General features: G+C 41.0%; 1 protein-coding gene, 1 long non-coding RNA gene, 1 other non-coding gene and 1 pseudogene across 5 annotated transcripts; 1 reads left to right on the plus strand and 3 right to left on the minus strand.

Annotated features, from left to right (window-relative positions):
* Positions 1–31,707: 31,707 nt before the first annotated feature.
* Positions 31,708–119,056, minus strand: WARS2 (tryptophanyl tRNA synthetase 2, mitochondrial). Of its 2 annotated transcripts, XR_010382254.1 has the most exons (7): positions 118,952–119,056; positions 81,320–81,577; positions 56,090–56,170; positions 53,175–53,260; positions 36,309–36,427; positions 33,008–34,408; positions 31,708–31,988 (listed from the first exon to the last, which is right to left on the minus strand). XR_010382254.1 is itself a non-coding variant. In XM_010980537.3 (6 exons), exons 1-6 carry the CDS (start codon positions 119,039–119,041, stop codon positions 33,960–33,962), a joined length of 1,083 nt encoding a protein of 360 aa, XP_010978839.1. In that variant the 5' UTR covers positions 119,042–119,056; the 3' UTR covers positions 31,708–33,959. The 2 variants fall into 2 exon arrangements, 1 of the variants encoding a protein (XP_010978839.1); XM_010980537.3 differs by having other exon boundaries at positions 31,708–34,408.
* Positions 119,057–119,074: 18 nt separating this feature from the next.
* On the plus strand, positions 119,075–146,118 carry LOC135322020 (uncharacterized). Of its 2 annotated transcripts, XR_010382256.1 has the most exons (4): positions 119,075–119,172; positions 119,827–119,891; positions 145,784–145,887; positions 146,001–146,118. It is a non-coding gene; the product is annotated as an uncharacterized LOC135322020 (long non-coding RNA). The 2 variants fall into 2 exon arrangements; XR_010382255.1 differs by having other exon boundaries at positions 145,784–146,118.
* TRNAD-AUC (transfer RNA aspartic acid (anticodon AUC)) lies at positions 120,978–121,051 on the minus strand. Its single transcript has one exon. It is a non-coding gene; the product is annotated as a tRNA-Asp (tRNA).
* Positions 146,119–168,751: 22,633 nt separating the features above from the next.
* LOC116154803 (V-type proton ATPase subunit e 1-like) lies at positions 168,752–169,069 on the minus strand (annotated as a pseudogene).
* Positions 169,070–286,339: the final 117,270 nt, after the last annotated feature.

The raw sequence follows: 286,339 nt of genomic DNA on the forward strand, positions 1-286,339 counted from the left end.
GCAACCCTGGTTAAGGCAAAACGAAAGAAGCAAAAAAGCCTCGTTACTATCCAGGGTTTTGTGATTGAAAATATAAAATATCGCTTTCTCCTTCTAGCTCTACCTGGTAGAGAAGGAGACATAGGTGACCTCAAAGCGAGAGGCCATCGGTGGGGCACCAGGCTTACCGCGCGCTCCGCAGGCGGATCCCGACTGGGCCCGCACGCAGCAAATGCTCTCCTTTGCTCTCCTTCCGTTCGGCGTGGATTTTAAGCCGAGCTTCGCCTGCTTGGGGCGCTTGCTCTGGAGAACCCACGGAGACGGGCAGGGTGAGGGCAGCCAGGAACTTTGACAGCGGAAAAGGAGCTTTTTCAAAATTCCCTTCAAATCCGATCACCTCGGGAGCCTGGCTCTCCCCTCCCCGCTGATCCTTCCTCCGCCCTTAAAAAAAATCTTTCAGGACAGTGCAGTCGTCAGGGATTCCTAAGGAACTTAAACCCAACACTTCTGGCCATTCCGATTCCCCCACACGCCCTCCTAGGTTACGCTCCTGGTCTCGGCCCACTGGAGACCCCGAGAGCAGCCCAGCGCATAGCAAGTTCAGAGGGGCCAAGAAGTTGATCCTGCCAAGCTGGAAAAAGGTCTCGAATTTCGCGGACGACGGCAGAGCCACAGCTCAATCTTCCCAACGCCCTGGTCGAAATGCCTCTATCCCCGCGAGAAGAGGCGGAAAAGAGCCAGCTCTCGGGTGCGAACGACAGACTGAGAGGCCCCAGCAGATAAGTCTCCCCAACACTCAGGCTCTGAGCAGCGTCTGAACCCGAAGGCCTAGGGCAGAGGGGCTCCACGGTGTGTCATAGGCCTCCTAAAAATGCGCGCCCATCGTTCCTTCCACCTTGGGGCAAGAAGCGAGGGCCTGTTGGACCTCTGAAATGCCACATTCCCCTCCCAACTGCGAGGGGCTGGGGAAGTCTAGTCCTTGTTATTATAGTTGGATGTGCTCCGGTGCTGGAGGCAACGATCGAGTGTCCTGAGTGTACCTTGTGCCTCTTGGGAGGAGAGCAAAAATGGCCATTTGGGAGCCTCCTCAAATTGGGCTCCAGCCTGGACCAGAGGATGCTATCGGTGCAGCAAATGCATAAAGAATAACGGAAAAGACACCAGATGAGTATGATTCAGAGAGGCTTGGCCTCCCCAGCATTCCAGGAAGGTGAATCTCAGGCTTAGGAGACCCAGGAGCAGCACTCCAAGAACCCTGGGATCTAGAAGTCAGGCACTGAGCCCTTCAGAGTCTCCTACCACGCTGCCAGGCAAAAGCCAGGGTGGCAAGGCTCAGGGTCTCCCCACATCAGTCACCACTCAGCACTGCTTTTAGGCACCCTTGCTGAAAGTGACTATGCACGCATTTGCCACAACTGCGCTTCAGCAAAGTAGTTGGAGAAAAGGCAGGTCAGGAGTGCGCAGTTACCGTCTGTGCGGTTCAGACCTTTCAGCTCCCATTTCTGACGTCACCGCCTGTGGCCAGAGCGTGTCAGGGCCAGGCCGGATGGGGTCGTGATGGGGCCGGCCTCTATTCCTTTTTAGCATTTGCCTCCTCCCCACCGCCCCATCTCCCTCTGGTAGCCTCATGCCTTCCTTTCTCTCACAGACCTGATTCGATTTGAGAAGTAGATGCACTGTAGGCCACACATCGTCCCTGAGGTCATGAAAGTTTCTCAGAAAGAGGACATTTTGGTTACCCAAAACCTAGATGCAGGTCTAGGAGGCTTGCACGATATGTGTCCATACACGTGTCCAAGAGACATACGTAGAAAAATGAGCAATGCTTTCGACATCTGCATGTGCATCCCACCCCAAAGCACATGCTCTGCAGAGTTCTCAGAGGGGCTCCTCCACCCTGTCTTTCAGGCTGCACATAGGTTGCCTCCAATTCCACCTTACAGACACACATAATCTACAATTGTAAATTAGGCCATTAAAACCAGTCGGGTGGTAATAAGCCAGGCTGGTTTGGAACAGCCATGAAAATAGGATTTTTCCTCTAGGTAAATGGGAGGGGCAGGGACATTTTCTTTCTGTGACTATAGGAGTCAATCTCAGGTTTTTCCCAGGGGCATGCACTCGGTGTCTGTGACCCTGTGCTGATGGGGAAGAAAGTCTGGAGAAAGATTAAACAAGATGAGTTAATGTCCATGACTAAGGCGTATAATTTTATGCAATTGAGGAGAAGAGGAAAAAGAGGGTTAGGGGGATTAAATGTAGTTATCTGGGAGTATGGTATGCATTTTCAGTCTTCTCATTACATCAAGGGGCTTTCAAAGTTTCCTCTCATTACCTCAGTTTCTCTCTCCTTTAGCCTTTAGGAATGAGAGTGGGGTCCCCAATGTATGAAGGACCCCACTCCTGAAGCAACCCCCAGGTTTTCCCACAATAGGCTCCAATCTTGGGCCCTAGGTGTAAACTACAGGTGGTGAGTCCAGTTCAGGTCTATTTCAGGCCTTGATTGACAAGGACCAAGCTGGAAGCCCTAGCTCACTCCCTATAGGGCCCCCAAAAGGATGAGAAGGTTGTTAAGCACCTTCGAGTTCAGAGGGATAGGGGAGAGGGAAGAGGAACTCACTGACTACCTCACTTGTGAGAAGCGGATGTCCAGGCCAGCCTTGACAAGAAGAAAGCCAAGGGAAGGGCAGCATAGTGACTGTGTCTAGATATTTTGATTTTTCAAAAGAAAAGTGGAGTTCTGCAGGAGAGGAACAAGAGCCCCTACATCCTCCATCCACATACCTGTCTTTTTCTTCTGTTTCTCCATACCAAACACCCCTAAATATTACCACTGCTGATACCTTAGTACCTAGGTGCTCCCCCAGATGCTGTGATTCTGCAGTTCTGAGTGAGTCACTGAAAACCAAGTTAAAAAATAGGTGGCCAGCAGGACATGTTAGGCTGCCCTTAAACACGTAGGCAGGACACCCTGTAGAGGTGAGAAAATTACAATGAATTCGGCTTGTCTAGACAGGTATGAAACATTATGAGGCGACGATGGGGTGCGAGGAAACCATCAGGACTCCAAGGCAGGTGGAGCCTAGCGACCTTGTCCCACTCAAACTAAACTGTGAGACTGTAGGCAAATCAGTTAACAACCCATGCCTCAGTTTCCCTGTCGGCAGAGTGAAGGGGTCCTCAATACTTTACAACTAAGCAAAGCAGGCAAATAAATCGGTGGGAGACTGGACAGACCTAAGGTTTTATTATTGCTGTGATAGAATTTTCCTGGAATGTGAGGCCAACGTACCCACTTTTCACTTCTTTTCCCAAATTGGCGCCCAGTTACGGGGTGGCATAACTGGCCTGGAGCCTTCGCGTGGGCCTGGGTTGGGAACTGGTTTCTGGACGGGTCTGCCCTGTGCCAGCCCCGCGAGACAGCACAGGCCCACTCGGGTCGCCCGCATCTCCAGTGGCTCGGCTCGGCTTGGTCTGGGTCTTTGACTACTCGGCCACCCCCTCACGCTTTTTAAAAAGAAAAGTCCGTGGGGGCGAAAGGGTCTTTAATGATGTTTTTTTGTTTTCGCGAAATAAAATCTTTTGTTTTGATTTCAAACCAGCAGCGTGCCCACCTCTCGGCCCTTCCAGATGTTTGCAATAAAATCGCAGGTTTTGCCTTTGGGACTGGAAATAAAATTTAACGGCCTTCACCCTGTAATTATTCTCTTAGCTCGCCCTTCATAAATTTATCTGCGTTCTATCGGCGTTGGGGTAGGGGGCGAGCGTAAGGGGAGAAAGCCCCGATTTTATATTTGTGACTATAAAAATGCGCCACCCGGTTTCCTCGCCTTCGGCGGCCGCGGTGTAGCCGGGAGAGCCCGGCCCGGCGGGCGGCAACATTGCGCTATTGTTCGCAGACTTGGGTCTGCGCAGGAGCTGGGCCCGGCCACAAAGGGGGCCTTGTGCCGCCGGCCGGAGCAGCCGCGCCCAGGAGGCGAGGAAGTCCTGTTCCCCAGGCCCGGCTCCTCTCTCCCCTGGGCGTCCCGTGCGAGCCGAGGCCGGCCCTTCGCCTTCGGGGTGCGGGCGCCAGCTCCTGCCCGGCCAGACTTCGCAAGAAGCGAAACCTCCAGCCTGCGCTGAGCCCCCTGAGCGCGAGGGAGGAGCCAGCCTCTGGCTACCAGGGCGCTATGGCCAGGCGGGCGAGGGGTCTTCTTGGCAGGCCTTCCGGCCCCTTTCCTTCGCCTTGCTAAGATGGGCCTGGAAGGTACCATTCTGCACCCTCAAGAGCCCAGGGTTACTTGGCTACCCTACGCCACCCCAACCAAAGCGGATTTTGAGGCCGCCAGCGAAACTCCGTGCACCCCGAAATAAATGGGGTACATCAGTAACTCCTATATACTTTTATACGAAGCTTGCAAGTACAAGGTCCATGTATTACATAATTTGCGTGACTACACAAAGCCATGGTTATCCCTATCTGACAACATATACATGCATGCACACAGTGTACAGCTACACGCGTGTACCACATGCCTTTCTAGAATCAGACATGCGTGTAGGAACAACACATGCGTCACACCCAGGCATGGAGGGAAACATCCTAGCCACACACTCAGCTGGCCCCAAAGGCTGCAGAAAGCCACAAGCCTTTGGCCCTTTGGCAGTTCTCCCCCCAGCAGTTCCCCCCTCCACGGCTCCCTCAGGCTTGCCCTGGCCTCCTGAAGCTTAACCCATGTGGCTGTCTCCCCCTCCTCCACCTCTTCTCTTTCATCTGCACAGAATACAGGTCAAGGTCAAGGTCGCTCAGGTGAAAAAAGAAGGGAAACATGAGGAGTACCCAGTCTTGAAGCCCCACCCCTTGAGAGGGCCACACATTGCCTGGATAAGACCAGACCACTCTCCGAAGCCCAGGAGCCCCAGCAGGGACTGGGAAACTGGGCACAGAGAAAAGGTGGAGCCAAGCAGGAGTAACAGGGTTTTGTCTTGTTTTTAACTGAGTGCAGCCCCTTCCACTCTCCAGCCAGCAAACTTTGGGCCAGAAAGCCAGACCCAGGTAGCCAGAGACTTCCTAGTTCTTTCTGACCTGCAGACTCCCAGGTCTTCCAGGTCCGCCCCCTAAATGTGACGCCATCTCCCTCTTCCTGCTGGGTTTGCAGGTGCTTGGCTAAACAGAATTAAGAGTTCTCTTTGGCTTTTCCACTGAGAGGAAGGATTATCTAAAGCTTGTGGGGGTGCAGAGGGGAGAAACGCCAGGCACCACAGTCTAATACTGTCAACAGAGACCTTGGGACCTAAAGAGGTGACCCGGGGTTCTTGGCGGTGGGGGAGGGGGGATGTTGCTGAGGCTGGCAGCAGTGAGGCAGGGGAGACAGCACTAGAGAACTGAAATGGGGCCGCCCAGGAGGAACAATAGCTAAAGGCAAATAATTTGAAGTATTAGGGCCTTGATGTGATGGCTTTTTTTTTGCCAGAAGTGTTTGGAATTCACGCTTCACTAATAAAAATTGGCCACCCAGAAGCAAAATGTCCCAGAACTGTTCGATGGAACTACGAGAGCCAGCTGGGCCCTGAGCGAGCCATCACCCACAAACTCCAACAAGTAGGTTTTTCAGCCTCCTTACGGATCAATCTCTCCCTCTCCACAAGTAGAGAATGAATTGTCCATCATTTGGGGGAATGGAAAACAGCTCTGACCGTGAAGCTACCAGGAGGGCCTTGGGAATTAGATCCTCAAGTGTGTGGAGGTCAGGGTAGCTGGGGGGGCCGGGCATATGCTTTGCTTTGACCTCAGACTGGAAAAGGAAGGAGGAGCTGGTGAAAGGCATGAGCTAGGTCTTGGGAGGCTTTCCCTTAGTTTTGTTCCATAATTTATAGGCCACCTCTTTGACCCTCCTTCAGCAAAACCAGTCAGAGGGTAGAAAAGAATCCCGGAATTCTTGGGCGATTCTCGTCCCTGGTGACACCAAAAACCAGCAGGAGTAGGGAGACTACCAGTTGTAGGGAGCCCTGTTGTCTGGACAAATGAGCCCTCAAAATTGTTTCTAATATATTTAAAAAAACTATTTCATATACATATATGCCATATTACTTATATGGTATTTATTTTATACCTCGTATTATATACCATGTAATATAAAACCATATATAACATATACATAATATAAAACCAGTTGTATATATTGTTTTATAACTAAACAAATTATATTCTTCTTAAAAAAAAACTCAATCAGTCTTTCAGAACAAAGACACACGATGGGTGTCTGTAGAGAACTGGACATTGCCAGACTTCCAGGGCCTGAGTCTGGGGAAGAGGTGGAGGTGGAGGGCAGTCCCACTGCTGGTCACATTCATACAGATGCAAGAGGCATTGCACTCGCACACAGCCACTTACCCCAGGGGTGAGGAAAGTTGCCTATCCCCAGTTAGGAAAAACACACACTTAACTTCACATACTTTCCAAGGACCTCATAGAACAGTCAACAAATTCAGGTAAATGAAAGCATTCATTCCCAAGACAGAACAATGCATGGAGGCACACTCTCCTAATTCTCAACGGTGTCTGCAGCCCCAGGGGCATAGGAGGTTAGTGGTCTCTGAAGGTCAAGGGCCAGGCGCAGGAGTGTGGGCTGGAACTGCACCATGGACACTTGCCCCCAGTATGGCTCTCCTTGGCTGCCTTCACTGGTAATGAGAACTTTTGACCCAGCTCAAAATCCAGCAGAAGGCAGTATTATCCCGAGGCCCTTCTTCCAGAAAAAGCAGAGAGGAATGATAAGGAATGTTTATCTCCACAGCCTTTCTCTCTTGTGTCTCATTCTGTATCTCCTCTCTTTCTGGTCTGCACCACTTATGAAGAACTAATATCTATTGAGCCTTTTCCTCTGTACCAGGCCCTGCACTAAGTGCATTACAAGCACGAAACCATTCTACCCATTTCCAATTCTATGAACCAAGAATAGTGTTACCAGTTCCATTTTACAGATGAGAAAACTGAGGTATGGAGGGGTTATGTAACGTGGCAGGGGTCTCACAGCTTTGAGTGCAGATAATCTCACTCTAGAGCTAGAACCTTAATCCCTGGACCCCAAGCCTCTCTAGATGCAAATGCACATGCATGCAAATTGCACACCTAGGTTCGCTCCACTTGCAAGTGACTGAGGAGTCAGGAGGTGGATTCAAGAAAGAGACCTTGATGGAACTGTCTTCTGCCGGTCAAAAAAAAATTAAAAAGTATACCATCATTTAAAATACAATTAGGAGGCCTTCCTAGCTACAGCATAGCATCCTTTCGAGCAAGGAGATAAAAGGGTTTTTCCGCAAGGTGAGGGGTGCCTGGGTGCTGAGCAGAACAGATATCATGGCACAAGCCACACTGGTTGCTTCCGAGAAGGGAATCTGAAGACTGTTGCCCCTAGCGAGGCTCCGTCAACTAAAATCAAGCCGCCGAGCTCCGGTTAGCTCCAGGGACTCTGAGGTACTTGCCTCAAGTTGGCCTCTGCTGGCAGACTTGCCAGCCCAGGGCCAGCTCTCGCGGTGCCTCCCAAATTGGTCTGGGCTGCTTCGCTTCAGAAGCCTTGATTTTTGTGACTCCAATTCTTTATTGGTTCAACCCCCAAAGCACCTATTTCTTAAAGGCTTCCTGCCTGCACCCTGGTCCTCCACCCAAGTAATCTCTACGCTGTGATCCTCCACACATGTCTGGGCTGGTAACTGAGCAGTTAGGAGACAACCTTGGAGCCCCCAGCTCAGTTCAAAACACCTGTCTCTGTCCTTCTCCAGTGGAACCTGTCCACACCACCATGGACCAAGGCCAGTACCATGTAGACCATCTCCACCCTCAGCCTGGGAGCCTCTTGGAGATGGGGTGTGTTAATCTGGCTGGGAGCCATCTCCAGAACTTCATGGTCACTAGAGAAATGCTGCTTCTTGTGGTGGCCCCTCAAATGTTTTCAAACCGAGTTTCCCTCTGCCCCTTTCCCATATACACATTCACTGGGCTCAACTTCAAGGTCATCGAGGTCCTCTGTATGTTGTAATCATTTCTACAGTTCAGACCCAGATAAAATGCAAATAAGGAGCAGGTCTTGTGGCTTGAGTACTGATTAGTATTATTCCTCACAATAATTAAGGACTCGGAAATCAGATTTGTGGCCGAGTGCAAAGCAGAACTCCGGAGTTCTGAAGGAAAAATCATGGCTTGGGACAGAAAGCTTCTGGCTTAATTTGGTGAGAAAGGGGAGTAAAGCAGAGGTCCCTGTGCCCAAGGAGGGCTATCCGGGAAGCTGGCCTGGGCAGGAGACAAAGACTCCCCATCAAGGTCCCCACCTCTCATGGGCTCACCTCGGCAGTCCCTCATGACCTTGGGGCTCTGAGGCAGCATGAATTGAGTTGGGTAATGTTTTTTGGCACCTGGTGGCTTCAGCCTCCTCCCCTTGCCCAAGATGCAGGTCTGGGTCTTCCGTCCCACCCCCAGCGAAGGCTGGCCAAGGCTGGATGGGAGAACTGGGGCTGCTGGTGTGCAGGGAGCTATGGGGGAGAACAGTCCCTAGGATGGCCCCAGCCAGCCACTTCCTGAGGGATCCAAAAACTGGGGAGTGGGTGAAACGCAAGAAGACCTTCCCTCCTCCTTTCCCCCTTTTCCCGATTTCGGTTTCTCCATGGAATGTTGGCAGCTTCTCTTCTTGGGCTATTTTTTCTCTCCCCCTGATGGCAAATCCAGTCTTGCTGGTGAACTTGCTCCAAGCAAACACCGCTTTTAAAACTCCTATCCAGGCAATGGAGTGTTAGGCGGGTTTCCTTGGTGTGGGTGTTACCCAAGGCTTGAGCTCCCCCTTGCTCCTCAACCTCCCTCCTGCCCACACTGGTATCCTTTGCCCGTATCCCACCCACCAGGGAGTTTCCCTCGGTGCCACAGAAGCATTTTTCCACCCAACCAGTTGGCCTGGCTGCTCTCCTTCCTGCCTGGGAAAACTAGCCATCTTTCCATCTATTTTTCCTGAATTTTTACATTATAACTGGAAGCCAAGCTCACATGTGGGGAAAACTGTGGGAGAAAGGTGAGTGAGAGTGTTGGTCCAGCAAGTGAAAGGAAAGGTATGTGCAGGAAGGACACACCAAGTCCCTGATCTGGGACCCAGGAGGCCCATGAGCCCTCCTGATGGTCAGCTTCTGTTTTGCTTGCAGATTCCCAGGCCAGCCCCCTGTAGGCTGTATCTGGGTGTAGCAGTGGGGGTAGGCAGGCCGGCTGGTGACCTCCTCAGAGCCTGAGAAACATGGATTGGGGCTTTTAAGACTGTGAGAGACTGGAAGAAGTAAAAGCCAGAGAAACATGAGAGGGAAAAGAAGGATGGAAGGGAAAGACAAAACTTAAGGAAGAGTTATATGTATGTATATGCATGACTGAAACATTATGCTGCACACCAGAAACTGACACAACATTGTAAACTGACTATACTTCAATAAAAAAATTAATGTAAGGAGGAAAGAGATAAAGAAAAGAAAGGAAAAAGAAAACAAAGGGAAAGATAAATAAAAGGAGAGACCAGGACTGCTTCAACTCCTGAAAACCCAGTCCAACAGTGGTCTGGGCATAAAGTCAGGGTCTGGCACCCTGACTCATCTTCCCAAGGTAGGATTTGGGGAGAGTCAGACAATTAGGGAGGGAGCCTGGGAAATGGGTCTTTCCAACAAGCACACCAGGCACAGCAGAGCCCTGGAGGCCTAGGTCTTGAACCCTCAGGTAAGGATTCTTAGCACAAAGCAGACTCCCGCAGAGAACTCAGTTGCCAGCCTGCAGATTGAAGCACAGGGATGGGTGAACACATCTTCCTCCCCCACCTCCTCCTCAAGCACTGAATACAGAATCCCCGGATAGCAGGGGGAGGAAAGAGAAGAGATTCGAGTTAGAGTGAACAGAGCTCAGCTCTGGGGAGAAAGGGCTGAGGGGCTGAGGACCCTAGGGAATTAGCGACTCCAAGCTGAGACCACAGTGGTGGGAGTTTGGCCAGGCCTGCCTAGGCAGAGGAGGGGGGGGGCGCTCCGGCTGGGTGGGAGGAGTTGGTGGGAAGCCCGCGACGTTTGACTGACGCTTTCGGTAGTTTAATATTTTCCCAAATCTTAATCCAATTTGAAGTTATTAGGCAAGATGCCGGGAAAGGTTGCATGTCGGTTTTATTTCAGTAAATCCTCATGGCGGGAAAGACCAATGGGGACAGGTTGATATTGGTTCTCCACCCACTGAATCTGCAGCTGTCCCCGCTCCTTTCCCGGCGGGGAAGAGGGTGAAGGGCACCGACTTCCCCTCTAGAAGGCCGGAGGCACTCTTTTTCTCTGAGCTTCTCCCCTTCCGTCCAATTCAATTCACCAAACGCGGAGCCTCAGTCTTAGCTTTTCCGACTGCACCCCCACCTCTCCACACCTTCTCTCCCAGCATCTCTAGGTCAAAGACAAATAAAGCCCAGCTTCCTGCCTGGGGTGAATCACACGGACCAGTCCACCAGGGGAGGGAAAGAAGAAATTCTGGCGGAGAGGAATGCGCCGCAAACCCGGGCTAACAGATGTGCCTGGCGCCTCGGGCCCAGCCCTGGCCCGGCCCAGAAAGCCTCTCCTCAGCCCTGCGCCCGCGGAATTGTATTATTTTCTCCCCGGTCCAATCATCTTTTTACAGAAAAAAAGATTTAAAGAAATATAAATTGCTGCCTTGCAAGATCAAAGTGCCGCTTTCTGGTGCATCTGGCCGAGCGGGGAGTTGGGGGAGGGAGCGGGTGAGCGTGGCGCAGTCACAGTTACCCAACTTCAAAGTGTTCTCAACAGTGAATTTTGACCAGTGCATTTTAAATTCTCTTCCCCTTCAACATCGCGGGGTGCGTAGCGGGGAAGCGCGTAGCTGCGCGGGTTCTGGGCGCGCGGAGACACCAACTCCAAGCCTGAGACAGACTAAGAGCCCTGAGGCTCCGGCGGAGGCACTGACTCCCGAACCGCGCATGGGGGCGTGGTGAGCAGGAGGGCTAGATGGCTTATCACCCACAGGACGTCGGGTCATCAAATATCCGAATAAACGGTGGAGATGCCACTAAACCGCCTTGTCTTTAGTAGCTGCCGGAGGTTCCTTGTCAGCCTCCTTTGCGTTCAGGCTTCAGGTCGCCTCCGCTCTGCCGTAAGGACTGGAGTGAACTAGGTTAGGATTCGGATCATACGGGGTACCCGGGTCAATCCCAGGCTTTCCAGGCTACGAGTAGCGAGCATCCTGACTGCGGATTTGCTTCTATGTGACAGGCCAACTGGGCAACTGTGCAGGCCTGGTCGATTAGGTTGGAACTCCCTCGGGCCCCCAGACAATTTCCCTTAAGCGGAGCGCGGAGCTGACACCCTCCCTGCGGAGAACTAGAAGTGTGGCCCCGATGCCGGCGCCGGAAGATGCGCGAGGTGCGCCCCTACCCACCCCTCGCCCCGGGTGCTCAGGGTTTGGGAGTTTTGCGGCGGAAGAAGCTGAATCCGGGATGGGTTGAATCCTGAGGAGGGACCAGCCTCCTCTCTGCTTTCGCTGCAAGGTTATTGTAGAGCCAGGCGGCAGGGGGCTTTCTCTCTCGCGTCTGCGAAACTACCTCCCCAGCAAGACGCTCATGGGGACCGCCACGTACCCACTGGGATCTCTGAGCCCTTTGGGGCGGGCCCTGGGGGCAAGCCGGCAGACTCGACTTCTCCCAAACCAAGGAAGTCTTTCCTTTCCTGGGAAAACCAAGGGTGCAATATGACCTCGATTGCACTTGACTTGCCCCTGCATGGCCATTTCTGATGTTTCAAATTTCAGATTTTCCTGCCAGAGCAGGAAGAGTTAAAACAGCCAAGAGTGTGCCTGCCCTCTCCTGCAGTGGGTCCTTGTCTCCCCAGCCGCCCGCGGGACTGCATCTTGGAAAAGAGAACTGTCACCCCCTCCCCGGGTGGGGGGAGTAACATGATGTTATTCTCATTTCTAGAAGAAAACCAAGGTCCCTATAACTTCGTTGACTTGTCCTAGGTTTCTGAGTGGCAAAGTTAGGACCCTTTACCCAGGTTACCTAAAAATTCTTGTTCTTCCCACTTCCTTGGGAGTGATTCCACCGCCTCGCACCCCCTTCTCAGGCCGGTCACTCGAAGTAGGTCATCGCCCCGGCAGCTTGAGCAGCCGGGCACGGGCCTGTGCGAAGTGCCCTGACCGCGCGCCGGGCATCTCATCTCAGCCAGGCAGGTGCCGAGGTGGCGGCGCAGCAGCCGTGGGTCGTCCGGCCGGCCGAAGGGCACGAGTAAGCTGGCCTCCTCTTTCTGCTGCCCGGTGGCTGCGGGAGCAGAGGAGGGAGGGGGGACAGGGCTGGGGAAACCGCCGTCAGCGGGTCCCGGCCCCGCCTCCCCTACACAACGTCCAGGAAACCTTGGAACTTTCCATTGTCTGAGGAGCTTCACTAAACAGATTGTCCCTGTAATTATGGAGCCACATAGAAGAGCAGAGAACTGACGGATTAAGGAGAAGAGCTAGCCTGGGCAGGCCCTGGAGGAGCACAGTGCCCCGGAGTCTGCCTCCTGGGATGTGTGACCAGAGTGTTCCACCATCAGGGCACCGGGAGGAGGGAAGACCACAGCACTTCAGGGCTGCCCCCACGCTGCAGTCAGGAAGCAGAGAACCTGGCGTTGAGGCTCCGGGAAAAAGGGGCATCCAGACCTGGTGTCTTGGGTTCTGGATGAGCAAGGGGCCAGTCAGGCAGCGACGGGCTTCTGAGAGAGCCAGAGTGCCTAATGTTTGGAAGATGCAGTGCTCCACAGCCAAGCCCCAGCGCCAGGGTTCCTGGATATTTAATTTGTAACAACCTCTACCCTGGAGGGTGGCGGGTGGTGAGGCTTCCCGTTCCTTTCCTGCGGAGAAGTTACACTCGTCGCCCCCAGATACTTGCGTTCCTATCTCTGCAAATATCGAGAGTCCCACTCTTCTTGGACTATTTTGCAGCGTGCACTACCCTTAACCCCATCCCTTCTTTGGAGGTGGATTCCTAAGAGGCCCAGGGACTCTCTGAACACAAACCTTCTACCTACTCATCAAATTGGATAAAAACCCGTCAGCCTTCTCTCAGGAAACAGCTGCATGTGGGCGCGGACCCGACTCACTGAGCCCACGAGCCTTGAGCTACCCTTGCCTAAGTCTCTTGATTACCAAGTCCACATTCCCCATTTGTAAACTGGGGCTATTGGGCAGCTTAAAAGAGCTTTATGGCTCCCGAGACCCGTGAATTGTGCTGCGCATTCCAAGCACATCCCTTATGTGTGAACATCTATGTGTCAATCCCGCCACCTGAGCCCCTGAACACCAGTGCTCCAACCCACACTGTCTTCTGTCCCTCTGGCTACTTTTCCTGCTTGCCAGGTTGGTTTCTGCTGGGTGATTAACGACCCCAGATAGTGTAAGGAATTTGGCTTCTCAAGCTCAGCATTTTCAATTCCTTAATTTGTCCCTAGGTGACCGTTAGCAATCGCGCGGCTGTAGATCACATCGCGGGGTGGGTCAGGTAGAGTGAGCAGCTGATTCAACACAGTTGAGTTGGGGTTTGGTTTCATTTTTTAAAGGCAGTTCAGAAAGCAGCCCCTGGAGAACTTCAAGAAGGCGGCAGGCGGCAGGCTGCGGAGGTCCCTGACTAGCCTTTGGGTTGTCACCACTCTCATTCTTTATAAACTGTAAAGCGCTAGCAAATAACAAACTCCCCTAGGCCTTAGTCTCTGACGTGGGCGGGGCAGACAGGTGAGGAAACGGAAGATCACAAGTGTCCTGCTCTAAATCCAAAGTCTCACTGGGAGAACTGTGCTCTGGGTCAACCTGTTCCTGGAACCTAGTCACCATGGAGATGCTCCAGATTCAACCTCAGTTTGACCCTTTTCTGGCTGTTCAGGCTAGAAACAAGTTAGACTCCCCTCCATTTCTACAGAGCTCCACTCCCTCTACCCCACAGAGTCCTGGTCACTGTTCATCTCATTTGAACAGGGGATATTGTCCCTCCTGAGGGGCTGGCAGTGGGGTCTGAATCATTCCAGCTTGTCCCAAAGAGTTGCTAGTTTCTGTGGCAGTTTTGGCTCTAGCAGAGCTTTTAAAATACTCCTTTCTTCTAACAACATTGTAAATCATTTTCAGTTTAAAAAATAAAATAAAATAAAATAAAATAAAATAAATTAAAATAAAATAAAATACTCCTTTCCTGCCCCTGCCCCCCGGAGAAGCAGGCAGCTGCCTTGGAGGCAAAGCCTTTAGAGAGTACTCCTTTCCAGAACCTCCCAGACTCCCAAATGTTAGGGGGAGGATGAGCGGAGAGGTGAGAGATGGGGAAGGGGAAGGAGAAAGGGAATCATCTTTGTCCTTGTTTTCCTGGGTCTTTCTGGCTGGAGCAGGCTGTTTCTGTTCAGAAGGGGTAGAAATTAGCCCCTTTCTTCCTCGGTGGTGACTAGGGCACTGGTTGGCTGCTCCTTCCAGCCTGCTATCCCTCCGGGAGGGTCCGGTGAGGTGGGAAGAAGAGGGCATTCGCACCCTCTTGGTGGTAGCAGGCTGGCTGGGGCACAGAAGAGCATCCTCCAACTCCCTACTGGATGGCTAGAGTTCGACCCACTGGGCTCTCTTCTCTGAGGCACCAGGTTTGTAATATCTGAAGTCACACAGTCACTACTGTGATTAAATACAGTTTTCAAATTGTTTTTTAAACTGTTCAATGTTTTTGAAAATAAACCTAGAACGTTAGGCTAGTGTTAACCAGATTGGGAACAGTGACTTTTTTCTATCCTTCCTGGAAATGGCAATCCTCTCCCAAATGAAGACCCCAAGCTTTTCCAGGAATTTTGGCCATTCTGTGAAAATGCTGATGGAGGCTGGGTGGGTTAACAGGGCCTGTGAAACTCAAGGAGTACACCATCTAGAGAGGGTATAAAGGAATGTGGGGCTGTGCACGATGAAATCCACCGAAGAACTTTTATAGAAACATGAGTGTGATCTGTGAGGGAAGTACAGACGTGACCAAAGTAATGCATTTGCTTTTACTGGCTGACTGACAGGCTTTGGTGGGGGGGTCGGATAAGTTTACCAACTGGTTGCAGAGACCTGCACCTCTGGCAAGGACATGGGGGAAGGGTCTGCTCAGAAGAACTGGAAGGGGAAACGAGGCAGATACCACACAAAAAATTATCCTATTTTCTGGGCACACAATTCTTTGTCACATACACATATACAAGCTTAGTTTAAGAAAACCTTAAGTTGAAAAGAATAAATACGAGTTCATTCATTCACTCAACAACAACAAAAAATCACTAAATGTCTATTGTATGCGGGGCATTTTACTATGCTCTGCTTTGTAAAAATGCATGTGTCTGAGTACAAATTCATCCAGCATTTGGCTTCATAGAAGGTTTGTGAGATTTCCAGCTCTGAACAATCAGAGTGATGGCACTCAGACTCCAGGATACATACACTTTGGGTCAATATCAGAGGTGGTAATGAGTTTGCTGGCGCCCTTAGAGTTCACACTTTTCCTTCGGTGCAGTTGTGGAAGTGGGGGAGGCACAGCTTTGAGCTCCAACTTCCAGTTCAACTACCTTTGGGGGAAATGCTGAGAAGCACAGTATGCTAAATCCCTTTTAAATAATGCTTTCCATTCCTAAAGCCCTTTCCCCTTCCATGAGTGGCCTAAGGATTTTGGGAATCACAAACCCTGCAACCAAATAAATTCTTTTCACTGAATATGTCAGAAAGGAGAAACTGATTTTGGTCAGTTTCCATAGGTGCGCACTTCGACAGCATGCTCACACACCCAGACACATGTACACACAAATACCCACGTTACTATACAAATTCATTTATACAGAGTGTAATCATTACTTATAGAAAGAAGCAGAATGGGAGAGGGGTGTCTTCAGTTTTCCCTACTTCCCGAATTCAGAAACTCTACAAGTAGGCTCAAAATACCACTGTTAGCTTTTTAACAGTCATTTTCATAAGCCCTTATCACTTTCTCTGTTTGATCGGGTGTGTGACCAGCCCAGCAAACACTATCCTGGACATGTAGCAGCAAATGAGCCAGTGACCTGCGGCTTGGCGGCACAATTGGTTAAAATCAGATTTACACTCCCTGGTATCAGTGCGCAGACCCTCCGAGACCCGCTGATGAGTGAGGCTCAGCAGCCTTGGCGTAGGTAATTGCATGTACAAGCATATTTCTGGGCTATGACTGAATTCTAGGATCCAAACCAAGTAGAGAGATACCAATTTAAGGATTCTGTCTCGAATGCCTTTTTTGGTCCAACTGGAGGACAGCGTGACAAAGGGGTGGAAAGGAAGGTAAAAGGACTCCAAAATAGAAAAGCTGGCCACAGGCTGCAGTGGCGAATAATGCTGCTGGAGGGTTTGGAGGCAAAAGTGGGGGTGGGCATTGAACCCCACCAGAACGCGTCCAGATGCGGTTGCGTTCACCGCACCAAATGAGGAGACCGGCACGATACTCCCAACGCGAAGACAGTGAGGACAGGGTATCGTGAGCCTGAGCCCTTCCTTTTACGGATTCAGAGGACAGTATAAACCGCACACGACCTCCCTAAATGTCTATGCGTCTTAGCTTTGTCTAGCGAAGTAGACAACGGAGAAAAACATCCAGCTCTATCAGGCTGAAAACATTTTCACTTTCACACTAAACAAGTGAAGTAAACGGCTTTTCCTTTTCTGAACATCGCTCTTATGTTGCCATCTAGATTTTGGAAACGTAGCCTCGGACTTAAACGCGCAAACTCGTTTCCACCGCACCTGTACAGGTGAGACACGCTCACACCCCTGCGACGTCGGATCGCGAACCCCCTAGGAACAGCCCTGGCCACGAGCTTCCCTCCCCGCACCGGCTCAGCAGCAGAGATGCGGCCTGGTGGGACAGGCAGCGAGGCTGCCTGCGGGCCCGAGCCGCCCACCCGCGGCCGAGCTCCGCGGGAAGGAAGAGTCCAGCCGCCCGCCGCTCCGGCGCAGGAAGCGGGCGATGCCGAACACTCCCTTCGCGGCTCTGCGCTTTCCCCCCGTCGCGGAGGAGAGTAGCGGCGGCTTAGACTCTCGCGCGTCTGCGATATTCAGACGCGGACCACGCTACGGTGCTGGCCTTTGTTCCAGGCGGGAAGCCGCCGCACGGAGCTCGGGTGGGGCTGCAAAAATGAGAGAGAAGAAAAAAGGGGGAGGAGGAGCGGCGGGGCCGAGCTCCTGGCAGGGGCCCTCTAGGAAATCAGCGCTGCGTCCCGTCGCGCCTCTCGATCCCGCGGGCTACCTGTACCTGACACTTCCCGGGATTTCACACGCCCAGGGACACCAAGGAGCCTTGGATCAGGGGCGCCCCGGCGCGCGGTGGCCCCTCGCGAAGTTCCTGGGCATCCCCACCCAACCCCGCCGTTCACCCCCACCCCACGTGAGCGGGCCGCCAGGGCGTGTACAGCAGCCCGCGAGGGGGCAAAGAGGCCCCCCCCCCTTATTTCTAGGGGTTAGAGCTGCAGAAGGGCTGCAGCGCTCCACCCACCCTAACCCGGGTCCTGCCCTCTTCTCCGACTTCTGGAGGAAAAAAAATGCCCTTTGGAGCTTTAACATTTTTTCCTCCCATATTTTTTAAAAGCGACTGCTTCTCCTTTTCCAACAAGGGCCTGCCCCGCGGGGCACAACTTCCGGAGAAATGGGCCCACACCGTGAATTCCGTGGAGCCGGGCCCCGGGGCTCCGAACGGCCAGTTGGCGCCGCGCGGCCTGGCCTGGGGTCTAGGCCCGAGGCGGCCGCCGGCACCGGCTCGTGGTGAAAGCCGAGGGCAAGCGCTCGAGGAACCCATTTGCTCCGAGTTCCAGACCTGACGTTTTTCTCCCTCAGGAACCTTCCGCTGCCCCTCCTGCCCGGGAAGTGTACCCCCTTCCTCTGCATGGTGGGCCCGTGGGCGGAGGAGGTAAAGCCTCGAGGAAGTTCCCCCTCATAAACCTTGAATCCCCGCCGCGGTTTTGTGGAGCGAGGTCTGGCTTTGTGTGGGGCTCGGTGCTCTGGGGTTTTACACTCGCACGGCCGACCGCGCTCGCGCTCCGCCGGCTCTTGGCCGCCCGGGCCCCGCACACGCAGGGAGAAGCCCATCAGGCCCAGCGCGCCCGCCCACGGCCCGGGGGAGCCCGCGCTCCTCTACCCTTTCCCGGGCTTTATCCTCGGGCACAGGAAGGTCTCCGGGCCCTTAATGCTAAGACTTTAGCCCCTTTGCGTCGCAGACGGCACGAAGGTTTCAGGCAATCTCGAGCCCCGACCATAAAGGGTGCGACCAGGGAGCCTAGATCCCACCCCGCCACCCGCGGCCCTCCACTGGGCCATGGCAGGAGGCTGGCGGCTTTGGCCAGCTGGGGATGCCCAGATTCGGGCCGGGAAACGCCCCCGGAGCAAACGGAGAAGCGCCAGTGGAGAACTAACTCGTGTGGCCCGAGTTAGACTTCAGGGAAGGCCTGGGGGCCGGAGCTTGCGTTTCCACGGTGGGAGTGGGCTAGCGCCCCTCAGGCCCACGCCCCCCTCCTCCCTTTGCTAACGAGTCTCAGCGCGGCCACGGACGTGAGCCGGGGGTCTCGGAAGCTGAGCGGCTGGTCCGGAGAGGTGGGGCCGGCAGGCGGGGACAGGGGGTCTCGTAAATTCCCCGAATCCAGGGCATCCCAAGCCCCTCGCCCTCGACATCCGCGCTGAGTCGTTAGCATCCCAGGACCCTCTGTCTGCGGCCCCCACCGCGCCGCGTCCTCAGCCTCTAGCCTTTTCAAGGAACCAAAGGAGAACTTTTGTGGCTCTCCACGACCTCCTGTACATTCTCGTGGTATCACCTCCTGTTTGAGGAGGGTGTAATGCTCAGTTCCTAATCCGTCTTCCCGCTTGCCCTTTTTTCTCACCTCTCCACCTCGGGTGAAAAAACTCAGCCCATCGAAGGAAAAAAGTAGTAAAATCCGTACTACAGTGAGGCAGAGGAAATTTAAGTCACAAGACTGCCCCCAGGTGATGGTTTTCAGCAACAACATTTCTGGGCGACTTTACGTCGCTTTATCTGTCTGAGCTAATGTCATCTGTGGTAGAAAAGTTATTGAATCCAAACGTTTACGTTAATCCCCCAAGAAAAGGAGAAACCTCTTTCTCACAGATGCTGAGAAATTGCTCAATTTGTCTTTCTAGCCTCACTACCATTAACATCTGATAACTGTACTTTCAAAATCTAACTCTCCCGTCCCCAAAGAGCAGACCTGCTCTCACCCATCCCCTATTCTTCCCCTCACCCCTTCTTCGCTGTTTCCTCCTTCTGAAACAATAGCACGGGCTGCTGGAGTCAGTCTGATGATATAATCCTTAAGGCATTCACGGGCAGACCAAGGGCCAAGCTATCAAAGGGTTCAGCTTCTTCTTCTTTTTTTTTTTAAAGCTGTTTACTATTCAGGAAATTTGTAATTATTTTTTTTTCTCATGTAGTGGTATTACCCTCTTCCTTTTGATATTAGATCCTCTATGGACCCCTAGCTTCATGCTGTAGAGACAGGAGAAAGATGAAGGGGCTGAATTCTGCAGCAGAATGCAATTTTCCTTTATATCATCATTGCTGCTAAAGACCAGCTGGGGGCTTCCAAAAGAACAGGAACCCCCAGAAAAGGCAGAGTCCTCATGTTTTTAGGGGCAGAAGAGAATGCCAATTCCATTTATTCTTTTACATCACAAACTTGGGGGTTTTTTGTGCCTCATTCCACCAAAATACTTTTGGTACTTTTATAGCAGGACTGAAAAGGCACATCAGGAGGGGAAAGGAAGATAACCAAATTTTAAAAATCATTTGTTTAGAAGGCATCACACTGAATCATGTTTTTTCAGAAGGTATTATTGATCAATATGAATATCTTTGATATGTTATCATGTTTACCAAGGTTTTCCCTGTGCCCAGCATAATGCCTTGCTCATAACAGGAATCAATAAATATTTGTAGAATGGAGAAATTGAGAAATATAAAGCAAAGGAGCACAAAAGGGATTAGATACTTAACATCATTCAATTAAAAACCCCTCCATGACACATTTGTATTATATAAAGCAAAACTATTTTTGTTGGATTTTGAGGGACTGACCATGTTTAATGGGTTTGTTTTGTTTCACTGACTAAACTGTAGCATACTGAGATCAGAAACTCAGTGTTAACATTTTCATGATATACAGTGTTTCTCATATTGCTGGGTACATTATCAATCATCTTAAAGTATAGTGAAGGGGAAGACTCAAGATGAAAAATGTTAAGAGAAATTTAATGTGCAGGCATCCCTTTGGGCAATGCCAGGTTTCTGGGTAGAGGGACAACAGCGGTCCAAGGACACGGAAACTTCTGTTCAGACTCCACCTTCAATTGGGCACTATACTCTCCTGCCCAGATTCTCTCCAGAACCCGTATCCTCTCCTCTAGGACCTTCCCACAGTAGGCTATGAAAGCATAGAGAAGGGGATGCGTTGACACAAGGATGACTCTTCCACATTCCTCCCACTTCAGCCCAACCACCCATACCTTTATTAGCTGCTCTGTTGTAAGTTCAGTGGGTTTGTGTGAGTGCTAACGAGATCATCACAAAGTTTCCATCCGCTTGGGTGCTAGTTTGGCCTATTTCAAGTACATCCATGATAGCCTTTCCTATAAATTCATGCTATTTGGCCAAAGGGAACTAGGGAAGAGCCACTCTTAATATAGTCTTACGAGAGATTTTGTTTTTGGAAAAGGTATGCCAGTCAACTGGATTTTCCCATAGGAGCCAACACATCACATAGGTTTATCTGCCTGTGTCAGATTATGTAATAAAAAAAGACATAAAACCTACTTTTAAGGAACTTTCTGTTTTCCACTTCTTTTTATACTTTTCATTTAAAATTTCTCCATGGCAAGCAAAGGCACTCAAGATCAGTTGTTCATCATTTCTTGTGGCTTTCCGAACAGAGACTTTTTGCTTTCTTGAGGAGCCATCTCATTATCACCCTGCACCCAGATGTAAAGCACAATCCACAAACATTTAAAATGCTGACCTTTCTAACACTGAATAGTTTAGACTTTGATTCATTATGTTTCTGCTTTAGCATGTTCAAAAGTCTCAAATATTTGAACTGAATGTTAGCTAAATTACAAGGCAATCAGTGTTGAGTTTGATCCTAAGTCTACCAGATCAGAAGCATTTTCTATCTCAGCCACACATCCTGCCTGTTATCTCATAATGGTGAAGAGTGACTGTCACTAAAGCAGGGCTCTTTCCTTTGATCAGTTAAAAAAAAAAAAAAAAGGATTGAAAGCTGGCTAGGAAGCAATGGGGCTGATATATATATTTTTGAGTACCAGAATTTATTCATTAAAATTGGAGTTGTCCTTCAAAGAAGTAACCCTGGGATTCTACACCTTATTCAAATGATTGCTCAAAACATTTCTGGAATGCCTCTTTTTGAAATGTCTTTAGGGATAGCTCACCAGCCACATGCAAGACGGCATCATCACTTACTCTATACTACTTTCCTCCTTGCTGGCTAATATGAGTGCACTCCTGGAAATCAAAGCTGCCCACACTGAGAAACTAACTCTAAAAGCTAAGAGTGTCAGGTGCAAACTAGCATCTTTGCCTGGAGAGAGTGTATCACTTCAATGGTGCTCCTGTGACAGACACACAGAAAGCAAAGTGATGGCATAAAGCAACTGTGGGCCAGTCCCAACTACATCCAGCGTCTCTAGACCTCCTGAACAAAGCAGCTCCAGGAAATCAGATTCCTAGGGGGGTTGTGACTGTCTGGAGAGCCCCAGATAGTCTAAGGGTCCCTTTATTTGAAAGACAGCTTGTCCCAGGATGGCATTCCTACTTGGAAGTTTCTGAGATAGCCTGAGAAGGTCTCAGAGGAATGGGACTAAATTAACTGGCAAGCCCTTTACCTGCCCAACCCCTCTAAACAAAAACAAAACAAAACAACACAACAAAAACAGATCACTGAGACTAGGACTCAAACAGCAGGATTAGAAAAGTTTGCTGATGGCTTAAACAAAGATGGATCGTCTATGGATTAAGAAATAACAACCCAATGGCCAACCATGTTTCTCAATGTGCCCAACATAATCTTCCAAAGTTCAGACAAAGGGAAAACTGCATGCTCACTACCCAGTCCAGACCTGCTACCTAGGAGGTCCTAGAGATGTAGGAAATCTTGGGCTGCAGCCTACCTGCAATACTGGCAGCTGGAGGTGGAGGAAGTGTCCCCTTTGCTCCTTGCTGGTACTTCCAGATCATTATCTCTCTTCCCTAAAAACCCCTGGATTTGGAACTCATACCATTAGCCTGTAGGCTCCCAAGACCACTCACCTTCATTTCTTGAAGATTTAATTCCTGGTTTACATTCACTATCTCCAATGCTACTCTGGGTATAGTCTTTGGGGTCGCACAGTGAAGTAAGTGATCTTTGCAACACTCCAGCTTCTTTGACCTTCTCTTCTCCAGAGATAATATTTTCCACTCTATATCAACAATCATTCCTCAAGCCATACCTCAAACTTTGTCAATATCAAGAATTGCATGCCCATAATCTTGAATTCAAGCTCAGACCAACATCTCCTGTCTTTTCAGTGTATTCCCTCAATTCTTTGACATCACTAGGACCTTCAGTCAATTAATCCTGCCCTCTTTGCACTGTCTGCACAACCCTCACACCCTCACTTTCCCTTTTGCCCCATTTGGGTGCCATGGCTAATTGTTATACAAGCTTAAATCCTTTGCCATTTTGCCCTTTTGTTGCAATTACCTAGCAAAGCCCAGTTCTAGGTTAATTCCAACTCTTCCTACACTCTGTCTACATTCACACAGCAGAATGTGGCTGGAGCAAAACAATCAGCTATGTTGGCTGCTCTCATAAATTCATGTTCCCTTGTCTCAAGAGAACCCTTAAATGAAGCCTGGCAATTCTACTACATTTCTCTGGTCCATTCCCTTTCCTTTCCCTGTATGACGATTTTACACCTCCTCCTCCTCTCTCCTCAAGCCTCCAACATGTCCTCCCTCATCCTAATTTTCTGCTGCAGATCTTGATTCCTGTTTCATTGGGAAAATTGAATCAATCAAGGGACGCTCTACTTGCTTTTCTAACACGTGTAAAAATCCACCTGCATCTGCATCCATATATTCTCCCTTCTTTTCTCTGCTTTCCCATCTAATTCCAACCCGTTCACATGTGCTCTGGATCCCACCCCTTCTCACTGAAGGACTTCGATCGCTTCAGTAATTGTTCTCTTTCACTCCTGTATCATCAAATTTTCCTTCTTTATTGGATCATTCTCAACAGCATACACACATGCGGTTAATCCCCCCTACCCCAACACTCACACTTAAAAAGAACAAAACCCTTTCCTGAATCCATGTCACTGTCCTACTATCGTATTTCTCTTTTCCTGTTACAGGAACACTGCTTGCAAGGGTTGTCAAGATCACTGTCTCTCATTTCTCCTTTTTGTTTCCTCTTAAACTCTTGACCTCACCATCCACCCAAACTGCTTTGGTCAAGGTCACCAATGACCCCCACATTGCCAAATCCAATGGTCTTTTTCCAGGCCTTACCTTACTTGACACAGATTAGTCCTTTTTCCAGAAAACAGCTTTTTCGCTTGCTTCCAAGACAACACTGTCTCCTGTTTTTCCTTCTATCATATTGGCCTTTCTTTCTCAGTCCCATTGCTGCTTATTTTCTCATTTCCTTCTACCTTGAAACAGGATCATTCCTTGGACCTCTTCTCTGTCCGTGCTCATTTGTTTAGAGATTTCATCAAGACTCTTGGCTTTAAATGCTCTCTCTATATTGATGACTCCCAAATTAATATCTCTTACCCGGACCTCTCCCTGACCTCTAGTTTTAAATATCTAGCTGCCCACTAAACATCTCCACATGTCCAAAAGTGAATTCCTGGTCTTTCCAAATTTTCTCCTTCTACAGTCTTTCCCATCTCAGTAAACAGAGACTCTATCCTTCTAACTTCTCAGGTCAAAAATCCTGTAGTTATCCTTGACTCTTTTTTTCTCTCTCAAATATCACCACCATTCTATCAGCAAATCCTGTCAGCTCTATTTCACAAATGTATGACAAGTGTGACCATATCTTACAACCTCCAACCCTGTTACCCTACTCCAAACCTTCCCTCTTATATGGATGATTAAGATACACTCCTAACTGGGCTCCTCACTTCCATCTCTGACCCCTAAAGTTGATTTCCCAACATTACAGCATGAACCTTTTATAACTTAAACCTTGAACACTTAAAAAGAACAAATGGCTTCCCCATTCCACTGACCTAAAGTAGAAGCCAAAATCCTTACAATGGCTGTAAGGGCTTGACTGTGCTCCAGTTCCAACCTTATCTACCATCCTCCCTCTCCCTCTCATTCACTCCGCTCTAGAAGTTGTGGTATATTTATACAATGGAATACTACTCAGTGACTAAAAAAGAACCAAATCATGCCATTTGCAACAACCTGGATGGACCTGGAGATTGTCATTCTAAGTGAAGTAAGCCAGAAAGAGAAAGAAAAATACCATATGATATCATTCATATGTGGAATCTAAAAAAAAAGACACAAATGAACTTATGAAACAGAAACAGACTCTCAGACGTGGTAAACAACCTCATGGTTACTGGGGGTGGGAAGGGATAAATTTGGGAGTTTGAGATTTGCAAATGATAACCACTATATATAAGAATAGATTTTAAAAAACAAATTTCTTCTGTATAGCACAGGGAACTGTATTCATATCTCTTAATAACCTTTAACAAAAAAGAATATGAAAATAAATATATGTATGTATACACATGACTGGGACATTATGCTGTATACCAGAAATTGACAAATTGTAACTGACTATACTTCAATTAAAACAAAATTAAAAATAAATAAGTAAATATTTTCTAGCCACACTAATGTCCCTGCTGTTCTTTAACAAGTCAAGCACGCTCCTGCATCAAGGTGTTTGTGTATGATGTTCCCTCTGTCTGCACTGGTCTTCCCCAGATGTTACATCACTGTCTTCCTCCCCCATGCAGTTTTCTGCTTAAACTGAACTCCAACGAAACCATCTTTCATAACCCTATTTAAAACCAGGGCTCTGGATGAGTTTTCTAGGGCTGCCGTAACAAGATACCACAGATTAAACAACAGAAATTTATCTGATACTGTGGAGGCGGGACGTCCAAGATCAAAGTATTGGCAGATCTGGCTTCTTTCGAGGCGTCTCTCCTTGGCCTGCAGGTGGCCACCTCCCTTGTGTTCTCACACGGTGTTTTCTCTGTGCACGAGCAGCCCTGAGGTCTTTCTAAGTGTCCTAATCTCCTCTTCTTATAAAGACACCCATCAGACTGGATTAGGACCCACTCTAATGGCCTCATTTTAACTTACTTACCTCTTTATAAAGGCCCTCTCTCTCAATAAAATCACATTCGCAGGTGCTGAGGGTTAGGACTTCAATATATGAATTTATGGGGGTGAGGGAAGAGACACAATTCAGTCCATAACACACTCCACCTCCATTTTCTTTATATTTCTACATGACACTCATCACCTTATGACCCACCGTTTAATTTCCTTGTTGGTTCGTTGTCTCTCTCTGCTGCAATGTCAATTCAAAAAGGGCAGGGATTTTTGTCCATTCTGTTCACCATTGTACCCCCAGTGTCTAGAGCAGTGCCTGGCACATAGCAAGTAGTGACTACGTATTTGTTAAATTAGTTAACAAATTTATGTAGTTATGTGTATCATGAAGCTATTGAACTTGGCAGCCCCTAAACTCTCTCTCATCCCAGCATTGTTTTCAGCCAGTAAGCATTTATTTATCATCTACTCTGTGCCCAGGAGTGTGCTCCAGACTATGAGTAATCAACAAGACAAAAATAATAATACAAGCTCCAATCTTTTTGCAACAGTATGTGCTCAAAGGCACTTACAAACAAGTACATTTCAGATAAAAAATAATAGTAATTTATGGTGCAAACTTCAAATGCAATTAATAGATCAGTTGGTGCCAAATTACACAGGGAAAACCTATCTGTAAAATGGGGATAACAATTCTTATGCTTGATACTGGTTTGTGAAGATAAAATATAGTTATAATTTCCCAAATACTTCTTCATATGTTAAATTAGAAAAAGATTATAAACTCATAAGAAAGAGACTTCTGTGTTAACCATGAGAATATCAGCATTACTGATGAGAATAAACTAAATGGCTTTGTAACAAAAAAAGAAAAAGAAAAAGAAAGAAACTTCTGAGGGGGTCACATAAACTCTCTTGTGGAAGGTTCATGAGGATCAAGAAGGAGTTAACCTGCCTGGCAGCACACAGGGGCCTGGTGGGTCTGGTCAGCCAGTATAAGCAGATTACTGTGATGTAATTCTTGTAACATGAATCCTTGCTGGGGCGTAACGGTGGAGCATGCTGGGGCCTCACAGAGGAGCCCCTCGCCTGCTTGCCCACACAGTTCAATTTACTCTCAATAAAAATGTAATAAAAAGCTTACTTGCCTTCAGACTGTTGAATGCTTTTGACTCCAAATTTTTTGGAATAGAAATCCTGACTGACAGTATTTTGGGGAAGAAGATGGCTGAAATATCCTTAAAGGGAAAAAGAAGGGAAAGAAGGAAATAAAAGTGGTTGTATTTTACCAAATTGGATGGTAGTTAAAATAGACTGCAAGACTTTGAAAATGTATAAGTCAGAGCTAATATAATTTCTAGCAACAAATGACGCTGTGTTTAATAGTGTGTGGGGAAATTAAACCCTTTCTTCTAAAGACTCACATAACTTTGGGGAAACTGGGCAACACTAACAGCCACCTCTTCATTATCATAAAGAGCCTAGAGTTCCTGAGTCTCAAGATTGGCTGGTTTGGGGATGTGCTAACACTTCTTCTCTGCAATTGCTCCTGCGCCAAAAGCATAAGATCAGTTTGCTGTGTACAGCGGTAATAATATTTAACTTGTGGATTATCTACAGATTTCAGTTATCTGATTGTCTCTTGTTAATAAGAATAATGTCAAACTGGCTTTAATCTTAAATCATAACAAATTCTTTTATCAGTTGCATCCATTGTCTCCCTTATTTCTTCTCCCTTTAGCGTTCATTAACTCTGAAGTGTGTACAAGTTTTACACAAAATACACCAAGTACAAGAGTCATTATTCTCAGGCATTTTCCTTTCCAGCCCACCACCAATACCTCACTGGGCTAGCCTGGGCTTAGCCTAGAGTTCTGAACACTGAAGATATGATAATAAGGGTGGTGACAGCAAAGATGGTAGTTTTCTTTTATGATACTGATGTTAGATACTTTCAGAAATAATGTAAACATTCCTAACTTGCACTTAATGTAATTTTATGACTTTCTCACTCATAAATTTAATCCACACTCAACTGTTTTTATTTCTAAGCCATATAACCCTTTATAGGGTAATAAGTACTGTAATTTTACTACCCACAGTATAAAATACCTTCCTCTTCTTATTTGTCTCTCTTGGCTTCAGGAGATTCTCATTGGTTCTAATATTGACGACCTGTCTACAATTGTAATGTCAGTAATTTCCCCTTTCAGGATTTGCATAGACCCAAATGACTTAAATTTTTAGGCTGTCTATAAATAATCACCAATATAAACAAAAATAATCTAAGCTATCCTGAGTTAATCTGATGAAAAAGGAGAGCAGACAGGAAATGGCAGAAAGTGAAGACAATAATTGTTTTCATGACTGGTTATCTATTTGCACCTCTTTCACTCCAACGTAAATTCCTTGAGAGAGGCTGGGTTTTATTCCTTTTTTTTTTAAAACCCCTTCCCCCTCCAGTACAGTGCTTCTCAGACAGTGTACATTCAGGTCACCTGGAGGGCTTGATAACCCGATTGCTGAGTCCCACCCCCGGAGTTTCTCATTCAGTAGCTCTGGAATGGAGTCTGTGGACTTGCATATCTAACAAGGTCCCAGGTGAAGATGAGGCTGCTGGTCTGGGAGCAACACCTTGAAAACTACTGCCCCGCCACATAGAAGGCTCTCACAAAATGTTAGTTTAATTGAATTGAAGTAATCCAGTTGGAAGGAAGACACTAGACAGAGAGGCTAGTAAGATTAGTTATTAGTTGGGATAATAGCTAAGGCATTATAACGAAGAGATCCCAAAATAAAGGGGCTTAAATATGATAAAATTTTATTTCTCATGTAAGAGTCTAGAGGTAGTGGGCAATCCACGACAGAAAGCCAGCACTGCTTCCCAAGTCCAGGGTCCCAAGCTGGGGGCTAATGCTCCCCATCTTTCTCTTGTGGCTTTCATCCATGGGTCCAACTTGCTGTACCGGGAAATAAGGAGGGGGAAGCAATTTCCTTTAAAAAAGATGTGACTTGGAAATTGCGCATATCACTTTTGTTCATATCCCACTGACTAGAACAAATTTATACCTTGCTGCAGGGTAGGCTGGGAGATGCAGTTCCTACCTGAGACTATGTACTTTCCTAAAATTAAGGTGAGCGTTCCATTCCAAAAGGGAAGAAGAGACTGGATATTGGGGTGTTAGTTAGCAGTCTTGGTCACAACAACTTTATGGCAAATCCATGTATAAAGTGACAAATATCTGGACCATAAATACAATTAAGGTTCTTTGTGTATCTGTGCATATTGTTTTCTGGGGGAGGGGGGTTAAATGGAGGGGGTAGAGAGGCATTTATGCCTAACACAGAGGTTGTTACTTCAGAATTAAGATGGATCAAAAGGCAACAACTCTTCCATTTACCTTGACAGGTCAATATGCCAGTCCATTAAAGGGACATCAGGGTGTTCTCTCCTCAAAAGATGACTAAGGAGGGACAGGTTGTTTGATGAATATGAAGTTGTAGAAGGTGTGAGAATGGCACTAAAGTCATGATGGTGCTGGTGCAGAAAGGACAACGGGGCAGAGAGTAGATAGGAGTTGTGTGCACAGTGGTAGTTACTGCAGAAAAGTGAGAAGGAAACAAGGAGTACACAGGTGCCCAGACACATATGAGCTGGTGTTAGAAGCTTACATTGGCTGTAGGAGTGTGAGACATCAAGGAGGGCTGATAGAGAAATGAAACCTACACAAGTATCAGGCGAGATCTTGAAACATTAGGAGTGGGAGTTGCGAAGCACTGAGCTGGAAGAATGCCAGAGTTGAAAGGTCTCAGGAGGAGGCGTGTTTTGTTTCTCTAGAAAAAAGTAGAAGCAGCAACAGGTAAGAGAAGTAACAGCAGTAGCTGGATCGAGCATCCATTTAGAGATGGGGAGTGGGGAGTAGGCACCCCAGAGCAAAAGCACATACTTGGAGACAGTACAGTTGTATCAAATACTAAATACTCTATTTATCTGAGAGCCACTGGCTGTGACATCCAGAAGCCGTATTTCCAATAATGAAGAGCTAATGCCATAGTTGATGGACCCTGGAGAGGTACCAGACTTGGAAGACTTTGGCTCTAGTTGCTGTTCTGCCTCTCACTGGCCTCCATGCTCAACTCCACACAGGCAAGGAGGAGCCTGAGGGTGGGAACTGGGTCTCATTTCGAATTCTTTTTTTTTTTTTTTCATTTCGAATTCTTGATGCTTAGATGGTGCCTGCAAAACAGGCACTCTACAAAATGCTTGCTCACTGGTTATGTTAAGATGGATCGCCATGGAACTACTGGTAAAAAGTAATAATCAAATATTGAGAATTTCATGTGGTTCACTCTAATATTTCCATTCTCATTTTGCCCATATACTGTATGATTTGTTTTTCCCTAAAAGCAAATTTCGTGTTTCTGTGTTCTAGATTTTGATTGGAAAGCCCTTTCTCCTCTCTTATGTCTTCTTCCTTCCCTAAACATCTTGGTTAATTGCTCATTCCTGTGCTCACGCAGCATTAGCTAGCTAGTGTTTCTGTGTTCTCTAAATTATAGGCATATTGCATTTCCTCTGTACCTTTCACAAAGCAGGCCCTACATAAACTTGTCATAATGCTGGATTACATATCTGAGGATAGGTCATCTACGCTCTGAACCCCTTCCTAGAGAAATAAGATAATCCCAGCCTAGCCAATATAACAGAATTGTTGAAAGTTAACATATGAGGTTTTAAACAACAGTAAAACCTCCAGAACGACTGTCTATGAGAGTGTTTGAAAATGTTACATGCTAGTGATAGGCAATCTGTTTTCAGCTCAATTTCAGGGAGGAAGAGACTCTTCCCAGCCAAAAAGATTTCAAAAGACCCCCTCCAGTCGACAGAGTAAAAAGAGAATGTTGATCCCACAGGGAGAACACACAGTCGATGAGAACAGAGTCATCATGTTAAAGCGAGAGAGACCAAGAGCTGCCCCACCGCACGCAGTCACTCCCATAACACAGGCACACAGCACTTGACAGAGGAAACTGGAAGGAACAGTCTGGGAGAAGGCAACCTAAAGATGCTGCTGTGTGCACAAATGGGGAACTTGGGGGAATAATTATAAGAGCACTGAAGAAAGGAGGCAGGGAGGGAGCTGTGAGGGTTAAGAAAATGGGATACACAGGAGAGGATTAGAATCTAGACTAGTCAAGAAGGGGCACACCACTTCCTTGGCACTTTCAGTTAAGAGGTACCACTGGGTTCTAACTAGGAGAAACTATAGACTAATAATAAATGTGTGACTTCAGACGAGCTGATGAATCTTACTTCTTATTTGAAAAAGTAGCACTAACAGTTTCTAGGACTGATATAAATATTAAATGAGACATTGCACATAAGCACACAAAGTGCCCAGCATATAGCAAGTACACAATACATGCCAGCTTTTGTTATCTAAGAGACTATAGGTAATAAGTTTGGGAAACTATATGGTCTGTCTTTCTCAACTAATCCTTTTACTATCTTCATGAATTCCCCAGTTGAAGAGCTCTCCGGGAAGCGGCCTCAGCTATATGGGCTTGACCTATGACAAGCAAAATCAGCTGAATGCCTTAAAGCAGCAGTGTCCAATAGACATTCCAGTGATAACTGAAATATTCTCACCTGTACTGTCTAGTACACTAGCCACTAGCCATTGAGGCTATCTGGCACTTTTAAGTGCTGCTGAGGAAATGGGGTGGTGGTTAAAGTTAAATTTAGTTAAAATTAATTTAAATCTAAACAGGTACATATTGGACAGTGCAGCCTCAGAGCACATTACCCCAAACACACCAGAAAACATTGTGCAGGAGCCACTGTGGCCTCGTGGGACTCTGGATCCTACCTGCTAGAAGCTGAATTATCTTAGGCAAATTACTCAACCTCCTATGCCTCGGTTCCATCCTGAGGAAATATGAGATTGGTAACAGTATCACTTTCTTGGGTTATGAGGACCAAATGAGAGACTACATATAAAAGCAGTGGGTCTTAAAATTGAGCAGGCATCAGAATCACCTGGAAGGCTGTTGAAACAGATTGCTGGGTTCATCCTCAAAGTTTTTCCGCAATTGGTCTTGGGTAGAGCCAGAGAGCTTGCGTTTTTAATGAGCTCCCAGGTGGTGCTCATGTTGCTGGTCTGGAAAAACACTGTGATAAGACATTTAGCAATGGAGCCTGATACACAGTGAGGACGCAATGGCGTTATTGTTTTATGATGTGCATTTTTATGGTCTGCATCAGGAAGGTTTCTGGGGGAAAAAACCCACAATTTATTAGGACTCTCTAGCCCACATTCTGACATTATTTTGATAAATGTTTATGAAGCATCTACAAAAGGCAAGATACCCTCACAGTATTCCGAGTGACAGTCTGTCAAGGTGAGTTTGAAGTAGGGTTTGTCAGTAGATGGAGCTACAGAGCACCAAGTTATTTGACCATTATTACCACCATCTAAGTATTTTTCGTCATTTCAACTCTCCACAAAGCAACTGGAAAATAACAATGACAATCACCTTCTCAGGTAAGCCACAAGTTGGATTTCTCTCCAGTTTTTCATCCCAATGAAAAGACTGTGCTGAGGCCTGTAAATGATAATTGGAAGGTATGTGAACATAAATCTAGGTTCTGGCCTTGGCTCTTTTGTAAACTTCCTGAGCTCCCTTGGGCACATCTCTCAATGACTATGGACTTGAGTCCTATGGCCACTTTCAAAGAAGAGCAACAACAGGATTCTCACAAGCCCAACCTCATCTCTATAGGACTTTGCCCCCTAAAAGTTATCACATGTCATCTTGTTTCTCTCCTCTAAGATTTTCTTCCAAGGTGCCTTTTGTTCTTTGGAATGGAAGGTGTTGTAAGGGGGTAAAAAAATAAACAGTTGGATAGGTCCACCTGTAATTCTTTAATTTGGTCATTTTCTAGTATTCATATTAGGGTTTCCTTGGAAGGAAAAAAAAAAAAAAAAAAAAGAGCCTTGGAGGAGATATGCCAAAGAGGCTCTAAGATTCTAGACACCCTATTCCAAGAAAAGATCCAAAAAGGGTCTTTAAATTTGGACTCTAGGATGCAGTGTTTGGTATATTTCTATCTGTTCTGATAAAAGGATCACTTTACTTCTTTCTCTTAAGAAACATGAGTAAAAATTCATTGCCCAGTATACTTGTCTCCTATGTATAAATGGTGATCATGGTAGCCACTGGCAAAAACCTCTAAGCAATTTCTGTTACAAAATCAGTCTTTCTAACTGGTCCTGGTGGGGTGACTCAGGATGGTCATTTCCACTTTCAGGTGTGGGAAAGGGAAGTGCAGGGAAGCTAGGTTTTCGAGTGACTTGCTGCTACTTAGATGGAGGTGGAGGTGAGGTGCAAAGCTTCCAATCACTGGGAAAATCTGACTCGGCAGACCTCACTAGTCTTGTAATAGGGCAGAATATACTTTGAAGTGTCCTCGAAATAAGAGGAGACAGAACTTGGGACCTGCTTTGGGGGTCCTGAGAAGCAAATGTGACCAAGGCTGGCTGAATCCAGATTTAAAGCTGGTAGCTATGGGATGATCTGCTGATATAAACAGTATCTGTAGTTCAGGTCTTTCCAGTACTCACCTTCATAAATAAAAATGCTTGGAGTCTCAAACATGCTGCCTCTCAGGGCTCTGTGTTGATGACAAAAGCACTATTCTTAGGAATATGGAGTAAAGGTTTTGATCTTGGATTTGCTTCTTACTTGCAGGGTGATATTGTACAAGTTAATTGTCCTCTCTGAGCCTCATGTTCCTCAGGTGTAAAACGGCAGTCCCTCTCCTATATATTTCACAGGGGGTTGGCGAGATTAAACTGAGAGACAAATGCAATGAAAGGCTTATAAAGAACATAATCCAGGGATCTGGGCTTTTGTACAGTAAATCAATCGAGTTGAAATAATGCAACCTTCTCAGAAGGTTATATTATGCATTTCTGAATTAAAACAACAGCAAATAATCCTTGCTAGAATAGTCAGTGTGGTTTCTCAGGAAATAAGTTAAGCTGATTAAATACATTAAAGCAGGTACCATCTCAGTGACGAATGAATGATAATCATCAACTTATTTTTATGGGGTCTGAATACAAATTGGTCCAATTGCATCCCAAGGACTATGTCTATTATATTACTTTTTAAAGGGTTGGGATAGGTAAGTGAGCACCTGTGACAATAAGTACTCCAGACAGACACAATAATACCCCTGTTTGCCAAATTACTACTCACCTCAATCACATTTGTGTGAATAAATTAAGGCCAAAGAGTGTGTCTCAAATAACTGAGGATTCAGATAGCTATGCCTTCTTCGGTGGGTTTTGTTTGTTTGATTTGTTTTTGCCACAGAATGTTGCTGATGTGATTTAGAACACTGCTCTATTTGAAGGCTACAAATCATTATTCATCAAATGAAGCCAATAATCAGGTGTCCCAAATAAAGCGTTCCCCAAACTTTAATTGTTCCCTGGCAAGGAAAGCTGCCTTTATTGGAGTGAGCAGACGGCAAGATATAAAAGCCTTTTTGTGATTAGTTGAAACTTCCTATAGAAACCCCACCAATTTCTTCACCTCCTGGCACACGGGATATGCTAATTCTTTGGCTTTCACCGACCCATCTCGTAAAACCTTGTCTAAGTAGCCCTTGTCCATCTTCAGTTTTTCAATTTCACTCTTAATGGGAGCAAATTTCTCGATCACAGCATCTGCCACCACCAGCTTGTAGCGAGCAGTGTCGAAGCCAGCACTGCGGCGGACCACATCCTCCACTGGGAGTCCGGTCACTGCCGCGTGGATGGCGACCAGGTTGGAGACGCCCCCTCGCTGGGCCGGGTCATAGGTGACCTCCGAGGTGAAGTCCGTCACAGCCTTGCGGAACTTCTGCACTATCTCCTCAGGGCTGTCTGTTATTTGGACAGTGGCCAGTTTATCGGGGTCTGATTTCGACATTTTGGCAGAAGGATCACGCAGGGATTTCACCTTCTTCATCGATGCTAGGTGGAAACACCAACACAGAGGCACGAAAGACAAAACCCAGACCAAAAAAACAAAGACAAAAACAAAACAAAAAAAAACACCAATAGGAATGTCAGTGTCTAGATCTTAAGTGCCAAGAACACCAAGTAACTTTATTATTTTTACCCAATTAATATCAAATGCTCATTATAAAAAAAATTAAGCAATTTATATAAGCATGAAAGTGAAGATGTTGGAAATGTTAGTTAATTCTGTCAGTATTTTGTTGATATTTTCATGCATCTTTTTTTTATTAATGGACTATTTTTTAAGAGTAGTTTCAGGTTCACAGCAGAATTGAGCAGAAAATACAGAGAGTTTGCACACAGCCCTCCCCACTCACACATATATACTCCCCTACCCTCAACATCCCTCATCAGTGTGGCATATTTGGTACAATCAATGAACCAACATGGCAGGACACATTATTATCAACCAAAGTCCATAGTTTACATTAGGGTTCACTCTTGTTGTTGTGCATTCTATGCGTTTTGACAAATGCATAATGACGTGTAGCCACCACTATAGTATTGTGCAGAATAATTTCATTGCCCTAAAAATCCCTTATGCTCCATCTATTCATTCCTCCCTCCCTCTGATGCATCTTTTAATGTACATATATACATAAAAATGTACAATCTTACACAAATGAAATTGTATCAATCATACTGTTTTTGCTGTGAATACCTGTTAAAAAATATTGTCTATTTCTTTCCCCTCTGGTCTTCCCTACTGGTTAATCACCCCTGCCAACAACCACTGCCCCTCCTGCCCTTGTGCTGGTTTACACAACCTGTGGCATCTTTCCATTTCTTTACCCATGATTATGTAAGCAATTGCTAACACACACATGTACACGTGTGAGAATGAAACAAGTGACTTGTTTATTGCTCTGATAGAATCAAGATGTTAAGGCGTGCTTCATAAACCAATGTATTAATAACTGCCCAATTTATGGCTTTTACAGAAACATATAAAGTTAAAATAGGTAAAATAATAATTGGTCAAAGCATTAAAATAGTCCTTATTGCTAAAAGAAGGTGATTTCAATGCATGGGCTTTGTGTGAACTGTCGGAATAACTTAGAAATTTACAGCCGTCTTATGCTTCTAAATTGATACTAGGCATGAGTTACACTCTCTAAAATGCTGTCAGCTTAATAACGATGGACAGAGCTTAGATTCAGTGATTTCTGCCCTTGCCACAAGTTTACATTGCTACCAAAATGCTGATAGAGATTTACAGCTTCTTCCCTCGAGAAGATTCCAGCGCAGCACAGCCTTGCAAGCTGCAGGCGAGGTTTTGGATTCAGTAGGTAGGTTGCACATTCCGTCTGGGTCGTGCATTTAAGAAGGCAGAATGCGAGGATTATGAATGCCCTCTTGTTATATCTAGATTATGATCCAGCAGTTCTTACACTTTTGACTTTGTGAATAGGGAACACAAGGTCAACTGGCTTTGGAACCAGAGGCCTCAATGTAGGGCCCAGGTTTTGCCACCAACTAGATACATGACTTGGACACAGAGTCAGCCTTGCCAAGCCTTAATTTCTTTCCTCAACCACAGAATAGGGAAAAATACCTGCTCTACTAAATGAGATGTGTTTTTATATATATAATGTAATATTTTATAACAAAAATGATTATTTTTAGTTTCTAGTCTCTCCCATATTTTTCAAACTTTCTTCGTTATTTTTTTTCAATAATCTGAAGAGTCCTACATTACATTACAGGAAAGGATAGAATTCTCATTACAAATCCTGAAGCCTATCCATGACAAAGCCAAGTTTAGTCCCAAGAAAGTTCCAAGCCTTGGTCCGTCATCCAATCCTCTCTTCCAAATGCACCCTGATTTAACAATTTCACATTTGTTACTTACTCAGAATGGACTTGGGCACCGGGAAGAACTCCCCAAACTTCTTGTTAAACCCGTGCGCTAGATCCTGAACCAGCTCCATGTGCTGGACTTGGTCCTCTCCAACAGGAACGTGTGTGGACCTTTAATAAAAGACAGGCAGGAAAACTCAGCAAGGCTCCTGCTTACACTGAAATGATATTGCAAGCAGCTGCAATTCCTGTGCCTATTTCACTGTTGGTGTTCAACAAATGTTCACCAGCTACAGAGGGAATGTTGAGACCCAAGTCTTTATCTGTGTATCAGACAAATGCCAAAGAGACGTTTGTCTACTCTAGTTCTGTTTCTTCCATAGCAGAAGAACACAGCCATCAACACCAGTGTGACAGGCTCTTGCTGGGAGGGAGGAATGGTATCTTAAACAGCATATGCTCTAAGCATAATTGTATTTTAAACTACTCCCCATTCCCTCACCCAGTTGGCACATATTATCCTAGCCTTGACCAGATGCTTTTTACTTCAGAGGTGGTGTTTACACTTGAAAGACACTCCACCCGACTCTCCAAATCAAAGATGGCAGAAAGCTCTTTGGGCAAGAGTTTTCCCTCCTTGTCACACAGGGGGTAACCTAAGATCTTTTTGGAATATGCTCCTTTGTTTTCAAGTAAACTGCAATCACGAGACCATTAATATGCTCCAGGGAACTTAAATAAACAAAATCTATTAGTACAATGTAGATGGATCTCAAAACAATGTTGAATGAAAAAAAGCAAGTCATAGAAGACATGTAGAGTCTTCTCTACATGTCTTTTGCATGTAGCTGCTCACTTGTAAATCTTAAAAGTATATACGATAACATTATATATTGTTTATAGGTCCATATATAAAAGTACAAAAACATATTGGAGATTCCTCCACAAATGCATGATCATAGCTGCCTCTAAAGAAGGAAAGAGAATGGGTCTGGGGAAAGGAACAAAGGACCTGAGTTTTATCTGCAATATTTTATTTTATCAAAAAATGAAGATGTGAAACAAAAATTATCAAAATATAGGGACTTTAATTATTTTAATCCCATATATAAAGTTTGCAGTGTTGGATCATGAGGAGGTACATCAAACAAGGGAAGAATTAATCACTATAGAGAAGTCTTGAGGGGGAAAATTATACTAAAATATTACTGGGGAAGGAGACACGTAGTTTTAAGTCTTTAATGTCTGGCTAGGAATTTACATTTGATAATACAGTTAATAAAATGCTGTAGTTTCTTGATCAAGAATGCTTAACATTCTTCCCATGAGAGCAGCAGCCTTAAAGTCAACTTGAATATTTAAATGATAATTGTACATACGAGTGGAACAATAACAACTTTTAAAAACAACCACAGGAAAGAAAAACTGCTAGAAAACTACGGTACTTCGTTATAGAGAGTATCTCCTAGCCCCATGGTTAATTAGTCGTCCTTGAAAAACTGTCAGAGATACTATTTTCCTTGCGAATGACTGTCCACAGCTACTGGTTTATTTAACATAGTTGTTCAGAGCATAAGGAAGTGAAGGCAGCTTTGATTACCATAAAGACTAGCTACTTTAGCCTTGATTTCAAAGTATACTCTGTCTGACTTGATTTGATATATACTAGCTACTTTAGCCTTGATTTTCAAACTACACAGTAATCAAAACAGTATGGTACTGGTACAAAAACAGACACATAGATCAATGGAACAGAATAGAGAGCCTAGAAATAAATAAATGCAGGTATTGTCAATCTATGACAAAGGAGGCAAGAATAGACAGTGGGGGAAAGACACTTTTCAATAAATGGTGCTAAGAAAAATGGACAGCTACATGCAAAAGAATCAAACTGGACCAGTATCTTATACTATATTCAAAAAATAACTCAAAAGGATAAAACACTTGAATGTAAAAGCTGAAACCATAAAATTCCTAGAAGAAAACATAGGGAGTAATCTCTTTGATACCAGTCTTAAGGATTTTTTTGGATCTGACTCCACAGACAAGGACAATAAAAAAAACAAAATTAAACAAATGGGACCACATCAAACTAAACAGGTACAGTGAAGGAAACCATCAGCAAAACGAAAAGGCAAACTACCAAATAGGAGATGTTTGCAAATGATATACCAAGTAAGGGGTTAATATCCAAAATATACAAAGAATTCATACAGCTCAATGTAAAAAAAAAATCTGATGAAAAAGTGGACAGAGGACCTGAATAGACATTTTTCCAAAGAAGACACACAGATGGCCAATAGACTCATGAAAAGATGTTTCACATCACTAATTATCAGGGAAATGCAAATCAAAACCACAATGAGATATCACCTTATACCCTTCAGAATAGCTATAATCAAAAAGACAAAGAAATAACAGGTGTTGGTGATGATGCAGAGAAAAGGGGACCCCTGTGCACTGCTGGTGGGAATATAAATTCGTGCAGCCACTATGGAGAACAGTATGAAGGTTCTTCAAAAAATTAAAAATAGAACTACCATAAGAATCATCAATTCCACTTCTGGTTATTTATCCAAAGAAAATAAAAACATGAATTTGAAAAGATTTAGTCACCCCTATGTTCATTATTTACAATAGCCACAATATGGAAGCAACCTAAATGCCCATTAACAGATGAATGGATAAAGCAGCTGTGGGGTGTGTGTGTGTGTGTATACACACACCATAATAAAATATTACTCAGCCATAAAAAAAAAGAATGAAATCCTGCCATTTGCAACAACATGGATGAAACTGGAAGGTATTATGCTTAGTGAAGTAAGTCAGGCAAAGAAAGACAAATGCTGTATGTTTTCACTTATATGTGGAACCCGAAAAACAAAACAAATGAACAAACAAAACAAAATAAAACAAGACTCACAATACAGAGAACAGACTGGTAGTTCCTAGAGGGGATGGGAGTTGGAGGGTGGGCAAAATGGATAGGGGTAGGATAGAGAGGTACAAACTACTAGTTATAAAGTGATTAAGTCATGGAGATGTAATGTACACCATAGGAAATATAGTCAATAATATTGTATTAACTTTGTATGGTGACAGTAACTAGACTTTCCATGGTGATCATTTCGAGATTTATGTAGACATTAAATCACTATGTTGTATACCTGAAACTAACATAATAGCATATGTTAATCAATTTAAAAAAAAAGACTAGCTACTTTACTACGGTAACTAGACTTGAGAAGATTTTGAAAAATTCTGAAATATCCCTCATAATTTTGCAATCATTCTTAATTTCTGGAAATTACTCTAGTCTTTGTTTTTGTCTCTATGGATGCATATTTTTACATAACTGCAGTTGTAATACGCATACTATCTTTTATGTTAGCATAATAGGTAGTTCCCATGATTCTATGTGTTCTTCATTAACAGAATTTTAATAGATGCATAAAAGTGTTTCTTACTATAGTTGCAGAACTATAAGGAACGTACATTATTTTGCAGCAGATTCTTTTGAATATTTACATAGGGAGAAATTTTGATTCAAGTGAAAAAAATTATTTTTTTTATAATAACCCAAAAGTCCTGTGGAGATAAATATGCTGAATAAGTGTTCAATACTTTCCAGCCAAAAACAAGGCATGATTGTCAGTTAATGAAACTAATATTTATATCACAAAATAATTCTGAATATATCTCCAAAGGAAACGTTGATAAATGTCTTGAATGTTAGAATAAGCAGTAGGTGTCAAAGCAACTCTTTGACATCTTTTGCACAGAAGCAATATATTTTACTTATTAAAAAAAAAATCCCTGAACATTAGCTGTGTTTTCATATAGCCTCTCAAATACCTATGCATTTGCTACTCTCATTTTTTGTGTATGTGACTTTGGGTAAATCATAGAATTTCTATCATAGAAAACTTTCTTACTATAAAATGGGAGTATTAATATTTACCCCATACTATTGTTGTGGAGATTAAATGAGATAATGCATGTAAAGTGCTTACCACAGTGCCTGGAATTTGCTAAGCCTTAAAATAATGGTAGCTATGTAGGAAAGAGAATTCTGAAATGGTAGACTGTATTTCAGAAAACTGCTCAAGACATATATCTCAAATAACTAGAGGTTCACTCATTACCTAACTCTGATTCCAACTTCTCTCTAGCTTGGCTGAAAAGAGGGACAGTTTATGAAGCGGAAAAAAAAAGTCCAGGGTCATCATGCATATTTAGCAAAGTGGATAACCAAGCCCTAATGAATATTTATTCATTTATATATAAATTTTCTCAGGAGAGTAAAAAGAAAATCAAATCAACAGAGGGCAATGTGTTGGCTTAGTCTCCTTTTGTCCCCTAGATGTTGACATTTCTAAAAACATGGTCATGGCTCTGTAGTTCTCTCCCATCATTGGAGAGCTTATTAACTTTCACCTGAGGATCCACAAGTCCCTTCTCTTCTGATGATTTTAGGGCTCTGTCCCTAGCTCTGCCATCTCTCTGAAGGGTTAGGACTGGACATTGGTATTACATATCCCATGTTTACTTCCAAACTCAACACTAAAGAATCAACATTCCAGTTTTGAAATGTCAGCATTGTAGTCCAAGATAACCTGTCTCAATTTCTTACTAAAATACTCTGGAGGACAGAGGAAAAAAAATAACTGAAAATTAGCATCAAGAGTCAAACATATAACTAGGAGTCTTAAGGGGGTGGGAAGGGATAAATTGGGAATTTGAAATTTGCACCTCTTGGGGAGTGATGGAAATGTTAGCTATCTTGATTGTGGTGGTGGTTTCATTGGTATATGCGTCTACCAAAATTCATCAAATTGTACATCCGAACTATGTGTAGTTTACTGTACAGGAATCATACCATGATAAAGGTGTTAAAAAAAAAGAGTCAAACCTAAAACAGAATTTGAGAAGACTTTTCATTAACTGTGAAATCAACAGAATTGAACTGAAAAGAGCAACTGACTGAGCTTCCTTCAAAGTCAGAGCAAATGCCCCATTGTTGGAAACCTATCCCAATGGGAGATGAGGACAGACATCCCTCTGTCACAGCTAGACTCATATTCTGATATGGATCCCTTTCTCTTCATCAGCCTGACTCTTTCTATATTCTGCTCTCAGGAAACATTACAAGCAGTGGAGGCAGCAGGAAGTGGTCACGGTACACTGCTTCCTCATAAGAATGAGAATGGAATTCTATGACAGTACAGACTTGTTTGCCTTGTCCATTACTGTACCCCAGGACACAGAATGTTTTCTGACTGGGGATGGGCTCCACTCAAGGAATACCTGTTGAATGAATGAATGAAAAAGTAAAGTGCTTAAGGTGAGAGACTGAGGCAGGATGAGACCTGGAAGCAGAGTATCCTGGTGAGGCTGTTCTTTTTCACATGATACATCTGCTCAGAGAATGCAAGAGCTAGGCAGGCAGTAGGAGGAAATCTATCTCAGACCAGAAATACTAACGAAGTTGAGCAACACAAGCACCTGGGTTAGGAGCACAGCACACTATTCTGTCCTCCTGTTGGATTCTGAGCAGGGACTTCAGTGAGCATCCAGGTACGCAGACAGTGGACATGAGGGCCTTTCATAGATTTTGTCTACTGACAGGCACTATTTGAATATAGTTTTCTTGTTCTGATATGGATTTTAAAAGCCGAATACATAAGGAAACTGTAAGTAAAACAAAAAGACAACCTATGGAATGGGAAAAAATTTTTGCAAATGAAACCAACAAAGGCTTGATCTCCAGAATATATAAGCAGCTCATACGACTCAATAAGAAAAAAATAAACAACCCAATCCAAAAATGGGCAGAAGACCTAAACAAGCAATTCTCCAAGGAAAACATACAAATGATCAATAGACACATGAAAAAATGCTCAATATCACTAATTATCAGAGAAATGCAGATCAAAACTACAATAAGGTATCACCTCACACCAGTTAGAATGGCCATCATTCAAAAATCCACAAATGACAAATGCTGGAGAGGCTGTGGAGAAAAGGGAACTCTCCTTCACTGCTGGTGGGAATGCAGTTTGGTGCAGCCACTGTGGAAAACAGTATGGAGTTTCCTCAAAAGACTAGGAATAGACTTACCATATGACCCAGGAATCCCGCTCCTGGGCATATATCCAGAAGGAACCCTACTTCAGGATGACACCTGGATCCCAATGTTCATAGCAGCACTATTTACAATAGCCAAAACATGGAAACAGCCTAAATGTCCATCAACAGATGACTGGATAAAGAAGATGTGGTATATTTATACAATGGAATACTATTCAGCCATAAAAACTGACAACATAACGCCATTTGCAGCAACATGGATGCTCCTGGAGAATGTCATTCTAAGTGAAGTAAGCCAGAAAGAGAAAGAAAAATACCATATGAGATCGCTCATATGTGGAATCTAAAAAACAAACAAACAAGGCATAAATACAAAACAGAAATAGACTCACAGACATAGAATACAAACTTGTGGTTGCCAAGGAGGCGGGGGGTGGGAAGAGGTAGACTGGGATTTCAAAATTGTAGAATAGATAAACAAGATTATACTGTATAGCACAGGGAAATATATACAAGATCTTATGGTAGTTCACAGAGAAAAAAATGTGACAATGAATATATATATGTTCATGTATAACTGAAAAATTGTGCTCTACACTGGAATTTGACACAACATTGTAAAATGATTATAAATCAATAAAAAATGTTAAAAAAAAAAGCCCGTTACATAAAAAATCAATCAATCAATCAATCAAACAAACAAGTAAAAGACCCCAAAACAGAGCCTATGAAAAATATCGTGGAACAAAGGAAAGGGAATTTTACCCTGTAGATCCTGAGGAAGGTCAAACATTTGAAAGTTAATTTTATAGTTGTTTTGTTTTTGTGTTTTTAATGGAGGTGCTGGGAATTGAACCCAGGAACTCATGCATGCTGAGCACATACTCTACCACTGAACTATACCTTCCCCCTGTTCTATTTTGTTTCTTAAAGAAAATTACTTGGTAACCTCAATAGGATTCAAAAAGCCATGGCTATTATAAGGTATGAGCAAGAAATCAGAAAAGGAGAAAAACAGGTGGTGATAGAAAATAATAAAATGAAGAGAAAGTGAAATGATGAATTAAAGAAAATCAAACACACAATAGAAGAATCAGGAGCAGTAGGTGCAGAATCCTAAGGACAGGTCATATCAGTGAACTTGGAAGAGAAACATGAAGCTCTGTAGGACCTCAGAGCAAGAGGAAAAAGAAAGAAGTATGACAGGCAAATAACAGGTAGACAAAACTGAGTATGCATTTTCAAGGAACTAGGCAGGTTTCAGGGAAAAAAACCCTAGAGACTCACAACAAAACACAACCCAGAAAAATTTGTAAATCACAAAGTTAATGGAAAAAATCCTATACATCACAGTCAAAAAATGACAAAAATAAGAGAAATCAGGTTAATAACACAAAATGGAACAATGTTTATGGGATTGTGAGAAAAAAGTATTAAAAATCTAGCCATGCTGTCTTTTAGATGTGAACTATAATGATCATTATTATGATGATAATAAAGTAGCTAATAGCTATTGAATACTTCCTATATGCTGTACACTTTACTAAGAATTTTTAATGTATTATTATTGTACTTCATCCCATTTTACAGATGAGGCAAGCTGAACAGAAAGAAATTCTCAGGCATGTAAAGGACTAGAAAAATTTTTGATTCAAATCTATGGACTCAAGAACTTGGAAACGGAGATGCCAAGGTATAAAGATTGGCTGTAAAGAATAAAAACATTACGTCTAAGTTTTGGTAACAATTCGAAATAGAAAATAATCTAAAATCAAGCCATTTATAACAACAATTTTTGTTGAAAAATCCCAGGTTAGTTTACAAAATCAAAGGAAGTGTGAATATAGACTGAGAACCTGAAAGTATGATTAATAATCCATCTTACATGATACCATATCATTTTTTACCTGGAATGATTAAAAAAAGACTCAAAAATATAATTTTGAAGAGTGAGAAACATATACAAGTGGACAATGTCCAGACATTACATGACCAGAAAACTCTCACCCAGAATCTCTGGAGCACCGAGCCCAGGAAGCCAAACCACGTCTCTACAGCAAGGGGCCCAGCACAGTCAAGACTTGGTCAATGACTGCCAACATCCCAATTCTGCGTCCAAGCTCTGTGCAACCAGAGAGAGTCAAATATGCTTCCCAAACCAACCACATATGATGCCCCACCTCTAGTCAAGCCTCTCCACGACCCTGCCTGCCTTCGAGTCTGCAGAACACAGAGTGACAGTGGCTGGCTCTCCTGCTCTGGCAAACTCTGAATAAATAGCCTGTTTGTTCTCAGGTGGGAGGTATTTGTTTAAAGATGATCACTATCAGAATTAAAAACAGAAAGCACATCTTCCAAGTCGATGGAAGAGATAAAAGCAAAGAAAACACCATCTATATAGCAAAAGGCAGAAAACACTTAATGATGTGGAAAAATATGACCAAAAAAACCCCAGGATGTAAATTTTTTCGAAAATACGTATAATGTGTATTCATATATAGGAGGGGCCACAGTGGTTTGAGTGAGGGGCTCTGGTGTCAGGTAGTTCTAGGGCCAGAGTCCTGCTATGTCACTCATCCGTTGGTGCTCCTGGGCAAGTTATTTAACCTAAATCTGGTTTTTTTTTTTTTTTTGATTAATAATAGTCCATACTTAGGGGGTTTCTTTAGGAGTGAGTATAATAATGCATGCAACACTTGCAGTTTGGGGCCTGGAAGAAAGTGTGCAAACAAAGAGTGTTAGCCTCAGAAACTGGTTTGGAGGAAGTGCACCAATATGTTAGTAAGAATGGAAACAGTAGCTAATAGTTAATAATAGTTAATAGCTAACAATACACTGAAACAAAACTGTAAGAGACCACTGACTCTCCCACTACTAGATCCTATCAAGACAGAAAAAGCAATCGTGTATCTGGGAAAGTACTGTAATTCAAATGTTTAGGGCAGGGAGCTGGATCTACTGAACAGACTGCTCCTCTGTTCTACCAGAATGTTCCTTCCTTAACTCCTGCCCAATAGTGCCTTTATTTCAGGTCTAAGCTTAAATGTCACCTCTTCGGAGAAGCCTTCCCTAACTATACTCTCCAAAGTTGGCTCTGCCCTCTTATTCTTTTTCCCCAGTATCTTATTTATTTTCTTTATAGTATTAATCCAAGTCTAATTATTTTATTTCACTTGTTTGTTTAATTGTATGTTGTTTTCTCTCCTGCTAGCAAACAGGCTTTTTGAAAGCCTGTCTTGTTTTTCAATCTATTTCCAACACCTGGTAGAGCTGCCTGGTAGGTAGGAGGTGCTCAATAAATATTTATTCAATAAACAAAATGATCTTAAGAGGGAGTAACTTTAGTCTATACAGGTTTATACCAGGAGAAAAATGATAATAAAATCAGCTCATGATCAGACTGTTTAAATCACAGCTCCACCAGCTACTATTGAGTTACTAGCCAACTTTCTTCCAGTTTCTGAGCCTCCATTTCCTCTTTAAAGTGAGGATAACGATGGTGCTTACCTCATACTCTTGTTTCCAAGATTAAATGAGCAAACCAAGCATAGTACTCGACAGCAAGAACTCAGCAAGCACTGGCTAGTCACATAATATATATTCATTACTATCTGACACCATAAAGGACAAAATGGTAAAAGATACTGTTAGGGACCCCTTGGTGTGAGGTATATTGTGACTTTTTTCAAACCAGGACCATTTTCACTTTTTGACAGCTGATTCACACCACAAACATAAATATCAACATATAATCCCAGAGACAGTCACAGATCTGGGCAGCAATCCTGATTTGGGTAGAATACATATTTCAGACTGACAGGTCACATGTCTGATTGGGTAATCCCCAAATATAAATGGTATGCTATAGGAATTCTGAGGATTCTTTTAATTTAAGGAAAGCAGAGAGAATAATGAAGAAAAAGACAAAAATCCAGAGACCATGACAAAGGATCAGGATGTAGTTTCTCTTCTAAGGTCAGTGAATGACTAGGAAATTCTACAACACGGTTGTTAGGCCACGTATAGTGCTTTCTTCCACGCAGCCTGGAGCCGAAAGTCACTGGCTCAGTGAGTGGTGAAAACAAGAATGTTCCTTTTTATGTTTCCCATCAGTGTCCACAACCCTGTACACGTTCCTCTTGGAGGTGTACATGCACATGTCCCATCCTTCTAAATTCCTCTTCTTTGACTGGACTTTGCACTCCCATCTTGTAATTACAGTGAGGCTGACCTGCAGAGGTCAGCTTGACTCCCCTAAACCAAATTAGCCAACAGGGCAGGTTAAAAAGCAACTACAGTAGCCCATAGGAAATCACAATGGACTGCAACCAACACAGAAAAAACAATTACCATAATCAATACACTTTAAGCACATCAAAATGAATATTTCCACATGTCAAAATGGTTCCAGATTCACAAAGCAACCAAACTAAACAGAAAACACATTTAGTTTTCATAATGACTCTGCATGTGTCTCTGCCTTATGTCGGAGCCTTGCCTCTTTTCTTACAATTCTGTGAGGTTTGGCTTTCAAAAAAAAAAAAAAAAGGATTAAAAAATTTTAATTTTTTTCACCTGGACCTATTGTTCCACTTGGCTTTTTCATCTGATTTCAGTTTGTTTGTTTCTAGCCTTTCCTCGCTCTGCTCCTGCTGCTCCTTTCACCTCCTATAATTTATCTTGGCCCTTACTTCTCATCCATTAAGTTTACACTTCACATTAATTCAGCCTGTCTTTGATTCTGCTCACTTATGGGGCTTATTCTCTTCATATTTTCAACCTCCCTCCTCATAGTCTTCCTTTCACTTCAAATAATTTAGTGCTTTTCTTTTAAAATTTATACTCTCCATAATGATATCCATATTAATATTCTTCTCTCTCCCCCCATTTTTTTTTCTTTTTCACTTATCCTGACAGTACTTTCTTAGACACAACATAAAACAAGTCTTTCATAATTCTGATTGTTATAACTTCTGTCACATAATAATGCGTCTGATCTTCTTTGGTGACTAAACCGTTTTTCTTTTGCTTAGTTCCTAGTTACATCTATGTTTCCTTAGGATCCACTCCTCCCCTCTGGCAGGATTAGTGTCCAGATGAATAATTATTGCCTACATATATCTGCTCACAGAGATCTGTTCTCTTACTTTCCCCCCTACTTTTTTGGCTGTGTTTGTGCATTTTCAGTGCTGCTGCCTTTAACCATCCTGACTGGGAAAGGAGTTCGGTGCTGTTTTTCCTTTTGTAAAGGATTACTTAACCACCACTGGTTGCTTGTTGGGTATACTGTAATGATTCCTCAACTTAGCAATTATTTATGAAGACCTATGATGTGCAAGGCCTCGTGCCAGTACTGTGAGAGATATAAACAAGACTTTGTCTTCTAGGGAGTTAAGTCTTCCAGGAGGAGAGAACACCCATTGAAGTTATAAATTCTTCTGGCTGGTCCTCTTAAGAGTATTCCCTATCTCGGTGAATGGCAACACCATCTATCCAGTCGCACAAGTCAGAAACCTGGGGTCGTCCCTGACAGCTCTTTCTCAGACACATCCAATCCATTATAAAGTCTTATCCATGTTACCCCCAACATCTCTTAAATCTCTCCATTCTCGAAAAAGATTATGAAAATGAATATATGTATATATAGGCATGACTGGGACATTATGCTGTATGCCAGAAATGGACACACTGTAACTGACTATACTTTAGGAAAAAAAGATGTATACACTAAAACTATAATGAAATATCAACGGGAAAGCTTCTAGAAAAACAAAAAAAGCTTAAAATTATGAGAGATCTTTTCAAATTTGATGTGCAAGTAGACAAAAAATAAATAAGAAGACCATAATCCAAAAAAAAAAAAAGATTTCTCCATTCTCTTCATCTTCACTGCCACCATCATGGTCTAAGTAGATTAGTGGAAGAGCCTTTTAATAGACTGCCTCCACTGCTCTTGTCCCTCAACAACTCATTCTCTGTCTTTTAATCAGCCCTTTTTTAAAAGTACAAATCGAATCATTTCACTCTGTCCTTAAAAGTGTACAAAATGCTTCCTCTTGCTTTTTGGAGTGTGTACTGGACTGTCTGTTGACCCCTCAGCACCGTTCTCTCCCTTCTACGCTGTTCCTTGATCTTCAGGGGCTAGCAGCCTTAAGCTACATTTCTAAGACTACCTTCCAGTAGGGTTCTGGTTTAGCGTAGGCACTTGCCCAGTAGCTCACAAGTGAAAGACAAAGAAGAAATTATTGCTTTGGCAGTTGCAAGTAAGTATGTGGACATCAGCACTGAAATAAGGATTAGCCAGCAGCTCTCAGGATCTCATAAAAATTTAGGACAGTCTGGCCTCACAGAGAAAAAATGTAATTCAAGAACTGGAAGTCTCCAAAGCAGCTTTGGGAACCATTATCTCAGCTGTCCTCAATGGCAGTGGCCTGATCCTCAAACATTATGGCGACTCAGCTCCACTCTGGAATTACCAAGTCTTAAGTTTCCGACCAGGCATCTTCCTCTCCATACTCTTCACTTTGGTTGGTTTTGGCTCTGCTTGCTCATAGCTCCTTGAGGACTCTGTTTCCACGTTTTCCTATGTCATTTCAGCTTTTGCTTTCACTACCTTCTTATCCTCTTCCCATGTTTCCCTCTTCAGGTTCTTGAGAAAGAGAAACCAATTAGCCCAGAAAAGCACTCTCATCTCTGTTTGAGCAGACTTAGTGGTACCTCTCTAAAACTTCATTTATCTGTAAAATGGGAGTAATGCCACTTAACTATCTTATAGAGCTGTTGTGAGAATCTGAATAGATACCGTGTATGTAGCAGCTAGTATGACACCTAACAAACAAGGCTCACCACATGTGAATTCCTTCTTCCCGTTCCCTCAAGTCCATGCATAGTGCCTTTTTCTGGATTAGTGGCATTATAGGTATTTAACAAGTATTTGCTACATATTAATAAAAGCTATGTGCATGTTTCTGTATATATCTATATATATACAGAGAGAGAGAAATATTTATTTAATATATATCAAGCTATTTGAAATTAGATATTTAGAAAAATAACACAGATGCAAAATAAAAACTATAAACACTAGTTATTTGGGGGTATTTTGTCTCTCTTCAAATACTTGCTATTTTATTATACTCTCAAGCTTAGGATGGTTTCAGCTGGCCATTCCTGGGTTCCTTACCAAGTTCTGCCCGAACAATTACATAAATCTTTCACACACTTATCTGGAAGGCTCCTCTTCCATTCCCTTCCCTCATGTTTGTTCTCCAGCCCACCAGGTACCACTCATTCTAATGCTGATTTTGACAAAAGCAAACATGAAATCTATACTTGCCCTGCACATCAACATTTTGTGAAGAACTCACATAGATTTGCTGGTGGGAGAAAATGTAAATTTTTTTGTATCCATCTATCTACTTTTCGTTTGTGTATTTATTTATACTTATAATGTATATATTCACAGACATTCTAAAGATGAACTTTTTCAAAATCCAGAAATATCTGAAACAAAACCAAACAAAAAATACCCCCAAGTGCTTGAGCTCTGTTATAGGGAAAACAGTGGTGCCGGCTAAAAACCAGACCTGGGTTTCAGTTCTGCTTCTGCTACTTATTATGGAGCAATTAGGAATCTCTAAACTTGGAAGGAAGCATGATAAGACAGAAGAGAAATGTATGTTAGCAGAATAAATGCTGTCATAAACAGAGCTGGTTTTACTGTACTTGTCTGCAGGCTTTGCAGTGGTCCAAATGACACACATGCCCAGGAAATGTGGGATATATGTGATGTGGCCATGGCACCCCTGGGTACCCTCAAAGGAAGATGGCAGGAGAAAAGAGCCCAAAGGAACAGAGTCTATAAGCTGGAGCATCTGTGGCTGGCAGCAGGAGGTCTGGCCTAAGACTAGATAGGAGGGAAATTCAGGGCATTCCTCCTAAGAAAAGGAGCTTGCAGGTACCAGCTCCACATCTATGGTCTAATTATGGCATTAGAGGTAGACAGTTTCTGGGCTAGGGTAGGAGACAGTCCTCTTGAATATAGATAATTACCTAGTTTGATAGAAAAAGACTTTTATCTGTTTGTTTTACCAAGTTATATGCAAAATGCCAGACTCCTGATGGAGACAGATAAAAATCTGCCACCAAAATCCTCCTTTCGGAAAATAGGAAAAGAAAAGCATCTAATGGCATTCTTTACTAAGAATATTCTAACCACCAAGTAGATCAGTAAGAGTCAAAGAAGGAATATTTATAGTTTGGGAATTTTTTTGCTACCAGGACTGGGCTGGGGGTAACTGAGGTGAAAAAGAACTGCTTATCCTTGGAAGCCTGAACTAACTGTGAGAACCCACTGGTGTGGGACAGCACGAGGCAGACAGGAAGCCATCAGGAAGCTCTTGGTGTTTACTTGCCACCTGTGAGATAACAAGTGTTTCACGTAAGGAAAGAGGACACTGACAATCTCAGGCTTGGCTGGAGAAAAGGTGGACTGTATGACAGATTGGAGGATCTTAAGGAACTATTTTTGCCATTGTCAGTCTTGTAAGATGTTGCTTGTACTGTACTTGTATTAAGTATATACTAGGTAATATCAATTCATACATAATTCGTTTAATAACCCCCTGAGCTATGTCCCATTAACCCACTTTACAGATGAAAGAAACTGTAGTATTTTATCATTCTGCCAGTTGTATTTTGGGCAATCGATAAAAACAAATTCATCATCACTTTAGCATATACGATCATGTATCGCTCTGGTTGCTCATGTGATGATCTTGCCTCCTAACAGAACAACTGGCTCCTTCAGGAAGGTGAGCACTGGCCTCAGGAGACCATAATCATGCTCTGAGGCTCCCCTGTCCACGGTCTGACTGCACTGCTTTGGGCAAATTGCTTAACATCACTAGGACATATTTGTAAAGCAAGGGAATTGAAGAAGAGGCCCTTTAAAGTTTCTTCCCACTCTGTGCTCCATGGCTCACCAAGAGGGCAATCATTCTTGTTCAAGTTTACTCTTTTACACAGCCTTGAGCTCATGAACTGTTAAAGAAATCTACTGTGCTCGTGTGCTTCCAAACCCTGATGCTGAAAAATCGCAGCCTTTGGCTTTATGAAGAAGTAGCCATTGAAAACGAAATTAGACGTAAGATTGAGATCGTCAAAGACATCATCATCATCGATCATAGTCAAGTGACAGACATCGTTTTAATCCTTTAACAAGGATTTTTCTCATCTTTACGGGTGACAAAATCAAGGTTGTTTATGGAATCTTTCTAAGTAAACATGTTACCTCACTAGGATATATGTCTTTAGACCCTTATTAAACTTTCATTTGCTACTCCTGGAGAAAAGTATTCTAGAGTTCCCAGGCTAAGTCAAAAGTTACTCACTGTACATAATAAATGCTATCAAGAGTCCAGCATTCAAGTTAACACAACAAACAGACACATACTCCCAACATACAAGTTTGGATCAGAATTAAAGACAGCCTGCATGTACTCGTGGAAATTCATTATGTGGAAAGTTCAGCAGCTGCTCTGGTTGTTTCCATCATAACGGCACAAGGGCTCTGGGGTCGTGTCACAGGGTATGTATACTGTCATCTCCATGCTATTATCATATTTACATGCAGAGAATTCTACATTTCCCATGGAAGAATCACTTTAATGAGGTCAAGACCTTAAGGGTAAGGGGTAAGAAGACTCACAGAGTTTCTCTCTTTCCTCAGAAGCTTTCACAGTGGCGAGGCTTGGCTATGAGTGCACACTAATGAGGAGGCTTTATCTTCTAGAAGGCCAAGTGGGGCCCGAGGAGGGTGATGCGGGGATAGCAGGGAAGAGCTGGGAAAGCAGTGGGGTCAGAAGCCCTGGCCAGCACTGCAGAGAGGACAGGCATTGGCATCCTCTGATTGTAGTTTTGAGACCTGTAAGTGGCAGTAGTAGTTGACATATTGATTACGTGGCCAAGAAAAGTGAGGGTACCTTGTATCATGTTGAAAGACTTGCTCTCAACCTGCAGGTCCCAATACAGTAGCTACTTGCCACAGGCAGCTATTTAAATTTAAATTCATTAAAATTAAATAAAAGTTAAAATTCAGTTCCTCTGTTAACATTTCAAGTGTTCAATAGCCTCATGTGGCTAGTGGCTACGGTCTTAATAAATGCAGATACAGAACATTTCCATAGTCGCAGCAAGTTCTGTTGGATAGCATTGCTTGAAAGTCTAGGTTATATGAGAAATAAACACAAAAATAATTTTTTAAACACATTTTTTTTTTAAATGGAGGTACAGGGGATTGAACCCAGGACCTCATCCATGCTAGGCATACACTCTACCACTGAGTTATACCCTCCCCACTAAAACCCTTGAAGTGTAATTATTACTGGGGGAGGATATCTTCCATAGTGGTTAAGAACACAGACTCTGTACCCAAACTTTCTAGACTCAAATCTTGGGTCCAAGCCTTGCTAGCACATGACCTTGGGCAAGTTACTGACCACTCGGTGCCTTAGTTTCCACATCTGTAAAATGGGGATGATAACGGTATAAGTTTTATAAGGTGGTTGTGAAGATTAAATGGGTTAATGTATGTAAAGCACTTACAACTTTTTCCAACACATAGCCAGTGCTATTTAAGTGTTAGCTCCTAACACTATTAGTTTCAACACTGAAACATACTCTATCATTTGGTATTATTAACTGGGGAATAGATGCCTGATCCTTTCTACACCCCTCATTCCCCGTGAACCAAATCTTCTTGAGCTAGGTGAAACATTCTCTTGTCAGCACGAGCACATCTATGACCAGGGTGAGCCCTGCCCCTTACTTGTACAGCAGAATGTCGGCTGCCTGGAGCACTGGGTATGTGAGCAGGCCCATTGTTCCGCTGTGCTTCTCCGTGGCAGTCTTTGCCTGTGTGGGTGAAAAGAGAGGAGGGAAACAAATCCAACATGAACCTAATTCTAATGTGAAATTAAGAAACCTTTAAAGCAAAGGGTGATCTGAAGCCACCTGTAACAACATTCTATCTCAGTTCCTTTTAGCAGCTCCAGCCATCTTCCAGCTGGTTTGTCCTTATGCTCCAGGTTTTGGTGGGAATAAGGTGAACCTACTTCCCCTGGAAACGATCCTGCACTGTCACTATTTCTTTTTCATTTTATTAAAGTAAGAGCATAAGGTCTTCTAGGCTCCGAATCAAATAAATTCCAGATTTCACAGGGGAGGTCAGAAAATACCATGAAATTAAATTTCTATAAATTAACATTAGCTAACATCAAATGTCCTACTGTTTGCCTGTGGAAACGTCCTGAAAAGTCTCACACTGTGCTATTGACAAAACTATAATATTCCTTTAAAATCGCATTAAACAAAAAACAGTAACAACAAAAATCCCCAAATCATGTCATTAAAAAGTGAAACTAAGAGATATTGTCATCAGACCAATCCTAATGATCTGTCTTGATCTTCGGGTGTTAAAGCAGTGGGAGTAAAGAGATTTCAGTAAACAACAGACTAGAATAGCTCCTTAACAGGGAAGCTGGTGGGAACCCTAGAGGTGGTTATTGGAAATACCTGATAGCCGGTGAGCAGTGGGTGCTGACTGTGAACTAACAGTCCGCACAGGCTGAGTACGAGCCTGTGTGACTCTGACCCCCTTGCTGCAGACAGTCTGGCTTTTTGAGTAGAGCTACTTATTAGCAGGGACTGTTATGTGCAGACTGGTAACTGCTAAGACCCAGGTATATTGTCTCTTATGTATGAAATGATAAATGGACATTTTGATGTATAGGTAAGTTTTATTTGCTTAGTTAATATGAATCACTTCCCTGAAATCCAAGGATTTCTGAATGAACCGAACAACTGAATTTATAAACTTGCACCCTTTCAAGGACCAAGCGCGTGTGCTCACCACTCGGGCTTCCCCAACCAAAATGCAGACACACCCTCTGGGGCTGGGGCTGAAAACAACAGCTTCTCTCTTTAACCATCTTAATGTTCCATAATTTAGTTACAAGCTTCTGGTTACTTCAAGTAGTTTCTAGCTCACAGCACTACTAATGCTATATAGACCACTTATAGGAAATTTCAAAGTCTGAATATACAGTTCCTTCAGAATCTCTCCTCATTACAGTGTCCATGATAAAGGCCAGTTTGCAATGATCACTGGGTAATTATAATTAAAGGTTAATTTGGGAATGAGTGAATCCAATTTTTAAAAAGTGCTAATGCATTGGATTTATAGTCTTTTAATATTAGAATACTGGATCTTGAAGCTACAAAGGAAGGGGAGAGATTTAGGGAGCACTAACATTTATTGGGTGCCTATTATGTGCCCCAGATGCCTCCCATCTGTGTGATCTCACCGATCCTCCAAATAACCCTGACCCCAGCAGCCCTGACCCCACCCTTCCACCCCACTGTTCTGCCCCTCACTGTCCCAATCAAAACCCAGCTAGGGGTTCTTAGATCTTCCCATAGAACTGGAGCCTTTCCCTCCTAAAACTTTTCACACTTTGATGGCTTGTTTAATTGTCTGTTCCCATACAGACTACAAGCCTCATGAAAGGGGCTGCGTCCATCCTTCTTGGTGACTGCTGTACCTCCAGCACCCGGCATGGTGAGACTAGCAGAAGGCATCACCAGTATTTGTTAATGAAGGAAGAACCACAGAAGGCAGTATAACATACTCTAGGATAAGGCTGGCTTTGAAATCCATGTTTTACCCACAAATAGGAAATCAACAGACCTGTGGGAAGGATTCCCCAGAATATTAGTGTATTCACTAGTCATGTGTTATCAGGAGGCCCTCAGAAATTATTTTAAAGGGCAGCATTTCCCATTAAATCAGTTCTTATAAAAGGATTTCAGCATTCAACCTAGCGTTATAATATTACGATAGAATGGGAAAGTCTTACCCAAACTATGGTAGATTACATTACAAAATTTTGTTTCCAACTCCTGGCAGGTAATGATTCTGCCCCATCACCAGTACCTCTTATTTGGGCACTGCCACTTTAAAGCTGTTTCTTCCTGCAGCATACTTGAAGGCTTCTGAACCAGCTTTTGAGGAAATCAATGGCCCAGAATATACGCTGGAAAGAAGCTTAATGCTGAAATTAGAGTTGATATAGCTGAAGGCTACTTACCCTCAAGTTATCCAGTTGCAAAAATATATGGAAGTAAAGTACTATGAATTATCCAATTTATATTTCTCAGTTGACCTTAGAAAAAGAACAGGCTTAATTTTTCTGTGGGTTTGAACTGTTGCCTGGACTCAACTTGGTTAAATGTTAAACAAAACATGTTGTCTTGTCTCCCCACAATGGAAACATTCCTGCCTTACTGCCAGTTACTTCTAGTGGAGGCAACTCCAGAGTCCAGTAATCCAGAAATGGTGATTGTTCATTAGAATGCAGTACATTCAAAGTCATTATTACCAAGTCTACTCAAAGGTCACTCTAAGTGAACCATACACAGATAAAATCAAATAATTAAAAAGCTGGATATTTTTATCCAGTTTTTTCAGTTGGAAGGGATCTTGGAAAACCCTTTTACTTTCGGTTTCATACCCTGAGGCTGCAAGGTTAAAGATCCTGGTCTAGCCAATGGAGAGTAGCGGGTCAGGGAGGACAGTAAACTCAGGATTTCCAGAGCCCAATGCAAAAACAAACAGAGGGGAAAAAACAGCTGCAATGGAGACTGAACTTCTTTCTGTTTATTAATCAGATCACTGGCATTTACCTTCCACTGGTGTAAATGTTGTAATCGAGGTTGTCTGACCATGCAGGTAAGGATCCAACTTAACTGTGTGTGTTCAGACACCTGAAGAAATAATACAGAACATTAACAAAGGTGGTCAATATTTTCTTGCATAGAAGGTAAAACTAAACAGACAAGTATTATCTTAAATGGCTGAAAATATTCCAGATTTGAGTAATTAAAAAAATGACAGGTGAAGGAAGCTAATTCATAATGCACAGAATTTTAGATGAAGAAGACATCTTCAAAACTAAACAATAAAACCCAATTACTAGTCTAGTATTTAAATCCTCGTCACAACATCCTTAGCAAGCAGCTGACCAGACACTGCTTTAACATCTTCAGTGAGAAGGTTTCATTTTATCCTGAGGTATCTATTTCAGCATAGGAATATAGTCAACATTTTATAACTTTGTATGGTGTGTAATTTATAAAAATATTCAATCACTATGTTGTATACCTGAAACTAATATAATATTATAAGCCAACTATACGTCAAATTTTAAAAAAGCCAAAGTAATTAAAAACACCCACACACAAACACACACATACACTGTATCAAATCCTCTCTAAACAAACTCAATATATGAAAGCAGCTGTAATACCTTACATGTAAATAGTAGAGAAAGGTACTGAACTTAAAAAATTAAAAGACTGAATCCTTTAGACCCAGAATAATTTGAAATTTAGAAATCACTTTATCATCCCAAAGCATGTTTTTGTAGTTCTTATTTCTTCCTTCTTTTTTTTTTTTTAAAGAAGAGGTCTAGTCAACAAGAAAATAGAAACTTTTCCCAATTCGTTTTTGTTTTACCCAAATTTAATCAAACAACCAAATCTGGCAACAACTGGGATGATTCTTGGGTCCAGGCCAGGTCCTGACTGGTGATCTAGAATTTAAGGCCTGTTTTTGGACCCTGGGGATTCGGAGCCCTTCATCCAGTGTGGATTTTTGTGTGTGTGCGCCCATCTGATTTCTTTAAAAAGCAGAGACTGTTGCCAGCTCTGAAAAGTGGCCCCAAATGTGTTCTTTGTGGGTTTTGCAAAAGGAACATAAAGGAGTGAAGCTGAACCAGCCCAGGCCTGTTTACTAGCAAGGAATCGTCATCTGGTGTAAGATAGTTTCTCATTTTTTTCCCCCAGTCATGGAGAGGGAAGAGTTGTTTTTCACATGTTTGACAAGGAATCACTTTTAAAGTTTTGCAAGTCACTAGGCTGACTCTGTCATCTTTCTTCCAAGAGGCATTTGGGTTTCATTGAGAGCAGTGACTTTGACAGCACTGTCCATGCAAATTGCTAACTGCTGCTGTAAACAAAGAGCGATCAGACAGAAACAGTAACCCTGGATGGAAGCAAGAGGATTATGGTTGTTTCCAATCACCAAGCAAAACACATTCCCATTAGAACTAATAAAACAAGAGCTGTTTTTTGGCACGAAAAGTAGGAGAAATTTTTTTTCTTCTTCACTGAACTGGAGAAAGGAATAAAAACAGAGAAAATAACCACAGACATGTGGAAAGAGACAAGATGACTTCTTTCCCTCAACTCGAGCTCAAGGGTTCAGCTTTGGTGATATGCAAACAGTTACCATGATGTCTCCACGAAGTTAAGTATTCTCCTTGGAGTAGCTTTTTATTTGGATACGTGGAATGAAACTTATTTAATATTTGGCAGAGATCTTCCTGGTGTTTCCAAATAATGGGGCATAAAATCAATTCAATGATCCTTATATAGAAAAAAGTAAGTAAAAGGTCAAAGGCAATTAATTTTCATAATTTATCATTAATAATTACATAAGAAGGGTAGTATACTTCAGAATTTGGCTCTAAATTTTTTTTTTTATTGAAGTATAGTCGGTTTAGAATGTTGTGTTAATTTCTGGGGTACAGGATAGTGATTCAGAAATTATTCCTTTCATATTCTTTTTCATTATAGATTATTACAAGCTACTGAATATAGTTCCCTGTGCTATACAGAAGAAACTTGTTTATCTACTTTATATATATAGTAGTTAGTGTCTGAAAATCCCAAACTCCCAATTTATCCTTCCACCTGCCCCTTTCTCACCTGGTAACCATAAATTTGTTTTCTATGTCAGTAAGTCTGTTTCTGTTTTGTAAGTAAGTTCATCTATCTCATTTTTTTAGATCCCACATGTAAGTGACATCATATGATATTTTCTTTCTTTTTCTAGCTTATTTCACTTAGTATGACGATCTCCAGATCCATCCATGTTGCTGCAGATGGCATTATTTCATTCTTTTTATGGCTGAGTAGTATTCCATTATGTGTGTGTGTATGTATACATGTGTATATAATATACATATATATTATATACATATATGTATGTATATATGTGTATATATAATTGAATATATACACACACACATATACACACACATACACACACACACACACCCAACATCTTCTTTATCCAGTCATGGACATTTAGGTTGCTTTCATGTCTTGGCTACTGTAAACAGTGCTGCTATGAACACTGGGGTGCATGTATCTTTTCAAATTAGAGTTTCTTCCAGATATATGCCTAGAAGTGGGTTGCTGGATCATATGGTAAGTCCATTTTTAGCTTTTTGAGGACTCTCCATACTCTTTTCCCTAATGGCTGCACCAAACTACATTCCCTCCAACAGTGTAGTAGGGTTCCCTCTTCTCTGCCTCCTCTCTAGCACTTATTGTTCGTGGACTTTTGAATGATGGCCATTGTGACTGGTGTGAGGCAATACCTCATTGTAGTTTTGATTTGCATTTCTGATAATTAGCAATATTGTTGGCTCTCTTAATTTATTCATATTCATGACAACTGCTTGGAAAGGTTCAGATTTCTATTTGGAGAAAAGTGAAAATGGCATTAAACATAGTACATTCTGATTTACTTATGAAACCACAAATAAAATAACAATATCTGTGATAACAAAAACAATCTGTTTTACCTCCAGAAAAACAAAAGTATGGAATAATATAGTGGTCTGTTGACCATCCACAAACAAGTCAGCAGTGACTTAAGACTTCTGACCTCCTAATGTAACAAGTAAAGACGTGTAGTCTTCGGCGACAGCAGTTTTGCCTAACTTGTCCCCTGCTGTAAAACAAGAATCTGGCACACTGTAAGTGCTCAGCAAATATTTGTTGACTGTATGAACAAAGGCTGCAGAAAGAATGGTTACAACCAAAAAGAATCCACTAGATTTAGCAACTTGTTGGTAATCCAGGCAAAAGCAGTTTCAGGGGGCTGGTTGGGATGGAAGCTGAATTTTGGAGGGGTGAGTTGACATGTGACCAGGAGGTAGGATATGAAGACAGATGTACAAGAAGTATAGCAAGCAGAGTGGAAGACTTAGGCTACCAGATCTAAACACCAGTTCTGCCACTTACTAGCTGGGTAACCCTGTGTAATTTAACCTCAGTTTCATCATCTACAAAATGAGACTAACACTAGTATCCACCTGACAGTGCTTAGAACAGTACCTAGCACACAGTAAGCACTCTGCAAATGGTAGTTATTATTATGACAGATAACTTTTTAGAAAGACTCTGGTTTTAACATTTTATTCTGAGATAATTATAGATTCAAATATAGTTGTAAGAAATAATACTAAGAGATCAAGTATTACGCTTCACCCAGTTTCCCCCAATGGCAACATCTTGCATAACTATAATATAATTTATTTTACATTACACTTACAGGAAATCAAGTTTGATACAATCCATCCACCATATTTAGATTTCACCAATTTTACATGCATTCATTGTGTGGGTATATTACATTCTATGTAATTTATCATGTGTGTAAGACATTTCCTTTTTAAGGAAGGATGGAAATGAAGATAACTAGTGGGGGTTAGAGAATAAAGTTTTTGTTTTGTTTTTTAAGGTGGGATAGATCTACTTTCTGTGAAATATCTTTCACTGTAAAAGGAAGAGGGGAAATAAACATAGATGAGGAGCTAGTGGGATAGGAGTGGAGAACAGAAAGTTAGAGAACTTCAACTCTAATGGGCTCTGTTACTCTGAAAACAGAAGACAGGGTGATTAGAAACAAAGAGGGTAAGAAATATACTCAGTGGAACTGCTGGGTTTGATAGGAAGAAACAAAAGAAATCCTGGAATAGAGTTATGTAAGGCTTGATGTTTTATAAATATTTCTGTGAAGGAAAGAGGACAATCATTTGTACAACACGCCTGTGGGGAAACACTAGTATTCTTCATGGCAGACTAAAACGCCCTGCCTAAATAATGGGTCTTTTAAAAACCTGTAGAAAAATTAAATCAATTGGTTGCATCTTTAATTTCCTTTGGTCAGTATGGATTTTTCATAGGATCTAAAATGTACTAAACGTAAAGCAAAAAAACTTGATAACTTAAACTATCATAAAATTAATAACTTCTCTTTATCAAATACCACCATTTAAAGAGGGAAAAGGCAAGTCACAGAGTGGGAGGAGATATTTGCAAGCCTATACAGAATATAAATTTGCATGCAAAATATGCAAAGAATGCCTACAAGTTGATAAGAAAAAAGCAGATAACCCTATGAAAATTGGCCAAATGGACTAAATGCAAATTGAAGTCATAATGGGTGATACCATTATACACTCAGAATGATTAAAGTGAAAAGCCAAATATGATGGCAAGGATATCGAGTAAAACAGAACTCTTATACAGTGCTGTGGGAATGTAAATTGGTATACCAACTTTGAAAACTGACTATCCACTAACACTCATCATTCATATAACATATGACCTAGATATTCCATTTCTAGGTATATATCTAAAGAAATGTTTATATATGTTCACAAAAATATATGTGCAAGAATATACTGTAACAGCCTGTATTGTAAGTAATCTGAATGTCCACCTACATAGAATGCATAAATTTGGCATATTCACTCAATGGAATATTACAGCAATGAGGAAGACTGAACAATTGCGTTCAACGACATGAATGAATCTCTTAAACATAATGTTGAATGAAAGAAACCAGACATAAAAGAGTATGTACTAAATAATTTAAATTATATTCAATTTAAAAAAAGGTTATCTTGGGGGAAGGGATAGTTAGCAATTGAAAAGGGGCAATGAACACTTACATGTGGAATCCAAAAAAATACAACAAACTAGTGAATATATCAGAAAAGAAACAGACTCACAGATGTAGAGAAGGAACTAGTGGTTACCCAGTGGAAGATGGAAAGGGGGACGGGCAAGATGGAGGTGGAGGATGAAGAGGTACAAAAACTATCAGGTATAAAATAAGCTACAGGGATGTATTGTACACCATGGGGAACATAGCCAATATTTTATAATAACTATAAATGGAGTAGAACCTTTAAAAATTGTGAATCACTTATATTGTATAAATTTAACATATAATATTGTACATCAACTATACTTCAATTTAAAATATGATATTGTAAAATAAATACATATATAAATAAAGCTACAAAAAGAAAAGGGGCATGAAGAGCACTGCAAGTTACTCATGTAACTTGTGCACAGGTACGTTCAGTTTGTGAAGATAGGTAAGAGGCTTGTAAATCTAACCACATTTGGCCTTGAATAAAATACAATCAAAACTTTTTCGGTTTTTAAAATAAGGTGAAGGGACTTCTGGAATAGCAGAATAACAACCTCTGAAAATCTGTTCCTCCATAAAAGCAATGAGAACATAAGCAAAAGTTGTCAAAGTCACTTTTATAAAACTCTGGAAAATTAACCAGAGGCTTGCCATTAGTTGAAGAGTATTTATTTAAGAAAAACATCCAAATCTCAGTAAGAACAGAGAGCTCCGTGGCATTTTAACTTGCCCAGTTGCCATCAGCCTCTCCCTGTATCTGTGGTAGTCATGGAAACAGCAGCCAGCAGCCCCTGGAAGGGAACGTCTGGCTTTGGAGCTCCTCTTACAGACCCAGGCTCAGAGAATCATCACTACTTCACCTGTGCAACAGCCCCCTGGAAAAGCCCCGTTTGTAGGGCTTGCTGTTATGACCTGACTCAGAGCTCACTCAGTGGGGAAAAGCCTATCCCTTGGACATTCTTCCAGAAAAATTTATCAGCAGTGATTTAATATTACAGCTGCCTGAGGTGCTGATACCAATAGGAGAAAATAGGAGGCTGGCTAAAAAGCTTAAGGAGAAAAGCTGGGAAAGAGAATGCTTATAGAGCACTTTGAAAAGACCTGACATATTCCTGGGCATCCGGAAGGCCACATGTCTGTGCAGGGCTGTGCACACATCCAGAAAAGACCTGAGAAGATCCTGATCTCTTACCTCTGGCTCACCTTGAGGCCCGGTGTAAGCGCCTCAGTAAAGGGTTGAAAATCTCAGATCAAAGCATTTGCAGATTTCTGCTCAGTCATTTCCTGAGCACTAAGCTAACCCAGCAGAGATTGCAGTGGCCATGCCTGACTGTGGAGACAGACTTTACAGAACTGCTGCAGAAAAGTTAACTACACAAACATAGCAACAACAAAAATGAACCCTAGGGGAGTAGGGGGGAGAGGGAAGATTTCACTACTGAATTCTAATGAACATTTAAAAAAATTAACAATTCTTCAGAATCTGTTTCAAAAAAAAAAAAAAAAAAGAGGTCACACTTCCTTTCTCATTCTAGGAGGCCAGTATTACTCTGCAACCAAAACGTGGCAAAGATATAATGAAAGAAAACTACAGACCAATAACATGCATATAGATGCAAAAACCCAACAAAACACTAGCAAACTGAATCCAGCAACATATATTAAGAGTAACACAATACAATCAAGTGGGATTTATTCCAGATATGCAAGCTTGGTTTCAAAATCAATCCCTGTAATACTATAGTAATTTAGAAAATTTAGTACTGGTATCAGGATAAAATATGTAGATCAATGGAAAAGAAGTGAGAGTCCAAAAATAAATCCATACATCCATGGTTGATTGGTTTTCAGTAAAGGTGCTAAGACAGTTCTATGGGGGAAAGAATAGTCTTTTCAACACATGATGCTAGGGCAACTGAATTTCTACAGGCATAGCTACATGCAAAAGACTGAAGCTGGACCTCCACCTCTCACCATACATAAAAAATAACTGAAGATGGATCACAGACTTCAGTGTAACAGCAAAAACTATAAAATGCTTAGAAAATAAAAGGAGTAAATTTTCATGACCTATGTTAAGCAATGACTTGTTAGACTGTATGACACCAATAGCACAAGCAACAAAAAAAAAACTGATAAATTGGTCTTCATCAAAACTTAAAAATGTTGTGTTTCAAAGGATATCATCAAGAAAGTGAAAGACAATTCACAAAATGGGAGAAGTTATTTGCAAATTATATCTGATAAGGGCATTGTATCCAGACTACATAAAAAACTCATAATTTAACAATGAAAAGACAGATAAATTCAATTTAAAATGGGCAAAGGATTTGAAAAAGACACTTCTCCAAAGAAGATATACAAATGGCTAATAAGCACATGAAAATATGCTCATCATCATTAGTCATTAGGAAAATGCATGTCAAAACCACATTGAAAAAACCCAACACATTGAGATACAACTTTACACTCACTAGGATTGTTAAAAAAAGACAAACAATAAAAAGTTTAGGAGAGAAATGAAGAATTTGGAATCCCTATACAGATCTTCCCCAACTTACAATGGGGTTACTTCGTGAAGTTGAAAATATCCTAAGTTGAAAACTCATTTAATACTTCTAACCTACTGAACATCATATCTTAGCCTAGCCTACCTTAAACGTGCTCAGAACACTTAACATTAGCTACAGTTGGGCAAAATTATCTAACATAAAATCTGTTTTATGATAAAGTGCTGAATAGCTCATGTAACTTATCAAGTACTGTACTGAAAGGGAGAAACAGAACAGTTAGTTGTCTAGGCACAGAATTGTTGTGTGTCCATCCATTGTCTACCATCCTGACGGCATGGCTGACTGGAAGCTGCAGCTCCCCACTGATACCCAACATCACAGAGAGTATTAAGCCACATATTGCTAGCCTGGGGAAAAAAAATCAAAATTCAAAACCTGAAGTATGGTTTCTACTGAATGCTTATGGCTTTGGTACCACTGTAAAGTCGAAAAATTGTTAAGTTGAACCATTCCAAGTCAGGGACCCTCTGTCCACTGGTGGCAGAACTCTCATGTAAAGCGATGTAGCTCCTTTCAAAGTTTAACAGTTCCTCAGAATGTTAAATATAAAGTTACCATATGATCCAGCAATCCCACTCCTAGGTATAAACCAGGGTAACTGAAAACATATAACCATACAAAAACTTGACACCAATGTTTATGATAGCATTTTTCACGTATAAACATGTGGAAAAGTGGAAGCAACCCAAATGTTCACTGGCTCAAGAACGGATGAACAAAATGTAGTATTCAACAATGGGATATTATTCAACAATAACAACAAATGAAGTAATGATAAATATTACAGTAGACAAACCTTGAGAATATTATGCTAAGAGAAAGAAGCCAATCACAAAAGGACACAAAGTATGATTCCATTCATATGAAATGTTCAGAAAAGGCAAACCTATAGAAGACAAAGTGGAACTGAGGTTGCCATGGAGAGGGTTAGAGGGGCGACGAGAGTGACTGCTAATGGGTACAGGGTTTCTTTTTGGGGTGATGAAAGTGTTCTAAACTTGACTGTGGTGATGGATGCCCAACTCTGTGAATACACTAAAAGAGTACATTGTAAAGTGCAAGGTGTATATTAAACCGTACACTTTAAATGAGTAAATTGTATGGTAGGTGAATTACATCTCAGTAAGGCTGTTTTAAAAACTATGCAAGCGGAGTTCATCATGACCGTTCTTTGGGACATCACCCATTAATTATTCCGAGGCAATAAAGATAACATAGTTTGCGTAATCCTGATTTTCTGATCTTTGCCACAATCTCCACTTTCCTCCACATAGGAATTTTCTCCCCATAGGAAAAGGTGGCCTTTATATTAAAGCTACCTCCAGATCCTTTCAAAAGGTGAGTTGGGAGAATGGGTTCTCATCCTGAAGAAAGAGAAAGATGCCAGACCAGAGCTGCCACTGTGTTTGAGGAGCCTCCCCTTCTCACTTCAACCCACTCAACTCAGGTTTCGCCTCTACCACGCCACTACGGCCACTCATCACAGCCAGCAATGCTAATGGTTAGGATCAAGTTGTCACCTTGCTTGCATATTTAGCAGCATTTGACACAACTAATTACTTCTTCCACCCTGATTGACTTTCTTCCCTTGGCTCCCCAGACACTGCATTATTATAGTTTACCTCCCTATTTCCATAGTGTCTCTTCTCAGTCTCTGTGTGTGTCCCTTCTCTCCTCCTTAATCTCTTAATATGGCAGACACTCAAGTTTTAGTCCTTGTTTCTTATATTCTTTTTTGACACTCGCTCTTTTTGCAACTTCATCTCACCTCGTGGCTTTAACTACAATCTATATAACTGTTGGCTTCTGAATGTACAATTCTAGCCAGACCCCTTTGCTGAACTCCAGATTCACGTAGCCAGCTATCCACTCAGCATATTTGTGTGGCTATCTAATGGACATCTCAAACTCAGTCTATTCAGAACTGAGCTCCTGGTCCTCCATTCCAAACCTGCTCTACCACTGCTGTCCTTTCTGTTGCAACTCCACCCTTGCAGTTACTTAAGCAAAAACCTTGGAGTCATTCTTCACTCCTCTATTTCTCTCACACATCTCTATTTCTTTCACATCTTATCCATCTGCAAATCTTGTTGCTTCAACCTTCAGAATATGTTCGGAATCTTACTTTCACCTCTTTTGCTCTAGTCTGAGGCACCATCACCTCTCACCTGGATTACTGTAACAACTTGCCAGCTGATCTCCCTGCTTCCAACCTTGCTCCCACACAGTCTATTCTTAACAGCAGCCAAAGTGATCCTTTTAAAACACAGATTGTGTTGCCTCTCTGCTCCAAATCCTGGACTTCCCATCTTCTCAAAGTCCTTACAATGGCCTAATGACAATTTCATCCCATTCAACCCGGGATAACGTCTGGATTCGAATCCTCTTCCTCTCCCCTCTGTTCCCCCTTCTTCAGCCGCTGACCTCCTTGTGTTCCCTGAATACACCGGGCACGTTCCCACCTTAGGGGCTTTGCACTTAGGAATTCTCTTCCTCTAGATATTCACCTCACTAACTCCCTCATATTAAGTCTTTGCTTTAATATTATCTTGTTAGTTATCTAATATTGTCTTCTCAATATCTAACATTATTCCCCTAGCTAAGCTGTTTAAAATAGCAATCTATCTCCCTCAACACCACTCCCAATTCTCCTTAATCTTTTTCTACATAACCTATCACATTCTAATATACTTTAGGTTTGGCTTATTTATTATAGCTATCATTTATGTTGTGTTCCCCAACAGAATGTAAGAACCATGGAGGCAAAGGTGTTTGTGTGTTTTCTTCACTGATATAACATGAGTACCTAACACAGAACCTAGGACACATAAGTGCTCAATAAATATTTGTTAAATGAATGCATAAATGATATTAAAGGTTTACTAATAGGGTGACACATAAATAAAATGTGGCATATTTATATAATGGCATTCTATACAACAAATAGAAGACATGAGCTAGATTCATACATTTAAACATGAGATCACAAAAACAGACTGCTCTGTGCAAAATGAAAACTGCAGAAAGGTTCTACAATATGGCAACACTTATTTTTTTAAGCTGCACAATTAAAAATATTACATGTTGCTCCTGGAATTACATATGAAAACAGGTATGAAAAATTGACTAGATTGGTATAGACAAAATCCAAGATTTTGGCTGCCTGGGGAGAGAGAAAAGGGATGCAGGGAGGAGGAGTGAAAGGAGTAGGCAAGGAATGAATTAAGGGGCCTTTCAAATTTATAATTATTTGTTTAATACAGGAAGTCAAGCAAGTATGACAAAAACGTCAATATTTATCCTTGGTGTTGGGGACATGAATGTTACATTATTCTCTGTATTTTACTGCATTTGAAATTATCTCAAAAATATTTAATTAATAAGGAGAGTATAGGATAGCGCGATTCCAAAAAATACAGCTGCTATGTATCTATCAAAGCCATTCAAGCAATTAGCTGATTTGGTAAATCTTGGATAAAATGTCTTAAGTGTCCCTTAAGATTTCATTATTTCCTGTATAAATGTTATTTTCCCAGAAATCAGGTACTACCAGTTTTGGTTAGGACACTTGGAAAACTTACCAGACTCACAAACTCCCATTTATCGTTTCCTCTCGGAAACTAGCAGTTTCATGCTGAGTTATTTTCATTAGGCTCTTGTCATCCCCATCACAAATCCCCTTAACAGGATCCTTGTTTGGGGATCTGATTTTAATGAAAAGAGCTGTTATCAATGATAAACTCTCACTCACTCTTTTCAACTGGTCTGTCTCATGTCAGTATTTATGTTTGCCAATGAGTATCTGTCTGTACACATTTGGATGTTTCTATACTTTTTCTTTGTTAATACTTCCAGAGCTAAATAATTAGCCTCTATAAGTCTGTTCCTGAATTAAAAGTCACCTCCATCTAAAATCTACTGTTTGTCCTGTATATGTGTGTGTCTGTGTACACATATGTATTTATCTTCAGCATTATATTAGTCAGCTTTTTCTAGGCTATGCTGGGTAACAATCCTAAATACAAGTAGCTCACAGCAATGTTTTCTTTCTCACTCACATGACATATTGGTAGCTGTATGCTGGCTACAACTCTGTTTTATATACTTTCTCATTCCAGGACCCAAAATGAAGGAGTTAGAAGGAAGGAAAAAGAGCAAGAAACTGAAAACAAACACGGAATGGATTTAAAGATTCTGTTTGAGCATGGTGTGTATCATGATCGCTCACTTTCCAACGGCTGAAGAAGTTACGTGGACAAGCCCAACAGCACCTGTAGGAATAGATGCTGCTCCTATAGGATGCAATGTCAGTCACAAGACAATGGATGAGGACATATAATCCTCATACGCAGGGGTTAGCACATTGCTGCTCACAGGCCAGATCTGACCTGTGGGTTGTTTTTATTCAGCCTTTGGGTTAAGAATGGTTTTCACATTTTTAAAGGGTAGTCAGATATTAAAAAAGAGAAGAAGGAGAAAGAAAAAGAGGAGGAGGAAGAGAGGTGGTGATGGTGGTGGTGACAAAGAACACATGAGGCCTGGAAACCCTAAAATATTTACTATCCATACTTTTGCAGGAAAAGTTAGATGATCATTGTTCTTACAGGAAATGAACATGAATAATAAGAAATGATAACAATGGCCAAATTCCTATCTTGAGGAAGAGTAAGATGTCTATCCCTTAGAGGACATGATGGCAAAGAGTTTGTTATTTTTTAAATAAAATCTATCTCTTCAGTAATTTTTTATGTTAAATATTCATGTGGTTATATCTGATAGCCCCTATAATTTAGGTCTGAGAAAATAATGAAAGTTTGGGGGAACTACATTAAATTAAAAAACTTTTGTTCATTAAAGGACACAATTGACAAAGTGAAAAGGTAACTTATGAAATGGGAGAAAATAAAGAACCCCTACAACTCAACAACAACAACAAAAACAGCCTGATTAAAAAATGGGCAAAGGACTTGAATAGTTTTTTTCCTAAGGAAGATATATAAACAGTCAAAAAGCATATGAAAAGATGCTCAATATCACTAATCATTAAGGAAATGCAAATTAAAACTACAAAATGAGATATCACCTCACATCCAGTAGAAAGGCAGCTATAAAAAACACCCCATAAAAACAAGAAAACTCACAAAAACCCCAGAAAATAGCAAGTGTTGGTGAGGATGGAGAAATTGGAACCCTTGTCCAGTATTGGTTGGAGTATAAAACTGTCCAACTGCTATGGAAAACAGTATGGTGATTCCCTGAAAAGTTAAAAATAAAATTACCATGTGGTCTAGCAATATCACTTCTGGGTATACATACAAAAGAATTCAAAGCAGGCTCTTGAATAGGTATTTGTATACCCATATTCATGACAGCATTATTCACAAAAGCCAAAAGTTGGAAGCAACCCAAATGTTCACTGACACATAAATGGATAAACAAAATGTGATATAAGCACACTATGCAATATTATTCAGCCTTACAAAGGAAGGCAATTCTGACATATGCTACAGCACAAATGAACCTTGAGGACAGTATGATAAGTGAAATGAGCCAGTCACAAAAAGACAAATACTGTATAATTTTACTTACATGAATTATCTAGAATAGTCTGGTTCATAGAGATAGAAAGTAAAACAGTGGTTTCCAGGGTCTGAAGAAGGTGAGGGAGCAGTGGGAAGAAGAAGAAGGGAAGTTGTTTAATTGCCATTTCATATTCTTACTAGCAATGTGTGAGTTTACATTGCTTCACATTCTTACCAAAACTTAGCATTATCAGTATTTTTAATTTTAGTCATTTGAGTGGGTAAAAAGGTTTTTAAAAAAGAATCATGTATTTGGAAAATAAAACACATATTTCTAAATAAATCACAGATCAAATAAAAAATAATAGTGGAGCAGAAATCATTTACAAATAAGCTATAGTGAGTATACTAAATCACAACTTTGTGGATGCTGATAAATCAGTACTTAGAAGGAAATAAATATATTATATTTATATTAGAAAAGAAGAATGGTTGAAAATTAATGAGGTCCACTCAAGAAGTTAGAAAAATAACAACAAAGTAATTTCAAAGAAAATAGAAGCAAGAGAGGAAACAATGAAAGTAATGAAATAGAAAACAAAGATATGAAACCAAATTTGTGCTCCGGAAAGATTAAGAGTGTAGTCTCTAGCAAAACTCATTAAGGGAAAACAGAATTCAAGGGAATTCAAGGAAAACAACTCACAGAACGTGTTGCTAATGATAAAATGTCAGTTATCAATCAAAAATTAGCATTTTGGAAAACACTTATCCATTATTATGTGCTAGACATCTTCCCAAACTTAAAGACATTCCTGAAATGATCTGTGTTGATAATAAGAAATGCTTTTTTAATAACATAAATATCTGTCAAAATGTGTAAGATGGTAAGATCTATTTGTAGATAACTAAGAATAAATGTGAAAAGTATCAGAGAGGAAATAAATAAAAGAGAGATAAAAAAATAGAAAATAAACAATCAAACCAAGAGTTGGTTTTCTGAAAGAGTAAACAACATTGACAGACCTCTGGCCAGGCTCACCAAGAAGAGAGAGAGAACCAAACAAAATAAGAAAGGAAAATGGAGAAATTACAACCAATACCACAGAAATACAAAAAAAAAAACCATATGAGAATACTATGAACAACTATATGGAAACAAATTGGACAATCCAGAAGAAATGGACAAGTTTCTGGAAACATACAGTCCACCAAGACTGAATCAAGAAGAAGCAGACCACTTGAACAGACATATTACTAGAAATGAAATAGAATAAGTGATAAAAAATCTCCCTACAAACAAAAGTCCAGGACCAGATGGCTTCACTGGGGAATTCTACCAAACACACAAAGAAGATCTCATACGGATCCTTCTCAAACTCTTCCAAAAGATTGAAAAGGAGGGAGTACTCCCAAACTCATTTTATGAAACCATCATCACCCTGATACCAAAACCAGACAAAGACACTACCAAAAAGGAAAATTACAGGCCAATATCATTGATGAACATAGATGCAAAAATCCTCAACAAAATATTAGCAAACAGAATCCAACAGCATATAAAAAAGATCATACACCATAATCAAGTTGGATTCATCCCAGTGACACAAGGACTGTTCAACATATGCAAAGCAATCAGTGTGATACACCACATCCACAAAAGAAAAGACAAAAATCACATGATCATCTCAATAGATGCAGAAAAAAGTATTTGATAAAATTCAACACCCATTTATGATAAAAACTCTTACCAAAGTGGGTATAGAGGGAACATATCTCAACTTAATAAAAACTATTTATGACAAACCACAGCCAGCGTAATACTCAATGGTGAAAAACTGAAAGTATTCCCACTAAAATCTGAAACAAGGATGCCCACTCTCACCACTTCTATTCAACATAGTTTTGGAAGTCCTTGCCACAGCAATCAGGCAAGAAAAAGAAACAAAAGGGATCCAAATTGGAAGAGAAGAGGTAAAACTGTCACTATATATGGATGACATAATATTGTATACAGAAAACCCTACAAATTCACACAGAAACTACTAGAGCTGATAAAAGAATTTGGCAAGGTAGCAGGATACAAGATTAACATACAGAAATCAGTTGCATTTCTTTAAACTAACAATGAAATAGCAGGAAAGGAAAGTAAAGAAACAATCCCTTTTAAGATCACATCCAAAACAATAAAATACTTTGGAATAAATCTGACCAAGGAGATAAAAGACTTATAAATGGAGAACTACAAAACACTGATTAAGGAAATTAAAGATGACTTAAAGAAATGGAAAAATATCCCATGCTCTTGGATTGGGAGACTCAATATTGCTAAAATGGCCATAATGCCCAAGGCAATGTACAGATTTAATGCAATCCCTATCAAATTACCCATGATATTTTTCACAGAACTAGAACAAAAAACCTAAAATTTATATAGAATCTCAAAAGATCCAGAATTGCCAAAGCAATACTGAAGAAAAAGAATGAAGCTGGAGGAATAACCCTTCCAGACTTCAGACAAGACTTCAGAGCTACAGTAGTCAAAACAGTATGGTATTAGCATAAAATCAGACATAAAGATCAATGGAACAGAATAGAGAGACCAGAAATAAACCCACATATCTACAGTCAATTACTCTTTGACAAAGGAGGCAAGAATATACAATGGGGAAGATAGCCTCTTCAGCAAGTGGGTGTTAGGAAATTAGACAGTTGCATGTAAATCAATTCCCTCACACCATACATAAAAGTAAACTCAAAATGGCTTAAAGACTTAAACAGAAGATAAGACACAATAAACCTCCTAGAAGAAAACATAGGTAAAACATTCTCTGACATAAATATTAGCAATGTTCTCCTAGGGCAGTCTACCCAAGCAATAGAAATAAAAGCAAAAATAAACAGATGGAACCTAATTAAACGTATAAGCTTTTGCACAGCAAAGGAAACCATAAGTAAAACAAAATAACAACTTATGAAATGGAAGAAAATGTTTGCAAAAGATGAGATTGACAAGGGCTTAATTTCCAGAAGATACATACAGTTCATACAACTTAATAAGAAAAAAAAACCCAATCCAAAAATGGGCAGAAGACCTAAACAAACAATTCTCCAATGAAGACATTACAACTGGCCAACAAGCACGTGAAAAAATGCTCAATATCACTAATTATCAGTGAAATGTAAATCAAAACTACAATGAGGTATCACCTCACACCAGTCAGAATGGCCATGATTCAAAAGTCTATAAACAATAAATGTTGGAGAGGGTATGGAGAAAAGGGAATCCTCCTCACGGCTGGTGGGAATGTAGTTTGGTGCAGCCATTATGGAAAATAGTATGGCAATTCCTCAAAAAACCAAAAATAGACTTACCATATGACCTAGCAACCCCACTCCTGGGCATATATCCAGAGGGAACTCTAATTCAAAAAGATACATGCACCCCAATGTTCATAGCAGCAATATATACAATAGACAAGACATGGAAGCAATTTTAATGTCCATTGACAGATGAGTGGATAAAGAAGTTGTGGTATATTTATACAATGGAATACTACTTAACTATAAAAAAGAATAAAATAATGCCATTGGCAGCAACATGGGTGGACCTGGAGACTGTCATACTAAGTGAAGTAAGCCAGAAAGATAAAGAAAAATACCATATGATATTACTCATATGTGGAATTAAAAAAAAAAAAAAGAAAAAGAAAAAAGAGGATACTAATGAACTCATCTACAAAACAGAAATAGACTCAGACATAGTTAACAATCTTATGGTTACTGGGGGAATGGGGCTGGGGAGGGATAAATTTGGGAGTTTGAGATTAGCAAATGTTAGCTACTATATATAAAAATAGATTTAAAAAACAAATTTCTTCTGTAAAGCACAGGGAACTATATTCAATACCTTGTAATAACCTTTAATGAAAAAGAATATGAAAACAAATATATATATATACATATGCATGACTGGGATATTGTGCTGTACACCAGAAACTGACATACTGTAACTGACTATACTTCAATTTAAAAAAATGTGAAAAGCAAAACTTTGAACCATTTAGGAGATAATCATGCAGAATAGCTTTATCACATTCAGCCAGAGAACAATTTCTTAAAAACACACCCAGAAGCACAAAATCATATAGGCAAAGATTGCGTTGGCTTCATTAAAGTGAAAACTTCTGTGCAACAAAAGACAGTGTTTAAAAATTTTAAAAGACAAGCCACCGACTGAAAAAAGGTAATGTATAACAGACAAAGGATTAGTGTTCAGGATATGTAAAGAACTTCTTCAATCAATAAGAAAATACAAACAAATTTTTCATATGGGCAAAAGGGATGAACAAATAATTCACAGAAGAAAACAAAAGGCTTAAAACATTAAAAAAATGCTTAACCTTACCAGTAATCAGGGAATTGCAAATTGGAACAACATGAGGTAGCATATTCCATCCTTTACAACGGCAAAAATAAAATGCCAAATATTGCCATAGACCAAAAGGAACTCTTCTTTTGGTGTGACTGTGAATTGGAATACCAATCTGGAGAGCAATCTGGCAATATCCACTAACGATGATACATATGTCATATGTGCTCAGGATTCCACTCTTAGGTACGTATACCTAGAAAAGCCTTTCACACGTGCACAAAAAGCATATATAGGTATGCCCAGGGTAGTATTACTTGCAGTAATAAAAAGTTGGAAAAATCTAAACATCCTATGCCAAGAAAATGGCTAAATATATTGTGATAGAGCCAGACAATGGAACATTGTAGAGCAGTCAAAATGAATAAATTTCAACCATGTAATTAATGTTACATACAAAAATACAGATGTAGAAAGATATGTGCATCATGATGTTATTTATATGAAGTTTTAAAACAAACAAAATAAATAGCATGGATTGTTATGGCCAAATTGTATGCAATGAAAATATAAACACACATGGGAATGATCAATATTATATTCAGTACGGCGGTTACCTCTGGGGAGGCAGAAAGCGGAATGGAATTAGAGACAGCTAACACAAAGTTTCAACTATACTTATAATGCTTTATTTCTTAAAAAACAAAAGCGACACGAAGCAAGTATGCCAAAAGGTTAGCATTTCAAAAAGCAGCCATTCGTCTTCATACTTTTCTGAATGTTTGAAATATTTCTTTAAAAGTCCTCCCAAACCTTTGATAACAAACTCTTCTGAAAATATTTTATTATTGAGTATAAAAAGGGACACTGTCATTAATTTGTTCTCCAAATTCCAAATCCACCCCACCTTTAAACAAGTCAAGGAGCCTGGGGTGGGGGCAGGATGTGTGTGGTGGGGCAGGGTGAGAGAGAAAGTTAACATCTGCCAGGTATTATACATCATATTATTTAAATATCCCTATTATAGACAATAAAAAGGGGTTCAGAGAGCTTTAGTAACTTGCCCAGTGTGTCACCACAAGAAGAGATCACAGTGAGATTCAAACTATATCTGGCTTTGGGTTTGGGGGTATACCTCAGTGGGAGAGTGCCTGCTTAGAATGCCCGAGGTCCTGGGTTCAGTCCCCAGTGCCTCCATTAACAACAACAACAACAACAAAATGCAAGCAAACTATATCTGGCTTCAAAGCCCATACTCTTTCCACTATTGCCCTGATAGTAAAAAAGAACTCTTCTTGGAGATATAATTGAGATGGGACCTAACCCTGTGGTCCGGGATGGAAACAGCACACATACTACAACTTCTCATCAAATCACACACGGATATAGATCTAGGCAAGGAAATGGTGCTGGTGGAAACTCTTTAGAGCAGGGAATTGCATGAGGAATTTGGGTATATAGTAACATTCCTAACTTCTCTTTATTAGTTATGTCATGGGCCATTTAAGTCCTTTGTCTCTCCCTGGAAACTTTGGAGATGATGCCTATTTTACAAATAGATTCCTCAAGACCATTAACCTATACAAAAGTTTGTTGCTCCCTTTCTGTTATGAGTCGAATGTATACCTGCTGTCGGTAGCCTGACAACTTTGAGAATTTGACAAATATAAGTATGTACTCAAATATGCTTCCAAAATGACTAGGATAAGTGAAAACACGAGAGATTCTCTGTCCTAGTTTAGGCTTTGGTTTTATATACCTCTAAGATATGGGACAACTTTTGTTTTGTTTGAGCCAAGATTCATGTAGTCAGTTCCTTTGGCCTTCGATCAGAAATTGGTTCCTCCCAAAGCCCTCTTTCCTTTATTATTATTATTATTGATTTTAGTTTCCTGGGAAACAAAATCTAACTCTAACTAGAGAATAAGGCCACATTCCGAAGCTGGAGATTCCATTCGTCTCCCTCGACTCTTCCCTGGACTGTTTTAGCCCCTCTGTAATGTGATGTCTGATGGTCAAAACTGTCCTTTTTGCCCAGCCTTGGCAGGAAGCCAGTGCCTAAAGCTATGAACTCCAGCTTTTATCTTCCATCTGCAGGGTGATTCAATCGCAAGCAAAGTAACAACTAAAGATGTGGAGACATGCACCTCAGAGACAGCTGTGGGAATCAGATTGGATCTGCACTCAGGCCTGCTAGAAATAAAAGACCATTGACTTTGGCATCGGGATGGAAACCTCTGCCAGACACACACACACACAGGCAGAGCCCCTCTCTCTCTATTCCACGCACACACACACACACACACACCTTTCAGAGGAGAGGCTCTGTAAAATTTCCCACATATGGCAAACATATTTTAGGGAAGACCCATGACTAGAGGCCAGTGGGAAAGAAAGAAAAAGAAAATAATGAGAAAAATCTTCAATAAGGCTAAATTGTTCCAGTCAGACTGCTGAGAAAGAATGCAAAGGACTAGAGACAAAAATTATTGGTAAAAATCAGCATTATAACATAGCTAGCTAAATTCTTTCCCTATTTCAGATGATTACTAGAACTTACTCCAATGTACAACAATGGCACTTGGGGAACGAGGCTTTATATTTATCTCTAACTACTGTGCTTGACACAATGGACAGACATGAAAAGAGTACTTATATAATACTAAAAAAATTTTTTTTCCTCTATTTCACAATTTCAAAAATCCTTTTTTTCTCCATTCCCCACCCCTTTTTTATTGAGGTATAGCCAGTTTACAATCTTGTGTCAATTTCTGGTGTACAGCACAATTCTTAAAAATTCTTAATTTTACTTGTGAAAAATTGTGTATGGGGAGATGCAAGCATGACTCATTTTAACTGGCATTGACTCCCAACACTTTAACTATAATTGTTTTCTAAATTCCAGTCATATTTAATGATCAACTAAATGACTAAATGCACTACAAAATTCCCAATATTAAGGAACTAACAAAAAACCTTGTTAAAATTGCACAACCAATCACTAAGGTTATGTTTTATAAGAATTGCTTTATCAAATTTTCTCAAAATAAAACCAGAAGAAAATACTTCAACTTCTGCTTTGAAGAATTGTTGGTAAAAGTGAATCAGATTGTTTGAACACAAAATAACCTGTGATAAACAGTAGTGGAGTGGAAGAAACACTGACCTCATGTTCTCAAGGGCCTCATGCTTGAAGGGCTTTCCAGAAACTCAGCTTAGATTTTTACCCTGAGGGTAGGAGAGAGGTGCTGATCTGTTTCAAGTAGAAAGATGACCAGGGCTACAATGTAGGGAAGAGACTGTCTATCTGTGAGACTCAGGTCAGGGTGAAAGGGTAATTTAATCGTCCAGGACCCTGAGGTCAGCTCTGGCTCTGCACTGCCCGTCTGCCATCAGCTCCAGAGTCAAAGGCATGGTGGGAGACAGAAAAAGGTTCTTGCCCTGTGAGTACAGAGCTTCTTCAACTTATGATGGGGCATCCTGATATACTCATCGTTAAGTTGAAAATTTTCTAAGTCGAAAATGCATTTAACATACCAATCTACCAAACAACATAGCTTAGTCTAGCCTACCTTAAACGTGCTCAGAACACTTCCATTAGCCTACAGGTGGGCAAAATCATCTAACACAAAGCCTTTATTATAATAAAGTGTTAAATATCTCGTGTAATTTATTGAATACTATACTGAAGGTGAAAGGCATCACAAGAGAGTACCATACTGCATATTGCCAGCTTGGAAAAAAGATCAAAATTGTAGGTCAAACCATTGTAAGTCAGAAACTGTCTATATACCTTCCAAAAGTGGTGCCTTAGGAAGAAAAAGAGAGTCCTAGATTTGCCCCCTGAAAGCTGCATGATCTCAGTATTCGTTATAAAAATAGATAAAAAACAAATTTCTTCTGTATAGCACAGGGAACTATATTCAACATCTTATAATAATCTTTAATGAAAAAGAATATGAAAATGAATATATATGGATGACTGGGACATTATGCTGTATACCAGAAATTGACACACTGTAACTGACTATACTTCAATTTAAAAAAAAGATATATTTGTTTAGTCTCTACTGAGTACCATGCACCTCTCAGAGATGGTTTTAAGTATATTTTCTAATTTACTTAATCTTTTCATACCTTAATTTATTCATCTTGAAGAAACAGTAATGCTTAACTCATACGTCATTTTGAAGATTAAAAGAGAGGTCACATATATGAAAAGGCTGATACATTGCACATTTAGAGATGTTATATTTTCTTTTCAATCCCCGTCTCCTGGAGACTCCATAGGTTGATAAAGCAGTTATTAATTGATTTTTGTATTGCAAGACATAAAATACCAACACCATGATGATTCTTTTGCCTACTAGAACACTGCAAATATGGGGCCAGGTGTTCAAAATAATAATTGTTTCAGGGAGACAATTAGCTTATTTAATTATACTTCTACTTGAAAATGATTCTAACAAGCAAAAGCCAATACATGCCTTCACAGTTTCAAGATAAGCACAGAGAAGAACTTCCTGCCAGCCTCCATGAACGGCTTGAGGCTTTATGGCCATTCTGATGTCCAGGCACTTCTTCCCAGGCTCTCCATAGGTGCTACGCAAACATAGTTTCTATTCAAACTATTACAAATGATGATGAGCAATTATGTGGGATAGCAGGTTATGGCCATTAAACATCAGCTGACACAGATGAGTGCAAAGAGAAAGCAACAAAATCTTAAGGTTTATTTTTATGTTCAAAAGAGCTAATTTTATAGCAAATAAAAGAAAACCCAATTAACACATCAAAAGCATGAAAAGAGTGGGAGCAGAGAAACCAAAGTTTTAATTTTTTTTTAAGTGCAGAAGGATTAACTTTACAGGAAACAAAATTTGATCAACAAATCAAAAGGTATGGTAAAAAAAGAGACTTAAGCTCCATAATCAACTGTGATATGTAGAACTTGGTTAGATCACCATCATTCAAACAAGCCAATATCAAAGATATTTTGGGAGAATCAGCACAATTTGACCATGATAAGATAACAATATTATTATAATTCCATGTTATCATATAACTAATATATAAATAACATGATAATATGGAATTATCATTAACTTTGTTAGGTGTGATGACAGTATTGTGGTTATGTAAGAAAACTTCCTTAGTTTATAGAGAGGCATGCTGAAATATTTTGGGCATAAAATGTCATGATGTGTGGTATCTGCTTTCAAATACTTCAGCAACAACAACAAAAATTGATGAGACAGTGGAGATACAGTATACTCCTCACTCTAACTCTTCTGTGTATATTTAAGTTTCTTTATTAAATATTTTAAAAGGAAAGAAAACCTGATAAAATATCTAGCTCATCTACTGAGTTGTAATAAGGCTGGTGGCCCGAGTTAAAGAAGGAAATGGCCTCAGCCAAGCATGTCTTGAGGACAGAAGGACCCCTGAGGAAGTCCTTCATACTGTCTTTGTGGGACAAATTGTGCAATGTGGGCTGATGAGTACTTTCCTCAAATTTTACCAGCAAAGGATTGAAATTGCCCTAAGGGAGTTTAAGTCAGGGATGGAAGGAGGGGGATTGGTAGTTTAGAGGCCACTGAGGAAACAGGCAACCCCAGTTGCCTCCACTCTCTGATCTAGATCCACAACCACTTTGGGAACCAGTGAGCTCATTATGTAACACAGAAAAACCAAAAGGAAGGTAAATTTCATTATCGCTCATTTATAAGAGATTTCTTACAAAGGCTCCCATACTGTGGGTTCCTCTTTCAATTGTTATTTTGAACAACAACGTACCATGTGGAAGAAGATACCTCAATTTTTGCAAATTTTAGTTGTTTATGGAGGTTACTGCCAAAAATCCTTTACAATGGAGAAAATTTTTATAACATGGTGATCATTCTAGGGGTATAGCTCAAAGTGTAAGTATTGGATATGGTTGTGAATAAGCCTTGAATTTTAAAGGTCTCTTAAAAAAGCAATCTGACAAGTGGTTACTTTGTGGAGATTAGACATTTTCACATATTAAGAAGTATGGAAATAGGTACTGAGAATACAATTTTAAAAAGTATCACATAAAGATCAAAAGAGAGCTTATATCAAAAACAGTAAGATGGAGTGAAGATGGTAGGCTTTGGAAAATGCATTAGGTGACTCAAAAACTGGCTCTAACGATGACCAGCATTATAATATCAGGGATGGATGTGAAGAGTTTGAATACACATTGTTTCATGAAATATGAGGCACACATTCCTTTCAGAGAGAAGGTAGGAGTGCTTCTGAGGTAGGAAAACCAAGAGGGTGAGAAATCTAGGGACTAGTTTGAAGACAGTAGGGCCTATGAGATAAGGACCTGAAGGGTAGGGCTGGTGCACAATAAATGTCTCCAAGTATTTGAAGAGCGGTCATGTAGAAGACAGAGTTGGCTTACTATGAATTTTAGAGAGAAGTCAAATGAGTGGATTGAAGTTATAGCGAGGCAGGTGTTTGCTCAGTATAAGCAAGTACTTTATAACAATTAGATCTGTCCAAGATTGAATTTGAAAAGTCATATGTATTAAAAAAAAAAGTCATATGCAGGGAAAGACTTCCTGACCAACTGAAAGGAAGGAAATTGAGATAAATTGCCTTTATGGTCATTTTAATGATTAGATTCTATTATTTTATCAAATCATCTCTAAGCTGGCAACAACTTTAAGTTGATAAATGCATTTATGTTTTGAAGACAGTCTTTTCATTTATGACATATTTTAAAAATATAGTTGTTCTGTGTGAATTACATTAAGTTCTATGGGTAATTAGATATACATAAAATAATGATTGTCAGAAGTTTATGATCAAGGAAGGAGTTATATACATGTATAACATGTACCACACATCTATACACGTTAACATGTGCCAGAACATGTACTGCATATCATTCCGTGGCTGGGACTTAGTCACAGGGTTAAAGTAGACATGTAATGAGGGCACAATCCAGTTAAAATTTTCATCTTCTTTCCTAGGGAGTCTCTTAAGTGCCCTGTCTCTGGTCCAGGCTCTCTGCCTGTCCAAGAGTAAACTGATTCATCCATAGTAAAGATATGAGTCAAATATTCTGGCTTTGTTCTGAAGACTTTCTTGGCTTGGACTCAAGACACTGGACATTGTCTTCCAATTTCCTAGCTAGTTCTTTCAAATCTTCTCAAAAGCTATTATACAAAGAATGAATAATGGGAATTATCCAGTAGACCTTCCAAAAGCAATACCCAACAAAGTAACATTGAAGTTACACAAAACCATAGGTCGTTAAATTCTATCCCTGATCACCAGGAGACTAGTCAACAGCATGAATTCATCAGTTTGAATGCAACCCAGCAGAGAAAAACAATTCCAGGATTAGAAGTACTAATGAGATACAACTTTTTGGTATATGAATCATTATAAATTTACCACATATAGTGGAGGAACAGTTGAAAAATACTATTGCATTATAATGATACTCGGTGATATGAATACAGGGAAAACATTAAAATGAAACATTCACATTTGATGAAATCACCCTTGAACGATTTTTTAAAAATCACAAACAGGAGCTATATAAACTATTCAAATTATTCCTCAAATAATCTGAAAATGGAAGTTTTCTCAGTTCTAATCTGAGAAGCTGACCTGAGATTGTTGGAAAAGGATGCACTTCTCTGGGTTTATGCCGCAGGCAAGAAGAGCAGCAGTCATGTCCAAGATGCTCTGCCGGAGGAAGGCTGGGTCTTGGGGGACAGTGATGGAGTGTAGGTCAACGATGCTGTACAGCACAGAGCCATGCTCGTCCTGTAATCTCACCCAGCTCTCAATAGCTCCCAGGTAATTGCCAAGGTGGGGAATTCCTGTAGGCTGAATGCCAGAGAATATTCGCTTGGTGGCATCTTTCTGGAACAAAGGAAAACAAACATAATGCTTTTGAAGCAGAATCCATGAATCCTATGCCAGTGTTACCATAGCTATGGTTGTTGTCTTATTTTTTTGAACTCCTATCTGACAATCTTCATCCCTATGCATTTATATTGTTCCTACTCTATGCAAAGGACTATGTTAGGTGCTATGAGGAGACAGAAAATGATATTAAAAAATTTTTTTTTGCACTTGAAAGCTTACAAATACAAAGGCACATAAGAAAATGTCTGTATCTCCAAGAAAATGCAATCTAATTGGAGACAGAGGATATGCTTACAAAAATGTTAAGTTACAGTACAATGTGACAATATGATCGTGACCAGTTTGGAAAGATAAATAGTGGGGTAAAGACAGAAGTTCCCAAGAGGAAAAGATGACTATGGTTCTGGTGGTCAGTTACAAAGACTTCAGACGTAGGATCACATTTCACTGGAGATTAAAGGGGCCCAAGGGTTTCTCACATAATTCCATTCATTCTGTAGTTAAGGAAATAAAGGCCATAGCATTAGGGCTAAAGTCTACTGTTAATTCAGTTTCCTTTAAAAATAATTGCTAATATTATAATTTAATGTGCAGGATCTTGGGCTAAAAATTAGGAAACCTATACTCTATTTCTAATATTACTTCTTGATAAAGTTATTTAACTTTTTCATGCTTCAGTTTTCTTATACTTTTGATAAAAATCATACTTAGTTTTTTTTTAATTTCTTTAAAAGACATTTTAAATTCTGCATAATTTTTTAAAGTATAAAATCATTTTTGTCATGGTCATGTTTTCCCACTGGTTTACACTTTCTATGATTAAAGTTGTAATAGGAAATGGGAAGAAAAAATACGCCTCTGTATTTGTAAGCCTTTGAGTTCAAAAAAGAATTTTTTTAATATTTTCTGTCCCTAATATAGGGTGAAAAATGCTACTTTTCCTTTGAATGATTTTGCATTCTATAGTGAAAAGCCAAAAATGAATGTCTATCAGTAACTGGGCTCTAAATAAAAGGTTCTGAAAAAATTAAATGAATCATTATCATTTTTAACAGCAACAATAAAAATATTACTAGTAACAGCCATAATTTATTGCACAACTACAATGTTGTAGGCATTTATGCTCAGTGTTTTATACATATTAATGTATTTAATCCTCATAGAACTCAGTGTGGTAGGCATGTGATTACCTCCATTTGCAGATGAGAGAACTGAGGCTCACAGATTTAATAGATTGCCCTGGGTCACACAACTAGTATGTAGAATTGAAATTTCAAGCCAGGTATCACTGACTTCAAAGCTCATGCACACTCCTTCCACTAGCTACCGTGTTTTGACTGGCCACCATCTATTAAAACTTCAGTGTACTATCCTGCTACTTTTCTATAGGTCTGAAAATTTGCAAAAAAAAAAAAAAAGAAAGAAAAAAATTCTTTTACATGTATTCTTGTGTATTAAATGCCAAGTTTCTGTACTGTACATAGCTAGGAGTAGAATTGCTGGGTCATAAGGTATGCATACGTGTCTCTAATTGTACTACAGTGTGCTAAATTATTCCTAAGTATGTAGCAATTCACAATTTATACCACAAATTCTTGTTGTTTTACATCCTCACCAACACTTTGCCAGTAGTTTTATTTTTAGTTAACTGGTTATAGAAGGTAGAACTGCCTTATGGTTTAGTTGCATCTCTTTGATTACTTATTAGAGAAGTTGAGAACTCTTATGGTTATTAGCTATTTTTATTTCTTCAACTGTGGAGAGCCTATTCAAGTTACTTTGCCTGCTTTTCTCAGATTGGATTGTCTTTTTATTGATTTAAGAATTTTTGTATATTCTGGATCCTAATATTTTTGTCAATTACGTGTGTGGCCAATATGTTCTCTCATTGTGTAGCTATTTGCCTTTATGTTATCTTTTGATGAAGAGATGTTCTTAATTTTACCAAATATATAATTTTTGACTACAGATTTTGCCATCGAAGACATCTTTCAATACCCTGAGTTCATGTATACATGTACATAAATATAAAGCATATGTATGTGCATGCTTTAAAGTTTTAGTTTTTACATTTGTCTGTGTCCTCTTTTGCATATGGTGTGAGGTAGGCATCCACTTTATTTTCTCTCCCCTTTTTCCCCCTTATATAGCTACATAATTGCTCCAAAACCGTTTATTGAAAAGACTGTCTTTCCCCACTGCTCTGGAATGCCACTTCAGCATAAATCAAGTATCTCTACATGTCTGGGTCTTTTTATTGCCTCATTGGTCCACTGGTCTATTTGTCTATGTCTGGACCAGTATCAAGTGCAGCTGCCTTCTTATTAAGTCCTGGGACCTGGTAGAGCAAGTCTTTCTACCTTCTTCTTCTTCAAGAGTATCTAACCCATCCTTGGTCCTTTACACTTTTCATTCCGTTTTACAGTCATCTTTTTAAGTTGCAAGAGGAAAAAAAAAACTTGTTTGGGGTTTGTGACTGGGATTATACTGAGTCCATAGATTGCTTTGGGGAAAACCAACATGTTTATAATATTGGGTCCTCCAATCTAGAAAACCACATACCAATGAGGATTTAATGTAAAACATGATGACTATAGTTGATAACATTGTATTGTATAATTGAAAATTGCTGAGAGTAGAACTCAAATGCTCATAGATACACACAAAAAGATAAACACATGAAGTGTTGGTTGTGTTAATAATTAAGTAGGTGGGAGGAGGACCTTTTCACAGTGTATATCAAATCATCATGGCCTATGTACACTTTAAATATCTTCTAACTTTCTTTGTCAAGTATACATCAATAAAGCTAAAATTAAGAAAAGAATGACATTTTAAAGTCTTAACCTAATATTATATTTTATATATTTATATCTAACATTATATCTAACATTATCTCCTAAGAGCTAATCTACTTTAGGTACGTGACTGCCAAGGCTACTTACTTTGCCCTTCCCTTTCCCCAAGAATTTCAAATCCTACAAATACAGTCTATTTTCCCCATATTTGCTTGTTGTCCTCTCTGCTCCTGAGATGACAGCCATAAAATAGAATGCTACATCATAATTCCATGACCCAGAATTGTATTTGATCCAACCACTCAGGAGACCGAAAAGATTTGTGGCTCTGACAATATGAAAAATATCCTCTAAGTAACTGAGAACAAATACAATCTTACCACTTAAAACCATACACACGTACACACACAAGAGGCTTTCAAATGACTAACTCCCCAAATCACAATTTAGAGACACTATTCTAAAAACAGTTTGTAATTGAGAACTGAGGCAGGGAGTTGGGGGTGGAGGGGGTAGAGAGAGGGAGAGAGAAAAGTTAGCATAGAATAAGTACATATCAATGAGGCTTCCTCTAGGACCTTAGGACCTAAACCAGCCCTGGGTTCCTGATATGGGAATAAGCAAAGGAGCTTTCACTGAGGTTAAAAAAAAATGATTAATGGGCTTTAGGGCCTGATTGATGAAGAGAGAAAGCAAAGCAGAAAAACAAGCTCTGAACTTAATAAATGGAAGAGAGGAAAAAAAAAAAAGTCCAGAAATGCTTGACCTAGGATGAAAGGGAACTGTTTATGGTCATGTAAAGGATTATAAGGACTAGAATATGAATATTTCCACATAAATTCCTCCATGTTCAAACTAAGGAATTATTCCCCAGGAGAAATGGAGAAACAAATTCTTGAGAAAACTAGAAGAGGAAAGCACTAGAGGACAGACTGTGGGAAAAAAGAATTGTGACCAGTGGGAATGAACTAGACATGATCTAATACGTCTTTTTCATTCTCTAGTTTCTGTGATTCTATACATCCAGGCAGAGGGAATGATGTTATCAAGAAATAAGAGCAACAAGAAATGTTTTGTTCAATTTTCAAGGAGCTATTAAAAAAATACAGGCTCTAAATGAGAACTGGATTCCTGGTCTTAAAAATATACAGAGAGTGGCTTGCTCTTCTGTGGTGAGTTTATGTTCCCGTCTGTTCCCCTGCAAGAGTCAGCAGGCAGCCTGACGGCATGGCAGGGGAGATACGCCTGGTACCATGAAATCATGGGGCTGGAATGTGGAGTTTGGGTGGTGGGAGGATGGGGGTTCTGTGTTCAAAAGCACTGGAGTTGGAAAAGAATGAAAGTGAAAGGAGCACGGGCTTCCCAGTGGACAGGAGGCAAACCACAAAGAAAACAGCTTCAAGACTAGCCCACAGGCATTCACTCATGGGGAAGTCTGGAGCATCAACCTTCAATCCCATCACAGTGCACAGGGGCTAAAAAAGGAGCATTTTATGAAGTAGGTCTTCATTTTTATTTCAGGTGTATTTCTTTAACAAATGCCACTTCCAATCAATACATGAATTGGCTTGTTTGTAACAGAATCAGCATTACCAATGGGCAGCGTCAGCCCTGGGATTTGATATATTCCAGAGGAGACGGTAGGTGTTGGAATCAAAGGGAGAACAAATTTATCAATCTGAAAAACGTAGCTAAAAGCATTCCTGACGTAAGGTACTGAGCCTATCCAAAATTCATAATCACAGTAATTTCAATTACTGCACCCAAAAAACACTGAAAAATCCCAAGTGGCTAATTATGGTAAAAGATAATTTTTGTGATTAACCAAAGGAAGCTTCTGATTTTAATCTCAAGAGAATAAAATACATCAAAAGAAGGCTGTCTTTGAAACACTTTCAGCTTTGGTACAGTGATGGGAACCAAAGACACCAACTAAAGATTTCAAGATTCTTTTTACTAAGTCCTGCTTGTGTCCAGCTGTAACATCCACTGTGCATTCATCACACCTGTTTTAACTGTAGTCAACGGTGAACCAAAAACTTGGCTGAACAACCACTATGTCTAATTGGTTCAATGAAAGGCATGTTATCACAGATTGTGATAAAAAAGTAATCGACAACATTATCAACTAATTGGGTTGAAAATCTCTTTCTGCATGTCTAATTTATTCTTCTAATTGTATATAAATAAAAATTTCAACTTAAGACTCTCACTGCTTAGCTCTCTGTGTTTCTCAATTCTATCACGTATGTCACCCTACTATTTCAACCCTAGTCACCTCACATATATCTTCAACATTTTCTTGAAAATGTCTCTATCACTCATTAGTGATTTAAGAACTGAAACGTAGGAGACCCGGCATAGAAAAACAGCACTTTGGCCCTGGCTGGGAGGATCCAGGTGCTTCTCTGAAGCTTTCTTTGGCCACAGCTCAGCATTGTTCTGCCAGTCAGCTCCTTCTTCCAGAAAGAACAGAGAGTCCTGGGTCGGTGAGAAAATGCTGACTCAGCACCAAGAAAAAAAAAAAACCGGTAGAAATGAAAAAAAAAAAAACCTAAGTAGAAATGAAACCAGATGCTCAGACCTGGGAATCCATAGAGTGAATATTAATTCAATGTAAGAGAAGGCAGGTCTTATGTCACCCTCAAACAAGAAGTAATATGTAGGCCAACAATTAAAACTGCAAGAAAAAATCATTTTTTAAAAAGAAAAAAAGAGAAAGGTGTGACTAACCCATCAGACCGTGAGTTCCATAAGGGCACTTAATATGTATTGCTAGGCCAGGGAAATAGTTTAAAAAGAATAAACTTAATTTTTTTAAAAAAAGTTTTCTACAGACTTATTTAAGCCACCACCACATTTTAAGAGCCATGCATGTCTTTTCCCTCCGTGCACTGTGCTGTCCTTCCACCATGTGACTGAATGTTTCTGCAGATGTATTTTCCTTCTGGGGCTGAACTTCAGCTATCTGAAACATTCCTGGGCACTTGCATGTACCTCATCTCATGTGATGGAGGCAGGAATCACTGGCCTTACTTTCCAGAGAAGGACACTGCGAGGTTCAGCAACCTGCACAAGATGACAGGCAGGTGGTCAGATCTGGATAGCAGTCTCACCACTGGACTCCGAGTTCTGTCTCCTTCCTTCACACTGGGCTGCATCAGGTCTCCCCTCCACACACACGCTCCTCAAAGGGGAAGGTGTGCCACAGAGATGTTTCCTGAAAGGCCAAGGCACACAGCTGGTGGTACAGCTGGGACCAGAATCCAGACCTCCACAGCTCCGCCCACCAAACCATGACACTTTTGTGTGTTTATCACGTTTTTTTCTTCTTCTTTAATACCTCAACATCTCTTTGGGTTTGTTTTCTTCAGGTCTTTCTTTTCTGTCTTCTTGCTTACATATCCAACAGTACTTCAGTGAATATCTCACCAACAGACAGAGGTGATGAAACATAAAATCTGGGGACTGTGGCTCCCAGGAAAGATTGCACTGTCACCTTGGGGCAGCTAAGCTATGTTTAAATGCAAAGGTTATATGTAGGTACAGAATAAACTGGCAAGTCCTTTTAGTTTTTATTGGAAAAGTGACTAAAACTAGATTAATATGTTATCTAAACACAACGTCAGTAATTATAACATATACGTAGTGAGAAATACTTTTAGTTTCTAATGTAATACTGCTTGCTAAACTAAATCAGCCAAGAGCAAATTCTTGACATAAATATCTTAACCACCATTACATAATTTATTTTTATATTGAATGGAATAGTAAATACAGGCAAGAGCTCAAGAAGTACTAAAAATTTTAAAGTATAAAGAATGATCTGAAATGCTTAAGAAAATATTAGTTTTTCCTCATAAGAAAATTTGAACATTGATCTTAAAGTGTTAGATCATACTGGGAAGGTAGGATTTCATCATGCCCTTTTGTGGCCGAAGGCTCATCCTACCCATGATCACCAATCACACAGCCACATCAATGCCCGCCTGATGGCCCACCCTTGGGCGATTGTCTGAGAACAGCTGTCCTTTTACAGCAGCTGAGAGATTTGACTCTTCACACCTAATCCCTCTGGCTGTTACTAAATGTGTGAGAAGTAGATTAGACTGGTATTTAAACTTCTCTTTTTTAGTTTTGTGCCCTTTTTCCAATGCAATATTCTTACCAGACAAGCCTAATACAGAAAAGAGTCCAAGAAAAGCTTGGTGTAGGGGTAACGGGAGAGGTGGGGAGGGATCCCCAGGAGGCGGCCCCCTGCGAGCTTCCTAGAGCAGAGCTTTGCAAACAACTTGATTCAGTACCTTTTCAAAATATTAATATTTTGTTGAAAAAAATGTTCTTTTTCAGAGTAGTGGGAAATACACAGAAGAAAGTTCTCAAAAAAAAAAAAAAAAAAAGCCTGGGATAAAAATGCAAATACCACACATAGAGACTTAGCTCTAAGCATAACTCTTCTCGTTTCTCACTCAAATTTTATGTGACACTCATTTCCCTTCCCAGTGGTCCTCCATCATCCTCCATGAGGAGCTGACCTTGTTATTTGCCTTTTTTCATACAACTCATCCCCTCAGCACTCAGACTGTTCCCTCATCCTGGAAGTTCCTCAGCCCTTTCCCTGCCTGGAGAACTCCCCATGGCCTTCAAGGTCTTCAAGGCCTAACAATCTCTCCCTGATTCTAGAGCTCTTAAACATACCTTCTCCCTACCAAACACACACCCACGTACACACACACACGTATATACACACACACACACACACACACACACACAGTCTCTCTCTCCAAGCAGAACAGATCCCTCTTTCATCAGTTCTTCATTATTGCACATATCACGTTGGTAACTTGGTAAATATTTTCTTATTTGCTTAGTAAATATTTTCCCACCCAGAATACGAGCTCTCCAGGGCAGGGGATGTCTTTTTCATCTTTATATCCCCAGTACATGGCACTGCCAGGTACATTGTGAGCATCTAATAAATGTTAGTGGAACAAATGACAAACCTCCCACCCCAACCCCACGTTCTCTGGCTCCATGTAAAGGGCAAAATAACTATACAAAATGAACCAAATGTTCCAGTTATAGGGAGTTCCTAAATAAGTTATGGCCTAAGAGTTCGTTTGAAAATTGGTTTTCTGAAACTCAGAAACTCAGTTCTTTAGTAGGCAGTTAAGCTCCTGGAAGGCAGCCCACCGAAGCCTCACTGAACCCACAGTGTTTCTGAAGAAATGGTTCTAACAGCACCATTTCAGCTGCACCTAAACCCCATTCATAAAATTGTTTCTGTGGGAAAGTGAAGTCCAAGTTACATTTGGGGACACTAGAAAACCACCTACCCAGTGGTGGCTCGGATTTTCAAGCAGAAAGGGCTTACGGGGAGCAATCTGGTAAGAAGGGCAGGTTGTATTTGCACACAGACTTTGAAAATTAGATTTATGATTATTTGGAGGCGGGGCAACACATGGAAGCTCCCTCTTGCAACACTAGCTTTCCTAACACTGATATTGTGAGTATGAGGACTGTCCTGGAGGCAGTCGCCTTGGCCACTACTATGGGAAGAAAGAGCAGAGAAGGAAGGAGGAAGGAAGGTGGGAGCAGAGGTTCTCACAGGGTGTCCCTCCACCAGCAACATCACCGTAACAGGACCTTGTTAGGAATGCAGATTCCTGGGCCCCAACTCAGACCTACTGACTCAGAAATTCTAAGGGTAGGTTTTATCCCAGGAGAAGAAATGAGAAGATTTATGTAATCCGTGCTCCAACAAGCCTTCCAGGTGATTCTGATGCCTGCTCAAGTTTGACAGGGGTTTTGGGGGCACCAACACTTATTCTTAAAATTCACTTCAACCACACATAATGAGGTACAGATGAAAACACCATGAATAAAAGATAGAAGATACCTTCTAAGCCAACAGTTCTCAATTTTGGCTGCACAGTGATTATCTGGGAGTTTGGGTCCCATTCTTAGAGCTTCTGATTTAATCAGTTTCGGGTTTGGTGTGAGCATCAGGATGTCTTAAAGTCTCCCCAGGTGATTCTAATGTGTGGTCACGCTTGAAAAACCACTGTTCTAAGCCAACTACTACATAATTATTCTCCAAAACTGCCAACTGGGTCAGAAACATGGAAATACGCATATACACACACGAACACACAAATAGACTGTAAAAATATGAAAGGTTCAGTTGCTTATAATTTACATTTCAAGGTAATAAAATCCCTGAACATTTATTTATACATGGTCAGAGGCCCCTCTGGCTTCAGGCAGTTCTAATATGACATGAAGGTCAGCAGATTAAGAAGGTAAAGAGATTATGAAGGTGTGGTTAGAGCCTCTACATTGGTGAGAAAAGACACCTGGGACAAGTAAGCACACCATCTTCCAAGTTAGTAAACTTACTTGGCAATGCCCGGTTCCATAAATCCTTAAGGCTCAGAGATTCAGGAAGCACACGTATCCCAGACTTTGCCAAGAAAATAATCCCACTAAGAAGGTTTTGACATAAGAATTGTAATAGGAAGGAAGCAAAATTACCTTTGCATAGAATGTTCTTTTCTACCCATTTCCCTGGGTGGCAAACTCTCCAGCACCCTCCAATCCCTATCAGAGAGTCTGAATTCAACACTCAAGCAGCCGTAGGCAGGTCTCACGGTCAGCTTGGTTGGCTGACTAAGACCCGGACTAACGACAGGTGGCCTTGGCTAATCGAGGCCAAGATGCCAGAAATTCTTCTGCATGACATACGAAATAACTCCATGACTACAAGTGTTCTAAACCTTTGAGAGTGATAAAGTGTGAATTTTTTTACAAGGTACTCACAATGCTAACAGAGAAAAAAAAATTCTAAAGTTATTTTCCTGGAATACAGATAGTTCACTCAAAATAAAGAATCTCTTTGGCTGTCCTGACCACAGCTAGGAGGAAGAAGTCTCATTTTCCAGCGACCCACGGCTCCCTTTCTCATCATCTGACCTGTAGACAGATATAATCCCCAGGGCTGTGGTTGTTTTAACAATATTTGTTCAGAACCTTCTCGTCAGCTCATACTGTTAAGTCAACTTTAGAATAAATTAGAAAATTCACAAAGTCAAGCAGTCAAATATGACTAGGATAACTTGTTTGGTTATTGACCATGGTTAAGAAGCAGGCTCTAGGGGTAGGTTGCCTGGGTTGAAGTCCTGGTTCTATTCCTTGTACAGCCTTGAGCATCTACGAAATGAAGATAATGATATACCAACCTCACAGGGTAGACGGGGTGGAGGGGCTGTGACGAGTTTACTAGTGTAAAGTGCTTAGTGCCTGGCATGGAGTAAGTTATCTGACCATTTATGGAGGTCAAAATTTTAAGTGTTTAAATATTTTGACCCAAACATCCAACATACAGAAATTGGTCCTACAGAAACACGAGAATGTAAGGATACAAGGCATTCCCCACATGATTATTTCATAACAAAAGCAACTAAACGTCCACTAGTAGGGAACATATTAATTAAATAGTTGTTTTATTATTATATGAAGGAATACTATGCAACAGCTAAGAAGAATGTTAAGTACTGAGCACACAGAGAAGAGGTGAAGAGGCCCAAATCTGGTGTCAGAACAACAACTCCAATGCCAGCTCTGCACACACTAGCTGTGTTTCCTTGTACAAGTCACAGAATCTCATCTATAAAATGGGAGTAATAATAATAAATAATAATAATAATAATAAATGGGAATGCACAATGACTACCTTTTTGACACTTTTGTACTATTTAACTTTTTTTTTTAAGGGCATGAACATTTTCAGTGGCCAAATTTTTAAAATATGCCTAGTTTTTCTATATGGCCTGATTATACTAGTTGACATGTAATTACAAGGGTCTCATTCTAACAGGAACCTCAGTTAACATTATTTTCATTTTACATAATGGGAAATAAAGATGTGAATAAAGTCAAGTGATTTATTAAGCTTACATACTAAGTTATTTGTAAGCTGGAATGAGAATGGAAACAATATAGGTTAACAGAACAGAAATGAGTTTTGGGAATCAGAGAGTGCTAGGTTCAAGTTCCCTCTACATCTCTTGGTAGCTTGCACAAATTATTTAATCTCTCTGAACCTCAGTTTTATGATGCGAACAATGAGGTTAACAATAATAATGGCTAACATTTATTGAGTGCTCACTGTGTGCAAACTACTCTAGCAAGGGCTATGAATGCATTATCTCATTTAATCCTCACAAAAAGCCTCATGAGGTAGGTAGTACCATCATCTCTGTTTTACAGATGAGGAGGCTGAGGTGTTGAGGGGTTCGGTGAGTACTGCATAGCTAGTAAATAGTGGAGTCGGGATTTGAACACAAGTAGATCAAATTCAGCTGTATACACTTCAGAGGGAGACTGAGATACAGCAAGGCGCTCAAGAAATTAATTGCTTTTACCCCTCTGATTCAATAAATGATGCTACCTCCTGAAATGAATGACCTAAAATCTGCTTTAATTTTATGTCATGATGAACTTCTAGGGGGACGTGTGACCCTCTCTTTTGCACCGCTCACAGTAATGATAACTGCCCTATGTATGTCTTGTTTTCATTTAGAAGTGGTGGCCCGTACCAGGGCAGGTGACAGGGACAGTGGTTCTTATTCATCTGGGCAGCAGCTTCAGTGCTAATTCTAAACACAGGTGGTGAGAGAGACAGCCAACAGGAAGCGCGAAGGAATCACCGCTGACATGTGCAACTGGGAAGATTGATGGTTTCCCTCTCTCTTTTTCCCCAATGCGTCGGCCTGGGGGCAGAGACGCAGAAGCTGCTGTGCTGGGGACAGTAAAATACACAGCACCATGTCTACTTTGTTGCAATGCTGATTAATGAGACTGAAATGACACAGAAAACAGGCAGGGCTTAGGAAGGAGAATTCACAGGCCTTTCTTTCTTTAATGATTTCAACAAAAGCAGTTCCCATAAACTGCTGGGTTTGAACTGGAATGCCCCGTGGTTAGAGCAAGGCAGGGGTGTATTTGGAGGAATGTGTGGTGCAAAGGGTGAGAGTGTAAGGGGAGTCTGTAATGAAGTAAATTCACTTATGACCGGTGAGCACAAATCACAATGAATGAATTCCTCTCCTCTATCTGCTTGGCCAAAAACTGTCACAGAGTTCCAGGCAAGATAGTTATTTACCTAACAATATGAAGAGGACATGAGAATAAACTATCACAAAGACTTTTCACTCTGATGAAAGCACCCATTGAGTTTTTTAAAGCTCGAAGACAATATCATCAATTTTTCGCATTTTACTGCAGCTACATATTGTATACAGTAAAACAGTATTGCCTTTTTGAGAAAAGACAAACTTGAACACCAAATATTATTTCTAGTACTTACTATTAACTATCTGTGGGACATAGCCATTCGGACGTCCCACCAGCAGCTCTTCACACTTAGTGACACATAGAAAGTGGAGTCTACTGACTTGTGACCTTCCAGTCAATTCTCCCCAAACCTACTGTTCTGTATTTTCAATCCTGGCTAATGACAAAACCATTCACTCAGTCTCCCAACCACAGGAGTCATCCCTGATTCCTTCCTTTCCCTCACCGGATTCTGTGGGTTAAAATCCTGGCTCCTCCAATTACTAGATCTCTGGCAAGTATTTGTGCCTCAGTTGCTTCATCTGAAATCAAAATTTTAATAGTATTAACTTCATTAGGATCATTGTAAGAATTAAATATATTAGTACATAAAAAGTGCTTAGAATAGCTCCTGGCACATAGAAAGCACTCACTAAATATCAGCTATGATTGATTTTAAATGTTCTCACCACCAAAAAAAAATATATATATATAATTATATGAGGTGGTGGATGTATTAACTAATTCACTGTGGTAACCATTTCACAATATATATGGGTAACAAGTCACTATGTTGTACATCTTACACTTATAATATGTCAACTGTATCTTAAGTAAGATGGAAAAAAGTAGCTATGATTATTAACATGTAATTAATTGCTAAATCTTCAGGGATATTATCCAATAAAATTTCACTTCTCCCTCTCCATCAATATAGTCTAATCCCCAGTCATCTCACCTGTGCCGTTTCAATAGTTTCTGACTTTTTTATCTTCCATACCACCACCTGAACTGTCTTCTTAAAGTAATGAATCTCCACTGGTTCTTCCTTTCCTACAGTCAAGTCCAAACCCCTCAGGTTTGTGTAGAAAATCCTTCATAATCTGACTTCACACACATACAGATTACTGAGACCTGGGAGGGGCAAGTTTCTCCATGAACGAGAAACAACTGAGAAGTCCTATAAGAAATTTCAGATTAGTGTTTTATATTTAATATTTTATAACATGCCACTTTTCATTCTTCATCCTAGCACTAGGGCCAATATCATACTCAACTCAAACAGCAAGAGTAATCTTTAGTATGTTCTATAATTTAAAGCCCAACACATAAAAAATATTGGTATCTCAAATGACAGTATTCTGGGTCAGATTAAATTAACAGCATTTCCATTGCTGGGTGTAGTGGCTTGACTGTGTCCCCCCAAAACTCCTGTCTACCTAGACCCTCAGACTGTGACTTTGACCTTCCTTGGAAACAGGGTCCTTGCAGATGTAATCAGTGAGGATGAGCTCACGCTGAATCAGAGTGGGCTGTAAATCCAATGACTGGTGTCTCTACAAGGAGAGGAGAAGACACACAGAGACACGGAGGGCAAAAGGCCGTGTGAAGATAGCGGCAGAGACCAGAGAGGTGCAGCTACAAGTCAGCAAATGCCAAACTTTGCAAGGAGTCACCAGAATCTAGAAAGAGTCAAGGAAGGAGTCTCCACTAGAGTCCCTGCAGAAGAGCATGGCCCTGCTGACATTTTGATTTTAGACTCCTAGCCACCAGAAATGCAAGAGAATAAATTCCTGCTGTTTTAAGCCATCTGGTTTGTGGCACTTAGTTATGGCAGCCTTAGGGGACACACTTGGCTAATGTCGTATGCTGATATGGTGAGCCTTCAGGACCTGTAATCTGCCAGGCAACTGAGCTTCTCCAGAGCTGCACAGGCCCATGCTGGGGCAAGGCTAAGTGGAATACAAGCATTCTGCACTGACTGTCGCGACTGGCCGAACCATGACCACACATACATAGACAGTGGTGCTGAGGTGTGGGAAGCATTACTGGGTAGATCATGTCCAATAAACAGCTAGCATCAACTGCAGGGATGTACCCATAGATCAAGTTGCTGTTACTTTGTTCTGGGAAAATCAGAGTTCTAGGATCACATTTGCACTGATTCCATAAAATTACTGTACATAGTTGGCTTTGCTCCATTTATTCCTTCTGTTTAAGGAGTAGCTTTACAGTTTTCACTATGCTGTAATCACTCAGAAAAATGTAAATTTACACTTAGCAAATACGGCTTCCTTTGGTAAAAAAAATATTGACTGGGTACCATTTTTCTGATGAAATAGTATGACGTGCACTATTTGAACTGCCACGACCTAGTGTTCTCCTCTGAAAGTTCTTTTTTTTCCTTTGAAACCTTAAGAGATTATTTTTGGGCATAGTTATCCCAGCCCAAATAGTTCTGAGATATAGGTTTTCTTAGCTAATAAACAGTGAACTATTTCTTTTACTTTTATAAACTAAGAAAATATGCCTATAATTTTTCTTTGAGGCTCTTTAGAAAGAATTCTTATAATGGTTTGTAATAAACTTGGGGAAGAAAAGGGAAAAATTCACATTTGGAAACTAGTGTCAGCTGATCATTAATTTACTATCCCCCAACTTTTTTTTTTTCCTGCAGGGGGAGGTAATTAGGTTTATTTGTTTTTTTGATGGAGGCACTGGGGATTGAACCCAGGACCTAGTGCATGCTAAGCATGCACTCTGCCACTGAGCTATACCCTCCCCCTTACTATCCCACTTTATATTTGAAAGGTTATTTGAGTAATCTCTGAAAGCGCTCGATGATAGCCCATAATGTTGGAGAACAAACAGTCCAAAACAGTTTTGACATGCCACATTAGTTTCCTGCACGTCACATCTTTGGGCCTCTTACACAATTCTGAAAAAGCTGGTAATCTACATGTAGATGCAGAGACAGCGTTGTCAAAGAAGTGTCAGGATTGAGGACGTTTCAGGGTTTTCAATTCCTCACACTTGTTAACAAACCCTAGAATGTTGCTCAATTGAGTACTTAGCTTTCCTCTAAAATTTCCCCACCCTACATTTAATTTCCTATTTATGTTTAATGGAAACATAATTCTGATTTGCACTCACTCTGTGTGTGTGTGTGTGTGTGTGTGTGTGTGTGTGTGTAAAATAACTCTACATTCCTTAGGCAGTTGTCTCATTATGCCTAATAAAATTCAAGAATATTTCTTTAATTAAGAGGGCCTGGCCTTTTCTAATTGTTTACACAAATTGATGACACTTTTTCATTTCGCTTTAAGTTGTATCATCATTTACTGCTGAATAAATGGAAAAAACATTTATCTCATTTATAAGGTAATGCGGCATCATAATTTTATTTCTCTAATTCCAGTTATTTCACTTGGAATTTGTGCATTTTTGTGCTAACCAAGTTGTGAATTTATAAACCAAAATAATTATTCTCTTTTAGATTTTAGTTTGATTCCCAACTCCAAAAACCTGCCTTTATTCACCAATGAATATTTATCATGTCCCTTTTGCAGTAACACTGTTTTTCAATAAACTTTCAACTCTAATTTTATTTTTATTTATTTTATGTGCTTACATGGGTGTATTCTATTTTTGTAAACATACCTTGAGTCAAAAATGATTAACTTTCCTCAACTTTACCGCAAAATTAGCACTCACACTCAAATTGTAATGATTTTAAATGCACTTTAACTCTGCTCCATTTGGAAATTTTTTATATTGTACATAATTCTCCTCTATGACTAACCATTAGTAGGGTAAAATAATTAGTGTAAATAATAGAATATTGCTCTTATATTCAACAATTTCAATCAGATGGTTTGAAAGTACATCTTGAAAGTAGAACATGATTTTTCATCTACTTAGATGACAAATTACTATACACTGACTAATTATTAATGATAAAATACATGGTACCACAGGTGACACTACTGTTTGCCTCAATTGGTAAACTCTTGGACATTTTTCTGAAAAATAACACTGACTCTTTTTTATATTACAATCAAATAATCATAGTTACTGAGAAAGTAATTGCAAATGCTTGTGCCATAACCATCAAACAGTGAAGAGGGAGAAATGTACGCACCAAGTGAAACAGAGCTGTTTTGTGTGGACAGGCAGAACACCAACTGGGTAAAAATGATGCAGCTGAAATGGCAGCACTTGAGTTATATTAAAGTATAATACATACATATACATAGTTTTTAAATCTTCCATCTTGATGACATTTTTTAAAGCACTGCTGAAGAAAACTATAGCCCAATGATCTATCAGATGATTTACATAACATTTTGCAAGTTCTCTCATGTTTCTGGCAGTTTTACATTTTTGCTGATCCATACCTCATCAGCACTGCAGAGTTAACAAGACTCAAGTGTACTTTTTTCAGCCTTTTTCTCCTACCACTTTACTCCATGAATTGTATATTCCTTTTAGTTACCTGAAGAAGCCATATTCTTTCTAAATTCTAACCCTTTGCACATTCACTTCTCTCTGCCTGGTGTGCCTGTCTTCACCTGACAGATTTCAATTTATATTTTAAGACCCAGTTCGGACATCACCACATTTATGAAGTCTTCTCCACCCTCCCAAGGTAACTTGAGTTATTTGCTCCTGGAAGTACCTACATTGCTTTGTTCTCCCTCTTCTGCCTCACCAGCCAGTGAAATCCTCACGGGCAAGATCCATGTTTCCTCCCATTCCTAACATCAACAGGGTGGAGGTTCAATACACGTACATTAACAAAGTAGAAATGAATACTAATTATATGCAACTTATAGAATGCAAGAGCTGGAAGCCTGGTTGTAGGTTTCCAGGCATTCAGTAACCCCAGGGAAGAGAATAAGAAAGGATATTTTTAAGACTAGCAGGACATTTTCAAATGATCCCTTCCCAGGTTACCTATATAAATGCCAGGCATCTTTTAGTCAACAATATCTACAATTAGAACACTTTTCCAAATTCTTAAAGTATCATAATTTTAGTAGAATCTACAATAAAATACTCTTAGAATAAAATGTATGGAAAAACTATTTCTATGAACCCCTTATAAAATTGTTCAATTCTCCTTAGAATAAAAGCAATCATACCTCAAGGTTCAGAGTGGCTTTTGTGTGTTAATTTCCTGACATTTTATTTTAACAAGGTGATGTTAAAAGGCATTCACAAGTATACAGGGAGCTCATGTATGAATTCAATTCGATTTTTGACCAGTTCTCCCCTTAGGAAGAGTGTGCCTAACCTACAATATAGTGCTACTTCCTTCTTCTGGAAGACAAGCACTGCATGCCCCCCACCAGGCACCCAGGGGCCTGCCTAATTCGGCTGGGGCAGGAATACAGCAGAACACTGCAGGATCAGGATGTTTTGAGTTGAGTTAAGGGATGGGGTTTATGGGAAAACTGAGTGGAAATTTGTTTATGTTTTTTAATCTGAATCTTTAAAAAGGATAAATTAAGAATCTCAGAATCAACCTCAGATGTTGTGTGATGACTTCAACCCATCAAGTGGCCTCTTAAAACAAAATATTTTGAAATCTAGTTCCTCCTCTGCTCACCTGCTGCTGCTATGGTTCAAGGGGCCAGGGCTTCCACTGTGGCAGTTCCTAACAACCGAAAGCAACATGGAGGAAAATGCTTTGGTCCTACTAGTGTCCCCGGTTGTAATGAAACAGCAAACTCCTAATGTTAACTGGCAATGTTGAGGAGAAATGTAGGTTTTAGTATCAGAATCATTCCAACTTCCCTCTATCAGGAAATAATCAATTTGGAATATTAGTTCATAAAGGTAAAATCAAAACAAGCCCATGTTATTTTTTATAAAGGTTACTGAAACAATTTTCCCAGTGAATAAGTTACATTTCACATTTTAGTCTCATCTTAAGGAGGCCTCTGCCTACCACAGGTGCCCCATATCTAATTATTGAATAATTGAGTGTCATCACCAGTTTCTTCCTTATTCTCATAGAAAAATAAAAGACTGTAAGTCTTTCTTCTTTTCTTTTTCAAGCAGTGTCTGTCCGTGTCTTCCTTTTTCTTCAGTCTTTTACTTTAATGGCACAAGCCATTAAATCTGAGATATCTTGATCTTCACTTATTACATCTGGTACAGGATTCCTAACATGGGTTCCAAGCGTCTCTAACACACATGCTAGTTTTAAGTAGGGATATCTGAACCACCTAAGTTACTGGAATAATCAAATGAGGAGGCAAAATCAGGAAGGTGCAGGTTCTTTGGGGGCCACTGAAGCTGCAAATATGGTCCCAAATATGACCGTTTCTGAATTTGGGCCAAATCCCAGAGCTACAAGCAGCAGAATAGTGTGTGCTAGATCTAACAACTCACCCTTTCATCCAGTATTGCAAAACAAAATCACCACTGCCATTCCCTTACCCTAGGAAAACGCAACACAAAAAAATGGGGACTTGCAGAAAAGGTTCCATCTATTAAGTCCTGTTTCTAAATTGCAGACAGTTATGAGCTTAGTTTAATGATTATATTTGATTTCACCTAGGCCCTTATTAGGGGTCAAGAGTAGTTTAATTCAACTAAAATAAACTTTCATAAGCACATCCAGATAACAGATCATCCATCCATCCATCCATTCAAATATTTATTGAGCACTAACCATGGACCAAACACTGTTAAGCAGTAGGGATACAAGAGTAATAAAACAGAATCCCTGCCCTTGAGAATTCTGCAGTGCAGTGACTATTATGCGGTGCCCAGCTAATTCACTGATTCATTTTATTTAGAGCTAATTTTAATTCTCTAGTCTACTTAAGCCCCAGGAGCTTCCCTCCTCTTATCAGATCACCCCAGTTCTTCTTTGCTGAGCTCAGTATTTAGTATCACCTTCGCTAGTCTGCACCACCAAGTACTTCCATGTAGATAACCATCTTCTCTCCTCTTTTGTTTTAGAGAGAAAAATCCCTTGAGACTAACCCTTTCCCACAGTGCTATTTATCCTCTCGTGTTCTTAGGCCTATTTCTCCATCAAGTTATCTTTTACTTTCTTCCATTTTAAATCGTCATCTCTTTACACATTCTTTCAGATTGTGTAGGAATATAAAGAAGTCTAGTCCTACCTGAGTTATTTCTCCCTTTCGTACTCTTCCTAAATATTGCCAGGAGAACCCTATATCACCACCACCACTTTAACTCCCTATAATCTGGTTTCTCATCCACCAAGTTACTAAAGCTTTTCTAAAACTAATAGTGGTCTCTTACTCCTTCAATCCAACAGCCTCTTCTGTCTTGTTCTCCAACGGTCTCTCTGAATCTACCAACTGACACTCCTCATTATCATCCTTTAAAATATTCTCCTTTGATTTCCACAAAACTACACTGTATTGTTTGTATTTTAACCTATCTGCTTTCTCCAGTTTGGGGTCCCGCTTTTCTAATCTTACCGGCTAAATGGGGTCTTACCCCATAGCGGCAGTTTCCAACTTTTTTCTGCCATGACAGGTAGTGCTCACTGGAAGGGGAGCCTCCTTTCTTTCCCTATTCTTGTTCCCCACTTGGATCAGAAAATTGCTCGTTGAAATGACCAGCTTCAAGAATCGTGACTGGGTCAGATTTGTTACCAGATGAATCTTGCCCTTTCTGTCATCCCCACAAGCCTGCCTTGGAGTCAGGTCTGGATCCCAAACTTTCAAGTTGATCTCTTGCACCCTCTATCTCAGGCAGCTGGTAATTCACATCCCAAATTTTGGGTTCGGATTTAGGTAGAGTCTTGGGCTTAATCAAGTTTACCAGAGCTACACATTGGGGCATTAGGCCCATGCTAAGTTGAAAATAAAACAGTATTTTAATTCTCACTGCCACTGTGCCCACCAAAGTTTACACAGAGGGTATTCTTTAAAACTAAGAAGGGATCTAGACAGATAATAATTCTTTTTAAAGGACACAATAAATGTCTTTAAAAAAAAAAAAATCATGGGAGTCTGTGGAGGCTGAGCCAAGATCAAGTTGATGACTGGAGATGAGGAGTCGCCATCTTGAGAAGCCAGGCACCGTCCTAGATGCCGGGAAGATGAGGGTGAACAAAAAGACGGAATCCCTGCACTCCTGGAGCTTGTCTTCCAGCAGGGGATGGGGCCTCTCAGCTCCTCCAACACCCTATGCTCTGGTGCAGCTGCAAAGCCAGCAGGGCAGCAATGGGAGCTGAAGGATCTCCCTGGCGCCAATCTTTCCTGGTTGCTAATCCCAGAAGTTCTTTTAGCAGAACTCAAAATCTTGTCGTTGACAATAAATAATAAAGGCCTCAACATGCTAAATAACTTGATGGAGGTAAAAAATGATGAAATCCATTCATACTAACCTACATCAAATAATGATAACAATAACAACAGTAGGAAATATATATTGAGCACTCTGCTGTGCCAGCCTCTTTCCTTCATATTCCTCTCTTAACTGTCACACCAAACCTATAACACCACCATGGCAGGCGCTCTGACTAGCCCCATTATACAGGTAAGGTGACTAAGGCACAGACGGGTTAAGTAACTGGGTAGGGTTGGCGAGGCCAGGAAGTCTGGCTCTAATAGTGACTTGACATCACAGCCTTTCCAGTTTTTTGTTTGTTTGTTTGTTTGTTTGTTAAGCCAGGGAGGGGATCTGAGAGCAGGTAAACACTACAGGAAAAACAAGTCACCAACTACAGGAAGGGACAGGCCAGCCTGGGAGGGGCCAAACAGATGCTGGGAGCATGCGCCCAAATCTTAGCGGGGATAATGCTCAGAGTCATCAACACTGCTTTCCTTGATTATAGTGTGGAGATTTTGTTTCACTTAATTTAGGAGAACTGCTTGCTGCTCTCAATACCAGATCTGAAGGGAGAAAAGAAGAACAGAAAGATTCTGAGAGTAAAGTCCCTGAATGACAGGATGGAAAGAAACATGGTCAGTACCAGTTGGGAGCATTAGAAATAATAACTTTGTATCTACCAGATAACTTGAACAAGGAACAAAAACCAGAGTGCTGCTGCCCACAACACCCCACTTAGCAAACTGGACAGAAACCAGCCAGGGCCTCTCTAGCTCCTGAGGGCATCATGGGAGACTTGGGAGTTGACCCAGTATTTAGTGTCAGCTTGGCGCCCAGTCTTGTCCACAAAGAAAAGTGCGGTCCACGGTTAGGGCTTGGCAACTCTTCTTGCCACCCCTTCTCAGTGTAAGAGACAAAATGGCAATTGCCCTACAATTTTACCTACTGCAGAAGCTATAAATTCATCTCTAAGCACATCCTGCAAAGACCTAAACTAAAGCTTGCTTTATCAGAGCTTAGAGTTAGACGGCCTGCAGCTACCTTAAAACATAGCCATACACTCCCTGACACACAGGTTCTATTTTGCTAGGCTCCTCTCCAATCCCAGAGGAACCCATGCCATTGCTTGCTGTTGCTTCCTATCCACATTTTTAAATAACAGAAGAAAAAGAAGAAGAAAAAAGTTCAGCCACAATTGGCTCCAGTTGGTGTGAATAATGAGATGTGGTTGTCAGATTCCTGGAAAGCTGCCAGCATGGTCATTAGCTGGCCAGATACTGGGCCTACTTCTAAAGAGGGTAAGGAACACAGCTTTAAATGAGGTCAATTTTAAGGAGACTTTAAATTTGGCTTTTGGGTGTAGGATGAAACAATCTAGGAGTTAGAATCCCCTTTGCATTAAGTAGTCTCCCTAAGAAAGGGTATAGACTGTGATGAGATGGAGCTTCCTCCGTTTGGAAATCAAGCCTTGCCCAATTAAAATCTGGCCCTTTTTTGAAGTGTATGATGGAAGAATTGCAGCTTTGACAAGTTGGCAGTAACCCTTGTGATCTATTTTACTGGGATATATATTGTCACTGCAAAAATAAAACATACTACAAAACTGGAGAGCAGGCCCTGCCTGTGATCGTTAGACAGACTGGACCAAGTGCCTCAAGCCTTTGATGCCCCTGACATATTATTTTCTGGATGGTGTCCAGCAACCCAACGCAGAATAGCTTTTTCTCTACTGTATCCAGATGGCAAATGGAAGAGATCAAATTCAACAGTTTCAGGGCTAACCTTAATGGATGTGAAAGGCTGGCTTCTCTATCAGCCTTTCAGGGATCTACAATACAAAAAAAGCCTTTGAACAAAGAGACAAATAATTGGCTTTTTTTTTCTTTCTTTCTCTTCAAAACTAAACAGTGGATGTGGTAATCTGGTTCAAATCCATCTTCTGGTTGAAAAGGACAGCCAAATATCTGATCAGTTCTAATCACTGACACTCTCATGACACTTTCTGTGAAGTTCAGATGGGTATTGCTCTTAATATTCTGGGCAGCTTTTCTTTTCACCCTTCAAGCAAATATTTTGAATCTTCCTCTATTTCTGCCAAACTTTAATTATATATATATATATATATATATATATATATATATATATATATATATATATATATATATATTCTTAATTGTTTAAGCAGCAGCATCTTATAGTAAGACTCACCCACCCCTACTAAAGGCTGAATTTCAGAACTGGCTAGCATGAGCTTTACACATTTGTGTTATTGTATATGAATATGCTAGAACTTCACTATGAAGCAATGTGTACAGGGAGGCATATGGCATGACAGTCTACCACCCTTCTAGACAAGAAGTTTCACTTATTAAAGTAACAGAAATATTTCGTTATTAAACAATTTCACATAGAAGTTCTATGGTGTAGATCCTAAGACCAGCTTTGTAATTGGTAAGTGGCAGTACTATTCCAGTGTATAAGGAAGAGGGCTTTGAAAGAAGGGAATAAGTTAACCTTCAATGAGTGAGTCAACAAATCAGAGACAGGTCAGCCTAAAGTAGGAGTTCTTAAGCTGGGTTCATGGACTTGTGAAACCGTACACAAAATTTTGAGAATTTATATATATATATTTTTCTAGGTAGAAAGTCTACATTTTAATCAAAGGAAATAATGACCCCTTCCCAAAAAAGTTTAAGAACTCTGAGGATAAGACTTAATGGAAACAAGATGAGGTACATTAACATATCTAAAGAAAGACTCTGCCTCCTGGAGGGGTGGAAGCTTAGAAAAAGCAGCTCCCTTGGGAAAACTTTGGCCATGTGTCCAAAGGAAATGGTTCTGTGACACAAGTCATATGTCACAGTACCACATGTTGCCTAAGGAGCAAGTACACCCCACGATGGGGATGGAGCTTCGGGTTATCACAGCTTAATTACACCAGCCAATAAAGTGACCCACTGAACCTCCCTTGTTCTGATTCCACACCCATCAAGTGACCTTATTTAATAATGAGGCTTCCCAATTAAATTTTCCTGCAAGTAGAGACTATGGTAATCAGTGAAGAAAAGTGGCTGGTACCCTTGATTATTCTGTCTTCATATATGATACGTGGTGTACATGTGCAAGCACTTGTGTGTGTGTGTGGGTGTGTGCGCACGCATGCTCACATGTGCACAGATGCATGTGAATTGGTCTAGAAAACATTATCTTCCCTTGGCTTCCAGGATGTCACCTTCTCCTACTTTTCCTCCTATCTATCTGGCTACTACTGTCTTGGCTGGTTATTCTCATCATCCCAATCTCTTAATGTTGAAATGCTCACAGGTTCAGTACTTGGACCACTTCTCAACTCTTTCCAAAAACACTGCTAAGATGATCACACACAATCTCATAGCTTTAAGAAGAGTCTCAACTGAAGACTCGCAAATATATCTATCTGGATGTCTCTCTTGAGCTTTGATCTCATATATCTAATTGTCTACCTGTCATCTCCATTTAAATGTTCACTGGGCATCTAAACTCCACATGACTAAAACTCAACTCCTGACGTTCCCCTCCACTTCCAAAAAATATCTTATTCCTCTTGCCATCTTTACCATCTCAGTAAGTGGCAAATTCATTCCTCCAGTTGCTCTACCCTAAAACCTTGGAATCAATCTTGACTCCATTCTTTCATCCTACATCTAGTCAGTAAAAATATCTTGTTGGCTCTACATTCTTTAAAATAAATATCAAGAATCAGACCACTTCTCATGAAACCATCTTCACTACTCATCCTCATCCAAGCCACTATCATCCCTCGCCTGGACTTTATACTAGCCTCTAACTGGTCTCCTTGCTTCTGTCCTTGCTCCTCTATTCTATTTTCAACCTAATGGCCAGAGTGCAGCTTAAAGACCTGTGTCAGCCCATGTCATTCCTCCAAACAAGCCTTCCAATGGCTTTGCAACTCAATCCTAGCAAAAGACAAAGTCTTTACAGTTGCTTCCAAGATTCTATACAATTGACTTTCCCACTCCCACCTTCCAATTAGCCATCTGACTTCATGTCCTACTGCTATAATGGGCAGCATAATGCAAAACAAACCTAAGGTTAGAACCCTGGCTCCTTCCCCTCTTAAACTACATGCATTTTGTTGCCAGTGTGACAAGTTACTTAACACCTGTTTTACAGATCCTCATCTGTAAAATGGGGCTAATAATAGCACTGCTTTATAGGGTTGTTATGAGCATTAAATGAATATTTATAAAATATTTAGAAAAGTGTCCAACACACAGAAAGTACTATATAGTATTCGTAAAATGCAGAAATTCTCACTCTTCTTAAGCCATACTGGCCTCCTTGCTGGTCTTCAAACATGCCAGGTTAGGCACCCCCCCACCTCAAGGCTGTCCCATTCCTGCTTTCTCTGCCTGGCACCATCTTCCCCCAGATATCCACCCTGCATGTGTTTTCACCACCTTCAGGTCTTTTCTGAAATCTCACCTTCTTAGAGGCCTTTGCTGACCATCCAATTTAAAACTGCAATATCCTGTGGCAGTTACCATCGCTTGTCTCTGCTTTATTTTTCAATGTGTCACTTATTATCACCTAACATACATATTTTAACATATTTTAATTTCTTGTTTATTATTTGTCTTTCCCTCTAGGATATAAGATTTTATCTGTGTTCTTCATTGGTGTAGTAGGTGCTCAATATTTGCTAATATATCAATACACAGAAAATATTCATGATCTTACTAATCCTCTGAATTAGAGATGAGGACCCAGTTTACCAGGTGACATATCCAAATAATATTCCACTGAACAGAATCTTTTAATAGTTCAGGAGACACTGGGTACAAATGGTCCAAAACGTCTCACGTGACTACATAAATGGGAGGATAGATGTTTACACTTGCTCAGCACTTTGTTGTATTCTTCCTGTCTCATGAATAACTCTCCCAAACTGATTAAAGGCTTAGGAAGCTGGCTCTCTTTCTACCCTAACTTCCATTATCCAAAAGAGTTCAATTATCAGGAATATTACTCATCCAATAGTCTAGCATTCAATACATTTGTTTGAAATCCTCAACCTCAACTACCTTGTCCCATGGCCATACCCTGGACTTTGTCATCACCCAGAATTCCTGTTTTTGAAATCATAAGTGTCAATATTCTATTCAGTCTACAACCTTCCACCTTTCAACTTGTTCATGCTTTTATTCCCACTATACTTCCTCTCCAAACTCACTTAGAAATTGGAGTCTCTGATTTTTCCATTTTTAACTAGTGCAGCGGTCCCTATCTGACCTCTCCTCTTCCCTACCCAGCCTGGTCTCAAGGTAAATCACTTGGACTTTGCTCTCATTAGCAACTTCAGTAACCCTTGCCAGTAGATTCCCCATAGCCACACAAAAACTCCAATCCTGGTTCAAGACTAGAGGGCTCATTCTTCACTTACATACCTGAATAGCTGAGCACTTCTGGTGAAAAACCTTAAAACAACACAGATACTATCTATAAATCTAAATTATAGTCTCTTGGACTCTCAACTCTCAACACCGCTTATTGAACCATTTTTTCAAACACATACAGTGCTCACAATATGCCCGGAACTGTTTTAGACCCTTATAAATATTAACTCATTTAATCCTCACAGTGATTTGGTGGGGTAGATAGTATCATTGTCTCCATTTTACAGAAGAAGAAATTAAGGCACAGAAAGGTTAAGTGACTTGCCAAGGACATACTGTTAGTTAGCGGTGGAGCTTATGAGCTCCAAACTCTGGCGGTTTGGCTACAGAGTTCAAGTTTTTAACTCCTCTTATAGATGAAGAAAATGAAGTAGAGAGAGGTTCAGTAACTTGCCCAAGGACTTCCAGTTACCAAGTAGAAGAACCTTATTTTGAACCCAGGCAGTCTGACTTTAGAGCCTGTCCACTAAATCACTGACTTATTCTATTAACCCCTTGACAGAATTATACCCATGAGGTTTTAGAGTTCCTGAATTTCCCACCCCATTCCCAGCAAACTCTAGACCCACAGCCATCTCTATACCTTTCTCCCAGTCCTAGACTTGCTTGGTCTGTCTCTCCTAATGTTCAAGCGTTTGCTCTGAATTGCATTTCTTTCCATCTCTTTTCTGTATCTTCAATCTGTCCATCTTTATTGGCTCTTCTAATCGTGCTCAAGGCTCTTCCATCCTAAAAGATCCTACCTTCAAAGAATTTGCTTGGTCAGGCCATTCTTTATAGCGCCCTTCTCCCTCTCTGATGCTTCTTTCTGACTCAGGCTCCTCACAAGAGCAATCCCCACTTCCTCACCCCTCATCTCACTGTCACTAGTCTGCACCAGTAACTCTTCTAAAGCCATTGTGGTTGCTCATATCATTAGTGATATACCAATTATAAACTCTAATGGATAACTTTTAGTCTTTATCATACTATAGTACTGTCTTGCTCTTCATTTTTTCTTTGAAATTCTCTAACCTCTTGGAATCCTTAGATCCACACTCTAATGATTCTTCTCCCATCTCTCTCTTTTTTTTGGATGTCTCAGTTCTGATCTCTCTCTCCCAAAGTCTGAGCCTAAAAAGGACTAAAAAAGAAAAAATCCTGGTTTTGGAAATTCTTTTTCCCACTTTACATGCTTTTCTTGATGATCTCTCTAAAAAAGACACAAATTTAAGTGTCACTCAGATCACAGTAATCCCATCTGTGGTCTTGGCTCTGTTAACTTTTTTTTGAAGAGACACTGCTCTCTACCCCCAACCCTTCTAACATGTGGTCCACATGGAAGCTGGATGACCCTGTCTCCACAGAGTCAGTGTAAAGGTGGGCATTTGACTTTCGGGAAGACAGGAATCATGGAAGACTGACAAAAGTAGTCTGCTAGTTAGACAGAAAAATAAGACGAGGGGATGAGCTGTGTCTCTATTTGAGTTACAGATATGTTAATATATTCCTAATCAAAATTAAGGACACATGGTCTACTAAAGCATTTCTGTTTCACTTTAGAATTTGAAAAACAATGCGGGAGATGTCGTGTGGGTGTGGAAACACTGGAATTTCCAAGAATTTTAAAAATTGATGGATACAACCGGTCCTGGGTTTAACAAGATGTTTGGCCACTGTAGTCACAGACTTATCAGAAAGATGCTGCAATCAAACCCCTCCGAACAGACATGACATTCTGTAACCGGTCTGCGATTATACTAGGTTGATTTCAGGTTGTATTGAACATGTAAATGATAAGTTGGTAAGCAAGTATAACAATAAAACTTTCCTAACCAACCACTAAAACATCACTAGGCCACTTTAAAAGAAGAAAATTTAAGTTAATTGTAATGAATATATAAATTCTTCTTGAATCATACTATGTTTTCATAGTGCAAAGAAAAATCAAATAGCATTGGATGGGAAGCTTACAAGTGGCCTCACTGTCTACATAGCATAACAGTGCAGGGAAACTTAGGGCTGTTTTCTGTATCTCTGCAGAGCATAACTAGATCTATACAGCAAAGTTCCTAGGCACACCTTCAAAGGCTGTTTTAAAGGCTGACTTAAAATGAACAATTAAGAAAAAAGGCAATGTTGATAGGATGAGCCTTTTATTTCCTTTATGAATTGAAGAGAGCATTCTCTTGATATAGCAGTGAAAACCACGATGTCAGTGCCTGTATAGCTAATACGCACATTTATTGAACCAGGCAGTCTCTTGAGGCAAAACTGCTCGAAATAAAATCTACTCATCTTAATCCTGAGTCTACACTTTTCTATATACAGAGGTAACAAACTTCAGTATAAAATATAAAGGTTGCAAACTCCAGTATAATTAGCTATGAAAAGGTAACTATGAAAAATAAAATAAGAGCTAGAGTGGCAATAAAAGTCAGTTATAGTAACAAGTTAGAAAGTCAGAGCCTACTTGGAAAATCATTGAAATGAAACCAGTATTATCTCCCAATCACTTTTAAACATCTGGATGCTTAGGGCAATAATAAGATCACTTATTAACTGCAGCAATAACTGAGTATCCTTTGTAATTAAAAACATAAAAATATGCACAAATAGTGCATGGTTTAGATTCAACAATATGCTAAACGCCAATGGTGTGCACCTTCTCATGTCTTATATTTATTTTTTGCTGAATTCATTCACTCAATAAATATTTACTGAGCTCTTTCTGCTTCAGGAATTATTATATCAAAGGTTTGAGTAATAACTCATTTTCTCACACATTTAATTATCATATCCAGGGCTCAACAGGAAGAATCCTTCTTGCCCTGTCTTTCACAATGAGGGGTGGCCTCTAAGAACATACTCCTGGTGGTGTCGGTCTGCTAAATGACAGCCTAAGACTGCATCTGTGGAACAATGTATTTCTTATAAACTGCCTCCTGCTGGAGTTCTCATAAAAGGTCTAAATAAAAAATAGCAAGCTTTCCATCTGTCCTAAAGCATCTATCCTATAAACAGAAAATATAAAGAAGGATTTGTCAGTTTCCGTAAGAAAGGTACAAAGTCTTATGAAATCTCAAAATGGGAGCAATCATTTCCAGCTTAAGAGCAAAGTTTTCTGGAACCTATAAATGAGTTTTGTTGTTGTTGCTATTTGTTATTTTAAAGAATGATGGAATACAGACCAATTAGAATGGAAAGAACGGTTTTTCCAACAAGAGACAGTGACATTAACCAAGAAGTAAATGGAAATAGCTCTGAGCAAACTTGTAAATTATATTAACTCCAGGGCAAAGGATCCATGTAGGTCAGCAATGGCCTAGAGAAGTGTTTTGGATCGAAACTGTGGAAGATCTTGAATGGGAGGCTATAAGGAGTCTAAACTTTATAAGAAGCCCCCAAAGTTTTCTGAACAAGGGAAGAACATAATTAGTGCACTGCTTTTGGGAGGTTAGTCTGGTCAGACTGATGGTGGGAGAGAGAGGAGAGGATAGTATGGAGATGGGAGGAATCAAAAGATCATTAAGATTGGTAATGGTAGAAAAGTCGCTGAGTAGAATCATATATTATTGAAGAAATAATCATTATCAGCATGGAGGGCCCACTAGGTGCTGTGCATTGGCCAAGGGACTTTATACATTTGGTAGAATCTCAAATCCACATAAAATTCCTACCATGTGAGTATTACTATTAATACTTTGCAGATGAGAAAACTGAGGTGTAGTGAGGTCAAATAATGTGCCTGACATCACACAGTTAGCATTTAGTGGAGCCAGGCCTGACAGATCCCAATAGCCATGCCTCTTCTGCTTTACCACACTTCCTCTTAGTGAGAAGCCAGTCAACTTTAAGAGGACAAGTATAATGTTCAGGTGACTCTTGATCCTCTAGACCCTTGCTCCTTTCAGCTTCCTGGCAACTTTCCAGACACTGGAGAAGCAAGTGTTGCCGGCACGGAAGGACTTTCCTTTACACCCAAGATGGCCAGGTAACCAGTATCCACAGAAGGCCAACCTGGCTCTCTCCCCAGAATTGGCAAGGGCTCCATATAGTCTGGTCATTAACATCTCCCTTGGGAGTCCACCTTCATGCTACACACTCACCCCCAGCCCAAGAGACCTCTTTTCTCTCCTAGCAAAGTTATGAACTGGCTGCTTAGACCATTCTCCCCATGGGAGGACAGGAATTCAAATCAGAGATTTAAATAAACAGCTTCATTTCCCTTCACCATCACATTCTCCTGCTTCCCAAGAGGGTTCCAAAGTAATACAGTGAGCAAAGAGTGGAGCTGAATGAATATAAAATAGAATGGTCCATTTGAATTCTCCAGAGTATAAGGAAATGTTCATGAGGAGTCCTTTGTCTGGTATATAAAATAAATTCTGTTCAATGTTGCTGCAAGAGTATCCTAATTAATGCACTAATTGGTAATAATTGGCTTTAGTTCAATTAGTGAATTTCAGACTCTTCTGCGAACTTTTTGGAATGAGAGTCTTTTAGAATAAAATTCTTACTTATCCCTTGCAGAAATAGCCTACAACACTAATTATTTTCATCTTTTCCATCTTACTACTTTGCACCTCTGTTACTTTTGAAGAAAATACTCTAGCCATAAATCCCAACTAGACCCTAGATAGTGGTCTCCTGGCCATCCATAAGCTTCAGCACTCACCACCTCCCCTCTGCTTGCAAGGCTGTGCACTGGTTGACCTTTCAGCTATAGACTGTGTATAAACAGAACTTCCTACATGCACCTTGGGACTTACGTGTTAAAAGCCCTTATTTTACACAGGGTAATCCTAGTGGCAATAGCCAAATAGAGACATGGAGATAAATTTACAAGACAGCTTTGCTCCTTTCTCATAATTCACTGAGCCAAACAAGACTGTAGGAACAGCAACAACAAAGGATGATTTATAATTTCTACTCTGCATGTCACCATGGCAAGAAATATAAGTGGCTTCCATGGAACAGATGTAAAACTTTGCATGGCAGTTATCAGCATATTAACACAGGTAATTTGTTTCAGAATTCAATGGCTTTTTATTACTATTAGTACTCAGAGTTTGGAATCAGACTACCTGGGTTTACATCTTGGCTCTAATACTTGCTATGTGACCATGAGTGAGTTATTTAACCTCTTGGTATCCCCATCTATAAAACGGGAGTAATATTAACACTGACCTCATTAGGTTGCAAGGATTAAATGACCTAATGATGTCAAGTGCCTCAAACATGCTTGCTATACGGTAAGCATCCAATAAATGTGTGCTGGTATCACCTCCCCCTGTCATCACCATATGCAGTAATATCTGAAATTAACACAGTCCTATCAGACTAGGGCCCAAAAATGAATTAAACATGAAATCAATTTTAGTACAAATAAGAAAATAATGTCCACCAAACCAAAACTTTAAAAAATACTGGTATTGACTTATTTAGGTTCATCATTGCTACAAAGCTGGTAAAAAAAAAAAAAAAAAGAGAAGACACAATGAAAATTTAATCAGTGAGTAAAAATTTTAGATGGCTAAAGAGTGAATGTCGTCCTCAAGATTAAATAAGAATACGTGATGCATTCTGAAGACTACGAAGTGTTTTATTAGAACAGGGTATTATTATTAATGAAAATAAAAGATCCCACTTGAAAATGTTTCACAAGGTGATATTTATTATTTTATTTTGTTTTCAAATGCCTTGATGAAAAATCTACAACTGTTAGTCCAAGAACCTGAAACAAGCAGTGACATATCCAAGGTCATTCAGAGCTCTATCCACAGTGGAGTTGCCTGGCGCCATAATGAGTCACAGCCAGAACACCAGGACAGGAATGCAAAGGAGAAACTGACATCTCTGTCTGCCTGCTGGTTGGTGTCCCAGCCTGGAGGGCAGGGAATGTAGAAGTGGAAGCTGTGAGAATCTCTGTGGGTTAGAAACCAGGGTAGCTCAACTGCACTTTTGAAGACACAAAGAGGCAGTCAAAAGGGTAGTTCTTAGCCAACCAGAAGTAGGTTCAATGCAAGGAAGACTGTGAGCCAAGAAAAAAGAGCAGTAGATGAATTTTGGTCAGTGATTACAGGACCATTAGAAGTCAGATGATGGGGTGGTACAAACCTACATATGACCTTGCTTCACCCCATAAGTAAGGAAGTTAAGGAAAAGTGTTAAGCCTCTGACTCGGCATAAAAGATAGAGTATTGCTAAGTAATGATATAGAGAGAAAACTGTAAATGCCTGAATGGAGTTAAATTCAGCCAAGCTGGAGTCCATTTATCACCCCTGTGCCTATAAATTATCTCCCTGCATCTAGTGTCTCACGTGGGCAGAGCAGTTTCTATCCCAAGTGAGTATATTTCTCCTGTGGAAATTCAGGAAGAAAGTTTAGGCCTTGTGCTGCAGTCTCTAGGAGAGAAATTCCTGAACCCCTGAGTGGTGGTGGTAAAATAGGATCATGAGCAGAACTGGAGTAAGCGCTCCTTGGGAGGAGGCTAGAGGCCAAGTTAGTCACAGCAGTGACTGAGAATGAGGTCAAAGCATCATCTCTGGGCACAAACATTAGCATATTATGCAGAAGTAATCTGTATTTCTGTATTTGGAATGAAAGAAAGAAGTTAGAAAGGAAGGAAGGAAGGAAAACTGACTGCCATTATCTCAAGTACTCACACAGCTTAACATAAATAGAACAAATATTGCATTTTATTGACTAAAAACATACACAACAGAATAAGAACTCCCAAATAACTCATTTACAGAGCAGCTCCTTAAAAATAATTCATCCATTGCATGCGGTCCTAAGTTAACAAATTCACCTGGATATTTAAGGAAGCTGAAGTATTTTTCAAACTTCATCTTAAGAAATCCAAAACCGGGGAGTTCACGGTTTGCAGATACTAACTACTAAATATAAAATAGATAAACAACAAGGTCCTACTGTGTAGCACAGGGAAGTATATTCAACACCTTGGAATGGCCTATGATGAAAAAGAATATAAAAAGGGGTCCTCTGCACACAGTTCTCTGTAACCTTCGGCCATGCAACAGATACACTGGGAAAGGATCTGGGGTCAGCAGCCTCACGCTGTTCGGCATTTCCCGGCTGTGGCTGCTATAACAGTTGCCAGGATAAATGCTCAGCGTCTACCTACTGTTCCTCCTCTATATTTTCAGCAGTTATCATCAGTAGTTTTCATTAGCCACTCAAAGACATTTTCCAAGAATTGAAATATTATTGGTTCTAATAAGCTAAGTCAATTCACAAGGAAAATCAACTCAAAGAGTATTTTAAACAAATGGACTCATAGACTGAGCTTAAAAGGGGCTTTAGAGTGGGTCCACAAAACACTTTTATGTGCCATTTAAGAAAAGCACTTGGAGATATGGCAGCCTGATCAAACTGGCAGTTAGCATCAAGTAAAATTCCCAGATGGCCACAGCGGCTCCTGATGGCTTTCCAGGCTGATTATAGCTCACATCGCATGTTGGATGGATGAACTCGGCAGAGAAAAGCTAAGGGAAAAGTCACTGGGAACACTACCCCAATTTAATGATCAGAGAAACCTATAAAAACAAATACTAACTACAAAATCTGGAATGAAATGCCAACAGTAAATTTTAACACCCTAATTTCACAATTAATTAGCTTTGAGACATTAGGCAAGTAACTTAACTAAAGTCTATTTTCGTCTGCTCAAAATAAGGTGTTAACACCTACCTTAAAGCCTTGTTATGAACACTATCTCTTCTGAAGTATTCTTGCCAAAATCCATCACCTCAGTCTAATTGTGATAAAACATCAGACACATCCATATTAAGAGACATTCTACAAAATAATTAAGCAAGTCTCTTCAAAAAGGCCAAGGTCATTAAAGACTGAGGACATGACAATGATTGGAAAAGACATGACAGCTAAATGCAACGTGGGATCCTGGATTTGGTCCTGGACGAGGAAGTAACTAGCGGGAAAATGTGAAATTTGAAATTGTCCCAAGTTCACTTCTTGACTTTGATAATTATATCATGATTATGCAAGAAGAAGCTGCTTGGTGCAGGGTAGACAGGAATATTCTGTACTAATTTCACAATTTTGCATATCTCAAATTATTTTAAAATAAAAAATGTTTAAAAAAAAGAAGGATCTACAAAATAGATAAACAACAAGTTTCTTCTGTATAGCACAGGGAACTATAGTTAATATCTTGTAGTAACTTATGGTGAAAAAGAATATGAAAACGAATATATGTATGTTCACGTACGACTGAAGCATTATGCTGTACACTAGAAATGGACACAACATTGTAAACTGACTATAGTTCAATAAAAAAAATATATACACCAAAAAAAAGAGGGTCTGATTTTTTAAAAAGCCTTGTTGTGAGAACTAAATACAAGATTAAAATTTAATATATTGCCTATTTTTTTGCAGGCATGATTCCTTCATCTAATGGCTACATTTAATGGCCATTAACAGTAGGAACAATATGTTAATACTGGCCAAACCCAGACTGGGACAGCTAATAATGAATGAGGTGTATTGTTCAACTGTGATCAAATGTGGATATTTTACACTTCACCTGAATGATTACATATATTATTGCAAAAGTCTGCTAGTCATCAATATTTCACTCTTTGCACAATGCAATCATAAGTTAGTACTTAAAGAAGTATGGATTCTGTGTTTGGCCAATGATGACAGGCCTAAATTTACCTAATGCCATCAGCGTTTAAACATAACATGTCAGATCTTCATTCCTCTGAGTCTGTGACTACTCTCATCTCGGCAGACTTCAATATTTTTCTGTCAGGCAACACCTGGCAAAATAAACTACTTGCATATAAACTGTGGACATTTCATAATGAGTAGGACTTGATACACTGTTATTTCTGTTTTTTCCAAGTTTTTATTTTAAACTTGAGTTCTACATCAAGCCTTGGGGGGCAAAAGCCTAAGATAACTAAAAGTCTCCAGTGCCAAGCTTATTACCCAAGATTTTGCCTTTTTAAGAAAACACTAACACAATCAAGGAATCACAGGACTCTAGCAAAGCACTGCGGTGTCTCACCCACTTTTACTTCTCACCTCAGGAAGTAACCACGCAGCCAAAACCAATCACAAGCAAATTTCTATTTCTTAGATTTTGATAGGATCATCCACGTGACAAATTTACGTTTTTTTCCAATATACTACACCCTTGCAAAATAATTTTTTTATTTTCCGCAAAGAGTATGAGATATCATAAAAGTGTCTAATGCATCTGGTTTAAGAATCCAATTCTTCCTTCACATATTTCTGCATCTGTTCACAAAATCTTTGACTTCAAAGGAAACTTTTCAAGAGGAAAAGAAGATACATACAGGAGAAGTGCCCATAAATCTTTAGTTTTCTAAAGCCATTTTAATAACTTTTCTAAGCCCATTTTAATAACAGCACTGTGGGACAAGTTATCTCTTTCAGATATCTAAAATATCACAGATGATATTAATGCCTATGCATTTATTTGGAGATTTATGTTTTAAAACTTTATTCTGGGTCTGAAAATGATATATCTTCAATTTAGGACATGTGAAAAACACAGAAAGCTTAAAGAAGAAAACTTAAATCACTTTTAATCCACTATTTAGGAAGACCAAAGCAAAACAAAAAAATTTAAGAATAGTTGTTTCCTTCCAGTCTTTTTTCTTGTACATATATTTACATAAATATTTATTTACAAATTGCATTATAATTCACTTTAAATGTAATTTTATATATTTTCCCAATTGGTCTTTCCAAAGACGGCATTAGTCTTTCAAACCATTTTTAATGACTGAAAATTATATGTAGATCATACTTCAAAAAAATGCTCTTGCTTACATTTAATTCATATTCTACTGAGACCTAAAGTAAAGGTTTGGAAACAGTAACCTGTCCTGGAAATTCTACACCCTGAAACAATCTAGATTAATACTTTAAGATAATCGTATTCATAAATGCCACTGAAACAATAGTAGAGATTTAAGAAATTTTTTCTTTAGCATTTATAATGATTGAATGCCATAAACTTTCTTGGGCAAGTATTTGTGGGCTGTAATTTGTTTTTCTTTTCTCCTTGATTTTTTATTTCTCATGACATTCTCAACTCTTGAGTTTGGAATGAGAGGAGGTTTGGGTCTAAGACTTACTTTGTATCCACAGGTTTTAATATGCTACTATTAGCTATAAATATAGTAATCAACCAATTCTGGTTCTACAGAATGAAACCCTCAAACTTCAAACAGTGGAGTATTAGATGTATTATCTAATTTTGAATGAATTCTTACCTAACATTGCTGCCTGAAATTTAAAATAACATTTAAATAGCTGTTTTGTTAACAAATAGCTTTCTAGTTTAATATGCTTTATCCTTCCAAGAATCTTGAGGCCCACATCCATGAAGAACACATAGCACAGAAAGTTAAGTAATTTATGTGATGATTAGAAAACCAAGTTGAACTTAAATCTTGGTTTTCATAATTAATCTTACTGCTTTACTTTTTGACTTCATAATCATGGAGCAATAGAATTTCCAAAGCTTGAAGGAACGTTGTCAATCAGTTCAACCCTTCCTCCACCCATTTTGCTAAAGAAAATAAACCCACCAAGATTAAGTGACTTGTCATGTCACACTGCTAGCAAATGGCAGACAAATCCCTTGACTTGTAGTTTCCTAACTTTCAGTCTAGTACTCTCTCCAATACACCAGTTACCATACGAAATCCTCACACACATTAAGACTATGAATATGCAAAGATGACAGGAAATCACCTAATAATCACAGAATCTCAAGTATCTCCTTAGTTCCCAGGAGTTATCTCCAAAGAAATGTAGAAATGTCTGGCAAAGTGCCTACTACTGAGACTGCACTTGGAAGACGTTTAGCAAATATCTGGCTGAAACAAATATCTGAATGAAGGTAAGAGATTATATGTATCTATAATAATATACATTTTTTTTTCTTTTTGCCATGAGGGTAAAATTCTAAATACTGACGGGACAGGTTAAAAGCCGTGTCCATGCTCTCAGCCCGACAGAGAAACAGTAACAGCAGTGCTGCCAGGACAAAAAGACGCCTTTGGCAGCTTGCTGAGATTCCGTCATAAAACCTCCTTGATACACGTCTACTTCGGGGCAATGAGGAGAAATCAGAGTGGAAGATGCATTGACACTTGCTCAAGTACCGCATTGCCAGAGAGAGGGCGTCAAGAGGGTGCACCTACTTAAACGGCCCAATTCCTAACGAGGCGTCTTCCCTAATTTCTCCGCCGGACCGTTGGCTTGCTGTTAGGGAAAGGAGAGTTAAAAACAACAACAGGATCACAAGGTGGGCAGTCCGGGAGAGACTGGCCCTCGGGTCTCTGAAAACTTCACACAGGGCTCGGCTTCCCGCGTTGCCCGGCAACAGCGCCCGTGCGATGCCCTCAGGTCGAGAGGCTGAGGCAGAGTGGGCAAACGACGGCGCGCTCCTCCCAGCAGGAGCGCGTTACGTCACCGCGCATACTTGCAACGTCGCCACGCTCCGAGTAGGCGGGCAGTCGTAGGCGAATCGACCTTAGGAAGGAAAGGGCTCTGTACTCTCCAGAGGAAAAGGGAAGCGAGAAGAAGCAAGCAGAGGAAAGGGGGATGAGAAGGACATAGCGGGATGGGAAAACGGCGGGAGAGGGCCAGCTTCTGTTACCTGGGGAGCGGGAACAGCTTCGGGTCCTTGGTGAAGTGCCCGGATGAAGGTCCAGCACCCACGCGCCTTCCGCATTGAGTGCAGCGCCATCTTGAGGAGGGCGGAGCCGTCTTGTCTTGAGTGACGTCAGCTCAGGGACGAAGTCCCAGATTCTCGGCGCTTTTGTTTACTGCGCATGCGCGTATGGCCTCCGGGCGGGCTGCTTTGCTGCTGCTGAGCAGGTGCGGATAGGAACAGGGTGGGGCTTGTTTTTAGTATTTGCCCTGGAGACCTAGTTTTTATGCAGGCTTGCTGAAGGGACCGTCTCTTTAGAGGGCTTTAGTAGCAGCTTTTTAGACTGGAAGAAAGTCAAGGAAGTTGCCTTTCGAATCATCGCCATCATGAGGCAAGCTTTTAAGAAGTTTCTCTAGGAATGGGGCCTCCCTAATCCACTTAGAGGGTAATAAGTGGTCTTTTGTGACCTATGTGGCCTCGATACATTGATTACACTTTTAAAACTATCTGTAAACGTTTTTTAAAACCTTTCATCTTCTAGGTGCTGAAAGTACAGAGAAAGACATACCTTGCCTTAAGGAAGTGTATGGCCTAAGGAGATAGCATATAAATGATGTACTGTTTTAGGTGTTACAGAAGCAAATGCCAGAATTGGGGAGGCGGAGTGTCTAGGACTGTGGTGCTTCCACCTGGTCCAGGGAAGGCTTCCTGGGAAGATGATACCTAATAGAAGAAATTGTTTTGTGTTTGGCTTAAATTATGAGTAGAGTTCGCACAGTGCTACTGCTCCTATTAATATACCCCAAAATCGATCAGTAAAAATATAACTGGGGGAGACTCGTCAGAATTCCTTTATGTGTTTTGTTGTATTTATCCATTAGGGAGAGTTAGGAGATAAATGCAGTAAGAAGGCCAATACTCATAATGGAACTGAAATCTTAACAAGGTAAGACAAAACTTACAAATTAAAACCATAGAGTGAAAATCTCATAAGAGTGGTACAAAGTACTGGTGAAGTTCAAGCACGATTGGTGTAATACAGAAATAATCAGGGAAGGAATTGTAGGAATGGGGGTGGGGGAACCAACTAAGGAAGTCATTTCTTCAGCATTCTTCAACAAAACTGTTCGGTTTGGTTTTGTCTCAGTTTCTGAGGAGCTTATAGTGCTTCCGAATATGACACCAATTAGATACATAGATCTGGAGCTCAGGAGAGAGGTCTGAGCTACAAAACAAATGGAAATCCAAGGAAATCTTTTGAGACTACAAGGTAGAGTTGTGAAACAGCAGTAGTTGGGTGATGGAAATTAAAAGGAGTAGCCAAAAAATATTTAAAAGGCCCCAAAATATGGTGTTACTGAAACCCTGAAAAGAGACCTTGCCCGCAGAAGTGATGGTTGATCTTGTAAACGATAGAGTATCCCTTTTAAACAAGCAGTTTTATAAATGCCTACATGTTTTGTACTCATATACAGCAGAGCATTAAAATGCTAAAATACAGGTTTTATAGATATATTAATTAGAGTCAGTGACCCTAGGAATTAGCAAGATTAGACATGTGACATCTTAAGCCTTCCTGATTGTAAGATAAAGTCTGGCAGTAAGACTGGGTTCCAGCAGAAAGCTGTTACAGGGCCTGCTGACTTTATCTCCTCAAGCAGTTTAGTTTTTTGTCTATGAAGACTCACATGGCTGACAGTGTTTTTCTGGGAGATATTCCCAAGACATACTCCCATTGAAGAAAATGTATCAGAACTTTCATTATGTTTACTTTCAATATCTGTGTTTCAATATCTGTATTTTTAAAAGTAAGTTATTTTCAAACTTAGAATAAATTGTGTTTCCCACCACAGTGGTGACCTGGTGACTCTTGAATGCCACTCAGCCAGCATGGGCATTCCTTCTGTATTTCTTACATGCCCCCAGCATCTAGTATAGTGCCTTGCACAGAGTAGGCACATTTTTTTTTTTTAAGAAATTTTTTTTGTCGGGGGGAGTTAATTAGATTTATTTGTTTATTTACTTTTTTTAGAGAAGGTACTGGGGATTGAACCCAGGACCTCATGGATGATAAGCATGCGCTCTACCACTTTGAGCTATACCCCCCCCCCGCCCCACTAGGCACATCTTTTAAATCTAAATTTTATTTTGACAAAATAAGCAACTAATTGATAGAGGTTGATATGCTTTTAGCCAGAAGGGATAGCTGACAGCAGAAAAGACACTAGACCTATTAAAAGCAATCTAGTTTTGTCTGCTTTTGCACTTTTTTACAATGGCATTCTAAAACCTTTTGGTTTGGGGGGGAAGTATCACCAAAATGCTCACCACCATCTAAGCTTACTATCTTCTGGCCTTCTAAGAAGTGCAGTATAATAAGCATGCTTTAATAAGTATTTTAATTGAATGAATGAGTGAATTTTCAGGAAAAGATGTTATTCAGTGTATCTTTTAAAGAAAAAAATGTAACTTTTGAAAAGTTTCCATATAAAGTGTTTAACATTGTGAAAGGTTTGTACAATGCAGGATTAGTTTGGTTACATGGGAAGTCTGCTTAAGGAATGTTTCGTTGTCCAGCAGTGTTTAAATGAAGCACCACTGTATTCATTGGCAGTGTTTTACCATGGCTATCGTTTGGTAAGCCAAAGAACTTTAGTAAAATGAGATATAAATGTTGTATTCAAAGCAGACTTTAGATATACTTACAATTAAAAACTTTTATTGTCATGTGCTTGTAGCATGCACTGTATGTCTACATATGTTCGTGCTTATAATTTTGAACACTTGTTTAAAATTTGATTTCTCATCAACACTTTTATTTTATAGTACATTCTGGTCATTTTGCTCTTTCCTTAACATTCCCTGCAAATCCCATCTTGCTTGAAACAATAGATTAAAACCAGACTGGCAGTTGGGGAAGGCTTTCTATTGCAACCATGTGTGTCAGAAGAAAGGATTAGATTTCCTTGTCCAAGAACATCAAGGGGAGCCTCCACCTCTGCAGACACACCTCTGTTCCTCAGTAATGGAGAGTTTATATCTAGTTAGATTTAAATGGGATAAGGAAAGAGTTTAAGTCCACTCCTAGCTCTGGTAGTATAATCAGCCCTCAAGTCTCAGAGTATCCAATTTTGTTTCTCTAATTTAATTCTAAGTGTCAGGTTGGTATTAGATGCTGATCAAGGTAATGGAGAGTTACCCTACACATTTATTCACTTAAAGAAGAATTTTGCAGAATGCAAAGACTAGATGGCATCTATGTTCAAACCTACTTGAAGTATGATCCATTCACCTCTGACCTTTCATTTATATTGAGTATATTTTTCAAATACAGAGGAAGAGATTGCACAATGAAGGTGTACCTTTGTCTTCATAATCTGGGGCACAGCCACAGTTCTCTGGCCATACTGTCTTTTCCTGGACTCATTTTATGACTTAAATAAAGGCCCTAAATCAAAGTGAGGCAGAGTCAATGTTTGAATGACATAACTTCCCAGGATCACTAAAGTACTTAGGAAACCATAATGATGATTTGGAGATTGTTCTTTTTCACCATTGGCTTAATTCTAGTTCAACTCCTCATTTTATAGCCGATGAAACTATAAACTGTAGTGGGTTCAAAGATACTAAGTACCTTGGTGAAACTCACACAACAAATAAGAGTAGGAATAGAAAGAACTTTAATCTCCAGATGAGTGCTCTACTCTAAGTGATACCATTGTAAGGCTGAAATTGCTAAGTATGGGACTGGTCCAAGCAGGGCTAGTTTCACCTCAGGGCACTTCCTTGTCATGCTACAAAGTCAGAGCAACTCAATGGCTGAATTTTAAAGAGTTGATATTTTCCTCTCTCCACCCCTAACGTTAAAAGATGCTTTTTTTCCCTAGTTGTGTTTGGGGAAGTGCAAATGAGAGTGTCTTCTTTGTGTAATAATCAGGAGGCTTCATCTGGTCTTTGGGAAAGCTGCTTAGGGGCTACGTGGGTGATATTACTATCACTTTTTTCCTGGAAGATGCCATCTAGCAAAATCAAGGGAGAGCCTGGGTGACATGGATAGAAAAATAGAATTTTCCTCAAAGTACCTTCTTCTCAGAATTAAAGGCCAAGGCCGTATTCTTTTTTCCAGATTCAACTTATTACATTAAGGACCGTTTCCTACTCCACAACAATGAAGCCATTTTGTTAGGGGTTGGGAGAAGTTGGTGAGAATAGATAGGAAGAGTCAGAGTGGACATAAGGGAATAATTTACAGTTACTTGTCTTCAGAGAACTGACTCCATTACTTGTAGAATTCTTAGTGTCAGTACCAAGAGGAAGACTAATTATATGGAGGGTGTTGCAGGCCCTGGGATTCCTATTCTTTTTCCATAATTTCTCTCCATACTTTTTTTCAAACTACTTTTCAACACTAGGATACAAGTCGTCAAAGGAGACAGAGAATTGCTTCCTTAATTAAGCATGGAGCTAGAATGGAGAGAACGATTTTGAGGACACGTAGGAGATTATTTTGAATGTTCCCCATCCCCACTGTTGACCTGCTGCCTTAGGACAAATTGTTTCATGGAGGAAATGGAGCTTAGACATGAGCAAATTGAAGTTTTGGAGGAACATTTTACTTTGTTGTCTCTTCTTGCATGCCGTATCTTTTCCAGATGGTAGAGCCCTTGAGACAAAATCTGTATGTTATCTGCACACTCATTCTATGTTTAAATCACCACCCTTTGCTCCTAGCTACTTCGTAGCTAGAGTGAATAGGCTTCCCCCTTCTGGATTTATGTTTTACAAAGAGAACTAGAGCAATGTCTCTGAAAAGCTCCCTGGAATGTCTTTAGGTAGGCTCTTTTCTGTTTTGTCTATGTAATCAAGCTACATCAGTTTCCTTCCCACATGTATGTATCTGGTGTGATGCTAGGCTCCTAGTCAGATATAACGCTTAGATCAAAGTCTTTCCAAAAACAACATCAAAAGATGTCAATCTCTCCAAAAACAGGGAAGGTGTTGGCCTCACTATCTCAGTTAAATCCCATCTTGACCAGTTAGATTCTATTGAACTTTCCAAAACCAACTGACAGTTGCAATCAGCCATGTTTTTCTTTACTTTTTGTCCTTAATAAGTAGAACTAAGTGTGAATTCAGAGGAAATTTGCATGCTAGTTCCATTACTGATTTGTCAACTGGTTTAACCATCATGTACCTCTTTTTCCTTGTTTGTAAAATGATTTAAAAATAGGGCTAGACAACATACATTGTAACTCTTGTGATTCTAGGAACTGGTTTCTGTCCCAGATTCTAATTGTCCTAAATCAGATTCCTTTAGAGATAGAGGTCCATATTCCAGTCCGGATCTATATTTCAGAGTGTGGGCCCTGACCCATGTCCAGGGCAGATACTGAAAACAGGCCTCACAACTTTTTCAAGACTGTGCCCCAGGCATCTGCTCTCAACCAAGTAAAACTGGGCCTACTTGTCATCCTGGCATGGCAGGGTTGGGTTTATGAAGAACAGCGACTATGAAACCTTTCTCACCTAGCTATGAACATGAAGGGCTTTGCACAGATCTATTTTCAAAGGGCAGGCAGGACGAATATTTGACCTGTTTTCTTTCTGTGTAGCTACATAAGTAGCAGCTCTCTTAGCTCCCAACTACATTGCTTTCTGTTGTTTCTCGGAAACACACTCATCATTTTTTAATTGACAGTCACAGTGATATATGTGACAGCTGCTAATCCAAGGAGGGGGTTACCTAACAAGTGCTGGGGTCTTTAGGAGAGGAATGTAGCCACTGTTCACCCACAGCTTGGCAGGTGTGGGGAATGAGGGATGGGATGTGGGTGGGAGTCACCCTACCTGTCTCTCCTCCCACCCTCTAATCTTCTGATCTTTGGATTCCTCTCATCTGCTGAAGACCAGAGCAAAGGAACATGATTTATCTGGTCCATTAAGGTCAGTCCTTTCCCCACTCACTCCCCACTAGAAGCACGGAACAGGTTGCAAAATGGTACACAGTGGATCTGGAAGTCCAAATGGAAATATTCAGTACAGAATTATCCATTTATAGAACTGGAAATATAACTTTAAAAAAAAGTGAAAACAATCCAAATCTTCTTAGGATAACTTTTTAACCAGACATTAAACTAAGGCAAAACCATGTTTTCATCTTAGCAGAGTTCGTGAGACATCAGAGGAGGGCTCAATAGATATTGGAATATTGGTTAAGTGAACAAATGAACACATGTGAAGAGAAGGAGGGAGGTATGCAGTGAGATATTTTAAAGACAGACGTTGCTGGGAAATGGTGAGGGGGGAGGATGTAAAGCCTAAAATAAGCCCTGGAAGCATTTTTAAATCTCTGATACATGGTCGCTTTCTTGTGGTTTGCCTTTTCCATTAAAAAGCAGGATGCATAAAATATTCTGATTAGTTGAAGCTTATTATTTAGGTTCCAACTAATGTTTTATATATAAATCTAAATTACTGCTTTTTCTCCATTCTGCTTCTCTTTCTGTTTGGTCAGATCCCTGTGGGAGGGAGTGACATTCCTGTGGTGGGTAAAATAATTTCTATGGAAATTTTTCAAAAGACAATTTCAGTAAACACTATGTGAAGATATGATTTATTTCTGGATTCAGCCCTTGTGGTTGCATCATCTCCCTATTTATAATCGAGTTCTCCTTCTGCCAGCATCTTTTTTTAAGGATTTGTCCTTATCAGTTTGCATATAAGAGGATAAACTTTCATAAGGAGGGTTGAAGCAATGGGAAGCAAGAGAAAAGAGATTGTGTGAGAAGAGATTGTGCTCCAGGAGGCATGGCTGTACTGGAAGAACCCTGGGTTTTATTTCCAGTTGTAATTCTGCCCTAAGTAGCAAAGTGACATTAGAAAGTCCTTAACCTCTCAACTTACTTTTTAGCTGAAAGTATGGGAATGGTTGAACCAGATGATGCTCAAGGTTCCTTTCAGCCCTTAACTGTATAAGCTTATGCTCGTGCAGGTGTTACATTTTTTAACCCAAAGATATCTCTGTGCTTTGGAAATACATCTACAAACTGATAGACTGAAATATCCTCCCATTTTGACAATGTTCCCCTGGGACCTCAAGGACTCTTTAATCATTTCATTATAAACCTGTGGAAGACCCGGAAACTGTGTCTTGGGTAATGTGGTGTTGGAGGAATTGACTCAAACTGTGACTAACTTGAAGAGAGTGTTAGTGAGAAAATCATTAGATAATAAATTCAAAACAAAGGCAAAATAATGAGTCTTCTAATATTATCACATGCATGGAGGTGAGGGAAGGTGATGTTTGGGAGCTGGCGCCAAAGAGAGAGTCTGGAGGCAGAGTGAGAACTGGAGAGGGGACCTAATTAAACTTACTGGCTTTTGCACAGCAAAGGAAAGTATAAATAAAATGAAAACACAACCTACAGAATGGGAGAAAATATTTGCAAAGGATGAGACTGACAAGGGACTAATTTCCAGAATATACAAACAGCTCGTACAACTTGATAACAAAAAAAACCCAACCCAATCAAAAAATGGGCAGAAGACCTAAACAAACATTTGTCCAATGAAGACATACAGATAGGCACATGAAAAAAATGTTCAATATTGCAAATTATCAAAGAAATGCAAATCGAACTACAATAAGGTGTCACCTCATACCAGTCAGAATGACCATAATTCAAAAGTCCACAAATGATAAATGCTGGAGACAGTGTGGAGAAAAGGGAACTCTCCTACACTGTTGGTAGGAATGTAGTTTGGTGCAGCCATTATGGAAAACAGTATAGAAATTCCTCAAAAAAAAAAAACTAAAAATAGACTTACCATATGATCCAGCAATCCCACTCCTGAGCATATATCCATAGGGAACTTTAATTTAAAAAGATGCGTGCACCTCAGTATTCATGGCAGCACTATTTACAATAGCCAAGACATTGTCCATCAACAGATGACTGGATAAAGAAGTTGTGGTATATTTATACAATGGAATACTACTCAGCCATAAAAAAGAATAAAATAATGCCATTTGCAGCAACTTGGATGGACCTGGAGATTGTCATACTAAGTGAAGTAAGCCAGGGAGAGAAAGAAAAATGCCATAATGATGTGACTTATATGTGGAATATTAAAGAGTGAGAAAATGAACTTATTTACAAAATGGAAACAGACTCACAGACGTGGCAAACAAACTTGTGGTTACCAGGAGGGGAAGGAGAGGCCAGGGGTAAATTTGCAGATACTCCCATTTCTAAACTATTAGCAACCAGGTCACTCAATATGAGTCCACAAATTCCCTGACAGGACAAGGGCGGGCTTCTTGGGGCCTCTTCTGGTCATTACACACAGTTCCCACGCCAGCCCTGGCTACTTACCAGTTCTGTTGTCACTGTTGATAATCACTATCAATGAAAACCACATCTCTATCCAGAAGGAACCCTACCTCAGAATGACACCTGCACCCCAATGTTCATAGCAGCACTATTTACAACAGCCAAGACATGGAAATAGCCTAAATGTCCATCAACAGATGACTGGATAAATAAGATGTGGTATATTTACACAGTGGAATACTATTCAGCCATAAAAACCGACAACGCCATTTGCAGCAACATGGATGCTCCTGGAGAATGTCATTCTAAGTGAAGTAAGCCAGAAAGAGAAAGAAAAATACCATATGAGATTGCTCATATGTGGAATCTAAAGAATAAATAAATAAATAAATACAAAACAGAAACAGATTCATAGACATAGAATACAAACTTGTGGTTGCCAGGGGGTGGGGGGTGGGAAGGGACAGACTGGGATTTCAAAATTGTAGAATAGATAAACAAGATTGTACTGCGTAGCACAGGGAAATATATACAGGATCTTGTGGTGGTTCACAGCGAAAGAGAATGTGACAATGAATGTATGTATGTTCATGTATAACTGAAAAATTGTGCTCTACACTGGAATTTGACATAATATTGTAAAATGACTATCACTCAATAAAAAAAATGTTTTAAAAAAAACCACATCCACATGCCAAGGGTGCAGAAAGGCACCCAATAATAGAACTGTGGTTTCTCCTCAAAGAATAACACCCCTGTAGAACCTGTTTTATCCATCTAATCACTTGGGAATCAAAAAGGGAAAGGAGAGAAGGGGGTCTCTAGCTCGGATCTTTACTGTGTTAGGCAGATCCCACTCCAGTCCTGTTATGGCTCCATTTGTTAATAAGTTCTCCTCCTAGAACACTTAAGACTAGCTCTCATAGATTCTTAGACCTTTCCAGTTGTCTGACATTTTACACCAGGAGGCAGTGGCATGAAGTGGGGCAACATGATGCTAGTAACACAGAAACACGGACTCTTGACAGTCTATTATTTACTCATCCAGCAACAATTACTGGGTGTCTTTCGCATGCCAGGCGCCATGCTAAGTGCCGAGTACACAAAGCTGAGTAAGACAACCATCCATGCTCTTCAAGATGACAATTTAATGAGAATTGCCAACAGCCAACAATTTCAGGGGGAACGTCTCTATCAAGAATATCTTTTAATTTTTTTCAAATCACACTTTAGGGCAGCCCTGGGTGCAGCACTTACTATATGTGTGACCTTGGACGGACGCCTGAGGGTCTTTGTCCCGCTGTCCTCACCTGAAGATGGGGATGAAGGATAACAACTTCCCCAAGTGCCCTTACAGCTTTAAGATGAGCACTGAGTTGGCTCCTGAAGGAGGAACTGACTGAATGGAATTTCAAGTTGGAGAGAGGAGCAGGGTGTCTTTAGGAGGGATAAACAGCATGAAGGAAGCGTGGGTGTGCAAATGGAAAGGCATACAAAGGAGTGATGGTAGAGGGGAGTAAGGCGTTAACATGTTTCCCTGCATCCATCCTTGTCCCCTTAGGTCTGTTCTCAGTCGGCAGCCAGAGCAACCCATTAAAATGTATATTAGATCATGGTCACTCCTCTGCTCAAAACCGTCTAGTGGCTTCCCCTGTCGTTTGGAGAAAACCCAAGTCCTTAGCAAGACCTATAAGTTCCAAATGATCTGCATTCTCCATCCCAGCCTCCCTTTCTGGCTTCTTTGCCCATTGCCTTCCCCTCATCTCTGCCCTAGACAGGCTGGTCTCCTCATCAGTCCTCAACACTTACCACCATCTAACATATTTTACCTAATTTACTTTCTCGTCCACTAGAATGTGGGCATCATAAGAGCAGGAACTTTTGTCTGCTTTATTCAGTACCTCTAAAATTTAGAATGTGCATGGCTAGTAACATACTGGTTAAATGAGTTTCCCCAGTTTATAAATTAGGAAACTAAGATCCAAAAATGGAAAGCAAATGAGGTCAAAGGGCTCCTTAGAAGGAAAGTCTGGACTTAGAAAGTACTTAGATCTGCTATCTTTGTGCCTTGTAGGCTCTGTGGTAGACTGATGGGCTTCAGAGATGTCTACATCCTGTAGCCCAGAACATGACAAAAGAGACTTTGCAGGTGTAGTGAAGTGAAGGATGGGAAGTGATCCTTTTGATTGTTGGCTTAACTTCTGCTGTTCCTTCCCTCGGCCTCTTCAACTCTATTAGACTTACTTATTCACTCATTTATTAATTCACACAACCAAAATTTACTGTATATTTTGATAAATCTGTTTTAGCAAAAAGAAGGATATGAAAGGGGAAATTTTACATCTCTATGTAATTTATTTTAAAGCAGTGGGATTAAGTGTGTGTGTTTGTTCTACTTTAATTTGAGGATTTCCAGTGCTTTTCAATTTGAAAGATAGAAACAGATATTTTCTGAAAGATACTCTGAGCCAGGCGCTGTGGTAGACGTTGGAAATAAAAGAAAATTCTTGAGCTACACACACGTGTAAGTGACAAGTGAACAGAGAATAGGACCCCCCTCCCTGCCCAGTCAAATGTCTCCAGGGAGGGAAGGAGGGTTTTGGTGGAGGCTCAGAGGGGAACTCCAACCCTGCCTGGAGGACAGCATCAGGGTGGAGGGGTGGCAAGTAGAGAAACCCCGAAGTAATATCTCAGTTGAGTAGTCTGATCCTTATCAAGGCCTGCCTTTCCCTGGCCTTGGGTGTTTTGCTAACCAGAGCCAGCTGTTTTGCGGGTGCCTTCTCTCCCCTGTCTTGGTGTCCCTGCCTGGTCCCTTCACTCCCTGCCTCCCACGCCCTGGCATGACACAGGCATTTACAGGCCCTTTCCCAGGAATCTATTTAGAGCCAGCATCCTGTGTGGCTCAAAAAGAGGCACAGCTTGTGATGAGATAAGGGAGGAACTTGGAAGAAAACATGATGAACATGGACAAAGCCAAGGGGGAATGTGCGTGTTTTCACTTGCTTTCCCCAAACAGGATGCTTTCTTTCACACTACTTTCCATAATCCAAACAGTATGTTTCTCCTTAACATGCTGTGAAGAGGTGGTAGGAAAGCCACATGCGACATGTTTTTCCTCCCAAGATGCGATTAGCACCCTTCCTGGTGCTCCCTCAGCACCTCGTGCTCCCACATCTTATGGGGTCTTTCACAGCCTCTCTGAAGCCCATGACTGTTCTCCATGGACTCCTAAGATCTTTCTAGAGCAGCCACTAGTTTTGCCTGAGGTTTTGTGGCATGCACCCTGCCCACAAGGGGTGCTCCATAAGTAACTGCTTAATTGAATTGAATAAAACAATGTAGGTATTAGTTTGGGCGTATTTTGAAACGTTGAAGTCAAACTCATTTTAGAAGGCTGAAAATCATTTTCAGTTTTAATTTATTATTTCTAAGAAAACAAAAATGTTCCCACAATTTACAAATTAATATTCACCAATGACATTTTCAACCTGATTTGAGACACCGAGGAGGAAGTGTGGGTCGAGTGCATAATACAAATTATATTTTCATTGCTCTCCAACTTGTGGTCATGTATGAAGAAGGAACACAAGATATATGAGGGGAAAACACTTTGAAAATGCTAAAGTGTGTTGCAGATGTTAGTTTATGTTTTCACACAACTAGAACAGAAACTGCCTATCCCCTCAGTCCCTTGCAGACTGCGGCCGACATCCGTGTTTGGATGGGATGCAGGAATGGTGAGGAATGGTTACTTTTTGCACAGAGCGTTCAATTGTTCAGGCTTAGCCAGGATGCAGATGGTTTTCCATTGCTGGAATGGGTCAGGGATGGTGGGGGGAAGCACTCAAGCTTTGCTTTCACTAAATTGGCAGTGCAGGCTTTCCAGAAATCTTTGAACAATAATACTGTTCAGGTACCTACTTGGAGAGGTCAACTGCTGGTTGAGGTCATTTTTAAGAATTTAAACCACACAAGTGACAGTGACATGTCCTGGTGCCATTTCATTACCACCCCTGACTTCTCAGAAGCAGTTGGCGCCGATTTCTTCCCGGACCAGGATCTAGCCCTGGCTTTGCGACAGTCCAGAGAGCCTGTAGTTCTCCAGGGGAATTGCAAAATGCTTCTAAATATTTTAAAAATGAAAATAAATATTCATTTGATTTTCATTTACATATGCCATCCAGTTCTTTTAGAAGACGTCGGTAGTGTGGAATGACATGGCCAGCTGTTGTATGTTTCAACTCTGCAGTACAGCTTTGAATTCTCAGAATAAGATGCTGATGGTCCTGTGGTCCAAAGTGATCTGATTTTCACCTTTGCCAATATTTCTTTCCGTGTGGCTGTAAAAAAATTTTGGAGGTCCAAGACGGTCAGGTATTATTTTACAAAGCCTTATTTCTAGTGAGTTCTAGTAATTCTTACTCTTACTCAAATAAATAGTGGTCAGACCTTCCCCAATAACAAAGTAACTAAGCATCCACATTTTACAATTGTAATGTAATTCTGGACTGAAAAAACTATTTCCTGGTCTCCAGGATCTAGAAAGTAAACAGATGACAAACAATTAGGAATGTTCGAATCATAGTTGGGGGGCAGATGTTTTCTGTGTCTCCACTGCAAGCTCTCCACCTCACATTTCTTGCTCTTTTTCATTTTTGCTTAAGCATCTCTTGGTGTGTTGTCTGGGAGTTTAGATGTGTTGTTATAACACAACAAAGAATTATGTAACACAAAGCCCAAGTGGCTTTTCTTTTCCCTTTCAGTCCTACTATAACTTAGACCAAACTCAAGTGATTTTCATCCATTATGTAGAATGGCTCCTGAAAAGGAAGAATGTAGCAAAAAGAAAACTTTCAGGGAACACCGAGAAACGAATGCATCATGATCTACTTAACAGGGAACTATGAGTAAGAGTCATGCCTGAGAACACGGAAGGGGCTTCTTTAAAATACCTTTTATTTTTTCAATTTTAAAAAGAATGCATGCACATGGTAAACAAAAATAATTCAAATTTTGGGAAAAATACAAAACAAGAAGTAAAAGTTCTCTTCTCTAGTATCCTATCCCAGCTCCTTAATCCTGCTCCAGAAGAAGAATGGTTAGCCACTTGTACATCCCTCCGGAAGTATTCTATGCATATTACGGAGATGTCACAAACACCCATATGCTTTCCTTCCCACGGGCTCTACTTCTTCGTTTTCCCCGTACTGTGTCACAAGCATCTTAACATCTCAATACTCATTTATACCTCAGTTAAAAAAAAAAAAGTCATGCTTCATAGTATTCTGTTGAATGAGAATATTATTATTTGTTTATACAGTCTCTTTTTGGTAAATGTTTAAATTGTTTTTAGATCATTACCACTGCAAACAGTGCTTCAGTGAACACCTTTGTAAGTATATATTTGTACACATAAAAAATAAATCTACCTGCAGGGTAAATTTCTAAAAGTGAAATGACTAATTCTGAAATTATGTGTATTTGCATCTTGAAAACTATCTCCTCATTTATCTGCCAAGATGTTCACCTATGTGTACACCCAGCAACAGTGCATGAAAGTGTTTCCCATCTGCTGTCATCACTGGGAATTGGTTTTTAAAAATAACAACGTATAAACACTACCATAAATTCCATCTGGGGTTCAGGAAAGGACTTTTACTTTTTGCTTTTTAGACATCTGTGCTATGTAAATTTGATACAGTGATGATGTTTTCTTTTGTAATTAAAACAGATTAAAGAGGTTCAGAGCACTTGTTTGTAACTGTCTGGGGATAAACTTCCACTTGTAAAGTCAAGCCCAGAATATGAGACTATTCTCAAAAGGAGACCTCGGGAGGGAGCAGTCAGAGGCAGAGTCTGATAAGGGCAGGCTGATAGAGGGGAAAGGAATAGTCTTCCGGGCTACTCACCTTTGAGAACTGGAGGAGGTAACCCTGTGGTACCCAGATGCAGGAGCCCAGAGATAGCTATAAATCTCTTGCAGTGTTACTATCTTCCCATGGGGTCGTAATCCCTAGAATGGGGGCTTATTTTTGCAACCTACAAATGAAATGCAAAGGATAAGCCTAAGGGCAATACAATCTGTGTTTCTCATTTTAAATTCTTTGGGAATGGAGTGTGCTCAATTCCTCTTTTCCTAACATAGACTAGAAAACTTGGATCTATCCCCAGGTTTACACATTTTCTTTAGAAAACCCACATGTTCCACTCTCAGAACCATTACTATGGTAGAAGAGTTTTTTCAGGGCGAGAATTCTTTGTAAAACAGTTACCCAGATTCAGGGTAAAACATCTGAGTCACAGCTGTTTAAAGTCCAGTCTGGTCTGCTGCCAAAGATGTTTCTATGACATCAAGTATCTCGTGTGCATTGGTAAATAAGACAATAACGGCAGTATAACGTGGAATTTGTGATACTTGAACGTGATTTTCCTAGGCAAGGAGAGCTGAAATAGCTGGAATAAAATTATAACCTTCAGTATGAAGGGAAAAATTTTTAGTGCGGCTACTGCTAAGCAATAGTCTTTTCAGCTGTATTTTAAGAGATTGAATAATAAGTGCTTGATTACTATTGGTAGTACAACACTGTATAAACCGTTGAAGTGGAATTAGACAGTGCCTGGCATTTACTCTTTTTTAAAGAAATTTTTAGATGGCACTCTTAGGTCTGTTTATTTATTTATTATTAGTTTTGTTTGTTTAATGGAGGTACTGGGGATTGAACCCAGGACCTCGTGTGTGCTGAGCACACACTCACCACTGAGCTGTACCCTCCCCACTACTAGCATTTACTCTTTATTTTGGACCAAATAGTATCCCCTCCCAGATTCGTATGTTGAAGTCCCTACCCCCAGTACTTCAGAATGTGACAGTACTTGCAGATAGGACCTCTAATGGGATCATTTTAAGGCAAAATGAGGTTATATAGATACACTCTAATCCAGTATGACTGGTATCTTTTTAAGAGGAGATTAGGACACAGACGACAGAAAGAGGAAAGACCACAAAAGCACACAGCAAGAATGTGTCCATCTGCAAACCGAGGAGAGAGGACTCAGAAAAAACCAAACTTGCTGACACCTTAATCTTGTCTTCTGGCCTCCAGAAGCAAGAAAAAATTAATTTCTGTTGTTTAAGCTACCCAGTCTGTAGTATTATTTTATGTCAACCCTAGCAAACTAATACACTCTTGGATACATATGCTTGAGATGCACTGCCACAAAAAATGAAACAACGTATAATGAAAGTTATTCATTGTAATGTTTATGATAGCAAAAAAAATGGAAACATGCTAATTTCCTTCCACAGGAAGCTGGTACACTATGGTATATTTGTACAGTGGAGTATGATGTAGCCATAAAAGACAGTGAGGAAGACCTCTGTGAATTGATAGGAAGTAATTTCCAGGATATACTCTTCAGAGGGGAAAAAAAAAGGCAAGGTGCAACAGAGTATATGTAGTACATTACCTTTTGTGTTAGAAAGGAGAAATAAAAATGTGTGTGTGTTATTTGCTTAATTTGGGACAAAATAAACACAGGAAGGAAAAATAAAAAGTGGCAATAGTATGAATACAATCAGAAAAAAAAACCTAGCCATTTGTCAAATTAATAACATAACCATGCAGGGAAAAAGAATTAAGGTAACTTTTGAACACAGTCATCTGAATCTGATATAGTCTAAGGATCAAAAGATCTGTAACAAAATCTGGAACTTAGTGGGTTTGTTGTTAGCATTGTTGTTGGAGGACTACAATTATTTTATTTGTATTGTAAGATAGAGGAAAAAAAAAAACAGTGTTGAGGTGGTTGGCAACCCAGGTTCTCCCTGTTTAAGAAAAGAGGGAGAAGAATGCAATGGGGAAAGGTGAGGAAGAACCCTGAAACTGGGGGACACCACTGTGGACTCCATGTCAGCAGCAGGACCTAGAAATTAGGTCCTGGTTTCTAAATACCATCCTTCACCAAAAACAACAAGGCTTCTTGAGCAAATGTCCAGTTCTAAGTTTGGAGCAGGCAAAGTGCAAGATAACCCCAGAATATATTGTCCTGGAAGTCAAGGGAGTGCTCAAAGACTAAAAATTCAAAAGGACACAGAAGTAGTCTTGAATGGTCTCCCAATGGCCACATTTGAGACAATTTGAGCATCCCAAAGAAAATGTATAATACATTATAATATATGACATAATATATACTATAATAATATAATAACATGTTGAATTTTTAAAAATCTGTATGTTCATAGTGATACTTAAAGCAAGGCAGGAAGGAGGAAAGCTCTTCTTTACAGAAAAATGCCAACTAATTTATGTAGAAGGGATGATAAAAGTATACATTTATCGTTTTGCAATCATCAGTGCAATGACTGATTCATATGAAGCTCATCAGTGGTGGGTATTAACTAGACTTGTGAGGATCGTTTCACAATAGATACATATATTGAATCATTATGTTGTACACCTGAAACTAATATAATGTTATATGTCAATTACACATCAATTTTAAAAAGAGACAAAAAGATCGATAATGAACTGTTACTGGAGAGCAGAGTAAACATCTCAAAATACTACATCACCACAGGAAATTCCTTTAGAAAAAAGAAATGTAAAAGTGTATGCTATATAACGTAAAGCAACTAAATAGCCTTTTCACGCAAAAAAAAAAAAATTACATCGCAAATTGCTTATTCATTACAAAGGGTAAAGATATCTTTACAATAAAGAAATTAGAAATTCAGCAAATGCCACTTAGCCAAATGCTTAAACTTAGCATCACAAATGGGGCAAATGACATTAGGTGTATCTACCATGCTACAATGGGAAGGGTACATCTCCTATGTATTGCATGCCAAAAATATGCCACCTGTATACATACTTGAGGAACCAGTCAGACAAATCCAGATTGTTGAATACCCTTCAAGATACTGGCATGGGCTTTTGAAAAACGCCAATGTCGTAAAAATTTTTAAAGACTTGGTGGAGGGGGACTCAGATTATAGATTATATATGAAAGCGAAATGCAATGCATAACACTTGATTTGAAACCTTAGCTTGAGAAAAAATCAAGAAAAGGACGTTATTGGGTCAATTCAGAAAATTTGAATATGGACTGAATATCAGGTACTACTACGTCAGTGTTAACTTTACCGATGTGATAACACTAACAAGGAAAGATAGAATAATCATTTAATTTTTTGATACATGCTGAAGTACCTAGGGTTGAACTGGTCCACTTTTTTTTTTTTCATGTGAGTGTACAATTGTTTCAGCACCATTTATGGAAAGACCAGCTTTCTCTTCTTAATTGCCTTTGTACTTTTGTCAAAAATCAATGGGCCATACGTGTGTGGGTCTATTTCTGTTTTGTCCTGTTTTGTTCCATAGATCTATGTATCTTCCTTGACACCAGTACCACACTGTCTTGATTACTACAGCTTTGCAGTATGTCTTAATGTCAAGTAGCATAAGTTCTCCAACTTTGTTCTGCCTTTCCCAAGTGTTTTAAGGATTCTAAGGGCCTTGTCATTTCATCTAATTTTTATTATTTTTTATTTATAGTTGATTTACAATGTTATATTGTTTTAGGTGTACCCACTTCACATACACATACATTTTATAATCAGCTTGTCAACTTGTATGAAAACAGCCTGTAGTTATTTTGATGGGGAAAGCAGTGGATCTATAGATCAATTTGGAGAATTGACATCTTGACAATATTGAATCTTGTGATCCATGAATTCCATGTATTGCTTCATTTATTTAGGTCTTCTTAAATTTAAGCAACATTTTGTCGTTTGCATTATACAAATACTAAACATCTTTTGTCAGTTTTACTCCTATTTCATATTTTTCAGTATTACTGTAAATGGTATTTTAAAATTTCTAATTGTTACTGGTACATAGAAATACAATTGATTGTTGTACATTGATCTTGTATAGTGCAAGTTTGCTAAACTCACTTATTTGTTCTAGTAACTTTCTTGTAGCTTTCCTAAGATTTTCTACAGATAATTGTGTCACCTGTGAATAAAGACAGTGTTACTTTTTCCAAAGGGAAACCCTCCTTCTCCCTCCCTCTGTTCGTTCATCCTTCCTTCCTTCCTTTATCCCTCCCTCCCTTCCTTTCCTTTCTTTCTTTTCTCTTCTTGCCTATTGTACTAGCTAGAACCTCCAGTATAATGCTGAATAGAAGTGATGGCACAGACATCTTTGTCTTTTTTTTAAACTGATTTTAGAGAAAAAGTATTTAGTCTTTCATCACTAAGTATGATATTAGGTATAGGGTTTTTGGTAGGTGCTTTTTATCAAGTTTACTTCTCTTCTAGTTTGCTGAAACTTTAAAAAAAATCAGTAGTGTATATTGGATTTTGTGAAATGTTTCTTCCTCTACCTGTTGAGATAGTCATAGATAGATCATCTTTTAGTCTTTCTGTTTTTTGCCTCTAAGTATGTCTGAAAAAGTTCCTCACTTTCATTTTGAAAGATATTTTTATGGACTATAGAATTCTAGTTTAATGGTTTTTTTCCCCTCTGAGTACGTTAAAGATGCTCTACACTGTCTACATCCTTATTGCTGTTTCTCTGTATGTAAAGTATCATTTTTCTTAGGCTTCTTAGGATTTTTCCCTTTATCACTAGTTTTAAGCAATCTGATTATGATATGCCTTAGTGTAGTTTTCTTCATGTTTCTTGTGTCTGAAGACCATTGAGTTTCCCGGATTTGTGGGTTTATATTTTTTTTTTATCAAATTTGAAAATATTTTAGACATTACTTTTTCAAATATTTTGTATCTTCTTATTACCTTCTTTCCTTTAACAACTCCAGTTTCACACATAGTTGGCTGCTTGAAGTTGTCCCATGGTTCAGCGACACTCCTTATTTTTCTCTTGTTCTTTTTTTTTTTTTTCAATTCTGTGCTTCATTTTGGATAATTTCTATTGCTATGTCTCCAATCTCACTTACTTTCCTTCCATGATGTCTAATCTGCTGTTAATCTCATCCAGTGTGTTTTGCATTTTAGAAGTTTCAGTTTTCATCTGTAGAAGTTCAATTTAAAAGTGATCTTCCATGTCTTTGTTTAATGTTCACTCTTTCTTCTAGTTTTTTGAACACATAGAATACAGTTATAACCGTTTTAGTACCCTTATTTATTAATGCTATCATCTGTGTCATTTTTTTTTAGTATATTTTGACTGATTGGTTTTTCTCCTCTTTATGGAGGAGTTTTTTGCATGCCTGAACATTTTTGATTAGATGTTCAACATTATGAATTTTATCTTGTGTGATGTAGGTTGTTTTTATATTCTTTTTTTTTAACATTTTTTATTGATTTATAATCATTTTACAATGTTGTGTCAAATTCCAGTGTTCAGCACAATTTTTCAGTTATTCATGGACATATACACACTCATTGTCACATTTTTTTCTCTGTGAGTTATCATAACATTTTGTGTATATTTCCCTGTGCTATACAGTGTAGTCTATCCTACAGTTTTGAAATCCCAGTCTATCCCTTCCCATCCTCCACCCCCCTGGTAACCACAAGTCTGTATTCTCTGTCTGTGAGTCTATTTCTGTCCTTTATTTACACTTTGTTTTTGTTTGTTTGTTTGTTTTTGTTTTTGTTTTTTAGATTCCACATATGAGCGATCTCATATGGTATTTTTCTTTCTCTTTCTGGCTTACTTCACTTAGAATGACATTCTCCAGGAGCATCCATGTTGCTGCAAATGGCATTATGTTGTCGGTTTTTATGGCTGAGTAGTATTCCATTGTATAAATATACCACATCTTCTTTATCCAGTCACCTGTTGATGGACATTTAGGCTGTTTCCATGTTTTGGCTATTGTAAATAGTGCTGCTTGTTTTTGTATTCTTAAAAATATTATTATACTTTGTTCTGGAATCTGGTTGTTATTTGGAAACAGTTTGATACTTTTGGGTCTTGTTTCTAGGCTTTGTTTGGTGGCACCAGAACAATATTTAGCCTAGGGTTAATTTTTCCCACTGCTGAGGCAAGAACTTTCTTATTACTAATCTCAGCCTCATGACTTATGAATTTTCCATTCTGGGTTGTGGGAATGGCCAGTATGCTGTCCCTGCATGAACCTCTGGATAGTTTGCTCTTACTCCATAAGACTATTCATTTCCTGGTCTCAGGTAGTTTACTCACTCACATGCTTGATCAGTTACCAACTGAAGCCTTGAAAGGCGCACTCTGTACTTCTCAGTTCTCTGTGCAGTTCTCTCCAGTTGAATTCTCTGCACTGAGAACTCGAGCCTTATTGGCTTATCTGGACTGTCAGCTCCATCTCAATTCAGGGAGATCTCCTGAGTTCTCTCTGTGTCACAGACTGTAAACTCTCTTCAGGCAGTAAGCAAGGCTAACCTTGGGCTCACTCAGAGATCACTGGCCTTCGTTGATTATTTCCAGTATCTTGGGAGTTGCTGTTTGATTCATATATTTGTCCAGGTCTGTTGCTGTTTTACACAACAAAGTAAATCTGGTCCCTGACACTCAGTCTTGGCCAGAAGCAGCAGCAGTTTTTAAGCATTTTTAAATTTCCCCTGAGACAAACTCCAGCTGATCATCTTTGCTGGGCTTTCCAGCTTTTCCACCTTTTTTTCCCCTCAAGATACCTCTTACCTAACAATGACTGTTTTTGTTAGTTACAAAGTTGAATATGTTATTTCTCCATTTCCCTTTTATTTTAGCACACAATTTTATGGTATACAATGTTTCTGAGGAATGAGTATATTGTAGTACAGCAGTTAAAACCTGTACAGTTTAAGAACAGATGCTATGATTGGCATATACCTTAAGCAAAAGCAAAAAAGTCCATAAAGATGTATTTTTACTGACATTTTCAAAAATGAAACTACTTTTGGGGGGTCAGTTTTATTGTGTGTAAGTCATTTTATTTCCTTCCCCATTGTGCCCAGCACGTGGATGCTCAGTCATTTGTTGATTTATTATAATAGATTTGTTGGTAGTCTAGGAGTATGTATTTTTCCCCCACTATTATGATTATGACTAGCTATTATGTATTGATTGTCTCTTATATGTCAGGCACTCTGCCATGCACTTTATACAATATCTAATTCAGTCTTCACTAATGATCTATGATATAGGAATTTTTAGTCCTTCTTTTTAGACAGAGACATGGATTCAGGGAAGTTAAATAACTTGGTCAAGATTAGCCACTGATACTGTTGAGTAACTGATATTATTGAGATTCCAAACTCAGTTTGGTCCGATGCCAGAGCCCAAGACCCTCGTATTGCTTTGTCCCGTGTCATAACATATTATAAAGCTTTGCGGTTCTTTTCTCTAACAGGAACTCTCTTATTTTTCTTTCATTCTCTTAAAGAAGGAAATAAAAAGAGTGGTTTTAGGACAAGACAGTTGAGTAGGTATGCATCTTGAGTTGTCTGAATTTCTCGGAGATCGGATCTGAGTCCAGGGTGATTCCACATGGCTGTATTATACCGGAAGACCAAGAACTGATTATGTTCAATAAACATAATGAACTAAGAATATGCCAGATCCCTTGCTCCCTTTGATAATAACCTTTCCAGTTTCTACCAATAGAGATATATTTACTCTTCAAGCACGGCCCAGTTCTTTCAGTCATGACAGGAAATATTATAGCACTTGGAGACTCTTTCCAGAGCTATGCAAGGGCTTCTCTTAGGAAGGGCCTACACTACAAATGAAAAATGGAGTTTTGATCTCAAATAGTTTTCCTAATAATACTGTGGTATGGGCTGAGCAGGCATGTTTCCTGAGAAAGGGAGGATGAAATTATATATTGACCTCACAATGGTGCATTTTACAGTTTCCCACATGTGGCTCCTCTACAACCAGGAAGCCAGATTTCACATTACCTGGGGGTTGGATTTGAGCCTGGGAGGGCCCTGGACAGGGGCCTGTCGGTGGAGGAAGTCAAGGAACACCAGCCCAGATTGTCCTCACAAGGGGAAAAGAAACGCAGATTCATGGACAGGGCCCCAAGTTTATCTGAATCGCCTTCAATCACGGTCAAGGTTTAGCATCAGGTCACTGGTGCCCATCACTGTGGCAATGAGGGATTATTTTTATTAAGCATTTTGTGTTTGTCCAAGAGCTTTCAGTCATTAATCATTTAACTCCTATTCCCCATGAGACGTTTGTGAAGTAAATGGGCAAGAAAGAACATGATTCTTATTTTACAGATAGAGAAACTGAAGCATTTTTTGTTTGCCACTCTTACACACTGGAAGAGCTAAAGCCATACACAAGAATTTGGGAAAACCAGGCTGGGCTTTTGATGAGCTTTTTGTTCCCCCAGAGAAGTGAGGTTTTCTGTTTTTACGCAAAATGAACTTGCATATTTTTCATTTTGAAAGCAACATGATAGATACTGAGGTGTACTGAATTAAAAAACAGGCTTCACTTCCTTACCTTATATAGTATGAAAAATTTACTGAGTTCCCACAAAAAATTTGCAATCCAAATATGCATTTAAGTTTAAATAGTAAGTAAGGATTGTAAGACATTGCTAATCTCAAGTTTTCTAGTAAGAAGAAGAATATAAGCAAACACATCTAGTGTAGTTGTGACTAGCTAATAGCAAGTTATAAAGGGACTGTGAGAGGATGGCATGGGAATTTTGCTGCCTGGAATTAATCTGGTGGGCTTCCCGGAGGGGGTGTGTTTTGAATTTAAATTAAAAAAAAAAAAGAGATTTCAAAGACGGCATGTCCTTCAGCCCAGATGCTTTCAAATATCTTTCATGTTTCTTTCTATGGAGTGTAAACACCACCAAAAAATTGTCAAATAACACAAGAAGGAGGAATTGACCGAGGGGTCCACAAGGGCACATTTCAGAGTAATGGAAAGGAAATGAAGAAATGTTCTCTGACAGTGAGACCTTTCAGATCTATTAACAATGAGGCAGTCCTGGGGGCAGATGGGTTAGGGTGGTAGGGGGAAGGGTGTCAGTAGAATCCATTTAAACCAGACTAGATAAAGCACAGAAAGATGACCTCAGGAAGCACATGCGCTCTGGTAGGGGTAGGGAATACAGTTAGGACCAGCAGTCGTTCATTTCCTTTGGCATAAGACAGACTTTGTATTCAGATGTGTTTGAAGCTATGTGACTAAAAGTTTCAGGTTCTTTTTAAAAATGGTATGAACAAGACCTACCTTACAAGTTGATGAGTAGAATAAAAGGACATGGTACGTTAACATGGTACATGGTGCCAGAGGCCAGTTTGGCCTATATTGGATCTGAAGCTTAAACAATATTGGAGTCCTTCTTTAAGAAAAAGATACACAGTTCTGGTTGTAAAATTAAAGCAAAAAAAATTTTTTTTTAGGATGAGAAAAGAAACTACAAAAAATTACTTTAAAAACCCCAACAAATGGATAAATACCACAAACATCATAAAACCTGCAAATATCACAGCATGGTGCTTTAACTTAATAACTACCTGAACTATCTCTATTTTATACGTGTGTGTATGTGTGTGTATATATTCCTGTTCGCCTCTTCGTATATTACTGAAAATTTACTGATATACCGCATAGAGAGAATGGAAACATTTCAACTTACCTCTAACAGGATGCATCAAAATTTGTTTTTGTTACTGATAATTTAGGAAAAGTTTTTCCAGCACCGCAAGTTGTTGCTTCTACTGTCATGCAAAATTTTAGGATTGTTGTTGAATTTGGGAAAACTTCTGTGAAGGTTTTTCATGAAAGATTTGTAAGATTTAGATAAGTTTTCATGGACTAGCTTCTGAATGTACATGTCAAATCTTGTTTCTCCTCTGTTACCCTCCTAATTTGGGGGCTGGGCATTGTGAGATGGACAGTCACATCTTGGCATGATACACCTCGGTCTCAGCTCCTTGGGTGAACAGAAAATGATAGGAGTGATTCTGGAATCCTTTCCTACAACTGGGTGACTAGGATCAATTATATACAAAAGTGATGTGTATCACACATAGTACATCCCACTCCACTCCAGCTAAATGCATCTTCAACTCAACTCTGAGGCCAGCCTTCACAAAAGAATTGTGACAGTGGAAGTCAGAGCAGTATTAACGAATTGGTGTTAAGTACCTTAATTGTATAAACTTTGTAATAACATAATCATGCCTACACATTGATGGAGTCCCTACCAGGGCCTTGGAAGGCTCTCATGCCATTAGTTTCATGGTCAGCTGCCCCTACAACATCATATCAACATGCAGAACAGTTCTGTCCCCAGACCGGCAAGTCATGCTCAAAGCAAGCAGGATGGTGGTGGGGATTTGGGGTTACAAATTCCGGGGACTCCCTGGAGGCAACAGCTTGTCCAACCACGGAGATGAGATATGTCTCCTTCAGCAGTGGTGAATCTCAATTAAACCAAGTCTTGAGGATCTGATAGTGGCATATCAGAAGGAACTCTTTGTTCCTCTTGAATTACTGTTTTGTTTTGTTTTTTTAAACCTCCATGTCAGCTTGTTACATTTAATTTCAAAGCTCTTCTTTGAAATTGCTGTGATTTACCTGACTCTGAACTCTATCATCTTTAAGAAAAATCCCTTCTTGGTGCACCATGATCCCCTTAGAGCGCTGTGATACCTGAAGGTGGGAGAGGTGAGTTGGCAAGTTTGTCCAGCCTTCCTCAGGGCCACTCCACGTGGTGGTGGGCAGAGATATTTTCAAGGCTCATACAAGCAGCAGTGGGGGAAACAGAGGCCTAGTGGTGTGGTGGTCATTCCAGAAATGTAACCCCTCAGAAACGTGCTGCCCAGGCTCTTGTAAGAAGGGTAAAACAAATAAAGCTGCTGCCTATTTGGAACATACGCTGGCTCCTTCCACATCTGCAGGACATTTAGCTCCTTGCATCTGGTAATGTTTGTGCAAATATAATTCCATATTCACTAATAATTCCTGGGGCTAAAGGCCCCCCCTCGAGTAACCTTGTTAATATTCTCTCAAGGCCTGGTGTGAACGCCTCATAGCATTTTGATTAGAATTCAATCTTGTGTTTTTTTCCCTCTCAGTCTCTTTCTCCCTCTCTCCTCTCATGCTTTTCTGGCCCCCGGTTTCCTGGCCACCCACATCAGGAGACATTCTCCCTCCCTTCCACTCCCCATTCTCAGTTTCAAGGAATTTCCTTGTGTCAAAGGCAAAGTGTGATTGACATATTTTTCCCCTCTTAAGAGCAGTCATCTCGGTGTTTGATTTAACCATCTCCTTATGGGGCTCATATAGTCATTACCTGGGTGAAAAAGAGACCTCCTGCTCACCCCCATGCTCAAGCACCAGGCTCAGACCCACAGAGCTCATTATTTTTATAGACTTTTAAATTGCTACTCTCCTTTTTTATTTTTTTATTTTTTTTTTTGGTTGGCACTAGCAGATGATTCCCTGGTGTGTTGTACCCTAAGCCTTAAAGAATTTTAGTTATCTGAAAACAGGTAGACCAGCTGCCTCCTGCCAGTGCCCTTTGCCTGCCAAGAAAAGCATTTGCTGTTCTTTTGACCTGGGGGAAAGAAAAGATACCTAACACATTCTCTGGTTTTGAATTCACCAACTCCAGGCAGGCTGTGCTCCTTTGGTTCCCCGAGTCTCACTTGATCAGCTGATTTGTCTCTCAGGAGAAGAAAAGAGAAAACAAAAACAAAAGCAAATTAGCCATAGAATGAAGAATTATATTTAAACCCAAGAAGAATTTCTTGGCATCGAAGTTCTGAGTGTTGGAGTGATTGTGGAATGCCTGCGCACCCTCTCTCTCTCTCAGGCTGCATTATCATCGAATTACTCTGGGTTCTAAGGGTTTCTGCCTGAAGGGGATGAACTAGATGACCTGGGGAGGTCACTTGCAGCCTTTTAATTCAGCAGCAAGCCCCTTCTTTTCTGTGAAGGGCCGCACTTCTCACAGTGCTGGAGCTGACTCTTACGGGGCTTACTCATGTGTCTCCAGAATCACAGCCCGTTCTTCTCTTTAATGAATCTTATCTCCTGTGGCTGATTGTGATAACGCTACCTACTCAGAACTCCCCGTTGCAGACAGCTCTGCTGTCCCGCGATAATTATATTCTTAAGTAACCTTATGTGTCCCAAATACTATTGTTTCAGAGGGAAATGAAGTACTGGAAGTTAGAGGCTTGGATCTGCAGTAAAATTATTTTTTTTTCCTGCTGGAATTTCATCAATAAAAGTAGTTTTAATAAAAAGCTATATGTATATAGCCATAATATCTTAATTCATTGTGCAAAGCCAGCACAGCATTCAGTGACATCTCACCTTTAATCAGGAGGGGTGGCCTGTCTGTAGTGATTGCTGAAAGCACTCTTATTAACGTAGTGTGACACAAATACTTGCTTGTCATAATTGTCATCCATGTTATGATAAACAAAGCATAAAACCAACCAAGCAAAGCAGGCATGTATTCTTACATCAAGAGTAACAGCAGTATGTGTCTTATAAATTGTGTTTATGATTGATGCTGTGCCCTACTGCTTTAGGAAGAGTTGGCTGTCGGAGAAATGCCAGTACTTCCCATTACAGAAACACTCCTAAGAATACATGTCCGTCTGTGATCCACCCAGACCAGTATCCAAGCCTAAAGGTAAAATTATGGGATTTTGTATGGAAATTAATTATTACCCTACAATATACTGGCCCCCGATAGTGAAAATGGACTTCAAGACATTTCTAGCTTATCTCAAATTCCTGTTTCAGGTTTCCAAGAGCCATTCATTGAAGTCAAGACCTGAAGAACTTATCTGGCCCACTAAAACTTTCCTGTACCCCAATTTGTATTTTCACCTTGTATGCTCACTTGAGATACTACGTTTCATAAATTCACCACCTGCTTTGTAGAGTAGTACTTTCTCACATTTGTTGTGTATCTGCTTCTTTCAAACTCGAGTCTCACCAAGTTCCAGTATTCCAGGATCTGGTTAAAGAGTCTCTGGTTCACCATTTCTATATCGTCCATGACTTGGGAAACTTTAATCAGATTTTTATTACATAGTCCAGTCACTGGTTCATGCCCTCCACCACCACTTCGTTTTTCCAGATGGATAAATAGGAATTTTCAAAGTTTGTCTTCATGTGGAATCCCCTCCTCTCCTCCTAAATATTTTAATTGATGATGTCCAGAGCCTTTTTAGTACTAAGTCATAGTGCTTGGTATCTTGGTATTGTATATCTCAGTTACTGTTGCTATAGGCCGGGATTTTTTTTTTTTTTTAGAAGAGTAGGTATAACATATTCATGTCCTTTTGTTCAGTTTTTCTGCAATGTTGCTATTTTAAGATAACGAGACCAACTTTATTAGACAATCACCATTAATAAGTTAAATACCTAAGTCAGTAATTTCTAATTTGGGGGGAATGTAAGTAATTTTTCAATTACAAAGTTATATGGAATGCAAAAATTTGAATATCATGTAAGTAGCAGGAGTTGGGGACCAAGGCCAAATAAGCTCTCTCTGCTCTCTGAGGAACTGCACAAACCCAACCAAGAGAGTTCCATGAAACGTGCTTTGAAAGCAAAGCCTTTTTTTTTTTTTTTTTTGGTTGGGGAGTGGTAATTAAGTTTATTTGCTTTTAGAGGAGGTACTGCGGATTGAACCCAGAACCTTGGGCATGCTAAACATGGACTCTACTGCTTGAGCTATACCCTCCCTGAAACGTGCTTTGAAGATCACCCAGCGTACCAGTCGCCAAAGTGAGCACTGATTAGCTAAGCTCACTTTAAAAAGCTGGAATTTAGTCTGAAATACATGCATCCATATTTCCTTAATCAATTCTTTCTTTACAAAGCCTATGATTTTGAAATGTGTCCTCTATTTTAAGTCATTCAGATACCCTCCAGGCCTCACCTGCTCATGACTATAAACGAGGTCACATAAGTGGTGCAGTACGAAGTTCATTGACTGGGTAACCTCACCTGTGGGACAGTAGGACCCCAGCTCGCTTCCAAAGTGTTCTTAGCCTCTGGTGCTTCTCAGGGAGTCTCCAGGAGATGTCTTTCTTGTGTCCCCCCATCAGTAGTGACAACATAGACACATTGTCCCTGAGTGTGACATGGCTCTGCTGCTCCAGAAAACTCTCTGTGGTTCCTCACGGGCTAGTGCTCTCTGAGGCCACTGCAGCCACCACCATAGTTTCTGCGTACTGCTCTCCCCTCTGCCCAAGAGTGGACACAGACCCTTCTTTAATACCCCACAGCACATCAAGAGGAGAACTTCGTATTACTTTTTTGGTACAGCCTCAGGCATAACCAAAAGGAAGTTTACAACAGAATCATCTTTCAGCTAACAGTTGAACATCTCCATGCAGTTTGGTGTAGGCTGCATTTCTGCCCAGCTACTGCAGAAAAGCTTTCTACCCATATCCATTCTCTCTTCCTTCTTTCATTGTAGAAGAACAGTTTCACTGGAGATGGCGATAAACCAGACTAAAAGGATGTCTTTCCTGGCCTCTCATGCAGCTAGGTACAGTCACCAGCCTAAGTTCTAGCTAATGCAACAGAAGTGGCCTTCTGAGAAGGTTCCTTGCTGGGGCTAGTACAGCTGGGAGATGCTTCTTTTTGCCTTTCCCGCTGCCTGAAATGAGTATGTGAAGGCAGGGTTTACAGCAGCCATATTGGAACACGAGGTGGTCTTGAGGCTGGAAGCAAATGCTGAGGTTGGTAGAGCCGAGGGGAGGAGATGGAGTCACCAATTACTCAGTGAAGTCACCCCAGGATCCTTGGAACAATTACTTCTGGACTTCTTTGTGTGCGTTTGGGTTTTCTGTCATCTGTGGGCAAATCTAATTATGGCATAGCCAGCGTGAGCCTGCTTCCTCTCCTGCTGCGGGACTGCTTAGCTCCTGGCCTGGCTGAGTATGGCTGAGCTTAGCTTCTCTCCACCGTGTAGGAAAACCCTTCGGCACTTCTAGACTCTTCAGAGCCTCTTCCCCAGAGAACCAGAGCCCAGAGAGAAGTCATTCTCTCCTTACCCACAGCCAAGGGCCCAACTGCCAATTTTTCATCTCCTGACCCAGAAGCTGCCTCTTTTCCAGGATAATTGAGAGCTTTAATAATTCTTTTCCCAGACCCTACTTTCTGCCCACAGGGGTGTGGCCTCACCTGCTGCTGCCAATAGTAAGCACATCGGGCTCAAGTTTCAGCCACAGCTCAATTCCTTCATCTGATAAATAGGGGAAAATTTAAATAAACATAAACCACAAATGGTTTTAAAATATACTCTTAGGTATTAGTTTTGGAATCCCTACCCGAGTGCTTCTTAAATTTTATTTTTGGCTCATCTTATTTTTGGTTCATCTTAACCCAGATGTGCATTTTCTTAGATACACAGCAGCACATGAATATAAACTCAGAAATGCACATGCAGACTGGTGCATGAGTATGTGTGCATGATTATGCATGCATGCACACGCAGATACTTGCATACACTCCCACATCAATATATACACCCTTAAACACATACCTGGTGCACTGATACACAAGCTCAAAGGAATATGGATGCAGATTCAGTCAATGGGAAAAATAAGGAATGGAGTAGAGATAGCAGCTAAAAAGACAAGGCAGATAGATTACGAAAGAGCAAAATAACCCCCACGGTACTCATTTTCAGTGGCATTGCAGTGAAGTAAATTTTCTGTGCACTCCAGGGGATAGGCTGAGTGAGAGTCTGATGAGAAAGATGGGCTTAATGTGCAGCCCAGTGCTGCTGCTAAGCTGGTCTTTATCAACCTGGCCATCTCACTGGTCACTTCTTGAGAGTAGACCTCTTATAAGCCATTGTGAACTCCCTGATACTAGCGGGAATCACCGTCTTGTTTTCTAGCCTCATGATAGCCACCCAGCAAGATTTTGAAATATGAATGAATGATTAATAAACTGTGTACTAACCCCCCCCCCCAAGACTGACCCTCATTGAGTATGCATAAGGAAGAGAGAAAGAGCAAGCAAAGTGCTCCCTGGGACCCAGGAGAGCACCAGTTCAAGGAGATGAGTAGTGGGGAAGGGGAGCTGAAGTAGAGATAAATGGTCTCCGTGGTGACATCTCACCCTCTGGCCTGGGAGCTGGTGCGGGCCTGCAACTCTGCAAAAGGAAAGATTTTCTAGGGTGTTATCCAGGGAACAAGACATCCATTGCTTTGAAGAGGCTGCTCTGGAGATAGAGACAGACAGAAAGATGGAGACCCTTTGTTTTTCTTTCCGTATTTTCATCTTTCTCCTATTTACATCCTCAACGATTCCTCTCCTTTCCTGGTGACTGAACACTTTGAATACTTGCATGTGCTAACCACAGATTGGCCCTGCTGTCATTTAGCCAAATTACACACGTTTAGGTCTTTTCATCTCTCTTTATGAACCAGTCTCTCCAGTCTATTTAATCATTTTGGCAGTTCTTTTCTGAATTCCATCCAATTTAAAAATAAGCTAAATTCTCCACCCCTGTGGATTTAAAAGCAGGCTATTGCGGACCCATGCAGAGTTGTAGCCTGGGTTTGATGCATACAGAGGAAAGATAACCCCATGTTTTAAACTGTCTATTCCCAGTTTTCCTCAGCAGTGACAGCTTGGAAAAGGCCAGGTGAGATAGGTAAAGAGGGCAGGAAACTTGGCTGGCCAGAGCTGGAGATCATGCTGATAGTACTGGGGTTTGTGTTTAAATTTTCATATTGATTGATTGATTGATAGGCTGATAGTCATACTCGGTTCAGAATCCAAAAGGTATCAAAGTATATACAATGAACAGAAGGTATTGTTTTTGCTCCTATAAAGTAGTCACCAAGTCTGAAGAAACAGCCAAGGTTACTTGTTTCTCTGTTTCACTCCAGAGATACTTTAATGCACATACAGTCAAATATATATTTATATCTGTGTGTGCGTGTGCCTCTCTCCACCTCCATTTTTAGACAAGTGGTGATATACTATACATACTGCTCTTCTCTTTGCGTTTTTTGTTTAACAGTATATCCTGGAGGTTTGGCGATTGGTCCGTATTGACACATAAATAACCCCTTCAGTACTTTTTATGGCTACCTAGTATCTATACCATGAATGTGCTATAATCTTGTAGTCCGCAACTCATGAGCATTTATATTCTTTCTGATCTTTCATGGTCACTATCAATGGACATTTAGGGATATTACCAATTGTTGATTACCGACAATGCATCACTGAATAACTTAAAACATTTTACACATGTGTGAGTAGATGTGTAGAATAAAATTCCTGAGTTAAAAGGTATGTGCATCAGGTTGTCTAGTTCAAAGCTAACTGATTTCTCAACTTACACACCCATCACCATTGTATGAGAGTATCTGTTCCCCATTCCCACACAAATACAAACCTTACAACTTTGGCAATCTGATGGGGGGAAAGTAAATCATTCTGGTGTATTTCCCTTACTGTATGTGAGGTTGGTTTCTTTCCTCAGGTTTAACAGCCATTTGGTCTCCTTTTGAGTGGATGGTCTATTTCCTTTCTTTACCTTTCTGTTGAGTTGTTGGTCTTCTATTGATTGAGAGGGCTGCTTTATAAATTAGGGAGATATCTCCATGTGATGTAAAAGTTGCAAATGTATTTTCCTGTTTGTCATTCTTTTCTATTTACATAGATTAATATATTCACCTTTTATTTCATGATTTCTGGGTTTTGATTTTGTGACATACTTAGACAAGTTTTTTCCACTTTGATCTTGGGTTTTTTTTTCCTTTTTTTTTAAACTTTTTTTATTGAGTTATAGTCATTTTACAATGTTGTGTCATATTGCAGCATAGAGCACAATTTTTCAGTTATACATGAACATACATATATTCATTGTCACATTTTTTTTTGCTGTGAGCTACCACAAGATCTTGTATATATTTCCCTGTGCTGTACAGTATAATCTTGTTTATCTATTCTACATGTGCCTGTCAGTATCTACAAATTTTGAACTCCTAGTCTGTCCCTTCCCACCCCCCGCCCCCTTGGCAACCACAAGTTTGCATTCTATGTCTATGAGTCTATTTCTGTTTTGTATTTATGTTCTTTTTTTTTAAATGTGGTATATTTATACAGTGGAATACTGTTCAGCCATAAAAACGACAACATAACACCATTTGCAGCAATATGGATGTCCCTGGAGAATGTCATTCTAAGTGAAATAAGCCAGAAAGAGAAAGAAAAATACCATATGAGATTGCTCATATGTGGAATTTTTTTTCCTTTTTTTAAATTGAAGTATAGTCAGTTTACAATGTTGTGTCAATTTCTAGTGTACAGCATAATACTTCAGTCATACATATACATATTCATTTTCATATTCTTTTTCATCATAGGTTACTACAAGATATTGAATATAGTTCCCTGTGCTATACAGAATAAACTTGTTTATTTTATATATAGTAGTTAGTATCTGCAAATCTCGAACTCCCAATTTATCCCTTCCCACTCCCTTACCCTGCTGGTAATCATAAGTTTGTTTTCTATGTCTGTGAGTCTGTTCCATTTTGTAGAAAAGTTCATTTGTCTTTTTTTCAGATTCCACATATAAGTGATATCATTTGATATTTTTCTTTCTCTTTCTGGCTTAATTCACTTAGAATGACAATCTCCAAGTCTGTCCATGTTGTTGCAAATGGCATTATTTTATTCTTTTTTATGGCCGAGTAGTATTCCATTGTGTGAATATACCACAAATTCTTTATCCAGTTATTTGTCGATGGAAATTTAGGTTGTTTCCATGTCTTGACTATTGTAAATAGTGCTGCTATGAACACTGGGGTGCATGTATCTTCTCAAATTAAAGTTCCTTCTAGATACATGCCCAGGAGTGGGATTGCTGGATCATATGGTAAGTCTATTTTTAGTCTTTCGAGGACTCTTCATACTGTTTTCCATAATGCCTACACCAAACTACATTCACACCAATAGTGTTTGAGGGTTCCCTTTTCTCCACAGCCTCTCCACCATTTATTGTTTGTGGACTTTTGAATGATGGTGATTCTGACAAGTGTGAGGTGATATCTCATTGTAGTTTTGATTTGCATTTTTCTGGTAATTAGTAATATCAAGCATTTTTTCATGTGCCTGTTGGCCATTTGTATGTCTTTATTGGAGAATTGCTTGTTTAGGTCTTCTGCCCATTTTTGGATTGAGTTGTTTGTTTGTTTTCTTATTAAGTTGTATGAGCTGTTTATATATTCTGAAAATTAAGCCCTGACTTGTCAGTCTCATCTTTGCAAATATTTTCTCTAAATCTGTAGGTTGTCATTTTGTTTTGCTTATGGTCTCCTATACTTTAATATTGTCTTCAAAAAATTCTGTTGTTTCTTCTGGTACTCATATAAATGACAGGTAAATCAAACTTTTATGTTTTTCCAGACGGCTACCCAGTTGTCCCAACATCATTTACTCGCAGATTTGAATGTTACTTTTATAATATATAAAATCTCCATGGCATTGTGCCTCTTTTTGAGATTCCTAGTCCATACTATTTATGTCATGCCAGCATCACATTATTTTAATTATCTGTAGCTTTAAATATTGTTTTATTATCTAATAGAAATAGTTCCCCTTCATTAATTTTCTCTTTCCTGTTTTCTTTGTTGATTTTTTAAATATGAATTTTAGAATCAGTTTGTCTAGTTCGAAAAATCATTTTGGCATTGAAAACAATCAGGGGCATATTAAGTTTATACATTAATTTAGAGAAAGCAGGCAGCTTTACAATATTGCTTGCTCGCTCCCAAGAACATTTCATTGTATGTGTTTTGCATTTGCACTGTAAAGTTTTGTTTTTATAAATTATGCCCATTTTTTGGTCATTTTATTTGGTTTTGGTTGCTATTATAAACTAAAATCTTTTATCATCTCTTCTAACCAACTCTGTGTGTGTGTGTGTGTCTGTGTGTGCGCTTTTGCTTTCTGCTGTTAAATTTTGTAATCACTGGGCACATTCCCAAATTCTCTTCTGTTCTCACTGGGATTCTCTTAAAGGTTCTTCTAAGGCAAGGGTTTCTCAACCCTGCACTATTGGCATTTTGAGTCAGATAATTCTTCATGGAATTCTTTATTGTTGGGGCAGTAGGGGTTGGGGAGGGACGTGTTGTCCTGTGCATTGTAGGCTGTTTAGCAGCATTCCTCACCTCTGCTGGAATCAGTGGTTGCCTCCGATTAAGAACCATTGTTCTAGCCCATAATCCAGGGAAGGTCTTTGTTATTTCTACCTGCTCTGTTAGACACTATTGGATCTAATCACAGAAATGGAAATAGCTAAGGCCAAATGTCCTGTTGTGAGAACAGAGAGTGCCTAGAGTAGTCATAGAAGTGATGGTTATACATAGTCCATGGCTAAGCTACATGTGGAAGTCAGTCATGGGTTCAAATCTCATGAGTTTAAGAGCTGAAAGTAATAAAAAAGAGGGCAGCAGAATCTACTGCTTCTTTATTACACAGCTTTGATTTTATTTATGTGGTGTCTGGCATGTTCTCTGGCTGTTCAGTGTGTGATCACCATTTTCTCCATTGGCTTGAGTCACAGCATCTCAGGCTTGGAGGGATGTCATCATGGTCCTTAAGGCATGACCTTATGTCTTGCAACCTTTTGACACTCTCAGCTGTGTTGTACCATTTTTGCATTTTCTATAATATTTACCACTGTGCTGGGTTCAGGGCAGTTGTTCAGTGAAGTTGATATTTTGCTGATCTCATCCCATTAGTCTGACATACTTTGAGTTGTTTAGGGAAAACAGTGTGGAATAGCAGGAAACATTTAGTGTTCAGAATAAAAAAGATCTGCATTCAAATCCTAGTTAAGAATCATTAGATTATTAGCCATATATACAAATTACCTAATTTCTGAAAATGTCACTTGCAAAACAGTTATAAATGTTACATTGTAGGGTTGCAGTGGTGAATAGATGAGATCCCATATTCAGTGCAACAAGAACGTAGCAAGAACACAATACATTTTTAACTCTCATTTAAAACTCAAGCACTCAATATGTGATAGCTGTTATCTTCATTATTGTTATGTGAATACAAGTTGTTTATCTGAAGAATTAAGAATAAAACAAATTAATCTAAATCTTCTATTAAAATTTTTAAGTATCAAATGAAATATTGGGAAACTGGTTGAAGAGACTATTGAAAGTCAGATATTTCTGTGAGAAACACCCATTCCTATCGTTTCTTATTTATTGGACACAGACTCTTTGAGAGTCTAAATAGTCTGGGCCTCATCTGTCAGCTGTGGGGGTGATTCCTGTCTGTGGAATTCAGTGTTGACTGTAGAATAACATATGATGCAAAGGGACAAAATTTGTTCTTAATCATGTTTTTATGAAGTGAAGCAGAGTTTAAAGATGGTATTATTTAGCTGGGCTTGCTTGTTTTTTTGTTAAAGCTTTTTCAACGTTTGGAATGTCATACACATACACGTTTAGAAACATATACAAAACTTAAATGTACTGTATAAAAATAAGCAAATAATGGGTAACGTCAGCTCAAATTAAGAAGTAGCACACTACCAGCTCCCAGAATGTGTCCCTTCCTTGTCCCAGTCTTTCTTGTTTTTCTGTATAGTTTTACCACCTATGAACATGTCTAATACTCACTTTTACTAATATAGTTTAGGATTTTTTTTCAACCCTGTTTTTAAACTTTCCATAAATGTACTGATACTGGGTCTGTTTGTTTGTGTCTGGCTTTTTTAATTTTGTCAGGTTTATTTACATTTGCCATGTAATATTCCATTGTATGCTATAACACAGCTTAATTTACCCATTCTACTGTTGATGGACAAGTGAGTTATTTTTAGTTTGGGGCAAATATGAACCATGTGGCTGTGAGCATTCTTGTACTTGTAATGTGTTCGACAGGTGTAGGAGTTTCTCTAGATTAAGTACGCCGAAGTAGAATTCTGGATCATAGGGTATGTGTAAATTCAAATTTAACGGTTTTCAGAGGGGGTTGTCCTCTCGCTCACAGTATGGGCGTTCCCCAGGCTCCACAACTTTGTCATACCTGATATTATCAGACATACGTCTTTCTGTGAACCCAGTGAGTCTGTGATGGAATTTCATTGTGGTTTTAATTTGCATTTCCTTAAGGTTGAGAACCTGAGAACATGCTAATTGGTCAACTGAAATTTCTTCTTTTATGAATTGCCTCTTTAATTCTTTTGCATCTGTCTCTGGTAGGTTGATTTTGTTTGTTTTTCCTTACCTATTTATAGGCATCCTTTTTATAGTTTAGATACTATTCATTTATCAGTTATATATGCTGCAAGTATCTCTTCCACTTCTGTGGTTTGTTCTTTCTCTTTCTTTACGGTTTCTATTGAACAAAGTTATGATTTAAATAAAAGCAAAGATAAAGCAATTTAGGATATCTAACATCTTTAAAATACCATTTTTCCCAGTCACAAACATCATATTTTTTTTCATTTGTTTGGGCTTTTTTAATGTCTCTTAATAAAATGTTATAATTTTCTCCTCAAAATTCTTGCACATTTTTTGTTAGGTATATTCCTAGGTAGGTAATTTTTAAAATGCTATTAAAAATTACATCTTCATATATTTTTATTTTTCAACTGTGACTGGTATATAGAAGTAAAAATCTTATGTACTGATTTTCTATTCAGCAACTTTTCTAAATTCTTATTAAATATGATTATCTGTAGATGATTTTGGTTTTTCTATATATACAATCACGTCATCTTCTAATAATGAATTTTGCTTCTTTTCTTTCCAATACTTTTACCCTATTATTTCTTTTTCCTGCCTTATTGTCCTGGTTACAATCTCTAATACAGTGTTAAAAATAAGTAGATTATAGAAGATACTGGATATCTGGCTTGTCACTTACCTCAAAGGAGAAGTTTTTAAAATTTCACCGTTACATGTGATGTTGATGTATGTTTCTTTGTCACATTAAAGATGTGCTTTTTGTCATGAGTGGATGTTGAATGTTGTCAAGCACCCTTTCTATATCTATGGAGATGATCACAAATTTTATCCTTTTTATTTATGTAAGGTAATTTATATCAATGCATTATTTTAAATGCTAAATCACTGTGGCATTTAGTGGGGACACCCAACTCGATCATTTTATATTCTCTTTTTTTTTTTATCTGTTGCTAGGTTTTCTTTGCTAATATTTCCTTAGGATTTTCATATCCTTTTTCAGAAATGAGATTGGCATGTATTTTCCTTTCTTCGATTGTCTTAGCTTGTGCTATCAATGTTATTGTGTCTTCATTTGATGAGTTGGGTAATATGTAATCCTTTTCTATTTTCTGGAAGAGTTGGTGTAAGAATAGAATTATTTATTCCAAGAATTTTTGATGGAATCTACCACCAAATAGGTACATACAAATTTAGGACTCTTTTACCTTCATGGTGAATTCAACTTTTTTATGATTATGAAGTGACTCTCTTTACCATTAATAATGATTTTTTTTTCTCAAAGTTATTTTGTCTGCTATTAATATTATGTAGAAGCTTTCCTTTGGTGCTTACGTGGTATGTCATTTTCCATTCTTTTTCTTTCAGTCTTTATGTATTCTTATATTTTAAATATTTCTCTTATAAATAGCATTTGGTTGTTGTTTTTAAATCCAAAGTAACAATCTTTGTCTTTAACTAAAAGATTTAATCCATTAATTATAATATAATTACTGATATATTTACTGATGTAAATTACTAATATAATTAGTAATATAATTACTGATACATCTGTAGATAAATATACATCTTATTTTGTGCCTTTTATTCTGTTTTTTTTTTTCCAAAACTTTCTTTTGGATTGATTATTTTTTATCATTCTGTTTTCCCTTGCTTTGAAGATACACATTCTATTTCTGTGTCTTAATTATTATCTTGGTAGCAGCAACATCATCTGTAACATATCAAATTCTGATATTAATGATTAACTTTTACTTCACCTGAAAAATGTAAAGACATCAGAACAATATAAATCCATTTAAACCTTCTTGATTGATGTGCCATTGTTCTCATTCTAGTTTCCAAAACCAAGAATACAGAATTAATATAATGGTCTTACATAATCAATATTCTTCTGGTTTTACCTAGATTTTTACCATTTTTCTTTCTCTTCAGTTGTTGTTGTTGTTTTCTAATCTGTCTGAGATCATATTCCCTTTCCCTGAAATACATCCTTTAGAATTTACTTTAATTGATCAGCTGGTGATAAACTCTGGTTTTGTCAAAAATTTTATTGATTTTTCATTCAAAGGATGGATTTTTTGAGTAAATAATTTTAAGTGGGCAATTATTTGGTTTCCTCCTATTGAAGTTATCATTTTACTGTTTTCTGGTTTCCACCATTGCTGTTGAAACATCAGCTGTAAGTCTAACTGTAGCTCATTTAAAGCAGATCTGTCTTTTTTTTTTCTGGTGCTTTAATAATTTTTTTCATTATATTTTGGTGGCCTGGAGCTCCATTATGATGTATCAACATTGCATGTAAACTTTAAGAAACACTTATTTCATTAGGCAAGTGCTGACTTCTTGAACCTGTTTTTATCAGTTCTAGAAAAATCTCTGTCATCTCTTTCCTTTTCTTATGGGCCTCACAATGAACATCTTTTGGACTTCTCACTGTATCCTCTATGTCTCTTATTATCTCTTGTGTACTTTTTCATCATTTTGTCTCTCCATTTGTATTTCTAGATAATTGTGCCCTGAACCATTTTCTAGTTCAGGAGTCAGTGAACCGCAGTCCAAGGGCCAAACCTGACTTACTGTCTCTTTTTGCATGGCCCATGAGCAAAGATTGACTTTTACATTTTCAAATGGTTGAAAAAAAGTTTCAAGAAGATAATGGTTTGTGATGCGTGAAGATTACATAGAATCCAAATTTTAGCATCCATAAATAAAGATTTTATTAGGACATAGCCATGCTCATATGTGTTTGTGTTGTCTGTGGCTATTTTTGTGCTACGTTAGCAGAATTGAATGGTTATGGAAAACCCCAGCCCTGCAAAACCTAAAATATTTACTGTATCTGGCCCTTTATGAAAAAGATTTGCTGACCCTGATTCCATTCATTGTAATATTCTCTTTAGCTGTGTTTAATTTATCATTAAACCTTTGCCAGTTTTACCTCCCTGCAGAGACCACCTAAATTAACTTGTTGACCAATAAAGTCAACTTTATTGCTTATTACTTGCTTGTTCATCATATGAGTAATTGAGCAAAGTGATCCAGATAGAATAGGCACTGAGGAAAAACTCTCACTCAAAATCTAACAGACTTATGAATCTCTCACTTTTGGGAGGTGAATAGGTTTTGGTTGTATGTTTGTTTTTACAAATTGGACAGAGTATAACTTGAGCCCATATTTTAGAAAACATACCTGAGATGTAATTTAAAATAGTTCTCTAAAGATATCCCTCGGATGACTCACAGAATAAAATTTGTGTGCCTGGTTCTGAGAATTTAAGACTAAATAAGATATGGGGCCTAGCAACAATGGGTCCAGAGTTTAGTGGGGAGATGGACATGTAAACAGGTACTTTAAATGAACTGTAACAAATATTACAATAGATAAATGTATATCAGGTTGACATGGAGTAGGAAATGACTAGTAAATCTGAAGAAGGCTTCATGAGGGCAGTGCCATTTGACCCAGTCTTAAAATATTATCAGGAATTTTCCAACCATGAAAAGAATGTAAGCAATTCATGGCAGAAGGAATAAAGTGTTAAAGCCTAGTGGTGTGAAAACATGGGGACATGTGCTTGGTGACAAGGAAGTAGTCCTAGGAACCTGCAGCTTAGAGCAGGTAAGAAGGACTGATGGGAGATGAGGCTGGAAGGGTATGTAGGGGCAGATAATTTAATTCTTTGAATGAGAAGCTAGAGAGGTTGGCTTTTTATTGTCATTTCTGTTAGCTATGAAGAGCCATCCGGGGACTTTAAATATGCAAGGAAAATGAACAGATTTTTGCTTTAGAATACTCTAATATCAGTGTGAAGGCTATCTCAGAAGTGAGAAAGACTGGAGACAGGAAGGTAATTATGAAGTTACTGTCATATTATGGTTGTATAGCCAGACAATCTGAACTAAAGCAAATGAAAAAAAAGGTGGAAAATGATAATAAAAGATGACTCTGCAGTTTCTATTTGAGTGACCTAGTAGATCATAAATACAAGCATAGAAAGACAAAAAGAGGAGCTGGATACACTTTGGGCTTTTTGGAGTTACTCATTTGGTGGCCAGGAAACATCCCTTTGTAGATACCCAGTAAAGACCTGGAGTTCACAAAGTAAGCAGGATTAGAGATGAATAGCATGGAGTGGGACTTCACTTTAGGAGGGGCGTAAAGATGGAAAAAAATGATCACCAATGGAATCCTTGAGAAACAGCTCTTTGGAAAGGGTGATTGAAGAAAGAGGAACCCACAAAGGAAATGACAGATGGGTAATAAAAGAAGTGGAAAGAGAAACAAGAGAGTGTCTTATGAAAACCATGGAAAACATTTTAAGAGGGAGGAAGTTATCAGAATTAATGCCACAAAGAGATTTAGTAGGATAAAGTTTGAAAACAAACCTTTATACTGTTTCACTGGTGGAGTCATTCTACAAGGTCTGAGAAATTAATGGGAGGTAAAGAAGTGGGGGACAAATAAAACCTATTTAGGGAAAATCAGTAGTAGTTAAAAACACAGACCGTGGAGTCAGACTGCTAGCATTAGCATCCCAACTCCTTTGTTTACTGACTCTGTTATTTTAGGCAAGGGACTTAACTTCCCTTTCCCTCAGTCTCCATATCTGTAAAATGTGATAATAATAACACCTATCTCATCGAGTTGTTTTGAGGGTTTAAGTGACTTATACATTAAGAACTGAGACTACTGCCTGGCACACGGTAAGTGTTCAGTTACCGGTAGCTGTTGTCATTCCATCAAGAAGTGAAGTGATGAAAAAGAAAGCAGAAAGGCAACAACCTGGGATGACAGGGTGGGGCCAAAAAGGAGAGCTGTACTTTTGGATGAGCACATTTGTAGGTAGGTGCAAATGGCCTGAGGAGAAGAAGAAATGACACAGTAGAGTAGGTAACGGGATTAGAGTCTAAGAGGGGAATGAGTCTGTGGAATGAGGAGATAAGGTAAAGAAGTTGACCCTGTACACAGGACAGGAAGAAGCAGAGCTGAGTGTGTATATCTATGTATGTATGTACATTGTATATATGACGGTACACCATTCTTACAGATTTATACCTTAATTTTCTAACCTAATAATATATCTTAGAATTATCTTTTTATAAATATTTCTAGGTGACTTTGTTTTATTTTATTAGGTTTTTTGGGGGGTAGTAATTAGGTATATTTATTTATTTAGTTAGCTTTAGAGATGGTCCTGGAGATTGAACCCAGGACCTTGTGCATGCCAAGCATGTGCTCCACCACTTGAGCTATACCCTCCCTGCCTAGAATTCTCTTTTAATAGCTGACTACTGTGTCATTGAATGGGTTGTCATAATTCATTTAAGAATCTGTTATTCAAGGAAAGAGCATTGAAGCCATGTCCAGTTATTTGCTTTTACAAATAATATTGTGTGTATGTGTATATATATGTTCACTTTTGTAAATGTATGCATAGGATAAAATTTTAGAAGTTAAATTTCTAGATGAAAGGTATCAGTAATTACTCCTCCAGAGAGGAGAAGCTATTTTATATGCCTATCTTAAGTTGTGTCCATACGCCTGTTTCTTCACATTCTCCAAACATTAATACCAGACTTTTAAATCCTTATTAGTCTAATATATGAAAAAATATCTTTATTGCTGTCTTCCTTCATACTTCTTTAATGACATGTGAGATTAGGCAGCTTTTAATGTGTTTATTGGCCAATTGTATTTCTTGGTCTGTGAACTGTGTGTTTATATCTGTGTATGCAGCCTCTAGAATGGCCCCAAGATCCTCAACTCCCATTATTCAGACTCCTGTGTAGTCCTTCCCTTAGTGTACCAGCACTGGTCTGTGTAACTAAAAGAAAGAATATGGCAGAAGGAATGGTGTGTCACTTCCAAGATTAGGTTAAAAAATACACTGTGGCTTTTGTTTTGAGATCTCTCTTACTCTGTCTCTCTGTCTGTCTCTCTCTCATCACTCACTTTGGGAGAAGCGTGCATGTCATGAAGACACCCAGGCAGCTTAGAGAGAGGCCCATATGGGAAGAAAGGGAGGTCTCTGGCCAACAGCCAGCAAAGAACCCTATGAGAGAACTCGAAGCAGATCCTCCCCTAGTCAGGCCTACAGAGACTTTGGCCCTGCTGACAGCTTGACTGTAACTTCATGAGAAAAACAGAGCTGGAGCCTCCCAGATAACCCACTCCAGATCCCTGACCCAGAGAAGTCGTGAGTTAGTAGATGTTTGTAAGTTGTTTTAAACTGCTAATTTTGGGGGGTAATCTGTAGTACAGCAATATCTAACTACTGTAACATTTTCCCTCATTTTCCATAAATTGTTCATTTTTTTCATACTAATTTTAAGAATCTTTGTCATTTTAGGCAAGCCCTTTAATTCTCAAATACAGTATGTATATTTTCAACACATTTATTTATGTGTCTTTTAAAATTTTGTTTGTTGGGGAGATCGAGATGGTGGAGTAAGAGGACACTGAGCTCACTTCCCCTCGTGAACACATCAAAAATACATCACATGTGGAGCAACTCTTGCTGAAAGGCTGACAGAAGGACTCTTCTATAACCAAGGCTGTAAAGAAAGATTCACATGGAGTCAGGTAGGAAAAGAGGAAAAGCAATCAGGCCGGGACTGTACCTCTAGCAGGGGACACAGAAGAGGAAGGAGATTACAGAAATTTATTGCTTTTCTATACACTAATAATGAATTCTCAGAAAGAGAAAGCAAGAAGACAATCCTGTTTAAAATTGCATCCAAAAGAATAATACCTAGGAATAATCTTAACCAAGGAAGTACAAGACCTATACTGTGAAAACTGTAAAACACTGATGAAGGAAATTGAAGGTGATACAAATAAATGGAAAGGTATCCTATGTTCATTGATTAGAAGAATTAATATTGTTAAAATGTCCAGACTACCCAAAGCAATCTACAGATTTAAACACCCATGACATTTTATCACAGAACTAGGACAAATACTCCTAAAATTAGTAAGAACCACAGAAGACCCCGAATAGCCAAAGCAACCTTGAGGAAAAAAACCAAAGCTGGAGGATCATCTTCACAGACTTCAGACTATACTACAGAGCTACAATAATCAAAACAGCATAGTACTGGCACAAAAACACAAAGATCAGCGGAACAGAATAAATCCGCCTACGTTTGATCAAGTAATCTATGACAAAGGGGACAAAAATACACAATGAGGAAATATAATCTCTTCAATAAGTGGTGCTGGGAAAACTGAACAGCTATTGTCTGTAAAAGAATAAAATTGGAAGATTATCTCACACTAAATACAAAAATAAACTCAAAATGGATTAAAGACCTAAATATTAGACTAGAAATGATAAAACTCCTAGGAGAAAACATAGGCAGAACATTCCACAGTAAGTCAAAGTGATTTTTTTTTTGTCTCCTTAGGCAAAGGGAACAAAAGAAAAACAAGTGGGACCTAATTAAACTTAAAAGTTTTTTCACGAAAAGGAGGAAAACATTGATGAAACAAAGTGACAACCTACTAAATGAGGGAAAATATTTGCAAATGATACGTCCAATAAGAGGCTAATATATATCCAAAATATATAAACAGGTCATATAACTCAATATAAAAAAAAACAACCTGATTAAAAAATGAGCAGAACACCTAAATAGATATTTTTTCAAAGAAAACATACAGATGGCCAACTGGCATTTGGAAAGGGAACCCTAGTACACTGTGGATGGGAATGTAAACTGGTGCACCCATTATGGAAAACAGTATGGAGGTTCCTCAAAAAAACTAAAACTAGAACTACCACATGATCTAGCAATTACACTCCTGGGTGTATATCTGAAGAAAGTGAAAATACTAATTAGAAAAGATACATGCATCCCAATGTTCATAGCAGCATTATTTCTATTGTAAAACAGAATTTTATTATAAAATAGAATATGACTCATTCAGCCATGAAAAGAATGAAATTAATGCCATTTGCAACAACATGGATGGACCTGGAGTGTACTATGCTTAATGAAATGTCAAACAGAGAAAGACAAATATTGTATGTTATCACTTACGTGTGGAATCTGAAAAATAAAACAAATGAATATTACAGAAAAGAAACAGACTCACAGATACAGAGAACAAACTGGTGGTTACCAGTGGGAAGAGGGATGGGGAAAGGGCAAGACAGAGGTAGGGGATTAAAAGGTACAAACCACTGTGTATAAAATAAATAAGATACAGGAATATATTGTGCAGCACAAGTAATATAGCAAATATTTTATAATAATTTTAAATGGAGGATAATCTGCATAAATATTGAATCACTATGTTGTACACCTGAAACTAATATAATTTTGTAAATCAAATATACTTTAATAAAAAATTCAAACTAAAAAATAAAATGAAATTTTTGTTTCATGTTTTATTTCAAGGAGCTTCTAATTTTCATATGTCAAATAGGGCAGTCTTTTTTCCTTTTTGGCTTCCCTGTTTTATTTCATGTATTAAAATACATGCTTCATTTCAAAATTGTTTTTAAGAATGACTCATTCTTTCTTCCATTGCTATGTCTGTAAGTTCACTAATACTTTCTTCTGCAATGTCTGATACGCTGGTGTTCTCATCAGTTGTTTTTTTTGTTTGTTTGTTTGTTTGTTTTTTCATTTCAGACCTTGTAGTTTTCACTCCTAGAAAATTGATCTGTTTCTTTTGATGATTTCCAGGTCTCTACATGGAATGCTTAATCTTTTCTTCAGCTTTTTGATGGTGTGGATTATATTTATAATCACTGATTTAAAATCTTCATATACTAATTCCATTATCTTAGTCATTTCTGGCTCAGTTTCTATGTATGGTTTTTTTTCTTTTCATTATGGGTCATATTTTCCTGTTTCATTGCATACCTAGTTATTTTTTATTGGTTGCCAGACATTGTGAATTTTACCTTATTGGATACTGATTTCTTTTGTATTGCAGTAAATGTTCGTAAGTTTTCTCTAGAACACAGTTACTGGGAAAACAGTGATCTGCTTAGATTTTGTTAAATGTTGTTAGACAGGACTAGAGCAACATTCAATCAAGGGCTATTTTTCCCCTATTAATAAGACAAACCCTTCTGAGTACTCTTCCTGATTCCCTGTGAGTTTTGAGGTATTTTAACTGTGGTTGGTGGCAAACAGGAGCTGTTTCCAGCTCTCATGAGGCATTGTTCTCTCGAGACCTTTGGTTGCTTCCCCGGCATCTGGGTCCTCTGCTGGTTTACTCACATACATTTGCTGAGCCTTTTTGACCTGAATACTGCAAGGGGACCCTCTGAAGACCTCCAGAGCTCTCTCTGTGCAGCTCTTTTCTCTCTAGTACTCCACGCTGAACATTACCTACTTTGACCTTCCTGGACTCTCAGCTGCATCTCCTCAATTTAGAGAGACCGCTGGACTTTAACTGGCTTCCCCTTTCTTATAGTGCAGCCTTGAAACCTCTCCTGGAACCTCTCCAAGCAGTGAGCTGGGGCAATCCTGGGACTCATGTCATCTGTTTCCATCTCTCAGAGACTGCTGTCTTTTATTGCCTGATATCCAATGTTTTAAAATTGTTTCTTATATTTGTCTTTTTTTCAGTTGTTTCAGGAGATAAGGTAAAGTCTTTGTTATTCCTCATGCTTTCTTCCAAATCCTTTGTTTTATACATTTATATCTTTAATCCATCTGGAATTTATTTTTTATGAGAGAAATATAGTTTTAATATTTTTCCAATGGTTAGCCAGTGGCCCCAAATCATATTTTGAATTCTTCCCTTCCCTCCTCACCCGGTTGGAAGTGTCTCCTTTATCATAAGCCAAACTTTCATAGATATTTGAGCCTGTTTCTGAACTCTTTATTCTATCCCTTTGATTTTCCATCTTTTATTGAATAGCAAACCTTTTTACTTGTTGAGATTTTAAAATACATTGCATTATGTAGTAGAACTAATTATCTCTCACTTATTTTTATTTTTTAAGATTTCCTTGAGTATCCAGACAATGTATTTTTCGGCATGAACTTTAATGTCATTTTCAGGTTTCTTCTGATATATTACAGATATTATTTATTGGGATTGCATTAAAAATGTAGGACCTAGACAAATACGAAAGTGGCAAAGTGAAGAGTTGGGAGAGTACAAGTTCAATGACTTCAACTTTTCATGGTGAAGTAGGAGGCAAAGGCAAGGTGGGAGTGAGCAGGGCAGAGGTGAAATACAGACTAAAGATTTAAAGATAAACAATGGACATTTGAGTGAATCATATGTACTATAGAGTGGGGTTACTGGATCCCAGATTAGGAGAGTACCAGTGGTTATGCACAACACTGACCAAATATCTCAGGACTAAAAATGAAGATTCATCAGTGGGTGTTTGTACTTCCATATTTCCTTTCTCTGAAAAATACAAAACATGCCACTAACGGGTCCTGGAATCAATATTTGTTATTACCAAACTGAACAGATCTCTAGTCATCCATTTCTTTGAAAATACATGTCTCTCTAGTTGGCTGTCATATCACCATTGCCAGACGTCGTCTGTCCATAGTTGGCGCTGAGTAAATATTAATGAAATGAGTTAGTTAATTTCTGAATGGCTTCCTCTGACTTCTGCTAAAGATACTATGTTGTTATCTCTGCCAACCTGTCTTCAGATTTGAGGTCATCTTTGTCCAGCCAAAAATCCGAAAAATCACTTTTCCAGCTGCCTGGAAATGGGGAACTTAATGGTGGATTTCTTCTGCTATACAAATTGGTACAATGCCTTAAACTATTGTTTGAGAGAAGGCTTTTTCAATCTTAGACTTCTTAAACCTTTCCAAATTACCCTGGTTATTCATGTAAGTACACTTATGGGAGAATTAAGGTAAAGGACGGTTTAAGGCAAAAGTGACCTGATTTCGTTCAACCATTCGGGGATGTGCATCTCAAAAATAATGATAAAGGGAGGAGTCCACCTTTTGTTCATGTGTAATTCTTCTCAGTTTGACCCTTTATGAGCTGCACACTCCACTATTTGAACAATTCAGTGGTTTTGAAAGGTAGGCTCTCTTAGGTAAGTATAATTTTTCAGTAATTGTTTCTTGGTTTAGATGTCAGCATGCATATGGTTTAGATTAGTATAATACTTTTACCCTAAAAAAAGTTACTCAAGGTAACTTCTGGTAGAGAAAAACAGGGTGTTCTGGTTTCAGGGACAAAGTTTATTCTTCTGATAGGAAGGTAGATTTTAAGTACTCAAGGCAGTCTCCATGCAAGGATCAGTACTTAACAGGAAAGGAGAATTTAGAAAATTCAGAACCACTTAGACATTTTAGATCTTGGGCTGATGAGAACTTTTGTAGATCAAGTAGAGCTACTTGGAGCCTACTTCCTCCATTTTAACATTTATTTTATTATTTTATTTTAAGGGAAGCAAGTCTTGAAATGCTTTAATACTCCCTTAGAGACTCTTTGGCTATTACATAGCCCATAAAAAGCAATATTTGGATGATTTAGAGGGAAATGAATCAGAAATTTAAAGTTTCAGCTTTCCGTGCACGCAGCAAGACTCTGTCACCCCAGTCGATAGAAATGGCCCTTGGGGTAAACACATCTTGGATTTTATTGAAACAAAAATTATTGTCTATGCATGTATAGGTAGCAATATCTATTCCAAAATATTTTTATTTTAAAATATTTAGACACTCAATCTTATATTTTTCTCTTGATTAATAAAGAATCTAACAACTTCCCCAGTTTCTTCAGAAAAGGCAGTTTTCTTGCATCAAACCCAGTCAATTAAATTCTCCATTTCATAACCAAGCGGAAATGTGATCTCAGTTCCCCAGGCAATGTTTTCACAAGGTTTCTCTCAAAAGCTGTTTTAGGCTGTTCAGTCACACACCCCAAAGGGGGTGATGGTGGCAGAGGTCAGAGTATACATGTAACTGGTCGGCAATATTTTCAATATGGTTATTCCTCATACATTTAATATTTATTTCTGCTTACATTTAAACAAGATTTTCATTTAGACATTAGACTTGTGTGATAGAAGCATTTCTATGTAGATTAAGAAATGGCTTCACCCTCCACTGATGTAAATGGGAGTCAACAAACCTGGTTATCTCTCCTTGCTCTGCCTCTCTGAGTGATATATATATTCACATAAATATGACTGTAAAATATATTCTGATTATAAAAAATTCATGAAGTATAGGAAAATTATAGGGAAGAAATAAGAATCATCCAATAATTCTACCAACAGATAAGTACTCTTACCATTTTGGTTCATACACATCCATCTAATGTAGTTATAAATATATAATATGTACATTATTCACGTATACATATCTATGTTATAAATATACACACACATTTGTATGTATATTTACATAATAATTATATATGATTTTGTACTCAATTTTAACAATTTAAACAATATGTTGTGGGTATCTTCTCATGCTGATAAATACTGATCAACATTATTTTTAATGGCTGAATATTGTTCTGTTGTATGAATATACAATAATTTTTTCACTAATGACCTATTCACTAATCACCTATTTTTTCACTAACTACATATTCATGAATAGTTTCCAATTTTTTGCTTTTATCAAGAAAGTTATATTGAACATCCATATAGCTAAATATATAGCTGAAGTAACTCCTTATGATGAATTTAGAGAAAGAGAATTTCTGTTTCAAGTATATGCAGTGGATAGAATTTTGATACATTCAGTGAAACTGGCTTCAGAAAATTGGTAACAGTTTATACTTCCAAGTACAACTTTTTTTTCCATCGAAAGCAGAAAAATAATTTATTCCAAAAGATAGCAGAAATAAGAAATTCATCCTGAAAATATATATACTTTGGTGTAAGTCTGGTGAGACAGATTCCCTCTGAACATGTTTTCCTGCTGACTGCCCCACTGGAGTCTTACTGTCTTGTGACAGTTTTTAAACACTTCGCTGATTCCCATGTTGTTAGCTGCCATCTTCAAATCCACAGGTTCCAAGGAGAGAGTAACGTGTTTTCCAGAAGAATAGCACTTTCTGTCTCAGAAGAGTACATAAACAATTTATGGAGGCAGCACAGTTTAGGTTAAATAGGCACATCATTCATCAAAGTGCAAAAAAAGGTGATAGGAAAAAAATACTACATTGTGGACTAAGATATTCAAGTGTGGTGTGAATGTTTAAGGCAGCTGATGGCCAAATGAGGCGAGTCGAGGAAGGTGGTCTGGGAATGGAGGTGATTTTGCCTCTAGAGGCATTCTCTTCACGACCTCAATGACTGAGCACTGGCGACCAGGTCTTCTTCCTCAAGGCCAGTGATACTCAAGCTACCACATGGTTTCATTTGTCAACTGTGGTCCAAAGAGAGTTGAGTTGGACCAGAATTGCAGTCAGCCAAAAGGGACAGCAGCAAACTGAACAGGTCGCCAACATGGTGATGATAACGCCCCGGCTGGGACCCTTAGGGATGAACCAGAGCACCAGGAAGCCAATGAAGCCCCAGAACACACCCATCACAATGAGAGGCACGGTGAAGCCAGTATATGCCATGGTTGTCGTTGGAGCTGCCAGCCCCTGCCCCACCGCCACACTTCGGTTCCCCCGGAAGCGTCCCAGGTGCAACACTGAATACGAATTTCCCCACATTATCGTAACACTTGGTGTTATCGACCATTTTTATTTTAGTCATTTGTTAGGAGAAAAATATCTCATTAATGTTTACCTTGCATTTCTTAGTTCACTACTTAAACATTTCATATATATTTATTTTCACTGATATTTCTTTATTTGTTCACACTGGACAAAAGGACAGTGTTTCTGTCCTTTGTCCACTAATAGATTGATTTTTAAACTTTTTTAAATTAGTTTTTAGGGCTCTCTATAAAGATACTAAGTTTTTTGTCTTATATATGTCCTCCCAATATCTTTTCCAAGGTTGTCATTGTCTTTTATTAAAATTGAGGCAAAACATATATAATAAAGTGTACAAACATTAAGTTTACAGGCTGGTATGCATATATAACATAACAATCACCTACATCTAGAAAAAACATTTCCAGCACCCAAAAGCCCCCTCATTTTCCTTTCCAGGCAGCACTTCCCCACAGAGTAACCCCTATCCTGACACCATAGATTAGTATTGCCTGTCCTTAAACTGCATAGACCAGATGGAATCATACGTGGGAAGAAGTCTCTGGCTGTTTCTGCTTACCATTATGTCTGGGAGAGTGATCCACATTGATACAGGTAAAGTAGCTCATTATTCCAAAACACAATTCACCCATCAATAAAACAAGATAATAATAGTACTTATGTTGTGATCTGAGATGAATGAGTTAACTTCACCAGAATAGTGTCTGACCCATGGTAAATAATACATGGAAGTTACTAGTATTATACCACTGTATTCTACTTGCTCATTGTTTAAAATTGAAGTATTTTACAAAGTATTAAAATTGAAGTTGATTTACAATGTTCCAGGTATATAGGAAAGTGATTCAGATACATATACATATACATATATATGTAAAAATCTATTTTCCATTGTAGGTTATTATAAGATATTGAAGATAGTTCCCTGTGCTATACAGTAGGCCCTTATTGGTTATCTGTTTTATATATATTAATGCCAAACTCCTAATTTATCCCTACCTCCCCTTTCCCCATTGGTAATCATAAATTTATTTTCTATGTCTGTGAGACTATTTCTGTTTTGGTAATAAGTTCATTTGTATCATCTTTTTAGATTCCATTTACAAATGACATCATACATTTATCTTTGTCTGACTTACTAATTTTTTTAATTCAGAGTTTTTTCATCAATATTCATGAATGAGTTTAGTCATGCTTTAGCATTTGTGCACTTGTGTGCTGCCCTTGTATTGCTTGGATGTTGGACTATGCTAGTCAATGGCAACTTCACCTACCTGGGTGTTCTTTCCATAAGTTGTGAAACGAACCTTTACCACTCACATCCACCCAAGATTCCTACCAAATCTGCCTCCCAGATACATATCAGATCTGCTGACTTTTCATCACTGCCTTCCCCACTCTAGTCCATACCTCCTTCATCACTCCTTTCGTCCGCTAGCCGGTCCCCCATTTCTAAACGTGTTCTCCTTCCCATTGTGCGTAGGTTAACAATCTAAGATCCTTATCAAGATCTACCGGCCTCTTCAGATAATGGCGCTGCCTACCTCTCCACCTCTGGTTTGCACCAGTAACCCTCTCGCCCTCATGCTCTGGACATACTCCCTGCCCAGCGACACACTCCCCATCCCTAGCCTGGCCAATCCCTACTTATTCCTTCCCACTGAAGTTTTCCCTTTATGTGGCAATATCAAACAGATCTCCCTATGAAATCACTCATCTTACCTTTTTCTTTTCTTTCTTAGCCCTGAAAACATGTGTAATTATGCATTTATTTGTATTTTTGTTTAATAGCTCCCTCTTAGGTCTATGAGGTACTGTTTTGTTTGCCACTTTATTTAGCATAATGCTTTTGCACATAAGAATTGCTCAATACATGTTTATTGAATGAATGGCTCCCAGTCTAACAGTGGAGACAGAAACATAGACAATAGCAATGAAAGGAAAAGCTGAAACAGATGTATGGACAGAGATGTCGAGGGCACAGAGAAGGAAGAAAGCATGCTGGGAGAACCCTCCTGTTGGTGGGTTGCAGAGAGAGTTGCTCACTGATTGACTAACCGTCCCTTGAATGTTATTCTCCCGGAGTTGACATGTTGGCAGCACTGTATTACTGTTCAACACACAGGGAAGGAGTTGGGTTCTTGCCAGATAATTAGATGCACAAGTCCCAAGGGGACCCAGAGAGGCAAAAATTTGCCTGAGCTCTTGGCTCACACACAGAGCACAATGGCATCTCTGAAAAGGGCAGAAGTCCGCTGCACCTACAAGCCCTGTTTATTTTCTCCTGCAGCAGAGGGGACGGTATAGGTCAGCTGCAGTGGTGCATCTGATGAATATTTATTGACCCAAAATGTCACGCTGACAGACATGTGGACAGGCAGACACAGAAGCCTCACTTCTCTGCTCCCAAGGTTGTGACTTGGCTGACACTTCCCCACACGGGTCCTGACTTCTCCAGCTGCTCCTGAGGATGCTGGTGTCTCACTGATGGGGGTCAGTGCTGACACTGTGCCACATGCCTTCTTCTACCAAACAGTGGCCTCAAGATGTTTCCCATTCCTCCAACCCACACACACCATCACCTAGCCAATCTCTGTTTCAGTCTCTTCTCTACTGACTCTTCCATCTCCACTGTAATTCCATGGCAAGAATTCTAGGTGGCCAAATTAAGTGTGCATTTTAAAGAGTGAAGTCCTGAGTGACTCCAATAATCATCTTTGTAATAAAGCGATGGGTTCTGCTTTTGCTGTAAAAAGTCATCGTGTGGTCATAAATATGACCGTTTTCTCTTCTTCATACCTCTCTCTCCATCTTCCAGGCTTTGTTTCTCATCTCTCCCATCATAGCTGACTTTATTTAATTAACTTAATTTTTATTTTAAAATCTTTTTTATTGTTAAGTGACAGAAAACCATAAAAAACAAATGTTCAGGTTAAAATAAGGCTGCTTTAATGCTGGCACTCTCGTAAACACTGCCCACAATAAGAAAACTTTTCTAGTCACCCCAAATGCCCCCTAAATGCCCCCCTCTCAGCCACCACCCCTCTCTCCCCACTAGAGTAACCACTACGTGTAACCACTTCTCACTTTCCTTCAGTCTTATCACCTAAGTGTATGTTCCTAAATACTAGTTTAGTTTTACCTGTTTTTTTTTTAAATTATCTTTTAAACATCTTTTAATCCATAAGTTTTCCCCTCCATCTCCTTATTTTTCCTTACAATTCACTTAATGAAGAAACTGGATCACTTTTCTGTAGAGTTTCCTGCAGTCTGGATTTCGCTGATTGCTTTCCCAGAGCGAAGCTTAGTCTGTTCCTCCAGCCTCTATGTTCCACTTATGCAATTCAGGTCCTTTTTTTTTTTTAGTTTTGGTCGTGACAGCCTCATGGGTGATGAAGTGTTCTTCATCAGGAGGCAGTGTCTCTCCTTGTAATATTAGTAGTCATTGAGGTCCATTACTCTATTTGTTAATGCATTAAGATTACATTGACATCCCAATTGTTTTATTCTTTCCTTATGAATTTGTTAAAATATTCTAATTAAGTACCCATGTCATTTTTGTTTTCTTCAGTGGTACAGTTTGCATAGAAAAGACGAGATAAAAGCTATTTTCAAAAAAAAAAAAAGTTGGTTCCCTAGCATCTTCTAAAGATAATCAATTGGGTTTTTCAGAGTTAGCTTTATAAGCAGTTAAATAAGCAACTCATCATGCAGTACACTGACATCCCTTCAGAGGTTGTCACACATCCTAGGAGACAGAAAGGGAGAGGTTAAGCCAGAAAAGTAGGAATCCAGGCAGGGGCCCAGCAGGCAGCCAAGTCTCACATTTGCTCAGAGCTGACCTCCCATCTTCCATCAACTACATTTGTACCGAAGCAGATTATGCTGGCCACACTAATGTATGGTCAACACTTGGAGAGGGTTTCAAAAGAGGGTTCTCTGGAGACATTGCCTTTCTTTCATACTCAGCATGTGATCCCTTCTTGGGATTTGACAGTTTGTCTTCCATTATTCCTGTTTTTCTGTCCAACCGCCTCCCCACCCCCTTACAGAGAATGTCTGCAAATGTCAGGTGTGTCTCAGCTCACCTTTAAATGCTGATTGATGTCTCTCCTACTTTTTTCCGTTAGGAGTAGCTTGCTAGGGATTATGGATCTAGGCTGCACTGGGATTGGAGTTGGAGGACGAGGGGTGAGGCAGTTGGTGCTCTTTATAATTAGGAAAACTTTTCAAGTTGACATTAGAGTCCCTGGCAGGGTCCTAAATAACCTTTGAGCAATACCAAATACTTTTTAAATTTTTTATTGATATATAATTCACATACCATACAATTTACCCTTTTAAGGGTGGGAAGGGATAAATTGGGAGTTTGAGATTTGCAGATACTAACTACTATATATAAAATAAACAACAGGTTCCTATTGTACAGCACAGGGAACTATATTCAAAATCTTCTAGTAACTTATAATGAAAAACAATATGAAAAGGAATACATGTATGTGTATGTATGACTGAATCATTATGCTGTACACCAGAAATTCATGCAACATTGTAAACTGACTATACTTCAATTAAAAAAATTTTTAATTTACCATTTTAAAGTGTACAACTCAGTGGTTTTCAATATATTCAAAAAATATTTAATATATTTAGTAGCTATTACTACTAATTCTAGAAAATTTTCATTACTCCTAACAGAAACACTGACCCCTTAGGAGTCTGCATTATCCCTTCTCCCCAGCCCCAGACAACCACTAGTCTACTTTCTGCTTCTTTGTTTTCCTATTCTGGACATTTTGTATAAATGGATCATACAATTTGCGGACTTTTATACCCAGCTTTTTTCACTTACCATCTGTTCAAGATTCATCCATGTTGTAGCATATATTAATACTTCATTCCTTTTTTGGCTAAATAACATAGACCATTTTATCTACACACCAGCTGATGGACATTTGAATTGTTTCCATCTTTTGGTTATTGTGAATAGGGCTTCTATGAACATTTGTGTACAAATGTTTATGTGTACATATGTTTTTAATTCTCTTGAGTATCTACTTAGTGAAATTGCTGTGCCATATAAGTCTATGTTTGATTTTTTAAGGAACTGCCAAACTGTTTTCAAAGAAGTTGCACCATTTTATAGTCCGACTAGCAGTATACAAAGGTCCCAATTTCTCCCGATCCTCATCAACACTTGTTATTTTCTGTCTTTTTAATTTTAGCCACCTTAGTGAGCATGAAGTGGTACCTCATCGTGGTTTTGATTTGCATTTCTTTGCTTACTGATGATGTTGAGCATCTTTCCATGTGCTTATTGAATACTTATGTATCTTCTTTGGAAAATATTTTTGAAAATCCCATGCATGTTCCTGGAGAGATTTGCCTTTGTTACTAGTTCTCTCTAGTTTTCTTCTTTTTGCTTCTCCTCTGCCCCCTTAGAATACGCAAGTCCTAGAATATTCTGCATACCTTCCCCTTGACCACATCTTTACTTGGAAGGGACAACAAAACAGCAGAAGCAGCAGCAGACTTGGAGTGGGAGGAGGCGGGGAAAGGGGGTGATAGTTTTCTTTGTGTAATTTGAAAAAACTCCCTGAGGGAGAATCAAAAACACCCAATCTGTTAGTACTTATTTTTCTCTTTGGGTCCTATTTTTGAACAATTCTTCCTTTGATATCTATAAGAGGGTGAGGGAAGTGAGGTCCTAGAAATCATGTTTCTTTATCTTAGAAGGAGGCGAGAACTAAAAAGAAAAATTAGTAGGTGAAAAAGTTTGTGAGAGTTGGTGAGACATTCATGGCCAGGACTGGCTCTAGACACCTCTCCCCCGATCTGCCTTCCTTCTTCCCAGATTCTTCTTCCTACTCTGGTACTGAAAGGCTTCCGAGGAGCTCTCAGTATTTTCTCAGGGAAGGGCATAAAAAACTTTTTTGTCTAGAGAGAGTCGTAAGGATGCTATCTTGTCCCTCGGGCAATATATGTTGTGAACAAGGCTCAGATATTATCCATGTGCTCAGCATTGTGCTGGGTCCTGGGGTGAGGTTACAGGAAGGATCGATTAGCTGCTGCTTCCCTCATTTACTCAACAGACATCTTTGAGCACCTACTATGTACCAGACTTAGTGCCTTCCTGAAGGGGACCAACTTAGGGGAAAACAACTTAGAACCTGAGTCAACGTCTGATTCATTCCACGCGGATGGTCCCCATGTGAAGGAGAGCCTGAGGTGGAGCATCGAGTGATGTTCCTTTGAGGTACAGAGTCATGGAGTAGTGACCAATAGTGCAGCTTCCACCACTGGCCAAAGAAGCTTGAACAGGAAGCCCCCAGGCTCAGGGAGGGAGGAATGTCGTTACCACAACACGCAGGAGGAAACGATGTTTCTGAGCATTTGCACATTTCCCTGTACCCCTCATACCTCATAGGAGGCTATCCTATTCCGTTATTTATGGAGGCGAGAAGTCAACCTGATCTATCATCCCCTGCAAGGAGGGTTATTACCACTTTAAATATAATTTTATTGAGCTTCCTGCACCTTTTCGATTGCCATTTCCTTTTTCGTCAGTGTCAATTAGTTCTCCATTGCTGGTTTTAGTTTTACATTTGATAAGCAAGGGTTTTGAATCCATCTTGATTAAAGCAGCGAGGCCCCAACTCCATCCTGCCAGCTTCCTTTGAAGTTCACCGTAAACTCTATATTCAGATCAGCTGCCCAGGGCACGGAGAAAGATGAGCTATGAGCTGTGACAACATGAGGGCACCAGGCCAGATGCTTTAAGGCAGCCAGTTTCCTTCTGGGAATAGAATCACTAGAGAGTTTCATCTCTCTGGAATGGTTTAGGTGTGGCTGAGGGGGAAAAAAACTGCAAAAATCAAAAAAAATGAAAAGATGACTTCTTGGGTCCCTTCCAGACACGGTCCAAATTGGACTAAGATCTATTTGTTAAAGCTGGTGGCATACTTTCCAATGCTAGGAATTGCCTGGAAATCTGGATTCTTCCAAGATATCCCCTCTGGTAAGTCGGAGGGTTGGTTCATTATACAGAAGAAATCAAGAAAGGGAAGTGTGGGATATTATTAAGTATATACCATGGCATTTTCTCATATTTGTGCAACAACTACTCTGTCTTCTGCCGTCTTACAAGACGGCCTCTTCTCTTTCTCAAGTCTCTTAGTTTTTTCTTTATTCTTTTTCTTTCTTTGTCTCTTTTTATCTATCTCTGTCTCTGTGTCTGTCTCTCTCTCTCTGCAAAACCAATATCTTCCTTCCTTTGCCTCTTTCTCTTTCACTTATTTTTTCTCTTTATACATATTTTCAAGGGGGTAGTCATGGCTCCAATACAAATACATTTCAAATAAGCAACTTTACCTCTTTGGGGAACAGTTTTTCACCTGTAAAGTACAATGATTCTTAAATTTCCGTCTCATGCTGAAATTCTATGATTCTTTGAAATACCTATTTTGTGCAAGTAACGCCACTTTCTTCCCCTAAAATCTGTGGAAATCGGCCATATCCTGGCTGACAAGGCATGTGACAGTTCAATCTCCTTTTCTTTCTCTTTGAGGATCCCTGTACCCTGAATTCATGTTAGAAAGTCAAATACTGCCTCTGACACTCCTGTGCACACCCCCCCCACCCCGCACAACCCTAGACACCTGGGGATAACAGTGTGTGTCTCTGTAGCAGCAGCTTCAGACATTTCATCAGCATCCGCTGCTCAGGATCCGGGTAAGAAGGAGAAAGAAGAGGAGAAAGTTGGAAAACACTGTTTTTAAAACAGAGACTTTTTTGTGTTGTTAAACTCCGCCAAGTTATTATACGTAGCTAAGACTGCATGCCCTTCTTTCTATGCCATGTATTTTCAAGTTCTTTCCCAGACAGAATATCTAAGAGAGTACCCCCTCAAAAAAAGAATGATTTTATTTTCCATATGGTACATGCTAGCAATCCTGGCATTTGACCACATTTATGTAAACATGCAGAGATACCTATAAATTATTGGACTTATCCCAGTTTGAGTTTCCAACTATGTACTACAATCATTACAGCTGTTCTTACTTTAGCCTCAGAAGATATTTTGGTCTATTTCTATGGCTGATTAGTCATTTAGACTGTAGACTACATTTATTCCAGTGTTTGGGGGTAGGGAACATGACAGATATTCACTGGAGGCACCAAGAATCTGTCATAAGACAACAGTTCTACAAACTGGTAGAGATCCCCTAACCTGAGCTCTCACACCCCAGGTGATAACTGACCGTCTGCCACCCAGAGCCATGCCGCACTTTGAGAGGATTTCGGGAGAATCTGGACTCTCCCCCAGAGTATTTAAATTGAAGACAATGAGAGGCCAGTGTAACTAGCAGCCTCACTTTTAAAAATCTAGGCCCTATCCAACAGATCTGGGACTTGTCGGTGGGGAGGGGACCCCGGTGGGCCTTAATAATAGCATTGTAGGAATCTTGGCAGTAAAGACTAAACTGAGCTTTCTCACTTAGCTTCCCCCTCACTCATTCGCCACTACAGGTCTCACCGCATAGCCCAAGATGAGCTCAGATCCCCTGAAAAGGTCCTGTAGGACTGGAAGTCAGGGCTCTAGCCTGGTGCCAACATCTGGGCCAACCTGCAGGGGGTGCCCTAAAGCAGCCATTGCCTCCCACAGCTCTTTCGCTGTAGTACTTGGAGGAGTTACTCCACTGTCATTACCTGTAATTAACCATGCAGTTTATTCATATAGCATTTTAAGTTTTTAGCACTTTTTTCCCTAAAGAACTTTTACATATTTGATTTAATTTTTTATTTGCTCCTCACAATCACTGAGCGAACTAGCCTGTATAGAAAGGTGAAATGATCTTAAAGTTTAGATGGGAATCAGTGGTACAGACTAGATTGGAAGGCAGGCATCTTGATCCCTAGACCTGTGCTCTTTCTACAAAAGTTCTTTACAGTGAGGATAATAATAAACAGAAAACACTTCTGCTGTCCCTTTTATTTTCATTTTCCTCTTTAAAACTTTGACATGTTTTATTTATGTCAGTCCTCCTGAGATCGGTTTTCATGAAACCCTAGTACTTTACTGGCTGTCCTCCATGCTCAAGCGTTGTTGGGTAGGAACTCCAGTCTTGTTCTGATTTATTCAGCAGATGGAGAGTTATTATCGATATTTCTTCAGAGTTTGAGGGGGTGTTTTTGGATGATAAAGTTAGTTTCCATTTATCATCATTTTATCCCCAGTGCTGGCTTTGGGGGCTCTGATTTTTGCCGTATGAATGTGAGCCATGACGTTGCATTCAACTTGCTCTGTTTTCAAAGCTAGAAGAATAGAGACCAGAACACAGAAATATATGGCGGCCTTTGTCAACTTGGTGGACATTTTTACTTAAGGCATAGACTCAGATCTTTATTTATGCCTCTTTAGACCTTGAAGAGGTTGTAGAAAACATTTAGTAATTCTGGTTCACAGCGGTTGGTCCGACTGATGCAGAAAGCAAAACTCAGAGAAGTCCAGAGACCTGTCTGAGATCACACAGCTACTTGGGAGCAGTGCTGGAACTAGACATCAGGTCATTTGTTCTGGGTCTGAGGCATCGTCTGGGAAGCCACAGGGCCTCCCAGAAATGAGGGCTGGCTACACCTTTAGAATACTGAGGGAGATTCCGTGTGATTAAGTCAATTCAGCTTAACAAACCCTCCCCGAGGCCACCACAGGGAAGTCCAGCAAGGTGCTGTGTGGAGCCCCACACAGCTCGGAAGGGCTGACTGGGCACGTCCAGCTCTCTTTGTTCCTCAGTTCTGCCTGGAGGAGCACAAGGATCAAACCTCCTGAGATGTTGTTATGTTTGCACTGAAACATCCACTCTGCAGACTAAACTCTTGTTTGCATGGATGAGACCCAAGCTTTGCCTTTATTTCCTATGGTAACAAAAAGGAAGGCCATGGGAAGGGTTTCCTACCAAACCACAAGAAGATGAAAGGGCTCAGGAGAAGGACTTGCATTTGGGATGGAGAAGTCGGAGAGCTCTTGGGCCCAGAAAGTAGCTGTCTCATTATTAATGGTGGCTCTGCCACAGCTGTGGCTTAGAAATAGGAAAGATGGGAGACAGGAGAGACCCATGCATGGGTTTGTGTTACTCTGACTGCAGGCGTGTGCTTTGGACACCGTGCCCCACCGACACTTAGAGAAGGGCAGGACGCCTCACTGCCCATGTCTGACAAGAGTCCCTGCTGGCCACCTCCTCCCTCTCTTGGAGGCAGTGAGCACAGTGGGGGAGGAGTTGAAATTGCTCAGAATAGCCATGGTCTTTGAGACTTGCTCTTTTCATGAAATCAGTGGAATTAGAAATGAGATATTAGCTCTAATCAGTCACAGATGTTGGGTCCTTAGCCCCTAGGAAAAGAATTTTGGACTGTAGCTCCTTACCCACTGGGAAAAATGCATCTACACCTGTGGACCTGGCAGGACCCCGCTTCTGTCCTTTGGAGGGGCCAGGACAAAAGTACCCCTTACTGTCTGCTGTCAGTCTGTCATCTGGCCTGATCTGAAGTGGCTAGGCTTCTAACTAAGCATCCCCTATGTGGCTTTTCAACAAGTGTAGAAGAATTTCAAGGCACACATCAATCCAGACTGAGCCAAGAACTGGGAGCTGGAGGTAAATTCCAGCCCCGCTTTGTCTTATTTGCTTATGTTTCTGAGATGTGGGGGTGCTTAGATAATTAGGCACGGAGTGAAAGGATGGGTTTTTGTTTTCTTCTGTTTTACGAAAATTTAAACCTATGAGTAAGTTGCAAGAATGAGCAAATGATCCCCTGCATGCCCTTCACGGAGCTGCACAATTGGTCAGCAGGTTTTCAACGAGCGTGTGAGTTTCTCAGTCTGGTCCCCTGACCATCTGCATCCAAGTCACCCCCAGACCTGTCCACTCAGGACCCCAGGGAAGCCTGGGACGCTGTACTCTGTGTGGTCCCCCAGGGAGTGTGGATGTGCTGCCCTCTTGTGAGCCTCACACCGGCTCAGGTGTTGATTAATTTACCCCTTCATTCTTTGTGTTACCAACTCCACCAGCTCCAAGGAGTGGTCAGAATATCATGCTAATTGACACCATCTCTTTAGGCCCTGCATTCTACCTTCAAAAATCTAAACAAGAATCAGCCCCTTTACCTTTTCTAACATGGCACTCTTCATTTGCTACTATGCATGACCCTTGCTCAAATGCAACAGAATTGTAAGGAAAATAAAATCTCATGGTAAGGTTCTTGCGAACTTTTTAATATTTAGGTTTAAGTTATAATACACATTAAAAGTTGGTTTTGTAGCCTTGGGCCTGTGCTTAAGTAGAAATGTCTCCTGTGAATGATTTGTGTACGGGTGATGGGTGTGAATACAAACACACTCACACGAAACACTAGAACTTTTAAAGGTCAACAGTTAAGTATTCCAGAGGAAGCGAAAAACAGAGTTAATTTTCTGGAGAGATTTGAAGTCCAAGGTCTAATCTATAGTAGTTTCTATGTTGGGGTCTGCACTGTGTTGGTTTAAACTAGAAGAGTTAAAGGGACAGGGATGGGTGAAATGGACAAGATGGGGATGGGTGGTCAGGGAGCCAGCAGCACATTAGGTGTTGCACACTGAAGTGGTGGTCCAGCAGCAGTCGTGGCCAGGTAAGAGACTGCAGCCCAGCCCCGTGTGCACCCTCGGATGGGTGAATGTTTTTCGTACATATTTGCATTCCTCACAACACTGTGCCCAAGACTTGGCACAGAGCAGGTGTTCAGCGTTTGCTGAATGCTTATAGGAATGCCATCCCTCAGCCTCTTCTGAAGGTGTTCCTGGCACAATTTCAGGGCTTAGAGAGGGCAGACCTAGGATCCTGCCCCTGAGGCCCCCATTTTGATCTCGCCTGTGGCTTCTGCTGCTCACAGCCAGCATGTTGCACAGCTTCAGGAACCACATTCACTTCTGTAGAACAGAGTGTGAATGGAGACCCCAGAGCTGGGCACTTAGCATCTCTGTGCCCTGAGCGCCTTCTGGGAGGACTCCTGTGGCTGCTCTGGGCACAGCCTCCAAGGGTTAGCAGACTGGATTTGTGTGGTTCACACCCCTCCTATTGTTCCCTCACTCACAAATGCTACTCATCTACAGTTTTGTGCTGCTTTCTCAGGGAAGCCTAGGGGCCCCAGCCCTTTAGGGAATGGACCCCCTCCTCCCCTACAATACCTTTTATCCTCAGCATTCCTAACCCTGTCCTGTCAGTATCATAAATGCCGAAAGTATCCGGGACCCTGAACGCTGAAGACATTCACTTTATTGAGGTTCTAACGGAAGGCCTTAGAGTTATGGCTCTTGGAGAAGTGGAGGATAAATATGATATTTGGGGCACACACTTTTTCAATTATGGGCAGCTCAAACCTGGTATTTCTCCTCATCCATCTCAATCTGAAGGCTGTGGGGAGGCTGTTCCTCAACATCTTTGCACACTTACTCTCAAACCCCACTCATGCAGCTTCTAAATTTTTTAAGATTAATCAAATCTAAGTCTTGCAAAGTGTGCCCTCTGATTTATATGAGTTTTGGCAAACAGGCACACCGAAGAAAAACTTTCTTAGTTGGAAATGACAGCGTTAGGGGAGCAAGGGCTGGAGAACCATACCAGGGCACCCTGTTTTGACGAGCTCGTGGCAGCTCCTGGAACTCCGTTAAAGGACTCTAAACTTGGTGGTGTGCTAAGGCGGGAACCTCCAGGTAACGTGCAAGGATTGGTGTGTTCTCCCACCCTTTCCCAGATTTATTTTTTAGCTCTGGTGTCCCTGAAGGAAAACCTTAGAAAGTCTAGTCTCAGAGGGATTGACACCAAGCTGTGTAGGATTCTGTGGTAGGGGCTGGAGGCAAAGGATGAAAAGCTGGAATCAGTGCTGGCTCAGGAGCTCATCCTCTAGAAAGAAGCCCAACTCCCCAGTGCCCAGGGCCCGAAGGGGTCAGTGAATTCAAACTTGATTCAAGCCATTGCTATCAAGAAGTTCCAATGTAATGAATCAACATGGCAGCTACCAGTGTAGGACAGTAACATATCGTTGGGCCTGGTTCTGGGTTTGTGGTTCTGGGTTACTGTTCCATTATAAGCACTTCCCTGCAGTGAATTAACCTTGATCTTGGCCTTAATCTTCAGCAAACTGAAGTTTGTACCATAAGAGCACTGAAAGTTGGAGCCTTTTGGCTGGCAGTGCCCTGCTCCCCTGCCATGGGAGGGGATTGGAGAGTCAGGCTGGGTGGCTAAGGCTGGGGCTCCAGGCAGAGAGCCAGCTCACAAGTAAAGTATTCAGGAGGAAACAGAGGGAGAAGGCTAGTCACATGAATCAGGCCTTCTGATGGCAGAAAGGGATAGCTATGGCTTGTCCAGCTCAGTACCACAGACACCAGATATGGTGCAGATGGATAGCAACAAGACAGATTCCAGACCTACCAGGTAAGGGTCTGAGCCCCTGGAAAAACATGAGTCTTTGTCATACTGGCTTCAAATCTGGGTGGGGCTGGGCCCTACAACTACCCGGGATGGAAGAACTCTTCCTTTCTAAGACCTATGTCAAAGGAGTGGTGCCCTCTGTGAAAACAGAAGAGGGTTTAAAATTAACACCTAGGGAATAATTATTTAAAATAAACATCTAGACAATACCTGGTATGTATTATTCTACATTTTCTTTTAAGGTCTTTTGTAATACATGGCTAGCTTCTCTCAACCCATCACAGGCACTAACAATTTTTTTCTAAAGAGACAACAAAATATCAGAGTAAAATCCTGCACCTCCTCACATAGCAGGCAGCAGGGATTCATAGCACAGTTGAACCCTCTGGAATAGGTGTTTGGCCTGCCTTTGCAGAGTTCCTTGCTCTCTGAGAAATACAATTAACATGCAGGAAATTACTGGGACCCAAATAAGCCAGATAGATGAGTGCCATAGGAGTCAGACAAATGAGTGAGGAATGAGGTTCATGGCCACAGGGAAAGGGCTAAAGGACCCAAGGACAAGTGGGATGCAGTTGGCTGGGGAAGATGGAGGGCAACACGATCAGAGAGGCACTGGTGAGATTGTCTTCAGCAGAGGGAGGGTAGAGTGGGGATGGAGGAAAAGAGAGGACGTATGGCTTAGTTTTTAATCTTACACTTGATCCAGTCCAGAAGACCCCTGGAGGTCCGGAAGGATCTCCAACCACTTCTGAGGCTTCAGATCCACTCCAGGGCAGAGTCAGGGATACCTAACAATTTCCTTCAGTGTTCAGGGCTGGTCATGAAATCTAGGTCAGTAAAACACAGTGACTTTGGCCTAGAATTTGGTTGAGGTTGATACACCTTATGTATTTTCCCCCTGAAGTTGCCAAGTTGTTCTGTCATTAACAACAGCAGCAGCAGCAGCAACAATAATCATGAAAAGAAACTCTTACTCCACGTGATGGGTGCTGTTTTAAGCTCTTTCAATACATTAACTCATTTAATTTTCACATCAACCTGATGGAATCATTACAAGTATTATTTCCTTTTTATAGGTGAGGAAAGAAAAGCACAGATGGTTCCTGCTTTACTTACCTCTTATAAATTACCAGTAGGGTGACCACAGTGTAATAAAATGGTAGGGCCCAGCTCTCAGGTGCTTTGCTTGGTTTTGCTTTTAAGTATTATTATCACTTGTTCTTAGTTACCTTGAGCTGTCTTGGAGGAAGTATTTGAAATTGGTGCCTGGTCAGAGCATTGCTCCTTTCCTGGCAGAGTGAGGGATTTGGGATGGGGAGCTGCAGAGCTGCCAACCTCCCTGCGCTGGACTTTGCATTTCAAAGTTGGAATTAGCTCCACATCTGGGTGCCTTTTACCTGGGCGCACTCTACAAGTTAAGGCTTTAAAGTACAATATGCCCTTTGGCCAGAACACATGAAATTTAATTACTGTATTTCACGATTCTCTTCATGCAATTAGATCAGATCTTTAAAGAATTCCCATTTCTTTTTAAAAATTTTTTTCGATGGAGGGTAATTAGGTTTATTTATTTTAAAAAAAATTTTGATAGGGGTACTAGGGATTGAACCCAGGACCTTGTGTCTGCTGAGCACATGCTACCACTAGGCTATACCCTCCCTGACAAGAATTTCCATTTCTTGAAGTTATTGTGTGTTTACCCCGAGCAAAGCATGGTTAAGTGCTGTCAGGGATACAGTGATGAATAAGAAAAGGACTCTGACGTCATTTACAATGCTCTGGGGTAGGCCAAATATATGCAAACAATTGTAACACAAAGCCAAACAGCGAGTGTTAGAATTAGAAGAGCTGGGCTTAATTCTGGTCTTCACTACCTGCAGGACTTATGGACCATGTGATTTTAGCTAAATCACTTAATTGCACTGAGCTCAATTTGCTAATCTGGATGATAAAAGAGTAAGGTGAAAGGCTTCTGTACCTGCCACCGTCTGTAGTCGCTCTAATTTGAAGCTGTGTGAACACCCTCTGAGGAAGCCAGATGAGGGCAGGATTAATTCTGCCTGGTGTGGGGCTAAGAGGAAGGCTTTCCAGAGGGGGCATCAGTTGAACTGGGCCTTGAAACTTTTATGGGCTATCACTGGACTAGAAGAGGGGGAAGGACACTCTTGGGACAGGGAAAGATGAACAAACCACAGAGGCACAGAAGACTACAGAGCGTTCGGCTAGTGGGCTACACAAGGTTGGAAAGGGAGTCTGGAACCAAACTGTGAATGGCTTTTAACAGCCGTAGTACAGTGTTTAGAGTTTGTCTCATTCAGGAATAGGAAGGAGGTGGGGAATCAGATAATAAACTGGGCAATTGGCTCCTGAAATAGTTGATACTGAACTTAGTTAGATTCTGGTGAGTGCAGTGAAAAGGCATAACAGATTCTTTTTTTTTTTTATTTTATTTTTTATTGAAATGTAGTTGATTTACCATGTTAGTTTCAGGTATAAGGGCTTAACAGATTTTAGAGTCAAAGGGCCAGGCTTGAATCCCAGTTTGTTGATTACAAACCATGTGACCTGGGCCAGCTCAGCTAATTTAACCTCAGCTGTAAAAGGAGGCTAAGATGTATATCAGCCTTATAAGGTCATCATGAGAAAAGGAGACATTAGAGAAAAATGGTTTTTATACTTTCAAGCACTGTGTAAATGTTCATTACTAATATCATTATTTGGTGCCAAAAAAAAAAAAGTGAGAGAGATGCTGCAAAAGTGTCCATTTGTTTAATTTCCTCTCTGTGTTGTAGAGAATTCTTGGTGTTTCAGCAGTGTAAATGCTAATGGTCTGCTTTTTGCATGCCGTGCAAACGCTTATTAGGATTTGATGCTTCTAAACTTGGTAAACAGCCTAGCACGTACCAAGGCAAAAGGAAACTTAGCATTTTCTGAGTACTTTCCTGTGCCAAACACTTGGCAAACTTCATCTCACTTAATCTTCACTCTGACACGTTGAAGTAGTTATTGTTCTTATTCTGCAGATTGGGAAATCAATGTTGAGAGTTATTTAACTTGTCCAGATTAATTAGGAAAAGGCAAAATGTGGGTTTAAAAGTCTTGTCTACATGGCCATGCTTGTTCCACCTCACTGTGCTGTACAGAGCGTGTAGTTAGTGCTTAGAACCGAACAGCCCACATCTTTTTTGCTCTGGTAACTCCCCCAACCTCTTGCCCCTGATGAGGGATCTCCTGAGGTGGCCATGCTTGTAATACATGGCTCCATGACCACAGCTGATCGGACTGTTTCTGATTCAAGCTGGACCAGTCACATTCCTCTTTCTGAAATTCAGAATTGGGACATCCAGCCCCTGAGACAATGGTCTGTGGGGAACCAGGTGGAAAGGACAAGCCAAGTCAGGACCTGAGCCCACAGCCTGGCTAGACAAAGTGAGATGCAGGTTTAGAGCATGACGTCCTGGGAGGAAGATGGAGCTGCACAAAGAGGGTCAGAGACTGCAGACCCTGTGCCCACGGAAAGCAAGGCAGGCGAAGGGCTGTCTTAGCCCCTTAGCCCTGCGGTTTCCAGCTCCAGTACACCTGCAATCTTGATACCCTTCAACAATCACCTTTATTTAAACTAGCTGGTCCTACCGTCAACACCCTTGATCAGACAAGCACATGGTAAATACCTGCAGCATGTTTGGCTGATTGGTGTGTCTTTTATCACTTCTTTAGATGTTCTCATCCCGAGCAACCACTACTACACTTTGTTGCTTTTGCTGTAATTCTTTGGTCTGTAGGTAATTCTTGCCAGTTTGGTCCTGGGGCCGTTGTTCTGGAAGAATGGATAAACTGTTTAAGAAATCACTCACCCAAGAAAAGTAGCAAGATACTGGAAAAGAGGCATTGGAAAAACATTGATGGGAGTGTTAGGCTATTTCAGATGGTCTGAATAGTTGTGTCTCTAAAATCAACATGATGCTTTATTTCAGTGTACTGTAAAAATTAATTTTTGTTATGGGCTGGGACTTTTGATACCACTTTTAATAATAACAACAAAAAGCTTTTTACATAAAGTAGAAAGGGCACACACTGCAAAGCGAAGGACAGTCTTTCTTAGGACTAGCAAAAAAGCAGTGACATATTTCCTTAGAAGAAAAGTCTTGCAGCAGATGTGTCAGGGAGAGGAATAATTTATGACCTTAATACTATAGCTGAAAAGAACAGTTACGCATTCCTTTTTAAAGTAGAGCATGGAAAGGGGAAAGGATTAAGTTTAAAGAAGTTAATCTCATTTTTTAACTCTGTTTTTTTAACCTTTCTCCAAATTTTATTAGACTTAAATGTGACCTTATGCCAGTGTAAGTAAATCTTTAGTTTTGCTACTTAATGAAAGTTCTATTTTGTGAAAAGAAGGCCAATCATTAGGAAAGTGGTCTAAGGGGTTCCAAAGGGTTTGGATATCGAGGCTGCCACCCAAGAGGCAGCTTTCATAGTCAGTACCTGGGCTGAAAAGGAGCATCACCTCTGAAATGTTGACCCGTACCAATAAAGTGATGGCAGACATCACAATGCCAACAGGGAAAATCCAACACACTGACCTGATTTCCAGTGTGAATTCTGAGTATATGGAATCCTTGCCAGCAGTGGAGAAATGGAAAGTACATTTAACTGGGAGGCAGAGGACTGGGCTGTCAGTGTCGCTGCCACCTATTTGCTGTGTGGTCTTGTGCAAACCATTCAACCTCTTTGAGCTCGGTATTTTCATTGGTAAAATGTGATGATAGGAGAAAGGTCCTTGGTAAGTCTTCATTTCCTAGGAGCGTGGGGTGGAATCTTCTAGAGAGGTGTGGGCAGGATCAATAAAATCCATTTGACCACGACAAGCATAGAGCCTGGAGCCAAGTGAGGACACGAGCTCCACTCACTACTCTCCTCACTCCTTCAGTCAGTGCTGGGAACCAAGAAGAGCATAGTCAGCAGCATCCCCTGCTTTGCCTTAGCCTAGCCACCGTTTTTCTGCTGCTTGGTGGGCAGAAGAAGAGATGAGCCATTGACGCTAACTGAGCAGGTGGAATCCATGTCTCCTGGGACTTAAGCACTTGGGAAGCAACTGACTCTTTTCCATATTTGGGTTTCAAAAGAAAATCTCTAAACTAGATAGAGATCTAATTTAAAACTGGAATGATCAAGTGATTCAAATGATCAGTGCCTGCTATTCACAATAGCTAAGACATGGAAACAGCCCAAGTGCCCATCATCAGATGGTTGGCTTAAGAAGATGTGGTATATATACGATGGAATATTGCTCGGCCATAAAAAAGGATGAGACATTGCCATTTGCAGCAACATGGATGGACCTAGATAATACTATACTTAGTGAAGTAAATTAGACAGAGAAAGAAAAATGCTATATGATATCACTTATATGTGGAATCTAAAAATAATACAGGAAGGAGGGTATAGCTCAGTGGTAGAGTGTGTGCTCAGCATGCATGAGGTCCTGGGTTCAATCCCCAGTACTTCCATTAAAATAAATAAAAACCTAATTACCTCCCCCCAAAATAAAAATAAAGTTTACAAAATAAAAATTTTACAAATGAATCTGTATACAATACAAACAGGCTCACAGACATAGAAAACCAACTTATGGTTACCAGAGGGGAGAGAGAGGGAGGAAGGGACAAATTAGGAGTATGAGATTAACAGATGCAAACTACTATACATAAAATAGATAAGCAACAAGGATTTACTGTATAGCATAGGAAATTATATTCAGTATCTTATAATCATCTATCATGGAATATAATCTGAAGAAAAGAACTGAATCACTTTGCCAAACCCCTGAAACTAACACAACATTGTAAACCAACTATACTTCAATAAGAAAACACTGATCTGTGTCTGAGAAACAGAAAAATCAGCTTTCCCAGAAATACTTGGAAAAGGAGGCCCCAGCAAGGGTGGGCCTGGTGTGGAGAGTGTCAACCTGTGGATGAGGAGCAGAGGTTGGGGTGAAGGAGAGAAGGATGCCTCCGCTTTCCTTCGCCAACTGCAGATTGCTTTGTCAGGGAGGATTCCCCACTCGGGATCAATAAGCAGTACTCAGCTGATACTCTTTAAAGCCTGAAAAAGTGTGGAAGCAATCATCTGGTGGGGGAGTTTCCACGTGGCCCCAGGCGTGCTGAGGTTGAAGAATGAAAGCTGCCCTAGAGAGCTCAAGAGAGGGGAAGAGGAACAGCTGTGAACATCTCTGGCTGGAAGAAACCGTAACAGACACACACAGGGTGAGAGGAAGAAAAGGAGCCAGGAGATGGGGCAGCAGGAAACAGCACGTTTCCACTCACTTCATCTTGACAACATAATGGTCTTCTTAAAAAAAAAAAATATCAGGAACTGGTTCACACTGTATGAGAATTTGTTTTTAGCAAATGAGTCAACAAGTCAGGCTTGAACTTAAAAAATATAATTCTCCACCTTTGCTGTTCCCTGTCTCATCAATGTGGGCTTGATGAGGTTAACGCTGTAGTCGACAGTATTGTTTAACACTGCATCCACTGAATTTAGCCTGTGACTAGTTTAGGACTGAATGAAATGGAACAGATTGATCCAAAGATGGAAATATGGTCTTTACTGTTGCTTCTTTCACGTGGGCTGGAGGATTGCCGGTCTGTAAGGCAACCAAGCTGATAGGAACCATTGCTGGGAGACAAATGTGGAAAAGCAGAAGAGGGTACCACCTTTTGTGCTGTGCATCTCCTCAGTCCTTCTGAGTCTTTGTTTCCTCGTCTGAGCAACTAGGATAATAATACCCAGAGGCTTGTTGTGAAAACAAGACTATACCAGGGTGTATAGCAGGGCTGGACCTTCAGTCGCAGACACTGGACAAAAAAAGCTTGGTTCATGTTCTCCGGCAGGTCACCAGGCTCTCTAGCGAAGGACCTGCAGAAGTGCACTTCCTGTCTTGTAACCTGTCATCTTTTGCAAACAGGGCGCTGGCGATTGGGTCCTTTCCTCAACCTCAAGAGACAAGAGTTAGGAGGATGGATATTTTGCATTTTTTGTTATGTCAGAGAGTTGTTGGCTGTGGAGGTGGGAGGGTGGGGTGGTTGGTATCTATTCTGATGTCTCTGTTAATCATACATTAGATGGTTGCCAGGCAGCAGAAACAGCTACATCTTCTGGCATGGTTTCCTTATTGCTGGCCTACAGAGCAATAGCCTTAGAGAAGTTCCCAAATAAAGTCAACCATAAGTGTCCACTCCTCTGATACCATGCTAGGCACTTTCACAGGCAATACCCCGTTTGCTTCTGAGACTTACTCTAGGAGGGAACATCTCCACTTTAAGGAAGGAAGACTGTAACTGAGAGAGATCGATTTGCATGTGGACTATTATAATCAGCACCTGTGTCCTGAGACAAACGCTAAATAATAAACTAGCACTGAATATTAAATCTGAGTTCCTCTTGAGCTGGTGGAAGGGGAAGGAAAGAAGAAAGAGTTAAGGACTGAGTCTGTCAGTACCGTTGAAATCCTCATTGCTTCTGCTGTGTACATCTCTGCAGTGTTCTCAGGGAACCTCTGGAGGAATCCAGCACATGGAGAGTCTCCAGCCACCCCACAGCACATCCTCGGGGCTGCAGCTTAAGAGGTAAGCCACAGCCCACTCTACATGCCACTGCACAGAGCTACTCATGAAAAGGACTGTTTCAGAATTAACTTTATTTCATTGATGAGTTTCATTTCATTGTCAAACAGACGTTTTTAGGTTGGCCATGAGCACTCCTCTAGGGAGGAGCCGAGTTGTGGGGTGATTTCTAGGAATGCTGTTACTTTATAGTATTGCCATTCTTGTAACGATGAAAGAAACCACCACATCTTAAATACTTGTTGGCTGTGGACCAGCATTTTACATATATCGTCTCATTTAATTCTCACAAGAACTCTATAAGATAAATACCATCACTCTCATTTTGTAGAAATGTTCAAGGAGGTTAAGAGACTGGCTGAAGGTCACAGTAAGTGACAAAGCAGTGATGCACAATGCCTTCTTTTTAATACTCAAGTATGTGGTTTTTCCACCTCACCATAGAGTCTCTCAGATAATTAATCTTTACATCGAAATGAGGCATGAAGCCTGGGCTTTGGGATTTCAAGACTGCTGCTCTCCTAAATGAGATTCTTCCTCTATGAAGTTAACTTCCATCCCCTACACTTCTACACCAAGAGAAATTAATGGATCAAAGGTAGAAAAGATGACCTCTGTCCCTTTCAAGTCATCTCCCAGGATGATGGTCCTGAAACCAGGGCACTCCCACTGGATTTAGCTTTGAATTGCTCCTCACCCTCCACCACAGATGGTAACAAGATTATTGATTCTTTCTTCCCAGCTTTCCCTGCATTCACTCCTTGCCATCTAATTCCACTGTCACCACTCTCCTGTATCATTTCAGTAGTTTCCGAACTTCTCCTTGCCTCCAGGCTTTAAATATTACTCCACTCTGAATCTTGCTCCCAGATCAATCTTCCCAAAGCGTCACTTTGTGAATGTCAATTCTCATTCAGAAACATTCCACTGACATGATGCAGACACTTAGGCTGATGTTGGAGAAGAACAGTTAATGACACGATATGGGAAAAATGTTCACAGTATGTTATTAAATGAAAAAAAAAAAAAAGATTACAAAGCACACCCAAGGTTAATACGGGTGATCTATGAGTGGTGGAATCATGGATGACTTTATTTTCTTTTTGCTTATTTAGAGCTCTTAAAATTTTTGCAATAAACATTATTATGAAAGATGAAAAATAAGTTACAATAAATAAGATGAAAAATAAGTTGATGAAAAATAAGAAGTTACAGTAAAAAATAAAGAAAAAGTACTCAAGATAGTGTAAAAGAGAACAATAATGAGATTCTATTCCATTTTTTAAATGAATATATTTGGCATATAACATTGTGTAAATTTAAGGTGTACAATGTATTACTTTGATACATTTACGTATTGTAATACATGAGTGCTTTTGTAGCTGTATTTATCACATTGTATAATTATAGTATAATATCATTGTCTGTTCATTATACTTGCATTTGCTCACCATGGCTTATTTACTGCTCACTGCACGTTTCTACCCTTAAACAATACCAATCGCATCTCCCAAGATTCCATTTTTCACCATCCACCTGGCAAAAAAAGTAAGAGTTATAATAGCTCCTGCTGCCAAGGGTAAAGTAAAGGGCACTGTAGGTGGGGAAGTAAACTGATCCAATCTTTATGGAAGATAATGAGCAGGCTTCATCAAAGTGAAAAATTTGCATAAGCTTTTACTCAGTGAGTCTCATTTCAGGAATCCATCATTTGGAAAGATGGTTTTCAAAAGTTTGATCTAGACCCATAGCAGCAGCATCACCTGAGCAAATTTCCAGGTGCCCCCCACCCCCGACCTACTAAATCAGAAACCCTGGGAGTGGCAAATTCAGGATCTGTGGTTCAACAAGACCTCCAGGCGATTCTGATGCACACTTAGATATTAGAGCCACTACGAGAAATACCTTTCCTAAGGAAGTATCTTTGTGTGAACAAAGGCACAAGGGTAACTGTACAATGATGTACATTACTACCATATCTGTAATGTTGTAAAACTAAAAACAATCTATGTATTCAGTAGGGAGATTGCTAAATAGGTTATACTAATTTATCCTGTGAAATACTCTGCATTGGTTAAAGAGAAGAAGTATTAGCATGGGAAGATCATTCGTACATATGGTTTTACTATTCAAAAAGAAAAGCAATTTGTGGAAATAAATACCTACAATATTATTAACCACAGTTTATATTGTTTTCAAACAATAAATTCATTTATCACTTATGTTAAAAAAAATTCTCCCACTGGCTCCTATAAGATAGAATTCAAACTTCTTAGCCTGGAAATGAAGGTCCTTTACATTCTGCTTCAGACCTGATTCTCCAAGTCTGTGCCTCCATTATTTCCATTAAGAAATTCTGTTTCTATCAAATTATTCTAAGAATAGCTGAATACTTAGCCTTATTTTCATTTTTGGTTGAGGAAACTGAGAAGTGTAAGAGCTGAGTGATGACTTGTCTTTGGTCACATGGCAGCATTGGAACCTGGGTCCAGTTTACCTTGTTCGAGCTCAGATGCTTTTTCCACTCCTCCATGCTGGTTGGCTAGTTGTTCCCCAGTCTGGAATACACCTCTTTGCCTTTGCTCATGCCCTTTTCCTTTCTTAAAGTGCTCTGAATCAAATCTTGTGTCCTCCATGAAGCCTTCCTCTGGCACTCTAATCATTGGGGGATCATCCCGAGCCCTGGCACCACGCAGTTAAACCTTTTATCAGGTACTGAGCCTCCCTCACCTGTCCTGATCTGTTGCACTCCAGGTCTGTTACTTCAAGGAGATGACCACACTTTGGGGCAGGAACTGCTTTGTTCTTTTTTCTTCTCGATAACTGGTCTGCAGTAAATGGTTGTAGTTGATGAAAATGATGATGGCTTTGTACTAACACATATTTCCTATCAATACATCAGAGATTTGATTTACACAGCAGCAGTGACAGCAATTAGAGAAGCAGGCTCCCAGCACACTGGTGCTTAGAATTTAGGAGTTGGGTTAAGGATGCAAATGAGACTTTCCCACGTATATCTTTTCGTATAGTTTGACTTCGAAGTTAACATAAATATTTTACTTATTCACAAAATTAAATTTGAAAAAAATGAAAAATAAAACAATCCTTAACATTTAATACAAACAGAAACAAATGAATCAAGTTGTATATGAACTTGATAACCTAATCACACAGAGAAAAGGATTCAAGTAAAATTCTGAACCTAGAGCTTTATGTGCAGTTTCTCAGTGGCAATATTGTAGGGATGGAAAGAATGTCAAAGAAATTTTAATTTTATTTAATTGGTTATTTATTAATAATTATAATGTTATTAGAGTCCTAAAACTATTCTATATACATTGTTGGACAAAGCAAATAACTAAATACACTGATGTTACCATGTGGTAGGCTTTAAAATAATGCTCCCCTTCCCAAGATGTCCACACCTGGAACCTGTGTTTATGTGGCAAAAAAAAAAAAAAAAAAAAAAAAAACACTTTCCAGATAGAATCAAGGTTAATTCTAAGTATAAGGAGATTATTCCAGATGATCTGAGTGAACTCACTGAAATTACATGGGCCCTTAAAAGTGAAAGAGGATGGTAGACGAGCAAGTAAGGGAAGGATAGGCAGGAGAGAGTCATGAGAAGGATTCAGCCTGTCATTGCTGGTCTTGAAGATGGAGTAGGGGGTCATGAATGAAGGCACACAGGTGCCCAGAAGCTGGGGACAGCCTTCAGCTGATAGTCAGTAAGGAAATGGGAACCTTAGTCCTAAAGCCACAAGGAACTGAATACTGCCAACAACCTGAACAAGCAGGAGAACAGATTCTCCCTTAGAGGTTCCAGAAAGCAATGCAGCCCTGCCTGCCGATACCTTGATTTTACCCTGGTGAGATTCATACCAGCCTTGTGCAGAAAACTGAGATAACAGTTATGTGTTGTTTTAAGCTGCTAAATTTGAGGTAATTTTTTTATGGTAGTGTATTCGTTTGCTTGGCTGCCCTATCAAACTACCACAAACTATGTGGCTTAATCAACAGAGATGCATAGTCTCAGAGCTCTGTTCAAAATCAAGGTGTTGTAGGCTTCTGAGGTCTGTGAGAGAAGAATCATTCCAGGTCTCTTTCCTTGGCATGTAGATGGCTACCTTCTCCCGATGTTTTCACATCCTGTTCCCTCTATCTGTGCCTCTGTATCCAAATTTCCCCTTTCATAAGGGCACCAGTCATACCGGATTAGAGCCCACCTTGATGACTTCATTTCAATCTCGTGACCTCTGTAAAGACCTATCTCCAAATAAGATCACATTCTGGGATGCCGTGAGTTAGGGAACTCAAAATATGTGTGTGTGTGTGTATTCATAAATTTATAAATGATGTGTATATAAATCATATTTTGTTTATAATTATAAATTATATACATATATTTCCCCCTAACCAGGTCAACTGAAAGGACCTAAAAGCAGTAACACCACTGCAACAATGAGCACACCTAGCACCCAGATCTTGATTTCTACATATCACTTCCCGCTAAAGGTATCAGGGCTCTTTGAAGAAATAACTGCTTCTGATTCTGGAGCAGGGGAAACACAAGTGAGCCTGGGGAATCTTGTTGTGCCAGAAAGAAAGGAAATACTTAAAAGATTAATGGGGTCATGTCAAAAGGACACAGGATCTTGCTTGAAGGGGTTCCCACTGGCCAAGTTTGGGATAATTTGAACATCAAAAAGAAAAATGACAGTAATGGATTATAAACCAATGAAGTATTTTTTTTAAAGAAGTCCATGAGTCCATACTCATATTGAAAAAGAAAGAACTAAAAAAAAGAAAGACAGAAAAGGAAAGAAATCCCACCTAATAAATGCAGAAGGAGTTTTAGATTTAGAAAATCATTGTATTATTGTATTTCAACCGTCAACAGATGCTAACCACTGAGTAAAAGGTTTTGGGGTAACAGGATGTTCACACAGCATCAGTGTATTTCCTCACAAGTTACTAATTACAAAGGGGGAAAGGTTTGGTTTGGAGAGACATGGTAGTTATTACTTTAAGTGGTCAAACTGAGCATCACCAATAGTGGAACAATCTGACATTATTTGAGCCTTTTGATATGAGGCCCACCTGATATGAGGTACATCTTTGGATTATTTTTGACAAAAAAAAAATTTAACTTGAATCCAGTCATAAGAAACAACCATATAAACCCAGACTGTGGCACAGTTTATAGACAATTGGTCTGGACACTTCCAAAAAAGTCAATGTCATAAAAAACAAAAACAAAAACAAACCTATAACTAAAAGAGCAGTGGGGGAACCATTCTGGATTAAAAGACACAAAAAATACCATATGCAATATGCAGCCTTCATTAGATTCTAGAGTTTTAAAAAATGCTATGAAGGAAATTTGGGGAACAATTTGGGAAATTTTAGTGGGAAATGTGTATTAGATAATACTATGAAATGTGTTGCTAATTTTTCCCTGAAGTGTGATAATGATGTTGTGGTTATATTTGAGAATGTCCTTATTCTTAGGATACACATACTGAAGTTATTTGGTTCAGTGCCATGATATCTGCAAGTTATTTAAGATAGTTCAGGAAAAATACGGTGTACCAGAACCGGCTCTTACTAGCTCCTGAGAGCAGATAAATATTCAGGAATTTTGCAAGCCATTTGTTGAACTAAGGCTTTAAAATAAGCTTGAAATCAGTTATGGTGGGAGTTTTTACACCACAGAAACTGGCAAATGTTACACTTTAGGGCGCCCCCACCCCCAGAGACCTGGTTTACCTGCACACTACTGTGTATGGAATCAAATGTTAATGATTGGTGGAATAGGTCAGCATTGTGTTCAGCATGGTAATCTTTCAACTTTTGTGAAGATTTTAAATTTTTCAAAATAAAAAGTTGGTGGAAAAGACAAGAAAGAAAAAGATCTTCCTTCCTGAGAATCGGAAAACCACAGAGTGAAGGATATGGCGGAGAGAGAGGGCACTTGGGGATCCACCAGGAGAGACTCAGATTAGTCCGTGGCCTCTAGAGGGCTGCCTGGGAACCTGTGTCTGAGGCCGGCCTGGCGCCTGCAGAAGAGAAGAGTTACCTGCCTTTGCTCAGGGTGCATGAGCTGCTTCCCTTCCTTCCCTCCAGGCCTGGAGCTGGGCTGCTGTGCTGGTGGTTTGCCCCACTTTACAGGATCCCATGGGAAGCTTCTAATTCTACTTTCTTTGGTTGAAAGGTCTGAGATACTGGTGGCATATGTGGCAGCTGTGGGTAGCAGACTTCACTTTCCTTTCCTTTTCCCTTGTCTTTCCATCCCTGTTCTCTCCTCCCTCTCATGCTGTCCTCTCTGCACTACTAGTTTCACTCAAGAATGCCCTCCCCACTCCTATGCCCAGCTCACTCCTACCCACCTTCTAGAAGACTCTCAAGGCCCACCTCCTATACCAAGCCTCCCCACCATAACCTCTGCCCTTCTGTCTCAGGCTCCAGGGCACCGACGTCTGTCTTACACCCTGTCGTGTTCTGTTCCAGGATGAGTTGTGTCACTGATTTTTTTTTAACCGATCTACATGCTCTTGGAGGGCAGGAACAGGATTTGATATATACTGAATGTGTCCAAAGCCTCCTTCCTTCCCACTGGACGTTAGAATAAAGTATCTACTGGATTCTATTGAGTTGCTTCTTTCTCCATTTCTTCTCAATTCTCTTTTTCCATTGCTCTCTCCTCCTTTTCTCCTCCCATTTCACTCCCTGTGTTTGTCCCAGGCCTGCCCATGTTCTATTTAGAGTATTTCTTTCCCCTCCTTTTCTCCCTCTGCTTGGCCCACCAAAGCTGCCGTTGTGGCTGCCCCCACCCCTGACTCTGGACCTCTTCTCAGCCCCAGGACTTCCCCTTGCAGGTGGCACTTTTTGCACGCCTAATTGCGTTGCAAGAAGAAAAGCTGCCTCAGAAACAGAGATGCATGGTACACTGTCCTCATTCAGGCGGTTCATCCCCAAAGAGTCCCGGCTTTACAAAGGAAGCGGTGCTGGGGCTGCACGTAGCTCTCAGACATCTGCATCACACATTTTTTTCTCTCTCATCCCCTCTCCACCCACCACCACCCCCCTCAGATTCTCCGGACTGATTCTTGTGGTAAAATCTCACACATTTTCTCAATCTATATGCAAACCAGGTAGGATTGACAGCTGAAGAAAGCTGCACATTGCCTGGTCTCAGAATTTTCTGTTCCCCCTCGGAGGGAAGATCTTTGAGCTCCGTGACTGTGCCTCGAAGCCATGGCCCTTGTCCTGGGCTCTGCCCTGGCCCAGGCGAGCGCCTGACCCCTGCTAATGTGTGGGACCTTTAGCAGCAGAAAGTTGGGGGAGGTAACCAGAGCCCCCTGCATGCCAGTGATTCATGTTCTCTGAAGGGATCAGAGTGTTATTAGAAACCTCGGCTGCCAAATGTGGGGCAAATGTAACCAATTTATTAATGCTGAAAAACCAATGTGTGAAATTGGACCAAGAGGAGAGGGGCGCCAGCCCCTCTCCCCACTTCCTGCTCTCTGGTAGTGGCAGGGGGAGGGTGGTGGACAAAGAGTTCTGTCTTCTGCAGGAGGACGTAGCCATCCTAATCACATGTGATGGGGACAACAAATATTCCTGGCCGAAGCTTCAAAGGGCTGGGAGATAATTGTATCCACCATCTTCCGCCTGGCTGTGATGCCCCAGCCGGCAGCTCGCAGGTTGTAAAGTGCGTTGGGCACTGAGGTGGGGAGCTTGGTCTTGGTCTCACTCTGTCCCAGCTCTGCTCCTCACTATAGGGACCAGGTGAGAATGGGGGAGTAAGAATACTTCGCCATTTGATGTTCACAGTGGTGCTTAATTTTTGAACCGATATTGTACATGGGTCACTAGCCCTTTTCTCTACATGGTCTTAGATTGGCCTCTCAGCTTTTCCTGGGTGGTTGCAGTTTCTCTTCAGCAGAGAAAATTTCTTCAGAGGAGCATGCATTTTTATATGCATCAGTGCCATTGATTGCCCTCTAAACAGGTGGTTGAGTTGAAGACATTAGCTGTCACCGTTTTTTAAAGAATTACTGTATGATATATCATCATTATACATTATCTCATTCAATCCCCACACAAACACCCTCATGATGTTAACTATTGTTATTCTTGATTTTTCACTTGAGGAAACTGAGCTCAGAGGTTTAATGAACTTGCCCATGATTACAGGTTTAAGTGGACAGGATTCGAGCCCATGTCTGCTTAACTACGCTCTTCACCACCTAGTTTAAGAAATGGAAATCCCACTAAATTCTTGGGTAATCTGGTGGGAAGCAAATGGGAAATTTTCTTACTAAGGCTACCTTGGAAGTCTCAGATTTCAGATGATCAATTTTCAAAGAATTGGCTTACCATAAAAACAATGAACACACATTTCACAAGAGAATAAATAAATCTTTATGGTGATTCAGAGAAATGTTAGAAACTTACTAGATGTCAGGCTTTTTGGGGTTGGCATCATTATCTTTGAACAAGACTGTGGGGTGGATTTGAGATCTGGTTATTTTAGATTCCTGGCTATTTAGATTCTGGCTAAATGGCATTTATTTTGTAATGTGTCACCACATGTCATGTCCCACCACTGAAGACAACATGATGTCTGGTCTAATTACTAAATCTAAATTGATGTCTGTTCTCTTATGAAGGACTAACACTTGTTAACTGAAGGTAGAGTTTTTGGTTGCCAGTAGACACGATTGTTTCAAGATGCTGATGGAATCCCCCATGCCCGAACACTATTAAACTCACAGATTCCTTTCTTCTAGAAATGTGTTTGATGCATCACAGTGTTGTGTCCTGATCGGCGTGTTGTGCCTAAAGGGCAGAGCTGCCTTCTATTTCTGGAGCTTTCTCTCCTCCTCCCCTTTCCAGTGACAGCTTCACACATCCCAAGGCCGCTGTGTGTCCTGAGGCAGGAGGAGCTGTTGCTCCATTTGGAGAGGAGGAGGGTCATTGCCAGCGTCACTGAGATCTGGAAGCAAAGTTCAGTCTTCATTTTCAAGTAAAATCCAGTCCCATTCCTCTTGCTCATTTTGGTGTCTAGAAGAGCATCCCTGTTTCTTCCCTCTCCTCCTATGAGCTGTAACTCCCTCAGATCTTCTTAGAATACATCACTCACTAAAAAAAGAGAGAAAAAAATCCGTAAGCCAATGAAGTTATATTGATATATTGGAAAATAATTTTTAATGTCTGAAAAAAGCAGAACAGGCTTTTTGTCCCTATAATTCAGCAGGAATGAAGGATCCTCCAAGGAGTTGAAAATGGGGTTGAAAATGGAGTTGAAAATTGGGTTGTCCTCTGAGAACTGAATTAGTAAACTTCACACTCTATGGAAATGATTAACCATCTAATATAAGAATAATGACAACTCCCGGAATAAAGAAGGCAGTAATAAGAATGCAGAGGGCTGCTACGTAAGTGTCAGTCCCGCCAAAAGCTGAGCTAAGAATCCTCCCAAGGAGACAAGGCCAACGTGGAGGTGTAACTTACTCAGAGGAAATGGAAGGGAATCTAGTCTGTTCTGTCTGGAGGATGACTGAAAACAGAGATAGGTGTCAAAGGATAAAAAGGAAAATCTACAGAGTGCCGATCTGAATCTTTTAGAGGCAAAGAAACCTTTCTAAATGACTTTGAGCTTTGTGATTTTCTTGGTAAAAGTTTTCCTATAGTGAAAGGTCATAGACTGGCATGTGATAGGCCAAGTCTGGCCCACAGACAAGTTTTGTTTGGTCTACAGTGTATTGACTTACAGTATTTTTCAAAGTTATCAACCAATTTCCCACAGAAAAATTGAGGATACCAGCTTTTATGGAAAAATCGAGAAGACTTGGGTTAACTAAACTGTCAACAATGGGTTGGAGCTATAAAGTAGCAGCTGCTCCCTTTAGAAAGGTGTGCACTCACCAGTTTGCCCCAGTCTCCACTATTCCCTAACACCCCTGCTCTCTGACTTGCTTTATTCATCTGTGTTACACTCTTTGAGCCTCTTGGTTTTTGAGTGTGTGACCCACCCCCAGTCGTCACCTCCCCCCCACCGGTGGGTAAACTTGCCTTCAGCTACTTGAGCTGAAATTAGCTTCTTAAGACCCTGAACCCTTCTTGTTCTGATTCCATGCTCAGCATGCAACCTTATGAGAATCTGGCTTCCTGTGTAATTTGCCTATAAAGAAAGAATGCATTGATCTTCTGTCCTGAGCATCTTGCTCTGTGTGAGGAGGTGCAAGACAGTAAATTTTTAAAGGTTTTGGCTTTGGAGTCAGACAGGTCTGGTTCCAATTCCAGCACTGACACTTACTAGATAAGGTCACCACAAGGCCTCCTGGCACCCTGCCAGTGATCTTCTCTTGGAGATGTTGCTCTGGGTCACCTTGGGCCACATACCAGAATATTCAAATTGCAAAAAGGTTTTTATGATCAAAATTGATACCCCTATGTCACAAATTACAGCAACCCCAAATCCAGCCAGCCAACCAACAAACTTGAGTTTCTATAGAGATTGTAGACATTCCAAAAGGCTAGAAGGCTATTGATAGAAGCACAGACTCTGTGATGGCTTTCTGTTCTAGAGAGCCAGTGGGAGAAAGTGTGGCTAGAACGTGGATTTTGAACTTAAGAGACTTGTGTGCCAAGTCCTAGTTCTTTCCTATATTTACTACGTGAACTTAGGAAAGTCATACACTATTCAGAGTCCCCCACATAAAAATTCTCTCCCTACATACTTAATAGAAACTTTGTGAGGACTAAATAAAATAAGGTGGGGAGGATACTAGATAAACTGTAAAATGTATGGGCTTGTTAATATCAAAAGTTTTATGAGCCCAGTGAACATAAGAGGGAAAGTAGTAGGAGAAGAACCCAAGAAGCCCAAACCAGGAGTTTCCAGCCTGCCAGAGCAGCGTCCACAACCCAAACATTAGTGCCAGGCTCAGAACACCCATAACCTGCAGTGTGCATCAATTTTGACTCTGGTTTGTGAAAGAAAACAATACTATCCAGTGATGATTAGGGTTGGAGGAAAGAGTCTCACACACACTGTCAGGGAAAATGTAAACTGGACAAAGAAAGCCAATTGGCAGTATCTATCAAAATTTTAAATGTGCATTCAGCAATTCCCTTCTAGGAATTTATCCTATAGAAACACTCTACAGTGGGCAAGAACACTTGTACAGGAATGTTCAAGGCAACATTATTCATAATATAAAATTAATAGGTGGATGGTTAATACATTTTGCATATTCTTGCTATGACTACTATGTAGCCATTAACAAGAATGAAGTAGATGCATATATGCTGAAATGGTATAGGCATCAGTGATGTATGACCGAGTTACAAAAAGCAAGCTGCAGTACAGAATAGTGTGACCGTATGTTTTAAAAATAATCTAGGAATATATATAAAAAGAATAAAAATAACCTAGGTAAAAAAAAAAGAATAAAAATGTGTATACCTAAACAAATTCTAAACACATACAGATCTAACCTTTAACATTGATTTCCACTCAGGATGGGGAGTAGACTGTAAGGAAGAGACTTCGCTTGTTACTTTATATACTTTCATGTTACTTAAATACTTTGCAGTGATCATGCATTACTTTTGTAATTTTTAAAACACAACTAAAAGTCAAAACGGAAAAGTTAAACCAATATTTAAACTAGGGAAAATGGAATATAGTGAAAGAGCTCAAGTGGAGGGTAGGAGTAAGGGCAAAGGGTAGAGGTGGCAGCACAGAGCCCAGAGAGCCATGTGCCTGGGGTCTCCCCAGTAGCTGTTCCCACACACCTGACCACTGACGTCTCAGGACCACACCTGTCCTCCTGGGCTTGTGATCTCTGGTGGTGGAATCGGTCAGTGTTGGCATGGTTGCTGCTCGTGCTGCAGTATTGCTAGCTGATGTTCTGTTTCTGGAATTGAGGGTTATAACAGATGCCTTCAAAATTAAGAATCGTGCCCAAGAGGCAAAGCACTGGGGCTTCTAAGAGAGACTGTTCTACTGTTTCTGAGAATTTAGCTGGACTGACTAAGCCTGTACTTTGACTTCTGCACTTTCTATATTAACTCATTATGGCTTTGACCTTGGATTTGACCATAAATCTCTGGTCAAATTCTGCCTCTACCTCTGCTCCAGTCTTGTGTCTTCTCTTAATGGTAACCTACTGTCCAATTCTAGTCAACTCCATCACTTGGGTTTTCTTCAGGGGCTGGGTTTGGGCACTTTCTTCACACTTCTTACAGGTGTGATAACTACGCATATGGGGCACCTAGGACACTTGCTGTCTGGGAAGAAGCTGCCCTTGACTTCACATGTGTTCTTAATGAGATGACGGGAAGCCAGTGGGAAGGGTCATGCCAGAGTCACAGTGCCCTTGTGTTTAACAGCCCACAACACTTGGGGAGCAACTTTTGTCGCATGTGTTTTGTAAGTTATGACTGTATGGAAGGAGATGGAAGGCCACCAGCTTGAGCCAGTCTGTCCCTCTTAACTTGCCTGGACACTGACCTCTCCAATGATGATCTTTATTTTTCATTCCATGACATGGAAAGAACCTGTGGGAGTGAACTTAACTTTCTTTTGAACCATAGAGTGTGAATCAGAACTGTGGCTCCACACAGTTAGGGACCTTTCCTCTTCTCGGACTTTTCGGCAAGCAGGCTGAGTGAGATTTGTGCATTGACAAGGGAGATGGCTAGAGAGATATGGCTTCTCCTGAGGCTGGAATTGAAACCCAATCTCAATTAAGTTAAGAAATCCTCAATTAAGACTGTCTGGCCCTCTTCACCCTAGCTTTTAGGAGCTGAGATGGGATCTCCTTAGGACCCAGAACAGAAGTATTTTGTAATAAAATTCCTTATTCATTCTTACTTCTCCATGGCTCTTAAAATAATCCTTTAGCATGAAGGGTGATTTTCCCTTTTGAATCCCAGGTCTGGATTTCCTGCCAAGAAAATAGACATTCAACACACAGTATACCCAGAAACCATAAAGGGAATTAGTGTACTACATTCGAGAACTTTAAAACATTTATATGGCAAAAAAAAAAAAAATCCATATAAAGTCCAAGGACAAATAACACATTGGTAAAAATATTCAAAACAAACATGACAAATAAAGGGTTAATTTTAATTCAAAGAGCTTTTCCAAATTAAAAAGAGAGCCAATAAATACATAAAATATAAACAGGGAGTTCCAAGAGAAAGATAAAATACAAATGACCTGAAATATATGAAAAGATGTCCAACCTCCTTGAGGATTTTAAAAATGCAAATCAAAACAACAAAAAGATACCATTTCATCAGACAAGCAAACATTAGAAAGTCTGATACGTTTGATATTGGAAAGAAAATATCAAAGTAAGAAAATATGTATACTGTGGTAGGAATTTAAATTACGTTTCAAAATGCTGAAGTATCCTTTGAATTATGCCTAAGAATTTATCTTAGAGATATAAAAGTCACCTGAGATAGATGAATAATATAAAAAAAACCTGAAAATAAACTAAATATTCATCAATATGAGATTCAGTAAATAAGGTTATGTTTTTATTGCTACAATGGAATACTATTTGGCCATTACATACATGAATGTAAATGTCTAAGTGTTGAGATGTAAATATTCTCCTAAGTGAAGAAAGCAAGGTGTAGAGCAGCATGTTTAGTATTACTTCATTTATAAATAAAAAGGATATCATATATACATGTATAATTTTACATACATAAACAATTCTTCTGAAATTTTAACAAGAAAGTGTTAACAGTTTGGCAGGAAGATCTATTGGGAGGTGGTACAAGATGTCTCCCTTTTTATACCTCTATCACTTTTCTTCTATGTGGCTACATTCCTCTTATATAAATAAAATAAATAGAGCAAAGCACAGTGCAGTAGGTTGTATAATGAATGGAGGTGGTGGTGCCGCAGGGCACAGGCTGGGCACCCTAACCAGTAAGACAAGAGGAACCATTCCTGCATCAAAGGACCATGGGCTTCATTTTGAAGGATAAGAAGTCGTTAGATACAGATCAGGGTCAGGGAACTCCAGGTAAAAGGAAATGCTATTTTCAAAGGAATGGAGGTGAGAGAAAGCAAGACATGCTTAGGGAATTAAAAGCAACACAAAAAAGGTTTGTTGGAGTGCAGAGTGATTAAAAAGCATAACAGCTGGCCAAGGAGAAGCTAAATCATGTACTGTGTTAAGGACCCTGAATTTTCCCTTAAAGCAAGGAGAAACCACTAAGGAACTCTAAATGAAGGAGTGGCCTGGTTAAAACCTAGGAACCCTTACCTTGGTCCATCATGAGCTGGAGTGACAGCAGGGTCAGGCATGTAACTTCAAAAGGGATAACAGGAACTTGGACTCCACAAAGTCAAAGTTGAGCAGGGAGGGTATAGCTCAGTGGTAGAGAGCATGCTTGGCATGTGTGCGGCCCAGGGTTCAATCCCCACTATGGCTATTAAAAAAAAAAAAAAGTAGAAGTTGAAGACAAGATTATGAGTCAGGAGTCCAGCAGGGAGAGTGACACTAATCAGATACTGGGCATGTGGCCAGAGTGACCTTCATAGGCCCTGAAAACAGCAGCACAGCCCTGAGCGCTAAAACAAACGGGTAGATTGGCCAGGGGGTGTGCAGGAGTCAGTTTGGCAAGACTGCATTCTTCAGGTATTCAGTCAAACACTGATCTAGGTGTGGCTGTGAATATATTTTGTAAATGTAATGTAAGTCTACAGTCAGCTGACTTTAAGTAAGGAACACCATCCTAGATCATCTGGGGGTGGGGTGGGGGGGCACTGATTCAATCAGTCAAAAAGCCTTCAGAGCAGAGCTAAAGTTCCTCTTAAGAGGAAGAAATTCCACCCATGGAAGCAACTTCAGCTCCTGCCTGAGAGTTCACGGCCTGTGACATGGACTTCAGACTTGAGTAGCCAGCCCCGACGATCACATAAGCTAGTTCCTTGCAGTGAGTCTCTTAATATATCTCCTACGGGTTCTGTTCTCTGGTTGGACCCTGACTGATTGTCACAGGATGGGGTAAATAAAATGAACAGGGAGAGAGTAACACATTTGTGATCTTACCCAATAAATCTTCACTGAATTTAAGTTTTCTCTCTCTCTCTCTCTCTTCCTGGACAGCATGAATCTTCCTCAATGTCTCTTACTCAGATACTCAGGAGTTTGACTGCTGTGCATTCATATCCTACCGCAGGGAAGTGCCATTGGTCACTTTCCTGGGATCTCCCTGCTCAATTTATTACAATGAAACGTTTAGATCAGTCAGGATTCTCTTAGTTGCAAGTGACAGGACCCCAAGTTAAACTAACATAAGCCAAGGAAGGGGGATTAATGGAAGGCATGAACCACAGAAGCTCCAAGAACCTCAAGGGCCAGAACTAGGACACTTGAACCTATCAGGACCTGTCTTGCTCCTTGGCTTCCCTCTGCACATTCTCTATCGGTTTCTTTGACACGGTGGGCTTCATGGCTACTGGGAGTCTTTAGCTCATATATTCCCAGCACTTGTTTATTCATTTAACAAATAGTTGTCAAGAACCTTCTGTAACTTGCACAGTTCTCAGTGCTGGGGATACAGCTCTAAAAAAACACAGAAATTCTTCCTTATGGCCAAAAAGTCAGGTAATGCACAAAGTATAATACCTCATTTTTATGGTGTCACAGTGCTCTTTGGAAGGGGAAAGGGGGGCTTCCAGCTTCAATTTTTAAAAATTGCAGAGAAGGTTCTGCTTGGATACCTTCAGGTCCTGTCCCTAACTCTCCACTGTGACAGGCAGTCCTCACTCAAATTCTGTGGTTACAGTTGATGTAAGGGTGTGGGGGAAGCAATTCCTAAGAGAAAGAAGGTACATTTCCCAGAAAAAGGGGAGTTGACCAGATAGAAAAAGCATTTCATATTCTTAAAAATTTCATTTAAAAACATTTTAGACAGCTTGTAAAGGCTATACTCCATTTACAGGTATTTTAAAATATTGGCTATACTCCCTGTGTTGTACGATGCATCCCAGCAGCCCGTCTTACACCCGGTAGTTTGTACGTCCCGCTGCCCCCTCTTAAAAACGTTTCATATCTTTCCACAACCATTTTATTGGAATTACTGGCTGATTATTTCTTTATCCTTCAGGCATATTTCCTGTGAATTTAAGGGTAACATTCTTTGGGGAACCAAAGTAAAAAGAGAACAGAACAAATGCAAAGTTGTTCCATAATCTTCTTACGTTAGAAGACTCACTGTGTGTGCAACATCACAGAAAGGCCATCCTGGGGTCAGCTAACCTGGGGTGTGAAAGGTAGGATCAAATTCCTTGGCAGTGAATTTAAAGATGAGGATTGTTCACATATCATTTTTTCATTCATTCATTCATCCATACCCATAAAAAATATTGGGCATATTTTATACTGAATATATGTTATATGCGAAGCAAATTGTCTAAGCTCTGAGAACAAAGGTGCAAAATGCACTGGCTCTGTCATCAAAGGACTCAAAGATGGAGGGGAAGGCAGGCATATTAAACAGATGATCCAAATGCCCTCTGATGAGTCTGTAGTGTGCAGAGTGCTCTGTAGTAGAGTGTGGTGTGGAGGCATTCTTGGAGGCATTCTTAGTGGAATCAGAAAAGGCTTTGCAAATGTGGCAACATTTGAAACAGCCCTCAAAAGATAAAAGGGGCTCTCTAGGTGAAGGAGAGGGGGCTGGCATTCCAGAGATAGAAAACAGCAACTAAGCTACAAAGGCACAGAAATGAGTCAAAGCGTGATGAGAAGAGGAGCTAGGCTAGAGGGCTGTCATACCGAAGGGAGTGGAGCTGAAGCTCTGAGGGAGGCATACAAGCCATTCAAATGACTTCACACTTTGCAATCTATAGGCACAGGGAGCTACAGGAGGATTGACAGCAGGAGAGCTGTCCCATTCTAGAAAATCTGTGTTTTAGGAAAAAAAAAAAAATCTAGAGGGCTGCTGAAGAGGAGTGAAGTCTGCAGTTGGTCCTTTTGGAGCTGTTGAAACAGCCCTGGCAAGAGATATTAAGAAACTAAATGCAGTCCAGGGCCACAGAATTAGAGAGGACAGGAGAGATCTGAGAAATAATTATGAAGAGGATAGAAGAGGACATGGTTTACTGAATTTCTACATTGCCCCCAGGCCCTGAGATACATACTTGTTTTCATTTACTCTTCACATTTACCCTTTATTAGGGTGTGATTCCCCGTCAAGAAATTGAACAACAGAGAGGCTGACCCCCTCAAGGTCACAGGAGCATTAAATGGCAGAGCCGGGACCTGAACCAAGGTCGGCTGTATCCCAAAGCCCATGCTCTTTCTCCCTCCTCACAAGGAATCAAAAGGACTTGGTGATTAGGGTTATATCTTCCTTCACTTTCCCAAACTTTGTGGGAGCACTGTGTGTGCACCAGCCTCTACACGCCCAGGGAAGAATGCATTGTTAGGTTACACTGGGCTGAAGGAGGGAGTACTGCTTATATCAAGCAGAGTTTGGAGGCCAAGCCAGTGTTCATCCCATCTAGGGCTGTATTAGCTTTCTATTATTGCTGCTGTACCACACTGCCATAAACGTAGTGGCTTAAAACAATACAAATTTATTAGCTTACGGTTCTGTGGGTTACAAGTTCAGCAGGGGACTCACCAGGCTAAGATCAAGGTGTCAGCTGGTCTGAGCTTTTTCTGGAGACTATCAGAGTGAATTCTTTCCTTGCCTTTTCCAGGCCCCTTCCTCCAGCAGTGAGGAAGTCTTCCTCACTGGTCTTCACATCACGTGGCTCTAATCTTCTCTCCTGCCTCTCACTTCCACTTTTAAGAAGTCTTCTGAGTACACGACCCACCTGAATAATCCCAGATAGTTTCCCCATTTTAAAGTCAAGTGATTTGCAACCTTAATTCAATCTGCAGTCTTCATCCTGCTTTGCCATGAAACAGACCATATTCACAGGTTCTGAGGATTAAGACATGGAAATCTTCGAGGAGCCATTATTTTGCCTACTACAGTTTCCTTACATGGTTTTAGATTCGAATCTTGTGCGAGTTCTGGGAATTTACAAGGAGAGGCTCCTAACAGCAGGGGTGACTAAAGAGTTAACTAGACATCCAAGAAACACAATGACCTCTTGAAGTCATTGAGTGTGGTGTAGACCTGTGATCCAAGAGCTGGACTGTTGGGGTAGGCAGCTCACATCTTCGAAGAAAGCTCATCAAGCCATGACCAGTAGAAACCAGGACACCGGTCACCTGGGAAACCAAGTAAACATAAACACACAGCCATCCATCACTGCCATCTGGAAAAAATTGGGAGGTGAGGGTCTTCCTGTTAGGCCCTGCTCCAGTATTTATTTGTGTAGCTGGAGATCCCAGACCAGCCTTTCTGTCAGCAGTGCTTCCGTGAGGTGTATGGGGCTGAATCTTAGCCTGGAATTAAAACATACCATCTTTCTGTGTGAATGTGGATGTAAATATTACCAGCAGACAGGTCACTCAAGAAATAGGTGTCCATGTTTCCAAGTCTAAACAGTCTCTGTCAGTCAGACATGAAGACCCTAGCTGCTTGTTGGCAACATCATCTTTAGAAAAAACTGAGTTTCCAGTGAATGCTGCATGTGTTCTGCTGTGTTCAGGAGCTATGGTGTCCAGGAGCTCCGCCCTGGTCAATGACTTCAGGTAGAGATGTGCAAGGGAAAGATGGTTTTAATGGAGTGCACTGTGCAAAGTGATCCGCTGAGCTCCATGGGCTCTCCTCCCAAGAGTCCTCACTGTTGGTCAAGAATGTTTTCAGCTGTGGCTCCAGCAGTGCTGAGAGATTTACCCTGCTCCCTTCACATGCTCTTACCCTGTCCCCCAAGTGATTCAAAGATATTTACAAGGCGGCTGGCTGGGGTTTGCCAGGGCAAGTCTGAGGCATGGATCAGAGCAAAGTGAAGTGACCCGAAGAGGGAACAAACCTATGACCTTGGCCCCTTAAGCACTGCATCCTTACAGACTCAGCTAACAGAGCCTTTTGAAAGCCTACCCTTCATTCAGGTCCACATGCAAAACATTCATACACTCAAAGGCCGCCTGGCTGTAGCAAGAAGAACATTCAGAACAAGATAGATTTCCTACTATCACCTTGTTTCCTCTTACCTTGAAGATAATATTTGGGCAATACTGAGTCAGAACCAAACACATTTTTTGATTAATTTTTAAATTTTTATACAATTTTAAATGTTACTTTCCATTTACAGTTATTACAAAATATTGGCTATATTCCCCATGTTGAACAACACAGTCTTGTAGCTTATCTTACACCCAATAGTTTGTACCTCCTACTCCTCTGCCCCTCCCCTTACCCCCACTGGTAACCACTAGTTTGTTCTCTGTATCTGTGAATCTGCTGCTTTTTGTTTTATTCACTAGTTTGTTGTATTTTTTAGATTCCACATATAAGTGATATCATACGGTATTTGTCTTTGATATATTTCATTTAGTATAATGCCCTCCAAGTCCATCTATGTTGCTGCAAATGGCAAAGCTTTGTTCTTTTTTATGGCTGAGTAGTATTCCATTATATATATCTACCACATCTTCTTTATCTATTCATCTCTTGATGGACACTTAGGTTGTTTCCATGTCTTGGCTATTGTACATAATGCTGCTGTGAACATTGGGGTGCATGTATCTTTTTGAATTAGTGTTTTTGTTTTTTTTCAGCTATATATCCAGGAGTGGAATTGCTGAGTCATATGGTAGTTCTTTTTTAGTGTTTTGAGAAACCTCCATACTGTTTTCCTCAGTGGCTGCAGCAATTTACATTCCCACCAACAGTGTGGCAGGAGAAGCAAACACATTCTTGATGACCACGAAGTGCTGTAGGCTGCATAGGAGCTCTCCCATCCTCATTCATGTTTACAGTGTGAGCCCCTAAAGGGCACGGACTGTGCTATATCCAGCCCTTGGCACAGAGTAGATGCTGAACACACATCAGTGAAATGAATTTTAAAAGTGGATGAGCTCGTGAGATAGATAAATTCATTGCATATATCCTGACTTGACTTTGAAGGGTGGTTCTCAGAATCCCCACATTCCATATCACTTGTTTCATGGACAGGAAACACCCTAGTTCAGTACTGCCCATGAGAAATATAATACAAGCCCCAAATGCAAGCCACACTCATACTTTTAAACTTTCTAGTAGCTACATTAAAATAAGTGAAAAGAAACATGCGATTAATTTTAATTATATTTTATATAACCCCATATCTCTAAAGTATAATTTTATATATGTTATGTAAAAATTATTAATGAGATTTTTTTTTTTTTGGTACCACCTCTAGCAGCTTGTCTCAGTTCAGACTGGCTCATTCAGCCATCTGTGGCTCATGGCTAAGGTAGTCAACAGGTTAGCTCTAGATACTGTCGACCCTCATTGTTCAATATTATTATTAATTAACATCTGGATAACCCTTAACAAAGAATTCTTACCTTTATTAACTTATTAGTAATTATAGTGTTGATAAGGGCCATTATTTCCACTTTATAGTTGAAGAAACAGGCTTCATTTCAAGCTAATAAGTAGTAGAGCTAGGACCTGAAACCAGGTGTCCTAAGTCTCTTGCTTCCCAATGCACTGCCCACTGCCGTCAGGGCAGGAAACCTCTGCAGAATGTAGGACAGGTGGGGCCGCATCTGCAAAGACTGCAGGGAGGTGCCTCTTAGATTTAATGAACTATCATGTTACAGATAATGTAGGTCAAGTGGATTAGGCAGGCACTGCCACATTCTAAATGTCATGTCAGTGGTCCCAGCGCTGGCTGAGCACCTTCTTGTTCTGGGAAGAAAAGGAAAGCTTGTGGAGAGACACGTGTTTCCTGTGCTGTTACACGCAGCTCCCTACTTTTCATCATTTTGTTCATTTCAGAGCGCCAGAGAACTTGCCTGCACCGCTCAGTCCCGCTTCCAGAAAGGAGAATGAATTCACTCTTCATTCTTGTCTTTCTAGTTTCCATGCAGTATAACAACAGTATGCGATAACACTTTTCAGTTTATTCCCAGCGACCTATGGCCTCCACCCACTTCCCAGTTATGCCGTCAGGAAGACTTAATTATGGTTATTTCGCAGCATTAATTTTTGGGCAGGCTGACAGGATGGTAATGCCCCTTTGCCTGGAATTCTGGTGTTGTGATTTTCCTCTTGAAATCCAAATTGTCTTTGGAAAAGAAAACCAGTTTCTCACCCAAACCATGTCCAAACAGGTCTGGTCCCCAGACCGTATCTGGCATGAAAAGAGGCTCAGTGCAGTGCACAATAGATGACTGTAGTCTAATTTTAGACCAGATGGTTCTGAAGACCACGTTTCTTCTCTGTTGACCCTGCTTCTTATCCCCATCAGACCATCTCCTTGGGGAGGGACCCTGACAGGCCTCAAGAACATATGGGAAGGAACACAGGATTTTCCTAAAACATGTATGTGATCCTGCTGTCCTCCTGACTAAGATGTTTTAATGGCTTAGTATACTCCACAAGATGGAATCCAAACTCTTTAATCATGCAACAAAGGCCTCCTTGTGAGGACTCTTTCCTACCCCCTCAGCCTCCTCTCCTATGACACCTCATACTCATGTTCCAGGGGCACCAACATCTCTGCAGTTTGTCTGAAAACACCAGGTAGGTTCAGGTCTGTGACCTCCAGACCTGAATAGCCAGTTCACCCATCCTCATCTCTGGGCACCTTGCCAACAGACTAATACAGAGTCTCATCTGAACCACCCCCTCTCCGATGGAACTGTCTACTTTTTCCTTTGTGGCGTCCAACCTGTCCACCCTTCCAGCACAAAGCTTATAATTTGCTGCTGTATTTTTTGTTTACATTGTTAGGGTCTGCCTTTGGAATGCAATATTGTTCAATATTTGAAAATCACTCAATGTAATTTATCATAGTAGCAGATTAAAGGGAAAAAACCATATGATCATTCACTAGATGCAGAAAGATCATTTGACAAAATTCAACAACTGTTTGTGATGAAAACCTAAGCAAACCAGGAATTACAGGTAATTTCCTCAAGTTAATAAAGGTCATCTATGGAAAACCTACAGCTAAAAGCATGCTTAATGATATAGACTGAGTGCTAATACTTATATCAGAAACAAGGTGAATATGCTGACTCTCACCACTTTGATTCAGCATCATACTGAAAATCCTTATCAGTGCATTAAGGCAAGAAACAGAAATAAAAGGTATACAAATTTAAAAAAAACCAAAACTGTCTCTAATCACAGATAACATGATTTCCTTTGTAGAGTGCATAGAAACTTGAAATATTTAGGGAAAAATCTAATAAAATATGTTCAAGATTTGTATGTTGAAATCCTAAAAGTATTATGAGAGAAACAAACTACTTAAACTAAATGGAAAGATATATTGTGGTTCATTAATTGGAAGACAATATTGTTAAGGTTTCAGTTTTTCTCTAAATTGATCTACAGAGTCAATGCAATTCCAATCAAAATCCCAGCAGGTTTTGAGCAGAACTCCATAAGCTGATTCTGAAATTTATGAGAAAAAAAAAAATCAAAGGAACTAAAATAGTCAAAGCAATTTTGAGAAGAAAAAGTTAGAGGACTCACACTACGTGTTTTTGAGACTTACTAAGCAACTACATTAATCAAGAGAGTGGGGTATTAGTGAAATGAAATGCGTAAAAATCAGCAAAGGATCCAGAAATAGGCCAAGGCAATTCAGTGGTGAAAGAATTGTCTTTTCAGCAAATGATGCTGAAACAGTGTATAAAACAAAATGTATCTTGACTTATGCAATAAACTATATACAAAACTTAACTGGAAAATGGATCACAGACCTAAATGTAAAGCCAAAAAGTTTTAAAATTCTAGAGGAAAGCATAGGAGAAAATCTCTATGATCTTGGGTCAGAGATTTGTTAAGATACAAAAAGCACAACTTGTAAATGAAAAAATTGATAAACCGGACTTTATCAAAATTAAAAATTTATCATATTTAAATGACACTTTCAAGAAAATGTAAATACAGGACATAGACTAGGGGGAAGTACTTTCAAAATACATATTTATAATTTATGAAGGATCCTTACAACCCAAGAATAAGAAAACAAGTAATGCAATTTAAAACTGAGCAAAACATTTGAGCAAACACTTCATCAAAGACAGTAGACAGATGGCAAAAAGCGAACAAAAAGGTACTCAACAACAGTAATTAGGGAAATGCCAACTTAAACAACAGTCAGATACCACCTATTAGAAAAGCTGCTGGCAAGAATGCAGAACAATGGAACTCTCATACATTGCTGATGGGAATGCAAATTGTACAGCTCATTTGGAAAACAGCCTGGCAGTTTTTTTATAAAACAAAATATGCAATTACCATATGACTCAGCAATCCCAGTCCTAGATATTTACCCAAGAGAAATGAAACTATATGTCCACAAACATATACACAGATATTTACAGCGGCTTTCTCTGTGATTGTCAAAAACTGGAAATTATTCAAATGTGCATCAACTAGTGAATGAATACACAAAATGTAGTGGTACATCCATACAATGGAATATTACTCAGCAGTAACAGAATGAACTATTGATACATGCAACAACATGAATAAATCTCAAATGCATTTTGGTCAGTGAAAAAAGCTAGGCTCAGAATGCTATATATTGCATGACTGCATTTGCATGACATTCTGGAAGAGGCAAACTTATAGGGATGAAAAAAGATTATTGATTTTTTGTAGACTGGAAATGTAGGGAGGGATTTGACAATAAGGCAGCATGAGGGAATTTTTAGGTTGAGAAAAGTGTTCTGTATCTTGATTGTGGTGGTGGCTACAGATTGTATGAGTTTGTCAAAATTTATTGCACCTAAAAAGGGTGGATTTTACTACATGCAGATTACTCTTCAATAAACTGACTTAAAAAAAAAAAAGAAAACAGGGTAATGTCCTTTGTGACAAAGTAAAGCAGTTTTTTCATTAGACGGAAGAAGACACAGATCAAACCTCATTCTTCCTGTTTGACCTCACCCCTTTATAGAAAACAGAATGGTGAAATTGATATTTGCTGAATGGAAAAGAAAACATGAGGTTATTTTAAGTGTAGAAAACTAAGTATAAGTTTCCAATAATGAATTAAGGATGCATTGTGATAACTGAATTATGGGTAATGGCAGGGGAATGAACAAAAGATACCTGAGAAGTGCATAAAAACTTTCTCTTACTGAGTATCAAGTGAAGTTTACTTCCCAGATGAGGTTACGATGGATCGTAACTTGAGAATAAAAATTCACAGAACTAGGCTTTTAAAAATTTATTTGATTTAAAATCAACATCTTTTTGCTATTTTTCCTTTTGGCTAAAAAAACTGGAATCTAGATTTCATAAGAAAGCTACCTTTTAGGTAATGTACTCTAGTTCATTTATAATTAAACTATAGTGCCATTTTCAAAGGCACTTTTTTTTATTACTAAAGAGAAAAGTACAAGGCCTAGGCAACTTTCAGGATATATAATTTATGAAGGGAGCAATTCAACTATATTTTGAAAAATTCGAAATTTTAAATAGCTAAAACTTTTATAATTTGAAAAATCTATAATTTGAAATTTTTGTCATTTGAATTTACAAAGTTGAAGTCAAATGGATAATATAAAAATATGAATGTCACAGACTTTTTTTATTTTTATTTTAGTTTATTTTTAAAGTATAGTCAGTTTACAATGTTGTGTCAATTTCTGGTATACAGCATAATGTTTCAGTCATACATAAACATACATATATTCCTTTTCATATTCTTTTTCATTATAGCTTATTACAAGATATTTACTATAGTTCCCTGTGCGATATAATAGAAACTTCTTGTTTATCTATTTTATATATAGTAGTTATTATCTGCAAGTCTCAAACTCTCAATTTATCCCTTCCTACCTACTCTCCCCAATGGTAACCATAAGTTTGTTTTCTATGTCTGTTTCTGTTTTGTAAATAAGTTCATTTGTGTTTTTTTTTTCTTAGATTGCCCATATGAGTGATATCATATGGTATTTTTCTTTCTCTTTCTGGATTACTTTACTTAGAATGACAATCTCCAGGTCCATCCATGTTGCTACAAATCGCATTATTTTAATTCTTTTTTTATGGCTGAGTAGTATTCCATTGTATAAATATACCACAACTCCTTTATCTAGTTGCACAGATACTATTTTTAAAAGAATTTTTGGATTTAAATTTGGGCAATATTCTGCAATTTTCTCAATTTCTGCAATTTCCTACTCAGTTTCATATAAATTCAAAATATTTGAAATAATACATCATAAAAGATATAAACAACTTTATGCCAATAAATTCAAATTTTCAGTTTAAATTCCTTGAGTAACATAATTTATCAAATCAGGGATGAGAAAAGATAGGAAATCTAAATAGTCCTGTACCTTTAAAAAAAAGTATTCGGTAATTCGAAACCTTCCCCTTAGTTCTACTCCAGTAATTTTAGAGTAGCTTATATTAAATAAACTTTTCTGTAGAAAACAATGATAAATTCAGGAGAAGAAAAAACTCCTTAAAGGATAGTGACCAGAAGCAGACAAGGAGAGGAATCATTCCTTTCAAGACAGGAATTTTTCTGGAGGATAATTGCCTTTATACGCTTTCTGCCTGAGGGCATTCCTCAGTCCATACAATAGAGGGCAGAAAAAGACCCAGGTTCAAGAAGATTAAATCATATGCTCAGAGCCATTTAACAGCTGGGGTTACTTTCCTGGTTTAAGGAAATGTTGAGCTGGATCCAATCCTAGATCCATCCAACCCAAGATCCTACTGGAAGCAAAAGTCTGAAGAAATGTGTCAGGTGATGGCATATCAATCAGCGTAGGGTGCATCTACAGGCACAGAAGTGTTTGGTAGGTAGATTTGTCAATGTAGTGTTTTCTATCACTGAGTGCAGCTCTCTGTTTCCATGTACTAAAACATTCCTAAACCTTGAACTTGGACATCTCATGAAAAATCCCTTAATGAAATTCCCAGGAAGTTTCTAAGAGCAGGACAACTCACATTCAGCTTCCTGTCTCATCCTTGGGCTGACATGCTGCTGTGGCCATGACCCATGGCCCTTCCTGAGACTGTGGAATGCCAACTTGCATGCCTGGGTACAGAAGTCATCCCTGGTTCCTCCTTTCTCTAAAAGGGAAATGAAGTTCACTTGTGGTGGATTAAATTTTTTTAAGGCAAAGAAAATGCAGGTCTAAAGCAATCCATGTACAGATGAAGCCATAATCACTACTTCTTAGACCTAATTTTTAAAGTCATAAGATGTGCAGCAAATAAGTGACTGTCTTAACATCAAACAATGTGACAATTCCACTGCCCCTTTCCCTGCATGGACCAATGTATTCTAAGAGGTCTACTCACCAAATTTTACGATTTGTTATTCTAGGGAACAGCTTTCATCCCAGGTGCAGTAATGGAGGGGCCTGGTCTGAGTATACAGCATTCTGTAAGCAGGATAAATAATCAATAACAAAAAGGAAACACAGTCATGCATGGTGCAGAGATAAAGCAAAGGTTGGAAAGTGGAAGTGAATATACTCAATGGGGATAATCTGTTTCATTCACCCTTTGCTCCCTGAGCTATTCCATTTCTTTTCTTTATTTTGCCTATATTTTAGTAACAGAATGATAGGTTTATATTTTTATGAACTCAGATTTTTTTAATTATAAAAGTTATACATGACCTTTGTAGTAAATAAGTAATTTAGACAAATACAAAAGCACAGAAATTACTCATAATCTAACTAAACTCATAAACTAACTAAATCCTTTGGTGAACTCCCTTGTTTTTTTGATATATTTATGTATAAATTTGTTTTACATAGCTAAATTTGTAATATGTTTACAATTTTGTTTGCATCCAACATTTGTCTAAAACAGGCCTATTTGTCCCTATTTATAGTCAATAGGATACACAGTATAGAGATGTTCTATTTTTTTTTAAATGAATTTATGGTCACATCAGTTAAGAATCCTCTTAGTTTAATACAGTTAGCATTGTTGGTGCTTTTTTTTAAATTACAGATTTCGTGGAGAATTTAACATTAATATGTATCACAAAGTACTAAGAAAGGTGATATGGAGTGTGATATTTGATTATGGGACATATCCATGCTTGTGGATTTCAACTTGAAAAATTTTATACTGATGTTTATGGCAGCATTGTTCACAATAGCCAAATTTTAGAAACAACCCAAACAGCCACCAATAGATGCATGGATAAGCAAAATGGAAGCTAAACAATGGAATAGTATTCAGCCATAAAAAGGAATGAAATTCTGATACATGCTCGAACATGGATGAACTTTGACAACATTGTGCTAAGTAAAATCAGCCAGACACACAGAAAGTATTGTATGATTTTACTTACGTGAGGTACCTAGAATAAACAAATTCAGAGGGACGTAAAATATAAAAGAAGTTACCAAGGGCTGGTGGTTGAGGGATTGGGAGTGGTAAATTACTGTTTAATAGTTACAAAGCTTCTGTGTGAGGTGAAAAATTCTGGAAATAGACAGTGGTGATGGTTGCACAACATTGTGAATGTGCTTAATGCCACTGAATTGTATATTTAAGAGTGCTTAAAATGGTAAATTTTATGGTGTATATATTTAGCCCAATTTTTTAAATGCAAAAAAAAAAAAAAAAAAAACCAACCCTGAAGAATTTGAGACACAATTTGGGAAAAATGGATGAATATTCCCCCTGCGTACTGTATATTTAATTGATTATCCCTCAGGCCCCAATTTTTCACATTTCTTTTTCCAGTGATCTTTGTTTCTATTTGAGGACGTATGTGGTTTAGGGAACTGACTTCACTTCTCACTTCTGGGGTAGAATTTACATATTTTGACCAGAGTTCAGCAAACTAGGGTCCATGGTCCAAATCTGGCCCTCAGCCAATGTAATATTCTTAAGGCTTTTGACATATATTTCCATCTTAAGGCTTTTGACATATATTTCCAATTGGCTTTTTTAAAAAGTCATCAGAAATTCTCCTTGCTTTCCTTTTTTTCTCCTTTGTTTCTCTGTAGTTGATTTCTAGTTTCATGGCATTGTGGTCAGTAAAGATGCTTGAGATAATTTCTATCTTCTTAAAATTGTTGAGGCTTCTTTTGTGCCCAAGTACATGATCAATCCTAGAAATTAATGAGGATGTCTACTTTGCCATATTTTTGTTATCATTTTTAATCTTTCGTATTTCATTGTCAAGTTTGATTTTCTTCAATTCCAAACAAGAGTGACCATATTTATATCTTTCTGAGGAACTCACATTTTCTGTTTGCTGAATGTTTGTTTATGACCATTGCCTATTTAGGGAGAGCTTTACAGCATGTTGGGTTTTGATAGAATAACTAGAATTCTTCAGATGGGCAAGAGAGGAAACACAGTTAAATGAGAGGCAATAGTATGTGTGAATGCGAAGCGTTGAAAACCGAGGTATGTTGTGGGGACCTAGGACTGTTTGCCATAGAAAGTAAAGGTCCTGGGAGGCGAAGAGGAGAGGCAGCGGAAGTCGCGAGATGTGACAAAGCTCAAAACAAAACGGAGGCAAGCAACCAGATACTGGAGAGGCAAGAGAGGTTCTGTTACTGACATGTGGCATGTTAATGGGCTTGTAAGGGGAATATTTTGCCTACTGTGTTTTCAGCACTTCGGTAGCTCCATTTACATTCACGTAAGTGTGTGTTCATTTTCAGTGTTCTCCATTAATGTATGGTGCTGTGTTAGTTTTTCTTTTAAGTGTCTTATTGTTTGGTAGCAATAAAATCTGCATTAAAATGTATTCTCACATTCAGATTACTGATTAAACTGTCTCACCCCTTCTGAGTTGAAATTGGTAAGATTTCCCTTGTAGCTACTAGGAGCTGGTGAGTGTGGGGCGGCTCGGCACCCCTGAGCTCAGGGTGCCGCACTCCTGTTCTGTTGGGGAGGCCAAACCACCCACTAACTCCTGCAGGGGATCGTGGGGGGTGATGAGGGGTCTGCAGAGTCGAAGTCCAGCCCACCACCTTTACAGGCCTGTTCCGGCTGCTGTAACAAAATACCGCAGACTGGGGAGCTTATTATACTGTTAAGTGCCTGACATTAAACTTCCAGTCGCTAAGGCATGCACTTCAAAGGCATCCATCTCTAACAGACTTATTCCCAGCTGTATGACACAGCTATGGGTAAAATAACTGGGTGAGGAGGCTGCCTCCCCCCATGAAGTTCCCGTTTTAGAGAGCCCTGGTAACCCAGGTAGCTGACCCTTGAAGTGACCCTGCTTCTCCCTTCTAATTCCCACTCCCATGCTTTAAATACACCAATAAAAAGTAAACCCGTGAAATGTGCCGATATTAACTACTATACATAAAATAGGTAAACTATATTCAATACCTTATAGTAACCTATAATGAAAAAGAATATGAAAAAGAACATATATGTGTGTGTATAAATGAATCTCTATGCTGTCCACCAGAGACCAACATAACATTGTAAATTGACTATACTTCAATTAAAAAAAAGCGAACCCATGAAACCCTAGGCACCCCACCCTTGACCCCAGTAAAGGCAGAACCGCAGGTCCATTGCACTCTCTCTCTCTCTCTCTCTCTCTCTCTCTTCCTCAGACTCAGTGGCCCCATGCATGCTCAGTACCCTCCAGGACTTGTGAATAATGAACTTTGTGTTTTCAGAGTTCCCTGCTGGTTGTTGCTGAGTTGTGTCTGACAATCATAGGAACCACAAGGGCCAGTCCAACCACGACACTGGTTCTGGTGAGGGAAATGTCTGTGAGGGCCCATCACAAATAGACTGGGGCCAGATGAGTGCCCCCAGGCATTCGTAGCCAATAGCGTCACTACCAAGAGGCTGAAACAGACAGAAAACACTTGTGAGGAACATAATGTATCTCTCACAGTTCTAGAGGCCAGAAGACAAGCTCAAGGTGCCAGCATGGCCAGGTTCTGGTGAGAACCTTGTTCCCAGTTCAAAGCCTGCTCCTTCTTGCTGTGTCCATACATGGTGGAAGGGGCTAGGTATCTCTGGGGGGGTCTCTTTCATAAGGCATTAATCCCATTCAAGAGGGTCCGCTCTCATGATGTAAGCAACTCCCAAAGGCCCTAGCTCCTAATTCCATCAACTTTGGGGGTTGGGAATTTGGGAGAGACACAAACATTTGGACCTTAGCAAAGTTCTAGGGTTGGGCTATCCACAGAGGGGCAGGGGCAGCTTTTTCTCACATCCAGCCTGGAGGAGTAGCTGCTCTCTGATCTGGCCAGGGTCATGACCCAAGGGTCCTGGAACAGGGCAGGGCAATGAGCCATCAGTGACTTACCTTAAAAATCTCAGAAAGCATGGGAAGCATAGGGCGTTGATGGCGTCCACCTAGGACCCCAAGTGCCAAGTTCTAGGCAAGAGCCTGCCCACCAAAGTGTTGATGAGTCAGGAAAATCATGAAACCTCGTGGTCTCTAATATCTCCTGGGAGTGGATTTGGGAAATGGCACTGTGGCTGAAAAGAATGGACTTTGGGGTGAGGAAAGTAGACAAATGTAGGGAACATTAACTCTTCTATGTCTTCTCCGTATGCCTTTGGGTAAATGGTTTTCAGCGCTGACTATACACCACCATCAACTGTGGGAACTTTGTTTTTATTTTTTTAATGGAGGTACTGGGGATTGAACCCCAGTATGTGCTCTACCACTGAGCTACACCCACCCCTCAACTGCAGGAACCTTAAAATCATACCAAAGCCTGTGTCTCACCCTGGAAGTTCTGATGTGCCACCAGAGTAGAGAACCTCTGGCCTAAGTCACGGCCCTCACCCTGGTCACCATGAGGTCACTTGAAAAGAGCCTCAGCACTGGGGGAACTGAGCAGCTCATGCACATCTCCCAATGTGGGCTCCCCTGGCCTCCAGAAAGGGCCAGCTCCCATCACTTGGTAGCCAATGTGGCCCTTACCTTAAAATCCTTAACATTCACAGAAAGCAGGTACTTCTAGGGTATGTGAAATCATGACACAAGTTCCCCCTCCTGCAAACTGTCACAGCTGACCCTTGAACGATGCGGGTTTGAACTGCAAGGGTCTAGGTTTTTTTTCGGTAAATAGATACCACACGAACCATGGTTAGTTGAATCTGTGGATGCAGAACCGAGGACATGGAGGGCCCACTGTGAAGTTATTTGTGGGTTTTTGACAGTGAAGGAATCTTCCCTCCACCATCCGCACCCATTGTTCAGGAGTCAACTGTAATGCTTTATAAACAAGAACAAAGTCAAATAGAAGCCAACTCTACCCATGACCAACAGATGGCGATATTGGCCAATGCCCTGCCATTTAGGTCTCTGCCGACCATTTAGTCTTTTTTTTTTTTTTAATGTTTTCTTTTTTATTTTATTTTCTTCTTAATGGAGGGGCTGGGAATTGAACCCAGGACCCCATGCTTTCTAGGCATGTGCTCTCCCCACCTTTTATTCTTTAGTATTTAGTATAGTTGCTGCCTTTGTGCATGATTTTGATATATTTTATAGACAGTTTTTTACTTCATATACCTTAGAAGTGCTAAAGGAGTGAGAATATTAACATTACTACTGAAAAAAAGGAGTATAAATATGACAAAATAAATATGAAAAATAAATAAATATGAAAGTAGAGATATTTTTTTTTATAATGGGAGGTGGTGAGAAAATAAATGGAAGGTTGTACATACATATGGAATTAATTGTTAGTAGAAACAATGCCAAAGGGCAGAGTGAATCATGAAGCCTGAGAAAAGGGTTTTGCCTTTGCAATTGACAATAATAAAGCAAGAGATGCAGAGATGGATGAAATGGAAAACTTATCATGTGCAGCTAGAGAGCTCCAAAAACTTGGTACATGCTTTATCTATACCACCAGCCATCCAAGTTCTTTGTTTCCTTCCATTATCATCCAGCCAGCCAAAACCAAGCAGTGTCAATTAGGTTGTTTTTAATTCTGGTGAAGGCTGCGGGTGTTTTTCCAGAACTTGGAACTACTCATGGTAAAAGTTCTGCTACTTAAACTTCTGGAGTAAGTCATTGTGATATTGTGATTTATAGGAAAAATCGTATTTCGTCCTTCGGATGTTCCTGGCTCACAGCTCCCCAAACCCTTGGAATTTCCTAAGCGATAAGAACAATGGCATAATATTTGGTCTCTTGTCCTCAGTTTCTGAAAATGCCTCAGGGAAGGGGGATTTTTGGATCCCACCCAAGGGTAGGGGCTGGTTGCCAGGAGAATGAACCATCTCATTAGAGAGTTAGAACTTTTAGTCGCACCCCCTGACCTCTGGGGAAGGGAGAGGGGCTGGAGATTGAATTAATTGCCAGTGGCCAATAATTTAATCAATCACGCCTGTGTAATGAAACCTTCATAAAAACCCAAAAGGATGGGGTTCAGGGAGCTTCTGCGTCAGTGAACACATGGCGATTTGGGGAGAGTGGTGCTCAGAGAGACCATGGAAGCTCTATGCACTTTTCCCCATGCTTTACCCTATGTATCTCTTCCATCCGCATGTTTCTCGGTATCCTTCACCATATCCTTTTATAATATACTGCTGATCCAGTAAATAAAATGTTTCTCTGAGTTCTGTGAGCCACTCCAGCAAATTAATTGAACCTGAGAAGGAAGTCATAGGAACTTCTGATTTATAGCTGGTGGGTCATAAGTACAGGTAATAACCTGGACTTGTGACTGGCATCTGACATGGAGGACAGTCTTGTAGGACTGAGCTCTGTACCTGTGGAATCTGATTTTACCTCTGGGTGGGGAGTGTCAGGATTGAGTTGAATTCTTGGACACCTTGCTGGCATCTCAGAATTGCTTGTTGGTGTACAACCTCCACATGTACAGGTTGTGACTGGGTCTGAAAACTCAAAAGAGTCATGGACAGTTCTATAGTCTTAAAGCCGCCAGTTCAAATCTGGTACTACGTCAAGGTAGGAAAGCAGACCGGTCTGATGTCAAGGCTGTCTGTTTCTCACCACACCTGCAGAAATTATTGAAAAGAGAGGTTAGATCAGTGGATTTAAGGCAGATCAAACAGGTCCATGTTTGGAAAAGACACATGACAGAGTTTATCAGCAAGAAGGAGGGGAGTGCTGACACATTCTTGTATCAGCAAGAATGATTTAAAGCTGTGAAAGCCCGACATGTTCGTATTTACTGAAAATGCATTGGGGAACTTCGAGCTCAAATGTTTTCGGACATTCTGAATTTATAGTATATCAGTCAGGATTCGAGTAGGACATCTGTATTCAGAGATTTATTGCCAGAAATTGGCTTACGTGATTGTGGGGGCTGGTTAGGCAAGTCCCAAGTCCACAGGGCAGGCTGTCAGGAGGGGCAGTGGCCAAGCTGAAGCTGTTGTCCAGGGGCAGAATTTCTTCTTCAGAGAAGCCTCAGCTCTGCTTTTAAGGCCTTTCAACCGATTGAATCAGGCCCACCCAGATTATCTAAAATAATCTCCCTTATTTAAAAATCCACTTGTTATGGACTTTAATTACATCTAAAAAAATAGCTTCCCAGCAACACCTAGATTAGTGTGTGATTGAATCACTAGGTACCGTAGCCTAGCCAAGTTGACATATCAAAAGGACAGTCACAAATTGTGTTTTGAAACTTAGCCTATTTCTGAAGAGAAGAGCTTTTAGATTAAAAAAAAAAAAAGGTGTCCTGTAGACTCCAGGAACTAGACAATTTGTGTAGAAGGCACAGTCATTGTCTGGAGGGACTGATGAAATTCTTCTTCTGTGCACAAACTTATTCATTCATTCATTTAGTCATTCAGCAAACTTCAAGACCCTACCCTTTGCCAGTCACTGTAGAAAGTACTGGGACTATAAGAACGTGGTCCTTGCCCTCAAGAGGCCCACAATCTAGTAAGAGAGACAGAGACACTGAGAGCTTCAGGACCCTGTGGTGATTGTGCAATGGAAGTTCAGATGGGCCTCTAACCTAGCTGGTGAAGTCAAGGAAGGCTTCCTGGAGGAGGAGCATTAAGTAGGGTCTAGACTTAAACATCATGGGACTTGGCATCCCAGGGAGAAGAGAAGGGATGGTAGAAAAGTCACTGCAGTGACCCTGAGCAAATGCTGACATTGTCAAATGCTGGGTAAGGGGCAAGCTGGGGGAAGACTCTCACAGAGACAGACTAGATACTGCCATCATGTCTCTTATCTCTCTATCTCTCTATATCTATTTATTTATCATCAATCTATTTATTGTCTATTATCTATCTATCCATCTATCGGTCTATCTGTATCTATCATCAATTTATTATCTATTTATCATCTATCTATCTTCTATTTATCTAGCTATCTATTCACCCATTAATCACTCCTAAATTGTGTGTCACTTAGGAATAGAGACCATCTTTGAATCTAGGGTACCTAGCACAGTTTTCTGCACATTGCTCATTAATTGTCTGATAAAGATACTGATAATAAAATCATCTGAGGCTCTGGGAGACAGATCATTGCAAACAGCCACACCACTGGTGCTAGAATGTTCTAGTCCCCTACCTCAGGCAAGTTGGTTCTTTTAAGACTCAGCACAGGCATCATCTTTGCCAGGAAGGCCTTTCCTGTTCGCACACAGGTCGGAGTTGAGCACGTTCTCCGGTTACTGTAAAATCCTCTCCATACTTAGATCATTTCTCTTAGCAGAGTGGGATTTGTCTCACAATAAGCAGGGGGGTTCTCTGAGGTGAGGGACTGTGTTCTGACCAGCTTTGCCAGACTGGTTCAGACCGTGGCACAATGCAGGCATGCTATAAACAATAAAATAGTAGCATGATGTTCACCCCTCTTGATTTTTGTTTCAATATTAGCCTCATGCTAGATAGACCGCTCTGGAGAGGGAATAATGCTTGGACATGTGCTTAGAACTTTCCTTTGTGTTCGTCAAGTGAGTAGAAAATAAAAGAAGTCAGGAGACAAGGGCTTGGTTCCTGACCCTGTATTTTCTTAGAGAAGACATGATTCCCAGAGTTACACCTCTTTGAAGTTTCTCTTGAGCAGACACCGTTGCGTTCCTCAGGCTGCGTCCCTCACAGGGCTGAGCTCAAAGGCCACGTGGCATCAGGCAGTGATAGCAAAATGCGCCCAACACCAAGGAACGTCTCAAGGGTGTTGGCAGAGGAAACGTCATCCTCCCATTTTTTTTGTTTTTTGTTTTTTGTTTTTTTTTTTAAACCTCAAGATGTTTGTACATGCCTGTAACATTGTGGACTCTTTCAGGGGAGTCAATGTCTGAATTCATTTCTGCCTGTCTCAGATCTAGCCCGGAGTAGGCACTCAATAAATATTTATTGATTTAAATATCTGCCAAGCATGTACCCTCAAGGTTGGGGCAGGGTCCTGGTTTTATTGCCCGTGGTTATTAATCCATCTCTCAACTTGCCCATTTCCTGTGGGTATGAGGTGCCTGGCAATGTGACTCCACAACATGGACATATAGGAGCCCAGCTAAGTTACCTTTTTAGACAGTGAGTCACAAATACAAAGACGAAGGAATTCTGAGTTGTGCATTCCAGGGAGTCCATACACAGCAAGGTAACTGGTTTTTTAATAGCCAGCTCAGAATTATGAATTGAAGCGTTAACTCTGCCGTCTTCTGGAATGTGTCCACCAAAAAGCCATTGGCCATGGGTTTGGTCTGGGTTGGTTCAGCAATTTTCAAGTGCCGGCTGGACTCCAGGAAGAGTTTGTTGCATTAAGTAATTTATGGGGTGTTAAGAAGTTCCTTAAGCTGTTATTAAAAACATGCAAACTCCTCCCTGGTTAGACCTCTAGTAAGTCAGATTTCTAACTAAGCAGAACTGATAGGCCGTCTTTTGATGTTTAATGAGTTCTGCAGCAGATGGGAGACGTGATAGACAGGGCCGTGGTGGTGATTTACTGGTCATGAAACAGAATGATGAGAGCCCTCTCCTGAAAAAAAGCAAATGTGGCTGAAAGGACAGGTTTCCCCCTTCGCCTTCCTCTCCCACCAATCCCTTCCCCTTTCTTTCTTGGTGCATGTGGTTTTGATTTCCTCACCCCCGCGCCTCTCAAGACTGGGATCATTTCCATTCAGGCACACACAGAACACTGCAAACTAATTAGCCTTGGATACAGCCACAGGAAGTCAGGCTGCCAAATCCTCTTTCCCCCACAATTCCTCAACTTTCTCAGCCCGCCTCAGGCCCACAGCCTTGCATCGGGCCTCTCTGTAGACGTTGCCAGTTCTAATTTTGCAATTTCCCTTCACCTTATCAAATATGCCCCAAGCCTGCCAGGGGACGGAGAGGGGAAGGCTTTAGAGTTGGTCTCGTCCACTGGTCTCTTTCCTCTGGCCCCTTCTCTGCTTGCTCCCCACAATTAGGGAGACTTGTTTGGATACAGTTTCAGTGTTGACTTGTTAATCTGACCTTGGTGAATGCTCTTTAAAGGAAAGCACTGCCCATCATGCAAAACTCAAGAGAGTGCCCTGCTGGTCTCTTCCACCCTACTTACATCCCCACCTCCCAGGGGCCCAGTACCTCTGACTTTTCTCAAAGATTAACCCATTTTCCTGTGAGCTATAGGTGTCAACTCTTCCCCAACCAGTTTTGATACTTAACCAGAATAGGGTATGAAAGGGAGATGGACAGAGGAGAGGGGGGTGAGAGATGGAGAGATGGTAGCTTGGGCTCTGGGATCCAGGCATGGGAGGCATGGCACCCAGGGTCCTCCTAAGAGGTGCCCCTTCAATGGATGCTCCAAATCAGAGGTGCAAACTGGTAGATCTGAGCCACCAAGATAGAAAAGTAGTTGTCAACATTGAAAAATCAGGAGAAATTCATGTAAAAATTGCTTGCTTCTTAGGGAAAAGAATGAGATATGGTGATACAGGGCCAGCATTCAGGCCTGCATGACTACAATGGCCTGGAGCTGAGTAGCTCCCGCACCCTGGAGATGGTATGTGGTCTCACTACAGTCCCCACTATGCTGTCTTATTAATGTTACCTGCCTGGCTCCTGCAAACATTTGAATTTGCCATTCTTGCTTTAAATGGAGGAAGGGAAGTGTAATCTTGAATCCAAAGGGACTTGGCAGGGCTTTATGCATGATTTTTCTTCTGTTCCACAGTCATTTCATCACATCAAAGTACACATCATGTTATAGCAGTCGCCTGTTGAGTTCTTGGTCTTCCTTCCCCAGTAGACTGTGAACTCCCTGAGGGCGGGGATCTCAGCTGCCTTGTTCATTGATATATTCAGTGCTTTGCGCAGTGCCGTGGTGCTCAGCACATTTTTCTTTTCTTTTTTTTTTTAATTTATTTATTTATTTTTGTATTTTGGGGGAGGTAATTAGGCTATTCATTTATTTGTTTTTAATGGATCTACACATTTTTCTTGACAGGTGTTGGTTTGCTTTCTCATTCAGCAAATGTTTACTGAACGCTTCAATGTAATTCAAGGTTATGAGACCTGTCCTTCAGTGAGCTCAGAGAGTAGGAAATATGGAAGTAGAAAATAAGATATGCATGAAAGGTAGAGATTTCAGGAGGTTAAAAAAAAAAAGTGTTGTTTTTGTGGAGCAAGTTCTAAGGGCGAGCTTCTCAGAGGAGTGCACACTTGCCCAGGGCTTTACAAGTTGGGTACATTTGGGCACAGTACTCACTTATTTTTTTAACTACATCTTTTGTCTCACCTTTGCATTATGGGGCTCATCCTCTGGACTCCAATTTTTCTCTCTCTAAATCTGCCAGTGACTGAACTATGTTACTTTCTAATAGTTGCTCAATGGCTTGGTGGCTATCTGGTGGGAGGCCAGCTAGTATGGAAAGCCATGAGCTCCACCTGCTCTGTGGTCAGTCTGGCAGAATAAAAATAGATGCATAATAGATATGATGATAATGAGAAGGAGAATTATCAAAAGTCTTGATAATGATGATAGTGAGATAGCATGGGCAGAAGGCTAAAACACTAAATGTACAAGGTGTGAAAAGCAAAGCAGAAAAATGATCCTGTCTTCATGAGCTGCAATGAAAAAGATGTGCAATGTCATCTAACAGTGGGATGCTTTCCTGGACCTGTTGCTGCTGGCAGTGGAAAACGTGTTGGGTAGCACAGCCCACCCAGTCCTTCTGAGTCAAGGAAATTTCTCTCTTGGGCTGTCTACATTCAGTGCTTGGGATTTGCCTTTCCGAAAAGCCTTTTTGATGCAACCACCATTTGCCATTCTGATGGGAATAATGTCAGGAATACTTTGCTCACAGGACCTTGCTCCAGAGAGGCAGAGAAATTGTGATTATGAGGGCTGCAGGGAGGTCGTTGACCAGAATTGTTTCACAGGACTAAAATACGGCAAAGAAAGTTAAGTCCATGCCTAACAAGTTTTCCTTCATAAATGGTGGCTAGTACTTGAATTATTTGAACATTGAGATAGACTTATCAAAGATGCGCTTGAACGATGATCAAATCATGGTGGGTGTCATTAGGAAAATAACACCGAAGGGAAGAAATTAGCAACTTATTATATACAGTTCATTTAGAAATACTCATTTCAGGGGCCCTATAGAAAGATATCTGCAGTAGTCATGATCTTTAAGATCTTGGACCTGTTAGGAAAAACATTAAATTATATATATATAATTATATTAACATAAATATTTTATGATATATAATACAATTAAATATTATATTATAATTAAATTATGTTATTCTTATATATACACATGTGTGTACTTGAAAATTTCAATTCCAGAGGCCTTTGAATTTTCACATTAGACATTTTGTCATCTATAGGAAACACACATGTTGTCACTTACCCCTTCCATGATCATAATATAGGTCTTCACAAAAACAGAATATTTTCTGATGACATGTTTTAGATCACATAACACTCACATTGTACCTATGGAGTATTTCACCATTCATGTGTCTTACAGTTTAATCCACCAAACATCCCTGCAAGGAAGATATTATAATTCTCATTTTAGAAGATAAGGTTATTGATATTTGGCTGCTATGAGTGATGATATTGAAGAAAGATAAATACTTCACTGCTAGTTAGTTCTCCAGTCTTAGAGCCAACAGAGACCCAATTATATAGTGAGAACTCTACATTGCTAGGCTATACTATGATTTACACAGCAGAATTTCCTAGATAAATCTAAGCCTTTACTCTCTCTTCCCAATCTCTCACTCTGACTTTTGGAAACACATACACATGCACACACACACACACTCTCACTCCCCCCCCCCCACTTTTTTGTCTTTTCACCTAAGCTGTATATCTCTACAGATTGTAGCACAAGACAAGAATTTCCAGCACCAGTATGGAAACAGAGCCCTTGCACAGCCCAAACCACCAGCGTTCAGCACTCTCTGGGGAGGACAGTTCAGCCCTCACCCTGGTTGAATGTGCTCAAGGCAACAATCTATGTCCAAAGAGGTCTGTGCCTTTGGACTTTTAGTCAGAAGGATCCAGATACAATGTGAGCAACTGGGCAGATTTTTCTTCTGGTTTCCAAAGAAGAATCAGGTAGAATGACCAGCTAGAAGTTAGCCAGAAGGCTTATCTCCAATTGTACGAGCAACTGGGCAGGTGGAGGTTTCCCAGCCACACATGACCCCGCCTCTATGTGTACTACAGAGTACAATAGGATGTGAATGGCTCCCAACTCTATAGTATCCATGAGACAGTGCCTAAGACAGGTTGCTGAGAAGAGCACAGACTTGGCACATGTTACCTTGAAACACAACACTCTTAAGAACTGGCATGAGCATTAGAGGACATCTCTGTCTCTCCCTCCATGTCTCCCCATCTCTCTCTCTCTCTCTCTCTCCAGTGCAACTAATATTGAAAAGGCATTAACCCTTAAAGAGACCATCCAATTTTTGCCTAGGTTTTTGAGATGGGGTACCTCCACCACTTATCAGTGCAGGTTTCCTGAGGTTTCAGTGGTATTCCACCACCAGACCACAAAAAAATCCAAGTGAATACAAGAGTCAAGACATCACCATCCTAAAAAAAATACACATTAAAAGTACATAACTGGGCTCTTTAATCAGGAGCCTACCTTTTTGAAATAGGCTACATCTACATGGATCAAGCTGAGCCACAACCCAGTGGTATTTGACCTGCTTGTTGCCTGTATAATTAAAGTTCTCAAATTTTTGTAGATAACTTGGGGGCTGCATCTATTCAGGGATGGTGGAAATTGGACTTAAGGATCTACTTGTCTGAAATCCTCCTGCAATTCCTAGGAATGGCTTTCTGAGATGTACCTAATTCCTAACCTCATATGACCATGGTGCATGAATAATAGTATGTCCTTTTAAGGAGCTGTGTTGATTGCTCGATGTTTCTGTGTGGTTTCCTTAAACTATGTTCTCCTAGTCTCCCCAGAGAACCGTGAAATCTGCTATTTCTTATGTCATCAGAGAATTATCACACACTAACTAGGCAGGAACTTCGTGTTCCACACCTTCTTTCAGTTACTAATTCACTATTAGCTTTTGGAAAATGAATAACTTGAGTGCACATTTCCACGGCACTGATTCATTTCAGTCACTGTTATCACCTTCTGTAGCCTTGTTTTTCTGTGACAGAAAACAAGTTGAGCTGCAGATTTGGACACTAGTTCACGAAATCTGGGTTGCATTTTATCAAATATACTTAGACTAGGAGCCTGCTGGGTAGCAGGACACAAACTCAAAGAGAATGATTAACAGTTTATCTTTAAATAGACAATATTTCATTACTGCAGTTAGCACTCATCAGTAAAGCAACTGTGGAGTCCTGGCCTAGAACAACTACTTCCTTTTTCCTGTTGTCTATTTAGAGCTTATATGGTTATATGCTAAAAATAATAGTAACACCCTCTGTTGTTGAGAAGCAGAACCCCACACAGCATATGGGAATGTCTGCCTCAAAATTTTCTAAATTGTTCACTCTAATACAAGTTTTTAAAATTAAATGGGTAACACTTTAGTTCAGCGTATTTTGTAGTAGAGCAGAAAACTGTCTGTATGGATGGAGTCATCCTTGTCATCATCGCCCTCATTATCCTCCAAAGTCCATCTTTAAGCTTTTAAAACTTAGGCTATATTTTGTCTAGCTGACTGCAGAGGGTACATTGATTATAAGTAATCAACTGATGTAATTAGGCACTTTTAAGATTCAGGGCAGCTGGTGGAGAAGTATATTTTTATTCTTCTAGCAGTTATTTATTGAGTGTGCTTTGTGCAAGCAGTGAGCTAGATGTTGGAATAGAGTCATAAACAAAGCAGACATGGTTCCTGCCTTCAGGGAACTTACACTCTAGTAAAAAGACAAGCAATCAAATAAATAGCATAATTATTTAATGACAATTGGTATAGGCAGATCTCTTAAAGGTGCAGAGTGGGACGGTACCATCACTACCTCAAGTCAACTAGCTCCCAGTCAACAGAGCAAGACTGAGGAGAGACATCAAGTCAAAGAGCAAGGAAACCTGTTCAAGGGACAGGTGCCTCCCCACCGTCACTCCTTCAAACCCTGACCCTGCACCCACTGTGTATAAAACATCAGGTCACACCACTAGATGGAGCCAAGATCTCAGCAGAAGGAAGAGTGCTGAGATCTCTGGCAGCCTGTGCACGCCTTGCTTGAGAACTGAGTTCCTTAGTTTCCCAGGAGATTAAAAAAAAAAAAAAATGAGGAGGCATTGTGGGAGATAATGTGTCTATATGGGTTTCTACTTGCAGAGAGATCACCTGAACTGAACTGAGATCATTTCTCCATTCCACCTAAGCCCTTTGTCAAAATTTAAAGTAAAAGGCTTAAGTATTTAAGTTACTGATTGTTCTGCATTACCACTCGTAGAGTTCATAGAGGTCCCCATTCAGACACTGGTTTAATAGGAACATTACTCCACAGAAAGAATATGTGAACCAAGATGTGAGCAGCCTTGGAGGTCATCAAATCCAGCCATCTCAAAGGTCTTCTAACCTTGGGTTATATACCTCTAGAGATAAGGAGCTCATGAATGCCTGAGGTAGCCTATTTCCTTTCTGCCCCATATATTTATCATAAAGTTCTTCCTTCATATTGAGCCAAATTTTACCCCCCTGTAGATTCCACTTTTTATTTCTGATTCTGGTCTCAAGAGTGCAGGGAATGAGCCTAAGGTCATGATAGTCCTTCAAGTATTTGAAAAGAACTAACATGCTTCTTCAGTGTCTTCAGTTTTCCAAACCAAAACCTCTTCCTTATTACTCATTTCCTGAAACAGACTATAATCTTTTCATTGTCACAGTAGAATCATCTTTCTAACATAGGAGAGGGGTTTGATCTTAGATAAACAGCTGTAGAGATAGCTGTAGAGGTAGTAAACACAGCATCATCTTATAATAATGAGTAGTTAGAAGTGACTGGAATGTAAAAGACATGGAGGCACCATGGAAGGTAAAGGCAGAGAGTGTGGGAAATGGAGCTGGGAAAAGTGGACCAGGCCAGGTTGGGAAAGGTGATATATTCCTCCTCATCACCTGTCTGTCATCAGTCCATCTTTGCTTTATTCAACCAACACACATCTCCTGAGCAATTAGCACTGTACTAAGCCCTGGGAAGAATACAGTGAGAAAAACAGACATAGTCCTTTCCCTTAAGCAACTTGCATTCCAGACATTAATCAATAAAATCGTGTAAATATAAGTGGCAGAGAGTAAAAGGAAATAAGTATAGGCAACTGTGCAGGAATGTAACATAACAGGAGGTCTGATCAGGTTGGAGAAGGAATGGTAAGGGAAGGCAAGGCTCCCCTGGAGAAAGGACCATTTTAATTGATATCTAAAAGAAAAGAAGTTAATGACTAGGCAAAGAGGAAGTGGGTGAGGTCGAAGAGCATTACCAACAGGGAACAGCACGTACCAAGGTCCTGAGGTAGAGAAACTGAAATAATGCTGAGATACCTGGAAGACAAGGTGGGGGTAAGAGTGATGAGAAATGAAGCTGAGCAGGGGCAAGATTAGGGGACCTGGAAGGCCAAACTAGCAGTTTAATCTTTATCCCATGATCAGCTAGAAGCTGTTGAAGGGGTGTTATCATAAAGTTTTTGCAGTAAGAGGTATGATTAAATCGATGATTAGAAAGATGCTGTGGTAGCAGGTGGAGGAAGTTGGACCAGGAACACATTTGGTGCAGGGAGAGTAGAATTAACTAAGTGTGAGAGGATGAGGGCCAAATCCAAACCATAACAGTGATGAATCATAGCTTCAGGATGTCCCAGAGAGAAAGCAAGAGCAGTTACTATGTCTGTCTCATAGTGTAGCTGAAGGCCTGAAGAGGAAGGAATTTGCATGACTTGCTGAAAATTGCATGGCTAGTTGGAGGCAGAGGGAGTATGGGAAGCAGGATCCAAACTAAATAATAGTCTACTAGCCATCCTCCTTTTTTCCTGAAAAGATAATTTAGGCATATCAAGAATGAGTAATACGGTTTTCAGACAAGGACACGAAGGAGCTGAAACCCAACTATTCATTGAAACACGTTCTCCTTAAGTAGGAGCCAGGGTTTGCACAAGATTAAACCTTGCCTAGGAGACCTGGATTTTATTGTTCTTGTTTTGAGGGGAGGTAATTAGGTTTATTTATTTACTTACTTATTTTAATGGAGGTACTTGGGATTGAACTCAGGACCTCGTGCATGCTAAGCATGAGCTCTACCACTGAGCTACACCCTCCCCCCAACAAGAGACCTGGATTTTAGGGTTGCTCTTCATGAACTTGGTTTGTCATACCCTCTCTCTGCTAATGTGACTATAAAAATATATGTTAAGTCTAGAAGGGAGTTGGTCCACCAGTTAGTCTGGCGTTTTCCAACTGTGTGTCACAGCTCAACAGGGCACACCCTTCAGAGATGAGCTACCAGTGTTCACTAAGGTGTGGATTCAATTTCTGCTATATGTGAGTGACTTTATGGCAGTGCTATCTGACAGAATGCTGAACTGAGCAGGGCATGTGATCTGGTAAGAAGTGATCACTGGGACCAAGCCCTAAGACTGTGAGCTTTACCAGAACACATAAGAGTGCTGGGAGTAGGTAAAAGTTAATACCAGGGCAGTAATTGCTTCCATCAATAGCCACCCTGAGCTAAAGGGCAATTGTGTGCTTAGAGCCCTAGCAGGACACTGTTTCATCTCACTGTTGTGAGATGTTGCTGCACTGATATGGTGATTATGGTATCATTAGTGATTTGGAGGCTCTTAATCTCTTCAGGTGTGCTGTCAGAACTCCTAGTGTACCTAAAATCTCCCCAAATTAAGAAACACTCTTCTAGTCCAAAGATAAGCCAAAGTGACCTCTTGACCCAAATAGGATCAGGACGCAGTTCTTTGTCAAAGCTTCTGCTGCTAACACCAACCACACAGAAGCTCTCCCAGTTAGAAGTACAGCAACACAAACATGAAACTAAAAATGTATATGTAATACTTGAAACCTTAAAGTTTAAAAAGAAATTGATAGTTTTCATGCCAGGGTTCCAATTAAGGATTTGATTCCAAAAACTTTTTACATGTTCCTCCAAATAAAACATTAAGGAGATGGTAGGTAAGAATATTGTCAAGGTTGTTCATTTATCAATGATAAATTGGCTTCTTCAATATCCAAATCTCCAAAAGCAAGAGAAATATATTCAGTGTTAATGAATGATTGCTTAGGACAAACCAATTTCCATCTTGAGCAATTAACTTTCTGTATCAGTCTCCCAAGGTTCTCTTAGCCTCACCTGTCTCCCAGGCCCTTTCCTGCTGGCTCTGCTTTCACAGTTGGCAGCTTGTCACTGGCCAATGTCTCTCGCTCCTCCCAGCAGTCCCAAATTTGGATGGAACACTACACCACAAGGTTTGGAATACCCAAAGGGCCAGATCACACAACCCAGAAGTGCTGAGGAATTTCTTCCACTGGGAGAACTTTAACCAACTGGAGTCAGGGTGGGAGGGAGACCAGCAGGTAAATTCCCTCTCCGTTTCCCTGTCTGACAGTCTGTTCTGAGACTTGGTTTACTGCACATTCATGTGCAACTAACTGTGACTCTTCAGGAAAGAGTGATCTGTTGGATAATACAGCACATTGAATTTGCTTACCAACTTTCCCAGCCACAGTTAACTCTTCCCTCTTCTTGCTGCCCTGGGATCTGGGATTGTGCCTTGAGCCCTATTTTTTAAGAAAATCCCTCTCTCTCTCTCTCTCTCTCTTTCCTTTATGTGGGTAAATTATTCCTCTCCCTAGAGATCTGACTTTAAAGGGCAAACATTTTAAATGATCTATTACTACATCCCTGTCTGAGAAAGGAGAATATTACCTCTGAGGGATACTTGGATATATAAATATCAGAAGCCTATTAAGGCTTCAATAGGATAAAATCATAGTTCTGACCCTCTTTTTGATGGATGCTGCAATGCTGAACTAAGAGAAGCACAGAGAAAGACAGATATATGGGATGCCTTTATTTTTTCAGAGCTAGGCTTTCTCTGTAATTTTTTTATGGTGAAAACATGCCTTTGGTCTTGATTACTATAGATAATACAGAGAAGCCAAAATCTGAGGTCTCCACACAAAGCTTCTCAATGCCTTGGAAGGTCCGGCTCCCTCCTGTACAGTATGTTATGCATACTCTTGTGCCAGGCTCTGTTCTGTGCACTCTGTACACCTTCATTGAAGTACTTTTTACAGTCGTCCAAGAGGGAGATGTTATTTTCACTTCCATTGTCCAGGTGGGAGCCCCTGTTCAGATTGCTTAGGTACATCCATAGTCACAAGGCCTGTGAAAGAAGCAAAGCCAAGTTCGCCTGTTCACAAAGTGCTCTCTGACCTTGACACACAACCACCACCCCACCCAAATGTTTCATTCAGGGTGACGGATGGCTGCCATTCTCAGTTTTGTAAGGCCCGTGGGTTCTGCCAGGGTGAGCGGAGTGGTGAAAATGGCGCTTGCTACCAGATGATAAGAAGCAGAGGAGACCCCACCCCACCCCTGGGTCCCTGGTCTCAGTTTTTCCACTCCTATCCAGCCACACGCTTATATCCCCCTTTGGCAGATCTTCCATGTCTATGTCCTAGAGAAACTTTGGCTGCTAACACCTTCTCCATCACAAACTGGTGGGGAATGGGGGCACACTGGGGGAGCGTTTCCTTCCTTTAATGGACCCTGGAAACCCTGGGGGGAGAAGGGGAGCGCTAGCCTACCTGGACACTGGTTATTCTCTGTCCACGCATAACTAGACTCATCCCCCAGCTGACACACCTTCAACCAGAATTTAACCTTCTACCTCATATGTTTCATCAGTTTGTAGCAGATTACTTGCTCCCATTTTATGTAGACTCTTTAATTACTGAGGGGAGACACACTCAGCATCTTGGATTCTAAAAAGTTCACAGGCAGCTGTGTCTCTGCCTTTGGTACTACTGCAGTTGGGGCAGCAAACTTCCAGCCCCTTCTCCCCTCTCCCCTCCCAGGGTTTCCTAAGCTTCGGTCTGTCTGCTCAGCCCTAACCCCCTCTTCTGGCTCCAGTCACCTCTTTCTCTGCTTCCCACCCCGGTGAAGTGTCTCAGGCCTGTTGCTGTGCCCTCACAATGGCGGAACATCTGCTGTCAGTCCTACCCCTGCCCTCTGAGAGTCGGCGTCATCCCGAGTGAGCCCAGCGCCAGCCAGTGTGCCCCCAGATATCATGACTTGCCTCTTCCAGCTGCCCTTTGCTCCCTTCACTGAAAATCTACAGAACAGAAAGAAAGCAGATACACAATCATGCAAATTTTAAAAACTCATTCATGTATGCAGTTGACCTTTGGATGGCACAGGATTGGACCTGCTCCAGGTAGCCCCGCACTCTGCCCTACAGTTGAAAGTCGAGTTGTTCAAGGATCAACTGCACACCATCCCCGGTTGGTTGAATCCACTGGGATGTGGAACGAATGGCTTGTCCTAAGGCGGGGGCCAGCCATCACACGGATGCAGGTGAAATGCCATAGGGCAGTTTGGGACTGCTGGAGATGAATGTGTCAGGCAAGGAGAGGCAGACACACTGACCAGGAGCTAGACAGGGGCCAGATCATGGAGGTAATGTGTGCCCCACAATTAGATATTCAGACTTCACCCTGTGGTCACTAGAAGCCAAATAGCTGTAAATAGTATAGTGACAAGATCTGAAATGCGTAAAAATGGCACTTTTGGGTCAGATAATATGGCTTACATTATTGCCTTTCCCAGGAAAGGTTTATATTTGAATGACAGTTAAGACTCAAGCCATATAAATGAAACTCACTAATACTAGAATTCGGGAGTCATAGTACCAGAAGGGGAGGGATTTGGAGAACATAGATTGAGACCTTGCTCCATGGTAATCACACTCGGAGAACCCCTCAAACATTCCCTATGCCCTGCCTGCCCAGTTCCCTGTAACTGGAAGAACATTAATAGTGGAAAGAAAAAATGAAGTCCTTGAGCACCACCCCCATCCCCCTCCTTTTGTTCCATAGAGAGCAGTGACTGAGAGGATCAAAGCCTTTACTTCCTCCTCTTTGATGTGTGGTCTGATGGGCTCTGATGCCAGAGGCTTGTGGCCTTTCATTAGACCTGGTATTAAGCTTCCTAGAGGTCAGGGCGACCAAGCCGTGTTAACCTGCCTAAAACCAGGCTCACTTGGCTGGAAATGTCAGTCCTCCTCTGCTCCCTGAAGACACATTGTGAAATTACACCGGTAAAAAAATTGGAGTGTAAATACTTTTTCTTGCTCTGAACTGCTTTGCATTATGAAGCCCCTCTTCAAGCTCACTTTTCTGCCAAAATGGTCCTTAGTCTACATTCATATGCCTTCCTCATGTCAAATTTTGGAGCTTCAAGCAGGTATGAAAAGGGGCAAGTTTTGGTTTGAAGCAAATTGTTTTCAGCTAAGTGAAGCCTCTTTTTCTCTAAAACAACTTCTGCCACCTCAGCTGATGGCAAGTCCTGGATCTTCCTGGGGCCACGTTAGGTGAGCTCTGGGGAACAGCATAGATTTGCTAGTGGTCTTGGAAGAACCAGAGTACAGACTCCGGGTAGCTTCCCTCCAGAGAAAATACTTCGCTATACTCTTTCTCCTGTTTGTTAGATAAGTGGTTTAAGCTCCACAAGCTGCACTTACGAAAGAGTAGAGAACTAACAAGATGGCTACCGAGTTCTTCAGGTCTTGAAAGAAGGTCATGGACTGATAAACTCAAGAATAGGCACACCCTCCAAAATTCCTCCATAACAACAGCAAGTTCTTACCAAGATGAAAGGAATGTAGCCCCTGCCCACATCCTAATTGTTGTCACCCTCCTGTTCCCATTTTTCTATGAAACCCCAGAACTCTTACCCCATGAGGGGCTCACAGTCTTTAAGGCATAAGCGTGTTGTGACTCCCTTTGCCTGGCAAAGCAGTAAAGCTGTTCTTTTCTAATTCACCCAAAACTCTGCCTCTGACTCTCAATTCGGCTCTCACGGTACAGAGGCCGGTTTTTCAGCAACACTTATGCCCCAAAGGAGTGGCTTCTTAGCACACCAGGACTTTAGGAGGCATTCAGACTTCGCTACAGGAAAAGCACCTTCAATGGAAAAACCAAGACTTTCATGAGTTAGATCGGCTCAGTTTCCAGACCAGACTGACGGTTTAGCCAATCCCTGGATTCATCTGCCCAGTGACTAAACTCATCTGTCTGCAAAATAGGGGAGTAGTCCTTAACCCCATTCAGTGGGTGTCAGGCCTAACACTTGGTCTGTCTCTCACATCGAGGTGACCATGGCGGCTCTCTTAACCATTCTCAACCCAGTCTCCTCACCTATAAAACCTCCTCAGAGCACTATGTGGGGATGGAGGGAACCAAGGCAGCCCTCGTTTCCCTTCTGAAGATAACCTCTCGCTTCTTTTCTTCTTTTTCCTCTCTCTCTCCATAATCTCCACTGTAGTCACAACAAACTGAAGATGGAGTACCCCATTTGGGCCTTGGACTAAGCTTTTCTCTTTGGTTGGAATCTGCTTTCCCCACTTCCTTCCTATCCTGTCTTATTTCTTGTTTTCTCTTGGAGGACTTCTCTGAGAGTAACTCCTTCTTCTGTGAGAGTCCAGAATTTCAAATATATATTACAGTGTTACAAGTACTTCAAGTTTCTCTACCTGTTTCAACTAGACTAAGTGCTCTTCAAGGTAGGGGTCAAGTCTTTAGTGTCTTTCTGTCCTTATCTGGCACTTCTGTTAATAATAATAGCTATGTTGAATTTACTAGGTGCTAGGCAATATGCTACTGCTTCATTCATTCATTTGCTCATTCACAAATGTTTATTGAGTACCTGTAGTAGTCTGTAAAGCCTATTTTAAATGCTTACCATATGTAGGTATCCACACATTACAGAAAGTTTAGCATTTGCAGTTTTGAACACATAGGATGTTCATGCCCATCTGCCCTCTGTACTAATTAGCAGGCCTTCAGAAATTGGTAAATGCCTTCATCCTCAGCCTTGAACACTGAATAGGATTGATATAATGTGTGATAAAACACATTATAATGAAAATTAAGAGTGTCAAAAACAGCTTCTAGGGAAAAAAGAAGACTGTGTATGAAGGAACAAGAATCTAACTGTTATCAGATGTCTCAACACTGAAAACAAGAAGCCAATGGGGTAATTAACATCTTCAAAACGTGGAAGCAAGGAAAGAACTTTGAGCCTGAAACTTTGTAGTCTGCCATGACCTGAGGAGGGTGTCATGAAATGAGAAGTATGTTCACCTCATTTGTGTATCTTGAGGTTGGGTGAGGTGGGGCGTGAAAAGTGTGAGTGTAAGCTGACTTGGTGTTGCTGCAGAAGGTATGAGGAGGAGTGAAGTCTTGTTCCCCCAGACACTCTGTTCCTGGGATGATATATGTGATCTTGGTTCTCTGTTCCTCCTGTGCTAGCGGTGGGATCAGCTAGTTTTGTGATGGTGGCAGCTAACCCCATACTTAATGTACTGCCTAGCGTCCACCAATAATCACCTTCATCACTCCCTCCTCCTTCCTAGTAATTGGAAGAGCAACGGCATCTCATATCCTTCTAACCAATGAGAGAGTGGCCAGGAAACATTTCTAACCACACAAACCAACTTCTAAATAAACTGTGAAGTTGGCCCAAAGAAACCTGGGGTGGTCAGGTTCCAGGTGTATGTCACTTGGCTACAGAACCTCAATTTCTGATTCCTCATTCTTGGCTGTACTCTGGTGGTCAGACACAACAGGAACAGAAATGAAGGTGGTGGTTGGGGGAGATTTGTTCCTGGAGGCCCTAATAGTTGGCTAAACAACAATTAGAACCTTACTTTCAGTGAATGCACATGGTGTTCCTGTTGCATGAAGTACCCTTTTGGTTATGAGTAATGAATCTCTTACTTAAGTAATAGATCACTGAGCTTGTGACGTTTACTTTTGGAAAACCACGTAGAAGAAAAGTCAACCCATATGGTCTGGAGAGTAGGGCATACATCAAACACAAAGGCCAAGCCTAGGCTGTAGCAAAAAAAAAGAGAGGCTTTGACCAAACAACCAACTCTTAGTGATTAGGGTCTGGGTCAAGTGCTGGGGAACAAGACAGACCTAGTCACTGCTCTCAGAGCATGCAAGAGAATTTCCAAAGATGGCTACCACAGTCGTACCCACTTTCTATATATGCACCCCACTCCTTTATTGATGAGTGTTTATTTCTCCTCCCCTTGAATTTATGTCTGCTTAAACCAACAGACTGCAGCAGAAACAATATCCTAGGGCTTTTGAACTTGGGCTTTGAGAAGACATGCCATTTCTTCCTCCTCTTAGACTCCAGCAACTGTGCTGTGAGAAGTCCAAGTCCATGGAGAGGTCACACATAAGCACTCTAGTCAACAGCCCCAGCTGACCTCCCAGCTGACAGCCAGCACCAACTGTTGCTCTGTGGGTAAGCGCCTGTAAACATTCCCGCCCCGTCCTGGCCCCAGGTGACTGAGACACCAGTTAGAGCAGAAGAATCACCCAGCTGAGACCAGCCATCCTGCAGAATTATGGGCGTTAATGAAATCACTGCTGTTTTAAGCCACTGCGTTTTGGCTGGGTTGTTGTACTGGAGTAGGTAGCTGAAACATAAGGCCCCTGGTTTACTGGAGAAGACAGGCACTAAGTGGGAGGTAACAGTAAAATACGGTGAGCGTGCAGGGTACTATGGCAGTATGGAGTATGTCCCCAAGTTGAGAGTTTAGGATGAGTAAGAGTTAACTCATTGAAAGGAAGATGTGAGTGCTCTGGAGAGAGGCAAAGGCATGTGTGATGGTGAGGAGGAGTGCAGGGCACATCTAAGGAACCAACATGGTTTTAGTGAACCTGACCTTGGTGTGTGAGGAGGACTATGATGAGAGGAGTAGTATTTAGAGTTTGGAAATTATCAGAATGGAGGCCTTTGAAGGATTGTAAACCTGAAGTAACGTAAACATATTTGTGGTAAGTTCCATCTTGACCGCTTTGTAATGTGTGTGAGATTAACTAATCCTGCCATTTATATTATGGGGTTTTTTTTGGTAACTGGATGGGAGAATGGAGAGTCTTTTGGGGTGCAAAACTCCTATCAGTGCTCTTGGCTGGTTTGGGGCATGTGATACTTTTGTTCTTGGCCATGGCAGCTCTGGTCCCCAGGCTTGGCCGCCTTCAAATTAGCTAATGAGTGGGACTGGAACTGATGGTTTCCATATGAGCTGCCTCCTAAAGCCTCTTGGCATGGACTGGTACAGCTCCATCTCCAAGTTGATCAACATTGTTGATCAGTCTGTCCCAACAACCCACCAGAGACTCCTGCTGTCTTTCAGGAAATTCCATGCTCTTGGGCCAAGCCCATTGTTTAAATGCCCCTGAACATCTCTCGAGGAGCTGTTCTAAAGCCCGGCCAGAAGCAGAAATAGATACGGACCCAAAGAGACTGGAAAATTTGGGCAGGAAGCTATAAAATGAGATGCAGCTTGGAAACATGCAGATTTTTACATCTGGGAGAGAAAATACTATATCGTCAGCAATCCTGGCACCACTACCACCCAACCCCACCCTCAGCAAACACACAAATATATGCAAGCCTAGGAGCAGAGGTTGGTTATTGTCAAGCAAACAAAGCTCAAACGTCAGCTCAACTGCACAGACCCCTTCCAAGGCCTTGGGAGAGCCTAGCAATGTGTTCTTCACATGTTTTTGTAAATTTGCAGAGGTAAGCGAGTTTTGTGTTCTTTTTCTCTTTCTGGACTAGGACCTCCCAAATTGTATAAGCTTCCTGCTGCACAAAACCTGGATCTGCCCTCGGGCAGGCTGAAATGTTCAGTAACAAATCAGCAGCAATGTTTGTGGTCCCTCCGCTGAATAAGAGCCTCTCTTCCTAGCTCTTGCAACTCTGCTGGAAGAGTCCCTTCAAGCCCTTTATAATGAAGTTAAGCTCAAGCCTTTTCCAGACGCGTCTCTGGGCAAGGCTGTGGGCAAATACTGGGTTGGGCGTGTGCAGGCAGAGCTACTGTGTCATGTGACTCTAAGAGGGGTCTTCAGGAAAGTCAAGAAATTAAGGACATACAGTCTAACACCACCACCATTTCTGATGGTGAGCTTCGCATAATGGTCCTCTCCCTCCCCTTCACCAAATCTTGCCTTTGGTTTGAGGGCCTGATGGATTATGTTCACACTGAAATAGACATGGCTGATTTTTTTTTTGACTTTTTAAAAATTTATTATTTTTTTATTGAAGTATAGTCGATTTACAATGGGGGTTAATTTCTGGTGTATAGCAGAGTGATTCAGTTGTAGCTTTAAATATATTCCTTTTCATATTCTTTTTCCTGATCGGTTTCTATAGATATTGAATATAGTTCCCTGTGATACACAGTAGGATCTTGTTGTTTATCTACTTTGTATATAGTAGTTAGTCTCTGCAAAACCTGAACTCCCAGTTTATCCCTCCCCACCCTAGACATTGCTGATTACTAACCAAAGGTAGTTGGAGATGGAGGTCACTACCTTCATGTTACTGAGATTCAAAGTCTTAAAGGTTATGTTCTACTAGTAGAATTAATTTTAGAAATGGCTAGCATAAACCCGTAGGACTTCTGAGAAACCCCCTAAAACCATGGTGGGCTCGAGGGTTAGGCTGTCCTTCTGTGAGGGCTGACTGTTGGGAGTCTGAGAGGTACCACCTGAAGCAGCAGGAAGAAAGCCTGAAATGACTTTTTTGAAATCTCATATACACTCTTTTTTTAACTGAAGTGTAGTCAGTTACAATGTGTCAATTTCTGGCGTACAGCATAATGTCCCAGTCATGCATATATACACATATATTCGTTTTCATACTTTTTCATTAAAGGTTATTACAAGATATTGAATATAGTTCCTACTGCTATACAGAAGAAATTTGGGGTTTTGTCTATTTTTATATATAGTGGTCATCATTTGCAAATCTCAGACTTTTGATTATATTCCACACAGAAAAATGTTTTCAACTATTTCCTACTGAGTACAGTTGCCCCCGTAGGGAGACGCAGATGATTATCCTGTGGTCTCCGTACCACTTAGCCACCCGTCACATGGGCCCACGGGTGCGCCTACTCCAGCTGAACAAGCTCCCTTTCACTCGTTCAGCATGGAACTTACAGAAGCTGCTTTGGCTCAAAAGAAGGCCTCCTCATTGCATGGGATAAAAAGGAATCTTCAGTATCTGGGAGGGTTTCATGCTTTTTATGTCTCAGATTGCACTTCTTTAGGGCAGGGCTTCTCAGCCAGTCCCCTACCAGTGCACAGACATTTGGCAGAACTGGCATCCCGGGACCGACAGGCCGGCTTTGTGAGACGCACTGTGGAAATGTGGGGAATGGTGTTTGTAGACAGTAGAGGTGCGCCTGGCTTGGCTGAGCTGGGGTTCACCCGCCCTTTCGGAGCCCTGTAGCTGGTGCCTTTGCCAGGGAAGCACTCCTCACTGCCAAAGCCTGGAATCCGTCCCCTTAACAGTGATCGTGAAATGTGCCTCCCCTCTGGTTATGAGTATCCTTTTTCTGTGTGCTCCTTTGTCTGAAGTTTAATGATACCACATTTATCAAAGTATAATTTTCAATTAATGAAAGCAGACAGTGAACTCCACACCCTGAGTAGAAAGGCGCCCTAAGTGGGCTTGGTCTTTGGTGCGTTCTTGCCTACTTCCCTGCCTGTTCCACTTTCCCTGTCTTTGTCCCCCATAGCAGTTCCCTCTCCTGCTGGACACAGGGCTCTGGTGATTCAGACTTACAGTCACCCCTCTAAACATAGTGAATGGACACTGAGGGTCTCAGACTTGGTGGTTTATTCCTCTTAGAAATATCCCAGAAGATTTTAGAAAGATGGCTAACAGCACTAATAAATAAATCTTTAATAATAAGCTCTGAAGCACCTACAGAGCAGTTTTGTTTTGCAGTGGGCCTTCCTAGCATTCCTCAAATCATCATTCTCCTTATGGAAAAGCCAAGTCCTGCCAGGAGCCCCTTCACTGGGCTTTAGGGCTTTCTGAGAGCAAAATCTGCTCAGGCGTGTGTAGCTTTCAGGGTTGCTCAGTTGAGTCAGGCTTAGTATTTCAGGATATGGAGAAACGTATTTCCAAACTCCAGAGGGAATATCTTGGGCCAAGTTCTACTCCATCATGATGCAGTCATTGCTGCAATGATTTCTCCATCTACAGCTTGTAAAGATGCCCATTATTTTCCACAGCTGCCTGCCCACGCCTCCCAGCCTCAGTGCTGGACCAGGAGATCCCCAGCCAGGGAGGTCTTTAGGGTCCTTGGTGATGGAGGCACTTGGTCTCCTAGGAAACTAGCCTCAGCAAGTGAGGTCCATGGAGTCCCACCAAAAAAAGGCCACGTTACATCTGAGACATTTGTTGGTAAGTTGCCTCCTACATCTGTTCCTCAGCTTATTACTGGCTTATTACTGGCCACCTAGCATTTGAGGCCACATAACTCTGCCTTCTTCCCACTTTTTTCTCTAATTTTTGCCCTTGTCCCTCTACACACACACATACCTCTACCATACCATCCTTTCTCCTCCCATCCCAGTTATGTCTCAGACTTTCTGCTTTATTCCCCAGGTGCCCCTTTCAGGCACAGCTCATTCAGGAAACGCTAACCCTGCTTTTGTGTGACGTCCTATGCAGCCTTCCCCAGGCTGCATAGGACCAGCCCCACAGCATTTCACCCTCCCTTGCTCAGCAGTGGAAAGCCAGACTCTAACAGTAGGTCTGGCAAGTTTAGGGTGTCTGGAGAGGGTTTGAGGAAAAAAATTTCACTAATTGCAGATGAATCCAAATCATGGGGAAAGTACCAGCTGTGATTTCAGATCAGCTAAGTCACAATGCCAAGGGGGAGACTAGGAGGGTGACACTGAGAATATTTACCTATTTCTATTTTGGTCATCCTTTAACTTTAACTAAATGACTGTGATTTGTGGCCCCATTATGCTGGCTGATTAATGTAAGGAACTAAGAATAAAGCAGTTCATTTCCATGTAAGCTTGGCTTTAAATGCAGAGAGCCTCTCAGCACATCGGGGCCAGTTGTGTTATGGGGTCACTGCTCCCTGTAACAGTCTCTGGCAGGAAACACAAAAAGCCTGCGTACTGGCTGCGTTCTCTTGCCCTGGACTCCATCCTGTTTGGGTGGGTCTCATTTGCTTGGCATATGTGTGAAGGCATCTGTCTGTTTCCCCATCCTAGTTGAGGCTGAAACAGATTTTTTTCCAAAGTCTGTTCTGTATTTAGGGTGTGTCATGCCCTGAATACTGGGTTTCCATGCTATTTGAGTAACTTGTACAATTAATTACACTTTATATACGGGCGATTAGGATTTGAGCTGGCATGAAGCGTATATGTTGGGCAAGAATAGCATGCAGATGCCACATAACAACTGAACCAACAGCTAACATTGGCTTAGTGTGTTGGTCACTTGCAAAGCACTTTCACATGTATTATCGCTTTTGGTTCTCACAAGGGCCCCCTTGAGGGAGATCACAGAGTGAAAAACATTACTCCCATCTCACAAATGATAAATATGGGACTCGGAGGAGTTAAAAGTGGCACAGTCAGAACGTGAGTTGCAAATTCCACTAAAGAACTCACAGGCTGAAAAATATGCGACTGTAGCCCCAGGGGTTCTTCAGTTACTTTGTTTGAAATTCTCTGTCATTAGCCTCCAGTGACTTTTTTTATTTAACATCTTTATTGAGGTATAATTGACACACAATAAACTGCACACATTTAAGGTGTACAACTTGATGACTTTTGACATATGTGTCTGCCCATGAAATCAACACTATAATTAAGATAATGAACTTATTCATCAGCCCCCAAAAGTTTCCTTGGGCTTGGTTGTAAATGCTCCTTCTCACTGCTGCCTACCCTTCCCCGCTGATCTACTTTCTGTCACAGTGTATTAGTTAGGAATTTTATATAAAGGGACTCATACAGGAGGTACTCTTCTTTTAATTTGGCTTCTGTTCAGCGTAAGATTCATTCATGCTGTAGCATATATCAATCATTCATTCCTTTTTTTTTTTTCTGAGTAGTTTTCTGTTCCGTGGTTATCCATTCACCTGCTGATGAGTATTTGGGTTGTTTTCAGCAGTGTTGGGCTATTACAAATAAAGCTCCTATGAACATTCATGTGCAACTCTTTATTTAGACAAATGTCTTCATTTCTGCTGGTTCAAAATATAAGAGTAGAATGTTTACAGTAAATGTTAGGCATATGGTTAACATTTTTTGAAACTCCCACATTTGTCTCCAAAGAAGATGAACCATATTATATCCCACCAGCAGTGTAGGAGTGTTCCTGTTCCTCCCTACTCTTTCCAACACTAGGTATGATCAATCTTTTTATTTCCTCAATCTGATAGGCATGTAGTAATATCTCATTGTGGGTTTACTTTGCATTTCCTTAAGGACTAACAATGTTGAATGTCTTTTCATGTACTTATTTGCCATCTAAATATCTTCTTTGGCAAATTATCCGTTAATACCTTTTGCCCATTTTTTAAATTGTGTTGTTTGTTTTCTCACTGTTGAATTTTGAGAATTCTTTCTAAATACTGGACATGTCATTTATCAGATATGTGCTTTGCAAATAGTTACAGTCAATGGCTTAGCTTTTCATTCTCTTAAGTCTTAAAAATTTTGATAAAGTCTAACTTATCAGTTTGTTCTTTTATGGATTGTTATTTTGGTACTTTATCTAAGCAATCTTTCCTAACCAGAAAAAAAAAGACTTTCTCCTATGGTTCTATAGTTTTAGGATTTACATTCAGGTCCATGATCCATTTTGAGTTAATTTTTTACATAGCAAGAAGTGTGGACCAAGGTTCATGTTTTGCATTATCAATATCCAGTTGGTCTCCTGTGTAAAAGACTATTTTTCACCACTGTCTGCCATTGTACCTCTGTTGAAACCAGTTGTCCATATGTATATACTTCTGTTTCCAAGGTCTGTTGCATTCCGTCAGTCGATTTGTTTGCCTTCATGTCAATACCACATTTTACTGATTACTGTGATGGTTAGTTTTATGTGCCTAGAGTACTCAGTTGTATAAGCAAATCCTAATCTAGATGTTGCTATGAAGGTATTTTTTTAAAAGATTTTTTTGTGAATGTATTTTGTAGATGTGGTTAACATCTACAGTTGATTTTAAGTAAAGGAGATTACTCTCAATAATTTGGATGGCTCTCATCCAATTATTTGAAAGCCCTGAAGAGCAAAAACTAAGGTTTCTTGAAATTCTGCCTCAAGACTTAATATTAACTCCTGCCCGAATTGCCAGCCTGCCCTATACATTTCATACTTGCAGCCCCCACAGTCAGTGTGAGCCAATTCCTTAAAATACATGTATCAGTCAAGGTTCTCTCGTGTGTATGTATATGTCCCTGTAGTGGATTTGTTTCTCTACAGAACCCTGACTAATACCATTACTGAAGCTTTATAGTAAATCTTTAAATCAAATCATTTTAATCCTCCAACTTTGTTCTTCTTTTTCAAAGTCTTCTAGTCTATTCATATAGTAAAGCAAAGAGAGGAAAGATACATTCCGCTGAGTATTCAAGAGGGATGTCCAAAAAGAGATAATCTGAACTGGACCATGAAGTTGGGAGGGTTTCAACAAATAAACCTAGTAGGATGAGTGTTATTTCATTTCAAAAGGAGGAAACTGCTTGTTCAAGCCCTCAGAAGAATCACTTTTCCAAAATACTCCGGAAATTGGAGTCATCCATTATGGCTAGAGAGTAAAGGATATGGAGGAAGAAAAGGCAATATGTTCAAAAATATATCTTGGGTTAGTACCCCTTTGTTTTCACATGAAGGACGCAATTGAAACTGGCTTCTGTACAAAAAGGAATTCATTAATACAAATAACTGAACAATTCAAGGGTTTACAGCTTCAGGTATGGCTGGTTCCAGAAAGCTCATATTCTCCTTCTCTCTCCCTCTCTTTCTCTCTCCCTCTCTCTCTCCCCCTCTTCTCTTCCTCCTCCTCCTCTCTACTGTTGGTCTTTCTTTTTTCTATATGGTTTCAGTCATAGCCAGGGCTTCCCCATTAAGTGTACCCTGACAGCTCCAGATTTATATTACCTGTATAACTTGTAGTCTTTGTAGAGAGAAGGTTTATTTTCGCATAAATTCTGGTTAAAAAAATTGTCCCAGAAATGAGTCTTATTAGAGTAAGTGAAGTTACATATCTACACCAGAACCAGGAACTGTATTCTAGAATACACTGCCTTGCTAGCCCTGGGTCATGTGACCATGATTGAAGGGGGAGGACTGTAGGGTGGAGGTCAGAGATGGAGGTCCGTGGAATTACCACGACCCTCTCAACCTCCTCTCTCAGTGACAAGTCATTGCGACCTTGGCATTTGTTTTTCCATTTCATCCTCAAGGCCTTCTGTTCACTGCTGTTTTCGACATTCTTTCTTTCCCCTGAAGTCTCAATGTCACATGTGTTGGTTTCACCACATTGTGTTGTCCCTGACTGTTAGTTCTCTCCAGAATTCTAGTTTATTGCTGTCACCACTGGAGTTTGCAACAGCTTTCAATTTGGCTCCTTTGTGAATGTCATTAATATGCAGTTATCACCTCTCTCGAGATCATTAACAGACATTAACCAAAACCAAACCTAATAATGAAGTCTGAAGCTTCTGGGGCAATAACTCTTTCACAGGAAACTAGGGAACTTGAGAGAGGAATTTGGGTAGGAAAATGGAAGAGTCTTCTTCACCCAGCACACAGAGTTTTCATCAATCCCAAAAAGGACATCTTGAGGGGAAAATGAAAGAATCACAGGGTAAGAAGGACAGAGAGACAGAAAAATATGTCCAGCATCTGTTTCTGTAAATTTAGGGTAAAAATCACAGCCATGAGTAGCTACAAGGTTCAGAGGTCTGAGGTTACAAACTATGGTTTAAATGAGAGCTCAATTAGCAAGGCTGAATGGAGAAGTTGACCAAAGACTTTAGTTGCTATTTGCTGTTCTCCTCCACATTCTTTTTTTTTTTTCATTGAGGTGTAGTCAATTTACAATGTTGTGTCAATTTCTGGTGTACAGCACAATTCTTCAGTCATACATGAATATACATATATTCATTTTCATATTCTTTCTAACCATGAGCCACTACAAGATATTGAATATATTTCCCTGTGATATACAATATAAACTTTTGTATCTATTTTATATATATCAGTCAGTATCTGCAAATCTCGAACCCCCAGTTTATCCCTTCCCACCTCCCTCCCACTGGCAACCACAAGTCTGTATTCTATGTCTGTGAGTTTGTTTCTGTTTTATATATAAGTTCATTTGCCTTTTTTTTAAGATTCCAGATATGAGTGATATCATATGGTATTTTTTTTTCTTTTTCTGACTTACTTCACTTAGAATGACATTCTCCAGGGCCATCCATGTTGATGCAAATGGCATTATTTTATCATTTTTTATGGCTGAGTAGTATTCCATCATATAAATATACCACAACTTTTTTATCCAGTCATCTGTTGATGGACATTTAGGTTGTTTCCATGTCTTGGCTATTGTAAATAGTGCTGCTATGAACATTGGGGTTCAGGTGTCTTTTTGAATTAGGGTTTCCTCTGAATGTATGCCAAAGAGTGGGATTGCTGGGTCATATGGTAAGTCAATTTTTAGTCTTTTGCTCCTCCACGTTCTGAAATATTCACTCTTTGGTCTTAGATGTGTTTGTTATCAACTGCTTTTTTCCTGGGTTGGTTGGTTCACTTTTGGCTTGAGTATCATTCAGAGTATGATATCCTTACCATTGCTAAAAAAATACAAGCTTCTTCTGCTGACCCATGGTTGGAATTGTTTTATGAGTTGGAGCTTTTCCTGTTTATTTATGGTAGATCCTGACTGATCTTCATAATCTTCAAACCCAGAGATTTGTGGATATTATCCTCCCTCATCTGGATGACCACACCAGCTAGCTAGCTGGCCTCCTTACCTCCATCCTTGTGCTCCACTCCCCATTGTGCCCCCACTCCCTCCTCCTTACTAAAGGCAGCAGGAATCTCTCTAAGTCACAAATGAGATCATATCACCTTGCTTTTCTCACAAGGAAATAAACTGAAGTGTGTAGAGAAGCCATGCAGTCGGGCAGAGACTATCCCCAATGCCCTGCTTTGTGTGTGTGGAGGTAAGAAAGTAAAAAAGCAAAAACCACTGAAAGGATTAAGGGTGTGACCCTTTGAATGTAATCTGGCGTGTGCATAGCTCTGTCCAGTGAGTTGTTGGGGGAAGTCATGAGAGTTACTTCTAGGCTGGAGCATTTATGACCCGGTGTGAGAGAGCCTCCCATGTTGGGGGTGTGGTGACAGAGCCTCTATCAGCCGGCTTTCTGTGGGCTTACAAGGAACTGAGTTTTCTCCCCAATCTGCACTGAACATAGGAGAGTAACCACAAACTTTGTTGTTTCAAACCGCTGAAGTTCTAGGGTTGTTGTTTACCAAAGCATAGCCTAGACTGTTCTGACTGATACAGATATTAGAGCTGGAAAAGGGTTGATAATGTAATGATAGCAACCAAAAAAACTCCAATGTGACCCCCCAAAAAATACGTGACATTGGCTAATAGACCAGGTGGTAGGTGGTAAGAAAACTGATATTGGAGGCTGGGAAGCTGACAATCCATGTTATTTAATGGGAAAGCATTTGATAAAACTGTCACCTTCAGTCATTTTAGAGGCATATCATGCACCTAATCAATTCATAGATCAATGAGAAGAGGTTGGAAAACAGAACAGTGTGGTGTGCAGTGGTTTCAGTTGGCTATGTGTAGCAAGGTGCTGTAAGAAAGATGCACTCAGTAAAGAATTTGCTTGTTTGCAAGCAGGAATGAAAGAAAACAGAGAACATTAAAAAGCTCAGGGACTAGTGGGGTTGCAAAGTCAACTGCTTCTCAGTTCTTAACTATAAAAGGTAAGAATAAGAAAGACAAAAAAAGAATGAGAAAGGCTGTGAGCAACAAAGGCTAATTAAAATTCAGCCTTCTGGGGAGGATCATATTGAGGGTATAGTGTTTATACACAGTTGTTAAAACCTCTGAATGGAGTAAAGTGTCTTAAAAATTTAATGAAGAGTGGGGTACCCAATAAATAAAAAATAAAGACATGACACTTGAATTAAGTCTAGAGATAGACATCGGGGTAAGAAAGCAGAGAAGTAGCAAATACGCGAGCCACCTTTCTGAAAGGACCGAGAGTGTGGTTGGTAGCACAGGAAGCTAACTGGAATCCACTGTGTGGGGAGTCTCAGGCTAGTGAGTTTCTGAGAGAGTTATGCACCAAGGAATCCTGGGCCTTGACTGCAAAGATGGTGATGGTTAAGACCTGGGCCTCTCATCATCTAGGGAGGGAAGTGAACTGGGACAAGTTCTCAGTCCCCTAGGAAGTCATATTCCCTAACGCCTATTTTTGATGTGATCAGAGGAATAAAAGAACAGCAAGAGCATCCTGTAGGGTAGACACAGCAGTGACAGAGCAAAGTGGATGGGGGAGGTCTGTCAGCCTGAAGAATCAGAGATTAATCAAAGTGCACTTCCACTCCAAGCAGGGGCCTCAAAAGGTTAACCCAGCAGGACTCAAAGCTTTTGCAACCAGTGTCTGCTGTGTGTCTCCCATCCTTCCATTCTTCTGAGCCACGGTGTTTTCTGTAGTTATCATGCCCCTATTCTATCATGGTGAGTTAGGGAGTGGGGACAGATCGCTTGGCTTTTTAGTTCAGAGCTCTCGAGATAACAAGATGCCACATCCATACCTGACCTACAAATTACAATGTAAGATGCCATGAGGAAGGAACTTCTATGCTTCATTCAGAGATCCTAGACTTTGAATTTGATACCTGACTCAGGGTATTTATGTTGTCTCCTTGGGGAGGGGATGAGTATGTTCTGCGTGGATTAAGAAAACAGCATTAAAGATTTGGAGACTGAAGACAGACTGTTGCAGATATTTCCACTGTTGGCCAATACTCAGCTCACCTCTCCTTTGGTGAACATGGAAACTCATACTTCCTCACAACCTTGAAACTAGACGTGGCTGTGTAATTAGATCTGGCCAATGAGTTGGGGCCAGAATAGATGTGAGCCAGGGAATTTAAATGACAGTTCAAGACCCTCTGACTCAGCACCTTGCCAACCGAGGTGACTGTGGATGACTTGGAGACACCTTACTCCATGTAGAGGAAGGAGGCTGCATCAACCTGGGTCCCTGAGTGACCAGAATAAACAGAGGTTTTCTGCCAACCTGATGTGGACATGCGGCCTGAGTGAGAAATACACTTTTGGTTCAAGTCACTGAGATTTTAGAGCCGCTTGTTCTACAGCATAACCTTTCCTATTCTGAAGGATACACTTACCTTTTGTGAAGGCAGGAAGGAAAAGTGGAACCAGGGTTTAAATTCAGTTCTGTCTGGCTCAGAGGTCAAAGCTTGGCCACTACCTCACTGTTAGCTTCAAGGGAATTTTCCAAAGCCAATCCTTGAACTAGGGCTGATAAGTAAAATTCAGCACCATATAGCTTCAAAAAAATTAAAGCCTGAAGATGTCAATAAAATATAATGGAGATTGAGGAAGAAAGAGAGGGAGCCTCATATGATCGATCAGAGAGTTAGGGAATGAAATTATAAAACTTTACCTTGGATTAGCTTATTTTCCTCATGTGAAGACAATGGTTAGAGATACTTAAAAGAGACTAACTCAAGGAATTGCATGAGAATTAGCAATGAAAGTAAGCATTAATGTATTATGTCCTATGCAGAAGGTCCAACAGCAAACTCTGAGTGACAGGTGACTGTGTGTAGCAAGAGGTAGGATGGAGGTTGGGGGAAGAGGGCAAGGATGACAAGTGGAAAGGAAGGAATTGATAATAGTTTGAGTAGGTGAGTGAACCAACTGTAATATTCCTAATCTCAGACAGAAATTGTTAAAATGTCTGTAACAGTGAAGTTGGGACTAGGAATTTTAGCTATTAGGCAATAATCAAGAAATCCATTTAGAATATCAGTATTTTTATATTTTCCATGAAAAGTATTCTGTGTTTGATTCTTATTTTGCTTCCTTAATATTACCAGTTTAAACAACTTTTTCCATCGGTGTAATAATGGAACTTCATAATTATAAATCTCTGTAGGGGACTGAGCCTAATGTGGTAGTCTGGACTTCCAGGTGAATAAATCTTGATGAGACACGTTGTTACTTTACCGACATCTGGTGGCCATGTAGCTTAATTGCAGGAGTATTTTTTCAGTGTAGCAAATGAAATGTCAACATTGCTCTTCAGATCATGTAGTAATGTCTACGAGAATTTTTAAATTTCTTTATTCTATGTATTACTTTCTTTGCCATATTTAATATTATTTTTCTCAACCTCACTTTCTCTTTTTCTCAGATACAGCATTTTTTTAAATAGTCGATAATATATAACCTAGATATCCAAGGTACCCAGAACATTTCTGAAGGAAAAAGTCAGAGAAAACACTGAGCCTGCCAGGATTTTAGAACTTATCAAAGTCATGTAGTAAGAGATCTATCAGAACTTCCATTCCTTCATTTATCTAACACTCACATAGGTCCCATTCATTTTAGGGACATTCAATGTAAGGATTAATGCATAATGTACGTAAAGTGCAGAGATCAGTGCCTGGAATGTGGGAAGCACTTGAAATGTTAGCTAATGCCATTCCTCCGTTTGTGCTCCCTAGACTCTATGTGAGGCACCATACTGAGAGCCCCTGACTTTATGGAGTTTATGAAACTGGTGGAGGGAGTAAATATGAAATGAAAGAAGTGATTTCAGTGCACTGTGGTATTGTTGGATTAGTGGAGTAGGAGTAGGAGAGGAGAACTGTTTTCTGGGGGGACGTGCATCTCTAACCTTTGAACTGGACCGTCAGATATAAACTAGACTTGCCTAGGATCCCAAGAAGAAGGGCATTCTATTAGAGGGCATGGTAATTGCAAAAACACGAGGTGCAAGAGCACATGACCTATTCATGAAACTACAAGTAATTCAAGATTACTCATGTTTAAAGTGCAGGAGAGAGAAGTTGGGACAAGGCTAGATAGGTAACAAGACCCACATCAGGAAAGTCTCTTAGGACATACCAAAGAAATTAGAAGTTTGTATGATACACCAGGAGTGGTTCAGACTGGTGGCCTGAGGGCTTTGCAGCTAAGAGATATTCAGTTTGGTTTGCACAGAGTTTTAAAAAGCCACTTATTTAGACAGGTCACAGTGCAAACAGCTGAGTGCACCTTGTTTTCTCAATGGTCCGTACTGTGAGTTTGTGTTGCCTGTAAAGGTGTCTGTGTTGAACGCCCAGCTCATCTATCGCCTGATGGATGATAAAAAACCACTGGAGAGTTTTGAGCAGGGCAGCAGCATGTCTCCCTAGTGGTGACATGGTACATGAGATAGGAGAACTAAGAATTAGTGACAGAGACCAGTAAGAGACTGTTAGAGTAGCCCAGAGGTGAGAACCTGATCGGGGGCAGCAGCAGAAGGGATGCACATAAGATTGATTTAAGAATTAGAAGAATAGGCAGCTCAGTAAGTAATTGTTTATGGGGTTTTTTGTTTGTTTGTTTACTTGGATAGTTGGGTTTTTGGGAGTGGTGATGGGCAGAGAACAAGAGGGAGGAGTCTAGAATGACTCCCAGGTTGTCAGCCTGGGCAGTTGAGTAGGTGGTAGGCAGAGGGACCATTCCTAGACTGAGGTCCAACGGGATGGGAGGGCAGATCAGGGAGCAAGGTCATGGGTTAGGTTTGGACAGGTTTGAGGATTCTTGTGGACATCCTGGCAAGGACAGTAGTTGGGATGGATCACAGACCAGTAACAAATCATGGCGTTGACATTGAAAGTGGAAAGGTTCTCTGGCACCAAATCCACACCTCTTACAGCTCATAGAGGAGAGGTCCTCAAGCTTGGACTCAGGATAGGAATCCACTAGCTCTCCCATGGTTGATCTAAAGAGTTATAAAAAGAACAGTAGTGATAACTATACTAACAGTAATACAATATTGCCTTTGAGAGAATTCTAACTGCATGTGACAGCCTGGATTCTTTCATTTATTCTTCATAATAACCTTATATAATAGGTGTGCTTGTTGTCCCCATTTCACAGATGTGAAAACCTAGGTTTAGAGAAGTTAAAAAGCTGGCTCCGGCCACATGGTAGTAAGTGGGGGAGCTAGAACCTGCCTTCAGAATTCCGTGCTGATTACCACTCCATTGGTCTGACCACCTAAGCAGGCAGGATAATGAGGGATACCAGGGAGGTTGACTTCTTTCCATAAATTTCCACCCCTCCCCCTAATCTGCACATGTGACTGAAATTTTAATTTTAGAAATGCATTTCTTATGGTCTAGCTGGTTTAGGAGGGGAAGTTTCTCAAATGCCTCTATTCAGATCGAAAAACCTCTGGGAGTTGAAGACTTGGTTTGAATTTACAGGGGTTCTCAGCCTGATTGCACCTTAGAATCACAGGGTGGGGGGTGTTTAAAAACTACCAATGTGCTAATTCTACAAAAGCACTCCCAACACACACACACACAAAAACACACACACACAGTTTTGTCAAAACAGTGATTCAAATTTGCATCCAAGATTGAGAACCAGTGGACATTCAGTGAGATGCAATTTTCAGTGAAATCCAGTCAGAGACTCTGGGCATGGGCCCCCAGCAATCTGTATTTTCTCAAGTCTTCCAGGTGATTCTAGTCAGCACTTTGGTGGACTTAAGGAGCAGCCACAGAAGAGAAAAACAGGTCCAGGGAGAGGATGCAGCTGCAGGCACTGGAGGAGGGAAGGGATGATGCCGAAAGGGGAGCCTGGCCAGAAGACAGACTTCTCCTCCATACACTTTGAAAAGTCTGATCTGTCCTTCCCTACGTGTGGACTTAGTATGGGTCCGTTCACCCCAGAGTTGATTCTGCCTCTCCCAGAAGTCTTGTGGGGAGGTGACAGCAGCCTGCTGGAGAGAAAGGCCAGAGCCTCTCGCCTCCCTGGAGCAGCTGCTAAGGAAGGTGAGGCCAGAGGGTGGTGCCACACTCCCCCTTCTCCTTCAGTCTTTCTGAGTGTCGGGAGTCTAAGGCTCCAGGAGACTCAGGGTGACAAGAAGACTGTGGAGAACGGGACTCAGGAGGTCTGTGGATTTGGAGACTAGGTTAACCAGAACTCCTTGTTTCCACAGTTGTTGAAGGAGAGGAAACAGAGATACCACTTGCTGGGAAAGTTATGTGCAGGGAGGATGCCTCCTCATCCCCAGAGAACTAAATGGAACCATATTGCCCTCCCCACCTCACCCTCCCACCCCTTGCCACTCAGGGAAGATGCTTTTCAAGGGAGTGAAATGTTTTATTGAAGAAACTCCAAGGAGGGAGGGGGAAAGGACCAAGAGAGAGACAGCCTGACAGGTCGGCAGATGGAAACAGCCCCGTCCGTGCATGTGGCTAAAAGCTGGAAGTCAGTCCCTCTGAAGGCAGAGCACTGGTCCCCAGGTCCGGACGCCTTTCATCTGCCTTCTCTCGGCTTTGGGCTGCTGGGAATTGGGGATGTCACAGCCATCGTGTGAGAAACAGAAATGGGGGCCCACTTTTAGTGTCTACTCAGCTGATAGCAAATGGGACCCGGAGTTCCTGGAGTCTGCAAACTGGGGCTTTCTATTCACTTTTGCCACCTCTGTAAGATAAGGGCAAGAGATACCTCTTGTACTGAGTGGTTGTGAAGATTAAGGGAAATTACGTGTGGGAACTGCCTGGCACGTAACAGGTACTCAACAAATGCCTCTTCCATGTTCCTCTTCCCCAGAAGTGCTCGACAGCTGTACCACCAAAATACCACCAACCAATCATTTATTCTTTAGGTCAGTTTTCTCAAGAGAAAAAAACAAAAAAGGAAGCAATGACACCCTCTTCTCCTGGGGCGATAGGAAACCACAAATGTGAGCTCCCAATTAACCCAAGGATTTTTAGTTACCAATAAAAAACTTCTCACGTCCTAATATTGCCACCACACCAGGGTATTAATGAATCATAAGTAAGCATCTCTTTTTGTTGGACAGTTTACACAGCTTAAGGGCCATTTCAGTTATCATGGTTTGTACTTTTACAGGTCTTACTTTACCCAGGTAGATAGTCATCAATTGAAAATGTATTAAGCATGATAAATAATATTGTAAGATAAAGATGGACTCCTTCAGTGGCCACCATCACTTGTGGAATACATCTGGGGCTGTGGCCTCAGGAACATAGCTCTTTCCCACACAGTTCTAAAGGCACCATGTTTTCTGCAACAAAAATCTGATTAAATATTCACTGCACAGAACATGGATATGGAAATATTCTCCAGACCCCTCTTGATTGCCAAATGCAGTAGAAACGTCATTCTTTATCCCACTGCTGCTCTGGCCCCTTTGGCCACCATGAGCCTCCTTACAGACCCATGGACTTCCTTGCTTTGAGTGACACTATTGACTCCTAGCTCTCGTCTCTTTTAATGTCACTTCTCAGCTCCTCCTTGGGCTCCTCTCCTACATCTGTCACTTCCAGGAGGTTTTATCCTTCACCACTCTCTTTTCGTTCTATGGGCGCCACCTTAATCGAGCGCATCTTTTCTCTCCATGATGAACTCACCTCCCCTGCTGTTGGGCTGCACCCTGTAGGCCTGCAAGGCCTGTACTCAGCCAGCTTCAAGATCAAAGAAGGAGCCCAGAGGCAGCAACAGAGACATCAGTGGTTTAACAGATGGGGGAGCTTACATGTCTGGAGCAAGGACCTGGAGCAAAACCCCACTGTGTACAGTGGACGGCAGGGCAAGACATGGCGGCAGCCTTCTGTCCTGGGGGAAGAGGGAGACTACCAGTTTATAGGAGGAACTGATGGCAGATTGGCTCATTGGTTACCGGGGAAACCAGCAGAGGGGCACACCCTCTTAGCTCCTCTTAGCTCCCCAGGCTAGTACCTTCCTGGGGCAGAGGTCTTCCCTTTGTTAAACTTTCAAAGGGGAGCCATTCTGATCTAAAGGTTAGAACAATCAGTAGCTGGGGCCAGGGAGTGAGTATGTAGGTATTTACTGATTAGACTCTACAGTTAAAGGGGAGGTTGGTCATGTGAGTGGGGTGTAGGTGAAGCAGGCACAGGTCGAGCAGAGGGTGTACAAGAGAGCAGGAAAACAGCCACCTGGCAGCGCATGACCTGAGCACACACACATTCTGATGTCTGATGCAGCAGACACAGTAATGCTCACCACAAATAATATGTGCTTCTCTACCTTTCCCTGCCCCTGCAGTCACAGAGGGGGCCATGAAACCAACTCTGGCAATGAAATATGAACAGATACGATGTAGGTCACGTCCAGCTCAGGGGGTAAAAGGCCATGTGTGATTCTTGAGTTTCTCTTCTCTTGCCAAGTTGACTGAGGAGGACATGTGTTCTAAATGCTGAAGCTACAAGATGATGCCACCTTGTCAGTTTGGGTCCCTGGGTGACGATGTGGAACACATGTTTGATGTGTAGTGTGAGTGAGAAATAAACTTATTTCCCTGAGATTTGGGGATTCTTTGTTACTGCAGTGTAATCTGTTCTGTCCTGACTTCCGAGTCTAGCATCTAGCCTAATGTCCACATACCCCAGACTGCTCCCAGCGTTTCATATTTATTCTTTCCAGTCTGCATCTGGACAAATCCATTTTCAGAACTGCTCTTCTTCCAGCATCCAAACCTCTGTTAGTAGCTCCACAATCTCACCAATCATCGAGTTGAGAAACATAGGACTCAAATCTTACTTAGAAACCAAAAATAGACTCATGGTCATAGAAAACAAAGTATGGTTACCAAAGTGGAAAAAGGGAGGGATAAATTAGGAGTTTAGGATTAACAGATACATATGACTGTATATAAAATAAACAACAAGGACCTACTATATAGCACAGGGAACTATATTCAATTTCTTGAAATAACCTATAATAGAAAAGAATCTGAAAAAAAAGCATGTGTATATATAACTGAATTGCTTTACTGTACCTGAAACTAGCACTGTAAGTCAACTACACCTCAGTAAAAAACAAAATTTTTTTTAAAAAAAGAAACATACATATCAACCAAGACATCTGCAGTGCTAGCCACTCCTCTTCAATCTGATCACTAAATGCTTCTAAAAATACCTCCTGAATATCTCTCCAGTCCCTTCATCAGCTCTGTTGTGACTTCCCTAGTGAGAGTGCTCATAATCTCTTGTCTGGAGTAGTGGAATGGAATCTTGAACACCTCCTATCTCCTGCCCTGCCATCTACCCATCAAATCCAGCCTCCCTACTCTAGTCAGAGTGAATACCTAAATTATAAATCTAATTCTGCTTAAAATCGTGTAGGGCTCTCCATCATTTACAGAATGAAGATCCAGCTTCATGGCTTGTCAGAGAGGCTTCCTGGCACACATGGCCTAGATCCTACTTGCACTTCTAGCCTCATACCTCGCCTCTTCCACATTGTCTTCTGCACTGTGATACTAGCAAATTACTTGTAGCTCCACCCACATTGTGTGGTGTCATGCTTCCTCCCACAGCTCTGTCCCTGGCGGGGTCCTATGAATTCTCTAAGACTGGCCCAGACATCATTCCTGCCAGGTGGCCCTCCTCAACCCCCGCCTCCAACCCCTCTGTGTTTCCACAGCAACCAGCTCATTGTTTTTCACAATGGTAGTGGCTCCCTTGAGGCCCATAGATGTGAAAATGAACACGCTCTACCTTATGGCAAAGATAAGCCCAAAGAGCTTTCTTTGACTTTCTCAGGACATGTTTCATTTGAAAATTACTGGGTTCTAGATCTCTGTGTAATAAGGTCTCCGAATAATATACCTGAGTAGTACTCAGCATATATATATATTTCCTTCTTTTCTTTTTCCTTCCCTCTTTCCATGCCTTCCTTGTTCTTTCTGGCTTTGGGGTCAGAAAGACTGGGTTCAAATCCAAGCTCTACCATTTACTAGCTGTGTGACCCTAGAAAAGCTTTGTAACTCCTCTGAACCTTATTTTCCTCATTTGAAAAATGGAGATAGTCGTAATCCCCATAGAGATATTCACCTCACTGGACTGTTTTAAGAATTAAATACATGCACATATAAAATACTTGGAATAATGTCTGATACAAGGTAAGCACTCAAATTAATATTTGCTAATATTGATGCTTTCTTTGACCTGTTCAATAACTAACTAAATAATAATCAACACTTAATAGCAATTCCTAACCTTGGAATCTAAGTTAAGCTGACTGGTATTTTGGATTTGGGCCCAAACCACACACCCTGCCCCCTATTCACTTACCCAAATCCCCCTGTGTAGATGCTAAAACCGGCATTCCATACCAGAGCTTTAGCCATTTGACTTAAGACTTGTTCCCCCTTAAAGCACAAACACCGCATAAAGTCTTATCAATCATTTATAATGCCCTTATTGAAGTAGTCCCAGACAACCCCAGCTGGAAATAATAACAACTCATATTTGTGTGGCACTTTACAATTCACAAAGCACTCTCACATCCTCTCGTTCTTTTGATCCTCAGAACAGCGCCATGGTTGGAGGCACAGGCATGACTGGGATTGTTACCATTTTAGAGAGAAGAATACTGAGTCTCTCTGAGTGTAGGAGCCCAGGTTCCCACGGCTGGCGCACCACGGAGCTGGGCTCACCTTCAGGTTTTGTGGTTCAGGGTCCAGGCTCCTCCCACTCTGCCATGCTCACGCAACCTCTGAAACCTGCCAGCAGCAGTACAGGGTTAGACATCCTAGGTCCTTGGAGGACTTTGTGTTAATGAGCTTAGAGACTTGGAGAAAGCTGGGGACTTCAGAGCCCACCTGTTGGGGAAGCCGGGATTAGAATCAGGTTTGCTGAGTCCACACCCAGCTGGGTCACTTACTACTGATTCATCGTGAGAAAGGCATTGAACTTACATGTGCTTTAATTTTATCACCTATAAAACAGGGCTGATAGTAGAAGTCATCCAATATGGTTTTGGTGGGGATCAAATGAAAACATTCATTCACAGCCCTTAGTTAATGAATGTTAGCCATCACCACTAACATGTTCACATCACTGCTGGTAAGATTATTTATAATTCGTTGCCCTTTAAAGACATACATGACTAGGAGATCACCCGGACCCATCTCCACATTTTATAGGCAAAGATACTAAGACCCAGTGAGCTATGGTAACTTGCACAGCTTAGAAAAGTAGAGACTGGAAACCAGATCCCCAGATTTTTAACTGAGACCTTTTACCACTTACAGTGAGCTACATCCTCTACTAGGTCTCTGGGAAGCTTATTCAGTCATTCAACAAATATTTATGCCTGACCCTGAAACAGTCACTGTGGAAAATTACAAATGTTTATAATCTGTTTGGACTGGCAAGTGTGTGTAACAGCGGGGCTTAAATCAGCATTGAATTGGTAGAACAATTTGTATGAGGCCATCGGTGGAGTGCATGAAGCCTGTGGGAAAGGAAAGAGCTCCACTAATTAAGTCATTTAATGATTCACAAGCATTTTACCGCGCTCATTGGGTCAGGCATTTTACTAGGCTCCAGAGATACAGGGTCTCTCCTCCATTCTACAGCTGCATTTTGTGATTTCTCTGTTTTCAGCTAGACCGAGAATGCCCTTAAGACAAAGAGACTGGGGTCTCTTCCCATATCTCATACAGAGCCCTGCTCCTCTCTACCCCTCTGTGCTGATGGACTTGAAGGCTGGGAAACATTGGAATATGATGGGTTCTGGTTAGAGTTATCAGATTAAATAGAGGACATCTAATTATACTTGAATTTCCTAAAAACAATGAATAATTTTTTAGTATTGATATGACATATGCAGTTTTTGGGACATATTTATATTTTTTTAAAAAAACATTGTTTATATGAAATGCAAACTTAACTGGGAGTCGTATTTTGATTTGGTAAATCTAGCAACTGAGGTTTGTGTGTTTGTGTGTGTGTGGTGTGTGTGTCCAGTAGGAAGGCAGGAACAGAGCTGTGGGGAAGGGATGGGATATACAAAAGATTAAATTGACCTTAAGGAGGCTTCATTCTCACAGAGGAGGCCAGGGAGGCACAAGAGACAAAGAATGATGAGTCACACTACGGGAGGCAGTAGAGCAGAGTGACTGACAAGAGAGACCGTCTTAAGGTCACTAGCACTCCTTGTTCTCAAAGCAACCATCTAATAATCTGGCTCCTATGTAACTGCTCATGGACAGAGGATGTGCTGATTTGGGGACAAGCCCTTTCTGACCCACATGAACTGGAAGTCGAGGACATTATTCAGTGCATGAGTTGTGTGTTACACAGTCTGGCTTCAAATTCTAGCTGCATGGCCTTGGGCAGATCACTTACCCTTTTAATCTGTTTTCTTCATATGTAAAGTGAAAATACTAAAACCTACCTCAGATTCCTTTTAGAATTAAATGGAGGCACATGCATCGCCTGGAACCTATTAATAAGGCACTAATTATCATTATTTTCTCATAATAATAATAGTACCTTACCTTCAGAGACCACTTGTATACACATCTTTTTTTTTTTTTAAATCATGTCCTCACAAGAGCACTGTGATATACATAGACAGTACAGGGCAAGTCAGATTGTTCCCATAATACAGGTTTCTTTAAAAACTGACCAGTTTGGCCAAAGTCACAGGGGAGTAACTGGTTAGTGCCCAAAGCAGGGCTCCTAAATGGATACAGTATTAGGACTAGAAGGGAAATTGAATTATCCAGTGGTTCTCAGTGTAGGGTGTTTGGAAACATGAAGGCATTTTATTGTCCCAACACCCGGAGGTTCAGCTAGCATGGAACATTCAGCCCAGGGTGCTAAACATTCTCTAAGAGCAGGACAGTCCTGGCCCCAGATGCCAACCCTAACCCTAACCCTAAACCTAACCCCAACCCCTACTGAAAAACACTGAGGCCTGGAGTGGTTAAATGACAGGTTCTCCGTGGTTTTCACATAGGAGATGATCAAAAACTGCTTTCACTCCTCTACCTGGTAAACGTGGTCCCTGAACGTGTGGGCATGGCGGTAGGAAGGAAAAGGCCACTGGGTTCCAGTCTGCGATATACAGGCGACATGTGGCCAAGAGCAGTTCCTTGTTAACCTCCACGACTCAGGCTCTCAGTGGGAGAGAGTACCCCGTGGTGCCCCTCATCCAGATGTGATGAGGACATAGGGAGCCTTGCAAGTGCCTCCCTGGTAAGGCATTCATCAAACGCAGTCAGGCTCCCCGGACCTAAGGCCATGGGACTCTCATGGTAAACTTGAGCATGAGGACATGCGTCCCAGGGCCTGAGCTGGCTCCTGGCAGGTTGGGAATGTCAGCAGCACAAGGCCCTGTTGCCTGAGCGGCGCAAATGTACAGCTTATTGCTAGAAGCGGCCTTAACATGCATCCAGTCCAAGGCCAACATCTAGGCTAGGAAAATAATAAAAATGCAGCTATCATCTTTCATGACCTACTACGCGTAGATGCAGGCTCAGCAATCTACATCTATTGCCTCATTGAACTCCCGCCCTGACTCCATGAGGTAGGTGTTTGCATTCCCACTCACACCCCAGGAAAGTGGAAGTAAGTCTCAGAAAGGAAAGTGACAGGGGATTTTAATCAAGGTCCAACGGATTCCACAGTCGCTACACAGCTTTCTGGAAGATTCTGAACATGGGAAAGGGATTTCCCTAAGAGGACCCTCTGCTAGAGGTCCTGGTACCCGGGCCCCTCACTCCTGTTTCAGTGTGTTTTCGGCCACTCGGTGGGGCAGGATGTCCAGACAGGGCGGTGTAGTTTGCAACGCCCCCTTCATCCCGGCCTCACGGGGAGGTGGCCCAGAACGTTCTTGACAGTTTCCATTCCTCCCCAAGTAGCTGCACAGAGGACGTGACAGGAATAGTAAAACCCCGGGCTGAGGGACGGGCCCCCCACCCCCAACCCGGGACCGCGGAACTTCAAAGCCAAAGGAAGCGCGTGCGGAGGGGGAGGAGGTGTAAATCTGCGCGGCCCCTCAGAGCTACGAACATCCGCTGGGCCCCCGCCGCACCCACCCCCGACCTCCCCCCGCCCCAGCCAGGTGTCCACGGCCCGGCGCGCCCCGCCCCGCGCCGCGCGCCCCGCGCCCCGCCCCGCCGGCCGGCGGCTTTTATGTGGATCAAGGCCGGGAAGATGACAAGCCTCCTGACTGATAGATACGCGGAGACCTCGCTGGTGATTTATTGGCTTTCTGCACCTGACGAGACCCACTAGGCCTATCTAAGGAGGGAAATATATAGGCTTTCCTGACTCCAAGTGGCAGCTGCGGGGCCAGCATGTGATCTCAAGCTGGGCAGGGAAAGCAGAGCTGTGCTCCGGCCTGTGTTTTGTAAGCGGGCCCGGGTCATAAAAATGTCAGCACGCGATATATTTCTTGCGGGGGATCCTCTCTGGGCTCTTGCCAGCGCCTTCTCTCCCGTGGCTGGCAGCCGGAGCCGGGTGAGGGTGTCCCCAGCCGCCTGAGCCCAGGCTTTATTTCGTTGGGTGCCCCTGAGAACGCGGTCCCTGTGCACCTCGAGCGCGATCCTGGGATGGGGGCTGGAGGCAGCCACGGGGCGCGCTGGTCCTTACACCGCCGGGAGCCTCTCACGATCGCATCTGGCGCGAGGAACTTAAGAGCTCAGCGCTGCGTGGGAGTTCTGGCTATTACACATTAGATGGAGGCATATTAAGCAAGTGACTTAATTCCCCTGGATCTGCTCCCTCATCTGTGAAATGTGAATGATAACACACACTGAATATGGTGGGGCAATGATTATTTTAGGTAGTTTATTTCCAACACAGCTCTGAAAGGTGACATTACTAGGAGGAGGCTAGGAAAAGGGGCAGGAAGGATGGTGTGACTGGGCCACAGGAGGTGAGCAGGGAGATGAGGCTGGGAGCCCATGATATGGATTGTACCGTCATTCAACTGCTCTGTCACCCCCATTATCTTCTTAAGAAAAGCCCTGGGTTGGGGGGAGGGTATAGCTCAGTGGTAGAGCATGTGCTTAGCATGCATGAGATCCTGGGTTCAATCCCTAGTACCTCCATTAAAAAATAATGAAGTTTAAAAAAAAGAGAGAAGCCTTGCTACATATACTAATATAATACTATGTGTTATCATACTGTATACATTATGATATGGTAGTATGTGTTATTATATTAGTCATTACATATGCAGCAGGGCTTCTCTTAAGGCAGAGATGAATTTTACTTTCTCTTCTATCCAGAAGTAGAGACACCGGGTTATCTAGAGAATTTAGTTTTTCTGAGGAAAAAAGTAATTTGAAGGTCTTTCTTGGTTATGTGAGCCTGAGGCCTGCCTTGTACTTACCTTGGGAGATAAAAGAACTTTCTGTTCCTAGGGCAAGGTTACAAGTCCTTTCACCCTCTGGCATGCAAAGCCAGTCCCCAAAGTGGAGTTGCATCTGTTTGTAAAAAGAGCTCAAGAACCTTCTGGGAGAGAAGCTGCTAAGGCTGCCAGCTCCTGCTTCCCAAGATTTGAAAAAGAAGACCTGAGGGGGGACTGGAGTGCCCCCAGCCAAGGCTCAGGGACAGAAAGGGACAACTAGGCCACAGAAATAAAATTAACTTAAGGAAAAGAGAAGCCTGGGCTCATAACCCCAGCTCAATACAACAGCCAAAAGAACGACAGAGGAGGTTTGGTGTTGCCTCGGCATGGTGTGGCGGATGATAGAATCTTCTCCAGGATCCCCTGCTTGGCACAATGACCGAGTTTGGGGGAAAGATGGCTGAACACGGGAATGGGAACCTAAAATCTCTATAACCAGGACAGGCACATGGGGGAACACCTCTAGCCTAACCCAAGGTAACTTCTAAGCTCGGAGAATCCGTGTTCAAAAGCATCATCAAGGGCAACAAGATGAACAGCAGTAAGTCAAGTGATGAAAGTCTACGTCTGTATATTTAAGCTGTAAGTCTTCAGCATTCTCAGACAATTCAGGGTGAGGATGGGGACAAAGAAGAGAATATTGGATTTTACTATTTACAGGGTAGATCGGGAGGGGCTTGAAAAATAAAAGATCCAACTTCCTTTAGACCCCAAGTTGGTGAAAAAAGTTCTACGATTTTGATGAATCCCAGTGCTTTTATCACTAATTGTCCTGTCTTCAGTTAGAATAAAGGCTTAATACTCAGCCCACAATTGTCAAGAAATACTTGTTGGTGATTCTTTCCTAGAACCCTGTTCTGCCCTGATATGTAGAAAGGGACCACCTCTAAATTGTGTTTGCAATAATTTTTTCACCTAATGTCTAAATTGATGGTATGCTTTATTCTTGTCACTCATCTTTCCTCTTTTTCATTTCCTGCTTTGTTCTCGGGAAAAGAAAAAAAACATTTTATGGGTAAACATTCCACTGGATGTCTTTGTATAGGTGTTCGATGAAGAGAAGAAGTGACTGAAGCAGGTAAAGCCACAGCAGTACAAGCTATGAGATGAAGTAGGTTTGCACAAGACCAGTCCACAGCCCACCCCACGTCACCCAGCTAGGGTGTTGATCCTATACCCGACCTCACTAAATGCTCACCCACAGGTAGGGCCCGCACCAGCCCCCAGTGCCCCTCTGGTGCATATTAGAGAAAAGCCCCATCCCCAGAGGGCCTAGCATCTTGTGGGGCACATGGTTTTGGGACTGGAGCACAGGCTGAATTTCAGTCCCCAAGGGTTCCTGCTGCAGGGGGGTCCTTTTGACCCCTCCCAAATCTCCCGACAGTCAACATTCCATATGGGCTTGTCACCAAGCTGGTCCTCAAGAATGTGTGTTATGCTAACCTGAGCAGAACTGGAGCTGTGGTGACTGTCCATGTTCCTTCTTGTGCCTCCACTCCTTTGCAGACCCCACTGTCAACTTGGACACACAGAAGGTTGAGAGGCTGCCTCTTCTTTGACTTGTGTGAGTTGTATGAACACAGCGACCCTCGCGTCTTTGTCCAGCCTATCCCTCCTGGACCATGGCACGTACAGTCCAAAAAGACAGAGAGCCAAGAGAAAGTGCCAAGGCACACTCAGTTCTGGCAAGTTCTTGGATACTCGGAAACTCTGCCTTAGCCTCCCAGCAAGAATGGTAAAAGATCTGGGGGCCAGAGAGCAGTCACGGGAATGGCCTCATGTGTGATCTAAGGCCATAGACACATGGGAGGGCGGCCTGGGAGAGTCATGAGTCTGGCTGTGAGGAGCGTCCCAGGGCCACCTTTTGAGCCCAGCTTTCCAGGACACCAACCTTCCCCCTCGAAGAGCAAAATCATAGAGTAGAATGGGTTTTTAAGTGAGGCTGACTTGGGTTAGCCAGATGACGGTGATGTGACCCTGTGCAAGAAACTCAGCCTTAGGACCATCCTTCCCCATTTGTTCACCTGCCCCAGAGTCCCAAAAGTACCACAAAAATATCTGTGTTTTTACCAGGTGATCATAAAACTGAGGATTTACATAGTGCCTAGTTTCCCCCCAAGAACATTTTTAGCTGATCACAGTATCCAAAATGTTTGTTGTTTTTCTGCAGGCTTTACAGGCCTCTCTCTCTCTGGTAAAAATCAATCGACAAATCCATGAATACTTATAAATTCTAAAATAGATGATTTCTGCGTGTTCTACACATGGCCATCTAGAGTCCACAGAAACCTACCCCAGAGTCTGCCCACCCTTTGCCTTAAGTCAGTAGCCGAGGAGGGTCACAGTTCTGAATTCAGATCAGGCCCCATGAGGTTGGAGAGCCTGCAGTCTTCCCAGAGTTTCTAACCTACATTGTGGGGTCGAAGATTTCAAGACATTCATCCTTTGCTCCCTCTCACAGCCATTTGATATTTTATGCCTTTTCCACCAGGGGGCAGGATCACAGAGATTTAAAATATTAAAGAGAAAAGAGCTGTCTAATGAGGAGGCCAGTCTGTGGTTTGCGTCTCAGAGGTTAAACCAGGAAATCTGAGCATACTTCCTTTTTGACCAGATTCTCTACATCATGGAGACAGTGAATCTTTTCTACCAGGGCAAACTTTTTCCGGAAAAGGCCAGATCGTAAATACTTTAGGGCTTGTAGGCCACACAGCCTGTCTCAACTGCTCAACTCAGTTGGTAAAAGCAGCGTAAAAGCAGCGTAAAAGCAGCCCTACATGATATTCTAACAAATGGATGCCGCCCTGTTCCAATAAAACTAATTACCAAAAAAATAGGCAGCAGACCAGATTTGGCCCAAGGGCTACAATTTGCAGCCCCCTGCTTCATACCATCTGTGCCTCTGAGTATAAAAACAAGACATACTAAAATATTTCCTTATTGTTGAGGCTGGCTGCAACTCCACATCCACCCTTGTTCTACCCATAAACCCCAAGTTACACCTTAGGAAGAGGCCTGGGGTAAATGGTCCACCTCTGGTACGAGGCCTGGCACAAAATTGGCACTTTGTTTTCTGAATAAATAATGATGTAATTAATTAGTTGATTTCTGGGAATGTGAGTTTGCTGTTTGGTTAGTCCAGAGTACCTTTTTTTAAAATTCTTATTTTTTTATTGAAATGTAGTCAGTTTACAATGTTAGTTTCAGTTGTACAGCAAAGCGATTCAGTTATACATACACATACATACATACATATTTTCAGTTTCTTTTCCATTACGACTCATTACAAGAAATTGAATATAGTTCCCTGTGCTCTACAGTAGGTCCCTACTGCTTATCCACTTCACATATAGTAATGTGTATCTGTCAGTCCCAAACTCCCAGTCTGTCCCTTCCTCCTTCTCTCCCCTGGTAACCACAGTTTGTTTTCTGTGTCTGTGAGTCTATTTTATCCCAGAGTACTCTTGATCTCCAGGTCATTCACCATCTTCAATGTTCTAGCTCACAATCAACCTTCTTTGCCAAAGTCAATAGTGAGAGCAATTCCCTGGGGCTATTATCTGGTCAATTCAAATAGCAAATGCAAATTGCTTTGGGGGGCCATTGTGCCCCAAACACATGCTAAATTCCCTGAATTGCCTGTGGTGAGCCTTTTCTGTAACAAGCCCTCTCCCTTCCCCTGAGGCCAGTGGCGTTCGGGAATCAGTGACCCTATGACGCTGATGGTTTCTAATTGAGATGGAGGGTCTGCCGGCATCTGAGCATCTAAGAACAGTTTGTTCTTACTGGTCAGTCTCGTCACAAATCTACTCCTGGTGCCTGGGCCAGGTTTGGAACTGAGCAGAAAAGGTCACTGAACAAAAGGAAGAGGTCCCTCACTGTCTTCCTTGACTCCTCCATCACCTTCACCTGAAAGGCAAGTCTAGCTTGAGGGCTGGTGGGGCGGAGAGATTTCCGGCTCTGCCACATATTTCCAGCACTACTTGCTGCCATGACTTATAATCTGCTATTTGACATGCTCTGCACACATGGGCACGCTGTACATATGAAGACACGCTTCCTGCATTAGGAGATTTTCCTGGATTGAGGACATTTATCTGGTGCAGAAGTGAAGACTGAATTGCGGTCTTCAGATCGACCTCAACATCTATGGGTCTAGAGTAAGTTTGGAGTGTCTTCTTCCCTTCCGGGGTCCATCCCTTTTCTAAAGAGCAGCCGCATTTATAATGAAGCCTCCATCTGGCCCAGAGCAGGCTAGAAGGAGAGCTTGCTGTCTCTGTGGTGGGTGACCACTGTCTCCCGGAGAAACCCTGCCCTAAGCCTGCCTCTCCCCTTCCCCTTCCACATGGGTGGGGGAGGCTGCGGGCTGTAGCTCTCCGCTCACCTGGAACGCCTCCGGTTGCTGAAGGGCTGGATGGAGACTGAGACAACCTGATGGATCATCTCATAAACAGAGCCTGCAGGAAGGAAAGGAAAATTATGCCAGCAGAATGCACTTACGAGAAATAGATATGTGCGGTGCAGGGAGAAATGCTTTGATATTAAAATTTTTTTGTAACTTAAAAAGGCATGAAAAATGATACCGACCTCTAACTAATCAACATTCCTTTCCGAATGCAGCTTCAGTTCCTAACCAAAAACACATCCCTGCTATTGTCTTGTCTGGATCCAGATGCAAACATGATTAATTAAGTTTCAGATGAGGTGGGGGAGGGAGGTGGTCGGGACAACGGATGGCTTGCTGAGGATCATATACACGAGCCTGGGGAGAATCGCTAAGGCTGGGTGCCTTGCTCTACAGGGCAGGACTTACCTTCCGTGCACAACAGCCACAGCGTGGGGTGAGGGCGTGGCACCCAGCCTGGAGAGGCTCTAAGCACGGGCTCTCCAGGCAGGAAGGAGAGTCTGTGGTACAGTCTGTTGCCACCACCCAACATAGCATGTCAGGTGTATCATGTCAAAGTACGTGAGATGTCTTGTCGAGAGACCTGGGCTCCGCTCCCCACGTTGCTACCAGGTAGTTTGGGACCTTGAGTAAGCTACCTCGGTTTCTGCATTTGTAAAATGAAGGGCTGGATTAAATATTCCTCAAAGTCTCTTCCATGTCCAGCTTTTTATGTGGGTGCCCCAGGTCCCTCCCTCATAGCAGGTGTTCATCAATGTTTACCAAGCGTGGCATCCACTGCCACCTTTGGTCCAAGGAGCCTGCTGATGGTGCGGCTGAGGAGCATCCCAGGTGCATGCCTCTGGTGCTGGTGGCTGGACTGCAGAGATCTGGGCTGCCCGTCAGAGGTGAGGAGAATTGCTTTCTGATCACAGCTCTCCTGCACCAAGCCTCGTGACTCCGAGTGAGGCATCTGATTGCTCTGCTGCCTCACGTCCTTGCTTCAAGACAAAAACCCCAGGTCCAACTTACCCTGGGGTATTGTGAAGCTGAGCAGTGGCACTCGTCCCTTCTGTCCTTGTGCTAGCTGGTCAGAAAGGGCAGTGACGTGGTACAGAGCCGTGTCTTCTCCAGGAGTCTGTGCCGCAGTGGGAGCTGGGAGTCCACCTTCATTGTCACCGGTGGTTAAGGAGGTGGGGTCTGGAGTGAGACTGTCTACATTCAGATAACCTCCCACTGCATTTTAACCATTAGGCAAGTTACAAGCCTCCTTTGGGCCTCATTGACCTCATCTATAAAGTGGGACTAATAATCACAGATCATACCTCAGAATTGTTGTCAATATTATGAGTATTAAGTGAGTTAAAACATAAAATTCCTTATAATTATGCCTGCCACATTCAGCAGGTGCTAAATATGTGTTGGTATTCTTATCGAGGGCCCCCTCTGCAGCTTTGGGCACCCACCAAGTATCCGCTTAGACCGTCAGTCACGTCTTCTCTCAGGGGAGAGTAGGTGCAGCTGCCCTGACCTTCAGCTACATAGAGCAGGTATGTTTGTCCATTCATTCAACAGATATCACTGAGGACCCACAACGTACCAAGCCTTGAGCTAGGCTTTGGGGAGACCACATTCCGTGGAACTTCCAGCTTGATTGAGCCCTGGGCTCACAAAAAGAGCACAGAGTGGGTACTTTCCCTGCATGGTGAGCAGAAGCAGGTGTGCGCATTGGCGAGAGAGTTTTGTAAGGTCTGCTGGACCCCAGGGGGATGATGGTACCAGGTGTAACACCAAAAGCTTCCCATCAGGCTTTAAGGCACTTGTGCGGGGATTTGAGCCAGAGCCAAGACTAGAGTTGAGTGCGCGATTTTGTTGGCGAGTTTATTGCCTTCTTCTCAAGCCAATTGATTCCACTAGGATGTCCTTCTGGATGTTAGGTGGGCATGACCAGCTGTTTAGGTGACTTAGCCAAACCCTCTTAAGCATTAGAATGATAAATTGCCCCATTCAAGTTCTATAATTCTTCTCAATTCCAGAGGAAAGAAGATGGCTTTTACATGTGGGTGATGTTGTCCCTGGAGGCTTCTATGAAATAGGCAGCATTCTTTTACCTCACCGGGAAATCACTTTAAAAATATCGCCTCTAATCCATCTTCATGTTTTCAAGAGGGAGTTTCTTATTCCCATTTCCCAGATGGGGTAACTGAGAGCAGAGTCAGGAAATTGTTTGCTTAGGGACCCAGAATCACAGAAGGAGTTGGTGGTAGGGCTGAGCATGAGTTCTTACTTCCTGCCTCACAATGCACTGCAACCCGGGAATGACCTTTCTGAGCAATGTTAGAGAAACATGAACATATGAAATAGGGAATTTAGACTACAATCCCTTGGACCATGTCCAGGACACTAAAATGAGTGTCCTGCTCCTGTGAAACACATTCTGAGAATTATTTACTGTTCTGAATGTGATTTAAGGTAAAGCAGATCTTCCACAGAGGCTCCAGGTGGGTGAATCCCAGCCCCCCTCCCCATCCCAGCCCCATGGACAATGACTTCAAAGTCATGTCAACAAAGGTTTAATCCCCACAATGTGCAGGGCACTGCTCTGCTGGATGTTTTAGAAAGGAACCAGGAGGAGAAGGAATAGCACAAGGACAGCTAAGAGATGAAATGTTGGCCCCAGCCGGTGCAGGAACCAGCCCCGCACGTGTGTGTCCCGTGCTCCAGCTGAGCTCCTGGGAAACCGAAGTGCTGTAGTGCTACCCTCGGCAGCTGCCAGGGACCCTCTTGTCCTCATTCTAGTGCTCTTCCTACTCCCGTCCAATTTCAGATTGTTCCTCATTTCAGGCTGCTTCTCCTGCCATTGGCCTTAGTGTTGGTGTTCGTGCTGGGGTTTTGCTGCTTTTATTCTCAAGGTCTTAGGTTTGGATTTACCACCCAACACACACACACACACGAACTTCTAGGAATCTGTGCCTTCATTTTCCTCCTTCATGGCCACACCTCAGCACTGAGCCTTCTGTCTGGGTGCCCAGAACTGGGGCTCAGGGCACATACGGGGCAGAAGGGAGTCCTGATAGAAGGACACCTCCCTCTTTGACTCGAGAGGCATTATAGGACAACTGGCTCAAGGCTTCAAGCCGACCTCGTGCTTATCTCCCTGGCTCAAGGTCCCACTCGACCTTGAGCAACTCTGAGCTCCCTTGTGTGCCCCTGGCAGTGGCTGTGTTCCTGGCAAGCCCAGGTCTGTGTCTGCACAGATTCTGGGCCTCCCAGGCCATGGGAGAGCTCAGCTCCCTCTCACCAACTCCAGGCAATTAACTTCATTGGGGCTCCATGTTCTTTTGAGTACATTAGCCATACCTTCCACTTCTGCGTATACTGAGAATCAAGCAATGTGGTAAAGATTTTCCCACATTCTCTTAATACTCACAGCAACCCTGTGTGGGAGGCCCATTCCCTACTTTATAGATGAGAAAACTGGGGAGCTCAGGGAGGTTATGTAAAAACTCAAGTCATGCAGCTACTGAGTGACACAGTGACACCTGAAAGACTAGAATGGAAATCAAGATAGGTCCGATCTAGGATTTGTCTAGCATTCAAAAACAAGAATGATGTTGCTGTTTTCAAAGAACTTATAACTTACTAGAGAGGATGAGAGAAGAACTGACCAAGTTTCTCCAAAAAATTAGAGAAAAATACCTCTTTACCATATGCATACTTAGAAACTGGCAGAAACTTACCCACATCCTTTCTAGAAATAACTGTATTGCTTGAACATGAATTTAAAAGAGTATAAAGGTGTGGTAAGTATTTGATGGATTTTAGCTCCGTGGTGGATGGAATGAAAATGTTTACAAACAGTAACAAATGTTTGCTTGCCTTTCCAATGTAGGACACAGAAAGCTCTACAAACAGATTTTGCCTGGGGCAGATGGAAAGGACCTCACCATGGAAAAATAGAGGATTTATAAGGGAATTGCATTAGTCAGTTCAGGCTGCTGTAACGAAATACCATTGATTGGGTGGCTTCAACAATGGGAATCTATTTTCTCATAGTTCAGGAACCTGGAAGTCCAAGATCAAAGTGCCAGCATTGTCAGTGTCTGGTGAGATCTCTCTTCCTGGTTGTAGGCAGATGTTTTCTCACTGTATCTTCACATGGCTGCGGGGTGGGGGTGGGGGAAGAACTAGCTCTCTGATGTCTCTTCTTATAAGGACACTAATTCCCACCCTCATGACCTCATCGAAACCTAATTATCCCCTAAGGGCTCCATTTCGAAAGAGCATCACATAGGAGTTAGGGCTTCCACATATGAATTTCAGGAGAATACAATTAAGTCCATAGCAGGTGTATAAAATTATTTTGTCAAATATCAGACCATAGCTAGGTTTCTCTAAGTTTCTTTAAAGGACTGCTATTATTATTGAAATCCTATTTGCTATAGCTTTAAACACCAGAAATTCACAGGACTCTTCTCCTTATAAATTACATATGTATATTGGCTTCATGACCAGTTTTGTTTCAGCATTTATCATCACTTGAATAATCTTATCAGGATGTCTGGTAACTATTCTCTTCCCACTTTATCTGCATGGCCTTCAGTAGTAAGATAGTTCAGTTATGTGGAAAATTTGGGGAAACTATAGTTGAGATTTTAGTCGACTTCATAAACATTAAACCACTTTCAGAAACATTACCTGGCAATTTTTATAGCAAACTTGAGAGAAGGGTATTATTATGATCCTTGTTTTCCATTTGAAATGAGAAAACTTTGGCTCAAACAGGTTTAGTGCTCAAGGTCACTGAGCAATGAGGAGGCAGTGTCTGCACTTCACCCAGGTCATCTTGTGTCAAGGCCAATGCTCTTCTCCCTAATCCACAAATGAATTTTTAGAACAAATGAAACTCCTCCTCACCAGGATGACTGGACAGCATGCTTTCTACTGGAACAAAGGTGCAGAGAGAGTGGTAGCAAGTTGGATGTATGGTAGCATGTGCAGTAGTAATGGACATGTTCCCCCACACATATCCTCACACCCATCATTCACTTGCACACTCAATAGCTTCCTCTAGTCCAGACACTGCAGAAACAGAGAGCAAGGACACCAACCAAACTCCTTGGCTTCAGAAGGAATTGCCCAGGCATAATATAGAGAAACTATGAAAGAAGCTGTGAGCAGACAACTCTCCTTTCTTCCTGCCTTCCCGCCATCTACATCCTCCTCCACTTCCAAGCCAATGGATGAAGCCCCTCTAAGCTGAGTAGAGAGAGGAGAGTTGAAGAGGAAATAAGAGGGGTGGATGCAGCGTTGAAATGGTACATCCTCCCAATCTGTGCCCTCCCCACAGCCAAACCCCAGATGTGGGTGTGTCTGGCAGGGGTACACCAAAGAACCCCTTTCAAATTGGGGGTCCGAGAGTGGAGCGGATCTGTGTCTTTCAACATGCATGAAGTCCAGAGAGACTGCAAACATGGCCCATTGTCACATATCAATAGTAGGGTGGAAATGGTGGGGTGACACGGAACTAGATGCTATCCTGAGTTTTCTGTATCCCTGAAAGAGTGTGGATGACCATCTGAAAATATCCAAGGCTCCTGAGCAAGATACAAAAGATATCTGGGAGAGAGGAAGCCCTTGGGGCTTCGGGACCAGCACAAGGGAACACTATATTTGAAGCGTGCAGCCCATGAACAGGGCTGCTGAAGTTCTGGGAGGCTGCAGGCACTTCTCAGAGGATTGCTGGTGTGTGAGAGGGTATCTTGAGTGGATACAGGACAGGGTCCTTCTGAAGCAGCCAGTCTCCAGAGCACCAAGGCAAACCAAGGCTGAGAAGTAGGTGCCAGCCCCCACCCCGCCCCAACCCTCAGCACCACGTAGGCAAGTATGACAGCAGCCAGACAGTGGTTGGGCAGCCTTCTCCCTCCTGGAACAAACGCCAACCAGGGGGAGGCAGAAGAGGGAGAAGAAGATCTCAACTATGACTCCATTACAATCCATCATGGCTGGGAAATCCCTGAATTTAACTGGTTTTTACCCCCAAAATAATTACATTAACTTTTCTGTAACAATTTGATTGAGGGCTCAAGATAGAAAGTAAGAAAAATAGAGGTACTTTTTTGGCCGACCTGAGTCTGTGTTCTGTGAAATGAGTAGTTATTACATTAGCCATGGTTTGTGGTTATCGAGTGTCAATCTTAGGCCAAGTACATTATACATATCATCTCATTTAATCATAACAACTTTATGACTTATGAGTTACTCTTCCCACCACGTAAGACCAGAGAGATTTTTACCTACCCAAGGTTACCCTGCTCATCATCTGTAAAGCCAGGATTTGTCTCTGTAGCTGTATGACTTCAAAACATACATTCTCAGGATTGGAAGGAAGAATTTATCAAGGATGACATTTTATCTTTGCACTTTAAACCATGTTACCTATGTAACAATAAATATAATTAAAACAGGAAAACTAAAGCTAATGTTTTCTACGACACCTTATCCCAGTCCTTATATCCTCCTTGGACCAAAGCACACTGATGTTCACAAGCCATTGAATTCCTTTCCCATCTCTTCTTTACCAGTATCCGTAAAGCTCTGACCCCTGAGAACCAGACTTTGGCTGGGCAACAGAGCAGTCCTTTCCTTTGAAAGGGATGAGCAGGAAGTGTAGGGTGAGATGGTTCCATGCCCTGGTCAGCAAACAAGACCTGCAGTGCTTTCTTTGCTCATGAAAAATGTTTGTTCATTAACCAGTGTCTGACTGCAGACTTTGGGCAGAGAGGGGACATGGGAGAGGGATGCTAGAAGACCCCATGTTGTAGGGGGTGGGAGGGCAGTGCAGGCAGAAGAATATCCTTTGCTCTCAAATCTCCGCTCTCTTGCAAACACATAGCCTGCAGCACCCCTGGTTTCCTGCCAGATTGCTCATGGCCTTGTAAGAAGAAAGGATTCTTCATTTGAACAAGAGACAGGAAACGTGAAATCATTGTCCTGGTTGAATGAAGCCTTGGGTGTTAGATTTTCATCACACACCTAACTGTTGGAAGTGGAGGGTGAAAAGATTATTCCAAAACTGATTTTAGGAAGAGAAGAAACAGGAAGATAGTTCTTTTTTGTTTGTTTTTTGTTTTAATTGAAGTATAGTCAGTTTACAATGTCAATTTCTGGTGTACAACATAATGTTTCAGGCATACATACACATATACATATGTTCATTTTCATATTCTTTTTCATTGCAGTTTACTGAAAGATACTGAATATAGTTCCCTATGCTGTACAGAAGAAACTTGTTTATCTGTTTATATATAGTAGTTAATACCTGCAAATCTTGAGCTCCCAATTTATCCCTTCCCACTCCCTTTCTCCACGGTAACCATAAGTTTGTTTTCTACGTGAGTCTGTCAGATACTTTAAATTCCTCTGATCCACAATACTGACTGTTTTCCTAATAGGAATCATGACCCTTTCTTCAATATCTGTAACTATAAACTTTGGAAAATTAGGAAACAAATAAGAAGGAAAATGAAGGGAAGAAGAGGGGCGTGGCAGAGGCAGAGATCCATTTGTGAGTGGTTTTCATTTGTACGTGAGATGATCTGTGTCATCGATTCAGGGTACATGAATGGCTATATCTCTATTATTAGTTTTCCAAACGCTCACACATGTTCTACAATCAGGGGATCCAGACCTTCATTTTCTAATCCGGCCCCCAGCACCTCACCCACCCTCTCAGATTGTCCACGAGTTCCAGCTTATAATTATCTTCTAGAGAAAGAACTGAGCATCCACCTCAGTCACTACTGGTCCGTCACGGCCAGACAGCTGCTCTTGACTTCTGACATTGTGATGGCCTTGCCTAGGTCACTACAGTCCTCCATGCAAAGGCCACAACTATTTTGAGCTCATATTTCCTAGCTCAGCCACCAATCCCAGAGCACAGACATTGGTGGCTAAGTGCTCATGTCTGGAGGAGCTCCCAGCATGAACCTTACTGTACTGTGCCCAAACTCACCCCACCCTACTCTGACAGATCACACCATTGGTCCCAATTCTTCACCCCTTCCTAAGTCTGTATTCTTTGCCATGTGTCTTTGGGGCTTCCCCACTAAAGGGACAGAGTATATTCCCCTGCTTCTTAAGTTTGGATTTGTTCATCTGACTTGCCCTGGCCAAGAGAGAAAGGAGGAAGTGGCAGTGTGTCAATTCTGAGACTAGGCTGTAAGAAGCTTCATGCATTTTCACTGGTGGAACAGAGCTGAGCCACCATAGATTTTGCAAATAATTAATAACCCCTTGCCAGAGAGTCCCTTTCCAAGGAGACAGGCAGTTTTATGAAGGCTTAAAAACCAGAAGGTCCGATTATATCCTTCTCTGAGAAAATTATAACCTGATCAGCCAACTCTTACATGACTAACAGAGATTCCTCAGGATCTGCCTTTACAGAGCCCCAAAATCTTCTCTGGTTGGGGGTGAAAAAGTCTATAACAGTACACTGTATTATATAAACAGAAGTCTCGGAGTGGTGCCCTTTTGCACATAGAATTATAAGGTAATAAATTCATGAACTAGTTTTACATTTAAGAAAAGTGAGGCATCGAGAAGTTCTTTTTCCCCTTAACTTTAAACACCTAAGGAAAGACAGAGGTCAGATCAGAACTAACATTTTCAAGTCCTCCATTCAGGTTTCTTTCCACTTAAACTATCTTGGGGTGTCCGAGGAGCCCAGTACATGACACCCCTATTTCCTGCCCATGTTCTGTACAAACTGACAAGTGAAACAAAAGCCTGGCAAATGGAGACAGAAATACCCTTTGTTTCTAACAGAGGCCAGGCTGGAGGATGTGGCTGTCTGTTAGCCAAGTAGATCTGCCAACACTGGACCTCAGTGAGGAAAAAGATCCCTCCCCTAGAAGAGCAGAACAGAATCCTTCCTTTGTGAGCAACTCACTCCCAAGAGGAAGAAGGGTGGAGCTGAGCCGAGCACACTCAGATGTTTCAGGCAGTAAGGATGCACCATCCTCCTCTGGGGAAACCTGAGTAATGGGAGGATCAGGCCAGGAGTTACACTAAATAAGCTCCCCTTAACAAATGGAAACACCATGAATTGGGTAAAGCTGTTCCTACAATATGCCTGATTTATTTACTATTAATCTAAGTTAGACTTCATTAGAAAAGCCTGTATCTCCTTTAGCCCACTACCATAATGCCAGATAGAAGTCTTCTGCCTCTATGTTAACAAGGACAGTAGTAATTCTTCAAGCCTTAAACCAACTCTGAGGTCCTGTGTGTGAAATGGACTGTATACTGAAGCATCTTGAAATCACACCACCACATTGAGCCACCGGTTCTGTCTCTGAATAAAGTCACCTTGACTATCCCTGACACAAGGAAAACCCTCTGTGTTTCATCCATTTGCTAGCTAATAAGAGACTATTTTAATTCTAATAAAGTTGTCATTTCCCCTCCCACCCCATCCCCGCCTTCAGGTGTAGTAATGCTCTTTTAGGCCAAACTGGTTCATCATCTTCTAGAAAAATCATGTTAGAAGTATCTAAATCTTAACATAGTTTGCATCTTAGCATCGCCACAACACATTACCTACTTCAGCTGCTTATTTGCTCTTTCCAGCCAAGGCACAATGTGCAATGAAAGTTTAACGAACAAGAATTGATAGATGGATTCCCCAAAGCATGGCAGCAGAGATTACTGATTGCCAAAGCCTTTTATAAAGTAGGTGGAGAGCAGGAATGGTTCTCATCATATCCTGTCTCCACCATCTTGATTCATCTACAGCGAAAAAGGAGGAGGGTATGGTGTGGAAATGTGTGTATGTGCGTGTGTGTATGTGTGTGTGTTTCAAATTGCATTTTTTGGCTACATCTCCAGTGAGATGATTAAAGAACTTTAGCTCTTTGCAACCAGCTCAGCCAAAAGTTAGACTATGCTTTGCTTTCCGAATATGGTTCTCATTTGCTTTCAACCTCATTCATTTCTTATTATTTGTCTCTCAGAGAAAAAGGCAGCAAGAAAAATCAATCTTGGGCTTTGTTAATTAAGGCTTGCATTCTTGCCGGTATATTTCAGGAAGACAATCGGTTCCTTTTGCCCCACTCTCTGGAGAACCTTATAATGTGGTTCTATTCATTCATCAGGGCTCCATGGAGCTCTGGGGCCTGTCCCGGTTGGTCCTTAAATTCATTTTCATATGGAATTGTGGACACTGTATCAATTTATAAAACTAATATTTCTCTCTACAGAGCTCCAGCAAGCAACCAGTAGGATACTCTCATAGAGCTTTACTGGGAAGAAGACAGAAGTAATGATTTTAATGTGACTCTGTGATTTTCGTAATTTAAAAAAAGAAAAAAAGAAAAGGTAAGCGCTAGATCTCTCACTCTCCCCCCACCTCCCCACCCAAATACCAAGCATTCTAATTCTGCTTCCCTGTTTACTTGGTATGTGAGGTCCTGACCCATCTTAAGCTCAGTCTCATTTTTCATGATAAACAAAAATAAAGGCCAGGAGCTTTGGGGTTATTTTCCAGAATGTGGAACCAGATAGAGTCCGAAAGAGAAGCCATATGTCTGCCTTCTCAAATCACTTTTGCTCTGCACATTTATGCCTTCTTGAAAGAAGACTGCTGGGGTGCAGTCATTTTACCCAAGCCTCTTTTGTTATGTCCACCAAAATAAAACTTCCAGGCTGGATGCCTTAGGTAAAAATGGATCCTTGAAGAAGATTCGCCATCTGTTTATTCAGCAGACACTATACCACTCAAGGCAGTGGTGTGAGTGTTGTAGGAATTCAGAGATGAACTCACAGTGCCCATGCAAGGAGTCCATATACAGGGTGGAAGGGTCAGTTCCTCTTGTTCTGACTGCTTGTTCGACTAGGACTGATGAAAGTGGCCGGAGAAACTGCCGACGTGGAATTTCCATTTACTGAGATGAGGAAATTTACAGGGTTGAGTCCTGGGATACCCCAACCTCAAAAAGTCAGGAAAATGAGGACAGACCAGCCAAGGAGACTAAGAGTAGCCAGTGAGGTAAGAGGAAACCTGGGAGAGAAGTAGGTCCTAAGGGCCGACAGAAGAAAGAGTTTAAAGACAATAGTGACTTCCTATGTCAACGCTGTGGACAGGGCAAGAGGAGACCTAAGAATTAAACCTTGGAGTGGACTGCAAGAGTAGAAACAAAAGCCTGATTGGAGAAGAGGAAGTAGAGACACTGATTAGGGACATCTCTTCTGAAAAGAATCCTGGAAAAATCAAGTCAAAGACTTTCAGTGTTTGAAAGGTTCAGTTCTCAGTTACCCAATCATTTTGATGCTACAAAATAATCACCTCCCTGCAGTCCCATAGGATTTCGGTGTTCTAGAACAATAGTGGTTAATGTTGAAGTGCTTCCACTCAGTGCCAGGCACTCTAGTCACCTTGTACACACGTTTTTCCATTTATTGAATCCTTAAAATCCTTTCTGGTAACTGCTGTTATTAAAGTCATTCCACAGATGAGGCAGTGGAAGCACAGAGAGGTTCAGTGGTCTGACCGAAACAGCACAGCCAGTGAGAAGTGGAAGCGAACTTCAGACACAGCTGGACTGGCCCTGGAGCCCAAGCTCTGATCCACGTTACTCTGTTGTGAGTCTTGGTCCTTGGGTAGCACAGATTTGGAATCTATGGGGCTCTTTCCTCCAGTGTCTGCCTTGCTGGGTACCACTCAATTCCAGTTGCTGCAGCAGTGGAGGACAGGGGTGGCAGGAAGCTGGTCAAAGCCCCACTCTTCTCTACTCTTAGCGCTCATGAGTTCTTATGCAGTGGTCTTCTGCTGTCTGTTCCCTCTTAGTAAACTTCCAGACCACAGCCACTGCTGCCTGTGATTTGTTAAAAGCTGGAGTGATGGCGGTAGTGTTAAAGGAGGCAGATAGCTAGATATGAGCAGAGAAATGGGCACACAGACCAAATGGCAGGGATTGGGCAGAAAGGAGGGGCATGGGACCAAATGGAGGAAGTCAGACATCATGTAAACAACAGGGGTCCTTGGGCAGAGAAAAGCAGGAACCTCGGCTCTGATATGAAATCACACATTTTGGGGTGACAGGTGTCCTGGATACCCACAAAGATAGATGGGTAAAGGCAGGAATCTCCAGTGTCTGAAAGTAACCTTTTGCTCATTATACCCTTATTACAATAAAATTAGCCTTGCAGATTAGAAGTACCCATCATGCACCAACGCCATGACACTTCTGAGCAGAAATCCTTCTCCCCTCCGGAAAGTGGGGTTGGGATGAAAATCAGGGAATACAGCCCCAAACCCTTCTTTCCCCAATGAATACCCCGCCCATTCACTTTTACACCCTATGGTTAAAACCAACTTGCCAAAGAAGCTCAGGGCGGCTGCTCACCTGAGCCTGCTCGCTCTCCCCTTGAGGGTGTACTGCCTATCTCTTAATAAATCCTCACTTTACTTTCTTAACCTCCACATCTCATCCCTGAAATCTTTCTGCGATGAGACAGGAACCTAATCTCCAGCAACAGGAGGTAAGGTGAGAGGGGCCAGGTGAGGCTGGAGGCGAAGCAGAGCAGCTGGGGAGGGAAATGGCAGTGCCCTCGATTTGCCTGTTTCCCAGCCATGAAGCCCATTGTTGGAACCAGGATGAGGCTCCAAGGCCATCATTCCTCCCTCTCTTCCTGCCTTAACCCTTCACGAGGGGAAAAACTGAACCACGAAGAGAAGACCTAGGTCTGGGGCTGAGGAAGGTCATGGAGAACAAAGAATGGGTTCTGCCTAGTGTGGCCTGGCTGGAGAAGTCCCGCTAGAAAAGCTTGTCTTCCCTCTGCCTGACTCCAGCGGCCCCACCGCTGACCACCTGCTGGTTTAAGAGTGAAAGGCATACGTGATCGTGCCATTACTTAGCTGGTCAGAAACTCAGGCCAAGCTGCCTCACTTTGGAAAAGAGGGCTGTGACTCTACAAATTCTTTTTGTGGTTGAATTACAACCAACACTCCTCCTGTCTGCTCCTGCTCTCTTCTCCCTGTGCCTTTACTTAAGCCCTTCTCCTAGTTTGTGTGTGTGTGTGTGTGTGTGTGCTTCTTTTTTTTCTTCCCCCATAGCTTTTATATTCCCTGAGAACTAATATTCTGCCGTATTTATCTCTCCATCTTCCGCACCACCCCGAGTACCTTACTGTATCAGTCAGGATGTCTCAGCCAAAGTAATAAAGATCCTAACTCAAAAGGATTTCACTTAATGGACAGTTTATTACCTTACATAACAAGAAGCCACAAGTTAGAGTGTCTCCAAGAATTCATTTAATGCAACAGCTTGAGGACATCTTCAGGGGCCCAAGGTCTCTGTGTCTTCTTCCTCCAGGCTCAGCCAGCGTGTTGGCTTATGTCCTGGACTGGCCCTCCTCATGGTCACAAGCATGCTGTTCCTCACCGGCATGGTGGCCTCCAGTGACAGCTCTTTGAAAGAATGAGGAAATCTTTATCAAGAGTTCCCCCAGCAAATATCCCCTCACATTCATTGATTGGAACAGGAGTACATGGCCACCTCCAAACTAAGCACTGGCTTAAAGAATGAACATCCCGTAATTAGACTAATCAGCTTTTACCCTTGAGTTGGCCGTGGGATCAACTTGTCTAAGCACATTGCTACGTGGAAGAGTGTGGACACCTGAGGAAAAAATCGGGGCTCTACTAAGGAGAAAGGCATTAGGGGGGCAATGGGAGGATGAATTTGGCGCGCGCAGCCTACAGTGTCTGATAAAATACATGATAGTAATGTTTATTGCTTTCACCTCACCGTAGCTTGAATTAGTTCCTCAGTTCTGGGAACAGGGCTGTGCGGGGAGAGGACCCAGGCCACACAGGCTTTGATGAGGAAGGGGAAGAAAATATAGAGGAAAGGTTGGGAGCATGAGACGTTGCCCTGCTTCACACGGTGCTGTGTGACGTCTAACGAGGGATCAACAGAAAGCCAGTGCTGAAGACCAGCCACACGCCAGGCACTGTATTCGGTTCTCCATACACATTACCCTATTTAATCCTCATAAATGTCCTTCTAAAATACAAACTATTATTCTCCTATTACAGAAAAAGAAATCAAGACTCAGGGAAGTTGGATAACTGGCCGTGGGTTACAGGGCTGGTGAGTAGCAGAGGGAGAATCCTGTTGGCCGCCAGTTATGGCTGTAACCTTCCCTCAAGGTCTGAGTCTTTAAGGGATTTGTAGAAACAGAACTTTGGCTGAACAAATACTTTGTTATGATCTGAGGCTGTGGGCCCCAAATCACTGGGAAATGAAGTGAGGTGGACCATTTGTGAGCACCACAGACTTGTTTGTGTTGCCGACCTAAGGCTTAGGCCTGGGGAGCCCCTTTCTCCTGGGCCAGTGCTTCTCCGATGTTTCTGCTGAAGTATGTCCAATGGCAGAGGAGGGGGAGACTCAAGTTCAGATTGTCAGCTCAAGATACCTGGGAAATTAGCTAATCTGTGCCGATACGGAGCACACTTCTGCAAGTCAGCTAGGCCGGGGGTGATCCTAGAAAGCTCTCCTCTGCTTCACCACTACCCTGGCCACAACTTTGAGGGACAAAAAGTGAGACACGGCTCTGCAACCAGACCCAGCTCCAGAAAAGGAGAACAGACAGAGCAGAAGCAATACTCGGAAGAAGGAAAGATGCCCGTGGCTAAGCTAAGAGAGTAAGACATACGACGTGGTTCAAGTAGTCACCTGGGAAAACCAGGCCTCCTGGAGCAAGGTGTGGTGGGGCGTGAGCCTCCTGAAGTGTCTAGTCCTCACCAGAGCCCGGGAGAAAGGAGACAGCGAGGGTAAGGGAGCAAGGCTCACCTGCCAAGTGGAGGCCAGAGGCGCCGGTGCAGGCTGGGGAGCCAGTGGCATGCGGGGCTTGGCCCCCCCGAGGTGGAAGTTCTGGTAGTTCTGATAGACTCTCCTGCATGTCTCCTTCCCTCTCCTCATCAAAGCCTATCTGACCTGAGTCCTGTCCAGTCTGCATGTGACCACTCACGTGTGACCACCTGCCACCCAGCCTTACTACCTGGCAGGCCCCAGCAGAGGTGAGTGGATTCCACAAAAGCCAACAATTGCTCAAAACTCAGAAATGGAAATGCCTCCCCACTGATTCTAGTTGCAGTAAGAATGGGCTTCTTGTGACTGACTGCGTCTCAGTAGTTACGGATGGAAAATAAAGAAGTCAGAGTAAGGTTTTATCCGATCCTAGAGCAAAAAAAGCTGGAAAAGGAACCATTTCTCTTCTTCACCAGATACAGAGACCTTGAGGGGTTGGAGAGAGAGAATACCCCACCCCACCTAAATGGGTTCCCCCTGGGGGGGTGTAGGAAAAGCAGCAGCAGATGCGGCTGAGAATTCTGCCCGACCTGCAGCTCACCTTTCACCCTCAATCCCGCCGTGTCTGATCAGCTCCTGGCCATCCAAGATTCTTCCAGAGTCCCTGCCTGACTGGGATGGATGAAGCCAGTGTGGGGAACTAGGGTCTCAGGAGGCAGTGTAGGGACCCTCTCCACCTCAGCCAGCCTCAGGGGAGGAGTGGGTCGATAACCTGGATGCCACAAGTAAACAGCTACTGGGCACACTCCCCAGCAGTCCCCCAAAACTGACATTTGCCAGTGTCTTTCCACGTCTCTCCACATTATCATCAGATCCTTGGAAATCCAGAGGAGTTTTATTTTTACTTCTAG

This window comes from Camelus dromedarius, chromosome 9 (genome assembly GCF_036321535.1).
Source record: "Camelus dromedarius isolate mCamDro1 chromosome 9, mCamDro1.pat, whole genome shotgun sequence".
Taxonomy (NCBI): Eukaryota; Metazoa; Chordata; class Mammalia; order Artiodactyla; family Camelidae; genus Camelus; species Camelus dromedarius.

What these genes read in the sequence shown, in the direction of transcription:
- WARS2 (XM_010980537.3), bottom strand. Translation starts at nt 119,041, where the DNA reads ATGGCGCTGCACTCAATGCGGAAGGCGCGTGGGTGCTGGACCTTCATC. An exon ending in AAGCTGTTCCCGCTCCCCAG is followed by an intron (nt 81,578 to 118,951) that starts GTAACAGAAGCT and finishes CCTTTGTTCCAG; the next exon opens with AAAGATGCCACCAAGCGAAT. An exon ending in TCCTTTTCCAACAATCTCAG is followed by an intron (nt 56,171 to 81,319) that starts GTCAGCTTCTCA and finishes TTATTTCTTCAG; the next exon opens with GTGTCTGAACACACACAGTT.